The 288,358-nt window shown below is 42.3% G+C and overlaps 4 protein-coding genes and 1 long non-coding RNA gene across 15 annotated transcripts in view; 1 reads left to right on the top strand and 4 right to left on the bottom strand.

The window, feature by feature from the left end:
* The window catches only part of NMNAT2 (nicotinamide nucleotide adenylyltransferase 2), a 146,694-nt gene extending 63,743 nt beyond the window's left edge, over positions 1-82,951 (bottom strand). Inside the window, exon 1 of the mRNA XM_039252998.1 lies at positions 82,768-82,951. Coding sequence (XP_039108929.1) covers positions 82,768-82,852 — 85 coding nt within the window. The 5' untranslated portion in view covers positions 82,853-82,951. The remainder of the gene's footprint in view (positions 1-82,767) is intronic.
* A 15,732-nt stretch (positions 82,952-98,683) lies between these two features.
* LOC120245830 lies at positions 98,684-124,941 on the bottom strand. 6 transcript variants are annotated; one of them, XR_005531909.1, is made up of 7 exons: positions 124,859-124,941; positions 122,789-122,902; positions 122,145-122,277; positions 119,934-120,018; positions 117,275-117,346; positions 103,948-104,017; positions 98,684-98,825 (listed from the first exon to the last, which is right to left on the bottom strand). It is a non-coding gene; the product is annotated as an uncharacterized LOC120245830 (long non-coding RNA). The 6 variants fall into 6 exon arrangements; XR_005531908.1 differs by lacking the exon at positions 117,275-117,346; XR_005531907.1 differs by lacking the exons at positions 117,275-117,346; positions 119,934-120,018.
* Positions 124,942-216,516, top strand: SMG7 (SMG7 nonsense mediated mRNA decay factor). Of its 6 annotated transcripts, none has more exons than XM_039252976.1 (24): positions 124,942-125,025; positions 163,659-163,797; positions 178,055-178,086; positions 180,658-180,775; positions 182,530-182,662; positions 190,016-190,187; positions 191,396-191,467; positions 192,519-192,669; positions 193,047-193,182; positions 197,495-197,657; positions 198,404-198,560; positions 199,635-199,705; positions 200,773-200,833; positions 203,534-203,653; positions 204,481-204,769; positions 206,572-206,716; positions 207,202-207,581; positions 208,209-208,580; positions 209,364-209,513; positions 211,459-211,539; positions 212,257-212,416; positions 213,117-213,287; positions 213,384-213,529; positions 214,140-216,516. In XM_039252976.1, exons 2-24 carry the CDS (start codon positions 163,682-163,684, stop codon positions 214,251-214,253), a joined length of 3,510 nt encoding a protein of 1,169 aa, XP_039108907.1. In that variant the 5' UTR covers positions 124,942-125,025; positions 163,659-163,681; the 3' UTR covers positions 214,254-216,516. The 6 variants fall into 6 exon arrangements, with proteins under 6 accessions (XP_039108907.1, XP_039108905.1, XP_039108909.1 ...); XM_039252974.1 differs by having other exon boundaries at positions 204,481-204,907; XM_039252978.1 differs by lacking the exon at positions 209,364-209,513.
* A 697-nt stretch (positions 216,517-217,213) lies between these two features.
* NCF2 (neutrophil cytosolic factor 2) lies at positions 217,214-250,067 on the bottom strand. The gene is made up of 15 exons (XM_039252984.1): positions 249,690-250,067; positions 247,728-247,810; positions 240,474-240,582; positions 235,629-235,763; positions 234,641-234,748; positions 233,090-233,149; positions 231,638-231,681; positions 230,054-230,195; positions 229,756-229,824; positions 228,703-228,778; positions 226,515-226,540; positions 225,971-226,122; positions 225,743-225,854; positions 220,870-221,047; positions 217,214-217,697 (listed from the first exon to the last, which is right to left on the bottom strand). Exons 1-15 carry the CDS (start codon positions 249,861-249,863, stop codon positions 217,585-217,587), a joined length of 1,581 nt encoding a protein of 526 aa, XP_039108915.1. The 5' UTR covers positions 249,864-250,067; the 3' UTR covers positions 217,214-217,584.
* Positions 250,068-283,352: 33,285 nt separating this feature from the next.
* LOC120245834 (actin-related protein 2/3 complex subunit 5) overlaps positions 283,353-288,358 on the bottom strand; it is a 9,629-nt gene continuing 4,623 nt past the window's right edge. Inside the window, exons 3-4 of the mRNA XM_039252983.1 lie at positions 287,974-288,150; positions 283,353-284,742 (exon numbers count right to left, since the gene is read on the bottom strand). Of these exons, the coding sequence (XP_039108914.1) occupies positions 284,680-284,742; positions 287,974-288,150 (240 nt within the window). The 3' untranslated portion in view covers positions 283,353-284,679. The remainder of the gene's footprint in view (positions 284,743-287,973; positions 288,151-288,358) is intronic.

Raw genomic sequence — 288,358 nt, 5'->3', positions numbered from 1 at the left:
ATCTGACCAATGCCTATGTGCCAAAGTGAGATCAAGGTTAGCTTGGGGGCCTGATGGAGGGGTCACCATAAAATGTTCAAAGGGATCCAAAGTCAGAAGCTTCAGGGTAGATGACCAAACTGGGGACCTGAGACAGGGCAGAGTGGTAAGAACCGAGATGAAGGCAGAACCTGGAAGGGGTGAACCCTCACCTTCCCTAGAGAAATGACTTCATGCTATCCGAGGCAAGAGAAGAAAAGCCAAGCTACATTGAAACAGCAGATGCCAGCTGAGGACCAGCTTGGGTTAGGTGCCCCTCCTTCAACATCAGAAAGATACTTATGCCCCTTGGAATTTTGAGCAAATCCAGGGAGAAAGAGAGAAGGAAAAGGAAGAGAAGGATTCTGGAATTGCCAAGAAGGTGTTAAAAGAGAGTACCAGAACTCACTCTGTCATCTGCACTGACAGGAGGAAATGGACTCTCATTAGCTGAGTTTCGTCATGGGGAAATAAACAAAATTAAGTGTCTGTACACTGTACTGTTCAAAGTGGGAAATTTCAGCCTGGTGACATGTCAATCCAATATTTCCCTTATTTAAAATCCAAATCCAAACCCCTTACCTTGACCCAGAAGGCCCTGCATAGTCTGGCTTCTATCTTCACCATTCTTATTTCAAGCCTCTCTTCCTAGACCACCCTGAATGCCGGATTCTCTGACTTTCCTTGAATTCCTTCAATATTGTAGGAATTTTTCTGCTTTGGGACATGCCTTCCCTTCCTCCTTTTCAATTCTTCAAATGGATGCCACCTTCTCTGGAAAGTCTTCTCTGACCCCTCTCTAAGTGCGTTCTGTGTCTCTGCTCCTTGCTTTCATCTTCCATCTCTGCCCCTCATTTCCATCTTCATAACCCTTCACATTGTGCTTTGTTCTTTCTCTTTGGCTTGTTATCTGTCTCCCCCAGATTTACTCTCCCTGAAGGCAGGAACATAGACTTTTCTTCCATCACTATTGTGTACCTAGTTCCTGGTACTGTAAGCAGTAGGTTCTTGATAAGTAATTTGTTGAGTGAATGAAAATCTGGGTCCCCAGAACCCACCCAGTAGTGTCTACCACAGAGTAAATGTGGGTTCAATGACTGTGGTCCAACCAAGAAATCCTCAGGGTTACCCAGGAAACCAGAAGTCACACCAAATTCTTTTTCTGGGTACAGAGTAATGATTAGGGGCTGCTAGTTCAGGGTACCCCATTTCACCATGGCCCATCCTGGTCTCTTGCCTCCAGCAGATCAGGACACCTAACTAAGTCCTGTCCCTTGACTCTCCACGTGAGAAACCTAAGGTCCCATGAGACTCTGATTCGCCAGTTACTTCCTGCTAGGACTGACGGCCCAATCTGAGCTTCCAAATCCCTAGCCAGGCTCTTTCCCTTCCTCAGGAAGTTCCATTCTATATTCTATTTCTTCTTAGGTAAAAGGATTTTACTCCCTTTCTTTCAACTGAATGCAAACACAGCCAGCCACCTTGTAAAAGGATTAAAATCCATAAATACTCTGGAGAGATACATACATTTATCTGCATGAAAAAACCCCAGAAAAATGAAAAGTGTCTTGTTCTTTAAGGGACTCATGGCAATCTTAACTGTTTTCTTTAAGCTAATTTAATGCTTGATGGTTTGGGGGAAAGTAAAACAGAAATCTCTAAAGAATATGTCTAAATAGGCCCGAAGTATTACACCTGAGCCAGAGCTATTCTGAATAAAGCCCTCTTTCACCTTGTATTATTTCCCCAATGGAGCAAACCTGATCAGCCTATTGTTATTATTTTGTGGGGGTTTTTAAATGCAATTTCAGTGTGGTTTGGATATTAAGAGCCGTTACCTTTTTCCCACTCACAATCAAATAGTAGTTAAATCATGTGTTATGACCATCAGCCCTATGTGGGCAGTCTGTTTTGTTTCCTCACTCTTTGCCCATCATATAATACAATTCTTCACTCATTATAGGTGGTGCTCAAAAAAGAAGTATATTAATATTTACTGAGCACCTGCTATATCCTGGGTACCCTGCCTGAGTGCTAATGGTCAAAGGAGGGCCAAAGGAACATGCCCCTGCCCTCATGGAGTTTACACCCTGGAGGAGAGAGAGAGAGAAAAGACCAGTATTTATTCTGAAATATACACATAAACACCCACATAAACGCAAATTGAGAAACAGGAACAGAATGAAATAATCAGGTAGTGAACAGAAAGAAGTAATTAAGAATACACGCAACAGGGAAGAGAACTACCTGGATATGGTTGTCAGGGGAGATAGGTTGGATAAAATAATTTTCATTTGAAGTATGAAGGAGGTGGAGGATCCGGGGGCAGAGATTTAGAGGCTTAGCATCCTGAGTGGATGCAACAGCTGGCACAGGGACCCTAAGACAGGATAAAGTTCAGTGTGCTCCACAACATGGAGAGTCCAGCATCACTTAGTGGTTCTGTAGGCAACAGACCATGTTGGGCGTTGCTCTAAGGGACAGGTTGCATCATTGAGGGGGATCTAAGAAAGTGACATGGTCTCACCTACATTTTAGAAAAGCACTCTGTGCTGTGAAGAGAATGCATTGAGAAGCTAGAGGAAGGATACTGCCATGGACGAGGTAAGAGTTGATGGGGTCGATGGAAAGAGGGGGATGGACTCAAGATGCACATTGGAGGAAGAATTACGAGGTTACCTGAGGATCTGGCTCTGGGGGGGTTGGAAGGGCTTGGGTAACCAGGTGGATGGAAGGAGGCCTGGGGAAGAACCAATATAAGGAGATGAATGGAATCAGTAGTGTCCTGGATGGCTGCCGCCATTACCACTTTCCAGCAGGGCTCATGTTTGTTTGTTTGTTTCCTTTCTTTAATAGGAAAATAGAAATTGGTGAGGTAACTTACCTCCGTTCACACAGCAAACTATGCAGACGTGTTGGCATAAGAATCAATAATCCAGCAAGCCAAATAGACTATTTTTGCATGCAAACCCCTCCCCTTGTTACCCTGACAGTTCATGTGTCCCATCGCCTCTCACTGTCTGTGTTCCAACAATCTTACCAATTCAGAAATCTGCACATGGCACAGAGACTAGAGTTTCCTAGAATGGTTTACCATGGAGGGGGTGATAGGGCTGAGTGGCTGAAGAAGAGAGGGAACATTTATTCGGCAGCCCAGAGCTCTCTCTACCCACATACCAGGTGATTTCTCTCTGCACGAGGACATTCGTGAGTCATTTGGGCAGATCTCTTGGGATTGGAGCCTGGAGAATTGAAAATAAAAATAGTCCTTTTGGCTGCTGGTTTTCTTCTTTTGCCCTGGGAGGCGATTGCTCTTCCTCCCAGCTCCTCCCTGGCCCCGTCTGCTCCCTGGCTCCCCCGGGTTTCAGAGGAGCTAGCACTGAACACTACCCTTTCTCACTTAACATCCTCTCCAAATCAGCAAGCCGCTCCCTTGCCAAATCTCTAGGACGGTGGCTCATCAATGTCAGCTGCCCACACAGCTTTCATGACAGGGAGGTTGCTGCAGCCAGAATTCAGGGCCAGAGAGGAGGGAGGGAGGTGTCACGTGAGGGGTTTATCACTTGGTCCTGGAACTGAAGGCCACACAGCACTGCCTCTGGACCCCAGCCACTCAAGCACACGGAGTTGGAAGGTCCTTGAAAAAGCTGAGGGGCCAGCCACCACAGCCCGGGACCCTGGCTTCTTCTCCATGGCTCTTACCTACAAAGACTGTGAAGGGGCTAAGCTTTCTTTGCAGATAGTCTGAGGCTGAGATCAGCAAATATGGACCCCCAGAGGGCATTTTGGAAAGCGTCTTTGTGCTACTAATCTAAAGGTCAACAAACGTTTCTAGAAGAAATCTCCTTCTGTGATTCACCATCTCTGCCTCCCTGCCACTCGTCACACGTTCTTGCGCAATGGTCCCTCTGTCTTCTAGTCCTCCCTGTGGGAGGTGGAGATCTGTGCTAAGCCCTTGGCAGCCCCAAATGAGCCAGCACCGCCATTGCTGATGTGCCTACCGGTTTGCCATCAGAGCCTGCGGTCATCCTGCGCTGCTCTAAGGGACTTGTCTCCTGGTGCCCTGCCTACAGTTTTCCCAGCTCCAACACATAGTTCCACTGGAATGCTGTTCCAGAGTAGTAAACTCCTGCCTCCTGTGGGGAGATCTTAAGGACTGTCTGCCCAATTTACAATATCTCCCTTTACTGACCTGAAAACTCAGAGAGAGAGGAAGCTGGCAGCCATCTTGAAAACTGTGACCCCGTTCTCCACTCTACTCACAGTTGATTGGACTAGAAGGCTGAAGAGGAATTTCCCTCTTGATATTAGGACTGGAGGAGAGAGAGAGAGACAGAAAAACATGGAGACAGGAAGATTTGGCCCTTCTGTGAGGCCGGGGTTGGCCACGTCATGCTGCAAATCTTGAGGTACATAGGGCACAAGTCTGTAGAATGAGTGACTGATGAATCAGGTACACAGAAGAGGAAAAGATGACAGATGAATATACTTCAAGGAATCCCCACTGTATCCCAAATGTGAGTTTCTAGCCTCCCTGAAGCCCATTCTTCCCCCGCCACGGGTTCATGATTATTATAAAAAGTCCCTCTTCTTGCTGAAGTGATTTCTGCCCCCACCACCACATGGATGAAAGCAACAATAATACTATTATATTTCTTTAATTTTAACATGCACCATGAGCATTCAATATTCCGTGTGTGTCTGTATGTATATGTGTATATGTGTTGCAGGAGAAACATTCCATCAAAAATAAATTTGTATGACTTGTTCCAGTTTTAGAAATGTTAGACATGAAAAGCATGCATCTTAGCATTGAGGAAATAGGACATTTCAATTTTTAACTCTCTGATCCTGGCTCTTAATTGGGTAAAATGGTCCATTTAAATGCTTCATTAAGCTATCCATCTTTCCAAACAAGGCTGCCCACCATTCCTTTTCTGCCAGGCATGTTCATTTTCCTCCCTCCGTCCATCTTCCTCTAGGGATCCCCAGTAGAGGTCCAGGTGGCTGCAGGGGTGGCTTGGCCCAAGGAGAGACGAGTGTTCTATGGAGGGCTTGTAAGCATTCAGTGTTAGAGGGGTGTAGAAGTCATCAAGCTCAAGATGTAGAACTGGGACAGAGAGAGCTCAAGTAAGGTGCACAGGGACACCTGGGAAGATACTAGAACCACGTTTATTGACCTCCAGGCTGTGCTCTATCTGCTCTCTAAGACACCTCTTCCCACCCAAAGTGGGGAGGCAGGGCACCCAGCAGGGAGACAAAGGGAGCCAGCATGGTGACAGCATAATGGGCGATTAAGAGCGTGGATCTGCTTCCAGAGCATCCAGGTTCAAATCCCAGCTCCACCACTCCCCAGCGGCACTGGCTCTGGCCAGCGACTTAACAACTCCATGCCTCAGCTGTCTTATCTGTAAAATGGGAGATAAAAACAGTATCTATTGCATTGGGTTGTTACAGCGTTATAATTAATGTGAGTAAAGCCTGGTGAACAGTGCTTGGCATATGCAGTGTTCTCTCTAAATATGTATGTTAAGTAAAATCAAGCAGCCTCCGGAGATCCAAGCTCCCACGAGGAGTCTGGGGGTAGAGCCACCCTGGGACATCAGGCAGACACAGACCCTCGCACCAGGGCTGGGTTACAAAAGCAGTCAGGCGGGGACCCACGGAAAGGGGGGTAGGGAGGATGCTGGCTTGCAGCTGGGGCTACACCAGCATGGAGTCCATCACCTTCCCACCACCTGCCCTCCCCAGGGAGGCTCCGTATTCTCAGTGTGCTTCCACTAGCGCTAGCGGTGACCTCGCCAACATTGCTGGTGGCGGTGGGGCCACATGCTGACCGGCCAGTTCCCTCTGCCTCTGAAAGCAGGGCCTGGTTCGAGGAGAGGGTTTCCCAGGCTCCGGCTGGAAGAGGCTGTGAGCCTTCCCGAAGTCTGGGTCGGCCTGGCCTGCAGCAAGTTCTGGAACTGTGGATCCAGGTCACAAAAGGAACTCCTCAGCCAATGAGGCATTTCTGACTAACCCCAAAGCATCTGAGGTTTGGGGTTTGTCCTTTGTTGTTGTTTTCCAACCTGCGTCTTTGAGGATTAATTCAAACAGGGACAGGGAGCTGAAATCAATTCCAACTGGCAGTTTCCCTCCCTGTGATGTCCTCTCTGGGGTCTAGAGTAAAATATGCAGACAAAGGTTTTCACCCTTTCAGGGCTCAGAGCTCCCAGTCCCTGTCAAATGATCCCAACGTGTCATTCAGGTCTTTATTCAACTTCTCTGAAATGTGAAATGAACCTCCTCCATTTCCTTCCTTTGCTAGGACGCTCCCGCCTTCTCTCTCCCCCCCTTTCCCCCACCTCCCCATCTCCTTAGGTTTGTTCAAGGTCCACGCTAGATTATTTTCAGGCAGAGAGACTGAGCTGGGATCCCCTCCAGCCTGGACCCCTCAGGGCAATTCCAGTGAAAGATCTGGGCTGGGGTGGGGGGCAGCGGTGCACTGAGCACGCACCCTGGAAAGAGGCAGATGTCGGTCACAGCTGCTGCCATAAACATGCACAGCAAGCTGGGAAGGGGCCGGGTGGAGGGTGGCCAGGGCCTGTTTGCAGCTCACAGCTGGGGATGAGGAGAGGAGGGGTTGGAGGAGGGAGAAGGGGAAGCCTGAGCGGGTAGGGAAGGGAGCTGGAGGGTGAGTTGCTGGCAGGGGACCCTGCTGCATAGACAAGATGAAAGCAAAGCGGATACCCTGGGCCTTGAGCGACAGAGGGAAGCGGAGGCAGGTTTGGCCCAGCGGCGGGTCCAGGGAATCAGGGAACCTGAAATGAACACACCTTTCCCCATAATGAAAAGCCACCAGGCTTTCTTTTCGCCCTCCCTTCCTTTCTGGCGGGCTCCCTGTTCTCTCTGTTGGTTTTCCCCGCTGTAGCCTCTTCAGATGGCCAGGCGCAACTCGGGGCTCCCCTTCCCAGGGGAGCAGTCTGCCCCCCACTCACCCAGGGAACCCTCCTGGCAGCAGCATGGCCCATCATGCACCCCTATGCAGCTCTCCAGATTGAACCTGTGTCCTCCGGTAAGAGCTCTGCCGCAACGCTGCAGGTGCCTCGCAGCTAGGAGTTTGGCTCTCTGTTAAGAGAACTTTATGTTACTGCAAACAAAGGGCCAGTGGGCCTTTTCCAGAATTTGAATGCAGGGTCCAGATTCATAAAGTTAAGCCTAGAGAGAATACTTTCTGTATTTTCTGATCTCACCAAGATGGAATTTTTTTTTCCAAGACAACTTTATCTTATATGAGTGTCTTTTGGGAACACCTTTAGCCCAGGAGGTGTGACAGAGTTAAATGATAAGAGGCAGGGTATGGTATTAATCACTGAGAACACTCCGTGTAACAGGCACCCAGCGCTGAATACATTAAAGTACTAGTCACGTAGACCAGAACCAAAGGGAGAGGGGAAACTGAGGGCAGCTATAATGGAGAAGAGACTTAAAAGGAGCTTTGGGAACTCAGGAGCATGTGGGATGGAAGTGAAATGCAATCAGCTACTGTCACCAGCCAGCCCTACACCAAATGGGGAAAGAAATTTAAAAAGTCAAAAAGACACTTGCCTCCTTTGAGCCTGTCCGAATGACAACATGCTAGCTAAGCCCAGGAGGGCTACCCCAGAGTCACTTTTAAGCTATGCTGGACCAGAAGGAAATTCCAGGACTTCCTTGAATGTGACTATTTCTCTGGGGATCCGTCTCAACACAGGATCTTCCCAGCCTCACACAGGTCTGAACACCCTGCCCTCCCACCCTCCCTGCTGGCTTCGGGGCCTTTGAAACCTTTGAAACACTGTCCTCATTTTGTTTGCAACAGCAACAGGCATCGCTCTATCAGGAACCACAGGGTAACAGAAAATGAGATAATGGGGGCGCCTGGGTGGCTTAGTCGGTTAAGCGTCCGACTTTCGCTTAGGTCATGATCTCGCGGTTCGTGGGTTCGGGCCCCGCGTCGGGCTCTGTGCTGGCTGCCAGCTCGGAGCCTGGAGCCTGTTTCAGTCTGTGGCTCCCTCTCTCTCTGACCCTCCCCTGCTCACGCTGTCTCTCTCTCTCTCTCTCCTAGAAATAAATATAACATTAAAAAAAAAAAAAGAAAGAAAATGAGATAATGATGAAGGGAGGTTGCCCTCGGTCTTATGGCTGGGCAAGCCTGTGATGTCCCTGTCACCAGGTGATGCTGGCACAGAGCTGAGATGCGTCCAACCCCCACTAAAAACCCCATAGAGAAGGATTCTACCCGCTTATACAAGATTCTTTTTGGGAAAAGAACAAAATCCAAGAGGGGGCTGGTGCCCAGAGAACCCTCCAGAGAATGCTTAGAGCTGGTTCAAGTGAGTCCTGGATATCCTAGCACTCAGAGGTGTTACTGGACATCTCCAGATTGACCCAATGATGGGTCCTTGGGCCAAAAGAAAGCTCAGATTGGGGGTGGGTTGAGAAGGTCATCTCTACCATGGTAGGCAGAATAATGGCCCCCTAAAGATGTCTACATCCTAATTGCTGGAACCTGTAAATATGTCACCTTACATGGCCAAAAGGATGTTGCAGATCTCGTTAAGGATCTTGAGATGGAGAGATTATTCTGGATTATTTGGGTAGACCTAAGGTAACATAAGCACCCTTATAAAAGGGAGGCAAGAAGGTTAGAGTCGAGAAAGGAGATGTGATAAGGAAAACAGAAGTCAAAGTAATGGGAGGCCATGAGCCCAGGGATGTGGAAGTTTCTAGAAGATGGAATGGGGAAGGAAACAGATTCTCCCCTAGAGCCTCCAGGAGGGAAAGCAGCTTGTCTGACAGATTTTAGATTTCTGAACTCCAAAATATAAGGTAATACATGTATATTGTTTAAAACCATCAACATGTGGCAATTGATTACAGAAGTAACAGAAAACAAATACACTGAGCAAGGTATTTGACTTCCCCGTGACGCAAACCATTTCTGGGTAAGCGTGAAACACGGCCCTCCGCTTAGCTTTCTTCACAGAGAATCTACAGCTCATGCTTCCCTCTCCTGCCAGATTAATAATGCTGTCATTAATTCTGTCATTTCTGGCTGAGAAATTAATCTCTCCAGCTATCTCAGAGATCCACCGGCGCAGTCGAATTGTTCCCCGTGGTATGAACACTGGAAGGAGAAAATGATACATATGAATCCAGAGGCTTTGAGAAATGTGCATGATGGCTCCTCCTCACTGAATGATGGGGACATCAGGAAGGATCCCCTCCAGCAGATGAGCTTCTCAGAGTTTCCTTCCCACCACACTCGGAGCAACATATTACATGACCCTGCCACACAGACTGTGGTTTGCGTTCCCACAGTACCGTCCTGGGGACACACAGGGCCCAGGGTGTGCTGAAAAGACAAGCAGGTTATGAGTCTGGGCCTACTCCATCCCCCATGGCCTCCTAGGCAATATGGCTAACAAATGTCAATGGAGACCTTCTGTGGCCTTCTGCACAGCCTCCTCAAGGGGAATGTGTTCGTCTCTATTCCCCGCTGCACAAACACAAGCCCGTATCAAGAGTCACTGAGTCCCAGTCGGAATATGCCTCTCTCTTCTGTTCCACCTTTGCCACCATAGGCAGCAGCTCACAGGTCTTAAGTCTCCAGGACGAAGTTGCTTCCTGTTGCATTTCAACACAGTCTGTGCTTTCCATGAAAGCCAACTGAGGCTCAAAGCCACGTTTACTAAATTCATGCAAATACACCCAAGAGTCTATTTCTGTCTACTCTTGCCATAAGCCCTAGGATGGGCAGCTGAGGTGAGCACAAGAACCTAGCACCTTGGGTCCCAACTCAAACACCCATGGAAGGCTGAACATAGGTGTTGGGGGGCTCCAGTGAGGAGACTCTGGGCCCACTTCCTGTTTTCTCTGGTCAGTGGGTCAGGAAGAGGTCACATGATATTGTCATCAGTGAAGAGAACTAAGGAACTAGAGCACAGTGTGGGATTAGATTATCACAAAAGTGTGACTCAGCCACGTCTCCCACCTCCTTACCACACTGGTTAATAATAATTATTAAATATAACCTGCCAGCCACTTTACAGATGCTCCCTCACTTAATTCACTCTACTATCCCTTTACTCGCATTTTACTGAGCTTCTGTGAAAGGTCACCGTGACAAACAACCCCAAGCAAAATTATAACACCAGACAGAAGAGATTTCCTCTTCCTTATTAGATCCCATTTCTGTTACGAGCAGTACCATCCACTCAGATGTCCGAATAGAAACGTCCGAGAGAAGCCTCCTAGGTTTGTCCTACTCTACACCTCTCGGCTTCATTTATCCCCATGTCCTGGAAAGTCTACATCTCCGGCTACAGATGCAGGCGGGAAGGAGATAGTCCTTCCCTCATTCGTGCAAACTGTGAATGAACCACCACTGCGGCCATCACCTCCATGTCCCCTTCTGTGGTTCAGGGTCAAAGGGCTATTCTTCTGATCCAAAGGTGCTTTTGCTTAAAGATGCCTCTGATCAGATCACCTTCAGTTACAGCATAGCTATGTCTCCTTGGGATGGACATTTCTCATATCTGGATAATGCTTTCCTGAAGCTTGGGGGAAAAATATAACTTCCCAGAAGGGACCACATATACAGTCCTCTGGAAGTCTCCCCTTGTTCATTCAAGGATGAACTTGACCATACCTTTCTCTGTGCCCCCACACTACCTCAAACATACCTCTTTTTGTAGTTAACCCTAAGTAAGTTTATTTATTCCATTTTAGTATGTTTATGTTTTTTAAATTTTTAGTCTTTTATTTATTTTTGAGAGGGAGAGAGAGAATGACAGCGTGAGCAGGGGAAGGTCAGAAAGAAAGGGAGATGCAGAATCCAAAGACAGGTTCCAGGTTCTGAGATAGCTGTCAGCACAAAGCCCCACGCGGGGCTTGAACCCACAAACCGTGAGATCATGATCTGAGCAGAAGTCAGACTTTTAACCAACTAAGCCACCCAGGCACCTCTATTTTTACGTTTTTATAACTAGACTGTAAGGTCCCAGAAGTTAGGACCAAGCTTAACTTATTTTTTAATCCCTAGCCTAGCCAGTGCCTGGCATCTTATAGATACTTATTAATGCTTGTTGGGTAAATAATCTGTGAATATAAGAAGCTGGCCTGTCCTCTGTGCACAGGATGTTCTTAAGAGATAAAGTGGTTTCTAAGGACATAGGATGCAGAGCCTTTCACAGCAAAGCATCTGAACTCTATGAAACTCGCTTCTGGGAAGAACTAAAGCCTTGTCAGAAATCACTCACTGAATTTATGTGATTTCCTCTAATACCAACTGTATTCCCAGGCAACAGACTTTAAAACCTACTTAAATCAGTAGAGTGAACTTCTGTTTGTTGGTTTTTAACCAGCATGAGCACTATGGTGTTACTAGAGCAGTAACATGATCAAATCTAAACCTACCAGACTCAATTCAGAATCAAGCTGAGGGACTTGAATGAACATGGTAGCTATTAACACTATGAGTCACTCACTGTCCCCTTCACTTTTCATTTACTCCTTATAGCAGGCTTCTGTTACACATGGCAGACTGAATATACACATCCAATATAAAGGAAGAAAATAAAAATAAACAGGGGGGTGAGGGAAGAAATTCGGAGAAGAAGAAACACAGAAAACAGAAGAAAAAAGCCAAAAGTCACATAATATCATCAGAGAGAGATAAGATTTTACGTCCATGAAAATGAAAACTCTATGACAAAGAAACAAGTATGTATTAGTTCATTCGGTAGGTATTTACTCTACCTATTTATGCACAGCATTACCCCAGGTGGTAGAAACAGTGGTGGTCCCAGTATAAAACACATTTAACAACCCTGCCCTCACGGAAGAGGGCATTTCATTTCCGTGAAGAAAGATAGATAACACACACAGAAATAAGTAATATATAGTAGGCCAGCTGCTGGCAAATGCTATGGAGAGAAAAAAAAAATTGGGAAAGGAGTTAGGCAGATCTTGCAAGGAGGGATTTACATAAACTTAAACATAATGACCAGAGTCAACCTCACTGAGAAAGTAACATTTGAACATAGAAACGGGAGAGGTTGGATCGCAAACATGTGAACACTAAAAGACTCTTACCAATGAAAAATATCATGGCCAAAAATTAAAATTCTAAGAAAAGTGGGAAGATTAGGTTGGAGAAATCACATAAAGTAAACCATGAACATAAAGAACAATAGGAGAGAAAAAGAAGGTAGAAGATCAATTCAGAAGATCCAATCTGCCTAAAAGGTTTTCCAGAGACCCACATACTCCTGGTCAATTGATTTGCAACAAAAGCAGATCAATGGGGAAAGAAAAGTCTTGTCAATAATCTACGCCACCACTAGATACACGTATGGGAAAAAAACCCAGAACTTCATCTCCTATTCACAACATTCACAAACATTAGTTTGAGATGGAGCGTACACATTTATCTAAATATAAAAGCGAAAACCATAAAGCTTCGAGAATACAAATAAATGGGTGACCTTGGAATAGGTAGTTTTCCTAGGACAGAAAAGGTATTAACTATAAAAGAAAAAGTGATAAATTAAACTTCCAACAGAATTTAAAAGTTGTGCTTATCAAAAGATACTTTAAAGAAAATGCATAGGCAAGCAACTAACTGGAGAAGATATTTGCAACATATGTAACTGAGGACTTCTATTTAGGATATATAAACAACTATCACTCAATAATAAGATGACAAACAGCCAAATTAAAGGAAAATGCATGAGAACTTGAACACACACTTCACAAAAAAAGATAGATGTGGGGCGCCTGGGTGGCTTAGTCGGTTAAGGGTCCTACGTTCGCTTAGGTCATGATCTCGCGGTTTGTGGGTTCGAGCCCCGCCTCGGGCTCTGTGCTGACTGCCAGCTGAGAGCCTGGAGCCTGTTTCAGAGTCTGTGACTCCCTCTCTCTCTGACCCTCCCCTGCTCACGCTGTCTCTTTCTCTCTCTCTCTCCTAGAAATAAATAAAAAACATTAAAAAAAAAAAAAAAAGATGAGCAACCGAGAGCCACATGAAGAAGTATTCAAAATCGGAACCAAAGAAAAGCAAAATAAAAATACAGTGAGATACCACTGCACACCTGTTTTTTTTCTTTTAAAAATAACATAATTTTAAACGTTTTTTTTTTTTGAAAATAATTATAGATTCACAGGAAGTTGCAGAGTACAAAGGGCTCCCATGTAATCTTTCACCCAGTTTCTACCACTGGTTATATTTTAGATTACTTTATATCTGTTTGAAGACCTACAGTTAAAAAGAATGACAAAGCCAAAGGTGGGTGGTGATGTGAAAGAATTGGTAGTGGTGCGGTTGTAAAATGGCAGCCATTTTGAAAAAACGGTTAGGTAGTTCTTTACGAAGTTAGTTAACCCTATGACTCAGCAATTCTATTTCTAAATACCTACCGAAGAGAAATGCCATCATATGTCCACAAAAATACTTCCACAAGAATGGTTATAGCAGCTGTGTTCACAATAGCCCCGAACCAGAAACAGCCCAAATGTTCATCAACAGATTGGATAACAAATTGTGGAAGACTCATATAATGGAAGACTACTCAGCAGTTTAGAAAGGATAAACTATGCTAGTCTCTAGAGCACAAATGGATCTCGGTAGCATTGTGTTGAGCAAAGAAAGCCAAGTGCAAAATAATGTATACAGTGTAGTTCCATTTACGTGAAGTTTAAGAATGCAAAACTAATCTACAATGACAGAAATCAGAAAACCAGCTGCCTGTGAGGGATAAGGGCTGTATGGACACAGGCATGAAGACACTTTCTGGGGTGGTGGAAATGGTCTCTATGTTGGCTAAGAAGTTGGTTACACAGGCATATTTATTTATCAAAATTCACTGAATTGTACATTTAAGATCTGAGCTTGCCACTCTGTATAGATTTTACCTCAGTTTTCAAGAATGAAAAGAATGGGGGAGTGGGGAAGCATTTGCACAATGAGAGAGAATAAGATAATGGAAAAAAGGAAAACAAAATACAAATTATATTTTTTACTTTAAAATCCTCACATCACTGTTTGACATATTATTTATGTTATCATCATAACAAACATAACAAAGATTTTGTAAGTAAAACCCTGAGACATAAAGAGGTTAAATCATTTATTAAAAAGTAAGGTCCTGAATTTAGGTTTCCTTACTACCAATAAACTTAACCACCTCCTCTCTGCAGCAAAAAATACCATACATTTGAGAAGCATCTATAATGGAGAATCACTATCAGTTTGTGGGCTATTATAATTATTCCTACAAGAGTAATGGACCGAGGATTCAGCTGAAGCTTCTCTCTGTTGGCAACAGTCATTTCCTGCTCCATTTTTAAATTCTTAATCACTTAGATACCTTGAGCCATCAATACTCTTGATCCATTTGCACTATTACTGCCATTTTCCAGAGGTCTAAATGCCTCGTAGATGATGCTAGAAGATGTTGCAAACCAGGCTTCGTTATGGAGAGAGGCTGAGCTGCACTTAGAGGTTTAATGCCCAAGTAAGGGGCTACTCACGTGTGCATACCCTTGTAGGGCTCTTTATTGGCTAGTGCACTCTAAGGAATAACCTGGTAATTTCTCTTATTGGTATTAAACAGGTCCCCTCCCTGAAGAAAGCATATTCCATGAGCTCTAAGAATAGCAGTGTTACAGGATACAGCTAGAAGAATGCACATAAGTCTGAAAACTCATAATCCTGGTCTAGGTATCATAAACTTGGATCACTTAAGATGAATAAGGGCGGGTCAGAAAACTCAAAGACACTCAGTTCTCTTTGAGCTAGAAGGGACCTCAGAGCTCATTCATTGCAAACTTTCACTTCACACATGGAAATCTAAGGTTCATTGTGTGTTTGTATGGGGTCAGGGGAGAAAGGGGAGAAATGACATTGTGGAAATGCTACTGGGATCTCGGGTTCGTGTCCTGGTTTTCACATATTAGAGGTACAGTCTCCATGAGGCTCTTAACTGCTCCTCAGGTTCTCTTCTGTAAAATGGAAATCAGAGAATCTGTCCTGACATTCACATGGTCTTATGAGAATTAAACGAAACGGGGCTTGAGAGGGTGTGTTGTCAATGCTACCTTAGTGTTTGCAATTCCGATTGCCCAAGTTGATACATGGAAAAGCTAAATCTAGAGCTCAGGTCTCTGAAGTGCACTCCACCAGTCTGAAAAACAGCCTCTAGACCACTTATTCATGAGTGACTCAGGAGGTAGCAGCTGGCTTTAGGTGGCTGTGGAAGAGGAGGGCAGCTGGCCACGATGGCATGATGGAGCAACGTGGCCTTGGATTAGAGCAAGAAGCAACTAGAAACGGCCCCACATCGGGGAATTTGGCCAGGCAACATTTTTGGAGACTTCCTTGCCAGTCTCAGGCTAATAATGGCAGTGGGGTGAGGCGGGGAGGGCACGGCTGGGAAGAGAGATGGAAATGTCTTGGCATCAGAGCCAAGCACCTCTGTTGGCTGAGTACACAGGGTCCTGTCCCCTCTTTCCCCCGTCCCTCCACAAGGGCTCCTCTGGGGACAGGCGTCCCATTATGGCAGGTAGGGCAACTCCTGTTCCTGAGATCACAGTTCTAAGTCCTCAGGGACTGATGCCCAGAGTAAGTGCTTGGACACTGCTTTGGGTGGGAGTGCAGCTCAGAGGAATCCCGAGTTCAAGTCCCAAGGCCATCATTCACAAGCTGAAGCTTCCTGGGAAGAGATCCATCTTCTCTGGGCTCCAACTTCTTCCTGCTTAAATTTGAGATACTAACAATACTCCTTCATAACATATTGTGAGAAGGGTAATAATGCTGATTAATTTTAATTAAATACTTACTGTGTGCCGGGCACTGTTCTAAGCACTTGACATGGATTATCTCAATTGTCACATAATGCAATTTTGATAACTGCCCTTGCAACTATTACGGTACCTCTCAGGTCACCAGTAAAGTGACACTGCTTATGAAAGAGCACCTTTATCTCTGCCTTCTGGGTGGCCCAGTGGGTCTCTGGATTGAGCATGTCTGCTGGGTGTAGGGGGAGAAGAGGAGGGTTGGATGCATTTCTCTCTGGGACACACAGGAAGGTGGAGCCATTACTACTATTAAGGATCAGCATCCTGAAAACCCAAACAGTTGAAAGAGGAGTGGCCCCTTTGACCATCAACAGAGCCAGTGGGCTGATTACGATGATTAGAATGAGCAGAGACCCTGGATCCTCAAGGTCCACTGCCAACCAGCCTTGCAAGGGGTCTCAGGCCAGAGAATCAGACTGCCTGGCTTCTCCCTTCCCTGGAGCTGCCTGCCTGCAGGGGGCCAAAGTGCTGAAGGGCAAGCAACTGTTCTAGCAAACCCAGCCTCTCACCCTGGCTTCCACAGAAGGCACATCCTCAAATACAGATAACTGGATGGTACCCAGGAGGCGAAATGGCTGGTACTGATGGCCATTTGGATGCTGCCACTGTTTCCTCTGTTCAGCTGCTTCTTGTGGACAGTGAGACTGGGAAATTTTTCCAAATGCCTCCTTGACTTAGGTGTGAAGATATCTGCCTGGATGCTAGGAGATATTTGTCTGGAATCCAGGTCTGCCACGCTGGGCTGAGGAAGCATCACCCAAGGATGATCCGCCATGTTGTTGGCTTAATTACGGCATCCAGAAAGTGCCGTATTGGCAGGGTAGCAAAATGATTGTGACCCAGCAGCCCCACCTAACAACCTGGATTTTTACTGAAGGCAGGTGGTGGTTATTAGAATAATATCTTCTACCTGGGGTAGGCTGTAGTTCACGAAGGCTCCTATACGTGCTATTTCATTGATGCTAATAACAAGCTGTGAGCTAAGGCAAGACTTGTCCTCATTTTACTGCTGAGGAAACCAAGGTTCCGTTAGGCTAAGTGACTTCCCTGAGGTTGTGCATTTAATAGACAACTGAGCTAGAACTTGATCCCAACTCTTTTAACTCCACGTCCTCGGCCCTTTCTTCTGCGGCACACTGGACTGCTCGAGTTGGTGGGACTAAATGCTGGGAGTCAGAAGAAGGCATTTCACTGAGGTTCACTTTGAGATCCCAGGAATTCAGGGTCTCTGTTGCATACCTACCAGTCAGTTGCCCTGGTTCTGAAATGGCAACCTTAATATTTTCCAGTAGGATAAGTGAAGTGGTTTGGGACAAGGTACCCAATAAATGTTAATTGTTGTCAAATATGATAAACTGTTCCCTTTCATTAAGGTTACTTTCCAGACTCATGTATTTAAGATTGATTTCCATCAAGAGCACTCAGAGGAAAGCATCTCAGAAGCCCACTGGAAAATATATCAATATACTTCTATTCCCTTGATTTCGTTAAAGTGCTTTTTGTCTGGACACACAATTATCAAATTAATTGATGGAAACCAAGCTCCATTCCTTTCCGATGGCTTTCCTCAAAGACATTTACATGGGGTAGAATTGCATTGGTGAATTTGTTTTTGGGGGGGATCCTTACAGACCACTTGTATCCATATGATTTTTTTTTCTTCTTTCCTCACCTCTCTGCTGCTGCTTCTGTCATTTAGGACCCCTGCCTGCTCATCTGTGACCCAAACCTGCCAAGCAGTGTCTCTGATTGAGAAACCTCCCACACTGCCAGAAAAATCTCACTAGGAGTGACCCCACCCTTAGGCTTGCACTTCTAGCCCCTGAAGAGAGCTTCACAAAGTCCTTTCTGGAACAGGCTGGAGGAAGATTGAAACTACCATGACACATAATACTCGTATTTGTTAACTCTCCGAGGGGCAGATCTTTATGATATTTCTAAGAAGGAGCTAGATGCCCCCTCTTCTTGACTGTTAGGCTTTTCAGGGTTTGCTTCACTACCTTGTACTTACTCTACTTACTTACTTACTTACTGTACTTACTCTTTGAAGCACTTCACACCATGCTATGGACGTAGGAATTTTCAAAAATATTTTTGAACAAATGAATGATTGCAACAGCATGGGTCTTTGCAGATCAATGTAACCATGCAGTATATTTCAGGGATTCCGATTCCATTGCAGATCTTTGAATGGGAACTATCTATTCTCCAGGGCCTCCCCAAACCATCCTGTTCTTTTACATCAGTTGACCTCAACATTTTTATTTTTATGGCAAAGATGGTACACACTCTCAGAAAGGTGGCTACATTCAGCAGCAACTCAGGGCAGGAGGAGTGAATGAGAACATGTACACTGAAAATCGTTCCCAAAAGAATTCCTGCTCCACCTCCTTTCACTCTCCATAGCCCATATTGGAAAATGTGCCCTTGGGATACAGGAGTGCTGATGCATAGGGGCACATGGACCCCAATGTTCATAGCAGCACTCTCAACAATAGCCAAATCATGGAAAGAGCCTAAGTGTCCATCAACGGATGAATGGATCGAGAAGATGTGGTTTATCTATACAATGGGATACTACATGGCAGTGAGAAAGAAATGAAATCTGGCCATGTGTAGCAACTTGGATGGAACTCGAGAGTGTTATGCTGAGTGAAATAAGTCAGGCAGAGAAGGACAGATACCATATGTTTCCACTTCTAAATGGAATAGGAGAAATTTAACAGAGGACCATGGGGGAGGAGAAAGGGAAAAAATAGTTGGGGAGAGGGAGGGAAGCAAACCATGAGAGACTCTTGAATGCTGAGAACAAACTGAGGGCTGAAGGGGTGAGGGAAAGGGGAGGGGGTGTGATGGGTATGGAGGAGGGCACTTGTTGGGATGAGCACTGGATGTTATATGGAAACCAACTTGACAGTAAATTATAAAAGAAAAAAATCACAAATAAGAAAAGAAAAATGTGCCCTTGGGATGCCTGGGTGGCTCAGTTGTTTGAGCGTCTGACCTTGGCTCACATCCTGATCTCATGGTTCTCGAGTTCAAGCCCCATATCTAGCACGCTGCTGTCAGCCTATAAGCATAGAGCCCACTTAGGATCCTCTGTTCCCCTCTCTCTGCCCCTCCCCCACTTTCACTCTCCCCAAATAAATAAATACTACAAAAAAGGAAAGAGAAATGTGCTCTCGCCGACCTCTCTTAAAAAGACAAGACCCGTATATAAAATGCCCTGCTCCTTTATTTTCCCAACATGGGTGAAGCATTCTCTCCTTTTCAATCCAGTCCGAGGTTTAGTTAAAACAATGGCAACCCGGGAAAGACATCTTTTAGAGATTTTTCAGTCCCTTGAAATAATAAGCAACATGGTTTGTTTGGTCCTAATCTGTGTGTGTGTGTATGTGCACGCATGCATGAGTGTGTAAATGCATGCACAGGCGGCAGGGGAATGGAAGGAATTTATTCTGGCAACACTGAGTGAGTGCTGTTAAATCATTTCTGCCCCTGTCACCATAAATGGCCACCCAGGGTGCTTCCCTGTGGACCAGGAGTAGCACCAAGTGCAAGAAATGTTAGTTACAAAGATATTTGTGTTCTTTGCTGCTAAGACCTGTGTACTAATAGGAATATGTGGGAACCAACATAAGAGAGGGAAGCAAAGGGAGAATGCTAGAGAAAACGTATATGTTTTGCATAATGCACCAGACCATCCTTGCAGCCAAAATACTGTTTGGAGATTTGCTGGAACAAAGGGTCTTTCCTGGTACCTGCATGATAAGGAGCATCTCAGCAGGATCCGTTTGCTTTAAGAAAACGAACCCCCAAACTGTTCTTCATTTGTTCCTCCCACACATCCCAGATACAAGGAAGATACGATGCGATGCTCTCTCGGAGGCCTTGGGTTTTGGTGAGATCTTGATGCCCAACCTACTGAATTCACTATGTAAGTCTTGATCCCTTCATCGGCCAATGAGCATAACGTTTCCTTGAAAAGACAGCCTCTGCAGAAAACCAGGATGTGAATCCTTGGAAATCATTGTAGATTCTCCTCATGTCTGCTTAGGAGAGCCGATGACGCAGGTTAGATCCTTGCCAGGAAGAAAGGGGCACCGGTGTGAACACGGGGTGGACCCATGCTGCCCTGGGGAGGTCTGTTGCAAAGACCAAGGCAAGCAGTGAGAGCGTCACCCATGAAACTCCCGCCAGGTGGATCCTGACCCATGGGCCCTAGACCACTTGCTTCCTGATCTACACTGTCCTGCGCACTGGTTTCTGGTGTTCAGAAATAGCTCAAGTGAAACCTGCCATGTGGATTACGCTTTCCCCGAGGGACAGAGCTCTGCTGGGTTGCAGTCCTGAATCATCAACTTACACCACCGCTCTGCACGGCAGAACTGAAAGCAGGTTTGGAAAGGTTTGCTGCCAAGTGTAGGTGCCTCTGCTCCTTCAGGCAGCCTGGGAGGGGCCTGGGAGCAGCTGTCCCCATGCTGCGCCAACAGCTCAAACTCTCTGCCAGCTCACAAAAGGACCAGTCATCCTTAAATGGTCATACAGACCAGAAGGGGCAGGAAGGCTCTCAGGCAGCTCGGATGTGAAGGCAAGGGAAGAGAAAGAAACGAAAAGACTTTAAAAGCATTCTCTTTCCAGCCCCCGCTGAGAATTTTAAATGCCTTCTCCTCTGACATTTTTGAAGTCTGCATTTTATTGTCTGTTTAACTTACCCAGCCAGCCTCTGGGGCAGGCGAGAGCTGTGTCGTTGCATGTTTGTGTCTAGTACTGAGTGTGCTGTTGGCTCTCAGGGAAGAAAATAATATGCTTAAAATCCCCTGCACCAGCGGGTGGCCTGGGCCCAGAATATAAAAGCCAAGGGAGAAATCTCCTCTCTGGATGGTGTGAAGAGGGCATGAGATTCCCAAAGTTGCAAACGTAAATGCTGGGGAAGGAAGGAACATCAAATACCGATTTCCGGCTGTAAATGTATCTTGGCCTTGCAGATTGGGAGCCTGGGACGGGGAAGTGGGGGGGTGGAGGTGGGGGTGGGGGAGAACTGAAAGGTTTACCCTTCCAGGGTGGAAGGCACAGAAACCATCCCAGCGTGGCCCTTGCTAGAAGATGCATGTTTCAGTCCAAAATAGGAGGTCCCCTTGCTGGGAGCAGAGTGTAGTCTGCGGCTCCTAAGCTCAGCAATTTCCCAGACTTGCCTATGGCCCTGCCCTCCCAGGCTACAATCACACACATTCATGCATTCATTCACTCTACATTTGCTGGATCCCTGATCTACACCAGGCATTGTGCAAACACCAAGCACATAAAAGTGTATAAGATACACACAGTCCCATGTGGCGCTGCCGTTCCGAAGGGCATAGCTGTAGAGGATGGTAAGTGCTAGGAATACATAAAGTGAATAACACAAATGTCAGGGTTCCCTTTCTTTTCTCCTCCCTCACATGCCAAGCAAGAGCCATGATCTAGAGTGTCCAGGAGGAGAAGGGGGTCCCCTTTTCTGCTCACCAACTGAGATCAGGGAACTGTCCCAGTCAGCCTTGGTCAGTTGAGAGGGAAAACTGAGATAAATCCATTCAAAGATATCTTACAGTTTGAAGGTCTTGGGGATAAAGGGAAGAAGGATAAAGGGGGAAGGCAGAAAGAAAAAATGGGACCCTCCTTCTTTTACCACGATTTCATGGCTCAGAATCTGGAACTTATCTTTAGTAAGGAATATACATGTCTGACTTTGAAAGGCCAATGCTAATTTGTCAAAATTCACTTTTGTTATTAGGCTCGATTGCAATTCAACTCCTGGAGTGAATGATTGTACTTCTGGATGAGACTATTGGAAACAGAGTAGAAGGAATTCTTTATGGACACTGTAAAGAAGCTGCTACAAGAAATAAGAAGAGAAAGAATTATTTCCATTTACTTCATGTCTACTGCACATCACACACCACATGTAATTCCATTTACTCGTCCCAAGCAGTCCTTCTGGGTAGGTACGATTTCCTCTTTTTTACAGCTGAGTGAACTAAGGCTTAGAGAAATTAAGTACCATACATGAGATCACAAAGCTATTTGGTGATACGGCTGGGATTTGAACAATAAGCTCGTTTACTGAGTTCAAGATAAATGTGCAGGAAAAATTCCCCAGTGTTCCAGAATTGGGTCAGCAGAAATAGCAATGAAATCTCACCGTGGAATCTCATTTTGAGGGTTGGGATGGGGATGGGGGTCCTCGGGAGCCACGTCCTATCGCTGTTAGCAGCCAAACAATTATCCTTCAAAATGTCCATTTTCCCTTTTAGAAGAGGGCCCCATACTCCAAATCAGTGCTCCAGCACCTGAGTCCCTTCTTGGGAGGTCTTGTTCTTTGCTCAGCCACTTACGTTTTCATCTGTTACTGATTTTGTGTAAAATGATTTGCATTATAAAAGGAACCTTCAGGAAACAGTGCTATAAACTACACAAGGGTCTGAAACCATGGTGGGATTTTCAGACAATCTGATAAGCCTCAGGGGGACCTGGTAGCAGGATATTCCCTTCAGGAGCCCCAGGATTCAGCTTTTTCCATTAAAATAGCAACCACCTAGAGCCCTGGATAGAGAGGAGTCATTCTAAGTGATTGAACCAGCTCCAGGGATGCCGAGGAACACACTGCTGAGTGTGCGAAAGCCTGGACCCTCCTTCTCGGTGGAAATTATGCAACAGGCCAGCTACCCATTCCTGATGTCATATACTCTTCTCCTTTATCCCCGGCAGCACCTCAAAAAAAAAAAAACAAAAAACAAACCTCATCCCCAAGGCAGGTGCTAGACACACAAGGGCATTGACAGTATCTTCTCACTGGTTTATCCTTTTCAGCTTAGGATCTTTGTTGAAAAAACCAAGCCCCAGAGGGTGGTGAGCTCCAAAATGTTGGCAGTATTCAAGTCAAGGCAAGCTAGGATACGGCATTGGGTATTTGTGGAGTGTTTTTTTTTAACTTTATAGAAAAGTTAATTTATTTATTTTGAGAGAGACGGAGACGGAAAGAGCATGGAAGGGGCAGAGAGAGAGGGAAAGAGAGAGAATCCAAAGTAGGCTCCACACTGTCTGCACAGAACTCGAACTCACAAACCATGAGATCATGACCTGAGCTGAAATCAAGGGTGGGATGCTTAACTGATTGAGCCACCCAGGTGCCCCAGGAATGTGTGTTTTAAAGTGTTGGATTGGGAGAACAGTTGGTGCTTCTACAGTCCTGGAGGAGGCTCTAGTGAGATCCCTGTAAAAATATGGAAATTGGGTACCTTGGAAAGGGACACTATTGACCGTTAACTCCTACTAGAGAATATCAATAAATCAGGAGACAGGGTGACCAGGATGTGATTTGAGTGGACATAATTGCAAACGATTTTCACATTGAGAAGTTAAAACCCAATGAAATGTAATATGTTACTGACAGGGATATGGTCTGAGTGGCTCCATATAAGCTGCAAGGAACAGAACTTACCAGTATATACTTCCCCAAAGCTGTCCTAGGAAGGGAACAGCTAGCTCAGGGGCATATGAACATTCTGCTATAACCCGAAAATGTGTTGCTGGGCAGGGATACTCCAGCAGGAGCTCTGTCACAGATAAAAGATCATTCAAGGTCGTCCACTTCCCTTTGCTCTAAAGCTTTAATCACTAAGTAAGCTCCTGATTATCAATTCTATCTTTCAAATACTCTGACACTGGATAAGAGATCTGAGAAATCTGGCCTCTGAAATGGAATATCCCCCATTATAAAATGCAGATGGAGACATTTTGGTTTATATGTCAATTTATTGCAAACCTGGTTGTTATGTCAGTCTATGAAGCCTGGACCTACTAAACAAATGACTGGTCGCAGGAGGAACCCAGTGACCACACCAAGGTCCTGCATTATAAGAGACCTCACCTGAATGAGGTCTGAAAGTATCAGGTAGTTCCATGCACACCCCTCTCTCACTGAAGCCCTTTCCAGCTCTGATATTCTGATTTAAGAGTTCTCTGACTCCTCCCGAGATAGAGCCTGAGGGTATCTGCATGGCCTCGGGTCTGACCGGATGAGCAAGGCGGCATGAAGAAAGGACTTGGAGAGGAGGCCCTGGTCATCTTTTTCTGAAGCAAACCTCCTAAAGAGACAGAAGAGCCAGAGCAGAATTTCTCAGAGATCTTTTAGAAACAGAAGGATCTATTCCATTCATCCTTTCCTTCTGGACATTTCTCAGAATCAGAAAAGTTGGAAATTGTTGCAATGCCCTGAGAAAGACTTTTATGCTAGTAAAAAGTCTCATACCCCATTGGAGCCCTAAAGTCTATCATTCCCTGGGATTGGTGCAGTGGACAAGGGGAAAGACCCAATACGAGATGGTGCTCCTAGGCTTCTATCCTAAGACCATATCACCATGTGGAAAACCATCTGAAATTCTACCAAATCCCTGCAAACCAAGCCATCACAGATATTTCCAATCTGCGATATGAAAGTAGAGAAACACAACAGGCTTTCAAAGCAGCAGTTGACTCACCCTGATATTGTTAGGTTGCCGGTCTCAAAAAAGAGATGGCATTACCATTGCCATGGGAACCTCCACTTTGACTCACTTATATTCAAACCTTCAGCTGGAAACATCCTGTTCTGTCCCTAATTGCAGCTCATGACCTACTTCGGCTTGCTTGAGCAAGAGGCCTTGGTGAGATACCTTGGAGCCAGGAAGCCCTGAACCCTTGCTCTGGAATTGGCTTCCTTCCCTCTCTGACAGGGAGTAAGGCATTTTGCTCCATGGTTCAGTGTTACCCCAGTGAAATATGGATGACCATATTAAGATCTATCGATGTTTTACTAGTTTAAGAGAGCTTGAAATGGATACAACATCTGTATATATGGACAATCTTTCCTCCCATTATGTTTGTCAGACTGGAAACCAAAGCCTATAGGTCTTGGTCAAACTTACCAAAGCCTTTCCCTCATCTCCAGACAGCCTACTGCCACAGCAAATAGCTTAACTAGCCCAAAGAAATGGCAGATGAATATACACTGGCTTGATGACAAAGATATGAGAGGGGAAAGGGAGAGGAAGGAAGAAGGGTAAGGTCAAGTGAAGACTGTCAGAAGATGTGGACACAAAACTTTCATCACTTTTTCTGGAAGATCGTTAGATCTGTCCCACTGCTATAATTTCATCCTACTGACCTGTAGCCATCCTTAACTGTTTTCCTCTCTCCCACATCCAACCCATCACCAAATTTTAGCCATGTTACATCCAAACAATATCCCAGATTTACCTACTTCCTTCAATTCCTACAGGCACCATCGATATCCAAGCCACTATTTGGGGTGTGGGAGGAGGGTTGGACTTCTATAAGAGCTTCCTAACCATTCTCCCACTACCATTTTTTGCTTTTATCTAATCCATCTTTCATATAGTAGCAATAAGTTAAATTTTAAAACTGTCAGACATGTCACTTTTTTGCTCAACAAAGGCTTCCCACTGTGCTTAGCACATAAGCCACGTAAGACTTCTGCTCATCCACAAGGTCCTGATAATCCCTCTGACTCTTGCCCCTCTGACTGGCTGAATGGCTCTCCACCTACCCACCATGGGCCCACGACACTGGCCTCTTTTCTCCAACACACCATGCTCCCTTCCTCTCACAGCCCCCATGTTCTTTCCCCCACTCTTTCCCAACTGTTCAGATCTCAGTTTAAATGCCTTTTCTCCAGAGAGGAGTTCTAAGACTCTTCTGATCTGAGTTATGGCCCTCTGATACACTCTCCCAGAACCCTGTCTATTTTCACCCCTAGAGAACATATCTCAGTTTCTTATTGTGTTAGTGGTTTTCCAAGTGTCATTCCTAGACCAGCATCTCCTGGAAACTCATTAAGAATGCAAATAATGAGCCCTTCTTGAGACCTCCTGAATCGGAAACTAAGTGTTTTAACAAGTATTTCTGGAGATTCTGATGTACACTAAAGTTTGAGGACTAGGACTATATTGTTATTCCTGTGGGAAACTGATTGACACCTGTCTCCCCAACTTGAATGAAAACTCCATGAGGTCAGTTGGCATAGAGCAGGCACTTAATAAGATTTTTGTTGAGTGAATGAATTAATAAATGTGCATTACAAGGGTTCACTGGGAAAGATACTATTGTGGCCAAGATCAGAAATGTAGTCCCTGTGTAGGCTGCTGAAGCTTGCTCTGTTCCACAGACTTTAACAGCTAACCCTATAGCCAGATCCCAGCCCCGACTCTGCTCACGGCAGGTTTCTAGGCCATATATGTTATGATGTTGTTCTAACCCATGGAGTCCCTGATGTAGAGACAGCAGATCTGCTGCCCTTCTTCCAGCCTTACACACTTGAAGAAAGGGTTTTGACAACCAGAGTTGTACCATTATTTCCTCTACCCTTTAAACCCTTCTTCTGGAAATCTCAGAGCTACACTGAGGGTAGCGTGGGTTCAGCTTAGTCTTTTGAGAGCAGCACTTCCTGCTTAAAAGCCAGGATTAATGGAGAACTGCTTCCAGAGAGGACTAAGCACATGAAAGTGGTCAACTCCCAATAGTTGGCGGTCACTGAGCATTGACTGTGTGTCTGACACCACAGAAAATGTGCAATTCCGTATCATCCTCAAAACAATGCCACGAAGTGGGCTCTTACTGCATGTCACATATTCTTTTTTTTTTAAATAAACCTTAAAGAGATGAAGTATCTTGTCTTACATCACTACTTTAGTAGAAGTGGAACCAGAACTTAACCTAGTTTTGTCCAAACACTCCTTGTTCTTGAGCACTATACTATGCTATTCCCCGTTAGAGAGAGCCACAGACTCTTAGAGCCTCTTCTGGGGCAAACAGCCTGCCTATTGGGTGCATCCAAGTAGCTTGTTGACACCAAAGGCTTTCCACTCAGCAATGCCAGGGACTGCCCTAGGGTGCTAGCCCACCACCAGCCAAGTGTGTGGTTTAGCATATATCTGCTAAATCACCGAGTGCAAAAATGTAGCATCATTACCATGTGCATGTATCCTGGACCTTTTGCTCAAACTTGTGCTCAGACGTGACTCCCATTAGACCATGGACCCCACTGACAACAGGCCAGAGACAAGACTAACTGGAGAAACCATGGGCTTGAGTCAAGTGGTTGTGACTATCTGTGTTCACAGTGTACAAAGCAGAGTTAACTAGCAAGGAAGTGAGAAATGTTCACCTTTGAAAGGTGCTAAGATTCCTTTGGGCTGCCAGGGGTTATTTACGGTAGCAAAAGACGGTTTTTTTCTAGATTAAATGGTATTTGTCAGAAAATGAGCCTCTAAAACCCAGACTACTTTTTAGTAACAGAATCAGATCTACCATTAAAATTCATAGCCAGTATTCTGTTCAATTTCAGTACCCACAGTGGTCTAGGTCTATGCCATGTGCTATAGATAACATAAAAATTAATAAGTTGTCCTCAAAAAGCTTATAATTGATTACATGGGATGGGGGGTACGTGCAGAGTGTGGAGGATGTCGGTGAGAAGTAAAAATAGTACCATAAAATTATCTATGGCAGAACCTAGGTGTCACAGCCAAGTGCTTGGGTGGCTCAGGGGAAAGAGACATTAAATTCAGTAGAATATTTCAGGGGTGCCCTCTTAAAGAACATGATTTTCTAAGCTGGGCCATAAAGATGGGGAGGAGGGAGGGAGGGCTCAGGCAAAGGTGAAAACATTGCAAATACACTGGCAACATCTTGAGTTGAGTGACCAGACTAAGACCAGAGACGTGGAACCAAGCCAGAGCAGACGGGAGGGGGGTGGGGGGTGGGGAGTGGAGCTACCCGAGAGGAGTGTGAGGTATACCTGCCTCATCACTTTTCCTCCCTTATCCGTTGATCTGACAATTTCAGTTTCCTAAACATGCTGAGTCTAAAAGTTTTCTATAGTCTTCCAGCATGCCAGGAGTGCGCAGCCGGCCTCTCTTTCTGCCTTCTCACATTCTGCTCCTCCTTTCTAAGATGGCAGCACATTGAAAGGTCCTGGGCACACACTAAAGCTGGTGCATGGCCCCTGCCAAGCCTCTCCTAGTCCACTCAGGCTATGCTGCATGAATGATCCAAAAGTAGAAGCATCCTGATAATGAAAGGCAAGGGGAGTCAAGATATATGGCCTCTGGTGTCTCCGCCACTTGCTCTGTAGAACCTTGGGCAAATGACTTAACCCACTGGTTCCCAATTTCCTCAATTATAAAACAAGAGGATTAGATAAAGTGGTCTCAGAAGGCTTTTCCCGTTATAAAATTTTCTGACTCCGTCCATTTTATCATTTGACTTCTCTGTGAAAGGGACCAACCCCTTCTTTCTGAAAGGAAGCATCACATAATCAAAACAAGATTTAATGGGATAGCATAAACAAAATGCTAAAGCATTAGGAATAGAGGGGAGGCGCTTGAATTACTTGAATATAATAGTAGCAGGTCAGTCCCTGACTGAAGGGGAGCAGGAATGTGTGTGCCTCCCAACACAGAACCATGCAGGTGTTCAAAGAACAAAGCTTGTGCAAGCAGGCTGGCAGCATACGGCTGTGCAGAGATGGTATGATTAAAGTGTCTTTATCCATTGAGTTGTTGTATGTTTATAAAATGTTCTATCTCGATTTTTCTTTTTAAAAGGTATGACTTTTAATACCAATTTTAGAACATATGAAACTGATTTCATTCATATAGTTCCCTTTATTATTGTAATTTTAATAATTCTATTACACTTCTAAAAATGTCCTTTTCTTTTGGAAGTGGGGGATAGGGCATCTTCCAGTCCCTTGAGGCCTCCTCAATGCCACACTACCAAAGGTTTATCTTAGTTAATAAGAACTTCTTTATAACACACATATAGTGCTGCCATTAGGGACCTTCTCATAAGGAGACAAATGACTCTCTGGAAATGGAAATCCCCTCATTTTCCCATTTCCAACCCCACAGATAAGCGAGAGAAGAGAACATAGCAGGATGTGAACCACCAGATTTGTTTGTCAGCTGGGATGACAGCACATCCCCTCTTATACTATCTGCTCTTGGATGAGAACAGAAGAACAGCCCTGGAAAGCAGATGCCAGTTGCCTTTGTTTCCTAATTTCCTGGAACACTTTATATTTTGAGCCACGTGAGCTCTGAACTCTGTCCTTCCTCTGGGTGACGCTGCACTGGTCTCGGGTATCTCTTTTTCCAAGTATGGGAAAATAGGACAGAGGGCATCTGAGTCATGTGTAAGGGATGGAGATGGAGTTAGTTCAAGGCTGGTGGGAACATATCCCCTGGGGCTGTCTCCTTCCTGTCCCCTTGCCAAGATCTGGCTCAGCAGTGGGAGAGGGACAAAGGAGAGATGTGTGAGGCAGAGTCCAGTAGAGGTAGGATACAGGTGTGGTTTAAAGGCAAGAAGCACTGGAAAGCATTTGTTCTGGGAACAGCAGCCTGACTATAAAAATTTCCTAGTTATTCTCCTTACAGAGAGACCTACGAGACAATGAGAGTGTTTTTGCTCCAGCAGCTTTCTTCCTGTGTCTTAGTGTCTGTCCCAAGCATACTATTGTCCTGATACAAAGTTAAGCGTAAAACACTGAAGTTTTGCTGGTTTAAAGCCCTTTTCTGGTGGGCTGTTTAAATCCTCTAGTTGTGCTTCCTGTAGAGAGACAAACCCGGGATGAGTCACTCCACTGCCCCCTGTCCTTGTTTCTGTATCAGTTTCCTTTGCTCCCAGAAGCCTATATGATACATTTCAGGCCAAGGCTAACTGGATTTCCAAAAACCCTTGGAAAAAAGGAAATTTGAAACCCATTTCGTAAATGAGAATGCTGCATCTCAACCAAGGAAAAACAGCCTGGTGGGGTTGACATGGAAAATTTGAGGCTGGGTAAGATGAGAGTCGCATGGCCACCGTTTGCTCCCTGGGCTGAGACAACGGACACAGCTTGTCTTCTCACATCTGGGAAGACGTGACTGCTCGCCTCTTCCTCTTCCTCCCTCTCCTGAGCCCCGGGGTCCCACCCATGGGTGACATTCTCAGACTCCACATCCACAAACAAGTCTCCCTTTCACCTTCCAATCTCCTGCAGGAAGGTCCTGCTGATGGACTCCTGTAAATATCACCCATCCAGGGAGTACCTGGCAGGGAGGCATCTGAGAAGTGCCCCCTGCAGAGCTGAGGTCTAGAAATGCCTGCCAGGTCATCGATCAAGATCAAATTACAGCAAATTTGCCCATAATGGAAAACAGGCTGAGAGAGCAAGGTAATGAATCTGCAAGTTTGGCATTATGCCCCTCACTGCAAAGACTCTGGTCTGTGGGTTGCAAATAGAAGACTGACTTTCTGGGTTTCCCTAGAATTAAAGTAAATACAGATACCCCCAAGTTTGTTTTGGTTTCTTCCCCAAGTACAAGCGTTCTTTTATTGGAGAAAGCATTACTATCAGCTGTGTTTTCTTTTATTTTAAAAAGTAGTGCACGACGGTGAAAAGTTCAAATATAAAAATAAGGGAGAGTGAGACTATCCTTCCTCTTTCTTTTTAATGTTTATGTCTTTATTTTTGAGAGAGAGAAAGCAGGGGAGTAGCAGAGAGAGAGGGAGAGAGATTCTCAAGCAGGCTCCATGCTGTCAGTGTAGAGCCCAACGTGGGGCTTGAACTCAGGAACTGTGAAATCATGACCTGAACTGAAATCAAGAGTTGAATGCTTAACTGACTGAGCCGCCGAGGTGCCCCCACTTTCTCTCTCTGTATACTCCCCCTCTCCTAACCCCACTCCACAGAAATAACCATTGTTTTGACTGTAAATCTGTGAGAGGCTTTTCTATCCTTTTTGCAATAGTCCCTAACCTCAGAGCCATGACCATGCATGTGTACAGATGAGACAATAATTAATAATAATAATAATTGCCCTGCACATTGAATGTTCACTATGTGCCAAACACTGTTGTAAGCACTTTTACATTCATAACTTGCTACATCTGCACCCCATCCCTATGAGATGGCAGAGGCAAGATTTAAACCCAGGCATTTGGCTCCAGGGTCTGGGCCGGACATAACTCACTCTACCCGCAGGCTTATCCCTCCCATCCCGATGTTGTCCACTCACGGCCAGCCGCTGCTTGTTCTCTACTCTCCAATCCAATCTGCTGGCCCTTAGCTTTGGAGTCAGACAAATCTCTGCACAGATTCTGTTTCTCCTACTCACTGACGATGTAACTCCGTGCAGTGTTCTTAACCTTGCTGAGCCTCAGTTTTCTCATCTTTAAAATGGGAGACTAATACTTTATCAGGTGTCTGTGAATGATAAACATGATGAATTCTAACACAAATGGCAAAGTACTTGCTACCTTCTAGATGTTGGATACGTGATTTTTAATAAACGAACACGTGAAAGTAGCAATACTGGTCCCAGCACACTGTGTTTGCCTCTATTTTACTATTGGATGATAAAAGATGGGTTGTCTCCTATTGACTATATACTCCCAGCACCTTAATCTCTCCTATTGACTATATACTCCCAGCACCTTAATCTCTGTGAGACAGGCTAATATTATTTGTAATGAGTGATGTATCTCATACCACAACCAAAGGGACATTCTTTCACCTTTTTGGTCGATCATCAAGAACTTCATTTCCAAGCCTCTCACATACAGACACTCCCTGCAAGCATTTATTGGTCATTTTATTGTCAAATCCTGTATCTTGATAGCATGTGCCCAATGAGTTAGGGTTTTTTTTTTTTTTTAAGTTTATTTATTTCTAGAGAGAGAGAAGGACTGGGGGAAGGGCAGAGAGAGAAGGATAGAGAGGGAACCCCAAGCAGGCTTAGCAATGCCAGCACAGGGCCAGATGTGGGGCTTGAACCCATGAACCTTGAGATCATGACCTGAGCTGAAACCAAGAATCACATAACTGACGGAGCCACTCAGGTACCCCAACCTGACATTAGATTAAACCAATTCTGTAGCCTCAGGTGTATATTTTGTAACGGCTTTATTGTGATTTAATATACTTATGATAATTTACCATTATTTTTAAAGTGTACAATGAAGTAGTTTTTGGTGTATTCACAGAGTGGTGCCCTCATCATCACTGTCTAAGTCCAGAACACTTTTATCACCCAGTAAAGAAATCCCATACTTCTTAGCATCCACTTGCCAGTCTTCCCCTCCCCACCGGCCCTGGCAGACACTACTTCCAATCTTTATGGATTTGCCTGTTCTGGACATTTTGTATGATTGGAATCCTGCAGTATGTGGCCTTTTGTGACTGGGTTCTTTCACTCCCATAATGTTTTTCAAGGTTGATTCATTTTAGAGCATGTATCAGTACTTCATTTCTTTTATGGCGGAGTAATATTCCATTACGTTGATATACCACCACTTATTTGTGTCTTTGTCATTTGATGGACATTTGGGGTTGTTCCCACCTTTTGTCTATTATAAATAATGCTGCTATAATTATGCATGTACAAGTCATTGTGAGAACATAGGTTTTCAATTCTCTGGGTACATACCTAGTAATGGTATTGTTGGTATCGGATGGTAATTCTATGTTTAACTTTTGGAAGAACTGACAGACTGTTTTCCAAAGTGGTGGTACCATTTCGCAGTCCTACCAGCAATGTACAACAGTTTCAATTTCTCCATATCTTCACCAGTACTTGTTATTATTGGTCTTTTTTTTTTTTATGATAGCTATACTGGTGAGTGTGAAATGGGATTTCATTGTGGTTCTGATTTCCATTTACCTAATGACTAATAATGTCGAACTTCTTTTCATGTGCTTATTGGACAGTTTCATATCTTCTTTGGAGAAATGTCTCTTCAAACCCTTTGGACATTTTTAAAATTGGGTGATTTGTTGGCCTCAGATATTTTTAGAACAGCTGTTGAGTGAGCGGTATGTTGAAAGGATTATATGTTTACCTGTATTTGATTCTAGCTCTACCACTAAGCTCTGTGACCTCAAGCAAGACTATTCTTTCTCTGAACCTTAGCTTGATTATCCATAAAAAAGAGGGCAAAGCTCTCTCCCAAGGCTATTATGAAGAACAGATGAGATGTAAAAGCATCAAGCATAGATTGGGGTACCCAAAAGACACTCAAAAATGTGTTAGACTCCCTCATCACCTCACCTCACTGCAAACATGCTTTCGCTTAGGAAGATGGATTTGACTCAGGTGGACCAATTCCAATGTGGCAAGTGGAGTGGATTGAAGGCCAAATGGCAAGGCCCCCAATGTGAAGAGGCTGGTGAGTTTATTATGAGGTCCCCTCCACACACATACAACAATGCCTCCCCTTTTGGGTGACGGGTGACATGGCACTGCTGACCTTTGCATGAGATCATTAGAGCAAATATAAACCATCCCAGCAGCCTTAAAAAAAAAAAAAAAGGACAGAGACAGTTATAAAAGAGGGATTGTAACCCCTTATTCTAGCACTGGTACTCTCTACAATCTTCACAATTTTGAGTAGCAAGACTTTAAGAATGGGTAGCTTGAGAGGACTGGGTAACATGACCTTCAGAGTCTGGCTTTGCATAAAAGCAAGTCTGGCTCTTGCTTATTAACAGTCTGGTAATGCACAAGGCCTGTCATTTGTTGTTCCTCTAATGAATGGATTGGCTGTTTAATTTCCTGAAGGACAACCTAGTAATTTTAGTCTCCTGTTCCGAGCCTTTGTCTGGCTTGTTCCACGTGCATAAAAACAACCTTCTTTCCCCTGCTATCATGTGTTGCCTTTGCATTAAAATTCAGCTTGAGGGTCATTTCCTCCAAGTAGTACTCTCTAGTAAGGAGTCGAATTCGTGAATGAGTGGCCAGACTGATAACTGGATTTAGCCATAATCCTGCAATCATTTATTGAGCATGTACTATGTGCAAGGCATCGTGCTATATAGTGGACACAAAAGGGACTATGACATAGTCTCGCGCTTTCAAAGAGCTCATCATGCATTGGGTAAAATGGGTGTATAAACAGATGTTTACCAATAACATGTATTTCAGTGATTGCCCTAAAGTGATTTTCATCATGGGAGTACACAGGGTAGGACTTGCAAAAATAGCAGACACTGAGGTTTTACCTTTCCTCGGGTATCCTTTGGCAATTCCTCCATTTGCATACAACCACTAGGAGGGAAGAGAGAAAAACCTCCATATGCTTTCATTTTTCTATGTCAAGGCATAATCTGGAGAAGGGAACCAGCAGAGAAGAAATGAAATATGATAGATTCTTTTTAAGTTTATTTATTTATTTTCAGAGAGAGATAGAGTAGGGGAGGGGCAGAGAGAGAGAGAGGGAGAAAGACAATCCCAAGCAGGCTCTGCACTATCAGGGCAGAGAGCCTGGCCCTGGGGCTCATGACCTGAGCCAAAATCAAAAGTTGGACACTTAACCGACTGAGCCACCTGCGCATCCTGAAATATGATAAAATTTTACAGTTATTTTTCTGAATAGAAATAAAAGGAGAAATCACAGGAAAGTATTAAAATCAATTTACAGGGGTACCTGGATGGCTCAGTTGGTTAAATGGCCGACTTCGGCTCAGGTCATGATCTCACGGTTGGTGGGTTCAAGCCCTGCGTCGGACTCTGTGCTGACAGCCGGCTCAGAGCCTGGAGCCTGTTTCAGATTCTGTGTCTTCCTCTCTCTCTGACCCTCCCCTGCTCACACTGTCTCTCTCTCTCTCTCTCTCTCTCAGAAATAAATAAAACATTTAAAATAAAATAAAATAAAATAAATTTACAGTGTAAATAGAAGCTGGAGGGAGAAATTTAGGCAAGGAGAGTGTTTTCTATCTCTCATGTTTCCTGACAAGGGACTTTATCTAAATCGTGCCCCATCACTGTATCCTCAACCTTCTCTAGATTTCTGTTTGCTCATATCTGAAATGAAGAGGTTGAGCCAGCAGGTCTTGAAGATTTCTTACAGTTCTGACAGCCTGTCAGAGTGGACAGTTTATTCACGTGTTTATTTTTAGCGGAAACAGGAAGAGCAGGAAAAAATGGAGGTGTCTTGACGTTTATTTGGTTGTAGAGGACCGTGAAGGAGGGAGGAGGACCCCTTCCATTGTCTTTCTGTCTCAGTGGTCAGGGCAGGGCAGAACCACAGACGTACAGCATGGAGCCATATGGAAACAGAAAGGAAGCCCAGGGAGGGTTAAGCATTAGGGAAGATTGCAAACAGGCAGCACGATTTTTCTAGATTATGAAATGTTCATTTAATACTTTGCAGTTACCAGGCTTTAGTGTGATAGAGGGGATGTGTGTATTAGGAACAGGTTTTTTTTAAATAAATGGCAAGGACAGGTAGTCAGGAGCCCCTAGTAGATGCCCAGGACGTTGTGCTATATAAATCACAGGTACGCGGCTCCCTGGGATACTGGTCACGACATTTGTGCAGCAAGGGACAGATGAGGCAGGGGGCCAGTATCACTCTGCAGGCACAGACTGCTGACAAACCACGCCCCCGCCCCCCAACTCCCATCTCCAACTAAAACCATACCTTGGACCAGCCAACTTCCTCTCCCTCTCCGTCAAGAATGTTCTATCCCCTTATTTATCTTGATCATGTATATAAAATTCCTATTTTCTCTGATGCACTGCTAGACCCCGGGTCAAACTACAACCGCCAAAACAAACAGCACCTCCTCAAAAAGAAACCCAAGGGAATGGCTTCCAATCTACTAACTACACACATTGCACAGATTTGCAGGATGCAGCTCAGCCCCTTTCTGGCCTCCTACATTGGTTCTCCCATTCATGTTCTCATTCATTCATTCAACATGGAGCCTCTATAAGCTGTGGAACTTGGGCAAGTTGCTTAACCTCTCTGTGCCTCAGTTTTTCATCTGTAAAAAGAATAATAGAATGCTAGAAAAAGAATAATCTACCTCATGGGATAATTGTCAGGATGAAGTGCATTACTACATGTGAAGTGCCTTAGAACAGTGCCGGGCACATATTAGAATCAGATATCTTCATTATCGTTACTTGTTAATCTTAGTCCTATGCAGCAGGCTCACTACTCTGCTGGCCTGGAGATTCCTAGATTGATAGGAGCACACAGTGGTCGAAAACAGTAGCCATATAAAAAGTATTATCATTATCAATATTGAAAGGAAATGCATGTGAGACACGGAAAGGAGGTAGAATTGAACAGATATTAACAAAAGATACACTGAGTGTGAGCTGACAGAGGGACATTTAAAAGACAGACGAGGGACTCCTGGGTAGCTCAGTTGGTTGAGCATCTGACTCTTGAATTTGGTTCAGGTCATGATCCCAGGGTCCTGGGACCCAGCCCCGCATTGGGCTCTGCACTGGCGGCATGGAGCCTGCCTGGGATTATCTCTCTGCCCCTCTCTTGCTTATGTGCATGCTCTCTGTCTCTCTCAAAAATAAAAAGTTAAAAGTAAGTAAATAAATAAAAGACGAACATCCAAGGCTCACACTAAGATGAGAGATGTGGACGAGACAAGAGACAGCAGCTCTTCGGGCTGTGAGCTGGAAGGGCATTGGAGAGCTTTCTGGGCAGGTGGTAGAGTCCTCTGGGTTCAGAATTGGGTATTGTGGCTGCAGTGAACAAGGCAGGGTCCTCAGGGGCCCAAACAAGGACAGAAGGACAGAGGAGTCTTTTCTCCTGCCTCCTCCCCGCCCTGTCCAGGTGCACTTCACTGAGCTGTGCACACCAACAATAAATGTTATGGCCCTGGACTGAGTTGGAGCGTCTGGGGAGAATTGCACACAGTGAAGGAGCTCCATCCCCAGATCCAGTGTGAACAGGGGCATTTTAGACTGTGCGGTCCGCTTTCTCTCCTGGGTTCCCTAGCACCTGGCTAGTTGTTTCCCGGTCTGAAGTCTCAGCGCTTTGCCCTCCCCCTCCCCCGCTGACACTCCATAAATATTTGTGGGCAAGACCAGTGAAAACACTGAAACACCATTCGCTTCTCAGACATACTGTGTTGACGCTATTTAATTGGATGATGTCCTCAGTGGGTTCATAATTCTTTTGTTCTAGCTTAACCACCAAATTCAGCCTCACGTCAGAGCCCGGCAATGGAGTGAGTCTGTGCAAAATGGGGTAATTTAAGCAAGCAGTGTTCCATTTATAACCTTGCTGCTCGACATGGGCAGTGAGAACTCTTCCATTAAGATGCACAGTCACCAGCCCACCCTGACAGCTGCCAGATCACGCACAGGGAACCGCTCCAGACGCTGGCTGTGACATCGGCTTCTCGCACAGCCCTGAGCCAAGAGACAGGTGTGTGCCACAGAGCTCTCCCCCTGGCTTTGAGGATCTCCCTGGAAAAGGAGAGGCTAGAGCACAAATGTGCTCCCCTTTACACAGCATGTATTATGGGCTCTGTTCTAAGTGTTTAACGTGCATTATCTCGTTCAAGCTTCACTCAGATCCTTTGTGGAAGATATTTTCTTTTTTCTTTTACTTTTTTTTTTAATCATTTTTAAAAGTCTTCTATTTTTTTACTATATGCTCTGTGGCCAACATGGGGCTTGAACCCACGACCCTGAGATCAAGAGTTGTGTGCTCTACCAACTGAGCCAGCCAGGCACCTCCCCTTTTTCTTTTTCTTTTTAATTATAAAAAACTTAACCGTTGCAACCATTTTTAAGTGTACCGTCTGCAGCATTAAGGACACTCACATTGTTGTGCAATTATCACCACCATCCACTTTCCAATTTTCTCACCTTCCCAAATGGAAAGTCTATACCCATTGAACACTAACTCCCTATTCCATCCTTCCCCACCCCACCCCCAGGCAAACACCATCCTACTTTCCGTCTCTAAGAATTTATGAGCATGGTATTCTTACTATTACCTTCTTTTCAGATAAGGAAACTGAAGCACTGAGAGTTTAAGTACTTTGCCCAAGATAACACAGCTAGCAAATAGGAGAGCTGGGATTAGAACTTGGGCGTTCTGGCCCTGGAGCCACTAAACCCTATGAAAGAGAATGAGTCCCCTCTGGGGAGACAGCCAGAGACCTCGCGGCCTTAATGCCCCATCTGTCCGAGACACACAGCTGCACCCCAAGCAGAAGCAGAAGAGTGGCAAACCTCGCCAGGTCCAGGACTCCAGCTGGGAGAAAAAGAAACCGGGGTGATGCATATCGCTCACCTTACCCTCTTCTAGCACCGCCCACCACCTGTGCGCATGCGCGCGCTCGCGCAGGCTGTAGAGGCAGGATTCCGACTGTGCGATTCAGACAGACCTGGGTTCCGGGGGCAGTAAGTCGTCAGGCAGTTCCTGACCCGGAGCGGAAACCCAGTCATTGTGAGCTCCGGTCCCCTTCCTGTTCCCCTTCACCTTCTGCAGAGAAGGGAAAACCCTCTGTGAACAGGCTGGAGCCCAGCCAGCCCGGCTGCTCAGGTTAGCAAGTGTGCGGGGGAGAGGAGAATGAGGAAAGGGAGGAGGGAGGGCTGAGGGGAAAGAGTGGTTAGGGCTTGTTAATCCTGGGGGAATGAAATCACATCCCCAGAAAAATATGTGCCGCTTCCTGCCCCTCCAGTATTGGCAGGAAAACGAGGACATTGGGGTGCTCGGGGGTGCGGGGGGCGGGCCTCCGGCGCTGCTGCAGAGCACAGCGCACCTCTGGGGGCTGTGCAGAGCCCCATGGGGGGCAGCACGCACGGGGTGCTCGGCAAACGTCCCCTGGCTCAGCAGGTGAGCAAGTACATGGCACGTGACTGCAGTGCCTAGCGCGTGTTTTTACTTAGAGCAAACTGCCTGGAAAAGTATTTTAGGATGGATTCCCCCAAGCCTTTCACGGCGGGGAGGGGGGCCGGTTAGAAGCAGAGGGTGAGGACAGAGAGAGAGGGAGAGAGGGAAAGAGAGAAAAAGATTTTGACTGATGCTTTCAGCCACCTGGAGCACGAGACAAACTTTCCCAACCTGTAAATCCAAGGACCTGAGAAGGCCTGAAACTCCGTGTTGGTGTGAGCTCTACGGAGTCTGCTGGTGGCTGGCGAGGAGGGAAAGGAGGAGGTGGGCTTCCCTAATTTCCTTTCTCTTTTGCAAGAAACTTTGAGATTAAAGAAACAAAAGGGGAGCCATGAATGCTCTGCCTGCTGCTACTGAGAAACAACGGGCAGTTCCGGAGGACATTTGGAACAGGTAGCAAAGGCATGCTTCTCAGGGAAGCGGGCTGCTGGGTGTTGGCTGGTGAAAAAAATTAGGAGAGCCATGCTCAGCAGGCCAGAGAGAGAGAAGGCAGAATCAGAAAGAGTGATGGTGGAGAAACCTGGCACTAGAGAAAGTAGGGAAGAAAGTCAAGGAAAGAAGAGAAGAGCGAGGCAGGGGGTGGGGGTGGGGGGGGGTTTGCGGGTGGTGGTCGTTGATTGAGGGACTGAAAAGCAAGAGTTCAAGACAGCTGGAAGAGTGAGACAGAACGAGCCTCTGCCTTCAGATACAGAAGATGAAATCTCTGTGTGACGCCAGATCCTTCCTGTGCCTCAAAGTAAAATGGACTTTTTCTCTGCAAACAAAACAGCAGCTAGGCCCCATCCCTTTCACTTAATGGCCCAGATCATTTCCAAGGAGATGTTGGAAATCAGATTTCGGAAGTGTGATTTGGGAGATGACCAAGCTGAACAGCTGGGTTGAAAGGGAAGTTATTATAGGAAAACATAGTCTGGGACGTCAGGAAAGACTCGGAGCCTGCTGCTGTCTGGACAGCTCAGCCTGGGAGTTGGGGCAGAAAGACGCCCTGAAGTTTAATGCCCCAGGTTAGTCCCAGGCGGAGAGACCCTCCATGGATTCTTCTTGTGAACACAGAGGGCACAAATGTCTTTCATCTCCTGGGATCCATATGGAAGGAACATCTCCTCTGGGGAGGCCACAGCGTCCAGGCCCAGATGTCACATCCCTGGAACTGACAGATTCTAAGCCGAGCTCCTGGGCACCCCATTCCCCACCCCCTCCCCTCCCCCAGCACCTGGGATGGTTCCTGAGGCGCCTGACCCTGGGTTGGATGAGAGGGGCCCGGGCTGTTCCCTCCAGCTTAGAAGAGCTTCTCTGCTCACCCCACTGCACACTTCAAATGATTGTTTCCTGGTCATCTTGACAGGAAAAGCTTGGGCACCACTGCCAAATAAAGTCCCGGGCTCTCTGTTTTCAACAAGTCAGGACTCTCTGTGAGGGAGACACCCGGAGTCCTGTCAGTGGGGTCAGATTGCAAAGGGACCCTTTATACGGGCTTAATGCACCACCAGATTCTTCTCCGCACTCCTCCCTCCAGGAACCTAATGGAGAGCCTGAGCGGAGATGTAAGAGGCTCTCACTGTCTCAGGACAGCTCCACAGCTGACCGACCGCCATTGGCCTCTTCTGCAATAGCTGCTGCATGAAGCGCTTCAGAATAGCCACGAAATTTCAGAATCACCAAGGAAAGCACAAATGTCCAGAATAAGGATCCACAATTATTCTAAGACTTCTGCCTTCTCCTTTAAGATAGGTAAACTTCACTCTCTATTAATAATGAGGAAGAACTACCTTTTGTTAAGAGCTCACCATGTGCCACTTGGCTAAATACATTTCATGTATAATTTCATATGACCCTACACAATACTTCAGGTGCTGGGTGCCGTTGTCCCCAAATTATAGGATTGGAAGCTGCAGTTCAGAGAATTCAAGTAACCCTTACCAAGGTCACACAGCTAGTGATGAGTGGTGTGCTTTGGTACCACTGAAAATTTTTAACGAGAAGCATTAACAAAATTTAAAAAGCACAAGGGATGGGCTCATCCAAAAGAAAAATACACTCTCCCATGGGTCTGTTTTCACTGCCGCGGCTTTGGGCAACGTCACCTGGGCAATTTGGCCTCACCTGGCAGTTTGCCCGCAAGAGGTGCCTGAGCACCTCCTTCCCTACGGAGAAGAGCCTCTCTCCCCACACCTGTGGCGAATCATCTGTTGAAATTAGGCCCAAGTCATAATCATTCATCCAAGAAGGGGCTGTGATTCACATCTGAGCTTTGGAAAATAGTGTTGGTTTAATTTAAAAGGGAGAAGAAAGCACAGTAAATGCTCAGATGCTGATAGATTTCTCCAGACCTTAATTTGCATTAGTTTTGCTTTCAGAGCATTTGACTTTTTTTTTTTTTATTTTCAAACTGTGTTGTACCACATTCAAGGAAAATAGATTTCCTTAATCTGAATCCCGTGATTTCATTGTTTATTGGTGTCAATACCAAATAGATGAGGAGCGCTAAGAAAGGAAGATCAGATGGCTCTCCATCTTCCTTGTAGGAGGTGGGAACGAGAATGATCAAGCCTAGGACATTTAGAGGCTCGTACAGTCTTCAGGGCTGACAGTGAAGCCACATGTCATGTCACTTCCCTGGATCCTCCCTGCGAGCCAGGAAACCCTAACACATGTGCAACCAGGAGATTCTTAGTGCCCTCCCTGGGAATGGGAAGTGTGTCGATGTTCCCAGTGTATGTTTAAGCACATCCTGCATTTAACTTGAGCCCTACGTTCATTGACCCATAGACATTTCAAAAGAGGGAAGCATTCCATCCTAGCTTCTCACAGAGGCAGAGAACCAGACCTTCCAGGACAGGGGAGGCCACTTAGGGCAATCGCCACGGTTTCCTCACTTGGGTCCCGCCCGTGGCTGGCCTTGTCACTCATGTTTCCTCCACAGAGCTGCCGTTGTAATGTGATCATACCACTTCCCTATTTAAAAGTCTTCACCATTAGCTACTGCGATAAATAAGCAAACAAAATAACAACAACCCGTGTCTGACACTGTCGTTCTCTCATCCAATCATTTGACAAGTATATATTAAGCACCTGCTCTGTGCCAGCCACACTCTGATTCTGGCCAGCCTCTCCAGTCATACCTTCTAGTCCACATTCCCTCCACTCCACACACCTTGCTCTCTACGTTATGGCTTTATATTTCCTGACCCTGACTTGTCCTCCCCTGTGCCTCTGCCCAGGCTGTTCTTGTGTGACCAACTCCCCTCCTCTGTATCCAGACACCCAAGTTCTGTCCAGGCTCAAGGACAACCCGCCAGCCACTTTCACTATGAGACCTTTCCAGATTTCCCTAGGGCAGCATCAGTTACTTGTCTGACCACCTGCCATTCCCCCATCCCTAGGAAGGAGTGGCTGTTCCCCTCTCTGAGCCCCTTGTCCAACGATGCTGTTTCCCCATCTGTTATTTCTTTAGCCATCGGTAGTAGTATTTCTTTGCAATTAAAGCAAAACCCATGCTTATTCTCCTCCCACCACCTTAAGTCCAAAACAAAGCAGCCGCCCAGGGTATTTATGAGTAAAGGGGCACAGGAACATTTTTGCTATTCTCAAGGGACTCTGTACCCTTAATTAGGTCATTGATCACACTCTGCTCAGTATTATAAATACCTGTGTGCATAATAATTATAAACCACTGAAGGGCAAAATTCTTGCCTTATTTACCCTTTTATCTTCTAAAGCATCTTAAAAAAAAAAAAAAAAAAAACTCCTTGGGGCACCCGTGTGGCTCAGTCGGTTGAGCATCCAACTCTTGATTTCAGCTCAGGTCATGATCCGTTCCCTGCACCATCAGCCTACTTGAGAGTCTCTCTTTCCCTCTCTCCCTGCTACTCTCTCTCAAAATAAATAAATAAACTTAAAAAATAAAACCTAAAAAATTAAAAACCCTCTGTGCTCAAAGTGGGCACTTACTAAATGCCATTCAGATGAAAAGAAATAAAAGTAAATGTTGCATCCTTCCAGGGAGGCACTTGGGAGAGGACGTAAGGAGTGCTTGAGAGATCAGCACGGGATGTCAGTTCGGCTCGGCTAACATATATTAGTAGTGTGTATACTTATGTATATGTACATACACACACACATATACAGCTAACATATATTAGCAGTGTGTATACTTATGTATATGTACATACACACACATATACAGCTAACGTATATTAGCAGTGTGTATACATATGTATATGTACATACACACATATACAGCACCATATATGTATATATATATATATATACACACATATATTATGGTGTTAGTAATTGATATTAATCATTATCATTAGCTGAACACTTACTACATACGCTGCATTCAAGGGCCAAGTTAGAAAAATAGAGGTGATTGTGACATGATCCTGCTTTCCAGGAGGTCATGACAAAAATACAAAAAATGACATGAACTGCATGAGAAGATAGCCAAGCCCGTGAGCACCAGACTGGGGCTTGTGCTGCTCCATAACTCAGCATCCATTGATCTGCAATGATACAGGTAAAAACTAAGTTCCACCTGACTGAGTTTTTCAAAGGGCTAAACTCATTCCAAGTAAAGGATAGGTCACTATTCCAAACTACATTGCTTGTAGTTTGCAGGGGCGGGGGGGGGGGGATATTAAATGTTCTTCGATACTGAAATGGTGTGATGGCAAAATGAGCACTTTTTGGTCTAAAAAATAAAAAGCTAAGAACTTAATGATCCTCCCAATGATTTGTTGTTTTAATGTCACCGTCCCTTGAAATCCAAACCTGGAATCCACTGTTCTCCATGTAGAACTTTATGACCTTGAAGATCAGTTAAGTGACCGACTTCGGCTCAAGTCATGATCTCATGGTTTGTGGGTTCGAGCCCTGCGTTGGGCTCTGTGCTGATGGCTAGCTCAGAGCCTGGAGCCTGTTTTGGATTCTGTATCTCCCTCTCTCTCTCTGACCCTCCCCTGTTCACGCTGCCTCTCTCTCTTAGAAATAAGTTTAAAAAATTTTTTTTAAAAAAGGATGCATTTGACTGTCTGGTGGGTAGTGTTGTGGGTAGAATGAAGAAAAGCCTTGGACGATTTTGTCCAATAAATACCACGGCCCTGTCTATAGGGGCCCCAGCAGCCCCTCCCGAGGTGAGGTAGAGTGGCAGTCTCTTCGGGCTTAAGAACTCTTTGGGATCTTTAACTTTCATAAAGAGGAGTCCAATTCTGTTCCCTTGATTGTCAAACAGTAAGGGTTCCCTTAGAAATTATTTTCTCCAGGAATCCCAGCAAAGTCTGCCAAGGAAGACTGGGGAGAAGGCTCCTCTCATGGTGCTGGCGGAGGGGGGACAGCAGCCGTTGCTGAAATTCTGCCTCCCTTGTCTTCTCTGAGGAAGAAAATATTGAGCAGGGAGGGCAGCAAAACAGTAGTCTCAGGGCATTGGCAGAAACTCACTGAAGGGGGCAAGGGGGTAGGAGAGAGGGAAAACTCAACCTGCAGTAGAGGGGCAGGCACATGCTGGCTGCAGCATGGCATCTAGAGGAGCAAGAGCCCATGGAAGAGCTGCTACCTTGAGGCCCAGATGGAGAGTGCCTGCCTACAGCCGAGGCCTACTCAGAACATCAGAGAATGGCCCCTCCACATACCCATCTTCTCTGCGCTAATAAGCATCAAGTACAAGTAATACCGGAACAGAGCCAGGAGAGCTACAAAAGCCAGATTCTCACTGGATAGCAGTGCAGTGCAAAGAGAGAAATCCAAGCATGAAGATTAAAAGTCAAGCAGAGAATAGACATTGACTAAAAAAAAAAAAACCTCTTGTAAATTAGTCCATACCATAAACAGAAGTTATCATTAGAGGAACTTGAAGGCTTTGGTGCACTAAGTGTAAGTCCAGGAGCAACCAACCCAGCCTATCTGACTAGGTTAACATAAATTCCCTACACTAAAGGTCTACCAAGAGGAAAGGTATGATCATCTTCAAGCATAAAAAAATACGAGCTCACGTCATTATCTACTGTATTATACAATATGTTTGACTTTCCACAAAAAATTACAAAGCATACAAAAAGTCCCCCCCTGCCCAAAAGCCTAAAGAGGAAAAGCAATCATTAGAACCAGACTCATAAATAATACAGATGTTCGAGCTATCACATTAGGGATTTAAAATAACTGCGATTCATGTGTTAAAGACTCTAATGGAAAAAGCAAGCAACATGGAAAATCAGATAAGTTCATTAGAGTTGAAAGCTGTAAGAAAGAATCCAATGAAAATATTAGAAAAAAACACAGGAGCAGAGATAAAGAATATTATCAGTGGGTTCATCAGTAGATTTGACATGGGTGAAAGAGGAATCAGTAAATCAGTGAACCTGAAAATAGGTCAACAGAAATTACCAAAACTGAAAGCAAAAGAAGAGAGAAAAAAACAAAAACAAAAACCCCAAAAAACCAGACTAGAGAATCCAGGAGATGTGGGACAATATTAAATACACAATATTACATATATATGTATTTGGAATCCAAAAAAGAAAAAGAGAGAGAGTGGACAAAAGAAATATTTGAAGAAATAACGGCCAAGAATTTTCCAAAGTTAGTGAGGCAACCAAATCATAACAGATCCAAAAAGCTCAGAGTAAAATTTGAAGGCAACCAGAGAAAAGGACATTTTATTTCATTACCTACATAGGAACAATGCTAAGAGTTACAGCACACTTACTGTCAAGCCATTTTAGCAAGAGTACAATGGAGTGCTAATTTGAAGAGCAGAACAACAAAACAAAATAAAACAAAACAAAACACCAAAAACCAACTCTTAATTCTATACCCAGCAGAAATAGCTCTCAAAAGTAAGGGAGTGGCTCAGCTGGTTGAGCGTCCATCTCTTGATTTCATCTCAGGTCATGATCCCAGGGTTTTGGGATCAAGCCCCACATCAGGGTCCATGCTGAGCGTGAAGCCTGCTTGGGATTCTCACTTGTCCTCTGCCCCTCTCCCCTGCTCACATACGCTCTCTCTCTCTCTTACAAAAAAAAAAAAAAAGTAAGGGAGAAATAAAGTCATGCTTAGACAAAAACTTAGGGAATTTACTACTAGCAGGCCTCCTCTACAAGACGTGTTAGGTGTCTGGGTGGCTCAGTCAGTTAAGTGTCCAACTTCCGCCCAGGTCATGACCTCAAGGTTCATGAATTCAAGCCCCTCATTGGGCTCAGTGCTGACAGCTCAGAGCGTGGAGCATTCTTCAGATTCTGGGTCTCCTTCTCTCTCTGCCCCTCCCCCATTTGCACTCTGTCTCTCAAAAATAAATAAACGTTAAAAAAAAATAGAAAAAAAAATGTTAAAAGAAGTTCTTCAAGCAAAAGAAATGTAAGTCAGAAATTTGAATCTACGGGGGCATTTGGCTGGCTCAGTTGGTAGAATGTGCAGCTCTTGATCTTGGGATTGTGAGTTCCAGCCCCACATTGGATATAGAGGTTACTCAAAAATAAAATCTTTTAAAAGAAAAGGAAATAAATTTGAATCTACATAAAGAAATGAAAAAGGAAAAACAATTTTTTTCCTACTTTTAATTATCCTGAAAAGTACCTGACTGTTTAAAGCAAAAACAGTAACAATGTGTTGCTACAATGTTTATAGCATAGATAAAAAGTGAAATATACAACAACAATGGCACAAAGGGTGGGAAGGAGTAATTGATATTAAGTCTTTATATTTCACTTGAAGTGGTATAATATTCTTTTAAATTGACTCAGATTATTTTTAAATGTGTATTATAAGCTCTAGGACTATCACTAATGTAAGTAAGTCAACAGAGGAGATAAAAACAGAATTTAAAAAAAATTCTAATTAAACTTAAAGAAGGTAGAAATATATATAAAAGCGAAGAACAACTGAAACAAATAAAAATCAAGAAGCAAGATGGTAATTTGGTAATAGGGTTGTAATTGAAACTTATCAATAATTACTGTAAACGTAAGTGATACAGGGGTGCCTGCCTGGCTCAGTCAGTAGAGTTTATGACTCTTTTTCTTAGGGTTGTAAGTTCGAGCCCCACACTGGAGGAAGAGATTACTTAAAAATGATATCTTAAAAAAACAAAAAGAAAAAATAAAATAAATGTGAGTGATGTAAACATACCAGTTAAAAGACAAATATTGTCAGGTTGTATTTTTTTAAAAGACTCAATTCTATACCATCTTCAAGAACCCCATTTAAAATATGTTAAAACTTAAAATGTAAAATATAAATATAAAATATAAAACCATAAGTTAAAAGTTAAAGGATAAAGAGGGGCTCCTGGGTGGCTCAGTCAGTTGAGCATCTGACTTCGGCTCAGGTCATGATCTCATGGTTCATGAATTCATGTGCGGTGTCGAGCTCTGTGCTGACAGCTCAGAGCTTGGAGCCTGCTTTGGATTCTGTGTCTCCCTCTGTCTCTGTCCCTCCTCCACTCGCACTCTGTCTCTGTCTCTCAAAAATGAATAAACAAAAATAAAATAATAAAAGTAAAAGGATAAAGAAAGAATTATGCAAACACTAATTAAAAGAAAGCTGGACTAGCCACATCGATTTCACACAAAGACTTCAGACCAAGAAATATTATCAGGGACGAAGAGAGACATGACATGATGTTATAAGGGTGAATTCAACAAAAAGACATAACAGTCATAAATGCGTTTGCAGCTAACAACACAGCTTCAAAAACAAAGGTCTGTCCTTGACTGATAACAGAAGCCACCTGTATTCTCGGATCTGGCCACAGACTCTGAGGTCTCAAACTCTCTCAAATATTAGCAAAAGATATTATTAATTTAAAAGATTTCTTGTTTTTAATTTTTTAATGTTTATTGCTGAGAGAGAGAGACAGGGAGAGAGGGAGGTGCAGAGAGAGGGAGACACAGTTTCTGTTCTGTCAGCACAGAGCCCAGTGCGAGGCTTGAACTTATGGACCACAAGATCATGATCTGAGCTGAAGTCGGACACTTAACTGAGTGAGCCATCTAGGCGCCCCTAAATTAAAGGATTTCTTGAAGGATAAACAATCCATCCATTTCTACAGTTATTTTAAATTTTGTTTCCTAATTTGGCCAAGAGCTGAAAGCTATGCACTTGAGCTGCACTAGTTTAGTCCCTTATGGGACTGTTTTCTTAATTGCACTTTGATGTTCTGCCAGCAACATAAACTAAGAGATGTTATAAGAAACAGTCCTGTATAACTCCTTATTGGTTTTAACATAGGGTTATTGTTGAGAAAGCTGTCCTTTAGATCACACAGTATTCTCTGCATAAGACACCGTGACAGTGGCGCCTGGGTGGCCCAGTCAGTTAAGTGTCCAACTTCGGCTCAGGTCATGATCTCACAGTTCGTGGGTTTGACCCCTGCATGGGGCTCTGCACTGATAGCGTGGAGCCTGCTTGGGATTCTCTCTCTTCCTTTCTCTCTGCCCCTGTCCTGCTCTCTCTCTCTTTCCCTCTCTCTCAAATACATGTAAAAGAAAGAGAAAGGAAGGAAGGAAGGAAGGAAGGAAGGAAGGAAGGAAGGAAGGAAGGAAGGAAGGAAGGAAGGAAGGAAGGAAGAAAGAAAATGAAAGAAAGAAAGAAAATGAAAGAAAATGAAAGAAAACCATAAGAAAGATTTTGCTCAAGTTTCAGAACTAGGAAAATCTCTCTATTTCTCTGGTCATAATTCCCTATTTCCTTCGGATGCTGGAAATTTAATCAGAGGCAAATTTTTAGTCCATGGAAAGTTATGGCATGCATGTTTCTACTAATTTTACCCCTGAATTTATTTTATTTTTCCATCTTTATTTTCCCTTCTTCCTAATTTTCCCATTTGTTTATTTTTATTCAGCTTTGCTTTTACTGTATTTTTCTCTTAAAATCAATTTTATTGAGGTATAATTTGCATGCAATAAAATAAACCCATCGTAAGTATACTATTTGATGAATTTTGACAAATATTACCATGTTGTTTTTGTTAGCCATCTGAAAACAGTTTTGAAATAAGTGAAGTTAAAAATAAGCATCACGAGGCAGTCTGTGCTATGCGTTATCATAGAGATGGAAACAAATTACTATGGTAAGTATGAGAGAGACAAAAACATTCTGACTGGAGGGCGCCTGGGTGGCTCAGTGGGTTAAGCATCGGACTGCAGCTCAGGTCATGATCTCACGGTGTGAGTTCGAGCTCTGCATCAGGAGAGATTGAGCCCCAGTTCAAGTGAGCCCTGCTTCTCTTTCTCTCTCTCTCCCTCTCTCTCTCTCTCAAAAAAAAAAAATTCTGAGTGGAGAGGTAATGGTTTGGGGGATATTAAATCTTGAGAGGAAAGTCTCGTTTTATAAATGAATATCTCACTTTAGATTTTAAAGATGAAAATGCAACAGATAGAAATAGCAGGAAAGGTAATGTGGAGAAGGAAATGTCTTGAGAAAAAGAAGGAAGCAGAAATATTGGTGCTGGTTCCTTCTGGCTGGAATAGTAGGTAAACAGGAAAGAGTATGAGGAAGTAAGCCTCTAACCATGTTGCAGGAAGTTCTGAAAGCCAAATGGAAGTTCTTCTTACATTACTGTGCAGGTAATAGGGAGCCATTGAAGGCTTTCAGCAGAGAAGAAACATGAGATTTGTTTTAGAAAGATCTCTCTGGAGGCAGTGTGAAGACTGGATGGGGATGTTGGGACTTGAAGTAGAAAAGACAGTGACTAGAAGTAGAAAAGACAGTGCGGAACCTTCTTCAATGGCCCAGGAGAGGGATAAGGAGAGGCTGGGCCAGCCTCCTCATTAGGAGATGAGAGGGAGATTAAATGGGATGTCCAATGTAAGGAAATCTCTAGGAAGAGTCAAAGGATTAGTTGTAAGGATGACTGGGAAAAAAAATGGACTATACAAATGACCAGAGGGACAGGCATCCACATGATTCCTGTTCTGGATGGAAAAGTGACAGCCCTGGTATCCGTCTCCCAACCTCTGCAAGCAGAGAAAGTCCAAGTTTCCTACCCCAAACTAAGCCCTACTTTGCAGGGGAAGGGGCTGGGAGAGGCTAGCCCAATCTAGGCCAGTCATGGAAGTCCATTCCTTTCCAGTGGACCAGAGCCAGTATAATATATAATAATAACAGCTACTATTTTACCTCCATAAAAAATGATAAATAAGTCACACTTAAAATGAACAGTTATTATGTATGAGGTATTATTTTAAGCCCATCACATACTTTAGCTAATTACTCCTCACAAAGTAGGAGTATACTATATATATTATATACCCAGTCAGCAGATGAGAGAATTGAGGCACAGAGAAAATAATAAGAGTCTTGCTCCGTATCACATAGCTGGTCAACAGCAGAATCAATATCAAAGCAGGGATCTGATTCTAGAGTCCAGGCTGTGTCCCATTATGTCCTAATGTTGATGCTCTGGACCCTGTAATAATCTCCCAAATCACATCCTCACCCAGAGAGTGAGTGTCTCTCGCTGCCTTGAGGTAGAAAGCGCTGATATTGCTGGTTGAGTGAATCGCAGGAATGGGAAGGAAGGCATTGAAGACAAAAGTCTATGGTATGTATTTGGTACACTGTCCATCACACGGAATGACAGAGCAGAGTATTGGCCAAGACACTGTATGTAAACTGTGATCAAGACTGCAGCAACGTGAAATAGATGCAACAAAAGTATTGTGAAAATCCCACTCTGGGTATATATGTGCCTAAGTGTGCTTGCCTATGGGGAAACTATGAGCAGTGGATGGTGGAGGTTGGCTAAAGCAACGGCTTACCACCCACAAATGGCAGAAACTTCTGGAAAACCATCCACCAGCTATCTAACAATCTAAAAATACACCTATGAAAGGCAACTTGGAAGGAGGCAGGCGAAGTTCTAATTGAGATAAAACAAACTCAAAGCAGATTACTGGCTTAGAGACATGGTGAACTTGCACGTACTCTGTGAAGACAGAGGTGTGGCCCCGGTACAGACCAAGTCATGTCATGAATGGAAACAAACAGGCCTGAGCATGGCGTGTTTTGTTTTTTTTTTTTCCAAAGAACACTTTACATTTAAGTTGCAGGCACTGCCTGTCCTCCATTCATCACCTCGTGTATGAGATTTGGCCACCCATACACTTAGACGACAGATGGGAAGGATATGTCTTAATGTGTGTACATAGTTGGAATCAACAAGCATGAAAGTCTACATATGGCATCATTTGAAATTTGAACCAGCTCTCTAAGATACTGCAATGATCCTTTATCACAGGAGGAGGTGTGACACTTATTTGCTCATTTACCCATTCAGACATCATGCCAGGGACTAGGTCATAAACAAGACACGGCCTCTGCCCTCAAGATGCCTGATATCTGGTTAGAGACGCAGACAAGTAAATGGGTGCAGATGAAGTCAGTTGATGGGGCCTGGGCGCCTAGCGTACAGACGGAGGGCACCGAGCCTCTATGTCAGGGAAGCTGTGGGAAGGAAGACACATACCTGATGCCCATTATGAGGACTGTACTAGGGACCTGATAAACAACCACAGTGTATGCGAAGTTTGGGTGCTTGTAGAAAAAAGCAGATAAAATTGGTAAAAAGCAAGGCAAAGAAAATCAACCCACATCTAATAATTAGTTCTGGGTTATAACTGCATGATAACTGGGGTTGGATGTTGTCTATAAGCTTTTTAAAAATTACCTTTTAAAAGAAATAGAATTGTTTTGGATAGTTTTTCATAGCTCGGGTCATATAATATTTATATAATTATGTATCCTGCCTTTTTCATTTGACCTTATTGTGTCAAACTTTTTGCACAAAATTAAAAATCCTTTACTAATAAAAAAGCGACATAATATTGGTTATTCTGTGGAAATTATTAATAGCTAGCTATAGGGAAAATGGAAAATCAAAACCACCCTTATGTTTTGCAAAAGGATATGTGTATCCTAGGATAAAATTTTATCACACACAGTTGCAAAAAGGGCTTTATATCAAACCACTTAGACAAACGTGAAGGCATTGTGTCCTGGAAAACTAGTTGACAATTCTAAAATTCACTTAGCAGTGGCAAAGACATGGATGCTGAAAATGCCTGTGATGAGTTTGAATAAAGCTGCTGAAATATGCATGAAGAAAGGCAATATTTATAAATGAATATACTATTTCATGGTATGTAATGTTACATATGCAAGAGTAAACAGGTACATGAATTAAATGTTATTTTATTTTATTTTTGAAATGTTTATTTTTGAGAGAGAGAGAGCACAAGCAGGGGAGGGGCAGAGAGAGAAGGTGACGGAAGATAGGAAGCAGGCTCTGTGTGGACAGCGAGGTCATGCCCTGAGCCCCCCAGGAGGCCCTTAAATGTTATTTTAAATTTCATCTGTAGCCCTAAAAGTTTGTGTATCTATGATGGAAAACCCTTATGTATTTTTTATGCCTTCTTACTCAGAAAATAAGGAATATTCTTGATTTGGAATATATACTATAGGTAATTAATTCACTTAGGTTTTCTTTACCAATCCCTGGCAAGCATCTAATAGCTAGATAAAACTAGTTGGGAAAAAATGAATAACTCACACTATTACTGTTGCTTTGGGTATTTAATGTTGGGGTAAACACACCTACATTATAGCTGAGTATAAAACCGCCTTCCTAAAAATCCACAATAGGTCCCCGTTTGCCTCTAGGGTAAAGTCTAGCACCAATAACCTTAGCATTCATGTGGCTTCACAATTTGTCAGCTAATGTCTCCACACTTAACCCCTTGGCCTTGACCTCATGCATTCAGTCTTCAGGCAAATCACATCCCCCCATACATCAGTGCCGTCCCACATGCCAGGCTTCTGCTCTTTTGCTCATGGAGCATTCTCTGACTAGAATGGCTTCCCTTCCCCTTGTCTGCCATTCCCAAATATCTACCGCCCCCCCACCTTCAAGGTCCATCTCAAATAGCACTGCACTGTTGCTTCATATGCCTCAAGTAGAAGTACATCTCTTTTTGGAGTGCCTGGGTGGCTCAGTCAGTTAAGCGTCCAACTTTAGCTCAGGTCATGATCTCATAGTTCATGGGTTCGAGCCCCACATTGGGCTCTCTGCTGTCAGTGCAAAGCCCACTTTGGATCCTCGGTTTCCTTCTCTCTCTGCCTCTTCCTCTCTCCCTCTCAAAACAAATAAATAAACATTAAAAAAGAAGCAAAAAGTAGACCCATTTTCTGAAAACAGCACTGGTGGCCTCGCTGCTTGGGAAGTGCAGGGTGGTCTTGAGGGTAGGTGAGATGAGTTGAAATACCAATAATGAACACTGGTAACACCAGAATAACAATAGTTAACTCTAACTCAAAATTTTCTGTATGCCAGGCACCTCTCTAATTACTATACATAAATTAATTAACTTGACCTTCCTGAGAACTCCACGAAGTCGATACAATATTATCCAGTTTACAGATAAGGAGACAACAGCCCAGTTTCCGGCGGTTCTGCTATAAGTGACAGAGCTGAGAAACCATGTACTCGATCATTACACTTTTCTACCTCAGTCAGGAGTACCAGAAAAAGGAGACCAGCTGTGGGCAGGCAGACAGGCTCGTAAACTGGGCGACACAGAGGCACACGTGTTTATTTGAGTGAAGCAAAGGTCAAACGTTAAGAAAGCCAGGATATAACAAAGTGAGGGCACAGCCAGCAGTTTCTATGAGGCTTTCTCCCTCTCTAGACCAATTTCAGGATCCTAAAGAAATGCACTCCTGGGGCACCTGGGTGGCTCAGACGGTTAAGCTTCTGACTTCCGCTCAGGTCATGAGCTCATGGTTCAAGAGTTCCAATCCCACATCAGGCTCTCTGCTGTCAGCGTGGAACCTGCATCGGATCCTGCCCCCTTCTATCTCTGCCCCTTCCCCCTCAAAAATATATAAATATATATATTTTTAAAATGCCCTCATGCCAACTGCATTGGGAAGCTTATAGCAGTTTAGCCACCTCATCACTAACAAACCCGGCACATCTCTGCTATTAAGCAGATGCTCCGTGAAGACCTGTGTTCAATCTGCTTACCATAGTACCTAGAATTGGACTTTGCACACGGTAATGAATCAATAAACCTTTGTGAAACAAATGTCATAAGCCATTAGTTCTCTCTTAATAAAGCAGGCACATGTGAAAAATATTTCAGGAAGATTTCCCTTGGACCCTTCAGAAAGAATTCTCTGTTGTATTCTTTTCCTTACAGCTCTTCCTTAGTCGTTTTTCACTGTTGGTCTCCCCCAACCCGTCTACAAGGGCAGAGACTTCCTTCTTGTTTATCACTGGGGTTTTTTTGGCACCCTAAAACAAAGCCTGGCGCAGAGAAAGGACTCAGTAAATATTCATGAAGCGAATATTTGAAAAAGAATAGACTTTGAAAATGCTCACCAGACCCTTTGTTGAGGCAACCCTGAGTTCGCGCTTCAATACTGTCCCCTTACCCGCAGAGCGAGCGCCTGTCCTGAAGCACGAGGGAAAGAAAGTGTTCTGCTCGAGGCGGGTTGGGAGATGGAGGGGAGAAGCAACCTCACACGGAGCACAGCATTTTGTTTCTTCCTCAGTGTCCACCGGGCATCTCTGCGAGCAACAACCTCCTGGCCCGCCAGCTCCCCGTCCCTCTACCCTTCCATGGGGCCCCCCTCCAGCACTGGGGGTCTCCAGCTGTTCTTCCCCCCGGATCTCTGTGCTCCCCTTAGGCCTGAGCAGTGTGGGGTCTCCGGGGCGCCTCCTCACACCTGTGCTCCCTCGGTAGCAAGGCGTGCTCCTTGGAATCCGTACTCCTTAGATGGAAATATGGGAATTAAAAATCATTTTTCTTGGGGCACCTGGGTGGCTCCGTCAGTCGGTTAAGTGTCGACTTTGGCTCAGGTCATGATCTCACAGTTTGTAGGTTCGAGCCCCATGTCGGACTCTGCTGACAGCTAGCTCAGAGCCTGGAGCCTGTTTCATATTCTGTATCTCCCTCTTTTTCTGACCCTCCCCTGCTCACACTGTCTCTCTCTCTCTCAGAAATAAATTTTAAAAAAACATTAAAAAAAAATTTTTTTTTAAATAATTAAATGGGACCAAATAGGCAAAAGCAGCTGGGGCAGAGTAGGTATTCAGGAAAAATGTTACTTCTCTTTTTGTCCTTGAAGTAAACTCTCAACTATCCAAAAGGACTCATGAACCAAGGAGAGTTGAGGTTTTACAGAATCATGCATAGAAGCTCATCACCGTGGGGCGCCTGGGTGGCTTGGCCGTTAAATGTCTGACTTCGGCTCAGGTCATGATCTCCGGGTTTGTGAGTTCGAGCCCTGCCTGGGGCTCTGTGGTGTCAGCACGGAGCCCGCTTCAGATCCTCTGTCTTCCTCTCTCTGTGCCCTTCCTCTGCTCGTGCATATACTCTCTCTCTCTCTCTCTCTCTCTCTCTCTCAAAAATAAACATCATAAAAAATTTAAAAAAATGAAACTCATCGCTATTTAGAACATTGCTTCCATGGTCCCAAGGACGGAGGGCATCAGTAACACAGGGCAGTGCCTGTGGGCAGCAGTGGTGAGAGGACGGCTTTCGCTGTGCACAGCTTCTCAACCAGAGGTGACCGCAAAAGGGGAGCATATCCCTCACTATGAAAACAGCTACTCAAACACACCCATGGTACCAGCCTGCCCTGAAAGGGAGACATGCAGATCTTAATGACCACAATGAATATGCTTTCAGGTTTATGGTGAGAAAATGTCACATGCCCAGGTCATCTTCCCACCCTGATCCTGTGAGCACTCCCTCAGCCCTCAGTTTCCTTATGAGGCAGCTGAGCCTGAGAAGTCATCCATCGTGTCTTTGCCGCCATGTTGTTAACACCAAGTATGGAAGAGCTATGACTGCACGTTACGATTTCCCGGCTGGCCCATCATAATTGCCTCACGAATACTTGTGAGCTGCTTGATTCTAATAGTAGTTAGACAAATTATACTTAAAACCAAAATTGAAGACTCTTGGCTGCTGTCTAAACGGTAGTGTATTCAAGGGAGCATTTGGAATTTTTAAAAAAGATAAAATAAGTCAGGCCAGGAATGCCTGGCCAGATAAACCAAAGTCACTTTGGCAGGGAGAAATGGAAAGGTTAGCACATTTGTCTGAAACAACAGAAATAAAAAATTCCTCTCGCAGGCCTGGATTGACTCCCTAACTAATGATGTGAGGGAGAAGTTAAGCCATGAACGCTGCATAAATTTGGAACATTGTGAAGGTCAGCTTGGGTCAGAGCATAGCATTTCCACCCCCCCTCTTTTTTTTTTAATGAAGTCAATTTTGGAAAGACCATGACTGTTCTGATAGCTCCCACAACCTGGAATCATTTGAGTGATGCACAAGTGAGGTTTTTTGTGTTTTGTTTTTTCTTAATATTTATTGGTGGTGGGGGGAGGTGGGGGTAGTGAGGGGAAGGGGTAAAGAGAGAGAGAATCCCAAGCAGACTCTGTGCTGCCAGTGCAGAGCCTGATGGGGGGCTCATACCTACAAACCATGAGATCATGACCTGACCCGAAACCAAGAGTCAGAGGATTAACCGACTGAACCACCCAGGAGCCCCCACAAGTGAGTTTTAACTTCAAAACTTATGCTTAAAAATTAATAAAAAGCTAGCCAAGAAATCTGAAGGGAGGGACAGGGATGGCTAGTATTCTGCAGCACAGAGCAGCACTGAGGTTCTCTCACACGGGTGCAGCACCAAAGCCCTTCGAGAAACACCTACACCACATCAGTTATGGTCTGTCCCTGATCCTGCTGCATTTTTTTCCCTTCTCTCTTCAAACCCCAGTATCTGCCCCCTCATCCCCACTCTCACCTGAAGACCTTTCCCCCCTATTTCGCTGAGAAAGGAGGAACCCTCAGAAGAGAATCTCCACACACTTCCACCACCGTATCTGTCCACCTTTCTTCATGTGACTCCATATTCTCTGATTTCTTTTCTCCTACGAGTGAACTATCAGTTCCACTAGCTAATTCCAACTCCTCCATTTTGCCTTGACCCCACCCTCTTACTTAATCAAGAACCTTCTTCCAAGATCTCCCTCCTTTCTTTCTCGTGTTATCCATTTTTCCATAACCATTGGATGATTCGCATCAGCATACAGATATGATGTTATTTCTCCCAGCTCAAAAAATAATGCAAAACATGGGGTGCCTGGGTGGCTCAGTCGGTTAAGCGTCCGACTTTCGCTTAGGTCATGATCTCGTGGTTCGTGGGTTCGAGCCCCACATCGGGCTCTGTACTGACTGCCAGCTCAGAGCCTGGAGCCTGTTTCAGTCTGTGACTCCCTCTCTCTCTGACCCTCCCCTGCTCACGCTGTCTCTCTCTCTCTCTCCTAGAAATAAATAAAACATTTTTTAAAAAATGCAAAACAAAGACATTCTTTTGACACATGGCTGCCTCCAGCCATATGCTCTCTCTCTGCTTCCTATAAGAGTGACACTCTTCAAAAAGCATCTACATTTGCTCTCTCCACTTACTCTCCTCTTTCTTTCTTATGTTCACTTTATCCAGCTTCTGCCCCCACCACTCCAGTAAATCTGCTCTTATCAAAGCCTTCAATGGCCTCTGCTTTGAGACACCCACAGTCAGTTCCCAGAGCTCATTTTCGTTGACCTCTCAGCCATGTTCAATGTGGTTGATCTTGTCCCCACCTTGAAGCACCAGCTTCACTTGGCGTCCAGGACCTCACGGTGTCCTGATTTCCCTCTGCCTCTGTAGAGAGTAAGATGGAGTCCCTCCTGTCAAGCTGTGATGTAAACAGCCAAGGGCATTATAGCTAAGACCAGAGATTGCTGAGAACAGCACAGACTGATGGCACCCAGGACTGATAACCGGCAGAAGCAAAGAAGGCCTACAGAAGCCCACAGCTGATTAAACTCCTTTAAAAAGGAGGACTTTTGCAGCAAATAGCAAACTCCAGACACTGACCCTTTCATGTTTGATCACATCGAAAAAGGCAACTGCCAATGAAGGCTCTGCCTGATTGATCTCAGAACATAATAAGGGATTCTCCACGGCTTGAACAAAATAAGCCCTACATGTCAAGCAAGAGGTGACCTGGACCGAGGCTTCATCTCAGCTGTGCTCTCATGGACCGACTTCACATTTGGTTCGTTAACTTCCTGCCCCTTGTTGGATCTTGTTGGTCGTGTGGCTTTGTATTGTGCTTTGCTTTGTGTGACTTGAATGAAGCCAAGTTAAATACGTACCAAAATGTCACTGAGTTTGGAATCCTGAACCTGCTTTAACCTTGCTTCATGATCGAATAAAGCTGACATTGTGGAAAGACACAACTCGTGTGTGTGCCTTCATAGCATGCTCACAACAGCTTCGTTGGCCGTCTTTCAAAGTCAGTGTCACTGCCTTCCCTCTCCTCCTCCCATCCAGTCCCCAGTCCCTAAACACTGCAGTGCCACAGCACTCAGTCCTTAACCACCAGGCAGAGTGCCCTCAGTATTCTCAGCCAGCCTAGTGGCTTTTTCAAAAAATTTTTAAATGTTTTATTTATTTCTGAGAGACACAGAGAGACAGCGTGAGCAGGGGAGAGTCAGAGAGAGGGAGACACAGAATCTGAAACAGGCTCCAGGCTCTGAGCTAGCTGTCAGCACAGAGCCCGAGGCGGGACTCGAACCCACAAACCGTGAGATCATGACCTGAGCCAAAGTCAGATGCTTAGCCGACTGAGCCACCCAGGCACCCCGTCTAGTGTCTTTAAATATAAGCTACGTGCTGATGACTTTTGAGTTATCTATTTATTTGTATTTTGGGCTCCTGCTGGTATATGCTTACTCACCATCTTCATCTGAATATCTAATCATCTTCTCAGAAGTAACATACCCAAGGTTGAGCCCCTGAGATTTCCCCCAAGCCTGCTCTTCCCATAGTCACCTCACATCAATAAATGGTGATTCCATTCTTCCAGTGGCTCATGCCAAACACCTTGGCTCATCCTTGATTCTTTTTTTTTTTTTTCCTCACCAAAACAGAGCTACTAGTAAATCCTATTGGAGCTTCCTACAAATTACATCTAGAATCCTATCTTTTCTTCCCTGCTTTACCTCCCTCATCCAAACTACCGTCATTTCTGGATTACATGTAGTAGCGAGATCACTGGTTTTCCTGTTTCTATTCTCATCCCTGATGATTTATTCTCATCATTGCCTTCAGAATAAGTCAATGGAAGTCAGATGACACAATGTCAAGACCTTCAAAGGGCTACCCTTCTCCCTTGAAGTAAAATCCAAAGTCCTGACAAAGTCCTTCATGGCCCTATACAATCAGGCCATCCATGATCTCTCTAGCCTCATCTACTACTCCGTCTCTCCCCACACCAGGCACATTGGTTTCCTTATTTTTCTCTTGGGCATTTGAGAGAAATGCTCACATTAGGGCTTTGGAACTTGCTGTTCCCTCTGTCTGCAATGCTCTGACCCAGCATCCATATGGCTGAATCCCTCACCTCCTTCCAGTCTGACCACCCTTTAAAATTGCAACTCCCATGGGGCACCTGGGTGGCTCAGTTGGTTGAGTGTCCGACTTTGGCTCGGGTCATGATCTCATAGTTGGTGAGTTCAAGCCCCACTTCAGGCTCCGTGCTGACGGCTCAGAGCCTGGAGCCTGCTTCAGATTCTGTGTCTCCCTTGCTCTCTGCCCCTCCCCCACTCGTGCTCTATGTCTCTCTCCCTCTCTCTCTCTCAAAAATGAATAAACATTAAAAAAATTTTTAATAATAAAAAAAATAAAATAAGATTGCATCCCCAGTCCTTGGTCCTCCCTATTTCTCCATCATGCTCTTTTTTTCCTCTGTTGCACTCTGTGTCACTTATAAGCCTAACACATTACATAATTATTTATTCTGTTTATTGTCTTTCTGCCTCTTCTAGATTGTAAATGCCATTAAAGCAGGGATTTCTCTCTGTTCTGTTCTCTGATGTATCTCCAGCAATTGGACACATGCTTACACATACTAAGCACTTTAAATAAGTATTGATTGTGATGACGTTGGTGAGCAAAATCAGAAAGAGCAATCTCTGGAAATTGTACGACCCCTCACTGCTCCAGAAATTAATTCAATTCAAGAGAGAGATAAGTTCCTTTTCAGACTAAATATACTTTTGCTATATCAAGATTATACATCTTTAATCACAATATCATAAAAGTAATAACTCCTATTTATATAGTGCTTTCCAGTTTACAGAATTCTTGGCCCCATATAATTGTATTGCATCCTCAGGACAACTCTGAAATTGAACAAGGCAGAGAGTGTCAATCCCACATTACACATGAAGAGGATAAGCCCCAGAGCAGTTAAATATCAGCTTCAGGTTCAGGGTCGCCCAGCCAATGAGTGCAAATCTGGGATGAACCCAAGTCCCCGGAGTCCAGGATTTGGGTGACAGCTGCTATAACAGGCACCCTTTAAAGAAACAGCTTGGGGGCGCCTGGGTGGCTTAGTCAGTTAATCGGCCAACTCTTTGATTTTGGCTCAGGTCATGATCTCATGGGTCATGAGCTTGAACCCCATGTCGGGCTCTCACACTGACAGTGCAGAGCCTGCCTGGGAGTCTCTCTCCCTCTCTCTCTGTCCCTTTCTGTTTCTCTCGCTCGCTCGCTCTCAAAATAAATAATTAAACTTAAAAAATATAAACAACTTGTCCTATACAATCAGGCCATCCATTATCTCTCTAGCTTCATCTACCGCTCTGTCTCTCCCCACTCCAGGCACATTGGTTTCCTTATTTTTCTCTTGGGCATTTGAGAGAAATGCTCACATTAGGGCTTCTGCACTTGATGTTCCCTCTGCCTGGAATGCTCAAATGAATACTGGCAGGATCTGGGACCTTCACTCTCCTAATTTGACTCTTGATTTCCTTCCACAAATATTAATTGAGCTCTTCCTCTGTTCCAGCACTGTTCTAAACACTGGGCGTACAGTGCAGGCCTGGTACAGACTGGGATAAGGTTATGTTCTCGTGCAGTGTCTATTCTTAGAGAAGACATGTCAATAAACAAGTAAACGATTAAAGACTCCCTAAAATATGTCAGGGGTGATAGCTCTATGAAAGGAGAGGGATAAAGGTCAATGCAGAGTAGAGCAGAGGAGCTAACGTTAGGAATGTCCGGCAATAACTCATTAACAGGTTACCCACAAACCCTTCCTTTGGCAGCAGGGTGGACAGTGCTTCGAACTGTTGGGTGGAGACCCTGCAAAATTATACATCTGAATAACATAGATGTGCAAGAGTCCCACTCTAGATGCTAGGTAATTGGGGTGATCTTAAAGCTAAACAGAGCCTGGGGGACAGCTTCAGAGGACAGCACTAGGACAAAGAGCCCCAAGTTATAAGAACTCAATTTTGCTCATGACGGAAGAGCTTTCTAATAAATAAAGCCGCCAGCAGTGAAATAGACTGGAGATGAGCTCTCTGTCATAAAAAGTATCCAGTAAGCGACTGAATGACTTCTGAAGTCTCTTCCAACTACAAATCTGATTATGGTCCATTCCGCGGAGTCTCTGTCTACCCTGTCACCCTAAGCGCACCCGAGTCCCTGTGCGCGATGGGGTGAGGACAGGCACAACAATCTGGCCCCAGATCCTGGTTCTCTTGCCAGGCATCACAGAGGATGAGCAGTCACTTGATGGTTGGCCCTAGATCTTTCCAGCAGCAGCAAAAGCGGACTGTTCTGCAGGGAGACAAGGGGCACGGATCCTCAAGGCGCAGGAGCTACCAAGGGCTCTCATCTAAATGAGCTGCTCCGTCCGGCAGGAACAGGCAGGGTGCCTTCCGCCCTCGCTCTGCTCTCACTGACAGGTGAGCCACCGGTGATTACAAACAGGAGAGAGCAAGTTGTGCTGGACAGGAGGCTGCCTCCCGGGGACTTATGGATGCTCACTGGCAATGCCCACCCTCATGCAGGTGTCTCTTGAGGTCTCAGCCGGCCCACAGCATCCGCTGATGTCAGTCACCCACTAATACCGGCAAGCTGGCTTCCGGCGTGACTGCATGTTGGCCCAGGCAAGACATCACAGGACAGACACTGAAACAATTCCCAGTATTCTCCCCCATTCGTCCATCACTTACTGTGGGCCAGAGCGTTTGGTAAAAACTCTATATGTGGCAGGATGGGCTACTGTCTTTACATACATGGCGGGGACCTGCTTGGAGAACTACAGCCGGGCAGAGCCTGACTCGTGGCTGTTGCTTACTGAGTGGGGGAGGCAGGCTGGCCAAGGGCTTGGGGGAGGTGGGAAGCTGACAAGAGGCAGCTGAGCCAGGGATGGATGAGGGGGAAACGAGGGTGTTTTGTGGGAAGGACTGGGGATGGTGGAGGGCAGCCACTTGAAGAAGAGAGATACAGGGCGCCTGGGTGGCTCAGTTGGTTAAGCGTCCGACTTCGGCTCAGGTCATGATCTCACAGTTCATGGGTTTGAGCCTGGCATCGGTCTCTGTGCTGACAACTAGCTCAGAGCCTGGAGCCTGTTTCAGATTCTGTAGCTTCCTCTCTCTCTGACCCTCCCTTGCTCATGCTGTCTATTTCTCTCTCTCTCTCTCTCTCTCAGAAATTAAAAAAAAAAGAAATTAAAAAATCATTTTTAAAAAGAAGAGGGATGGATCTACTGGCACAAGAGAAAGAACCAAAGTTTCCATCTGTAGAATTGAATGCGACATTTTAGAAATTGGTGACTTAGGGGCACCTAGGAGGCTCAGTCGGTTAAGCATCCGACTTCGGCTCAGGTCACGATCTTGCAGTTGTGGGTTCAAGCCTCGCGTTGGGTTCTGTACGGGCAGCTCGGAGCCTGGAGCCTGCTTCGGATTGTGTCTCCCTCTCTCTCTGCCCCTCCTCAGCTTGTTCTCTCTCTTTCATAAATAAACATTTTTTTTAAAAATAGAAATTGGTGATTTACACCATAACCCCTTCTATCTCTTTGTAAAATATTGAGTTAAGTCTCCATCACTCAGTCCTTAGGGACTGGACCTGTGATTTTGCAAGGGGTAAAATAATGCACTGGGGCCCACAGTAAAGCCAGTCAGTCACACAAGGTACTATTACAATATATTCACTTTTATTTTATTTAATGCCTGTGATAGCCCAGTAGGGTAGAGATTCTTAGACCCATTGGACTGTGTCAGGGGAGGGAGGTTACTAAATAATCTCTTGTAGACACTTTTGCCAACTACAACGTGAAAGGAGAGAATTTCATACTTCCATCTGTCCACTCTGACCTTGTGCCTTAACGTTAGCAGAAAGGTGAGGGACACCTGGGGGACTCAGTCAGGTAAGCGTCTGACTCTTGGTTTCAGCTCAGGTCATGATCTTATAGTTTGTGAGTTCAAGCCCCGAGTTTGGCTCTCCGCTGACAGCACGCAGCCTGCTTCGGATCCTCTGTCTCCCTCTCTTTCTGCCCATTCTCTGCTCACTCTCTCTCTCTCTCTCTCTCAAAAAATAAATAAACATAAAAAAAAAAAGTTAGTCGAAAGGTGAATATGGCTATTTCACTCTATCTACAGTTGTCACCCAGGGCCCTTCTTGCTTTGCTCCCAATCTTCTGCCGCTTCTGGGCCTAGCCCTTCTTTCAGCTCCTTTCTCTGTCCCTCTGGACTTGCCCACAGATCTCCTTGGAGCTCTGCAGAGTCCTCTGGCCCTTCCGCACTTGGCTACATTGGGCACGATCCCCAGGACTGGCCCACTTGGTAGATACGAGTGTCAGAGAAGACCCAGCCTGTTTCTGCATCATCACAGCCCTGAATCCAGTGCTCAGCATCCTTTCTCACTCAGCAAATGAGCAAGGCAGCATCCTGCAGTAGTTAAAATAGTTAACCAGAATCAAAGCATCTGGGTCTCCATTTCTGTCCACTACATATTTGCTGTGTGACTTGACACAAGTTACCTGACCTCTCTGATCACTAGCTAAATGGGAATGATCATAGGATTGTTATAAGAACTAAAACAAGTAAGACAAGAAGCGCATTAAAACACTGCCTGGCACCTGGGTGGCTTAGTCGGTTAAGCGTCCGACTTTGGCTTAGGTCACGACCTCGCGGTTCGTGGGTTCGAGCCCCGCATCGGGCTCTGTGCTGACTGCCAGCTCAGAGCCTAGAGCCTATTTAAGAGTCTGTATCTCCCTCTCTCTGTCCCTCCCCTGCTTGCATTCTCTCTCTCAAAAATAAATAAACATTAAAAAAAAAGATAAAACATTCACAAACCTTTAAAAAAGAGAAACACAGCGCCTGGCACAAAGCAAGCACTCAGTAAACAGTAGCTTATGTTCATTTATAGCCATTATTTATTGGAGGGGATGGACGGGGTTGGTCACAACAGAGGCCAGAAAAATTCCATGGTATTAGGGAGGTCAGGCTACCATAGTTCCCCGCAGCCTCGGAGCAGGAAGAATATCTGTGGTTACCTTCCCCACAAAGGCCTTCAGGCTCCAGTCCTCTGGGGATAGCTCAAGCCTAAGGAGAAGGAAGGGGAAAGGAAGCTGATAGATCACCTAACTGACAAGTTGGGTTTCCCTTCCTCTTCCCCACCCTTTTAATTTTCAAAGTTCAGACTTTACCCCAAAGCCATTGTTATTCGATAAAACAATTCCTCCTAGGCCAGCCATTTCTTATTCCTTTCCCCCATCCCAGCCTTGTCAAACGCAAAGTGGTTCTGCAGTTCTTTAAACAAACAAACCCATCACAATAGACCGAAATACACCAATCTGCATCTAAAAGAAATGCAAGTGCGTAAATGGCTGTGGGGTGCACTGAGTGGGGGATGGGAGCCAGTGTGGGCGGGCAGAGCCAGAAAAACATCCTGAAAGCACCCAGTTGGCCACGGTGACGAAGAGTCCCCACTCCGGAAACTGTCCTTACTAGCTTCCCTGTCCATGGCCAGAGCTCCACACAGCCACGAGTGAAAACCGTGAAGAACCAATCTTAACAAAACCAGAGCAGCCCGGAAGAGCAAATCCCATATGGAGAAGTCGTTCAAACCTCTTTTATGAATATTCAGAGCTGCTACATTTACAGGGCAAACAGGGATCCGAGGCTACAACATTTCCCCAAGGGATTCAGCAGGGAATTCTTTATTCGCTACATTTAAATGCAAATAGTGACAAAACTGCATGACAATACACTTTGAAAAGTTGATTTAAAACAGTACAAGGGAAGCATTAAGGCACCAATAGGAAGGATTTTATTTTAATTTTCTACAGAGGTTACAGTTAGGCCAAAGAGAAGCTCAGAATTCAAATGTTATCCCTGGAGCAAAACTGTCACCAAACATAATTTGCTTAATTATTTTCCTCCTCTTATGAAGAAATGGAAGAAAAAAAATTCCCACTTTTTTCTGGTTGTTGTTCACTAAAGACATCTATGCGAAGCAGGACTCCTGAGCTTATGTCACCAAACTGATAACAATACATGCAAAAGCCTAGAAACTTGATGCTTAGCCTGTTCCATATGTATATACATATAAATATGTGTATAAAGACATCTATATGTGTATAAAGACAACTATATGTGTATAAATATATAAATATTTATATATAAATATATGTGTATATATTTATATAAATATATACACATATAAATATGTGTATAAAGACATCTGTAGACATATAAAGACATCTATATGTGTATAAAGACACCTATATGTATATAAATATATATAGATGTGTATCTATTTATATAAATAGATACACATATAAATATGTGTATAAAGACATCTATAGGGGCGCCTGGGTGGCTTAGTCGGTTAAGCGTCCGACTTTCGCTTAGGTCATGATCTCGCGGTTCGTGGGTTCGAGCCCCGCGTCAGGCTCTGTGCTGACTGCCAGCTCAGAGCCTGGAGCCTGTTTCAGTCTGTGACTCCCTCTCTCTCTGACCCTCCCCTGCTCAAACTGTCTCTCTCTCTCTCCTAGAAATAAATAAAACATTAAAAAAAATTTAAAAAAAATTATAAAAAAAAAAAAGACATCTGTAGACATATAAAGACATCTATAACCACGAAGCAGGACTCCTGATCCGCACGAGCTTATCTCACCAAACTGATAACAATACATGCAAAAGCCTAGAAACTTGATGCTTAGCCTGTTCCATATATATATATATATATATACATATATATACACACATATATGTATTTTAAGAGTTAGAGAGTGTGCAATCCAGGGAAAAGGGGAGAGAGAGAGAGAGAGAGAGAGAATATTAAGCAGGCTCCAAAGTCAGTGCAGAATGTGACATGGGGTTCACCACGACCCTGGGATCATTAACTGAGCCAAAATCAAGAATCAAATGCTCAACTGACTGAGCCCTCCAGGTGCCCCCAGCCTGTGGTATATGGAGGGTGAATGTATACATTTTCTGGAAACAGTTCCCAGACCCCTATTCTGATTTATGAGAAGTCCTAATTGTTCAGAGCCCCAGTTTGGGGCTCGCTGATGTAGGAACAACTTCTAACACAGGCATTCCTGGCTTTGAATGACAAGGGATAAGGGGATAAGGAGCTGAATGTTGTAGGTCATGAAAGAATGGCCCATTGTGTTCAGTGGGAGTGCAACTCTGGAGGGGAGCCTCACACATGAGAAAGATGGGAAAGGCCATAAATTCCTTGCTGTGAAGCCGATTCCAACGATAAAGTGTCACTTACTGTTGCGTGGAGTGAAGGCATCATATGTCTGCTCAAAGATGAAAATCAGACATTGTCCCCCCACTTTCCCAACTGCAACTCGAACTGTCAAGCAAACAAACATGAAGCAAGGAGGGGAAAGATCCAGTTTGTTAATGGAGGTCTCATAGAGGCAGAGAAGCAATTACAGACTAGGTGAAAGGCTCTCACCTCCAAAGAAAGGATGTCTGGGATTTACTTCAAAAATATAGGGGCGGGGCGCCTGGGTGGCTTAGTCGGTTGAGCGTCCGACTTTCGCTTAGGTCATGATCTCGCGGTTCATGGGTTCGAGCCCCGCGTCGGGCGCTGTGCTGACTGCCAGCTCAGAGCCTGGAGCCTATTTCAGAGTCTGTGTCTCCCTCTCTCTCTGACCCTCCCCTGCTCATGCTGTCTCTCTCTCTCTCTCTCTCCTAGAAATAAAATAAAAATTAAAAAAAAAAATATAGGGCAAATGTGGGGAATTGTGTCTGGGTATCAGTGACTCAAGATGGGCAAAGAATTAATCATTATTATAGTTGGGTGACAGGAACTTTGGAGTTCTGTATACCATTGTTTACTTTTGTATGTTTGGAAATTCCCATAAGAAAAATGACTTTTTTGTTATTTGTTTTTAAATTCCACCTGCCCAATTTAAATGTGACACTGCCCACTTTTATTGGGACAGTCACCATTGCTGGGAACAAGAGCACTTCTGCCACTCTTATGGGAGCCTTGGGAAACAGGGTAGTGCCAATGGCCAAACCGTGACAGGAAGAGCTAGACATTGTAGGAAGAAAGTTCAGAGTTCAGTCCCCAAAGTGAGACTTTTAAACGTGGATGAGAGCTTATTTGGATCTCTCAACAGAATCCATTACAAAAAATAACATACCTGCAATGAAATATCAAGAAACTTGATAACCCAAGAATTCAGAGACTTCTAACCATGGGGGAGGAGAAGGGGTAAAAACAGTTGGGGAGAGGGAGGGAGGCAAACCATGAGAGACTCTTGAATGCTGAGAACAAACTGAGGGCTGATGGGGGTGGGGGAGAGGGGAAGGGGGGTGATGGGCATGGAGGAGGGCACTTGTGGGGATGAGCACTGGGTGTTATATGGAAACCAACTTGACAATAAACTATGAAAGAAAGAAAGAAAAGGAATTCAGAGACTTCTAGTCTCCCTGTCTGGGAACCCGCAAAGTTTCTTTTTTTTTTTTTTTCTTTTTAATGATTATTTATTTATTTTGAGAGACATCGAGGAGGAGGAGGCTTAAATGGAGAGGGGACAAAGGGAGAGACACAGAATCTGAAGCAGACTCCAGGCTCTGAGCTGTCAGCACAGAGCCTGATGCAGGGTTTGAACCCATCAACTGTGAGATCATGACCTGAGCTGAAGTCGGACGCTTAACCCACTGAGCCACCCAGGTGCCCCTGAAGTTTCTTATGCTAAAGGCAGCATTCATTCCAGTGTATGGCTGACATCTCACGTAGCTAGGCATGTGCGCTGACCTGCAAAGTTCCAGAAGATACCACATCTTGACAATATACCAGTCAGATGTTGTTTTTGACTGGCCAGATTGTTTAAAAAAATGAACTAGTTCAATATCTTAGTCCACCAAATTGATTGATGACTCTGAGTATCAGGACATTGTAGCATGCAGGTAGCAATAGCTTGCCTTACCTGATTTAATTAGAAAGAGATAGAGCCCCATAAATAAAGGGAACGTCCAGTTAAGCTAAGTCCAATAGTAGATAAGACAGCACACACACACCAGGCCACTTTAGAATGCAGCATCGTGAACTGGACATAACATTTAAAGAGGAAGATAGACAATGAAGATATGTTCAAAGAAGATGAGCCAAGGTATTATGAAGATTAGAAACAGTAATGGATGCCTCACTGAAAGAACTAGAGTGTTTTAGGCCCAAAGAAGCCTGGTGACAAGGACAGAGTCTTCAACTTTTCCAAGGTCTCACAAGTAGAAGAAGACAGATTAAACCTCTTCCCTGGATCTCAAGAGAAAAAAACTAGAAAAAGAACTTCCAACACAGGAAAGTCTCAGGAAGGCCAATGTCTGTGTAATAAAAAGAACAATCTTGAAAAAAGTAAAACCGTGCCAGGTGCTATTTGACAGCTTTGGACACCAGTGCCTTCCCTGGCCCAGGAAGATGGAACACGGAGTTTGGACAAACACTGGTGAAGATGTTTTAAAGGGGATTTCGGTACGGAATATCTGCATGACTTTTGGACTCTCCTTCAAATGGGGATTCTGTGATTTCTGAAGATGGAAACTTACAATCAACCAACCCCATTTTCTGTTCATTTTGCTTGTTGGAAGCAAACAATGTGTAGAGTTTCCGTTGCCAGGTGCCTTGTGCATAAAACCTTTCTCAAACTGTGAATAAATAAAAATCAAACTTAACTCCTCTGCCATCCTCCAACTTCCTCCACTTCTCCGAGAAACCATGCCTAGATGTACCAGGCATCTCACTCAAGCATCAAGGGGACAGTTTCAGGATTCATCTTCACCCTTGACCCCACGTTTTCACTCCTGCCGAGCTATTTACTTAATAGGTCCCCAAAATGACTTGCCGGTTCCCACTGTGGATGTCTGGAAAGGCTATACTCGGGGTACCTGGGTGGCTCAGTCGGTTAAGCGTCCAACTTCAGCTCAGGTCATGATCTCATGGTTCATGGGTTCGAACTCCATGTCGGACTCTGTGCTGACAGGTAGCTCAGAGCCTGGAGCCTGTTTCAGATTCTGTGTCTCCCTCTCTCTATGACCCTCCCCTGGTCACAATGTCTCTCTCTCTCAGAAATAAATAAAACATTAAAAAAATTTTTTTAAATAAATAAATAAATAAAAATAAAGGCTATACTCTGGGATAGGATTCCACTCTGGGACACATGAGCCTTCTCATCTGGGGACAGTAATCATCTCAATTTTGAAGTCTCTGAAGACCATTCTGTTATTTGTCCTGTTTCCTGACTCTGTCATTCTTGATTTCTGTTTTCCTGTATTTGCCATTTCCCTTATTCTTGTCTGATTTCTGTTCACCTAGTTTACCTTTGAGAAATCTAAATATTCCTAACAGATTAGGATGCTAAATACTCCTAACAGTTCAATCATTCAATTATTTGGTAAATATTTATAGAAACTTCAATCTGTGCCTAGAGCACTGTGCTAGGCACCTCAGGAGATAGAAAATGACATATGACCCTGGCAAGGGCCTAAATCAGATAAAGAATATGAAACATGGACAGAAGTAGCTATACCCCACAACACAATGTGCTAAGTGCTATAAGAGAGGTACAAACCAAGTGCTATCCGAGTTCACAGAGAGGTGAGATGCTGCAGAAAAACGAGCTGTAACTGCAAGAGCAGCCTGCGAAAGCCTGATGCAACTGCTGTGCTAATCTTTTAAAATCCTCAAGTACAGAGTATATAAAATATTAGATTTAATGAAGGAGGTAGCTGTGAATCAGAAAAAGGATGTTCTGGGAAAATACATCTAATGTTCAATGGGAGATAAATGCCCAACTGTAGCCAGAAGGGCTAATCAATATCCAATGTAAACCAAACACCAGAAAATCATCCCCGTTGTGAACACGATCATTTACTCAGTCAGCTGGAAAAATTACAATTATGAAATTGAAACTACATTTACTGCTTAAACAAGTCTTTTTGGTGATTTAGTTTAGACCAAAAATTGTTCATTAAAGAGTTCCTCTGGGTAATGGACTTCAACTGCACTTTGTATTTTTGGAAACCTTTAGATTCACTCCCTGCTCCAACCCCCAGAGGTAGGTTATATCAGGGATAGGCAAACTTCTGTAAGTGGCCAGATTATAAACAGGTTAAGCTTTACAGTTCATAAGGTTTCTATCACAGCTGCTCACATCTGCTGCTGAGCATGGCTGTATGCCAATAAAATTTTATTTATAAATAGTAAAATTTGAATTTCATAAAATTCTCACATCACAAAATACTCTCCTTTTATGTTTTTTTCCCCAACCAGTTAAAAATATAAAAGCCATTCTTGGCTTGGAAGCCACATTTGGCCAGCAAGCTATAGTTTGCTGACCCTGGGTTATACCAATCACTATTTACAGGTGGGAAAACAAAGGCTATATGAGACTAAGTATATCCCGTAATCAGTAGCAATTCAGTTTATTAACGTCCATTTATAGAGAAATAATGAAGCAATAGGAAAAACTAAGACATTTATCCCTTCTTTATCAACACTATTCACAGCATGGAAAAATCACGTATTATCTATAAACTTTGATTCCCAGGGCATAACAAGTAAATAATTTTTAAACTGTGCTTAGCCAGACTGGTTCCCGGTAAGTAAAGCAATTATGGTTTAAGTTTATATGTATAATATTTTATTGTCTTCCTTAATTTATAATGGGTAGCAGTCTCTAACTTAACAACAACAAAAAACATTTGCCTAGAGATCTTCTTCATGTGACAAACCACCCACTGCTAAATATTTATCAGCACATAAATATTTCAAAAGAAATATGAATAGTTATTGATGTAGTTTAATCTCACTGCTGTATGGAATGAGTATTCTACCTCTCTGTGGGTACCAAGATGAAGGGTTGGGAAATGTTGAAGAATAAAGCATTGTAAACCCAATCCCCTACTGGGACATCACTTATTTGAGGATTTAAAATGATATTATACTAAATTTCAAAGTCATGGAAACCCATAGTTTTATAGTAAGAGCAGAAATATACTTGTTCAAGACCTCCTAAAAGGATTAGAGCTAAAAACCAGCGTCGAAGAAAAAGTCTTTACTCTCCTGACAATTAAGCCTATGGAAGAGAGAGCAAGCACATGATCCAAATTGCACAAAGTTAGAGAAGATCAAACTAGGGTGAATCAAGTTCACCAAATCTGAGAGCATATGAACAATGAGGGGCCATCCCATTGATGTACAGAAGGCATACATTTAGAACATAGTTGAGAACAACTTCCAATCAGAAAAGAGGTTGGTTGTTTGGGTGGGTTGTACCATAGTATTATTTTTCACTTAATGTAGTCCTTCAGTAGATACGGCTTGTGTAACAGACAATGGTTCCATTTCAGAAAATAATAAACAAAATCTTTTTTTAATGAAGGAAGAAGCCTTCCTTCTTTCAAAGAGTGATACAGAAATAACTTAAAGATATTTAGATAAAATCACAGTGACAGGGACACTGACATTTGGGATGCAAGTCCTCACATCTGAAATGCATGCCCTTGCCCATCATCCTTCAAGGGCTCACTGAAAGGGCTGGGTAAGGCCTGAACTCTTTGAAGCTGCCCCCTCCCCTCTTCTCTCAACCCTGTTTTCTGACTATCTCATCTCCTGCTCTTCCTTGTCCCCACCCATACCCAGTCATCTAGCAAGCTCCTTGGGGATCTGTCAATGTGTCAGGCTATTAAGGGCCTTTTACACATACCCTGATCTCAGCCCAGAGTGTCATCCTCCATCCTGTCCACTGGGCAGCTCCTACTTTCAAGTTTATTTTTCATTATTACCTGCTCTGATGGCCTTCCACCATGTCTTCTTCCTCTATGTTCCCACTCTACCTCATTCTCACCTCTTTTATAGCACTTATGACTTGAAGTGCTATGTTTAGCTTATCTCCCCCCAGGGGCATGGGGAAGAGTGTCTTTAACTGTCGTGTCCTTTTGGCTTAGCATAGTTCCTGAGGCACCTTCATAACTCAATAAACCTTTGTTGAATCAACTGCCCAGTACTGAGTCCTCTCATGACCCTTTGCCCACCCTTCCTGCCACAAAAAGAATACAGACTTGAGGTGAGGGTGGTAGGCAATTATAACACTTCTTTAATTCACTCATTCGACAGACTTTTATTGAGCATCTACAATGTGCCAGGGACTCTTCTCGGAGCCTGAGATACATTAGTAAGTAAGCAGAGTCAACCAAGATCCCTACTCATGAAAAGCTCACATTCTAGCTGGGGACATTAAATAACAAACAAGAAAGGAAATAACATGCTTTATTAAATGGTAATAAGAAGTAAGGGGGAAAGATATAAGTATAGAGAGTAAGGGGGACTGGGAGTGTGTGAGCTGCAATTTTAAATGATATGATCAAGGTAATAGGACCTGCCAAGTAGACAATGAGAAAGTTACATTTGGCCAAATACTTTGAGAAGGAGAGTGAATTAGAGATAGGAATGTGTGTGTGTGTGTGTGTGTGTGTGTGTGTGTGTGTGTGTGTGTTGGGGGATGGGTATTACAAGCAGAGAGTACATTCAGCACAAAGGAGGTCAGTATGGTTGGACCAGAACGAGGTAGAAAGAGCTGTGTTGGGGAGGAGGGGTGACAGGGAAAAGTGGCAAATCATGGAAACCTTGTAGGTCATTTTATGGAAATCTTGTAGGTCATTTTAATGACATTGACCTTGAATGAGAAAGAGAGCCATTAGAGAATTTTGAGCAAAGGAGCAACATGATCTGACTTAGATCTGGCTTACATTTAGAAAGGATTGTTTTGGTTGTGTTTGTTGAGGATTGAGTATTGGGGTCAAGGGTAAAAGCAGGGAGATCAGTTAAAAAGCTGTTGAAATAATGCAGGTAAAGGAGACCCGTGGCTTATACCAGGGTTGTAGATGTGGAAAAGTGGGTGGCCCTACTTGTATTTTGAAGACAAAGAGATCCAAAATCATTTGCAGTCATGGACGTGGTGTGCAAAAAGAGAAGAATCAAGAAAGCCCAAGGTTTTTGACCTAAGCAACTGGAAGAAGAGCAAAACTGAATGCATTTAGTCTTCTCTGGGGGTTATGCTTCACTCACCCTCCTACTGTTTGGTAAATATGAAATGAGGTCAACACGTAGCAGCATGGCTACCCATGTGGAGGTAACATGATGCAGAAGAAAATAGAAAAAAGAGTGCTATTTAAGCTGCCACCGCTTCCATGGATTAGCCTCTGGGTCTTGGTCTTTTCTACTTTTTTCTCTTACCCCCTTTATCTCCAGAATTACAAGAATGTTTCTGGATGGCTCCCTTGTTGTGAACTAAAGAGACTTGTGTGACAAACTTAATGGAAACCAGTTTAATGATAGTAGAGTTTAAAGAAGCTAAAAGAAGGTAGCTCCATTATTAAAATGATAATGTGGAAGATCATGATGCTAGTAGTGGTTAAAACACTTGACTTTGTTGCAAAGTTCATAGATCATAGAGATATTGTACAGTACAAGAGATGGAGAGAGGATACCATTGTCAGGAGGATGGCCTTGGTCACCTCATATAACATCTTTTTGGGCTAAGATAATTCTGAGGCTATTTGCCAAACTATCCAAAAATAAGCAAATCTGTTTTATGCAATTGAATGCTTATGATTTGAAAACCTCTGGCAATGGAAAACTTCCTTCCTTGTAAACTAATGCTGCACTTACATGTGTTGAGATATGGAACATATCCATAAATAAAGTTATATAATTCTCTATAAAATAAATTCCTATATCCCAGTTCTTAGGCTATTATATTGAGTCATTAGGAATTATTTTAAATGCCTTGTTTAACCAAAATTTTATATTGAATATTGTTTTTTCTTTAATGTTTATTTATTTTTGAGAGAGAGACAGAGCATGAGCGGGGAGGGGCAGAGTGAGGGAAACACAGAATCCGAAGCAGGCTCCAGGCTCTGAGCTGTCAGCATAGAGCCCGATGCGGGGCTCAAACTCACAAACCATGAGGTCCTGACCTGAGCCAAAGTCGGATGCTTAACTGGCTGAGCCACTCAGGCGCCCCAAATATTGTTATTAAAATATGGTGTTGAAAAAATATTTAATGCATTCCTTTGTGTCCTTAGGGTCTTTTCTTTTTTAATTTTTTTAGTGTTTATTTTTGAGAGACAGAGAAAGAGATAGAGTGTGAGTCAGGGAGGGGCAGAGAGAGAGAGAGACACAGAATCTGAAGCAGGCTCCAGGCTCCGAGCTGTCAGCACAGAACCCAACATGGGGCTTGAAACTCACAAACTGTGAGATCATGACCTGAGCCTAACTCAGACGTTCACCTGAGCTACCCAGGCACTCTCTCCTTAGGATCTTTTTAAGCAATTCAAGATGATTTGAAAACTTTTAAAACATGAACAAGAACTCTACTAGAAAGTGTATATTTTATAGTATCATTAAATATTGATTAAACAATCACTGTATTCAGTACACTGTATCTGTGCTGACAGGATGAAAGGACAATGATATAAAATTTACACTTGAATCTTTTTTAAAGAAACTCTTTTTTTTAATTTCTTTTTTAAAGTTTTTAAAAAGTAGTTTATTGTCAAGTTGGTTTCCATATAACACCCAATGCTCATCCCAACAGTGCCCTCCTCCAGGCCCATCACCGCCCTCTCCCTCCCCCCCATCCCCATCAGCCCTCAGTTTGTTCTCAGCATTCAAGAGTCTCTCATGGTTTGCCTCCCTCCCTCTCCCCAGCTATTTTTCCCCTTCTTCTCCCCCATAATCCTCCATTAAGTTCCTCCTAATCCTCCTATATGTGCAAACATATGGTATCTATCCTTCTCTGCCTGACTTATTTCGCTCAGCATAGCACCCTCAAGTTCCATCCACGTTGCTACACATGGCCAGATTTCATTGTTTCTCATTGCCATGTAGTATTCCATGGTATAGATATAACACATCTTCTTGATCCATTTATCAGTTGATGGACATTTAGGCTCTTTCCATGATTTGGCTATTGTTTAAAGTGCTGCTGTGAACATTGGGGTCCATGTGCCGCTATACATGAGCACTCCTGTATCCATTGGGTAAATTCCTAGCAGTGCTATTGCTGGGTCATAGGGGTGTTCTATTGTTAATTTTTTGAAGAACCTCCACGCTGTTTTCCAGAGGGGCTGCACCAGTTTACATTCCTACCAACAGTGTAGGAAGGTGCCCGAAAGAAACACTTTTTTAAAGATTTTATTTATTTATTTAAATTTTTTAATGTTTATTTATTCTTGAGATATAGACACAGAGTACGAGCAGGGGAGGGGCAGAGAGAGAGGGAGACACAGAATCTGAAGCAGGCTCCAGGCTCTGAGCTGTCAGCACAAAGCCTAATGCAGGGCTTGAACCCACAGACTGCGAGATTATGACCTGAGCTGAAGGTGGACATCTAATAGACTGGGGCCACCCAGGCGTACCCTAAAGATTTTATTTTTGAGTAATCTCTGCACCTAATTTGGGGCTCAAACTTATAACCCTGAGATCAAGAGTCACATGCTCTACTGATTGAGCATCCAGGTACCCCTTAGAGAATCACTTTTAAAACTGAGTTTTCATTTGTTTTCCCAGTCATCCATATATTTCTTTCACAATTATTGCCTATCAGTAGAAAAATAACAGAAAATGCAGATAATCCATCTGGTTTTGCATTTTCCTCTCCTGTCTGAGGATATCTCTGAAACAGAGGAGTCCAAACTTGAGGGTTAGCAGGTATGTTTCTTAGTTTGTCTCCACATTTCTAGGTTGCTCTGTTGGTTTGCTCTAACATTAGGAATGTGTATAGAAGGGCGCCTGGGTGGCTCAGTCAGTTAAGCGTCCGACTTCGGCTCAGGTCATGATCTTGTGGTTCGTGAGTTGGAGTCCCAAATCAGGCTCTATGCTAACATCTGAGAGCCTGGAGCCTGTTTCTGATTCTGTGTCTCCCTCTCTCTCTGCCCCTGCCCCACTCACACTCTGTGTGTGGCTCTCCCTCTCAAAAATAAATAAACATTTAAAAAAACAATAAATTAAAAAAGGAAATGTTTATAGAAATGTTTCTCTTGAGATTCATTATGTTTTACAGGATGTTCGTACTAAGTAATAATTCGTACATTTTCCTAAAAGGCATACGAACCTCCAGTTCTAATGGTTCTAAGCAAATCTTAGAATAAAAGGCTTAGCCATGTAGAATAAAATCAAGTAAAACCAAAAGGTAAGAAAAGCTGAAAATGAATATTATGTCATTTCAAAACTGTTAGAACATCAACCCTCTTGGTTTTATCTTATTCCTTGGTTTAGGATGAATTCTAGATGGGATATTTGCCTTTCATAATTAGCTTGTGTCCACATGAGGCTCAGTTAATCAATTCAGCAGGAGAAAGTAAATCAAACCACCTGTTTATGTGAACAAAAATGTCTAAGTTTTCTTTTTCAGGCATTATTCTCATGTCATGTACACACAGAGCTCCTGCCAGTGAAACCAGCATGATTGATCCATGAGTTTCCATTAGTAGACTCTTAGCTCATCAGTGAGTTAGAATGCCCAAATCCACCTGAATATACTATCACAGGCTTCATCACAGTGGCGGGCAAGTTCTAGAACGGTCTTTTGAACTGCACCGACTATTCCCAATTTTACAACCTCCATATTAAAAAAGAATCAACTTCAGGGCCTTGATTTTCTCCAATGTAATACTTTTTAAAAAGTCAACACACCCTTTTTTTATCTTCTTATTTCCATAATGTTAATGAATTTCAATATCTTTCTCACATGAGGAACTTTGAATAATACTAGAACCTACTGGGTGGGAGCTTTTATAAGAAGACTCGGATGTCCCAGCTAAAAGACATTTTGAATTTCAGTGTTTCCTTCTTTTGCATCAGTGCTTGCTTACAATGTATATTTCCAAAATTGTAGAGTAAGTATGAATCTTCACTGTCTCCACACACCCTAAACCAGCTTTTCTTCCAGGGTTCTTTATTCGTCTACTGTGGACAGAAACCTGAGAGTTACCCTGGTCTACTTTGCCACAACCCACTCATCAAGTCACCAAATAAGTATCCCTTTTACCTCTCAAATATTTTCAAATACACTTACTTCCCATCCCAGATACCACCACCTTGAGTGATGTGACCACCTCTTTCTTGAGCTCTGTATTGCTGAACTAGGTGCCTAGCTGGACACTACATTTCCACTCTTACTCTTTACTAATCTATTCAAAATTCAGTTAAATCATAACTTCAAAGATACAATTATGACATTCCTTTACTTTAAAAACCATGCTATGTTCTCTCATTGTCATTGGGATAAAATCTTAATTCCTTAACACAACTTGCAAGCTTTCAGAATCGATTAGACTTCCATCTACCTTTCCAGTACCACCTCTTATTCCCCTTCTCCTTGAACTGTCCTAAGCTTTACTTTGTTCTAATACATCATGGCTTTCTGTCTTACCACTCCAGCCTTTGTGCGTGGTTGATTCCTCTATCTGGCACAAGATTTTATACACTCATTTATTTTGTATGTACTCAACAACTATGATGGAGCAAAGACTTGCTATTTGTAACTTTTATTAATTACACTATTATGGACAGCCTACTCCATGCTAGCCACAAGGAAATCAATCAGTAATGAAACCACGCATCGTTTGTGTTCTAATACTACTTAAGGTGTCACATGGAAAATAGTCATTAAGCATATAATGAGATGAGAGTTTTGTCATGGAAAGTATTAGGTGATGTGGGATCAAATGTCAAGGTAACCATACTTAATTTAGAAGTCAGTAGAGGTTCCCTGAGGAAGTACCATTGAAGCTAAAATCTGAAGAATGAGTAGGTATTAGTTGTGGTAACAGAAGAGTGGGGAGGAAGGAGAAGGGAAGGTAGTGGAAAAAACATTCCAGTGATAGAGTTATATGGAAGATACAGGGTACTAAGAAAAGAAATAGCCTTTCCTTGTTATAGTAGAAGATATTGGGAAAAGGCATCTTTGTTGAATATATTTTGTTCGCTGCCTGTATTACCAAGGAAAAAATTCACAACGTTCCCATTACCCTTTGTTAATAACTAAATTTAGGTGGCTTTCTAATTTTTTATTGTTTAATGTTTTTTATTTATTTCTGTGAGAGAGAGACAGCGTGAGCAGGGGAGGAGCAGAGAGAGAGGGAGATACAGAATCTGAAGCAGACTTCAGGCTCTGAGCTAGCTTTCAGCACAGAGCCCGACGCAGGGCTCGAACTCACAAACTGTGTGATCATGACCTGAGCCGAAGTCAGGTCACTTAACCAACTGAGCCACCCCGGCACCCCTAGGTGATTTTCTTTTCATAGGTGCTGTTGCAACTAAAGGAATAAAGAGGCATCTTGGATTAGAGAGAGAATCTAGATATCAGAAAACTAGTTTTATCTTGACTTTTGCTTATGACCTTGACCAAATGACTTATACCTGTACCTCTGCCTTTTCATTTGTAAAAGGGAGATGATAATATTAACCAGTTTAACTTGCAGGGTAGGATCAAATAAGATAACGGTGCAAGAAGTATAAAGCACCACTTTGTGCTGAATGATCTTTTTTCATAGGCATTTTAAGCATATTAAACAGTTTCTCAATTTCTGACAGTTCTATCAGTAGAAACTGAAATTCATTTTTCTTATGATTTCTAGTTATAGCAGTAGGGACTGCATTCTCAGTTCCATAATAATTAAAAACCCTTCTTCATTACCCTTAAACAGGAATAGAATTGGATCATGTCTCTTCTCTTTTCAAAAGACCCATTTGTTCAAAGTAAAAATATTTTAAAGTAGAAAAACTGGAGAATCCAGTTATTTTTCAATCATCAAAAACCAGAATTCATTTCTGCTGTGATTAAGTGTTTTGATTCCTTTGCTTTTTATGGTGAAACTTATCTGACCCGTCCTTCCTTACTTTTCTATTTAAACTTATTATCTGATTTCCCAGGCATGAATTTATTGACAAACACAGCAATATAACTGCAACGAAACTATACTGAAATATAATCTCTACATAATTAATAATTGAGATCTTAGGTGTTTAAAAAAACCTTCTTCCAAGGGTTCCATGTTGAGTGTCCGACTTGATTTTGGCTTAAGTCATGACCTCATGCTTTGTGAGATCGAGCCCCATGTCAGGCTCTGCACTGAGAGCATGGAGCCTGCTTGGGATTCTCTCTCTCCCTCGCTGTCTCTACCCCTCCCCTGATCGAGCTCCATCTCTCTCAAAATATATAAATCCACATAAAAAAAAGTTAAGATGTACCTGGGTGGCTCAGAAAGTTATGTGTCTAACTCTTGATTTTGGATCAGGTAATTATCTCATGATTCCTGAGTTCAAACCCCACATCAGGCTCTGTGCTGACAGCATGGATCCTACTTGGGATTCTCTCTCTCTCTCTCTCTCTCTATTTCTCTCTCAAAATAAATAAATGAACAATTTTTTAAAAGTTAAAACACACAAAAAACCTTCTAGTGTCATGTTAGTTTCCTATGTAATAAGGCACACCCGTGAACTAAAACATTGTTAGCTTATGAATTCATTTTGCCAAAAATTTACTTGAAAACATTTTAGTTATAATTAAGTATATAGATGTCAAATATTTCTTTCACAAATAGTAAATTTGTCTATATGTTTCTCTTTTTTTTTGTCTATATGTTTCTATAGCCACAATTAGGAATATCAATCTCTCATTCATCAAAGTAAAAGGAAAAGCTCATTCTAAAATATTTTAAAAATATTGAAAACTGTAAAAGTACTACTTTACAGAGATGAAGAGTGAATTTTCAGTTCTGAACATCACATCTCTTTTGTTTATAATCTTTCCCTTTTTTCTTTGGTAAGTAATTAGATTTCAAAATACAGGAGCTCTATTAAAAATGCCTAATTTAAAAGCCCTGTTGAGGTCTTTTTAAAAAATTCTATTACAAATTGCAGGCACCTTAAAGAAAGTTTGACAATTTCATTGCATTAATTATCTCTGTACTGTGTGGAGAAGATTTTAAAAGCCATTTGAAAGGAGAAAATAGTTTATGGATAACTGGTGTCTTTAGAGATGGTGAAAAGCTCTTGAAATCCATATTCAGGAATGTCATTTAGTTGATGTCCAATTTAATTCTACTCCTGCTAGTATATGTTTGAAGGAAACAGAGTTCATGGAATTATACATTCAGATCAGGGAGCACTCGTTTCTGCATTTGGTACAGTGCAAAGGTCTCTGCAAGAGGAATCAGGAATGTGAGGTTCAAGTCTCAACTCTGCCACCCACTCTCCATATCACTTAAGCCACTTAAGAAAGTCACTTTGTCTCTGCACATCAGTTTCTTATTTGTAAAATGGAGATCATGATGACTTTCTGGTAAGTTTGTTATAGGAATAAGTGATATCACATACATACAGAAAGAAATCATAAAATTTTTCATGAGCTCAAAGATTCCCATAAGAGATACTACACAGAATAGTTTAATATGAATTTTGTGTTCTTGTTCTTGGTTCCTTTTCATATGTATATGTGCTGAATCCTCATTAGGTTATAAGCTCCTTATAGCCACAGTGAGCATATCATATCCTCTTTCCATGTTGCTCTCCAGATTATGCATCACTAATGGACACTCGTCAGGCTTTGTTGACAGATACTCTCTCTCTTATCCCTCAGTTCCAATATCAAGCAAATAGTTACAGCTGTCAGAAAGCCTCCTTTCACCTATTCTATGTCTAAACCTCTTTGCTGTAATCCATGCCTATTTCCACATATTCTATCCTCTCTAAACTCACGGAGAATTGGCAGGTCAGCATCAACTTAACAAAAGCCTTCATCACTGTTACCAAACTCTTTTCAGCTGCGAGACAGAATCCTAGGTTCTCAAGTTAAACCTACCCCTCCTGCAATCCAAAGCAAGTGGAATTAACTACTTTAACCCCAGGAGAAAAGGCAGAGTACAGGCTGGCTCACTGAAGACTTCTAGAGCCAAGGAGTTCTACAGCAAAGCCCAACAACCCTGCCTGGGCGACTGAGAGGAACAAAGTACAGCGGCACAAAACCGCTAGAGGAAATATGGACAGAGAAGAAAGGCAGGACAGGGATAAAGACACCAGTGAAACTACAGTGTTCCCGGAGCCCATATTCCCTTAGAAGAATGAGGAGATACTCTGATCTATCCTGATGCTTAAACAAAAGTCTTTATTTAACAGGTAACTTAGCATTAGCTCCTAATAAAACACTTTTAAAAGCTGAAGGGATGGTGAGGAAGGGGTGGCTATCTCTCAGTCTCCCTCCTTGGATCCTATCAACCTGCATACCTGGTCTCCTCTCGGCTCAAAGTAGTTTTTAATAATTGGGCCCAGTTCAACGCATCTTTCAGGTTTAAGAGAAGGGTATTTTTAATCAAAGCCACCTCGCCCACTGTTTATCAATATGATGTGGCTTTCATTAAACAGCTCTACGAGGGCTCACGCAATCCTCCGGCTCGCGTAGACACACGTGCCCACAAGCCAGTCCGGCGCTCTCTGCGCTTCAGCACCGCCGCCTCTGGATAGCGCCTTGCCGGCAGGCTGGCTCCGGGCCTCCCACCCGTCTCTCCATCTCCAGCCCACTCTCTCTCCGCTTCTCGTTTACTTCAGTGTCAGAAAAAAAGCACCTCCAACTTCTAACCTCTACTCCATGCCCCTCCGCGAGTGGCCTCCGCGCCTCTCCCTCAGGGTCTAAACGCGCACGCCCCCGCGCCGTTGGGTCCTACCCGAGCAGCAGCGAAGCCGCGTCCACCGGTGGCCCGAGATCTCCATCAGGCGCCGATCACATTTCCCTTGACCCTGCCGAATCCCAAAGCAGCAGCCAGGAGCCCCTGCTCGCTCCCTTTCTCTCCACGCCCCAAAGCCTCCAAGAAACAAACGCGCAATGATGCGCGCTCCCCTCCCCCCCCCCGCCCCAACTCGCGCGCGCACACACACTCACACTCATACACACACTCGCACGCCGCAAGCCTTCTGGGTGCCATCGCCGCCCTGGGCAGAGCCTCAGCCAACTTGGGCCCGGATCCATCAACACCGGCTGGCTCGAAAAGGGCTGCCCGCAGCGGCCGCCCCGCCCCCTCCCCTTCCTAGGCAGTGGGTCCGGGCAGCCAAGCCTAGGCTGGCGAGCCCCCCACCCCCTTCACTCAGCCATCCACCTAGCGCGGGCAATATACGGTCCAGAACCCTCAAACATTCGCCCCTGGGCCGCCCTGAACCGTTAGCCAAACCCGAAATTATTCTCCTTGAAGCCCCAGCCCCGCTAATGGTGTGATGTGTGTGAGTGTGTTTGTGTCTTCCAGGCATATACATCATTTAACTCCTGAGAGCTTTCCACCCATCCTAAACAAACAGCACGTTATCTCCAATCCCCTCCTGCTTCTCCGCGTCCCAACCTCTGCCCCCACCCCGATCCTCACCAGCCAAGTGGCCAAACTACCACACCACCGCACCCCAGTTCTGGAGCCTCGACCTCCCACCGGGTCCAAACCCAGTCACCTCCGGCCCCTCCCCTCCCCCACCCCTTCGGCCCCCCGCGTGCCGGGTCTGGCCCGAGCAAGTGACGCCTGGGAAGCGCAGCCTACGTTCCTTCCCAGGAGCCCGGAAAAGAGGGGCTGACCTCCCACCAGAGGGATCAGCTGGCGCATCCCTCCCGAGGGGCACACGCCTGACGGTTCAGTCGCCCAGGAAAATACAGGTGCCGGGGAAGGAGAGAGGCGGAAGCAGCCTCCGGGGGTGGGCGGGAGGACTCACCGAACATCTGAATGTGCCCTTTGGTGATGGGATTGAAGCTGCCGCAGGCAAGCAAGATAACGTGGGTCTTGGTGGTCTCGGTCATTTTGCGGGTGGGTCTCTCGCGCGGGTCCAGGGGTCGCCTCTTTTTTTGTGTCTCGATATGTCTGCAGAGGGAGAAAGGAAGGCGAGGCTCCGGCGGTGGATGCTGTGGACTCCAAGGAGCCGCTCCAGACGCAAACCGCGTCACTCCCCCGCCTCCCCTTAACGCTTGCAGCTCCGGCCAGATCCGAAGCTGCTTTTGTATTGCTCTGCTCCGTCCTTCTCTTTTCTTTTCGTTTTCTCCTTTTTCCACGGCTCTGGTCGTGGTCTTCCGCCCCTCCCTTTCCTCGCCCCCACCCACCTCTCTCCATCAGGCTCTTCCCTAGTGTTTCTGTAGGTAAGACGTGGTACCCAAGCTCAGAACCATGAATACTCACAGCATGGTGTGAGCTCTTTCTCTTACCTCCTTCTGACTTTTCCTCCCACACGCTAACATTTTTCTGTCCACATCTACTTTCTCTAACATTTCCAACTCCAAAAGTGTTTGATCTTAAGATCGGTCTTTTTTTCTTCCTCAAAATTTTAAGGGAGAAATGACAATTGTTCATGTCAGGAATACTAATTTCTGTCTTTCTTTTTCCCCTTATCTGATGATTTTGAACTGATTAACTGAGTCCAGATCTTGACCTAGAGGTTCCCAGAAAGTAGGGGAAATCTGAATCCTTTCCCTAGAATAAAAATATTTCTTAATGTTTATTAATTTTTGAGACACACACACACACACACACACACACAGAATCTGAACCTGGCTCCAGGCTCTGGGCTGTCAGCACAGAGCCTGATGTGGGGCTCGAACTCTGAACAGCAAGAATATGACCTGTGCTGAAGTCAGATGGCTAACCTACTGAGCTACCCAGGCGCCCCAGGAGGAAGATATTAAATGGCAATTGTGCAATGCACAGTAAGTGAATGCCTTTCACTCTGATAGAACAAAAGGTGAATGGAGGAGAGAGGACTACTTCAAATCCAGGAGTCAGGAAAGGCCTCCCTGGGGAGGTGAAATTTAAACTCCAGCCTACATGACAAGTACCTGTTAGTACATATACTTTGGGACTAGAAAGGTTTTTTGTGTGTGTGTGCTCATAGATGCGAAAGAAGGCCAGTGTGACTAGAGTTCATGAATAAGGGGAAAATACCAGGAGACAAGATTGAACTTCTGATCAGGACAGAAATGAGTGGGGCTTGGGGGCTAGGGTTGGGTTGGGATGCTTTTCTAAGTGGAATAACTCAGGAATGAGAAAAGGAAACCATTGAAACTTTAAGGAGCGGAGTGATGAGTAATTTACATTTTCATAAGATCACTCTGGCTGACAGGTGAAAAGTGGGAGGGCAAGGCAAGCATCCAGGAAACTGCTGGTGGCCTAGGCTAAGTAGAGTTGTCCTTGGACTAGGACTTATAAAGGTGAAATTGATGAGAAGCTGGCGGTCTCGGGACAAGTTTCATAGATGAAGTTTATGGTCTTTGCATATGGATTGGATGTGTGGGATGAGGGAAAGAGAAATCTAAGAAAATGTCTAGAAATTTGGGTTAAGCAAAGGAGTGCACTGAGACTGAGAAAGTGGGGAAAGAAAGTTTGAGGGATATCTAAGTGTTCTATTGTGATATAGACAGACCTAATAATTCTTACATTTAATGGCCTTTTTAAAAGTTGAGGTATCATTGACGTACTACATTGTATTAATTTTAGGTGTACATAATAATTCTGAATTTAGAGATCCACAAATACAAATATTTACCTTTCCTAGGCTTTGAGGTTCTTGAATAAATTGCTACCCTTTATCAGTAGGTTGATTGTTGTTTCATATCCAAGATCACGTAAATATTTGTGCAGTAAATATTTGCTAAATTATGCTGAATCGCAAATCGACCCTAATGTGCACAAAATTTCTAGTTCAGATACAAAAGTCCTATGAGTCGATGTACATTTATAATGGGGTTAGTATCTTCCCTGGCATGGGATGCAGATTAGTGGGGTAGAAAGAGCAAGAGATATTGAAGGGAAGCTGACTTGGATATGAAACTCTGACACTAGCTGGACAATTAGCATAATTATAGTTAAGCAATAAATATTTTTGGAGTGTCTGCCCTGTGCCAGGCACTTGCTTTAGGGACTGTGAACAAAACAAAGACCCTATTTAATAGAGTTCACATTCTAGAGGGGAAAACACACCTTTAAAAAAAAAAAAGAATAAATATAATGGCAATAGATACCACAATGAAAAACAAAGCAGGGTAAGAAGAAGAGGAAAGGGAAATTCCCCTTTCTATAAGGTGGTCAGGGATGGCATCTCTGTTAAGATGGTATTTGAGCAGGAATGTGAAGCAAATGGAAGAATATACCTAATGGAATAGCAAATACAAAGAGCCTGGTGGAGCAGGAATGGTTGGGAATCTCAACAAGCATGCTTATGTTGCCAGAGAAAAGAAAGAAAGTGAAAAGGGGTAGGAGACAGATCAGAAAACTAGAACAGACATATAGATAGGGCCGCATAGCCATGGTTAGGGCTTTTGACTTTTTCAGAGATACGAAGTCATTGGAGGGTTTTGAGTGGAAAAGTGACATGAGCTAACTTACACTTGAAAAGTATCAGCTTGCCGCGCCTGGGTGGCTCAGTCAGTTAAGCGTCCGGCTCAGGTCGTGATCTTGTGGTTTGTGGGTTCGAACCCCATGTCCGGTTCTGTGCTGGCAGCTCAGAGCCTGGAGACTTTCAGATTCTGTGTCTCCCTCTCTCTCTGCCCCTCCCCTGCTCAGGCTCTGTCTCTCTCTGTCTCAAAAATCAATTTTAAAAAAACTATTAAAAAAAGATGGAGCAAAGAGAAACAAAAATTAAAAAAAAAAAAGGAAAGAAAAGTATCAGCTTGGCAGGAGATATAAATTCTGGAGTCAACAGTACAGTTTTATATTTAAGACCATAGGATTAAATGAGGTCATGTGAGGAGTAACAGATACCTAAATAAGAAAAGAGTCCCTCAGCTTCAGCCCTGGGGCACACCAAATTAATAATAGTAGCTAACATTCTGTGAGTATTGCTAAGAAGCCCAGGCACCATAAGCTGGTTACAGATGTTAATTCATTTAACACTCAAAGTAACTCTGTGAGTTCATATAATGATAATAAGTCCATGTACTTTATCCCATTTTAAAGATGAGCATAAGGGAGAACAGAGAAATGAAACTCGTCCAAGTTCAGACAACGAGTATGTATGGAGCCAGATTTCAACTCTAGTATTTTTTTTTTTTAATGTTTATTTTTGAGAGAGAGAGATACAGAATGTGAATGGGGAAGGGTTAGAGAGAGAGGAAGACACGGAATCTGAAGCAGGCTCCAGGCTCTGAGCTGTCAGCACAGAGCCTGACAGCAGGTCTCTGAACCCACAATCAGTGAGATCAGACTGGAACTGAAGTCGGACGCTTAACTGACTGAGACACCCAGGCGCCCCTACAAGTTAATTTTAGTAAAAAGAACGAAACATATCCAACTCTGAATCGCCACACAGAATAGTAGTCAGTAGATATATACTGATGAGTTAAGATAAAAAATCTTTTTGCCGGGGCGCCTGGGTGGCTCAGTCGGTCAAGCATCCGACTTCGGCTCAGGTCATGATCTCATGGTTCATAGGTTTGAGCCCCGCATCGGGTTCTGTGCTGACCGCTAGCTCAGAGCCTGGAGCCTGCTTTGGAGTCTGTGTCTCCCTCTCTCTCTGACCCTCCCCTGCTCATGTTGTCTCTCTCTCTCTCTCAAAAATAAATAAAACATTAAAAAAAATTTTTTTAAACTCTTTTTGCCAGCCAACTGCCCAGAGAGTAACAATGAAACAGGATTGTGTTATACAATGCGATAAATGTTTTTAATCTTGTAGGTTATATCTTAAGTAATAGTTTAAATTCTATCGATTAGATTAATTGGCTGTGATTCTAATTTTCTCTTGTCATTTTCCTTATGCTTTTATCTAATTTCTGCATCCCCAAAGAAGGCTCTGGAATTGGAATATAAAAACATGGGTGGGGCACCTGGCTGGCTCCATCAGTACAGCATGAGACTCTTGATCTCAGGGTCTTGAGTTCAAGCCCCAGATTAGGCATGAAATCTACCTAAAAATAAATAAATGAATAAAAATTAAAAATAAAAAATAAGTACATAGATAAAAATTTTTAAAAAATACATGGAGAGCATGGATCCATTTGTTATGGATCAAATAACACCATGTGTGAGTTATTGACTTTTTACAAAGCATACTGTCATCTTTAGGTCATACTCTATAGTTGTTCCATACAAAACACCTATCATTTTTCAGTGTTTAGTTGTTTCTATGGATGGCTTTATCGAGGAGGTTTCTGGAAGTTCTGTTCATAGAGGGTAATGGCTTTGGAAATGTGCCAGGAGTGTATATATTAACCAACAAAAACAAATAGCCAAAAACATACTAATGATGAATTTATTTTCAGGGAAGATTCCAAGGCTGGGTCATAAGATATAGAAAGGGGAATGTCAACTCTTGCATAATACATGTACCTTAATATATATAGTGATCTATTCTCAGGAGTGCTTATTTTAACTTAGGTCATATAATTTGGTCCAATATTTCAGCTTTCCAACGCCTGGGTAATTGTTTTAGGCTGAAAAGGAACCAGAGTCATTCTCCCACAGCCTAAATCCTGCAATCTATTCTATCTAGCCAGTTCAGTTTCCAAATGGGTCAAGACAACCCAGAACTTTCCTTACTGTAAATATGTCTTCTGATGAGTAGACATAAGTGTCTATTGGCTCTGATTTGAAATGCACACATACAAAGTTTAGCAAAGTGGGTATGCATGCTCCCTTCTCTCCCTATTCACCTAGTTGAGATCAATCATCTGTTTACATCATAGATCAGGAGGAAATCATTCCATGTTTATGAAGCTAGTTCCAAAGTAGTATTAGGGCTCATCCTTTATGGGAAGAGCAAAAAGACACACACGTAGATACATAGATGTGGCTTCTTTATTCTTTTTTAAAGTTTTTAATTTATTAGTTATTTTTGAGAAAGAGAGAGTGTGAGTAGGGGAAGGTCAGGGAGAGAAGAATAATCCCAAGCAGGCTTGAACCCCTGAAACCGCAAGATCATTACCTGAGCCGAAATAAAGAGTCAGACGCTGAACTTACTGAGCCACCTAGGTGCCCCTAGATGTGTCTTCTTTAGTTCTTGACATAAAGTCAAGAACATTTGCTTTATGTTTTTCCTGTAAAAATATAATTCTGAGAGAACCATGACTCTTTGGGCTTCTCTACATTTGTATAATTCTCTCCTTTGTTTTCTCCACTTTTCTTCAATGTCTTCAGGGTACAGCTAAAAGCAAATGTTTTTACATCTGTGAAGTAAAAAATGCCTCTAGATCAAAATTCTCCTTCTTCTGGCTCTAAATCCCCAAAACCTCACGCAGACTTATAGTTTCTCTAATTATTCCAATCGTATTTCACAAATGAAAAGTGTTTTCCAAATTTCAAGCCTGCTTCTCAATTACAAACATGGCAATACAGCCGGCACCACAGGTGAGAGGGATGTACACAGGGTTTTATAACCAGTAAACATTGTACACCATTAAAAATAAATTTCCTCAGCTAGCTCAGATATCTGCTAATTTATTCACCATGGCTTCTTTCAGATGGGGGTGGGGAAGGAGAGTAAACATCGTTATTTTCATCCTGAGACGGAATGTCTCACATTTCTCATAAAGTTGTCTCAAGAGCAGAAATAGGAGATAGAAAAATTGGTTCTAGCAGACTTAGAAAGAAGTATAAAGAAGTCTAAGTACTCCCTGAAATGACATCTGAGAATATCTCTGCCTCTCTCCTTTACACCACCCAAATGGAAAACACATTTGGCTCGAGGGAGTGCTAAATAAAAGATAGGCAACTTAAACTACAAAATATGCTTTCCCATGATGTCACTACCTCACAATTTGGTTAAGTCAGATCTAACCTAGAATTATAATCCCATGATTCCTGATTCCCCAAACCTATGAAATCTAGAAAACAACAGTGGCACAACTGAGCTACTCTCACCACTTGCTGGTACTAATTAAACTGATTTCAGAAGAAATAGAGACATAAGAAAAATTTGTAGGGGCACCTGGGTGGCTCAGTCGGTTAAGTGTCCGACTTCGGCTCAGGTCATGATCTCACAGTTCGTGGGTTCGAGCCCCGCATTGGGCTCTGTGCTGACAGCCAGCTCAGAGCCTGGAGCCTGTTTCAGATTCAGTGTCTCCCTCTCTCTGACCCTCCCCTGCTCACGCTCTCTGTCTCTCAGAAATAAATTTTAAAAATTTAAAAAAAATGTGTACCACTTGGACCTGTTAGTTTGAATCTTCACCAGCTGTATTCATTTTATTGGTGGAGTCGAGCAGGCTCAAGGTTGGCCCAGTACATTTTTAGATTGTATAAATTACTTGTTTTTCTCAGGACTATTTCAGAAATCTGTAACAGAAATCCTACTGAAACTAGCTTAAGCCAAAGAGAGGTTTTATTGATCTATGTGAGTAGGGAGTTGTTTTGTAGTTTATTAGATGGTCAGCCAGGTAGGGTATAAGAGTAGCCACAGGGGACACCTGGGTGGTTCAGATGGTTGAGCGTCAGACTTCTGCTCGGGTCACGATCGCACCGTTCCTGGGTTTGAGCCCTGCATCGGGCTCTGTGCTGACAGCTCAGAGCCTGGAGCCTGCTTTGGATTCTCTGTCTCCCTCTCTCTCTGCCCCTCTCCCTGTTCGTGCTCTTTCTCCCTCAAAATTAAATAAACATTAACATATTGTTAAGGGAAAAAAAAGAAAAAAAATAAGAAGAGACACAGGAGAGGCCCAGGAAAACAAAGTTTAATATCCTCACAGGTTTTAAGAGACAAGAGACAAGAGACTTGTCATGCAAGGGCCACAGGGAGAAACACCAGGATAGTCAGGAGGTAGAAAATAGGATGGGGTGCCTGGGTGGCTTAGTCGGTTAAGCGTCCGACTTTCGCTCGGGTCATGATCTCACGGTTCGTGGGTTCGAGCCCCGCGTCGGGCTCTGTGCTGACTGCCTCGGGCTCTGTGCTGACTGCCGGCTCAGAGCCTGGAGCCTGTTTCAGTCTGTGACTCCCTCTCTTTCTGACCCTCCCCTGCTCACGCTGTCTCTCTCTCTCTCCTAGAAATAAATAAAAACATTTAAAAAAAAAGAAAATAGGAATGAGGAGGGAGCATAGGCCATGAACCTTTATTTCCATAGAAAAGGCAAAGCCGGGCAGGGTCAGCAATTCAGGATAGGCTAATTTGAATAATTTGGGAGGGCTTTGGTCTGTAGGGGTGGTAGCTAGTTGCCTGGTGCCTGGTCCCAGGATGGTAAAGACAGAATCTTGCCTCCTAGAGTTCCGGGACCAGATAGAGAAGAAGGTCTGGTTCTGGAGTAGTTTGCATATCAAAGGTATACTCTTTGTTGGGCCCTTTCTTATCTCTAAGAATTGGCTAGCTCTGGGACCGGCAGTCTCTCCCAAGAGAGAGAAGAGTTGTGTTGTGTTTTGTTTTTTTAAGATGCTAAAACATTATAATATATTATAGATATAACAAAAGCTAAAGGGTAGATGTAGCATTAGGCAAAGCTATATCCAAGAGTTTACATAATATCCTCAAGACCCCATTTCTTTCTCTTACCATCTCTCAATTTACTTTCCTTTGTGATTGCTTTATTTTCAGATGGGTGCTCTCCCCATCAAAGCAACGTAGCTGCTGGCAGCCTCAAATGACATTGTCTTTCTTTTTAAGTTTATTTATTTATTTTTAGAGAGACAGAGACAAAGGGAGTGAAGGAGGGCCAGAGAGTGAGGGAGAGAGAATCTCCCTCCCGATGTGGGGCTCAAACTCACAAAACTGTAAGATCATGACTTGAGCCCAAACCAAGAGTCGGACACTAAACCAACTGAGCCACCCAGGAGCCCCATCAAATGACATTGTCTTACAGATCATAATCTCATCGAAAGAGGGCACATCCTTCCCAGGAATGTCAGTAAAGTCTTAAGGAAGACTTGTTTTCCTGCATTCATCTTGTGCCCATCCCTGATCAATCACTGTGATTAAAAAGAGAAGTATTCTAATTGGCCAAATCTGGGTCATTTACCGATCCTGGGCTTGAAAGGGAAGGAAAACAGGAAGGAGGTGACTCTATCCAAACTACTCAGCTGGGCAGGATTGTTAGAGATCGTGGTAGACAAACTTGGCAAAATAATGCCCCCAACATTGCTATAAGAAGAAAATATATAGTGTAGACATCGAGTTCAACAATCTGATTGAAGCCGGGAACATGCATTGTTAATATTCAGAATTCCACTTTCTCATAGCGGGCAGGCTGAGACTTTTTATTCCTATTCTGAGTTACAGGTCTTAAACTGAGAAAAAGATGGCTCACGTGAATCACAATAGTACTGCTAACACCTGCATACATGATCTGTGCACTTTTTCTTTCCCTGTCTCCACAGGCTCTTTTAGATTATCACAGTGTTGTTTACCCTTTAAGGAGTAAAGTCACTCCTTTGAGCAGATTATCATCAGATGGAAGTAGACATCCATGCCCAAAGCCCTATAGGTACCCTCCTGAACTTTTGGCCCTAGAAAGTCAGAAATGACCTCTCTCAGACTCCTTTGCAAGTAGATTTCTGGATGCGAATTAAATTCTACCGGGGCAATGCCCTTTTATGAGGTTTGGAAGGCAGAAGTGAGGCTAAGGCCATCTTGCCGTTGCTGTTGCTGCTAAGCAACACTGTTGATGTCCGAAGCCACAACCCACATTCCAGTAGTTCACAGATCTTAGTCACTGAAGGCATGGGCATGGAGAGGCAGTTTGGCAGGTGACCTCTGGACTACAGCGATGTGCCCTTACAATCTAGACCCCAGTGGTGGCCCCTAACTTCCGTTTGTTTAACTCTTCCAGGGAACTTCATAAGCCCCCAATTCCTTGTTTTTAATCCCTTTCTGCTTAAAATACCTACAGTTGTTTGTTTCCTGAATTGGAATCTGACACACCCCCTTAAATGCTGTCTCTAGCTGTACCCTCTTTTTGTGCGGGCAAGAGAAAATTATATGTAAATGCGGTTATTTGGGAAATGTAAATACGCAATGAAAAAGAAACTGATTGACAGGAGTTAGAATAATGGGTGAAAGAATTATAGGTTTTGTGCACGTGTATTTCATGAGCAGGGGAAGGGAGAACGTGGGAAGGATGAATCAAGCAGAATGATGGATAATGACTGGGAAAAGAGAAAAGATGCACAGAGGACCACAGGGTTCTACAAGGGACTAACCGAGCACAGTTGTGATGAATACATTTATTATTAAGAACTTGATCCAATAATTGCTTACATGTGTGGAGCCATTTAGCACACACAGTGCACAATATATGTTATTCTACTGGATCCTTATGAGGAATGATTCTGTAAGCTAAGTGTTTGCAGGCCCTCTTCTGGATTTTTCATATGAGGAAAGAATGCAAGGTTCAGGAAGTTTAAGTGATTTCCTCAGGGTTGTAGCCAGGAAGTGTCCAGATCAGAACCTCCAGGCGGCTGCCTATAGAAATTAGTTTAGCTTAAGAATGAGGGAGATTTGGGGCACCTGGGTGGCTCAGTTGGTTGAGCGTCCGACTTTCGCTCAGGTCAAGATCTCAAGATCTGTGAGTTTAAGCCCCATGTTGGGCTCTGTGCTGACAGCTCAGAGCCTGAGGCCTGCTTTGGATTCTGTGTCTCCCTCTCTCTCTGCTCCTCCCGCATTCATGCTGTCTCTCTCTCTCTCTCTCTCCAAAATAAATAAACATTTAAAAAAAAATAAAAGAAAAGAGAATGAGGGAGACTTGGGGCACCTGGGTGGCTTTGTTGGTTAAACATCTGACTTCAATTCAGGTCATGATCTCCTGATTTGTGGGTTCAAGCCCTGTGTTGGGCTCTGTGCTAACAACACGGTGCCTGCTTGGAATCCTTTCTCTCTCTCTCTCTCTCTCTCCCTCTCTCCCCCCCTCCCTCTACCTTTCTCTCTGCCCTCCTCTATTCACTCGCACTCTCTCTCTTAAAATAAACAAATAAACTTAAAGAAGAAAAAGAATGAGGGGTACCTGGGTAGCTCAGTAGGTTAAGCAGCCGACTTCGGCTCAGGTCATGATCTCCTGGTTTGTGGGTTCGAGCCCTATGTCGGACTCTGTGCTGACAGGTCAGAGCCTAGAGCCTGCTTCAGATTCTGTCTCTCTCTCTCTCTCTCTCTCTGTCCCTCTCCCACTTACATGTGCTCTCTCTCTCTCTCTCTCAAAAATAAACATTAAAAAAATGTTTAAAAAAAGGCAAAAGAAAAAAAGAATGAGAGAGATTTGAGGATTTCAGACCATCAAGGAGAATAGAAATGCTATTTTTTAAATCTGAACACAAAGACTACAGAGCCTAGTCATAGAGATTCTTGCCTTTCTCAAGATTAGAAGGTGCCTCTTTCTTCTTTCTCAGCCACGAGTTTCTGAGAGGTGGAAGGTGTGCAGCCTGATAGTGGGACTGAGGAGCAAAGTGGATTCAGTCTCCATACTGGGTAAATTCAGCATTCGGTGGATAGCCTTGGCTTGATGCTCCCATATTGTAGTAAAGTTATTCTTGCAGTTAAAAGTCTGGCTGAGTTGTTATGACTTCTCATGGAGAAAGGCACTGGGGTGAAGTGAGGGACTAAGTTTTGGTTCTAAGGTAACATTTAAGACAGAGTAGCCTTTGAGCACTCCTGTTGTGACTTACGGTGACTGGGACACAGAGGGCCCCTGACGTTCGTGTCCACTTCTGCTCTCACACTTCCTATCCTGGGGGTCAATCCTACTTTAAGGTGCAGATAAGCAAGGGGTTGGGAGCGAGAGCTGTCTCCAGCGGGCAGTGTGATACTCCAATGGCTGCTGAGAAATGTCAAGGGAATAAGCAGTCATCCAGAGGAACCAAAAGGGGCTCCATGATTTATTTCTTCTGCCTGGAGGACACTTTAGTATCTGGTGAACGGACGATAGTCCTCTGTACCTTGGGTGACTGGCACCACGATAAACACAAATGCACCTGGCCCTGACCTTGGAATTGTGGGGAAGAGGAAACACTGTCTTAGGGGGACTACAGAGCTTTTTGGCCAGATCTGGTGGCAATTGCCCTAGACTAGCCCCTGTCTCGGTAAATGGAGGCAATAGTCCCTTTAGGGTTAGCTGGGCTTCCAGCTAGCTGCCCTGGAGAGAAGAGAAAATGAAAGGAAGGGAGGCTCTCACTCACTTGCAATTGTCCGTCAGAGTGGAGGATCTAACAGGGACTCAAAGAGGGGTCCCTGGGTGGCTCAGTCGGTCAAGCATCTGACTCTTGATCTCAACCCAGGTCATGATCTCACGGTTCGTGGGATGGAGCCCTGTGCGGGGCTTTGCGCTGACAGTGCAGAGCCTGCTTGGGATTCTCTCTCTCCCTCCTTCTCTGCCCCTCCTCCTCCCCTACACACTTTCTCTTTGTCAAAAATAAATAAATATATATCAAAAAATAAATAAAGGGGACTCAGAGAAGGAGAGGAGAGGATAGGAACTGAGAGCTACTCTACATGGATATTTGTTTGTAGAAATGTCTTTAATTTCAGTAGATGCACTCTAGAGAGCAAAGCCCAGAGGACACTATAGAATATTGAAAGTCTGCAAAAAATACACTCTCGGTCTTCCCCCCCCACCCCGCACCAGCTTTACTGAGATATAGTTAACAAATAACACAGTGTATATTTAAGGTGTACAATATGATTTGATAAATGTATACATTGTAAAATGACCACCACAACCAAGTTAACGAACACATCCAATTCACCCTCAGTTTTAATACTGACAGATGGCCACGTAGGTATTTGAACTGAAGCCTGAAAGATGCACTTAGAGGTCCCAGGCTCTGGAAGATCTGAGATTTCGTTTTGTAAAGGTGGGGAGGGTGCATTCTATGACTCACCTTTGCGGCTGCTTGTGATTAACGTCGTCCTCTTGAACTGCCCTTGTGCACACGTCCATCGGCCTGCAAGGGCTACAAATTTTCCCCTGCCATCCCTCTGCACGGGGGCCCTTCTCACTCTCCACACCACAGCAGGATTGTATTTTTTTTTTTTTTTAAATATTTTTATTTATTTCTAGGAGAGAGAGAGAGAGAGAGACAGCGTGAGCAGGGGAGGGTCAGAGAGAGAGGGAGTCACAGACCGAAATAGGCTCCAGGCTCTGAGCCGGCAGTCAGCACAGAGCCTGACGCGGGGCCTGAACCCACAAACTGCGAGATCCTGACCTAAGCGAAAGTCGGACGCTTAACCGACTAAGCCACCCAGGCGCCCCAGCAGGATTGTATTTTTAAGTGAAGGGAAGAAAGGAAATTGTCAGATGAGCTAAAAGTCCTGCTTTCTGGCTTTTTATTTGAAACTTGGGTGTGTGAAGGGGGTTGGCAGGGATTATCACAGTTTTCCAAATGGGAAAAAGGTCAGAGGAGTCAAATGATTTGCCCCAGATCACTCTCAGCCACGACATGTGGCAGAGCCAGGATTTGAACCAGGGTTGTTTGAGTCCAGGGTCCACTCCTACCGCAAGGCCCCAAGTTGCCTTTTTGTTTAAAAAAATTTATTAATGTTTTATTTATTTATGAGAGAGAGAGAGAGAGAGATTGAGAGAGCATGAGCAGGGGAGGGACAGAGAGACAGGGAGACCCAGCATCTGAAACAGGCTCCAGGCTCTGAGCTGGCTGTTAGCACAGAGCCCGATGTGGGCCTGGAACCCGTGAACTGCAAGATCATGACTTGAGCCAAGTCGGATGCTTAACAGACTGAGCCACCCAGGTGCCCCCAAGCTGCCTTTTTGAAGGGAGACTGTGGATGGGGATACACACCTTTCTCTATCAATTGCAGGACAATCAAGTAGGTGAGGGTCTTTTGACTCTCAAACATGGTAATTAGCCTAGGCAAAGATAGAAGGCTATGCCAGCCACTTTGAAGACCAGTGACACTTCCAGCTAAAGGCTGAGCCCAACAACCTATCCAGAAGCGACTGCCAGCCAGAGTCCCACCAGTTGGAATTCTGGCGACATATGAGGCAGGTAAGGCAGCGCTCACTGCCTCTGATTGTCAGCACCTGTGCTCTGCTTCCTCCCACACTGGCGCACCTTGGCTGGGGCCTCCTTTCCCCTTCCATTGTGAGACTTTGAAAAGTGTTCTGGCTCAGCTGGCTTTCCAACTTTCTCCTACTTCTAGGATCTTTTAATCTCAGGGAACATCTTTTTCAAGGAAGCCTTCCTGACAGACGGAAAGCACAGGACATTTTGGGCCCCCAACTCAAGGCTGTCCATGCACTGAGGTACTCTCCAACGTGATCTCAGCAATTTCATCACAGTAGAGGAAATGTTATTCACGAATAGTAAAGGGATCACTTCCTCACCTAAATGACACTGAAAAGGTTCTCTGAAGTAATCAAACTTTGTATAATTAGAAATGATGGGTCTTTTGCTTTCTCAGCCTCTCTGGAAAAATGCAGGACCCATCATGTGGATTTAAATGAAGGAGGCTGGGGCGCCTGGGGGGGCTCATTCAGCTGAGCTTCAGACTCTAGATTTTCGCTCAGGTCATGATCTCACGATTCTTGGGTTCGTTAGAGCCCCACGTTGGGCTTTGTACTGACAGCTCAGAGCCTGCTTCGGATTTTCTATCTCCTTCTCTCTCTGTCCCTCCCCTCTATTCTCTTTCTCTCTCAGAAATAAACAAACATTTTTAAAAAATGAAGTGTGCTGCTCAAAAGGAGTAGCTTTCACAATGTAATGGATAAGAAACTGCATTGGTAGCTGATTGTGATATGTTCTCTCTTCTCTTACCATTGTGCCCTTCAGCAAATCCAGGACACTGAAAGAAAGGAAAGTACCTTTCACATGAGAATGACCTGGATCAGCTTTAATTTATCAACCTTGGGCATGGAATTCAGAGGAGGAAGAAGGAAGCCTGCTCACACCTTTTCCTAAAGCTCTGCTAAGGAAAAAAAGAAAAAAAAGGCAAGTTTGGGTAAGATGGACTTTTTCTTTTCTTTTTTTTTTTAAATGTTTATTTTTGAGAGAGAGAGAGAGACAAAGTACGAGTGGGGGAATGACGGAGAAAGAGGAGACACAGAATCCAAAGCAGGCTCCAAGCTTCGAGCTGTCACCACAGAGCCCGACATGGGGCTCGAACTCACGAATCACGATTATCATGACCTGAGCTGAAGTTGGACGCTTAACCCACTGAGCCACCTAGGTGCCCCTAAGATGGACATTTTCTAAGCATAAAGTGAGGTTTGGTATATTCGTTTGAGGTGTATGTGGGGGGAGAGGGAAGTGCCTTGCCCAGGCAGCATAAAAACAAGAGTTTACCTGGAAATTTTTGTTATGAGAGATGTGAATACTATTAAAGATAATATAACTAAGGGAAACCAAGGCAGAAAAGTATGCTATCTATTAGCCAAGCTTCCTATGTGTAAATCCATATTTACACAAGAGATAATTAGGGAGTGGTTATTTGATTATTGATGGATTTCGTGTTTTAGAGCAAGAGTCACAAGTAGGATTTCCCTAAATACCAAAATTCCTAATAATTGAATTATTAGGAAACTAAATTGAAAGCTAAACTACAACTAAACTCATTTGAAAAGCTGATATCATGTTAATTTACTAAAGTTTCCTTTAGTTGCTCTCCCTTTTTAAATGTTTTATTTATTAGAGAGAGAGAGAGAGAGAGTGTGTGTGTGTGTGTGTGTGTGTGTGAGTGAGTGAGGGAGCGGGTGGGGGGGGAGGGGCAGAGAGGGAGGGAGACAGAGAATCCGAAGCAGGTTCTGAGCTGACAGCAGAGCGCAACGCAGGGCTCCAATGCACACACCACGCTGTAAGATCATGACCTGAGCCAAAGTCTGAAGCTTAACCCACTGAGCCAGGTAGGTGCTCCTAGTTGCTCCCTTGATTAACCACTCCTCCACCTTGCATACACAGAAAACACACATACTAAATGGGGTTGCGAGGGGAACGCAGAAAATACATGTTTAAGAAGCTCCACGGGTCTATTTGCATACAAAGAATGTATATCTCTGGTGATGAGTGTTCATTCCTTAAAGCTTCTTCCAAAGGATTTGTTCTTCGACTTCTCTGGCTAGCCCAGTTTTTACTGATAATGTGTAGTTCAAAGTGATAGACGTACAAGCTACTAAGATTATTATATTTTTAAATTTCAAACTAACTCAGAATTATTTTCCTCCCAACTAGGCTGAATGAATGAATGGGATAGCATAAAGATTACAAAATGATTCAAGAAAAATTCCAGAGTCCAAGAAAAGGGTTGCTGGCGATGCTTTTTGCTCACTAGGTTCAGAGGTTGCTTTTGAAACAGAAAGTAAAAAAGAACCTTTTCTTTTATAGGTGTGGTAGACACTGTTGGTTGCCAACTCTTCCTTTTTTAGGCGGTCATTCCCACCTCTCTCTGAAGCCAGGGTAGCTACGCGACCCAGTTTTGGCCACTGATACATGAGGTTTTGGCCGGGGTGGAAGGATGGATTTATTTCTGTGAATCATTGTCTTAAAAATGTCTTTTCTTTTTAAAAAAAGTTTTTAATGTTTGTTTATTTTGAGAGAGAAAGAGACAGAGTAGAAGCAGGGTTGAGGCAGAGAGAGAGGGAGACGCAGAATCCAAAGCAGGCTCCAGGCTCTGAGCTGTCAGCACAGAGCCCAATGCGGGGCTTGAACCCACAAACTGTGAGATCATGTCCTGAGATGAAGATCATGACTTGAGCTGAACTCACTCAACAGACGAAGCCACCCAGGCATCCCCTTTCTGCAAATAATTTTTATTTCTGATAAAAACAGAGATGGGGGTTCAATGCTATTCCATGAAGATGTGATCTTGGAGCTGTAGCAGCAATTCTGTTACGAGGAGATGACTATCCGAGGATCAACCTTCAACACTCAAGGATGTCAGACTGGAAAGATTAAAAAAAAAACTTTAATGGCATCATCAAGCTACTTCCAAACCCTGGAACCATCTATCTCCAGATAAATATGTTCATTACTTAAGGCAGTCTTTGTCACATGCCCTGTGACTTGCAGCTATATATATATGCTAACTGATGCAACAAACTTGACAAAGGATTCTTCAACTAAGGCACCAATACGCCCATTTGACACCTCTGTGTAAGTTAGAAAAGTTGCTTCTTCCTTTAGATGGATTTCCTTTAGATGGATTTAGGCCCCACTTCTTTTGCCAGGTGCCCTGGTCCCTTTATCGATCACCAAGTAGCCTCCTTACGAGATACGTGAGAGGGCTGCGTCTCTTCAGAGGACTCTGGTTGAAGTTGCCAATTCCAGATAAGGGGGAGAGTGCTTTCTGTCACTTGTGGACTTAATTTGATTTTTAATTGGCTAAAATTTGGGCTGTTGTTATTCTTTTTGCTTTTCATTTTATTTATTTTTGTCTATTTTAATCACGTATACATATTTTTAAGTTAATTTGTTTATTTTGAGAGAGAATGCAAGTAGGGGAGGGGGAGATAGAGAGAGATAATCCTAAGCAGACTCCGCAGAAAGTCGTGGAGCCCGACTTGGGGGCTCAAATTCATGAAAATGTGAGACCATGACCAGGGCCGAAATCAAGAGCTGTACGCTTATCTGACTGAGCCACATAGGTAGCCTACTTTTCATTTTAAACAATGAATTTGTTTTTAACTCCAAATCCAATATTAAACTGTCCATGATTCGACAGTGCACCCCAAAAAAACAATTCTGGGAAAAATACTAGTTAATACAAAATTCTTTTTTACATTTATACAACCAACAAACACTCTGTTAGAACTGGGCTGACAAAGAGAACATTGAAACAATATGTCCACCTGCGGTATGAAAAACTCTTATGGTGCAGCTTATTTAATTCTCCTACTCCTTTATTTAAACTACTAGGGACACTTTTGTGTGAAAAAGAGAGCTAGCATGACATAATTTAGCTTTCACTTGATGCAAATAAGAAATTTACATACTAGGTCAGCCGCTACTAATTAGCTGGCACTATGTCATTTTCATCATGGTTAGCCAAAATTTCAAGTTATTAAATAACTTAAGCCAAAGTATTTTTCTATGCAAAAGCCTAGTTTTGTCTACATAACAGGTAACCTTAATCAACACGAGTACAGCACTATATGCAGGAAAATTATTGTCGTTTTGACTTTAAGACATGCAAATTAACAACAGTCTGACATGCTTTCCCACTAATTAAATACTATATGCTGTTACTTTAGATATTCATTGGTACAAACTCGGCTAGAAACAAACATGAGGACTAACACTGCATGACAAGATCCAAAATAATCTCATATTAGATGATCATAAAATGTAGATGGAACATTTTAAAAAATCCTCTTTGAAGTCATAGATGCATTTGAAAACTTTGAGATAACTCATTTAAAATATCTAAGCTGGCAGCATGAATAGACAGAGCAATCATCACAAGTAAACTCAGGATATGGATGTTAGAGCGAGACCAGGGAATAATATACATGACACATAATATATAAAAATATATTTACTTATATATTTTATATATAGGTATGTATTTTATGTTTATATTTACATATTACATATAAAGTATCTACACTTTATATATATGAAGTAAATATAGTTTATATAATTATATATAAAGACAAATAAAAACAGATAGATATATATGAATCTATATTTATATGTAAATATATATGAACAGAGAGAGAAGAGCTATACAAACTCAATTTTTTTTTTTTTTTTAAATTTTTTTTTTTTAATGTTTTATTTATTTCTAGGAGAGAGAGAGAGAGACAGCGTGAGCAGGGGAGGGTCAGAGAGAGAGGAAGTCACAGACCGAAACAGGCTCCAGGCTCTGAGCTGGCAGTCAGCACAGAGCCCGACGCGGGGCTCGAACCCACGAACCGTGAGATCATGACCTAAGCGAAAGTCGGAGGCTTAGCCGACTAAGCCACCCAGGTGCCCCTATACAAACTCAATTTTAAGATTTACTACAAAGCTATAGTAATGAAGACAGTATGGAATTGGCAAAAGTAGAGACACATAGATGAATGAAGCAGAAAAACCCTGAAATAGATTCACTGACATATAGTCAACCGAGTTTTGACAAGGTGCAAAGTCAATTCAATGAAGAAAGTATAATCTTTCCAGCAAATGGTGCTAAAACATTTCAACGTACATATGCAGAAAGGAAAAAAATAACCTTAACACATACTTCACACCTTATCCAAAAATCAACTCAAAGTGGATCATATACCTGGATGTAAAATGTAGAACTATCAAGCTTTTAGAAGAAAATATAAAATTGGCATCATCTTGGGTTTGGTAACTAGTTTTAATATATGACACCAAAAGCACAATCCATAAAAGGAAAATGTTGATAAATTGGACTTACCGAAATTCGAGACTTAGATTTTGGAAAAAAAATCGTTAGAATAAAGAAAATATTTGTAAATCACATGTACAATAAAGGACTTAGAGCCAGAATATAAAGAATTGCTCTCACTCAGCAAGAACCCGGATAACCCAATTAAAAAAAAAAAAAAAAAAGACGAAAGATATGGTTCTAAAGAAAATATACAAATGGAGAATAAGCATATGAAAAGATGCTCTAAGTAATTAGTCTTTAGGGTAATGTAAATGAAAACCATAATAGATATCCATTACAATGGCTAAAAAAATTTTTTTTTAATTGCTAATCCCCAATGCTGGTTAAGATGTGGTGCAACAAGCACTCTGAGTCATTGGTTGTGGAAATGCAAAATGGTACAGCTAGTTTGGCAGTTCTCAGCACAGTGGAACATACATTTATCATTCGGCCCAGCAATCTGAATCCTAGGTAATTATGAAAGTGAATTGAAAACTTGTATATACAGACATCTGTAAATGAATATTTATAGAAGCTTTACTCATAATCACCCAAAACTGGAGGCTGCTGAGATGTCCTCAAGAGGTGAACAGATGAACAAACTGTAATCCATCCATACAGTAAAATACTACTCGGCAATTTAAAAAATATGAACTATGGATTCACACGACAACATAGATGTATCTTAGATGCATTTGGTTGGGGCACCTGGTTGGCTCAGTGAGTCTTCTGACTCTTGATTTCTACTCAGGTCATGATCTTATGGTCGTGAGACACAGCCCTGAATCGGGCTCCTCACTGAGCGTAGAGTCTGCTTAAGATTCTCTCTCTCCCCTTCTTTCTGCCCCTCCTCCCACCCCTCAAAAAAATTGTGTGTGGTATGTGTGTGTGTGGGGGGGGGGGTTAGAAAACATACTACATACACATCCTTGTCTACCTACCCAAAGGGCTTAGAAACAATGATACCATATTAGCAATGAGCCACAGACCTTGCAAGAAAGAAAGAAAGAAAGAAAGAAAGAAAGAAAGAAAGAAAGAAAGAAAGAAGGAAAGAAGGAAAGAAGGAAAGAAGGAAAGAAGGGAAGGAAGGAAGGAAGGAAGGAAGGAAAGAAAGAAAGAAAGAAAGAAAGAAAGAAAGAAAGAAAGAAAGAAAGAAAGAAAGAAAGAAAAGAAAAAATAAGGCTCCTTGAAGAAATGACTGCTTCTAAGACCAAGACAAGGAAAATACAAGTCTGGTGCTTCTTGTAGTGCTACTAAGTAAGGAAGCGCTAATAAACAGAGAAAATGAGAGAGAGAGGGAGGAAGGGAGAAAGGGAGGGAGGGAGGAAGGAAGGGGGATAGGGCATGTTTAGAGGTACCCAAGACCACTGATAAACGCAGTGCTATGCTAGCGGAACTCACAGGATTCTATTGCATTAATGGCTAAAGTCTATTACAATGACACAGTAAGATTACATAGCAGATCATTAAGTGGGGAAAGATGCATAGAATATGGAGAAATCTATCCACAGCCTTTCCCTCCCAGCCCAGGAGGGGGCAAACTAGGTGTGTTCCGTTTCTGGTAGCGAAAATGCAGTGGCACGTACAGAAATGTTTCTCCTAGGGAAGCCCATTGGAGACTCAGGGTTTTTCTTGGGGGCTGGTAGTATTGGCATTCTCTGCCTGGCAACTATGACAACTGTGGCCTCTCAGAAAGAGGCAGGTGTTCATTGGCTTCAATGGGCAGATCAAGTTCAGAAGGGCATAGAGCTTTTCATATCTGTACAGGGAACTTTTTCACAAGCCAAGTTTCCACATGCCAGCCAAGGGCAACCTTATGGGCAGTAAACATAGCAGCCTCTGACCCATGTTACCTCTTTCCTGTACAGGGCATATCAGGAAGACACAGGGACAACCCAAAGCTACCCCCAAAAGACAGAATTGGAGCAATCCAAACAACAAAATAAGTAATCACAGTTTTGGATTATAATTCAAAGAATAAAATAAATATCCATGAGCCTATACTGATATAAATAAGAAAACAAATAAATTAGTGGTGGCAGGGTATATATGAGGGGAACCAAATCTTACAGAAGGATTTCAAATAATACGTATAGAAGGAATCAGGGATATATTTTTAAAAAAATTTTAAGAAAGTTTATTTTAAGAGAGACAGACAGCATGAGTGGGAAGGGGCAGAGAGAGGGAGAGACAGAGAATCCCAAGCAAGCTCCATGCTGTCAGCACAGACCCTGCGTGGGGCTCGAACTCAAGAGACTGTGAGACCATGACCTGAGCTGAAACCAAGAGTTGGAGGCTAAACCAACTGAGCCACTCAGGCGCCCTCCGGGACATTTAAAATAACCATTGGCACACCATGGTAATAATTGCTGCAGTCAATATCCCCTAAAATTAGAAACAGAATATTTATATAGCCTTAAACTATTTCACCAAAAATATTAGTTATTTGGATGGTTGAAATGTTTATATGGGCACAAATTCTTTGATAATTATCTTTAGGAGGTAATTAGGAGGTAAAGCCTAATTCCCTTCTCCTTAAATGTGGATTGGACATATTGATCTGTTCTAACAAACAGAGTATGGAAAGGGAAAACGTAATTTTACAGCAGAGAAACCTGGCATACATCATTTTAACCAAGTGGCCAAAGTTAACATCATCAATAATAAGTTATATTGATATCGTGTACCTCTGATATGATGTCATGAAAAGGGCACTTCTCCTCTGTGATGTCATTTCCAAAAATCCGTGAGCTCAGTCTAGTAATGAGAAAATATCAGAGAAACTTCAATTTGGGGATGTTCTACAAAATACCTGACCAATACTCTTCAACATTGTCAAGGTCTTGAAAAACAAGGAAAGACCAGGAAACTATCACAGATTGAAGGGGACTTAGATGCAATGACTAAATGTTAACGTGGACTGGATCTCAGAACCGAAAAAGGTCATTAATGGAAAAACCGGTGAAATTGGAATGAAGTACAGTACAGTACAGTACTAACATTGATTTCACAATGTCAATCTTGTACTGTGGTTACATAACATGTTAACATCGAGGAAGCCAGATGAAGGATATCCATGAGCTCTCCGTATTTGCAACTCTCTTGTAAATAAAATCTAAAGTTATTTAAAAAACAAACAACGTTAAGCATGTAGGCTAGCACACACTAGTTGTTAGCTGATGTTAGCTTCTCTTAATTTGCTTGATAATCATCCCCAGAGGGTGATAATGCTGGGAAATTTCTCATTGCCTCTCCTCCAAATAAAGTGTGTTTCTGAGGATGACTGACTTTAGTGGCATTTATAAGCTTGGGAAACTTCATTGCCCTTTAAATGAACAATATCACGGTGGAAAGTTACTAGGCAGATAGTTCTGAAAATCAGTGCTTTTGGTCAATTTTTGAGTTGCCAGCAATACCTTGGTTTCATTGTCCAGTGGGTGGAGACGGGTTTCCGGAGTGCCGACGTGGCTGGGCAAGAACTCAGTCTCTGGACTGTGACCTCTCAGGCAAGATGAGCTAGCTACACACACCCCCAGCGCAGGCTGTGAGCCTGCCACCCAGCCCTCCCGGCCTGGGTTCTTAAGGCTGTTTGGAAGTATGTGACCTAGGATGCAGGAATCAAACCAACACTTAGAGTCAGAAATATCTAAAAAATGGGACAGTGTGAAAGTGTGGCAAGTGTGGGCCTGATTGCTGGCCCCGAGGGCTCTAGATGTCACTTCAATGGTGGTCAAGTGAGAGGCTGGTAAAGAGTGAAGGGGCAGCTTTGGAACATGGACTTATTGTAAGCTGTACTGTATTCCCACCCATGCTTCACCCTACAGTAAAATGCTTGTTTTTCTGTCATTGGAAAAGAGCTTTGTAGTTTTACCCTGGCTAAACTCCTTCCTTGGTGGCTTTTATAAAGCTCCAGTAAAGTTGTTTTTGCTTATTATTTATGTTCTTACCCACTTCCAGGAAGGATGTACGATGGCTTATTCACCAAACAATTTTGCTAACCCTAGGCCTCCATTCTTTTCCAGACCATCTGTTCCTCTTCACCATGAAGTCACAGCACTAAATTTGTGACAGTACAATAATTTCCATGGTAACAGGATGTGGTCTTCACCACTGAATCCTGATTTCACTCTGACCAACATCAAGCAGCAGGGTGACTGGGGAGTGTACGCTGACATTTTCTATTCTTTTTCAAGTCTAGTTTCTCTGAAGTTCTTCCTTCTGATTCTAAAATCTTAAATTCAGCCTGGATATGTGTTTTTGCAGTTTATGTATGAGGCATTTGTCCAGTGAATGACTAGATATGCAAGCCAAAATATAAGATGTTGAGAAATATCAGACAAACCTATACACCCAATGATGTATAACCTTGCCTGAAGGTGGGGTGCTTAGCAAAGTCCTGGCTTGTAGAGAAGAAACGAGAACAGGGAATCCATTTAAAAGACATGAAACTTCTAAGCTAAGAAATTTGCTTTGATGACTGTGATAAGCAGTGGGAGGCATCTGACCTAGTTCCTAGTCAATGGTTTCCTTATCTCGCTTAGCATGAGTAAGACATAAAAGGGTCTTCCCATGTGAGCTCAGACCGTTTGATCAGAGGATGATAGATAGGCAGCTTTATTCATATGAATGACCAATACGTGGATATTTTGTCCATTTGTTTTCATCCCACACTTCCCAGGTATACAAACTTTGGAGAACTTAGAACACCATTTGCTACATGTGGAACTAACTAAAGGGCATGAACTTTTTAAGAGAACTAGTTATTGGAGGGCCGCCTGCGTGGTTCAGTCATTTGAGCATCCGACTTCAGCTCAGGTCATGATCTCATGGTACATGGGTTTGAGACCTGTGTCGGGCTCTGTGCTGACAGCTCAGAGCCTGGGGCCTGCTTCAGATCCTGTGTCTCCCTCTCTCTCTCTCTCTCTGCCCCTCCCCTGCTCGTGCTCTGTCTCTGTCTCTCTCAAAAATAAACATTAAAAAAAAATTTTTTTTTTAAAAAAGACCTAGTTAAACTAGTTACTGGATTTCAGAAACAAATACCTGATTGGTGCACTAATCTAGCAATGTTACAGGACAGACTATAACAGGCAAGGATTGTTATATTGAGGCTTTGCTGAGCATATTACATGACATATACATGATATGCATATATGTCATATATATGTATATAACAAGAAAAAGTGTAACATATAAGAATGGACTATATTTCCTCTATTTCTGTTCTCCCCCAGCTTCCTTGTTGAGTTGGTAGGGTAAGTCAGGGAAGGTGATGGGAAGAAAGTGTGATAAGAGACAGAAAGAACTGGAGAAGCTATGTGATTTACCTTAATTTTTAAAAAGATAAGAGATTACCCACAGTGGAGAAGCTGTGTAAGGAAGTGGAAAGGGACAGAGAAAGTAGGGTAGTGAGGGATGAGGGAGTGGCTGAAAAGCAAAGAAGCTGCTCTGTGGCGTGGGGCTTTGGGGAAATAAATAAGGAGGGTGCTAACTAAGGTCTAGTTATGTGGTGTGATTCACTAAGTCTTTAAGACTTCAGTAAAGATAAGTTATCTTGCAAAGCTCTCTAAAGATGGATTTGTGAGTCTTTTGAAATAGATGAAATATTCAGGTGGACATTAAGGCTGGAGTAAGCCCTAGTTTGGAGTACAATTATATGTAATATAAATTAGTAAAATGTATATTTTCTGAGGACTCTCTTGAGGAACCTAATCAGTGGTGCCACCATCTATGGCTATCTCCTACCTTTGGAGAACACGTTGGTCAGAGATGGGTGGCATTTTATGGCCTGGACTTTCTAACTCTACTGAAATTTAATTTTAGCTTCAAAGGATTTAGAATTCAGTTGAATCAAACATGGAAGGGTAGAAAAGTCACTATTACTGACCCAGATTTTGAGGCCTAAGAGAAGGCAAGACCAGATTACAGACAGCATCATGACACCTCAAGGACAGGTCTCACTGACAGGAAGATACTACATTCAGGTCTGGTCCTATCTGCCACGGATCTCTCTGAGTCTTGCTACAGATTGTAATCACTTAGAAAATGCAGAGCTTCTTGCTGGCACTCATGCCCAGGCATATGGTAACAAGGGGGAAGGAAGACCTTGCACGAAGGTCATCATTACTTTTAATGTCATCAACATTTTCCAAGTATGAACATCATAATGGAGGATATGGAATGATTCAGGGGAGGGTAAGTTAAGACCAGATGAAGGTGACCATCAGGATAGAAACTGGGACCAGGAGAAGAGTAGAAAGGATCAGCTATTCCCAAGTGTCCTATATAACATTAGCCCATAAGAAGTGCTATGATTTAAAAAAAGGGTTCTGTGGGAAGATAATTTTGAGCACATTGCATAATATTTTTTTCCCTTTGGGGAAATATATACTTGCATATTATAGGCTCTAAGAAGTCTCGCCAAGAAAAAAAAATCCTGCTTAAACTATTGTTGCTCAAATGTATTTAGTCATGAAATACATTATGTTAGCAACATCTATTAACATCCAAAGAGGCAAGTATTATTCAGAATATACATTGATTAGTATTAGGATAGATGATGTGTATGAGACCATTTTATAACAGGTTATATTACTCTTTTTTACTTATTTATTTTTAATTAAGAAAAAAATTTAAAGTTTTATTTATTTGTTTATTTTGAGAGAGAGTATGAGCAGGGGAGGGACAGAGAGAGAGGGAGAGAATCCCAAGCAGGCTGCATGATGTCAGTACAGAGCCCAATGCCGGGCTCAAACCCACAAACCATGAGATCATAACCTGAGCCAAAATCAAGAGTCAGATGCTCAGCCAACTGAGGCACCCAGGAGCCCTGATAACAGGTTATATTAGTCTTATGGCTTAAAAAAAATACTGAGAGCCATAAGTCTATTGTCAGTCTAGAGTCAATTACTATGCCTTTTGGCTTTCCTGTAATTTCAGTGTAGAGCTTCATTCTGCTATACACTCAGACACTGCTTCGTGAAAACTAGGTGAGGTTTGTAAGATGCATGCTTTTCTCCATTTCTCCTAAATGCTCAGTACTTTCATTATCCTGTTACTACACAGGAACTCTCATTTGGCAAATCTCGAGGGTGTAATCCTTTGCAGGGTTGCATGCATCAGAGGTTTTTAACTCCCTCCCACCAAAACCAACCTCTTTTCTCAGTTAACTTTCTGCTAGAGAGAACCTATGAATTACCCCATCTGGTCACCAGGCTAGCCAGGTTGTGTATTTGCAGCATAATAGGGGTTTACTGAAAATATCTCTTTACCTGATGGGTTTTCAGAACTGGAGCAGGTTAACAGGAGGAAATGTTTTGGGTTAGATGGATCTTCAATGATCCACAGATTGTATCACTTGAGAGTCACGTCTTGTCTTTACATGAAGGGGACTCAATCTGTTGTATGATGTTCTATTTGAAGGAGCCATGCTTGACTGTGTGGTATATTTCTTTTCAATAGTCCCAGAATTCCTGGTGCAGTGTTTCATACGTAACATCAAGTGTAGGGGAGTGTCTATTTATGTTTAATGAATAAATAAATGGCTATCTGACAGCTGGGGATTTTTTGTTAATTTTAATTTTTTAATAGATAATGCACTCACATGATATAAAATGTAAAGGGCACAAAAGAATATGTGATTAAAAGCATATTTCTGTCCTTTTTCTGTCCTCAGGCATCCCATTTTCTTCTCCAAGGCAATTATTATTAATTTCTTTTTTTTATTAAAAATATTTTTAATGTTTATTTTTATTTTTTAGAGACAGAGACAGAGCATGAGTGGAGAAGGAGCAGAGAGAAAGGGAGACACAGAATCCAAAGCAGGCTCCGGGCTCTGAGTTGTCGGCACAGAACCCAATGTGGGCCTTGAACTCACAGACTGTGAGATTGTGACCTGAGCTGAAGTCAGACACCCAACCAACTGAGCCATCCAGGCACCCCTATTATTACTAATTTCTTAAATATCCTTCCATGATATTCTATGTATTTACAAACATACGTATTTCCATTTTTCACATTGATGAAAGACGGCTCCTGTGATGTGAGAAAACCCAAACCACATAGAGAAGTCATGTGTAGGTACTCCAATCTCCAGTTAATACAGTCTAGCCTTTGTCACTGTAGCCTAGACATTGGAGTGAAAAAGAACCCAGTCATTCAAGTGATTACCAGCTGTTCAAGTCTTTTCATCTGAAACCCTGAACATCATGAAGCCGAGTCAAGCTATCCCTGAATTCCTTTCACACAGAATCTGTAAGTATAAAAAAATGGCTCATGTTTCATGCTACTATGTTTTGGAATGATTTGTTGCACAGCAATACATAGAACACATGCAGGATGCAACTAATTAGCAGCGTCAGAGAATAAAAGACATGGTGGAAGTAATATTTGCAGAGATGATACTGAGAATTTTCTAAAGTTCTTGAAATGAAAGCATGTATTAGGTGTAAAACAATGAAAATAAATTCATACCTAGATGTTCTGTAGTGAAGATGCCTAACACTGAGAACAAAGAGAAAGTTTCAAAAGCCACCAAAGAGAGTACATAGATTACCCATAAAAGAATGACAATTAGATGCCAGAATTCACATCAATAACAACAAATACCAGAGGCCAATGTGGTAGTATCTTTGATGCATTAAGGGGAAAATAACTGGCAACACAGATTTCTATACCTAGCTAAGTTATAATTTAAGAATGATGAATGGGGGCGCCTGGGTGGCTCAGTCGGTTAAGCGTCCGACTTCAGCTCAGGTCATGATCTCACGGTTTGTGGGTTCGAGCCCCGCGTCGGGCTCTGTGCCGACAGCTAGCTCAGAGCCTGGAAACTGCTTCGGATTCTGTGTCTCCCTCTCTCTCTGACCCTCCCCTGCTCGTGCTCTCTCTCAGAAATAAAAATAATAATAATTAAAAAAATTTTTTTTAAATTTAAGAATGATGAAATAGAGAACTTTTCTTTCAAAGTTGAGTTTACCAACCACAAATTTTTATTGAATGAATCACTAAAAGCATGTATTTCAGTAAAAATAAAAGCGAATTAACAATGAAAGTGTGGTATTAAAAAAACAAAAGTTAAATACAAAAACTGAGAAATTAGACTGACAAATCTAATTATACATTGATTGTATAATACCTGTTTTACGTTATGTTGTAAAAAATATGGAACTAAAATTTTAGATGCCAAAAACTGCCCAATACATTTGGTAGCTACAACACAATCTTATTGGAATAGTAAGATGGTTGTATTTAACAAACTATAAATTGGGGGCATCTGGGTGGCTCAGTCAGTTAAGCATCCATCTGACTCTTGGATCTCAGCTCAGGTCATGATCTCACAGTTTGTGAGGTTGAGCCCCAGATCAGGCTCTGCTCTGATGGTGTGGAGCCTGCTTGAGATTCTGTCTCTCCATCTCTCTCTCTCTGCGCCTCCTCCACTTGTGGTCTCCCTCTCTCCCTCTCTCTCTCAAAATTAAAAACTTAAATTAAAAAAAATTAAAAACTCTAAATAGGAAAATTAATGGTTGAGTATTCATTTATAAACTTAAGAGTAGCTGCTTGTAAGCACAGATAAAATATAATCTGTAGTTTCCAAATCGGTGGAGGTAAAAGAAAAGGAATAACAAAAGCTTTTCAATCTAACAAAGGCAGGAAAGGCAAACCAACCAACCAACCAAAAAAACAAGGTGAAAGCACTATAAACAGAAAATCAAAAGTACATGCCAGCAATGACCCAGAGAATTTCAAATGGATCATACTTAAATGTAAGTATTGAACTTCCCAGTTAATAAAGAGATGGATTAAAAAAAAAAACCCAGGTATATGCTGTTTACAAAAGATCTGCCAGTAATAAAATAACAGAAAGGCTGAATATAAAGAAAAGGAAAAGTTACAATAAGCAAATAACCAAAAGAAAGTTGGAGTAGAATATTGGTATCAGACAAAATAGTTTAAAGCAAGTAAGTATTAATAAAGACATACTACATACTGATAAAAATTACATTATATTAAAAAATGAAAAAAATCACCAAGTTCTATCCAGCTAACCCTATAACTATGAAATTTTTAAAAAGTAACAGAATTTCAGGGAAAAAAAGTAGATCAACAACTGTATTGGAAATTTTAAAAATTTTTTAAATATTCCTTTTTTTAATGTTTACTCATTTTTTGAGAGAGACAGACACACACACACACAGAATCTGAAGCAGGCTCCAGGCTCTGAGCTGTCAGCACAGAGCTGGGCGCGGGGCTCGAACTCACAAACCATGAGATAATGATCTGAGCTGAAGTTGGATGCTTAACTGACTGAGCCACCCAGGCGCCCCTTTATTGGAAAATTTTAATATATCTTTATTAGAAACTAACAGATGCATTAAAACCAGAATTAAGTTGAGTGGTTGGCTATGTTTTTAGTGTTAATTTGCCTTGTGTGCCAATTGTAATTTGCAGCTCATCTTAAGTGGTAGCTCTATCTTTCTACCTACTCCGTGGAGCCCTCCCTCATGTAGATCCTGAGGCCCTGTCCCAGCCCCCAGTCCAGAACAATGTATCTCAGGGCTCCTGTTCCTCATCAGGGATATTGGGGAAGAGGGCTGGAAAGCAGTCTGGCACAAGTCTTGAAATTTCTCTGCTTACTTCCACTACCAGGGACAAGCAATGGTTGGTTGGTTTGTTCATTTGTTCATTTTGTTTTTTAAACTCTCGCTCAGGGTGCAAGTCATAGCTTTTCCCAAATCCCAGTTTCACAGTGAGTCTGACTCAACAGGCTATATTCTGTATGGGGTGCCCTTGCTCTCCATTACTCTGAAGGATTCAGAGTCCTAGCCAACTTCAACCTGCTTTCAGACCCAGAGTCAGGTCTACAGCTTTGTCCTCATTAACCCAGTTGTGTTGCTCATTCGATCTGATGTCAGGAGTTAATAATCTTGTTAATGAACTCAGAGATGTCTTTTTAAAAAAAATGTTTTTAGGATTCCAGTTCTTGAAGAAGATGTAGAAATTCAAAGCATGAGCTCACAATACTGTTTTAACTATTTTCCTGTGCTAGTGTGGAACTCTGTGGTCTTGCTACCTTCTTTGGCTTTACAGAGTAATGGGGATTGAGGTTTTTGTTCTATTCTCAAATGCCAGAAACCTATTTAGAATATCTATAAATCTCCTTGGGGGGCTTCTGGTTTCAGGTGGGAGGCAGAATACAAAGTCTCCTTGTTTTTTGCTCTCATCTCTGATTTTCTGCATACAATTAGAGGAATTTTTTTAATATATTCTAGTGCTGAAAGCCTTAGTCCTATATCATCAGTCTTTGTCCTGGATTCTCTAGTCTATGCGATTTTGTAACCTTAAATTTTGAAATCCATAAGGGCACGAGATAAAAGAAATAGGGGTGAGAGTAGGGAGAGGAAAACCCCACAATTACAATCTCATTATTATTCTACTAGAAAAGAGATTTCTCCTTTCTGCCCTTGTGTGCTGAATCTATCTTCTACTGTTTCCTCAGAAGCCATTCTCTTGTCTACTTAGGCTATCTTATCTATCATTTTCTATTCTGGATCCTTTCTTGCTGAAGTCTCTCACCTCTTTATAGACAAAACCTCTCCTAGCTCTCTCGTTTCATAGGCAAGCTTTCTGAAACCCCTCAAGTATCTTTTCTTACCATCTACATGCTGATGACTCCAAATCTACAACTTTGGCTCAGATTTCTCTCAGATTCTCCATGTCCACAAGACTTTCTTAACCCCAGACAACTGCAGTTCAACATGTCTAAAACAAATTCTTATCTTCACATCCATACATCTCTTTGACTGATTTCTTCTGTTTTCTATTTTCATTCAGTTTCCCCAAGCAAAAACCTAGGAGTCTCCTTGATTTCTTCTTCTCCCTCCTTCCCATCCAATAAGCGGCTAAGTCTTTTCATTCTATTTCCATTTAAGGAATGTTTACAGTTATTTATTAGGTATCACTAGAGCCATAGCTTTAAAATGAATTAAAGATGAGGTTAGGTAGCAAATTTTTTAAAAAAATTGAAATGTCATTAGATGCAAGGTAAAAATAGTTTCAGTAAAGAAACTATGATTTGTATTGCCCAGTGGAACATAAAGTTTGAAAAAAAAAACTTACAAGAGATTTTTAGATTTGGTTAGAAAGTTCTTTGTGATTTCAGTTACCTGAGAAGTAAAAAAAGGACTTTCTGTAGAGTAGATGGTAGTAAATAGCAGTTTAACAACTTCCTGGATTGTAACTGTTTTGTATTTTTTTGTTTTAAAATTTAAAAAAAATTTTTTAATTTGTTTAATGTTTATTTATTTTTGAGAGAGAGAGAAAGAGAGCGAGTGAGCAGGCGAGCAGGGTAGGGGCAGAGAGAAAGGGAGACACAGAATCTGAAGCAGGCTCCAAGCTCTGAGTTGTCAGCGCAGCCTGAGATGGGGCTCAAAACTCACTAGCTGTGAGATCATAACCCGAGCCTAGGTTGGATGCTTAACCGACTGAGCCACCTAGGCTCTCCTGTTTGTTTTAAATGGTGTTTTCACTCATTCCCAAATGGGTAAAGTAGGGTGACATTCCACTTTGTAGTGACAGGATAAATTCAGATGATACCTTTTGTTTCAGAAAATATCAGTCTTTTAAAATTTTTTTTTATTTTAATTTTTAAAATTTATTTCTTTTTAAAAATTTTTTTTAAATGTTTTTATTTATTTCTAGGAGAGAGAGAGACAGCGTGAGCAGGGGAGGGTCAGAGAGAGAGAGGGAGTCACAGACTGAAACAGGCTCCAGGCTCTGAGCTGGCAGTCAGCACAGAGCCCGACGCGGGGCTCGAACCCACGAACTGCGAGATCATGACCTAAGCGAAAGTCGGACACTTAACCGACTAAGCCACCCAGGCGCCCCTTAAAATTTATTTCTGAAAGAGAGAGAGAGAGTGACAGGGTGAGCAGGGGAGGGTCAGAGAGAGAGGGAGATACAGAATCTGAAACAGGCTCCAGGCTCTGAGCTGGCTGTGAGCACAGAGCCCAACGTGGGGCTCGAACCACGAACCACGAGATCATGACTTGAGCCAAAGTCGGATGCTTAACTGACTGAGCCACCCAGGCACCCCAGAAAATATCAGTCTTTAAAATGGGAATACACAATTTCTTTTGGTGTATACCAGCCTCCTTCATCTGGATCATTATAGGAATCATCTCCAATTGTCAAAGATTATAGGCAGCAAGACCAGAGATGTCCCATGCAGAAGACAGAGATTATTGAGTCCAAAAGCATATTTTACTTTTTTTTTTAAGTTTATTTATTTTGAGAGAGAGAGAATCCCAAGCAGACTCTGCCCTGTCAGCATGGAGCTCAAGATGGGGTTCAATTTCACAAACTGTAAGATCATGACCTGAGCCCAAATCAAGAGTTGGATGCTTTACCAAATGAGCCATCCAGGTGCCCCTGGAAGTATATTTTAGAGGTCATCTTTCTTGTTTTTAAGACAGATTGGGGATCTAATCTCTTTTTAATATCTCTCATAGAAAGTAGATTCTAATAGGTAGGTGTCTAAGAACTATTACTACCACCAGGCGGTGTATCTTCCTCTTCCTTCAGACTTTATGGTCTTTTGCCTCTTTTGCTTTCTCACCCATAAATAGAAAAGAAAAAAAAAAAGAAACCAAAAGCACAATGTTAAGGTTCCTGACTGGTCACATTGCAGAGAAATGTGGAAATGCAGGTTATACATAACTGGGGGGGGTGGGGGTGGGTTCAGAGGTATGACCTAAAGTCAGGAAGAGAAGAGTAGTCTAAAGGTAAAAGAAGGGGGCGCCTGGGTGGCTTAGTCGGTTAAGCGTCCGACTTTTGCTTAGGTCATGATCTCGCAGTTCATGGGTTCGAGCCCCGCGTCGGGCTGTGTGCTGACTGCCAGCTCAGAGCCTGGAGCCTGTTTTGGAGCCTGTGACTCCCTCTTTCTCTGACCCTCCCCTGCTCACGCTGTCTCTCTCTCTCTCTCTCCTAGAAATAAATAAAACATTAAAAAAATAATAATAAAAGTAAAAGAAGGTAGAAGGGTTAAATAAAGGTTTAATTTTGGATATTTATTACTTAAAATGTTCCTTGTATGAATCCCGTCTAGGGAATTCCATCTTTCTCAGGCTGTGATGGTTCCCACTGGACCCAAAATTACCAAAGAGGGTCAGTAATAAAGCATTTCAAAGATGACCACCCCCATCAGTTTTTGTTTGTATGAAAGTATATCAGTGCCTGATAGTGCATTAGGGTGAGCCTTAGGAAATGCCTTAGGAATTGCTTATAATAAGATTTTTGTTTCAACCACCAGGATGTGAGAATCTACTACACTTATCTTTCATCTATCTCCTTTTCAATTTCTTTTTTTTTAATATATTTTTATATATTTCTAGGAGAGAGAGAGAGACAGCGTGAGCAGGGGAGGGTCAGAGAGAGAGGGAGACACAGACTCTGAAATAGGCTCCAGGCTCTGAGCTGGCAGTCAGCACAGAGCCTGATGCAGGGCTTGAACCCATGAACCGCGAGATCATGACCTAAGCGAAAGTCGGATGCTTAACCAACTAAGCCACCCAGGCGCCCCTCTCCTTTTCAATTTCTAATGTTCCTTTTAAACTCCTGTAATGTGGTGGATAGTTCTGGCATTCTTTAAAAACAATGACAGAAAATGAAACTCCTGACAATAATAGTAACAACAACCATCTAATTTACTTTACTCTTTGGTTAATGGGAGATACTAACATATATGAGAAATAAAAGCCACCCATAAATAGTTTGCCTCACAGAAATAACTGATATTAATATTTTATTGTCTTTCTATTTTCTATGCAATTCTATTTTGCAGTCATACTTCATATGTACAGTTTTGTATCTCTCAGGTATATTTAAGTCTAAAATACTTTTGGATATAGTTTTCCATCACATTTCTGAACAGTTGAACTGTATATATTCCTTTCCCTGCCAAGTAATAGAATTTGAAAAAGTTAACTCTGCAAAGTCTCATTCCGAAGGACTTTGTAATTGACTGGGACACGTAGGTGGGTTATCTGATTGCATGTCTGCACTTGATCTCAAGGTGGAATGATTCCAAAGACCTCTACCATTATTACTCTGTAATATAACTATCTCTTTACTTAGTTGTCCTCTAAACTTTAAAATATGACAATAAGACTGTATTGTTCACCATCTCTACCCCAGTGATGAGCATATGATTCAACACAGAAAATTCTGTTTCTGAAGATTAAATGAATAAGTAACTAAATACTAAAATTCTAGCGGATCCACAAGTTTTCTTAGTACCAGGATATATACAGATTAAGGTTCTCAGACATAAATTTAGTTCAGATTTGTCCTTTTTTAAAAAAATTTTTTTTAAGCTTATTTATTTATTTTTGAGAGACCAAACACTAGTGGGGGAGGGGCAGGGAGAGAGGGAGACAGAGAATCAGAAGCAGGCTCTGTGCTGTCATGAACCATGAGATCATGACCTAAGCCAAAATCGAGAGTCGGGTGCTCAACTGACTGAAATCAGGCGCCCCTAGTTCAGATTTGTCTTGAAAGAACAGTGAAAGACTGAGAACTGATCATCAGTTGAATGTTCCTCATAGACCCTAAACTTATAACTCAACCTATGACTCCTACTGTGCTTTAATGCTAAAATTAGGCTGTCCCACAAATACTTATAGAAAATTAATTTCATCTTCTTTCTACAGCTAATAACCTCCTGTAACGTCGAGGCCGCTGCTGCCTACATTTTGGAAATATTGGCATTCTAACACTTGGCACGTGCCATAGGCTTGGTCTCACCACAGAGACATTGTTAAAGAGGTAAAACTATGCATGTCCTTTTGGATGAAGGACTGGATTACTTGGGGGTGGGAGCAGTATAACAGAAAGCTTACAGCCATTGGTTGAGAGTGAGAGAGTGAAAGAGAATGAGCCAGAGAGCCATCCCAGGGATGTTAGTTTCAAAGAGGGCAGGGGAAAGCATAAGCAGCTGGGTTTGCTCCTTATGAGCCTCCTTACCCTCCTCAGCTTTGACAGATCTTGGATCTCATCTCATTCCAACAAAGAACTGCTAGTGAATGGAGACATCCTCTGTAAGGAGATGAAAGCTGTTTTCCCTCTTGGCAATTTATGATTGGTTGTATAATACAGCTGGCCGTGTGATTTTGAGGCAGTGTGCTAGTACCTCTCTCTCCACAAATGCAATTCTACATTTTGTGTTTGTTTTTTAAAAATAAGTGTAAAGTCGAGTGAGTGAAGCTCTGATTTCCCCCCATATGCATAATAACAGCAGTGCACCTGTTGGGGTGCCTATGAAGCGCCTTGTACTCGTAGGTATGATACACACACTATCTAACTGAACTTGGACGATCTGCTGCCAGAAACAATTTCAATATATCACTTACAGTGAAACTGCATGTGGCCCTTTCCTTAGCAAACTTACATTCAATTTATTTAGCCTTATCCCAATACACAATGTAAAAAAAACACAATAAAACAATAAAAATCAATAATGGGGCACTTGGGTGGCTCAGTTGAGCATCCAACTTTGGCTCAGGTCCTGATCCCGCGGTTGAGGAGTTCGAGCCCTGTATCGGATTCTGGGCTGACAGCTCAGAGCCTGGAGCCTGCTTCGAATTCTGTGTCTCTGCCCCTCCCCCACTCATGTTCTCTGTTTCAACAATAAATAAACATTAAAAAAATTTTTTTTGAAAAAAAAATTCCAGAAATTTATAGACACTGTTCTGGTCAGAGATACAAAGATTATGGAGTGTTCCATTCTATTCTATGAGTCACTCTTCTTTCTGAATTTTTAAATCTATTTTTTCTATCCTATTTACCAATTAGGTGATTTCCTCTTTTTTCTCTTGCCAGCCTCCCCCAGCAGTGTTTTTACTTTGGCACACAGTAAAAGTGTTGACTGCTTCCCCTGTTCCCAAATCTGAAAGCATAAAAGTTAAGTAAAAATGATTTGGATATTGAAGACTTCTTTTTCTACACTCAAGTATAGGACTTTGCTGCAAGATAATTGATGAGTTACCCATAATCTCCTAAGTGTGCTCTTTACTCATTACCTAAGTAAATTTCATTTACTTAAAACTTTCATTTTGTTAAATATCATAGCAGATTTCAGTTCACCAGATGGGTTGAAGGCCCAGTGAAATTCTTTTTTTATTGCTTAGGTATTACTCCTATGTTCTGTAGTTAGGTAGTCAAGAATTTTAAGCATTTATATGAATGCCATGGTCTAAATTTCTATTTTTTCCCCAAGATTCATTGATTTAATAAATATTTACTGAGGACCCCTGGTGTCAGGCACCCTGTTAGGGGAGTGAGAAAAACAGTCACTGTGTCTGCCCTCATAGAACTTACAGAGCTGACTGGAGGGAATAGACATTGAACAAAAAGAATTACAATCCTGACAAATGCCATTAAGAAGGAAGGGAAGAGTGCTGAGGGACTATGTAAGAGATGTAGTTAATCCAGTGTGATTAGGAGAGGGGGTGGGTAGAGATGATTTTTCCAAAGAAGTTCAAGCTTAGGCTTGAAGCATCAGAAGGGAGAAGAGTGGTCCAAGAGAAAGAAGGGAACAGCTTGTGTAAAGTCTCTGAGGAGAAAAGGCTGTTGCCCACTGAGAGACCAGAGAGAAGGTCAGTGCGGCTAGAGTGGTGACACCAGGAAGTGTCACAGTAGAGGCAGGCAAGGGCCAGACCACATAGGTCATCCTAACCATGGGGGACTTTATTCTGAGGGTAATGGAAAACCAATGGAGAATTTAAGCCACAAAATAAAAAACATTTTATAGCCTAATACAGCGAATACATAGAATATGTAAATATATCAATGTGTAGGAATTTTTATTAATATGGGACAAACTATCTAATTTTCTGACATGTAGAATTTTTCGGAAAATAGCAAAGACCTTATAATAGTTAAGCAGAGCAGAACGATCCTTGGGCGTGTAACCTTAGTATGCTTTGAAGTGACAAACTTACATCCCAAGTTTCTTCACTTTCCATCTATCACGTATCATGAGTTGCAAATAGAGGTGATTAATAAAGACAGCGAGAGGAAGAAGGTGTACATGTGTACATGCACATGTGTGGTCACATGTGGCTTCCCATGGTTTTGAAAAAGAGCAGATTTATGGCAAAGAATATCAGTATCACATTCTCTGTTTTCAAAAATAGTAGTCTGCCCTACAGAAATTAGGGAAGTACAGACTGTAAAATAAAAAAAAGATTTTTTCTTCTTTTACTTGAGTATTTTAGGGAAAAAAATGGCAGCTTCTGGTTAATACAACAGATTTTGACATGAAATACATTGATTTCAAACTAGGGACACCAAGATGATTTCTGAAGGACTGTGCTTGGAGCAGTAAAGAGAGGTCCCTGAACACTATAGCTCTTGGACAGTATAGAGTATGAGAGACTGAAGAGGCTAATGTTTAGTTTTCTTTTTTAATACTCTTCAGTCTTCCCTAGGAGAATTTCTTCTTGTCTTCTCCAGATGGTTGGTGGCCATTAAATTAGCAGATAAGATTTTAAGGTGTGGTTCTTTCCCAGAGGTATTTCTAATTGGGAACTGGGAGAAATTCTTGAAGATTAACAAGGTTTCTCTTAGTCAATATTAGGAGAGCAGAGAAGGAGAACGTGCTCTGACTACCATTCTCTGGTACCTCAATGCCTCCAAAAACCACAGGTTTCTTCTCTAGGATCTTGGACTGCAAATCTTCCCGACTGTTCTTCAGGCTCTGTGACTCCCTGGAAGGAGTGAATGAATAAATAAATACTTGGCAAACTGTTTGAGAAAGGCTGCTAGCCTTTGGTCTACGAGAACTTGAGCAACGAGAGACCTGGGTTGAAATGTCAATTTGTGTCTGACTCACTATTTGAAGAGAATGAATCACTCAGTTCTGTGGTCTGAGGTGTGGTACTAAGGACAGTACAGACTTGCTTCACACACTTTGTGTACTTGACTGCTGTTGATAAGTCATTCTACTCATCAAAATAGAAACACGTTTATTAAGTACCTAATTGTGCACACGATTTGGAAACATGCAGAATATGTAGGCTAAAGATTAAAATAAATTAGTACTTGTTATGGTTACATGGGTCAGGTGAGATGTCTATTATTATAAAAAAGGGAGGAGGCGTGCTGTGTATTAATTATCAGGTTACCAAAGCTCTAGGTAAATGTGGCAGGAATGTTAAGAGTAGCTTCTCAGGAAGTGCTTGCTCTCAGGTTGAAAACTGGACACTGTTTACTTGGGCCAAAATGCAGTTATTTTTTAAAAAATTCTTTTTAGGGGCGCCTGGGTGGCTCAGTTGGTTAAGTGTCCGACTTTGGCTCAGGTCATGATCTCACGGTTTGTGGGTTTGAGCCCCGCATTGGGCTCTGTGCTGACAGCCAGCTCAGAGCCTGGAGCCTGTTTCAGATTCTGTGTCTCCCTCTCTCTCTGACCCTCCCCTGCGCATGCTCTCTCTCTCACTCTCTCTCTCGCTCTCTTTCAGAAATAAAAAAAAACATTAAAAAAATTTTTATGTTTTTCATTTATTTTTGAGAGTCAAAGAGAGACAGCGGGAGCAGGGGAGGGTCAGAGAGAGAGAGAGAGAGGGAGATACAGAATCCGAAGACAGGCTCCAGGCTCTGAGCTGTCAGCACAGAGCCCGACGTGGGGCTCGAACCACAAACTGTGAGATCATGACCTGAGCTGTAGTCGGATGCTTAACCGACTGAGACACCCAGGTGCCACCAAAATGCAGTTATTTTAAGTTATTTTTAGATAAAAAGTTATTTAAAAGTTTCAACCCTCTAGAATCTGACTCACAATGTTCTGATACTGTATTTTTTTTGTGATCAGAATCATGGGTAAAGAAATCTATCTTCCAGCACCGAATGAGAAAAGATTTGGGTGTGTGGTCAGACCTATGAGTATTACAAAGACTAGAGAAGCTACCATTAAAAAAAATGATTTTAGGGGCCCCTGGGTGGCTCAGTTGGTTGAGCGTCTGGCTTTGGCTCAGGTCATGATCTCGCCATTCGTGGGTTCGAGCCCCGTGTCGGGCTCTGTGCTGGCAGCCCGGAGCCTGGAGCCTACTTCGGATTCTGTGTCTCCCTCTCTCTCTGACCCTCCCCTGCTCACGCTGTCTCTCTCTCTCTCTCTCTCTCAAAAATAAATAAAACATTAAAAAAGAAATTTAACAAAAAAAAAGATTTTATGCTGCAGTAGTTCTAAATTATTCCTTTTAGCTTGATATAAAGGAGTAAAAGGGCAAAAAGAAAATTAACATTTATCAAGTCACTTATCCTCAGTCACCTATATCATCAATAAAGTTCACAGGAAGCCTATTTCCATTTTGGTCAGGGAAGAAAAATAAGAAGAAACTGAAGGTTAGAGGCTGAGAGGGAAGAGTTGGAAGGCGCACTCAGGTCTGCTAGCATTTGATCTTTCCACAAAAGTACTTAGGTACAAACTGAAAAACTTAAGAGGATTAAGAGTTTCTCTTTTATTTCTTTTGGTTTAGATGTAATCTATATCTGCAGGGAAAGAAATGAATAAAAGCTATTAGTATAGAAGCTTCTATTCTACAAATCTTTTGATGGGAGGCAGGGGAAAGAGATGAGATTGGAGAATGTACATTAAGCAATATGTAAATTCTGGGCCATAATTTTTCTGAGTTTTATTGATTTTCAGAAGTTATTTTCAAATGGGCATTGGTGTCTTACAACCTACAATGTAATGTAAATGTTATAATTCTATCTAGTTTGTAGGGCATTGTAAAGCTATTGAAGAATGTCACAAAATTCTTAGGAAAGCTGCTATAAAATACAAAGATTATTTATATTTCTGACCCTCATCTGTGTACATGGGATACTCTGTCATTACCTTAATTACTGCATTCACCATATTGCATTCTTATCACTTCTCCATCCTCTGGTATCTCTACCAGAAGATGCGTTTCTCCGAGACAGGGACAATGTCTCTTTCACCATAGTATCCACAGTAACCTGGGCATAGACTGAAATATAATAATGCTCAGTAAATGTTTGTAGAAAAAAAAAACAACCAAAGGATTCATCTTTCTGATCCCAGTTTTCTTATTTCCAAAATGAGAAGACAGTAATATTCTCCTAGATTGCTTATGAGAAGTGTCATGACATATGCTCAAACACTGTTTACTGGAGATAGGAGCCACACACATAAAAGGTGTTAACTGTGCCAATTCGCAATACATTTCGGGAAAGAGATGTAGGGTATTTTAGATAATATGTGGTAGTAATCTCCATCCTTGGGCTCTAGGGTTGAAGGAAATGCAGCACCTATACCAAAGATGAGAACAGTATTTCACTAGGTGGCTCTCTTTTCCGTGAGTGGGTGGCGCGTTGGTGCAGGGAGGGGTCACAGGGGGCATTCATTATACAGCTGCAGTCACCGCCTCCTCGCGGCGCCGCATCACAGTAGGTGCTCACAGGGGGAGGGGCATAGGTTAGTTTCTATTTCGTTAAAGATAATCTATTTTTCGGACTTACCTCAGAGTAACCTGTACTTTCATTTTCTCCAAACGAATACATGATGTTCCATAAAGACATTGGTCTAGTCTTTTAATGGGTGTGGTCTCAAGGATCTTGAAAGTGCCTCCTCACCTAGCATGGAAGACAGCAGGAATCAGTTGCTCAAACCGAGCTAAACCAGAACAGCCCATTAAAATCCTGTTTTAAACTATCTAGTGAGGGCTGCATTCTGGGGGGTGAAGGTGGGGGGTTTTACAGTTGCACTGCCTAAAGTACTTTGAAACAGCGGCGTAAAAGACTCCACGATACGAATCGAAATATAATTTGTAAAATGTCAAGTCCTTCAAGCCATTAGAATGACCATTTCTCCAGCTACTTCTCACACTCCAGGTTATCAATGACCCCATTCTTTATTTCTGGTTTTTAACCCCAAACCTGACACAAAATACACATAATAGACTTTCAGAAAAATTTAACAATGAAAATCCTCTTCCTCGATGCCTTTCCTCGGAACCTCGCACCAGTATCTATGTTCTTCTCTATTTTACCGCGCCAGTATCTAAGTTCTTCTCGATACTTTTACCCAGAGTTTCCCTCTCCTACCCAAAAGATACAGTGACAAGTTCTAAAACAGAGCAGCCCCATCAGAGAAGTCTGCAGAGGGAGGAACTCACAGGACAGCCTTCGATAATTGCGTGGACCCCCACGGGGGAAGGGGTGCCTTCGAGAGGGAGGGCATCTCACCACGTTCCTGGCTCTAAATGCTAGAAAACCACTTGTTACTCTTCTAGGATGTGTTCCCGCTTTCACTCGGGCTTCCCCGCGGCAGGAGGTGGCAGGAGGTGGCTCGGTCGCCGAGGGTGTGTATTGGGTACGCTTTGGGGGATTTCGGAAAGGGGGCGACCCGCCAGGAAAAGTCCTGCCCGGCAGGAGAGGAATCTGGGTCGTCGTGTGCCGTTCTCCTCCCTTAGGGACCCCGTCCTGGCGGGATCCCGCCTCTCAAAGCCGGAGGCAGTCCTGGGGAAACCCCTAGCCCGCCTCGAAGCTTCGCGCCACCGCCTCGCCCTTCTCGTTCCAGCTCGCAGCTCGCCAGCCTTCAGGCCCGGCGTCTGCCTCGCAGGCCCGGCCCTCTCCACGCCCGGCACTGAGAGGAAACCGGAGGTGGTTCCAGCCCGCAGGCGGGTGGAAAAGCCCACGGTGAATGCCTCGGGGGCCCCCTCATTGTAGCGGGAAGGGGAAAGGGAAGAGGAAGTGAACCTCACCGCCCAGTAGATCACCCGGATTCCCAACCTGGGGGAGGCCTATGGACGGAAGGGAAGTCAAGGGGGAACCCTGGGCACTTTCCCGGGAATCCATTCGCCAAGGGAGGGTCACCCAGTCCGCACACATTGGTTACTATGACAATACAACCACAGCCGCCAGTTGCCATGGCAGCTGCTTATCCAATCCGATTGGTTTCTTTTCTCTTCCTCCATGGGCTCCACCCTATCCCCTCCGACAGCCTCCAGGGGTGCAGTGGGAGGGGCAGCAGACAGGGGGAGGGGGTCCTTAGCGTCACCCTCCCGGGCGCGAGGGAAGACTAGAGTTGAGGGACTGGCAGGCGGAACTGTAGGAGGAAAGGGCAGCGTTTCCGGTAGGAAAGAGTGGAGGAGTGGAAAAAGGAAGAGAGAAATCGGGTGGAGTGGAAAGACGGGGGAAGACTTTGAGTGTAACTCCTTGTTGATTTGGGCTCGATGTTCCTGGTGAGGCCGGGGTTGCCCCCTCGCGCGGGAGAGGGGTGGGTTGGCCGGAAGCCGCCAAGCGCCTGCCGCCGGCCGCTCAGCAGCCGCACAGGGCTCTCACGGGTGGCGGATCCCAAGAGGGAGCGCTACAGAGAGGCAGAAGTCACCCGGAGGGACGGGCGCCACTGAAATCTCGCGAGAGGAACCCCCCCCCCACTTCCTTCCTCTGCTTCTTCCTCCTCGTTCCCCCGCCCCCTTCCCTTCTCCCTCCCCTTCCCCCCTCCCGGGTCGGAGTGTCCCTGCGCCCCACGGGCCGGAGCAGCAGCGAGAGCAGCTTTCCCCGCTCCCTCCCCCTCGCCTCACTCACCCCCACCCCCCCGCCGAGCGAGGAGGAGCCGGAGGAGAGGAAGATGGCGGCGGCCGCCTGCACCCGCGGTGCCGCGGGGCCGCTTCGAGGAGCCTGAGAGACCCACAGAGGCTTCGCGGGAAGACGCGGCGGCGGAGGATGAGCCTGCAGAGCGCGCAGTATCTCCGGTGAGTGCAGAGGTCGGCCCGGTACGTGGGGGGTGCGGGTTGAAGGTTCGGGCACGGAGTAACAGACACAGAGGTGGTGTGTCGGCGCGGCGGGGTAGTTGCTGTGTCCTCCCGTTCCCGGGAGGGGAGGCGGGGGCTGCGAGGGGATCCTCGGGGATCCGCGGGAGGGGGCGGGGCAGGCACACTCGCGGGTGCCTAGCCCCCACGGCCGGGGCTGAGTTCCAGCGCAGCCAGCTCGTCCCGGTGCGGGGAAGGAGGTTAGGAAAGCGTGAGAATGTGTGCGCGCGCGCCCTCGGGGTCGCGGGCTCGCAGGCGAGGGGTGGGGGGGGAGCGGCGTCCCCGAGTGGAGGTGGGTGTGGAGTCTCGTCCCGGTGGCGGGGGTAACGTTGTGTGATGTGGGATTGGCTGGAGCGTTGCCTGGGGAGAGGACGGTGGAAGTCTGCACACCTGGGGTGGTGGCGGGGGGGGGGGGAGACCTCTGGAAACCCGAGTTTGTTTTTTATACTCTCGTTGGAAGTACTGAAGAACAATGTCATCTGTAGTTAGTTGGTGGGCCGGGGGTGGGAGCATAAACAGGGGGGAGTGGGGATGAGGAAGTGAGGAAAGAGGGAGGTACTATGGACGGGGTTGGGTTCCCCAGAAGAAACTGAGTTAGAATTAGTGTAGTCTAGTCAGATGATACCATACTGAGAGTCGTGTACATTCATTAAGAGTGTTGTAAAGAACTTGTATGTCGGAGGTAGAGTGACGCATGGGTACAGTGTTTGAGAGTATGTGATGGGTGTCTGGGGTGGTGTAAAGGGAGCGACTGATAAACATTTTAGGAAGGGGAAGATACATTGCAACCAAGTACATGCTAGTGAGAGCATACTGAATGGAAAGACACCAACAGCCAGGAAGGTTCCATGGAAGCAGAATAGGAGCTTGGACGTAGAGATAAAAGGTTCAAAATTTTGATGGCAGAGAAGAACAAGGTGGTTAGCGTCTTGAGATTAATTGGGGAGTTGCTGCTTTTTAGAAAAGGGGAAGACCTTCAAACGGATCCTTTTTGTCCTTCAGGAGCAGAACTAAGAAAGGCAGGCTTATGGGAAGATGTTTTTTTAAAAAATGGTTTCATACCTTGTAGAAGAGGGAATTGGTTGGGTAGAAGTCTGAAATGAGCGGAAAAAACACTTCTGTTTAGTGAAGTGAAAATATTGTGATTGGCTTCCTAAATGCATATTACAAGAGAAGGTAGGTAGTGATACCAGAAGGTGGCTGTTGTACTTAGGAAAGTAGTAGTAGTTTCTTTAAGCAGAAAGTGGAGAGAATGATGAGCTCTTTGAACTGCAGTTGAATGCCTGGGTTTAACAGAGACGGGGTCCGCACATGTGTGCCTAGGGGCTGACTCTAGGACAGTTGTTAGGGTACTTGTATATTATAGTCCTTTTTCTCCACTATTATCCTTTCATTGTTCAACATATCAGATACACTTAATATAACTGTGGGAAAGATCTATGGTAGATGTTGTAGAGAGGGATGTGGAAACCCATCAGGACAGTACTCAATTTTAAGGAATTTGCAGTCTAGTGTATAGACAAGTAAATTAATAGTATCATGGCGTAAAATATGGCAAGTATCATAAAAGATGCCAAGTGTCATTAAGAGTTCAAAGGCAGGAGATTACTTAAGCAATTGGGGGGGAACCAGGAAAAGCTTCCTTTGTTCATTTGCCCATTCATTCACTCATGAATCATCAGTCATTTTGTTGATCACCTATATGGGAGGTATTGTACCAACTGCTGAGAACAGAAAAGAGCTCCACCCTCTTCTTACAGAGTTTACAGTTTGTTTGGTTTCAAGGAGAAAATGGCACTTAAAATGGACCTTAAGGATAAGCAGTATTCTGACAGATGTGGACTGAGAACAGGGACTCCAGATGGAAGGAAACTGAGCCAGGATGTGCAGATAAGGGGGCCTGGGGGCTGGGGAAGGTGTTCAGTCCAGTTAAACAAGAATATAGGGTGATGCAGCTGAAATAACTTTTAATAGACTTTTTTTTATAGATCAAGTTGATCCGTTCCTTTCACAGATGAAGAAAATATAGATAGCATAACGAAGTTAAAATTGTTGAGGGCCATAGAGCTGGAAAGTGGAAGCTCTCACACGTAGGGCTTCTGACTCTGTCAGCCATACTGTGTGACATGTCTGAGTTCATCCATTCTTTCCACAAATATGTGTTGAGAGCTTACTATATGCCAGTTACTCTTCCAGGCACTGAGGATACAATGGTGAATGAAAGAGTAAACATAGTGAGGTATATATTCTGATAGAATTAGGCAATCAGTAAACATTTGAAGAGATAATTATGTCAGGTGGTGACAACTAGAAGGAAAAAGCAAGTCATGGATATCTTCTTTTATATAGACAGGGTGACCAAGGAAAGCCTATTTAATAAGGTGCCCATATTTGAGAGGGTCTTGAGTCATGATCTGTAGTTTATAGTTAAAGTGGATGGACAATGGAGAGTCTGAGAAGATTAGTTTAGAAGAGCATTCACATGCTCATAGATAGTATTAGGAAGATGACTCTGTGTAGTGTAATAATGGACAGTTAGGACCAGAGATAAGGTGGTAGAGTAGAAAGATATGAAAAGTAGACTGGGAGAGAGGTGATAATTTTAATAGGAAGATCATTTGGTTTTGGGTGACTTCCATGTTAATGTGTTTTATATTTTGTAAATTAGCATGGTAGGGAAGACTTATCCTTAGGTTGTGGAATCAGTGGTAGACAACTTGAGGTGAGTTTAGTTCTTTGAAGAAGGGAGAAAAGAATAAGAACACTATGTTTAAATATATTTTCTCACTATAGTTGAATAAGCAGAACTGAACAGGCGTAGGACTTGGAGTCTCTTAAGGATTCCTGGGAGCCAGTCTTTTCTTTTTCAAGTAAAGCAAATCTTAGGGCTGACAGTAGTCGGGGACTCAGGGGAAGGAGTAATAAAGACTTGCACCAGCCCGAATTTCCCTCTCTCTCTTCTTTGGATCATTCCACTTAAAGTCTGCTGTGAGGAGGCTAGAGACTGTCTTCAGGGAAACATCATGTTCACTATCTTTTCTTTGTTGGAAACCAAACCTTTGGTTTTTAGACAACTTGGGGAGGATGCTAGATATTGTTGAACAAGTGTGGTTGGGGGGTTTAATAATTATTCTTTGTGACCCTTGACTTTAGGGAGAATTTTGTTGCCTACCTTTCTTGGTGGTGTAAGACCATGACTGGGCAGTTTTTAAACTGCATAGCTACAGATCTTTCCTCATGGAGATGAAAATTAGCTTTGTGTCAGCTAGATTCATTTGTTGGAGTAAAGAGATGGGGTGTCTGGCTTTGAAGTGGCACCTTGTTGATGGCAAACCAGGGAGAAAGATGGCAGTTTCAGAAGAGTGAGATGGGAGGATATGAGGTAAGAAGCATCAGTAAGATGAAGACAGAGAAATCAGAATCAAGGGGACTGAATTAGTCCTGAGTTGCAGAAATAGAGCAGAGATGATAGGAAAGAAAGCCCATCTTCTGTTTGGGAAAGAAGGTGATGCTAGAACAAGATAGGATGAGGAATTTATTTTTGTTGTTGGAAGATAAATCTTTTTTTTTAAGCAGTGTCTTTTTTTAAACAGCAGATTGACAAGGCTCCTAAGTGAATAAGTTGAGAGTACTTTCCTACATTTTATAAAAATAAGAACTGGTCTTAAATATGAGGGTTCTACAAAGAATATCATTGGAAATTTATTTCTCAAAGAAAAATTGATTTATGGATAAATAGAAAGATCTTAAAGACTTCGACACCTCTGTTGCGTGAAAGTAAATGGAATATTGAATATTGTTCATTTAAAAAGGGTGGGAGAAGGGTAAAGGTAACCCATGGACAAGATAGTGGGTGATATAGATTATGCTTTAAAAGAGTAGCAATTTAAAGGATAGAAATACAGTGGTTAGCGTTTCAAAGTTGGAAATGCAGAGATGGGGAAAGTATTGAAGGACCAGACAGGGAAGACATCATCAAAGTTGTTTGGGAAGTCAAGAAAGTAGAATAATAGCCAGAGGGAATACCAGTCAAACAGGTCAAATCCTGTTATAAAAGGTGGCACAGGTACTACCGAATGACATCTACTTCTGTCACTGTACTCCCTCCCTTCCTTCCTTCCTTCCCTCCCTATTCTTGGTTTTTTCTTTCTATGCTGTAGGTTTGCCAGGGAGATCCATTTGAAGTTGATCCCTGGTATTAGACCCCTTTATAAGAAACATCTGCATATTGTTAGAATTTTTTTTTTTTTTGCATTGGTACTTCTGTTAGCAAAGAGGCTGCATTCTACGGGCACACTTTGTTGCCAGAGGTAGAAGTAATGTAACAGACACAGGTGGTTTTCTGAGACAGCAGGAAAATGGTTGTTATTTAAGTACTGATTAAAATAATTGGGAGCACCTGGGTGGCTCAGTTGGTTGCCCTTCCGACTCCTGATTTCAGCTCTCAGGTTTGAGCCCCACATCAGGTTCTGGGCTGACAGTGTGGAGCCTGCTTGGGATTCTCTCTCTCTGTCTCTCAAAATAAATAAAATAAGTTAAAAAAATTTTAAGTACTAATAAGAATAATCCAATATGTTGTTAAGATAAAACGTGTCATGGTGAATCTTGGGACAGAGAGAGAGAAAAAAAGGTGGAGATACAGTAGCAAGCAGAGCCTTATCCTAGCCTGGGGAGAGGAGCAGGGAAGTTAGTGGGAGCAATTTGGGAGGAATATGTATACAAAATAGGTTCTGGAAGATTCTGGTAATTCTGGGCTGGGTATTCACTGTCTGTAGAAGCTTCAAGAAATCCTATAACACACACTAATTCAAGTCAAGAAATCCTATAACACATACTTCCCCTGCCCCGGACCCATTCATGTTTTTCCTGCATATGATTTAAAGTAAAATAGCTCTGGTCCCCGAGAATCAGCCAAACACAGCTGATTTACCAAACATGGTAAAATCATTGGAAAAAAATTACCCTCTTGAGGCTTATAACTCTTTTTTGTTATAATGGTGTTAATGGCATCTTACCTGCTTGAATGTTGACTGGCTGAATTATTTTGACAGTTAATTTCTGCTTCCCTTGTGGTTTCAGTTGGATTCAAAATGTATGCTTCCTGTCCTAGACTATGTTTCACTGCTTTCTAAAAGCTGCTATGTTCTACCTTCATGGTAGATGAAGCAATTGCTGAGTTTTTGTTTTGTTTGGTCTTTTAAGATGCTGTTCACTAGTGTAGCAGGTTTCTCGTGAGGCAGTTTTGGGATGGAGGGTGGTTCAGACTTTAAAGGGGCGTTTGTTTTATAGTGGAGAAATATTGTGTGCAGGCTCCAACTACGTGTCTCATCCTGGCTAGCGTAGATTAGAGATGAGTGACGTGAATGAGTACCTGAAAATTCAGGTGGATTTGTTTTCCCGATTGATCTTGTTCAGAGAATAGATTATTAAGCATATGTCTTTTGGGTAGTCGATTAGTCACATATCTGTATGTGGGTATTTTGGCAGATGGTCATCATATGTTGTCATTTAAGTTTTGTAATCAAGCTTCATTTTAATTTAGTTGTTGAATTGTTGTAGACAGGTTTATCAATGGTCTTGAAGATTGTAACTAAGGGGGACTAATCAGCAGTTACAGGAATATGCAGGGATGGAGTTTTGTCACATAGTAAGTGAGAACTTGTAACCAACTCCTTTCGTGTTAACATGTAAGTGGAAATCCTTAGGAGGGGTGTTTTCACTGTCCCTTAGACCCAATTTTTAGTCAGTGGGAAGAGTAGATGTTTAAGAAACTGTTCAAGAAAATTTTAGGAGTTTCACATAGACTAGGTGACAATTTTGTTTCAGTTTCTTTCTTCATTGCTTCATTTAGAGCACGCTTTCCTAACCATGGTACTTCACAGACATTTTGGGTCAGACAGTTTTTTGTGGTGGGCATTAGTCCTGTGCATCATAGGATGTTTAGCAGCACACTTAGCCTCTACCCCCTGGATGCCGGTATCATTCACCCTCATTTGTGGAAACCAGAAATGTTTCCACATTGCCAAATGTTCCCTGTGAGTGCGTATCCACTTCCAGCTGAGAACCGCTGATTTAGAGAATACACATAGGAGGGATATATCAGATATGCATGGCATCAGTTAATTTTCTTGTTTCCTCCTCCTTCAAGCCATAGATGACTTCTTAGGCTTCCCTGAACTTTTTGCTTTTAGGTGTAATAGGCTAGTTATCATACTTTTAAAAACTGGCACATATTGGGTGCCTGGGTGACTCAGTTGGTTAAGCGTCGGACTTTGCTCAGGTCATGATCTGGTGGTTTGTAGGTTCTGGCCCCACATTGGGCTCCTTGCTAACAGTGTGGAGCCTGCTTGGGTTTCTCTGTCCCTCTCTCTGCTCCCTCTGACCCATTCTTTCTCTCTCTCTCAAAATAAATGAATAAAATTAAAAAAAAAAACCACTGTACTTATTTTAAATGTTTTTAAAGTCTGTTTTATTGGCAGTTAATACTTAGGATGTGCAGAGCACAATTATAGGGGCTTTACCAATGGGAACTCAAAGATACTGGAGAAAGGCATTTAAGTAACTATAATAGCAGATAAGCTGGAAAGTGCTAGGATGGAGAAAGAGGTACTGTGTAAGTAAATATAGGGGAGAACTTTATTCCAGTGGAGGTGGGTCAGGAAGGGATCTTGGAGATGAGATTTGATCTGGGGTTTGAAAGATGGATGAGACTTTTAAAAGTTGATATTAGGAAAATTGACATTTCAGGCAGGAGGAACATCTCATAGCTTATTTACAGCAAATAATTTTTTTAAAATGTTTTATTTATTTCTAGGAGAGAGAGAGAGACATCATGAGCAGGGGAGGTTCAGAGAGAGAGGGAGTCACAGACTGAAACAGGCTCCAGGCTCTGAGCTGGCAGTCAGCACAGAGCCCGACGCGGGGCTCGAACCCACGAACCGCGAGATCATGACCTAAGCGAAAGTCGGACGCTTAACCGACTAAGCCACCCAGGCGCCCCTACACCAAATAATTTTTTATAGTTTATTTGTTTTGAGAAAGGGTGAACACGAGTTGGGGAGCGGGCAGAGAGAGAGGAGGATAGAACATCTCAACCAGGCTCTGCAGGGTCAATGCAGAGCCTGACACGAGGAGGCTTGATCTCATGAATTGTGAGATCATGACCTGAGCCAAATCAAGAGTCAGATGTTTAACCAGCTGAGTCACCTAGGCGCCCCCACTACAAATACATTTTTAAACATTTCATTTACTCCCATTTAATACATGACTTCATATTCTAGTCAGGCCTTTCTAAGTTTTTTCTTGGATAAGGTAGGTAATGAATGGAGAGAGAAGTAGGGATGTAGAAATGGTAGTTCTGAAGACTCGATGGCTGGTGTAGATCACAGAAAGAGAAAGCCAGTTTGGTTAGATAGAGTCCTGAAGAATCCCTTCCTTCACTTATGCTCTTGGTTATATACCATTTCTCCAGAACTTTATTTCTGTTTTTTGTCTATCTTTTTAAATATTACCCTTAAACAGTCTTTTGTGGGTCACTCCCAGTTTTCTCTGAAAAATCCTTTCCTGTTTTCCCTTCAGGTTCTCTCCTTCCTTACTGAAATTTCTTATGGCGAACCATTTCAAGTTTACCCTATACTGTGTTTTCACTTTTATTTACCATCTGCTTTTCCTTTATCTTTTGTAATCCAGTTATTTTTCCTTAATACATTATTGGAATTGATATTTCCAAAGGTGCCATAGAACTAATGGCCAAATTCATCCGCTGATTGTTTTTCTTTTCTTTTATAAAGTTTATTTATTTTGAAGCACCTGGATGGCTCAAGTCATGATCTCACAGTTTGGGAGTTTTAGTCCCATGTCAGGCTCCGTGCTGACAGCTCGCTGCCTGGCACCTGCTTCAGATTCTGTGCTTCCTTTCTCTCTGCCCCTCCCTGCTTGTGCTCTGTCTCTTTCTCTCTCTCAAAAATAAATACACTTTAATATACTTTTTAAAAGTGTATTTATTTATTTTGAGAGAGCACACAGATACAAGCAGGGGAGGGACAGAGAGAATCCCAAGCAAGCTTGAGCCTGATACGGGGCTTGATCTCAAGCGCCTTGAGTTCATGACCTGAGCTAAAATCAGGAGTCAGACACTTAACCAACTGAGCCACCCAGGCTCCTCTTCTTTCTCACTTAATACTGACAATTTTGTTTCCCTTTTTCTCTGTCTCTCTGTGTCCTCTCATACACAGCCATCCCTTCCTCCCACAAGTAAACATTGAGTTTCTGCCAAGGTAGATATCTCAGGTCCTGGGGGATAAAAAGAGAATCTATTGTCAAGTAGTTTTACCAGGCCCACAAACAAGTACATAATTATCACATAGTTCATAGATGCTATGGTATATACACAGGGGGCCTTAAGGAAAGTTCTTGAAGTCTTTTGTTAGCACTGGGATTCCATGGTTCTGAATATCTTGCCTTTTATTTTATTTTTTATTTTTTATTTTATTTTATATTCCGTTCCGTTCCATTCCATTCCATTCCATTCCATTCCATTCCATTCCATTCCATTCTCCTGGTCAGCCTTGCCCCACCAGTGGCAAAAAAAAATGCATAGCCCTATTCCTCTTTTTTTTCTTTTTTCAGTGTTTCTTTTTTGCAGATATTACATCCACTCCTGTCACCACACAATCATTGTTTAAAATCTATTTAGTATAAATCATTGTGTTAAATCCTAGAGAGACACGCTGGTATAAGATATCATGTCTACTATTCAGGGAGTTTATAAACTATTTAATGAAATAGGCAGAAGCATAAAATAATACATAACAAAGTGCATTTGAATATGGTAGTTTAGAGAACTGCCTGGATTCAAATCACAGCTCTACCACTTATAGGCTGTGTTACCTCGGACAAGTTCCTTAAGCTTTCTGTGTCTCAGTTTCCAGATCTGAAAAATGGTGATGATAATAGTATTTATCTAATAAAGTTATAAAGATCAAGCGAGTTAACTGGCAAAGTACTTGGTATGGTTTTGGCATATTATAAGCACTATGTAAGCCTTAGCCATAGATAATAATGCCTGAAAACTTATCTGATGGTTTTGCATATCTGCCTTCTGGACACTCCTCATTTTAGAAGTCTTTCTGTCATAGCAAACTCCACTCTCCTCAAGGTAAACTCGTAATCCTTACCTTTCTCCTCTCACCATGTCCCACGTGTTTACTCATTTTTGTCCTCAGTGCTGCCACTTTGCATCCTTCCATCAGGTTTAAAATCTTGCAGTCATTTTGAGTTCTTCCAGTGTCTTCAGACTCTTCTGCACATAAACTGCTCTGGGAAATGTTGTCTTCCTACTCTGTCTTCTTTTTATGTCTGGCACTGTCAACTTTATACCCGTACTGTTGAAATAGTCTTCCAACTGATACCTTGCCTACAGTTCTCACAAATAGCAAAAAGAAAGCACCGACTTTGGGTTTTTAAACATTGTCCACTAACAGCATCTCCGGGTCTTGATTTCTTTCTCATTAAAATGGAACACTGATCTCATAAAATTGTTGTCAGTGTTAAAATAATAAAAGTTTATATATATTTGGCAAATTGTGATTCTCTTTCACACTCCTCACCTGTCCCCCGCCAGTTAATCTATCGCACTGCTTTTATGTTAGTATTCCTGCAGAGCATTTGTATGTCACTTTCCCTTGCTTAAACTCTTTAGTCTGGCATTTTGGGTCTTCCAAAAAATGGCTCCCATCTGCCTCTGCCAAATGATATCTTGTAATGTTTTTGTAAGAACCAACTATGCTAGTCAGAGTAATCTACTCATTGCCTTCTAAACATGGTTTATCCATTCCTGCTCTAATCTCTTTTTCTAGGCCATTTTCCATGTAGAAAGTACAGTCCTGTACTGTCTTAACTTAAGCTTCATCTTCTTGGTGAAGACTTCCATGCTCTGGTGATTTCTGCATTCTTGAGCTTTGTAGTATTTCCTGTCTCTTAGTCATTTGGTACGTATAATTTCTTAAATTTGTAATAATCTCTTTTTTCGTATAAGTGAATTATCTTTCCAGCTAGACTATGAAAGAGACCATGTCTCAACATTTTTAAATTCACAGTGTATCCTAATCGTTGTTAATAAAGTTTTCACACTTTTTTGTTTTGTTTTGCCAAACATTTATGGAATACTTACAAGCGCCAGTGCTAGGCTCTGAGAATGAAGAACAAATGAACTGGTTTTTGTTCCTTAGGATAATGGTCTCCCGGAGGAGATGGATGTTGTAGAGATATTTCAATATAATGTGGTAAATACTATGTTAAATGTTTTCAAGGATGCTAGAGTACACTGAGGAACTTTTATTGCCTGGGGAGTTCCGGGAAAGCTTCCAGAGTTGAATCTCGAGCTCAGTCTTAAAGGATGTGTAGGATTAATGAGGTGAAGAAAGAAGGGAAGGATATAGCAGGCAGAGGAACACAACCAATAAATAAATGCCTGGGAGCAATATGTTTGAAGAACTCTAAAAAGTTTAGTATTAGGAATGTTTGAGAGTTTGGTTGATGTAAATAAACATCGTGAACAGATTAGACTGTCAGGGTATGGTATAGAAGTTAAGGAGATTTTTATTAACCCTATCTCATTTAGCCATTTGTTTGGGAGTCTAAGGTTCTTTTTTTTTTTTTTTTTTAATATTTTTATTTATTTCTGGGAGAGAGAGAGAGAGAGAGAGACAGCGTGAGCAGGGGAGGGTCAGAGAGAGAGGGAGACACAGACTCCGAAATAGGCTCCAGGCTCTGAGTTGGCAGTCAGCACAGAGCCCGATGCAGGGCTCGAACCCACGAACTGCGAGATCATGACCTAAGCGAAAGTCGGTCGCTTAACCGACTAAGCCACCCAGGCGCCCCTCTAAGGTTCTTTTAAAACAACAAATCTGGTCTTTAATCTTATGGGGGCAATTTGTATTTGAATGGCTGATGTTTGTTGTAACCATTCTAACTAGAATGGGGAGAAAGAAAGATACAATGCCTACAGCCCTTCCTTTGAGAAACAAAGATTTAAATTTCCTTAGCTTCAAAGTAACTTCATCTTAGGCAAAAATTATTTATTTGGAGTTATGTAGGAGATGAGAGTTTTAGTGAATACATGTAATTCTGAAAATGATTGAATTGATGGGACTTTCTAGAATCTTCACCTCTTGAATCTAGACATGGAATAGAGGTGGAGGTGAGGGAAGAAAAAATATTGGGGGGAAAACAAAATATTGGAGACCTTTTTTTGATGATTAACATTTTATTCTCACAGTTCTTGATGGCATTTTTTCCCTGTAGTGTCTGTCTAAAGTGAGAGGCGTGATTCTAAAATTCATTATATTTAAAGAGCTGCTGTATTTAATGTGTTAATATCCTCACTATTTCCTAAAACTCCATGGGTTCACTGAACACATAAGTTGAGTGCTTTTTCTTCCCTGCTCTTCCCAGAAGTCTGGTATTTCAGTGCAATTAGTTGGGACAGAGCAAATTAGAATGTATTTTATTAGTACTGTCTCTTAGAAAGGTCATGATTATCTCTGATCTCACAGTTTGTGAGTTTGAGCCCCATGGGGGCTCAGCGCGGACAGCTGGGAGTCTGGAGCTGCTTCAGATTCTGTGTCTCCCTCTCTCTCTGCCTCTTCCCTCTCATGCTTTGTTTCTCTCTCTCAAAAATATTTAATTAAAAAAATTTTTTAAAAAAGATTTGCTTCCTTGAAAAATATACTTTTAATGTTTATTTTTGAAGGGAGGGGCAGAGAGAGAGAGAGAGAGGGAGGGAGGGAGGGAGGGAGGGAGAGGGAGACAGAGGATCTGAAGCGGACTCTGTGCCGACAGCAGCGAGCCCATCATGGGGCTTGAACTCATGAACCATGAGATCATGACTTGAGCTGAAGTCGGATGCTCAACTGAGACTGAGCCACCTAGGCGTCCCTTACTTGACAATTTTTTTTTATTGCTGGTGGAAAAAAATAAAAAACCATAATGTTAAGAGAACCACCACCGGATGAATTTGAATATAAATATAAAAAGAGCATCTACAAAATTTTGTGCATGTGCACACTTACAGTTTGTGTAAGATATTTATTTTATTTTTTAATGTTTGTTTATTTTGAGAGAGCGAGAGAGACAGTGCAAGTGAGAGAGGGGCACAGAAAGAGGAGAGAGAGAATCTCAGCTGCACTCTCAGCACAGAGCCTGATGCCGAACTCAAAACCGTGAGATCAAGAGTCGGAGGCTTAACCGACTGAGCTGCCCAGGTGCCCCTAGTTTGTGTAAGATATTTTAAAGCAAAATTTTTGTATTTTAATATCTAATTCTGTAACATGTATTTCTCAGACTCTGCTTATTTTAAATAACTAAAATAATATTTGGTTGCCTGAAATAATTACTCTTGCTTTATTTTATTTTGCTTTTTGTTTTTTTAAGTCTTAATGATTTACTTAGAGAGAGATGGATGGATGGTTGGATGTGAGGACTCAACCTCATGACCTTAGCCAATACAAGAGTCAGATGCTCAGCTGACTGAGCCACCCAGGTACTTTTGCTTTGATTTATTTTCTAATGGAAAAGAGTCAGAACATTTTAAGAAGCATAACTCTTAAGGCATACTGGTCATAAATTCTGGTTTATAATAGGAAAGGAAAAGAAAATATTAATAGATTAATTAAAATTATTGCTTAGGTTGTTTGTAACTCCTTCTACTCAAGGGTCTTTTGGTTTCCTAAGAAAGCAGGGTGGGGTAGGAAGTTGAATGAGCAAGTCCTTTGAATTAAGACTGGCCCAATTTGTGTTTAGATTGTCCAGAGTTCAGATGCCCCCTCTGCTGTGCATATCAGTGTACCTTGACCCTCTCTAGTTTTAGTTTTCCTTTCTCTAAAATGACAATGATAGAATTCTTGGGAGAATTATATGAGAAAATGTGTATATAAAACAGCATAGATGTGTATATAAAACAGCATAGTAAAAAGCCCAATTTATGCATTGTATTCATTTAGTACGAATGTATTTTTTGAATAGGGCAGGTGAAGATTGTGCCTTAAATGGCTCTTGTTGAGTAATGGTTACTGTGAAGTGGACTACTTTATTCCTCAAGGGTACTGTCTTATATTTTATTAGTGGTTTATACTTTTCAAAATACTTTTATATAATTGTCTTCTTGGGCCTTGTGTACAGAAACTTTGTGTAATTGGATTGGCATATTGTAGAGAAGGAAAACAAGACCTAAGTTACCTGATTAGTGGCAGAGTTGCAATGGGCCTTCGTCTGCTCCCACTTTGTCCACTGCGCATACTTGGGCAGTGCTCTTAAAAATGAAGTTTCCCTTTTGGTATCTGTGTTTGGCATCGATGCTGTCAAATGGTGTAATATATGTAATTTAGATGGCTCACAATTAGTGGTTGCAAATTCATATATTAAAAAGATTATTTCTTAAGTTACTTTTATTTTTTAAAATTTCAAGTGCTAATATAGATGTGATTCTTGCCATGTTTGGCATCCAGAAAAGTAATACATACTTGTTTGAAATAGAACAAAACAAACCTCAGAAATTGTAAGAGTGATCATATGATCATTAAAGAGAGTGCAAATCATTGCTGGGAAAATAGGCATAAATCTGGACTGTTCCAGACACACAGAAATTTATGGTTACTCTACTATCCAGGGTTGTGTCACTTTCAAGTTATTTTTATATATGTATAGTAACATTCACATACTTGTGTATTTGTATGCATATTCTTTAATAGCTGGGATTGGGCTATATCATCTGGTTTTGTAATCTGGCTTTTTTTCACTTGACATTTTATTAAAGACATGTCTATAATTTATATATCTACAGCATTGTTGGAAACATCAGCATACTGTTTTGTGTGGAAATACCATAGTTTTCTAAACTGATTTCATAACAGTGAAAATTTGTGTTATTTCCAATATTTTATTATTTTAAAGAGTGCTGCAATGAACATCCTCATACATAGATATCCTTGTATACACTAATGCCATCCTGAGTGACAGGGTATGCAAATTTAAAAATATTTTATTAGGTGTAGTGGGCAGAATAGCACCCCAACTCCCTAGACTGTGTCTATATCCCTGGAACCTGTGAATATACTCTGTTACATGGCAAGAGTTGCTGATCAGCTGAGTTTAAAATGAAGAGATTGTCACAGGTTATTTGGTAGGCCCAATGTAATCCCAAGGATTTTGGAAGAATGGAAGAAGGAGATAGAAGATAGAGATAGCACTCCGCTGTAATGGAGGGGTCATAAGCCAAGGAATGCAGGCAGTCTTTAGGACCAGGTAAAGGCAGAATCTTGTAGCCTCCAGAAAGCAGCATAGCTGTGTTGACACCTTGATTTTAGTTTACTAAAGTGGGACCCACTTAGGCTTCTGACTTTGAGACTTGTAAGATATTTTGTGTCATTTTAAAGCCACCACATTTGTGGTAATCTGTTACAGCAACAAAAGGGAACTCATAATACATAGTACATGCTACCAGAAAGTTTGTACTGTTTATTCTGGCTCTGAGTTTAAAAGTACCTGTTTCTTACATCCTCATCACTACTGAAGTTCTCATGCATCTCACTTTTTTTTTTTTTAAATAAACTCCCTGATGTATTTATTTGTATTACATAAGGGCAAATCTGTCCAATACTCTGGTGTTTCCAGAGTGTATTCCATTGAACATGAATTCTCTGGGAAATTCATAGGTGTTAGGATTCTCAATATTTCCAAGGCAAAATAAATTTAGAAATATTAGATTACACTGGATTCTTTATATGGAAAATAGTTATCTCATGGGATTTACCTTATTGATGTGTTACTTTCCTTTTAAAAGTAGCACTGTTAGGGGCACCTGGGTGGCTCAGTTGGTTAAGCATCTGACTTCAGCTTAGGTTATGATCTCACAGTTCATGAGTTCAAGCCCAGTGTCAGGGTCTGTGCTGCCAGCTCAGAGCCTGGAGCCGGCTTCAGATACGGTGTCTCCCTTTCTCTCTGCCCCTCCCCCTCTCACATTCTGTCTCTCTGTCAAAAATAAATAAACATTAAAAAAAAATTAAAAGTAGCAGTATGTCAACAAAAAGTTTAGCCTGATGCTCCAGATGAGAGCATTGGCCAAATATGACACTGAAAAGTATAGTGGTTTAAGAGCATGGCCTTTGTTTTCTGACAGCTCTGGGTTTGAGACTGGGTGTGTGGTCTTGGATAAGTTACCTAACTTTTTGATTCTAGTGTTATCAGTGGTAACATGGAGAGGATCTGTTTTGAAAAAGAATAAATGAGGTAACAGGGTAAAAGTACATAACATGGTATCTTGTTCCTGTTTTTTTTTTAGAAAAGAGGCAATAAATGCAGTTGTTATTAATATTAGTAGGAATGTATTATTTGGTATATAAAAACCTCAGATTCTTGTGCAGCAGTTGTTCCATATCATTGTTAATAGATTTCTTCAGTTTTTTCTCTATTTGAACTTACATATTCCAAGTTTGGGGACTGTGCTAGGAACACAGGATCAGGGACAATCCTATGAATACATGTGCTTTGACTTATGGCCATTTTATTTTTAATCTCCAAGAACTAGGAATCGAACTTTACTGTAGTAATTTATTTAGATGATTGCTTTTAAGGAAATTGGGATATTAGGGTGCCATGATGGATGTTATAAACTTTTTTTAAAAATATAATTTATTGTCAAATTGGCTTACTGTTACACTGCTTTAAAGGAGACCATTCCAAGAGCCTTAGAGGATTTTTCTATTTATAACGTCACTTACAGTAGAAGGCAAATTTGTTTTCTGAGAGGGATTGTGACTTACACTGTAACATTAAGAGTCTGTGTGGAAGAATGGTGTGATGTAGGCTGAAGAGGTGGTCAGGTGAAAGTTATGAAACTCAGTGCAGTTTAAATTTGATTCTGAAAGCCATGGCAAATCATGGAAAGGTTTTAAACAGAAAATGATAGAGTCAGAGGGAGAAAGACCACTGTCTTGTGTTAGGAGGTTCCAGGTGAGAAATGCAGGGCCAGATGGAGTGACTAAATGTCATACTTTTATCTTCATACAAGATCCTGTTGAAATAGGTGCTTTTCTTGATAAGACGGGAGTTACTTTTCTTTGGGTTTAGACCAAGATGTGGACATAATTTATTTCTTTATGTTAATTAGTTCAGATCCCCGTGGTCCAAAGTGAGGCAAGATGAAAATGAGAGAACAGTTTAGAAGCTAGGAATTGTGGCTGAGGCCATGCACTGTAAAGTGTCGTTGAAAGGGAGACACTGTGATAACCAAGCTAATAAAATACCTTTCAAGTTTTCTGTTCTTCTAGTTGTTACCTACACTGTTTCTTCGTGAAATGACAGTCTTTCCACTATTTTTGGCAGCTGGTGTGAAGCTACAAGTGATGATAGCACTCAAAACCATGAGTAATTTTTTCTCATTTTTAATGCTAACAAGGAGTTGCTTTCTTTGGTATGAGAATTTACTTGTTTTCCTGTTGCATTTGGGAGATGTTCTGATTTTTGTGGCCATACAAGTATGCCCTGTAATGTAAATCTTTGTGAAACTTTGATAGGGAATCTTGATTTAATATCCTTTATTTTAAATTGTTTTGATATCTTATTCTACGGTTTTATTAAATAATTTTAGGAATCATTTGATCTGTTTATTGTTTGAATGGCTTCTTAATGTTTATGCACTCCACCCTCTGCCACATGGGTCCTTGGTGAGCTTTTAGTCACCTGTAACTTGGCAGTGCTAAGATAACTTTTTTTCCCCCCAGTTCTGACATGGAGGCTTGCATAGAGGAGCAGTGAGGTGTGATAACTTATGGAGAGAGGTCACTGGTTTGTGCATTTGACATGATTAATAAGACTAAGCCAACAGTTTTAATTTGTGCCAGACACTGTTCCAAACATTGTATATTAACTGGACTCTCACAGTACTGCTGTGAGAGGTATACTATTGACTTCATTTTATAGAAGAGCAGAGAAGTAGAAGAGTTGAGCCCAGAGTCATGCATAAAGTAGCTGAGCCAGGAGTCAGGCTCCAGAAGCCATGATTTTAACCATACATCATGTGGACTGTACTTCTATAGTTTTATGTCCTTACTTGCTTAGGATTATAGGATTTTGTCTTTATATTATTTTTGTTTTATTTATATACCTATTATTAGATAATATACATTAAAACCTTGGTTTGCAAGCATAATTTGTTGCAGAAACATGCTTGTAATCCAAAGCACTTTTATATCAAAGTGAATTCCCCCATAAAATAATGGAAACTCAGATAATTTGTTCCACAACCCAGAAATTCATATAAAAATCATTACAATACTGTAATATAATACAATAAAGAAAATACAAAATATAAAGAAAAATAAAATTAGCCTGCACTTAACCTTTTAAAACCTTCATGGCTGGTGTGAGGGAGACAAGAAAGAGAAGAGTTATTGTGTAATGACTTTCACTAACTGAATCACTAGTATCTATTAGCTTGATGGAATCTTTTTCTTTTTGTGCAACTTTAACAAAATCCTTTCAAGGGTTTTGTAGAAATGTGACATTGCATTTTTGTTAATCAGATTTATCACTTGCACTGCTACAGCCTTATTCGGGTGGTGCTTTTTTACAAAATTTTGCAGTGTTCCCCACATTTTACACATCTCTCCAATCTCATTTGAAGTGAGGGATTCCTCTGCCTTTTGCTTCTTGTCTTCTGGAGACGAGATGCAGACTTAGACTTCTTTTAAAATCTTGCCGCTCCTATACCTCGTTTGTACTTCTTGATGATTTGCTCCTTCCACCATAATCATCTTCTTAGCGCCTTTCTTTTCAACCTTTTTCTGCCGGGGGGCGGGGGGGGCATTTTATATACTCACATGGATGTTGACTACAGTACAGTATTAATAAACTCTTGTCATAAACTGTATTTAATGTAACTGGCAATAAGGGAGCAGAGGAAAGGGTCTGTATCTGCAGGCAGCCTGACCTAGAATGAAGCAAAACATTCCTAAGCTTGCTCTCGTATGGAAAAGCAAGGGACTGCCCATAGGTCCTTTGAAGTGACAAAAAATACACTACACCAGGGCCAGTTATGGGCACCTTCCAACGTTCTGAAAAATCACTGATCTGCAAAACACTGCAGCCTGAGACCGAGCATCTGAGCATGGGAGACGGATCACCCACAATCCCACAGCAAGAGAGAGAGAAAGAGAAAAGAACCATTGGCTCAGTTATGATCATGTGACATTTGGCATCATGTAGTACTCATATCTCAAGACATAGCTCGTTTATCATTTATCAAGTTAAATTTTATTAGAAATGTTTGCTTGTCTGCAGAACTCTCAACAAGTTACTCGCAATCCAAGGTTTTACTGTATTTGTATAAAACATTTAATATGCACAAGTATATTGTATATGTAGTATATACAATATGAATAGATTTAGCAATCTCAACCTTCCTAATACATTTATTTTTTTGTAGAATAATAAGGGAGAGGGCACGGTAGTTCTGCCAGAAGGGAAACAGAAGGGGGAGACTTTTTCTTTTATATTTGTAATAGATGAATTTAGACTGCTTTGAACTCTTACTGACTAGTTGGCCTGCTGTTTTCTCATAACTGTTCTTCCTACAGTCTCTGCCTTCAGTTTTTACTTAAATGCAGTATATTTTCTAGGACCTTTGGGAATGTTGAGAACCATAAACTGTGGGTAAAAACACTCCTGACCCACCTGGGCTAATAAGACAAGTGCAGAATGACTTGCCTGTTTTGTAACTTAAGAACAGAAGGTTGGGATTGCCTTTTCCTTATTGTCTTGGTTGACTTATTACCCAGAGTTGTGCAGGTGTCGGCTTCTGCCACTAAGGAGCATAAGGAAATTCTATAAATAATGTGAATTTATAATTATATAAATATATATTTTTATATTTGATAATAATTATATAAATAACATGAAATTATATTTAATACGTGTATGAAATTCAAATCTTAGATAATAAGTTGCTTCGGAAGGAAAGTTCATTGTGATTTTTGAAAAGTAACAAATTACTAAAGCTTTCATATGTGGCCTGACGTCTTTGAATTTACCATTTTCCTGCTTAAACACAGTCAGCTGAGACTGAGAGAGTAAGACTGTGTTTAACTCTAGAAAAGGGACAACCTTTCTCTAATCTCACAGGGTTAACTTCTTTTCATGTGACTTCACGTTGTCCTCGAAAAGTTCTTTGTTCCAGAAAGTCTTTATTTGAATCATCTTAGAATTTTGTCAGGTGAATGACCAGTTGTTTCTGTTTATTCTGACTACTCTTTCATTGGTTATGTCACTTTGAGTTTGTTCACCATTTTGTTCCCATGTTAGCATTGGAAGGGAGGGCTTTCTCAGTTATCTTTGAACAACTTTAGAGCAATACTAACAGTAAATGTTGACTAGTAATGTATGAGATCATATTTATTGCAAACATTTTGAAATGTATTAATTACTCAGAATGGTTGGCATCTCAGTTTTCAAGAGATGCTCAAGTCTGTATCTTTAGTATTTTTCCCCATTGTGATATAAATAAAACTAAGCATACTTAGACAATGAAAGGAAGCAAAAACTGTGTCATTGTCTTTTTAAGCAATGCTGATAGATTATATGGATTTAAAGATGGGAGAATTAGAGGACTGTATCAATTAAGTGAGCTAGAGAATCATTTAAGCATGAAAGGGTTAGAGACCTAGGTTCAACAGCTGCACTGACACATTAGCACAAATTTGATGACTTAAAACAATACAAATTATTATCTTAGAGTCCCAAAGATCAGAAGTTTGAAATGGGCTCCACTAGGCTAAAATCTAGGTGTCTTTCCTTCTAGAGATTATAGAGGAGAATCCATTTCCTTGCCTTTTCTAGGTTTTGAGGCTACTCATATTCCTTGGCTCATGATCCCCTCCATTTTCAAAACCAGTAATCCTCTCACTGTACTCTTTGCTTCCTTTATCACATCACTTCTGACCCTCCTGCTTCTTCCTTTACTTGTAAGAATCCTTGTGATTATACTGGACATACCCCATTAATCCAGAATAATCTCTTCTCAAAACCCCTAATCACATCTGATTTATGTAAGTCCCTTGTACAATAATGTAAGGTAATATATTCACAGGTTGTGGGGATTAGGATATGGGCATTTTGGGGAGGCCACAACAGCTACATAGCCTTGAGAAAATACAACCTTAAATTCGCCTGTGAATCCACTCCTGTGCAGGACTTTGATCCTCTCCATAACTTCTGTCCCTGACTCATGCCTGACGTGCTGGACCACTGATACTGGGACTTGGATGTAGTTCCTCTTGCTGTCTAGGATTGGCTTGTCACAGCCCCTCTTCTCTCACTAACTGCCATTTACCTGTGGGGTTGGTGTGCTCATTGAGAAGTCTCATTCATGTCTGTACCCTAGCTGACAAAGGGAAGCTGGCAAATCTGGAGTGGAAGGCAGTTTCTGCCTTGTAAGTTGGGGGATTTCTTAAAAATAGGAGGGGAAATTCAGATGTGGGGCTCCAAAGAAGAATGCCAACTAGGGAGAGTATGTAAGTACAGTGGAGAGTCATTGGTAATGGGATTCTGTTCATTTGATAAACTTTGTACCAGAGATGTACAGATGAGTAAGAGACATTCTGGTCTCTTCCTGGCCAGCCAGAGCAGGAAGGGAAAGCCATGTACATGTATGTGCCAGTACAGTAACATAAATCAGTGCTGATTTCTCTCAGCTCTTAGCTGATGGAAAGCCAGCTCTGTTTTGTGAAAGCTTTCCATTTTCATTTCATTCTCTCATCTGCTTATCAAAAATTGCTGTCACCTGTACCTTTGCCTTTTGAATGGTGACATGGAGAAAGGTAGGCAGGTTTTGAGGCTTTCTTTCACTCCAGTAGGTTAATCAATAACTGGTATTGATATATCCCTGCGCTGTTAGCCACTAGGAAAATGTAGCTGTTTAATTTTATTTAAATGAAATAAAATTTAAAATTCAGTTTCTCAGTCATACTAACCACATGTCAAGTGCTCATGTGGCTACTGAATTAGACAGCCCACGTCTATCCCAGTGGTGTTGCATGTTTATTGTTTTAAGAGTCAATCAGGAAGAATTGAAATGTTTAATAAGCTCTTTTTTAAATACCCCAGATAAAGTTTTCCTTTTTATATAATGCTTTATATAAGTTCACAGCATCCACTCATTCACATGTATATGTTTACTGATAGAGTAAACTTTGCAAAATAAGCATAATTAACTCTATAGTTAGAAACTCTACGGTTTCATAGAGGAAAATTTTTTTAATGTTTTTATTTATTTTTGAGAGAGAGAGAGAGAGAGACAGCGCGAGCAGGGGAGGGTCAGAGAGAGAAGGAGACACAGAATCTGAAACAGGTTCCAGGCTCTGAGCTGGCTGTCAGCACAGAACCTGACGTGGGGCTCGAACCCCTGAACCGCGAGATCATGACCTGAGCCGAAGTCGGACGCTTAACCGACTGAGCCACCCAGGCGCCCCACAAATAGGAAATTGAAGACAAGAGAGATCAAAAGGTCAAGCAGCAGAGTTAGAAGGGGCTTGTATTATTTAATTATACTCAATGCAACTTAAAGTACTCTGGTGCTAGGTACTGTGTTAAATGTTAGGATTCTGAAAAAGCTAGCTGTTCTGCCCTAGCCTGGGCCTTATTCTCCAGTTCTTGTTGCATCTTTCAGCTTGGGCTTGGCAAGGAAGGGCAAATGGAACAAATTAGAAAAGGGGCCTCACACTCCTATGAATGGATCTAGCTTTTCACAGGGAGTCTTCCCAAGACTGATCCCCAATTTCAGGCTGTAATGCCGCTAGATTATATATGGTTTGCTTTTTGTCTCCTCCCACAATCCCTAATCCATAAATTCCTTCATAGCAGGAACCTTGTGTACTTGATTGCGATATCCCAGGTCCTAGAATAATGTCTAAGATATAGTAGGTCTGAAATACTAAGAAATTAATAGTACGGGGGCGCCTGGGTGGCTCAGTCGGTTGAGCATCCAACTTTAGCTCAGGTCGTGGTCTCATGGTTTGTGGGTTCGGGCTCCGCGTCGGGCTCTGTGCTGACAGCTCAGAGCCTGCAGCCTGTTTCAGATTCTGTGTCTCCCTCTCTTTCTGACCCTCCCCTGCTCACACTGCCTGCCTGCCTCCCTCTCCCCTCCCTCTCCCTCCCTCCCTCCCTCCCTCCCTCTCTCTCTCTCTCTCTCTCTCTCTCTCAGAAATGGATAAAACATTAAGAAAATTAAAAAAAGAGAAATTAATAGTACGAATTCTGTTCTATAGCTGCTTCTATGAGTAAGCAAAGTGGTTGGTTTTTCTGGAGGTTTATCCCCCAGCTAAAATCTTAATAATTTCAGGAGTTAAAAGTCTTTTGTAATTTCTCTTTCATATTGCTAAAATAATTGATCCTCTCATGAATGGTTTACACTTGCCTGGCCCAGTATAGTAAGTACTAGCTGCCTGTAGTTGTTGAGCCCTTGAAATGTGGCTGGTGTGACTGAGGAACTATATTATAATTTTTATTTAATTAATTTAAATTTTAAGAATTTATACTTGAGTTGTCAGAACAATATGGGTATGTAAATCTACCTTTTAACAGTAAATTTTATGCATTTAAATACTGATCAGATATTTTTTTAAGTAAAAAATTTTTTTAATGTTTTTTATTTATTTTTGAGAGTCAGAGAGAGACAGCACAAGCAGGGAGGGTCAGAGAGAGGGAGACACAGAATCCGAAGACAGGCTCGAGGCTCTGAGATAGCTGTCAGCACAGAACCCGACGCTGGGCTTGAACCCACAAACCATGAGATCATGACCTGAGCCGAAGTCAGACGCTTAACCAACTGAGCCACCCAGGCGCCCCTGATCAGATATTTCTGATAAAGCATTAGCTACTTAGTTGACAGGTGCTAAAATTGTAAAATATATACAACATTTTGACAACTTAGCATGAAAGAAAGAATTTGAAATCTTTAATAATTTTTATATTGACTACATGTTGAAATGCTAATGTATTGATATGTTAGATGAATAAAATACATTAATTATTTTCTCCTTTTTGTTTCTACCTTTTTTTTAAGTAAAAAGAAATGTTACATATAGTAAATATGCACTCACATTATATTTCCTTCTATTGTCCAGTAGCAGTATAGACCATAAGGAGTTTCCATCCAAGGATTTTTACTGTTAAAAAATTTCATGTGTGAAATCATATTTGTAATCTAGAGGTTTTTACTTAATATATACTTTAAAAATACACAAATAGAGGCACCTGGGTGGCTCAGTTGGTTGAGCATCCGACCTCCACTCAGGTCATGATCTTGTGGTTCGCGAGTTCAAGCCCTGCATGGAGCCCTTTGCTATCAGCGCAATGGCTGCTCCGGATCCTCTGTCCCCCTCTATGTGCCTCTCCCCGACTTGAGTGCTCTCAAAATAAACAAACATTAAAAATAATTTTAAAAAATAAAAAATACACAATATCTTAGTTAACTACGTTCATTCAACATATTTATTCAGGGAAGACTAGATAATAAAGCACTCTTCCAGGCAGTTTTGGGATTATAGTATGAGTAACAAACACTTTCAGAGATTACTTGAAGAAATAACAAGTTAGGATATAGTGTGCAGGATAAGAGATACCAATCAAAGGGTTGACTTCACAAAAATGTGTTAGAACTTTCTATGAGGAGTATATCATCTCCTGAAAATAGGAAAATTTTTTTTAGGAATGGGAGACAGATACTCCAGGCAGAAAATATAGTGTGTATTACCAAAAAACAAACAAACACAAGAGTCAGAAGCATCAGGAGCATAGTTCATAATGGGTAGGTATAAGGAGACAAGGTCGGAAACTAAATTGGGGCATACTGACTGGCAGTCTACTTAGTTTGAGCTTTGTGGATAAATGGAAATTCATTTAATGTTTTCAGTCTGGAAATGAATGTGTTTGGAATTGTTTGGTATCATATATTTGGGAGCTCTATGCAAGTAAAGTCATGGAAACCATTTGAGGAAACTGCCAAAATCTATGTAAGAGATAATGAAAGGTTGAATCAGATACTGAGAAATATCTAGGAGAGATAATACATGGTTGTAACCAATGGGGCATTAATAACATTACATATTAAGGGAGAGAGAGGAGAGTCATTGATGATAGTGAAGTTAGTTGTGGTGAAATGGTAGCACTTTTCATGGAAATGGGTAATAAAGTTATGGGTGTTGATGGGAAAATTTAATGAATATCCATACAGGTATGCCAGATAGGCAATTGGAATGAGGATATAACCATGAGCTGGGTTGGAAATAATTGATTTTGTAGTTGTCTTCAGTAATGGTGACACTTGAACTCATAAGCTGGAAAGGAATGATAGATGTGTATAGGTATCAGGGTGAGATCCTTAGGGAATAGGACCCAGATGATAATAGGGTCAAGTCCCATTCCTGTTTGTTTGTTTGTTTTCCTTCGCCATCCTTCCACCCACCTCCCCAACACAGGTCTTGATCTCATGAGATCAAGGTCATGAGATCAAGACCTGAGCTGTGAGGGGCACCTGGTATCTCAGTTGATTAAGCATCTGGCTCTTAATCTCAGCTCTGGTCATGATCTCAAGGTTTGTGGGTTTGTGCCCTGTGTTGGGCTCTGTGCCCATGGCTTGGAGCTTGCTTGGGATTCTGTCTCCCCCTTTCTCTGTCCCTCCCCAACCTCTCTCTCCCCCTGTCTCTACCTCTCTTTCTTAAAATAAGTAAACTTTTGGGGGAAAAAAATAAGACCTGAGTTGAGAACAAGAGTTGGACTATTAATTGGCTGGGCCCCTTCCCCCCTTTTTTCCTTTGGCTTGTCTTGTTTTTTCATATTTTGTTTCCTCCCCCTCCCCCTCCATTTTGAGAGATAGAGAGCAAGCACGTGCAAACTGTGTAGGGGCAGAGAGAGAGGGAGAGAGAATCCCAAGCAGGTTTTGTACTATCAGAACCGTGAGATTACTACCTTTTATTTCTTAAATTCTACATATGAAGTCACATACTTGTTTTTCTCTGACTTATTTCATTTAGCATTATTCTCTCTAGATCCAGCCATGATGTTGGAAATGGCAAGGTTTCATTCTTTTTTATGGTTGAGTGATATTCCATTATATAGTTTATGTATTATATGTAATATATATGTTATATCTTCCTTTTCCATTCATCTATCATGGATACTTGGGCTGTTTCCGTAATTTGGTTATTGTAAGTAAAGCTTCAGTAAACATAGGGGTGCCTATATCTTTTTAATTTACTGTTTATTCTTTGGGTAAATACCCAGTAGTGGAATTACTGGATCATATGGTAATTCTATTTTTAATTTTTTGAGTAATGTCCATACTGTGTTCTAGTGGCTGCACCAGTTTTCATTCCCACCAACAGTGCATGAGAGTTTCTTTTTCTCCACATCCTCATCAGTACTTATTGTTTCTTGTGTTCTTGATTTTAGCCATTCTGACAGTGTGAGGTGATATCTTATTGTGGTTTTGACTGATTTACATTTCCCTGATGATTAGCTGTTTCATTCTTAATGACTTCGCCACTCTATATTAGTGGAAGCAGAAAAAAGAAACAAGAAATGACAAAGGATTGTTCTAATGCAGTAGTTCTCAAAATGGGGTCCCCAGGCCAACAGCATCAGCATCACCAGAGAACTTGATAGAAACACAGATTCTGTGTCCCATCTCTGACCTGCTGAATCAGAAACTGGGGCTTAAATTTAGGTATCATTTTCAAAAGCATTCAGAGAGATTCTGATGTGGGCTGAAGTTTGAAAAAAAAATGCAGATACACTATAGTATTGAATACGGTTCAAGAGTTGAGGCAGTATGAGGACTTAGAAAAAGTTCTTAGTTTCAGCAGTCATCATTAACTCATGAGAAAATTTGTAGTATTAAATTGCCATCAGTACTGTTCATGCTATTCAGTCTTTTATATGAATATAGAATGTGCATTTTATGCAATGTATAGATAATGCATTTTAATCACAGTATGATCATATGGCATATACTGTTTTAAATCACATTACTGAAGGTAGTCAAAATGCACTCATTTTTTAAGTGTACAATTAATGAAGTTTTATGAGCACATACCCTCTGACCACCACTCTGATCAAGATACAGAACATTTCCAAATCCCCCCCAAATTCCCCTGGACTCCTTTGCAGTCTGTCCTTACCCTCTTTGTCCCTTTGTGCCTCAGGCAATCATTGTTCTGATTTCTATCATTATAAATTAATTTTGCTTTTTCTAGAACTTCATACATGGAATAGTACAGTATTACTATTTTCTGTCTGAAATTTTTTGCTTGACATGTATTTTTTACATCAGTCCACTTTGTTGTATGCATTAGTCTTTGTGTTCTGATTGCTGCTGAGTGATACTCCATTGTGTGATTATACTACAGTTTGTTTATCCCTTCATCTTTTGATGAACCTTTGGGTTTTTTTTTTTTTTTTTGCTGTTGTGAATAAAGCTTCTAGAAACATTCTGTGAAAGTCTTTTGGACTTTGTTAAATAACTAGGAGTGGAATCCTTGGTTCATATAGTAAGGGCATATGTAACTTTAAAGAAATTACCAAACTTTCCCCCAATACAGTTAATGTTTTATATGTCCACTAGCACTGTAGAAGAGTTCTAGTTCTTCCATATCTTCAACTACAACTCTTGGTATTGGAAGTCCTTTCATTTTTATCATTCCAGTGAGTAGGAATTTGTATTTTATTGTAGATTTACATTTCGCAGATGACTGAAGATGTTGAGCTACTTTTCCTGTGCTTATGGGCCATTTATGTATCTCCTTGTGTAGCATCTAAATCATTAGCCCATTTTTAAAATTGGATTGCTTTTTATTGAGTTCTCTTTATTTTTTTTGAATGTCAATCCTTTGTGTGTACACATGTACACACACACACACACACCCCGAGTCTGGCTTGCCTTTTCACTTAATGATTTTGAGGAATAGAAATTTTAAATTTTAATGTATCTAATTTATCAATTTTTTGTTTTATTATATCTTGCCTTTAGTGAACTCTTTCCCCTGGGGCAGTGAAGATTTTTTTTTTTTTTAGAAATTTATAGATTTAGGTCTGTGATCTATTTTGAATTATTTTTGTATACCCTATGATGTATTATTTGAGGTTAACTTTCTCCAGTTTTTAAATTTTTACCCAGTTATTCCAGCACTATCCCTGAAAACATTATTTTTCCACCATTACATTGCCTTGGCACTTTTGTTAAAAAATCATTTGGCTGTCCACACAGATACATTCATGTGCATATACCTACATACATGAGTACATGAGTTTGTTTCTGTACTCTATTCTGTTCCATTGATTTGTGTATCTGTTCTTATACCATTACCATATCACAGCTCTAAATTTTGAAATCGGCTGGTGTAAGTTCTCCCAACTTTATTCTTTTTGAATACATTGTTTGGGTTATTCTAGATTCTTCATTTCCAGATAAATTTTAAAGCCAGTCTGTCAGTTTCCACCAAAACAACCAGCTAGAGTTTTGACTGGAATTATAATGTAACTGTAGATAAGTTTGGGGAGAATTATATTGATCCTTTTAAAGTTAGCTTTTACTTGTTTTCTGTTTTTGTTTTTTGCTTTTCATTGTTTTCTTCTACCTAATTTTGGTTTAATACACTCTTTTACAGCTTAAGGTAGACCTTAGGTTAATGCTTTTAGACTTTTTTATTTTAATGTAAGCCTCTAAAGCTGTAAAAAGCTCTCTGAGCACTGCCTTTATTCCATCTTACACATTATGTGTTTCCATTTTCATTCAGTTTTAAATGCTTTCCAATTCCCTTTGTGATTTCTTCTGTGCCCCATGATTATTAAGAAATGTATTATTTCAATTCCAAATGTGAGGATTTTTCCAGCTCTCTTTCTGTATTGACTTACAGTTCTGTGATTTTAATTATTTTACATTTTTGAAGAGTTATTTTGTGGTTTGCTTATGGTCTCCCTTGGTGCACTTGAAAGAACGTGTATTCTTCTGTTGGGTAAAATTTTTTATAAATGCCAACTAGATCTCTTTAGTTGATAGTATTGGTTTAATTTTACTAGTTTTCTGCCCGTTTCTTCTATCACTTAGAGGAGTTGTGAAATAATTGTAGGTTTATCTGTTTTTCTTTATTTCTGTTTTTATTTTATCTCTTTTATTGGTTTATTAGGTATCCTCCTCTTTTTGTGTTGCACTGGGATTTACAATATGCATTTTTATATTATACTACTTTATATATAAAGTGAAGTTTTAAGCAGTATAATATCATTTCCCTCTCCTTTTGTTTATACTGTTATTGTCAAACATTTTCTGCATTTTATTTTATGTAAAGTTTACTTCTTTTAGTAATCTCTACACCTAATCTTGGGACTCGAACTCATGACCCCAAGATCAAGAGCTGCATGCTCTGAACCAGCTAGGTGCCACCCTCTGCTCCCCTCCCCCCACTTTATTTGTTTTAAATCCTAGACTACGTGCTATTTTTGTTTAAAAGTCAGTTAACTTTTAAGGAAAGTTAAAAACAGAGAAAAAATTTATTTTGTATTTACTTACATTTTTTTCTTTTCTTGTATTCTTCATCTCTGTGTAGTTCCAGGTTTCTGTGTGTTGCCATTTTTTTCCCCCAGCTTCAAGAACTTCCTTTTTAATATTCCTTACAGAATTGATTTGCTGGCATCAAGTTTCCTCAGCTTTTGTGTTTGTGAGAACGATCTTAGTTCATCTTTAGTTTCAAAGGATATTTGTGCTGGATATACAGTTTACAGGTTTGACAGGGCTTCTTCATGCCTTCCCCACCCCCCAATATCTTGAAGATGTTAGTCCATTACCTTCTGGCTTACATTTTTTTCTGATAAGAATTTGGACATTATTCTTTATTCTTCCTTAAATGATTTATCTTTTTCTGTGCCTGCTCTGAAAATTTTCTCTTTCTTTATCATTCAATTTCAGCCAGTTGATTACAGTGCTTTTGTATGGTTTTCTTTTGTGTTTAAATGCTCAGTTTGTTGAGCTTCTTAGATCTGTTGGTTTATAACTTCAATCAGATTTAAAAAGTATTCTGTTATTTCTTCAAATATTTTTCATATAATATGAGCCAGAATTGATATAAACTCATAACTTCTTGGGGTCTGTTGCCCTGGTAATTTGATTTTGTTAATATAATAGCAAGTTGTAAATGTAAGAACTTAAAAGCTAGATTTTGAGTAATGTAGGAATAATAGAGAGGCCAGGACATATCCTTGCTTTTTATATTTTAGAGGAGCGGGACTAGGAGAGTATAATAAAATCTGTTCGATATTTATGTTTGATGTTATTTATCTAAGTTGTATAGACCGAAGATTTGTCCATGAAGGTGTCCCCTCCCCTTCTTTTTCAATCATATATTCAGGAACTTGTTCTATGAGTAACTTTGGCCCTAAGCATAAGGAATATTGTTAGCAGTGATGACTTAAGCTCACTCCTAGGAACATTCTGTTGTTGCTACTGAAGTCTGTGTGCATTAACTTCTCCTGTATAATTCATGCAAGAAAATATAGTAAACCTGTGTTATATGGAAGTTGTCTTACTAATCAGAATTCTCTAAAAATTGAGGTTTTTATTTTGCTATGATGAGAGAGTGGAAATAACATCTAGAGAGACCTCCTGGAATAGAAACTATTCTAGAGGATAAAACCAGGAACATTTCCTGAATAAGTTTTTTGGGTTTAAGGGAAAAAAGTTATGGGTGGGTCTTATGCTGTTAAAAAGGCAAACTCAGAATAAATCATAAGCCATAAAATATTCACAATTTAGAATCTGAGAATTGATGAAAATTGAAATCTGTCATGAATCATGGAATAATGAATAGAAGTTTAGGCTCTGGAATTCTGATATACCTGGATTTGAATCCTAGTCATCGCACATACTGTCTTTGTGATCTTGGGCAAGTTTCCTAACTCTGAGCCGTATTTACACATTGGAAAAATAGTAGTTATTTTACGTTGCTATGAAAATCAAAGTGGGAATGGTTTATGTGATTCACTTGCCATTTTTTTAGATCCCCAATAATTATTAGTTGACTTTCCTTCTTTATATACTGACTTTACATTTTATTCTTTTTTTATTAAAGGACTTTTTTCCCCTTTTAAACATGTGCAGTATTTAAACAGGCCCCCATGACATTCATGAAACTGTTTTCATCCTTTTTTCCTCCCTTGAGTCCTTCCCATATTGTTTATCCCATTCTGTCCCATAGAAAACCTGTTACGTATCCCATCTTCAGAACTCTTTTGACCCTCATATCTCCCTCCAGTTCTGCCTCTCTCTTCCCTTAATAATGATGTTTAAACTCAGGCTTAGTCTCACTTCCTTTCCTATTTTCTATTGAGGTCAAACCATAGGGTTAGCCTTCCACTTTTCCACCAAAATCATTCTTAATAAGACCCCCAGTGCCTTCCACATTGCTAAATCCAATAGTCAGTCCTCAGGCCTCATTTTACTTGATGCATCAGCAGCACTTATTGATTCTGTACCACTTCTTGAAGCTCTTTCTTCATTTGGCTTCTAGGACACCATGTTCAACAAATTTTCCTCCTGGGTGCCTGGCTGACTCAGTAGAGCATGCACCTCCTGATCTTAGGGTTGTAAGTTTGAGCCACACATGGAGTGTAGAGATTACTTAAAAATAAAATCTTAAACAAATTTTCCACGTAACTCTCTGGCTGTTAGTTCTCAGTCTTTTTACTGCTCTGCCTTCTCATCTTTGGCCTCTCAGGCACACCTTGGAGATATTGTAGGTTTAGTTCCAAACCACCACAGTAGGGTGGATATTGCAGTAAAGTAAGTCAAATGAATTTTTGGTTTCCCAGGTATATAAAAGTTACACATACATTACACTATAGTTTATTAAGTGTCCAATAGCAATTTGTCTAAAAAACCAATGTACAGGGGCACCTGGGTGGCTCAGTCGGTTAAGCGTCCCACTTCGGCTCAGGTCATGATCTCACAGTTCGTGGGTTCGAGCCCCACATCGGGCTCTGTGCTGACAGCTCAGAGCCTGGGGCCTGTTTCAGATTCTGTATCTCCCTGTCTCTCTGACCCTCCCCTGCTCATGCTTTCTCTCTCTCTCTCTCTCTCTCTCTCAGAAATAAATAAAAAATATTAAAAATTAAAAAATAAAATAAAAAGCCAATATACATACTTTAATTAAAAAATGCTTTATTGCTAAAAAATGCTAACCATCATCTGAACTTCAAGTGAGTCGTAATTTTTTTGCTGGTAGATTATCTTGTAGAGTATCTTGGCTTGATATTGGTAGCTGCTGGCTGATCATGGTGGTGGTTGCTGAAGGTTGGAGTTGGCAGTTTTTAAAAATAAGGCAATGAAATTTGCCACGTCGATTAACTCTTCCTTTCACAAATGATTTCTCTGTAGCATTTGATGCTGTTGGATGGCATTTTACCCACGGTAGAACTTCTTTCAAAATTGGAGTCTATCCTTTTAAACCTGCTGCTGCTTCTTTAGCAACCATGTTTATATAATATTCTAAATCCTTTGTTGTCATTTCACCAGTTTTCCTAGCATCTTCACCAGGAGTAGATTCCATCTCAAGAAATCAGTTTCTTTGCTCATCCATAAGAATCTGCTCCTCATCTGTTGAAGTTTTGTCATGAGATTTGCAGCAGTTAAGTCCCCTCTTCAGAGTCCACTTTTTTTTTCTTTCATAGGTTATTGTCAAGTTGGTTTCCATATAACACCCAGTGCTTATCCCAACAAGTGCCCTCTTCCATGCCCATCACCCCCCTTCCCCTCTCCCCCACCCTCATCAGCCCTCAGTTTGTTCTCAGTATTCAAGAGTCTCTCATGGTTTGCTTCCCTTCCTCTCCCCAACTATTTTTTCCCCTTCCTCTCCCCCACGGTCCTCTGTTAAGTTTCTCCTGTTCCACTTATAAGTGAAAACATACGGTATCTGTCTTTCTCTGCCTGACTTATTTCGCTTAGCCTAACACCCTTGAGTTCCATCCACGTTGTTACAAATGGTCAGATTTCATTCTTTCTCATTGCCATGTAGTATTCCATTGTATAGATAAACCACATCTTCTTGATCCATTTGTCCGTTGATGGACATTTAGGCACTTTCCATGATTTGGCTATTGTTGACAGTGCTGCTATGAACATTGGGGTACATGTACCCCATATGCATCAGCACTCCTGTATCCATTGGGTAAATTCCTAGCAGTGCTATTGCTGGGTCCTAGGGGAGTTCTATTGTTAATTTTTTGAGGAACCTCCACACTGTTTTCCAGAGGGGCTGCACCAGTTTACATTCCCACCAACAGTGTAGGAGGGTGTCAGGCTCCACTTTTAATTCTCGTGTTCTTGCCCTTTCCACCACATCTTACTCCACTAAAGTCTTGAACTCCTCAAATCATCTATGAGGGTTGTAATAATCAGCTTCTTCCAAACTCCTGTTAACGTTGATATTTTGACCTCTTCACATGAACCTTGAATGCTCTTAATGGCATCTACGATAGGGAATCCTTTTCAGAAGGTTTTCAGTTGACTTTGCCCAGATCCATCAGAGGAGTCACTATCAATGGTAGCTATAGTGTTATGAAATATATTTTTTATATAAAAAGTCTTGAAAATCTCAATTACTCTTTGATTCATGGGCTACAGAACAGATGTTGTGTTAGCAGGCATGAAAATAACATTAATCTTTTGTCCATCTCCATCAGAGTTCTTCGGTGACCAGGTGTGCTCTCAGCGAGTGGTAATATTTTGAAAGGAATCTTTGTTACTGAGCAGTAGGTCTCAACAGTGGGTTTAAAGTATTCGGTAGGAACCCCTAGGTGACTCAGTTGGTTAAGCGTCTGACCCTTATTTTTGGCTCAGGTCATGATCTCATTGTTCATGAGATTAAGCCGCGTATTGGGCTGTGTGCTGACAACGTGGAGCCTGCTTGGGATATTCATATTCATTCATATTCATATTCATTCATTCATTCATTCTCTCTCTCTCTCTCTCAAAAATAAACTTAAATGTTTATTTCAGTAAATCATGTTGTAAACAGATATGCTGTGATCCAGGCTTTGTGGTTCCATTTATAGAGTACACAGACAGAGTAGATTTGGCATAGTTCTTAGTGGCCCTAGGATTTTTGGAATGGTAAATGAGCATTAGCTTCAACTTCAAGTCACCAGCTGCATTAGCCCCTAACAGTTGAGTCAGCCTGTCCTTTGTAGTTTTGAAACGTGGCATTGACTTCTCCTCTCTAGCTATGAAAGTCCTAGCTGACATCTTCTTCCAATATAAGGCTCTTTTGTCTACATAGAGAGCCTTGTTTAGTGTGGTCATCTTCACAAATGATCTTGGCTAGATCTTCTGGATAACTTGCTGCAGCTTCTGTATCAGCACCTGCTGTTTCATCTCGCCCTTTTATGTTATGGAGATGGCTTCTTTCCTCAAACCTCATGAACCAAACTCTGCTAAGTTTTCAACTTTTCTTCTGCAGCTTCCTCACCTCTCAGCCAGCATAGAATTGAAGAGTTAGGGCCTTGCTCTGGAATAGGCTTTGGCCTACGGGAAGGTTGTGGCTGGTTTGATATATTTAGACCACTCAGACTTTATCACATCAACAGTAAGCTCTTTTGCTTTATCATTTGTGTGTTCACTGGAGTAGCACTTGTAATTTCCTTCAGTAACTTTTTTTTGTGTGTGTGTACAAGCTTTTGGCCTACCTTGGCTTTCAGCATGCCATCCTCACTTAGCTTAATCATTTCTAGCTTTTGATTTAAAGTGAGAGACGTGCAACTCTTCCTTTCCATTTGAACACTTAGATGCTGTTGTAGGGTTATTAATTGGCCTAGTTTCGATTATTGTGCTTCAGGGAATAGGAAGGCCAAAGGAGAGGGAGAGAAATAGGGAATGGCCAGTCGATGAAGCAGTCAGAACACCACATTTATTAAGTTCATTGTCTTATATGGGTATGGTTTGTGGTGTCCCAAAACAATTAAAATAATAACATCAAAGATCACTAATCACAGATCATCATAACAAGTATAATGTTGAAAACGTTTTGAAATATTGTTAGAATTACCAAAACATGACACAGAGACACAAAATGAGCAAATGCTGTTTGAAAAATGATGCCAATAGACTTGTTTGATGCCAGCTTGCCGCACACCTTCTATTTGTTAAAAAAAAACAAAACAAAAAACCCAACCCCCCCCACACTATCTGTGAATTACAATAAAGCAAAACCACAATAAAGTGAGGTATGTCTATATGCTGATGACTCCCAAATGAATACCTATAGTCCAAACCTTTCCTGTAAACCCCAGACTCCACCTACCTACCAGTTCATTCTCTTGGATGTATAATAATCTTCTCAGAGTAACCATTGTTATCAAAAACAATAGCAAGAGCTTATATAATACCATGTGCCAGGCACTGTTGTCCTAAAATGGACTCTTTCTTTCCTCCTATACCTATTTCTATCATCTTCCTCTTGTTAGCAAATGGCACATCCCCAGTTCTAGCTGCTTATGCTGAAAACCATGAATCATTTTTAAAATTCTTTCTCTTTTTTTTCCTTCACTCAGCAAATGCTGTTGCTGGTCAGAGTCTGATCACAACCATCTCTACTACTGCCAAATACTTTAAGTCAGTTAATGCTCAATATAGCAGCCAGGTGGAACCTGTTAAAATCTAGGTTAGATTATTTCACCTCTTTGCTCAACATCTCCAAAGGTTTCTCATGTCTCAGACCATCTAGGTCAAGTTGGATGTCTTGGTCAGCTGTGGCTCAGCCTGGCCTGAATGGTCCAAAACAACATTCCTCAAATGTCTAGACTCTCAACTGAGATGGTTGTGATAGGTAGGAAAATGGAGTCTCTTTTTTCCAAGTGGTCTGTCATCCTTAACTTCATAACATGGTGGTGGTGGTAGCAAAAGGGCAGGCTCAAATGCATAAGTGTTTATCAAGCCTGTGTATCATATTTGATAAAATCCAGTGGGCCAAAGTAAGTCACGTGGCCTGTTCAGGTTCAGTGTGTAAAGGGAATCAATAAGGTGCAGATGCCAGGTGGTGTGTGATTCATTGGGGGTCATTAATATTAATATAACAATCATCCATAGGCCCTCTGTGACCTGTTCATTTCTTAAATTATTAATATTTGGTAAATTGTTTGATTTTAATATACCACCTCTTTCTTTAGTCAGAGAGGAAAATAATAAAGAAGGAACCTGACTAGGTAAAACTGATGTCTGGAGATACAAGCTAAATAGTGGTTTTTTGGTAGAAAAATCAGACTTGATTTTTGTATGTCTTGTATTTTTAATTTCAGAGACCACCAAAAAGTAGACAATACTGTATGTACTATAATAATTTATAGATTCTTTTATTTAATTAAATCAGCATCTAGCTATTTGAGTTAATTAACTTGTCCATTTCACATATTATCTCCCTACTCCACATTGGGAAGTAGTACTTTATTTTTGTTTAACCTTAATTTATATGGTGTTTTACATTATATAAAGGTTCTTTGCTCTTTTTTTTTTTAAATGTAGTTTTTGTTCCATGTCACCTATTGAAGGATAATAGTCACATACTTGTTTTCTTCAAATCACCTCTTTGTACTTTGTCTTGTCATGTTGCCCCTATGTCATTTCTTTCCCTTATTGCCATTTCCAATAAGTCTAGTCAATTTTAGATTGATACTCATTTTAACTCTAGTGCCTAATTATATTTTGGCTTTCATTTTTCTGCCTTTTTTGGAATTCTCTTAACCTTGTCTTACCATTAAAAGTGTCTGCAAGCATTTACTTCATTATAACTTCAGAGAGAGTCTTACCTGCTTGTTTATATATTCAGATGCTAATTTTATTGAAAATTGTTTTTCCTTTTTTTTTACATAAAAGGCATTTAGTTTTCATTTTTAATGTATTAAATAAATAGTTTAATATCTTGTATTTTATTTCCAGAAGGCACAGAGTTATTACATAGAATGCGTTTTTCCCCCCAAAAGTATTGGGTCCAGTAGAGTTGAAAACCATTGTTTTGGCATACCTCATCTAATATAAAAGTTAAGATGAGGGGAAATAGCCTTCTAGTTAATGGCTTAATCTAAATTTAACTCATTTGGGTTGTTGGATTTATCCATGTTCTATTGAGGTTTCAGATTATGTATTTCTGTAGAAATATGTAGTGTACTATATGTACTGTATAGATCCTAGTGTGTGGAAAACAGTCTGAATTTCAGAGAACCAAGTAAATGATCATGGACTTCTCTAATTGGCTATATAAAATGGTAGGTTTTCTGAATTTAAAAGTATGTTATATTCCTGGTTATCAGATAAAAAAAAAATCTTTCAAATTGTTTTCTTGGACTTTTGAGACTGTTGTCAGTTTTGAGAAACTTTGAGTTTTTACAGTCTTGGCCTTTTTGAGAGACTATTTTAGCCCAAATTAACATAAATTTATTTGATACACTTTAGCTTGGCAGGCATTGTTGGGCACCAGATATACAGAGTTGCACAGAACAGTCTGTAGTTGAAATACTTCATCACAGTGCTACGGGTGCTGAGATAGAATTGGGCAGTAAGATGTACTGGGGTGCTTGGTCAAGCCAAAGCCCTCCTATAAAAGTTGCTGAATTAAAAAAAAAAATTAAAAAATAAAAGTTGCTGAGTCTTAAATGAGGCGGGTGGGGGGGGAGGGGGTGGTCACTTGGATGGCTCAGTTGGCTAAGCATCTGACTTTGACTCAGGCCGTGATATCATGGTACATGAGTTCGAGCCCTGTATGGGGCTCTGAGCCGTCAGTACAGAGCCTGCTTTGGCTTCTGTGTGTATGTGTGTGTCTCTCTCTCTCTGTCCCTCCCCTTCCCTGCTTGCTGTCTCTCTCTCTGTTTCTCTGTCTCTCTCTTAAATAAAAACATTAAAAAAAAATTTTTTTTAAAAAATAAGGGGTTAACCAGAAAAGAAGGGAAGAAGGAGGCATTCCAGGTTGAGTGAAAGAGCATGAAAAAAGATACTGAGGAGCACAATAGCTATGAACTAAAAGTAATTTAGTTTAACTAGGTCATAAAGTATAAAATGGAGAGCCATGGGACCTCACACGGTATGCTAAGGAGCTTGGGTTTTATCATGCAGTATTTTCTCAGGTTTTTCCCCTAAAATACAACTAAAGTCACCAGAGATTGAATCTATGCTTTGGAAGTAAGGAGACAAAGTCACATAGACCTCCTTGAATGTTTGAAATTTCTCTTAAGCCTGGTGTTTTATTATTAAAATATTATTAATAACTTTGTCTTCTATTCTAGAATTGATTAGTTTGTGAGTTCTTAGCTTCAAATTCCTAATTTACAGAATGAGAAGAATAATAAATAACACTTCTATCTTAGGATTGTTGGGAGGACTAATAATAACTATAATGGTAATAACAATGACAATAATAGCTAATAATTTTTGAGGGCTTACCAAGTAACAGGCCTAAGTGGTTTATTCCTGTTACCTCATTTAATCCTCAAAACCTCTCAGTGAGGTAGGTACATTTATTATCTTCTTCTGACTTCTAACAAAACTGGGGCATAGAGAAGTGAATTTCCCAAGGTCACACAGGTCGTTAGTGGCAGAGCTTGCTTTGAACACGGTTGTGAATACAAGACATGTAACTATTCCATTATATTCCCATTCTTTGAGATCATGCATATGGAACATTGAACACAGAATTTGCCACATAATAATTGTAAATATAAGCAATTATCAGTAGCCAGTAATATTTACTTAACTTACTTTGTTCAAATCTTTGAGTTAAATTGATGTCCTTAAGGAATTTTGCTATGTGTTTCCTTTGCCTTGGCTATTCCCTGCATGCAATTAAATGCAGTGTGACAACCACACCCATGCTTTTAACCACTACCTTTTATTGCCTTCTCCTTCCTTGTGGGTCTGTCTCCACATTAAATTTTAAATCCATGTCAGGGACCATATCTCTTTTGTTCATCATGGTCTACCCAGTCCTTCACACTATATCTAGCACATAAACATGACTAAATCTTGTTCAGTGAGTGAATAAAGATCTAAAAACCTGCCATTTTTAGCTGATCTTAAAATTTAAACATGATTCATACCACCTGCAATTGTGGTTTAATAGCTTTACATGTTTTTCCTCTGGTAAGCAGTCTGGTTTGGACCAGCCATCTGCTCCTGTGTTCTGCAGGGCACTCTCACCTTAGAACTGCAAAACCCTGCTGGGTAACTGGTATTTGTTTGTCCTGATAGAGATCACTCAGGTTTCAGAGGGGGGGGGGGGGATTAGATAACATTTAGATCTAAAACTAAAATGTTAGAAATATACAGAACAATTTAAAAATGTGTATTCTAAGAAACTTAATACAGAAAGAAAAAAGCTTTGGTATTTTTCATTTGCCTTTACATTAAATCATTTCAAATAAAGAGAAAATAATTATTTTTCAAAGGAGTTCTCTGTTATTGTGGGTTAACTCATATTTTCCTCCTCTCCTCTGTCTAGAATGTCTTAAACCATTCTACCTTATGAGAAATTGGATGTTCTTGCAGATAGTCATTGTGGGAGAAAACGTTTCATTTAAGTCCCAGATGAGGACCGGAAACTTGAAATCAGAGGAGCATCTGAAATCAAGTAATATTAGGTAGGATAAAAATTACAAGGGATTTCTTCATATTTGTATTTCTTTTAGAGATGTATGTTAAAGTATGCATATCCTATGAGCACTGCTAGAAAAGTTAGAGACTTTGCAAAGCATTTGATATTGGCCAGGATGGGGAAGGGGAGAGCTAATTTTTATTTTTTTAACTTAATGTGGCTTCACGAGAACTTTGGCATATATTTACTTTGTCATGAGCAATTACGTATTGTAGTTGAAGGAAAGTTTTAAAGCTTACTAACGTAAATACAAGACATTTTTATGTTTATGTATGAGGTCTCTGAATATTTATGATACGTTAGGGACACGTGATCCATCTTCTGGATTATCCTTTGGTATGAAACTTCCTGTGTTTTGGGTTACATATATAGCAGTTCATTTGAGTACAGGGAGCATCATCAGCTCTTTTTAGTTCTCTGTGTCTGCAGTCCAGCCTCCCTGATGCATATAGAAATAGGTAATGATTGCATGCAAGACCTCTCTAACCACATGATGAGTTAGAACCTCTTGTCACAGCAGCTTGTAATGACAGTTATAATGACAGAAATGTGTGAAGGTATCCGAACTCAGAGATGGGGCTTTTAGACGAGAAGTGATAGTTGCCTCTAAAATTTGATACCATGACAGTGACACCTATAGCCAGGCCATTCCAGAAGACCTGCTGGAACCAGACTAGAGGTGGAAACTAAGCTCTGCCACTTCCTACTTATGCCACTTTCAGCAGGTTATTAACCACTCTGTGTCCTTGTTTCCTCGTCAGCAAAATGAGGATACTCTTACTATTTAACCTGATAGATTTGTTTTGTGAATTAAAGATGTAATATATGAAAGCAGGTAAACAGGACCTAGCAAATACTAAATGATCAAACTCTATTATCATTAGGCTGTTAAATCTTAACAGATGAGTTTAGAGTCTATAATCAATTATCATGATGTTACTGTATTTTATAGTTTGCTTGATGTGTTATCAGGTCCAGTATTTAAAATGTGTTTTAAGTTATGTAATCAAAACTAATGTTTGGAGAGAAACAAAAAAGAAATAACATTATTTTGCAACTTTAACTTATCTACCTCTGGTTTCATTTTCTGTACATACTAACAATGTGGTCCTCATGACATGTAAAGTTTCTCTTTCTTTTGTCATTTAGCATTATGTGGTAGTAGATGACATAGAATTTTTGACCCCCATCTTGGAATGTTGTCTTCTGCAACCCTGTGTGCTGATCCAGAAAGGATCCTATGTCAGAAACCAGTTTAGCAAAACTAATTTGGTCATTGTAGTAGTGATGTTATAATCCGAGTGCAGTGCTCCCTCTTAGAGTTTTCACTTAGGTTCTTTTCACTTACTGGTTGTCTTGTTTATTTCTCATTTCTAAAAGGGAGTTTGTTTCCCTGTTTTACAGATGAGGAAATTGAAGTTTTCTGGAAAGAAATTCCAGACCTAAGTCCTTTTTATTCTGTGCTATTTTCCATTGCATGAAATTGTTTCCTATATGATGCACATTTTACCATTCATTAATTTGACAAAATTTTAGTGGACAGCTACCATATACCAGGCATTATTCTAGGTGTTAGGGATACAGCCCTGAATGCTGTTGTCTTCCTCACTCCCACTGGCTCTTTCTCTATTTGAATTATAGGCATACGTCTTTATCCCTGAACTCAACTGTAGTCTATTGAAATCATCTGTATGCGTCTTTGTATCTTCTGCTTTATTTTGAGTTCCTTAGAAGTAGTACCTACCGTTATTAAGGCTAGCATATGTATTGTTATTTTTACTATTTGGAGTAAAAATATTTACCTTTTTTAATTTGCATTTACTAGTTGTATATGTTTTCATATTTTTTCATTGTGTGTAATCCATACACCTCTTAATACTTTCTCTCAGTTCTTTTTTTTGCTTTTGTTAAGCCTCCCTTTCCTATTCATTTTGTAATTATCCTAAAGATTCACCATTCTCCTTAGTTACCACTTAAGTTCAGACACTGATTTCATCTCCTACTTTATCTCTGAAAGTGATGCAGTGTGTGTAGCTGTGAATTCTCTTGACACTCCCTCACCCTACACCACTCCCAGATTCTTCTGGCACATTTCTATCGACTCTCACCTCCCTCTAGTTTCATCCTGCTGCTTTTCAAAGCCAGTCTGGTCTCCTGTCATATTATTCACATTATCATTTCCTTTCATCTCTTCCAGAATTATCCACTATCAGTTTTGTTCTCATTAAAAAAAATTTTTTTTTATGTTTTATTTATTTTTGAGAGCAAGAGAGACAGATCGTGGACAGTGGAGGGGCAGAGAGAGAGGGAGACACAGAATCTGAAGCAGCTCCAGGCTCTGAGCTGTCAGTACAGAACCCGACGCGGGGCTCGAACTCACAAATTGTGAGATCATTACCTGAGCTGAAGTCGGACGCTTAGCTGACTGAGCCACCCAGACACCCCATTCTCATTTTCTTAAGTATTCAACCTATTCCATTCTCCTAGCTTCATTTCTTCGTTTTAAACATGTTTAAGGCTCTACCATTATTAAAAAAAAGAAACTTCTCTTTATCATAGCCCTCTTCCCTTTTTCTTCACTGCCTAGCACTCTAAGAATTGACCTAAACTATGTCTTCTTATTTGTTCCTCAACCTCCTGCAATTTGACATTGTCTCTTCTCTTGACGGGGCTATTATTGACTCTTATATCACCCAATCCAACCTGGTTTCTAATCCTTAGAGTAATCTGCCCCTTGAAAATGAGTATGAGTCTTTCTCTCTCTGACTTCACTTAGCACAATAACCTCTAGGTCCATCCATGTTGTCTCAGATGGCAAGATCTCATCCTTTTTGTGGCCATATGGGTACATTGTGTATACATGCTACATCTTCTTTATCCATTCATCTGTCGATGGACACTTGGGTTGCTTCCATATCTTGACTATTGTAAATAGTGATTCAGTAAACATAAGGATACATACATCTTTTCAGGTTAGTGTTTTAATTTTCTATGGGTAAGTACCCAGTAGACATTATTGGATTATATGGTATTTCTATTTTTAATTTTTTGAGGAACTATATAATTTCACTTACATGTGGAATCCACAAAAACAAAACAAGTGAAGAAACAAACAAAAAGCAGAATCAGACCTGTAAATACAGAAAACAAACTGATGGTTGCCAGAAGAGGATGGGACAGGCAAAATAAATGGACGAAGGGGAGAAGGAGATATAGGCTTCCAGTTATGGAAAGAATAAGTCACAAGACTTAAAGGTATAGCATAAGGAATATGGTCAGTGGTTTTATAATATCATTATATAGTGATAGATGGTGCTGAGTATAGTGTAACAGATAGAGTTGTTGAATCACTGTGTTGTACAGTCTGAAACTAACATTGTGTGTCAATTATACTCAAATTAAAAAAAGAATGAAAATTGAGAGCTAGTTTCTCCCTTCTGCCATTCTGACATTTTTCTTCTAATTTTAACTACCATCGACGTGCTGGTCACTCCAGCAGTATATCCCTAGTCTTAATGGCTCCTCTGTGCCTGACACTTGATCTCTAAGTTCCTGTTTATACCCTTTATACCCTTACTTTCTCATATACCCAGCTGTCCAAGCTAACCATCTGGGAATGATTTGGACTGTTTTCTCAGCTTTGTCTTTCCTTCTACTGATTTTACTAACGTGTTTCTTGAATCTAGGTTTTTCTGTCTTCTCTCTGTTGTTACTTCCTTCTAGACTTGGCCTTTTAAAAGCCATCTTCCACGCATGTTGTTGTAATCTTTTTAAAAAATGCAATTCTGACAATGCTGTGCTCCTGCTTAAAACTCAGCACTGGTTGCCTGTTGTTTATAAGACAGAGTCCGAGCTCATTAACCTTTCATGCAAGGTCTCACAGTCTGCTGTCTGCCTTGCTTCACCAGCTCATCTCCTGACCTCTTGTACTTTATGTTCCCATCTCCCGCGTCCACTGACTCAGCTTCCTTTATTGTGCTCTTTTCTCTGCCTGGAAGAACTTCTTATCCTTTGATACTTCCAGAGAGGTTTGGCCCTTAATAAAACAAGATACACAGTTTCAAATAATAGAAATTGTAGGATAAATGTAATGTAGAGCAATGGAATAATGTCAGGAGGTTTGAAAATTATGACAAACTGGAAAAGTGCCATAGAGAGAAAGCAAATTAGTGTTTTAGTTTCTTACTGAGACAAGCTCCTTTAGGAGCAACATCTTCCCTAGATATCCTTCTCTGTGTGAAATCCAAAAGTAGAGCAATACGATTTCCTTTTCATTAATCCAGTGCTACTTGGTGATGTCGTAGAGATCTGTAGATTGTGTATTTGTGTGCTTGCGTGTGTAGGCTCACACTCACCTTACGGTATCTGGCCTATTATTTTGAACAAATAATTAATGATACATGTAATTATGGATATGATAATTGATGAATATTGTTATTATTCCAAATACTCTTTAGTACTTTGTGAAGATAAGTAAACATATTAACTTGAAATAAAACCTACCATGGCTTTTATTTAAATTTCAAAGAGCCTTGCCACCTGAAACAGAAGAAGCTAATTTGCTTTTCTTTAGCAACTATGAGTTTAAAAGATGTTGGCTTATTTTCCTGTGTTCTGCTCATAAGAGAAACGGGGTTGGGAGTTCAGGTAGAAGGAATCTTCTATTGTGTCTGCCCCTGATTTGGAGATATCTTATATTTTTAACCACAAATTTTAATGTCCTTAAGATTATCTTATTTTATATATTATCTTGCATTGTTATGAAAGTACTATGTGTAATCAACTTGTTAAAGATTACTTTTAGTGTTTTCTTCTCTAATGACATTATAAAAAATTACTGTGAAATATTTAAGTATTGAAAGCCCCAGTTTTGTGGGCTATTTCTATCACATATTCTTTTTTTTTTTTTCTTGCAGTCTTGTATAGGAGGAACTATGATGTAATGGTTAGGAGTTAGCCAGTGGAACCAAACTGATTGAGTTAAAGCGCTACCCTTACTACTTACTGACTTAATACTTGGACGTCTTACTTATCCTCTATTTCTGTGGGTTTCTTCATCTAAAGTGGGGGCAGTAATAGTACATAATATAGATTAAATAATTTATATAAAGCCCTTAGAACATTGTCTGACAATAGTAAGTACTATATATAGCATTGGCTATTTCAGTACCTAGTGCATTAGAATACATTGAATGTATTTATAGATCTTGATGCTCATGCAGTCTCCAAGAATACTGTTTCAGGTTGTTAGCTTTCAGTGCATTTGTTTATCACTGAATGTTTCAGATTTTATTCAGCCTTGAAACGACTTTTTTTTCTTCTTGCTTGGTAAAAGTGCTTACTTTCTCTTAGTACAACTGACACAATGTATTTAGTATTTTGAAACTATTTAGTGGTATTATTTTATTATTGAAGGAATGGTGATTTTCAGACTTTGAATTTTTGATTCATTGTTTTCATTAATTCTTTCTGCTTAAAGTAAGAATAAAAAGGACCTCATTTTGCCTGAACCTTCTACCAAGAGAAAACATTTAAAAACTCTCTTTATGTAAGCATTGGCCATAAACTATATTAGTCTTTAACAAAATCAGTAGGTCAGTTGAGGTGTCATAGTTTCTCTTAATGAAGTAAAATAAGCAGATAGCCAATTATGTACCAGACTTTATGAAAGCAGTATAAGATCACATGTCTATTGATTTGATTTCTTGTATATTATATACTATATAAAAAATAAAATTGTGTAAGGGAAAGATAGTGATTCCTCTTGTGAGATGATAATTCTCAGTTTAACCCTCTCTCCTGTCTAAATGGGTACTTTTCGTACACAGGAAAAAGGAAGAGTTAGTAGATAATAGTATATAAACCTAACAGGGTTTTGAACTGTTTGCAGATTAAGGCCATCAAAAATATAGCATGGCCTCCACATAGTAACTTTACTATTTATTACATGAGACTGTATTTTTTAATGTTCTCTTTGTAGCAAGATTATATTAATAAAAATAGATACTTAAGGAAACTATTGATGATTCCTCATATGGAAAAACTATTTGGTTTGGGAACTTACAGATATTTTACTTCTCATTTTTTGATCAAGGACTCCCCAGAGCAGGGGAGGCAAAGTTTACTGTAAAGAGGCCAGATAATAAATATTTGAGGCTTGGTGGGCCATGTGGTCGTTGCCTCAACTACTCAGCTCTGCCCTTGTAGCAGAAAGCAGCCATAGACAATACATAAATGAATGCGCATGTCTATGTCCCAGTAAAGTTTATTTACAAAAAGATTCAGAGTGAAGGAAGGAATTTCACCCATAGGCTGACTGCTGTACTAGAATATAAATTTTACTTCTTGTGGTCTTTTTTATTAAAAATCTCTGGTAGAATTTTATTTTCTATTTTAACATCTTTTAATTTAGGCTAGATGACTTAAATGTTAGTGTGTAGTTGACAGAGTCTATGTTAGCTTTTTATGTCACAGAATTTCAAAATTCTAACTTGCAAGAAGTAGTAATAACTGGACTTTAGAATCCGAAAGAGCTAAGTTTATACTTAATTGTACCTAATTGCTTAGTGACTATGGGCAAATTATTTCAGATTTCAGAACCTCAGTTTCCTTGTTTATAGAAGAGGAATAATACTAGATATCTTCAGGTTGTTAGATTTTTCCACTTAGCTATCTTTTCATCCATTCAACTTAGCAAAATTATATTAGTCGCTAATATATCTCTTTCAGAACTAGTAGAGAACCATGCACATGGTGAGCACCTCTCTACTCTGGTCATACCGAGGAATCAGAACTCCTGGAATTTCAGAATGCTTTAACATTTATGTCAGATAATTTTATGACATTTTTGCACTTTTGTTAGTGCTTGAATTTTTAGTTTTACAGTTTCTCCTGGACAGATTGTAGTATATAAAAATATAAAGTAAAATTTTGATCTTTATCAGTGGAAGCCTGCTTCAGAATCGCTAGATTTACATTAGACATTATTAGACTTAATTATCTTACGGCCTATAAGAGAAACAGACTGTTTGTAAATAGTTCCTGTTATATGCTCAATAAAATGTTTGAAAGAAAGTTGGCGTCCTCATTAGGCAGATGGTAGCATACTGAAATGATACTTATAAGCAGATCTTGTTTGGAATGAGAAAATGACCTTGAGATACATGATTCTAAGTATAAGATATCTTGTGTATACTTCAGTGTAAATTTTTTAGCTAATGTCTGGAAACCTAGTAAAATGTATTCTTTGTAACTTTGCAGCTCAGGGACAGAATGAAAACATTGTTGAGTCTAGTAAAGATGCATAATCAGCACTGGCTTTCTCAGTATAAGGTTCATAAATTAGTGCTCTGGTAGGATGTTGTATTTTTTGTTTGTTTCTGTGTTTGTTTATTTTGGAAGGATGTGTTCTTTTGACATGAGTGGGATAGGATATATGACATTCTTCTTTTTTAAGTTTTTAATTTTAATTTTATGACTAATATAGATTGTTATATTAGTTTCAGTTGTATAATATAGTGATTCAATAATCTATACATTACTCAGTGTTCATCATGATAAGTGTTCTCTTAATTACCTATTTTACCCTTCCCACCTTCCCTCTGGTAACCATCTGTTCATTCTCCATAGTTACCAGTCTGTTTCTTGGTTTGTCTGTCTCTTTTTTTTCTTTGCTCATTTTTGTTTTTTAAATTCTGCATATAAGTGAAATCATATGTTATTTGTCTTTCTGACTGATTTACTTTTTTTAGCGTTATACTCTCTAGCTCCATCCATGTCATTGCAAATGGCATGATTTCATTCTTTCTATGGCTGATAGAATTATAGAATTTGTATAATTATAATAATAATTATATATTATTATACCACATCTTCTTTTTCTCCATCTATCAATGGACATTTGGACTGCTGCCATAATCTGGCTATCATAAATAATGCTGCAGTAAACAGAGGGACACATTGTATCCCTTTGAATTAGTGTTTTTGTATGTTGGGGGTAAATACCCAGTAGTGCAATTACTGGATTATAAGGTAGTTCTTTTTTTAACTTTTGGAGGAACCAACAGACTGTTTTCCACAGTGGCTGCACCAGTTTGTATTCCCACCAACAGTGGAAGAGGATCCCTTAAATTTATTTATTTTGAGAGAGACAGATAGCACGAGTGGGGGGAGGGGAGAGCGAGGAGAGAGAGAATCCCAAGCAAGCTCCATGCTGCCAGCACAGAGCCCGACACAGGGCTTGAACTCACGAAACTGAAGTTCGTGACATGGGCTGAAACCAAGAGTCCGATGCTTAACTGACTGAGCCACCCAGGTGCCCCAGCTTATGTGTTTTATTTTCACCATTCTGAAAGGTGTGAAGTAATACCTCATTGTAGGTTTGGTTTGCATCAATGTTGAATATCTTTTTTTTTTTTTTAAGTTTATTATTATTCATTTTGGGAGACAGAGCACACAAGTCAGAGAGGAACAGAGAGAAAGGGAGAGAGAGAATTCTAAGCAGGCTCTACACTGTCAGTGGAGCCAATGCAGGGCTCGAACTCACAAACCATGAGATCATGACCTGAGCCAAAATCAAGAGTTGAATGCTTAACTGACTGAGCCACTTAGGCGCCCCGTTATTGAGCATCTTTTCATGTGTCTTTTGCCCATCTGTATGTCTTCTTTGGAGAATTGTCTGTTCATGTCTTCTGCCATTTTTTAATTGGATGATTTGTGTTTTGCGTGTTGAGTTATAGTCTTTTTGTATTTTGGATGCTAACCCTTTATCAGACATGATATTTGCAAATATCTTCTTCCATACAGTAGTTTGCCTTTTAGTTTAGTTTAGTTTTTTTTTTTTTTTAATTATTTCCTCTGCTGTGTAGAAGCTTTTTCTTTTGATATGTCCCAATAGTTTATTTTTGCTTTTATTTCCCTTTCCTCAGGAGCTATCTCTAGAAAATGTTGCTATGGGTGATGTTGGAGAAATTACTACCTGTGCTGTCTTCTAGGATTTTTATGGTTTCAGGTCTCATATTTAGGTCCTTAATCTACTTTGAGTTTATTTTTGAGTATGGTATAAGAAAGTGATCCAGCTGCTTTTTTGGGGGGCACTGGTATTTCCCAACACCATTTTTTTCCCCTGATGTGTATTCATTCCTTCTTTGTTGAAGATTAATTGACTATATAATTGTGGGTTTATTTCTGGGGTTTCTATTCTGTTCCATTGATCTGTGTCTGTTTATGTGCCAGTACCTTACTGTTTTGATTTTTGCAGCTTTGTAGTGTATCTTGAAGTCTGGAGTTTTGCTTTTCTTTTTCAAAACTGCTTTGGCTATTTGAGGTCTTTTGTGGTTCAGTATAAATTTTAGGAATGTTCTAGTTCTGTGAAAAATACTGTTGGTATTTTGGTGGGGACTGCATTAAATCTGTAGATTGCTTTCGGTAGTATAGACATTGTAACATATTTGTTCTTCCAATCCATAAGCATGTGTCTTTCCATTTCTTTGTGTCATCTCCAGTTTTTTTCATTTAATGTTTTGGTTTCAGAGTATAAGTTTTTCACCTCTTTGGTTAAGTTTATTATGAGTACTTTGTTACTTTTGGTGCAGTTGTAAATGGATTGTTTACTTAATTTCTCTTTCTGCTGCTTCATTATAAGTGTACATAAATAAAACAGATTTCCATATTATTGACTTTGTATCCTGTGACTTTACTGAAGTCACTTATTAGGTCTAGTAGTTTCTTGGTGGAGTCTTTAGGGTTTCTGTACATGATATCGTGTCATCTGCAATAGTGAAAGTTTTACTTCTTTCTTACTGATTTGGATACCTTTTATTTCTTTTTGTTGTCTGATTGCTATGGCTAGGTCTTCTAGTACTATTTTGATAGAAGTGGTGAGAGTGGACATCCTTGCCTTGTTCCTGACCTTAGGGGAAAGATTCTCATTTTTTCCTCACATTAAGTATGATGTTCGCTCTGGGATTTTACTATATGGCCTTTATTATGTTGATGTATGTTCCCTCAAAACCTGTTTTATTGAGTGTTTTTATCATGAATGGGTGTTGTACTTTGTTGGATGCTTTTTCTGCATCTGTTGAAATGATTATATGGTATTTATCCTGTCTTTATTGATATGATGTATCAGATTAATTGGCAAATATTGAACCACCCTTGCATCCTGGGAATAAATCTCACTTGAGCATGATGATTTTTTTTTTTAATGTATTGTTGGATTTGGTTTGCTAGTATATTTTTTGAAGATTTTTCATCTATATTCATCAGAGATATTGGCCTGTAGGTTGTTGTTGTTGTTGTTGTTTTGGATGGTAGTGTCTTTATCTGGTTTTGATATCAGGAATGGAGAGAGTGAATGAATTTGGAAGTTTTCCTTCTTGTACTTTTTGGAATAGTTTGAGAAGAATAGATGTTAGATCTTTTTTAAATGTTTGGTAGAATTCCCCTGTGAAGCTATTTAGATCTGGACTTTTGTGGGCTTTTATGGAGTTTTTTTGATTAATGATTCAGTTTCTTTGCTGGTAATCTCAGTCTGTTCAAATTTTCTATTTCTTACTGCTTTAGTTTTGGTAGGTTATATGTTTCCAGGAATTTATCTATTTCTTCTTAGTTGTCCAATATGTTGGCATATGATTTTTCATAATATCTCTTAAAATTATTTGTATTTCTGTGTTATTGGTTATTTCTCTTCTTTCATTAGTGATTTTATTTGGGTGCTCTCTCTCTCTTTTTTTTTAATGAGTCTAGCTAGAAGTTTGTCAATTTCGTTGATGTTTTCAAATAACCATCTCCTGGTTTCATTGGTATGTTCTGTTATTTTTTTAGTTTCTATATAACATTTCTGTTTTACTCTTTATTATTTTTTTCCTTCTGCTGGTCTTGACTTTTGTTGTTCTTTTTCTGGGTCCTTTAGATTTAAGACTAGGCTGTTTCTTTTAGTTTTTATATATCATTTGTGGTCTACTCTTTATTATTTATTTCCTTCTCCTGGTTTTGGGTTTTGTTCTTTTTCTAGTTCCTTTAGATTTACAGTTAGATTGTTTATTTGAGACTTTTCTTGTTTCTTGAGATAGGCCTGTATTGCTATAAATTTTCCCTCTTAGAAATGCTTTTGCTGCATCCCAGAGATTTTGGACCATTGTATTTTCCTTTTCATTTGCTTCCATGTAATGTTTTAATTTCTTTGATTTCTTGGTTGACCCATTCATTGTTTAGTAGCATGTATTTGTGCTCTTTGCAGATTTTTTCTTGTGGTTGATTTCTAGTTTCATAGTGTTATGATCAGAAAAGATGCATGCTATGACTTTGATCTTTTTGAATTTGTTGAGATTTGTTATGTGGCCTACTATGTGATCTACTCTGGAGAATGTTCCATGTGCACTTGAAAAGTTATATTAGGGTGGAATATTCTGAATATACCTGTTAAATCCATCTGAGCCACTGTGTCATTCAAAGACACTGTCTCCTTGTTGATTTTTTGGTTGGATGATCTGTCCAACTGATGTTAAGTGTTAAAGTCCCCTACTATTATTTTATTATTACTAATTAGTTTCTTTATGTTTATTGTTAACTGCTTTATGTATTTGAGTGCTGTCATATTGGGTGCATAAATATTTACAATTGTGTTATCTTGTTAGATTGTCTCCTTTATTATTATATATGTCATTCTCTGTGTTGCAGTCTTTGTTTTAAAGTCTATTTTGTCTGCTTTAAGTATTGCTACCTGGCTTTCTTTTGACAGCCATTGACAGCCATTTGCATGATAAATGTTTCTTCATCCATGTGCTTTCAATCTGCAGGTGTCTTTAGGTCTGAAATTACTCTCTTGAAGGCAGCACATAGATTGGTCTTGCTTTTTTATCCACTCTGTTACCCTGTGACTTTTGATTGCAGCATTTAGTTTGTTTATATTCTAAGTAATTATTGATCGATAAGTTTTTTTTTGTTTTGTTTTTTTTGCCAGTTTGTTAGTTGTTTTGTGGTTGTTTTTGTAGTTTTTCTCTGATACTTTCTTGATCTCTTTCATGATTTGCCGGCTTTCTTTAGCGATGTACTCAGATTCCTTTCTCTTTATTAATTGTATATCTATTACTAGTGTTTGATTTGTGGTTGACATTAGGTTTATATGTAATATCTTCTGCAGGATAGTTGGTATTCTTTATTACATTTCATGATCTTCGGTTTTAATGGTATAAGCCATCAAGCCTTGTGAAAGGTTGTTTGTTTTTTTAATGGCAAAAGTTTAACACCCAAAGCAAAGAGTGAAGTAGGTAATATGAATAACGGTATTTGATGTGATGTTACAGTTGAGGATAAAGTATAGCTATTTGTTTTATTCACTTATAATGATGGTTCTTATATGGCTGTGGTTACCTGTATAATACCCAATTATGATTCTGTTTGAAAACTTAATTTAGAAAAATTATTTTTTTAAAGGCTAAGAAAATGAAAAGGTTCACATTATGTTTTGATGAAACTAAAACTCACAACTGATAATAAATACCTAATATTTACAGTAAAAATTTTAGAACCTCTGAATATTTTCTAGCTTTTATGTCCAAGTTTGTTTTTAGAAATGGAAATCTCATTAGTTTATATACATAACTTTTTAAAGCGTATGAACAGGATTTATTTTTTTCCCTTTTTTGCTTAAAAGATATTGAATGCCTACTGTATGCTAGGTGCTGTGCTAATAGGCATAGGGGTTGTGACGGTGAGCATTCTTAAAACCTGTGATATCTATTATGCAGAAGAAGTAAATGCTTTGAGAGTGTAAAATATGACTATCCTTCATTAAGTAAGATTTCTTGAGAAAGTTATGTTTCTGAGACAAAGGATAAGTAGTAATTAACGAGACAAAGGGGGAAGAGGTATTCCTAGGAAAGGGACTCTTCTTTACAAAGGCCCTGAGTATGAAGGGAGCAGAGCACATTGGAGAAACCAGAAGTCCAGTAATCTAGAGCACAAAGATCAAGGAGAGATGAGAATAATGGTAGAAGCAGAGGTCAGACTCTAATTTTTAGAGTACAGAGAACTTTGTAGGACATTTTAGTAAAGATTTTAGTTTTTACCTAAGAGCCTTGAGAAATCATTAAAGATTTGAATGGGCAGTTGGTATGATCAGAATTTGTATTTTGAAAAGATCTGTCAGACAGTAGTGGGAGAACAGAATGAAATAGGGCAAGAGTGAAATGGAGAAAACCGTTTGGTGGCTTTGCGTTAATCCCAGCAAGGGAGGGCTCATAACTTGAATGTGAGTGGATGAAGAGGAAGTAAAGGGAAATCCACACACTAAAGATATATTTAGTTGGTAGAGTTCTCTGGAGTTGATAGATTACCAGGGATTTGGGAGAAAGTTGTCATAAGTGACTTTTAGGCGTCTGCCTTTCACAGTTGGAAAGCAGTGATAACATTTGGTAGGACAGAAAACACTAGAAAGAGAACCGGGGTGGGTCATGAGTTCACTTTTGGACCTCTTGATTACAGGCAATTCTTGAAGAATTTGAGAGAGAGAAAAGAAACAGCAGCCAGAGGAGGATAATGCAGGACAGAAGATTTTAAAACGGACAGACTTAGGCATGTTTAAAATACTGAAGAAAAGGAAGGATCCAATAGAGAGAGAAGTTTCAAAATTATTGGAGGAGGAAGGGGGTAATTAAAGGAGTTCTTATTAAAAGCTAGAGAGCCTACCCAAGTGGAATTACTGGTCTTAAATAAGAGATGCAGTGCCTCTTGTGCTTTAACAAGAGAGAATAAAGAGGGTGTGTGAACGTAGTGTTTAGTAACTGAGCATTGTTTTTCCTGAGCCTTTACTGAAAGGGGTCGACCTCAGGAAGGAGGCAGAAATCCACGTCTGAGGAAAGTGGGGATTTTGAGATAGTTACAGTGGTTAGTGAATTGAGAAACAGAATTTCCTGGCTGCGTTAAGGGAAAATTTTTTGTTTAATGAGTATCATTTACTATTATCTTAAATATATCAGATTTGGAGGAAAACTACAAGAATGTGAGCTCTACTTGTAGAATTCATGGTGACACTCTATACTTTTAAGTTATAGCATCAGTTTGCCAAGACCTAGTGCTACCCTGGATATTAAAGCCAGGCCACTATTTGCAGTGTCACAAATAGAGGTACTATATATCTTTATGTAGTATATGATTTCACCTTACTTTTAGCTTTTAGCATTATTTATGTTGAGTAGGCCTAGTTTGTTTTTAACCGATGTTCTTTTTTTCCCTTTTTTTAGGCAGGCAGAAGTCCTGAAGGCTGACATGACAGGTATTGGCTGGCTCATTTGGTTTTCACGGTTTATTTTATACCATTAAGGGAATTAAGGGAAGGGCCTCATCTTTTATATATTACTTGTTGCACTGTCCTAGTTGCCAAAAGGGATGATGACTTATAATTTGCTTTAAATAATTACTGTTTTTGAATTTTGAATTCTTTTTTTTAATGTTTATGTATTTATTTATTTTGAGAGAGAGAGAGAGAAAACATGCATGCGTGAGCTGTCAGGGAAGGGGCAGTGAGAGAGGAAGAGAGAGAATGTTAGGCAGGCTCTGTGCTGACAGCTCCCCCAGGATGGGACTTGGACCCATAAACCATGAGATCATGACCTGAGCTGAAACCAAGATGCTTAACCAACTGAGCCACCCAGGCGCCCCTGAACTTTGAAGTCTTACCTAGATGGTCAAGAATTTTATATATTCTGTGCTACATTATATTGAATATTAACTAATTTATGCATATAGCCATTTAGTTTTTATGAAGTATTTGTCATTAATTTAAGACATGAAAGACTTCATATATAAACAAAAATACCATATGGTATTAGGTTCATGTCTCCTGTTTATAATTCTCCAAACTTGAATAGTAAGTAAACCTTGAGAAAAAAATATTTGTAGGAAAACTCTACTAAAGTCCTTGAAATTGAGTGAACTGCCTTGTCACCTTTCTTTTCTCCCTTATCTTTTTTGTTTTGAATAGTGAGGGGTTTTGTTTTGTTTTGTCTTGTTTTGAAAGAGTAACTGAAAGTCACTAGAAGGAGCAGATGATTTTAAGTCCAAAATTAGGAAATCTATGGCACTAACTATGTAGTGATCAATATGCTCTCTTTAGCAGCATATACTGTTCTGAAGTGTAAAAAAGTGATAATGCGATAATGGATCTCATTCTAATTTTTGAGGACTTCATTTCTGCAGTGACATCCACAAAGAGTTAAACTGTTATAACCAGCATTCTGGCCAGAATTTACAATCAAGAGGAAATAGACTCTTTAGATGTCTTTTTCTCAACATTGCAGGCTAATGTTAATGGTGATGCTAATGTTTTAAGAATTTGTGGGTAATATCATTGTCATCCTCTTCAAGGTAAAGAACAAATTTCGAAAAAACACTTTTTACAGGTTTACTTAGTATAGCACCTCAGTTCTTCCCATTATTAACATAACTGTCAGCATCTTCCTTACTGTGGATATCAGTGTCAGCTCTGAGGTACTAAATTATGCTTTTGTCTTGTCGTGGTAGGTATAATATGCATTATGCGACCAAAATTGTACATGGATCATTGTTAGGCTGTCTATACCTTTTACTTTTTCTTAAGTATTGAATACCCTCAGGAAGTAGGCTTAGGGTTTGGCTTTTATGGGGAACGTTTGGCTGCCTAGAAACAAGAAGATACTAAGTAATTTAAATGGTAGTCTGTCTGATAAAACATTTAGTGATTCTTTATAATCCTTTCCCTGCCATCAATGAATTGAAACAAGATTGAATAAATCTATAAATCTATTTATTTAGTCCTAAAACCTAATAAGGGACCAAGAAGCTGATACTACACCCTGTGTGTGTTTGTTTTTTAATAGTCGGCAAACTCTTGTGAGGATTAACTCAAATATCCAGGAGATTTTATTTGCAGACTTATAAAGAATAAAGATTATGCCATGTCGCAGTAAAATATTAAATGTAATCAGAAGCCTAATTGAAAAGTCTGTTACTAAGTTTTTCTATTGGGGCAGCTCCCTGCCAATTATCACACTCATAAGCCTCGTCATTGGAAAGGCTAATGTGTCTTGCAGGACTCTGGCAGGCAGTATGGCCCCAGTGGAGTATTATGTTTTGTCATACTTGACTTCCTGATTTTGTCTTTCACTCAGTCTCTCATTTGGCCTCTTGAGCAGCTTAATCACCATGTGCTACAAATTCTTCTTTATCTTAAGTGGCAACTATGGATTCCTCACAAAAGTTTCTTGGCAAGCAATTTACCAATCATTAAAATAGCCCTTACTGTTACGGCTTTATCAGGCTGGCATATATAGAGTAGGAATAACAGCAGAATGTGCAAACAACTGCTGGGTTGTCAAAAGACGTGAAGATTCTATAAGGACAGTTGTGAAAATGATTCAAAAGAAAAAGGGTGCTCTGGACAAAGAGATACAGTTGTGAGAGTAAACAGACCATCTTGGCAGTCCATCATTTCAGGTGGGGGGACTTTTGAGGCATATGGCTTCCTATGATAAGAATACATAGAAATCCAAACTAAAGCAAAGGGTGCACCATTCATTCATTTTTGGTTTTGTTTTTTGCCTTTTTTTTTCATGGTGTTATTTCAAAGCTAAAAGACAAATATACAAGCATTTTGAACCAGAGTTAGTCATTAGCGAAAAGGTGAAAGTCATTTGAAAACGTAGTAGTATAAAATTTCTGCAGCAATCTATGGCATAAAGCAGGGTTTTGCTTTTGGGAATGGAGAGGGAAGGAGTCATTGGTGTAGTATAATGGTTTTAACTATCTGTTTTTCTATCTATCTGCTGTGTTTTTGTTTGTGTGTTTGTTTGTTTGTTTTGTTATTCAGATTCTAAGCTGGGTCCAGCTGAGGTCTGGACATCCAGGCAGGCTCTGCAGGACCTGTACCAGAAAATGCTAGTTACTGATTTGGAATACGCTCTAGACAAGAAAGTAGAACAGGATCTGTAAGTACTATCATTTGGGCTGTCCCTGTAAGATCAAGAGTCTCACCAAAGATTTTAGAATAAAAAAAAAAAAAACAATTTTGGTTGTTTCTTCTTAACCTATCTCAGAGTAAGTTCTTTCAATGAAAAAAAAAAAAAAGAATTCTAATACTTATGATTACTTTGAACAGAATATTTGACCGTTGTTATTACTTCAGATAGTCTTAGGCAACAAGAGGAGGAATGCCTGGAGTTGAATCTTATTAAGGTCTTTAGGGCGTATCATAAAAACAAATCGATGTATATTTCAAGTACTAAGAGACAGTGTTGGGATTCTCTGTATGTGTTTCTTCCTGCATTTAAACCAAGATTAAAAAAGAAATTCAGTAGTAAGTTTAGATAAATCTTCTTTGGTAAGTGTGATTTTATAAATTTCTCCTAAAGGAAAATGTGTTTGCATTGTAAGGGAATGTCTTCCTTTTATAAAATAAGTAGGTATTTCCTTTCCCCCACCCCTAATAAAACTAAAGAAAGATTTTGTATATTTAGGCAATTCTACTTGTTCTTTCTATGAGAGGTGAAATGACAGATGACCAGATTCCCAAGTGAGTAAATAAATACCTTTTGTGGAGGTCCTTACCTTATATATTGGATCAAGGATATTAACCTGATGGAATATTAAAAATCAGTTAAGAATATTCTATTTAGTAATCCTTAGTACCTTAAGTTGTGGTGAAGATTAGTTTTTCCTATCTTGCACACCTTTCCTAGATACTTTATATTTTTAGAAGTTCTAGTAATAAAAGAGATTAATCACAGCCACTCAGGATCCATATCTAGGATATTAGAGGCAAGGATAAAATGTCATCAAAAATACTGAGGGAGTGATTGTCCTCATGAACCATTAAAAACGCAAGTGCTCTAGGGTCTCAAGAGTTGATGTTGATAAAGAATTAGGTACTTTCCAGGTAGGTTGTAGTCCTTTCATGTGTGTTTGCTTCCTTTAATCAAGCCAGTAATAATCTCCCTCTATCCTACTTCTGGTTTTCCCACCCGCAGCTGTGGCTTCCAAGTTAAGGAATGACTGTATTTCACCCTAACTGAAACTAAAATGATTCTCTAGACAGCTTGATTCATGAAAAACATTTCATAATAGAATTTTGGTATGCCACATTTCAGCATTGTGTTTTTTTCCTATTTTAAATAGCCAAAATTGAAATGTCAAAAAATGAACTTCTATTTCAAGCTGTGAAGAAAATATTAACCCTGAGAGAAATAAAGAAAGCATTAAAAAGAATTAGAACAGAGTGCTGTGGGAAATAGATTTTATGGAAATAAGAGATATGGCTTAATATTAAAAAATTTCCCCTTATCCATGTCACTTAATAGGATATACTTGGTTATTTCTTGGCACAGTCTATGGGTGTTTGTTAATAGCTTACTATTACTTTGGTCTTGCGACTGTACTTCTGGTTTTGTACTGGGATTCCTAAATAGGCTCTAACCCTAGTAGTTCTAAAAGATTAATAACTGAAGCCACAGTCTGATTATTCGAACATTTGGTAAGTGTTTACTAAGGTCGGTTGGATTCTCCTGCATGTCTGGTCTTGCTCAAAGAGGAGCATAAAGTTATTTAAATAAGTGAATAACTTTAATGCAGGTTTACTGTCTAGTGTGTTATAATTATAACAAACAGTTCTTTCTTGTTCTCAGGGGGACCAGTGTCTGCCCAGTGAGTCACTGCTATACCAAATAGAATTACATTTTGTTTTCAGCTGGAATCATGCCTTTAAGAATCAGATCACAACACTACAAGGCCAAGCAAAGAATCGAGCAAACCCGAATCGGAGTGAAGTTCAGGCAAACCTTTCTCTGTTCCTAGAGGCAGCTAGTGGCTTCTATACTCAGGTGAGTTCTGCATTATATATCAGTTCTCCTAGAATTAGTCATGAATGTTCTTTGTACACATCTTTTTGTTCAATAAACACTTTTGGTTACAATTATATGGGCCTTCCAGGAGTTGATCACCTATAATCTCAAGTGAAGAAAAATATCCCAAATTGTTGACCATAGGACCTTTAAAACAAACAAGATTTGATCAAAAAGTTGATGTTTTGGTTTAAAGGTTAGAGATATAATTGTGTCAGTACAGAAAGGGTAATGAGAGCCATATCTTAGTGAAACAGCAAAAGTATTCTGTTATAAGTGGTAATTAGAGCAAGTGTGAATTTATGGGTATAGTCATTATGAAAGTAACAGCTATGTTGTGCCGAGCAAGAAATAGTCAAAATTTGTGATATCAAGTGAGTTTTCATAGTGTTATGTGTTTAGTAGAATTTATCTGAAGATTTAAATACTATTAAGCTACCTAAGAAATGGAGTACATTTTCCTCCATTTTAATAATAAGCTATTATTTATTATCCTCGGAGACTTAATCTTGTCCTTGGTTACATTCTGATAAAACTTCTAAATCGGGCAGGTTAAAGATCTTCTTTCTGAATGATGAATTTTCTTTAAACAGAATATTTTAGAAAACTTCATCTCATCCATTTATAGTAGCATTCATAATTTAATAAAATCTGTATAAACTCTCATCTTAGAATGGCGAGACACAGTTTTGAAGATCTTAGACCAAAAGAAATCTTTGGCTATTCTCTCTGTACTGTTACTTGACCATTGCTACCTGTATTTTGGCTCCATTTGGGTTTTACCATTTCTTTGCATGAAGGAAAAGAAAAGGCTCTGTTTTGAAAGTTGTTACATAGTTAGCCATCATCTTTCAGAGATTATTTGTTTTACTTAGACTCAAACTTTCTTCACAGTTGATCTTTGGAAGAACTAAAGTATGGCTCTTATTTTCAAAATTCATTTTTAAACGGGTACCAACTTCCAGCAGTAGAAGTTGGTACTTCTGGAGAGAGGGATTGTAGTGTGCCACTAACTAGTCCTTAAAGCAGATGTTAAGGATTAATTCATTCCACAAGTAGGCTTTTAAAAGCCTACTGTTTGTAAGGAACACTATAGATATTGAGTATATGGAGGGAAAGGAAATAGTCTTCTCCTTATTTTAAGGGAATATCCAGTCTAAATGAAGAGATGGATACATTAATACTCCATTTTGTTTTCTAATTATAAAAATAATGCATACGAATTTTAAGAAATTTGGAAATTACACAGAAAATTTGTTTTTAATTCTCCTCAGGATAAATTACTACTTTACATCCTTCTGAGTCTTTAATAATTTTGTACAGACTTGTACATATCCAGTATTATATCTATGTTACAAGCATAATGTAAGTTTACCCTTGTATTGTCATACAGTTTGATAAGCATATTCTCTAACATTGGATTATTTCATGATGACAGTTCTTCACTGGATGGTGAATAAAATAATTGGATAAAGTTATAAAACTCTTAATACACATTGTTATTTCCCAAAGGATTATTATTTATATTTTTATATTTCCATCAGCGGTGTATGCAGTTGTCCATTTTTTTTTTTTTATTTAATTTATTTTTGAGAGAGAGAGAGGTAGAGAGAGAGAGAGATAGGAGCACAAGTGAGGGAGATGCAGAGAGAAAGGGAGACCCAGAATCTGAAGCAGGCTCCAGGATCCACACTACCAGTGCAGAGCCCAAGGCGGGGCTCGAACTCATGAGCTACAACATCATGACCTGAGCTGAAGTTGGACACTCAACTGACTGAGCCATCCAGGCCCCCCTGTAAAAGTGTCTATCTTGATGCATGCTTGCCAGGGTTAAGTGTTTTCAGTAAAAGTGAATGCATAATTAAATGAGTAACTTACACTGCTTAGGTGGAAAGTAATTTTTCTTTTAAAATTTAATGTTTGTGTTATTAGTATTGAACTGCATTTCTCTTTTGTTAGATATTGTATTTTATATAATTCATTATTTTTCCTGCTCATCATTTTGGATGATTTTTTTTTTAATGGTGTTTTGTCTGATTTATACTAAAAGATATTAATTTTTTCCATTATTTTTGGCAGATACCTTTAGTTTCTTTTTATGTTCTTTCATTTAATTTAGTTTCCTAATGTTAACAGGTGTTTTTTTTTTTTAATATAGTTTTTTCTTTATCCATAGATTAGTGGAGGGAGTGTGAGCAGGGGAGGGGCCGAGAGTGAAGGAGAGACAGAATCAACAGTCAGACACTTAACCAGCTAAGCCACCCAGGTGCCCCAGATCAGTGGATATTTAGTAAGGACAATAATATTTATATTTAAAGGAACAAATAGATACTATAATTCAAATCTTAAAATTTGAAAATTAGTAATATAATAATGATTAAAATATGACCTATCTATAAAAGGAAAATTTGTGAGACTCTTATAAGTTGATGTTTCTAAAGATTTTTTTAAGGTGATGAAAAAAATTGTGTTATTATTGAGTTAAAATAGTTTGACTTGATAATGTTAATTGAGGAATCTCAGCTCAGAGTATTAACAAAAATGTTATCCCCTATCCCCCCATCACTACTTTCAGCTATGCTTTGTTGAATTCCAGATTTCTACCATAACTTCTTAGAAAGATTTCATAACATTCTGATTGCTTTTAGGTTTTTGAAATATAGTCTAGTTTTAAAACTCCAGTCTGATTCAGATCTGTATTCCTTCCCCTCCCTGTGCAGTAGAAAGTGGAATTTTGAATGAACACAGCTGAAGTAGGGGGAGCAGGAGGGACCTCGGTCACCTGGCGGTGGTCCATGGTGGAGGAAGAGGAAAGGCCTCCATATGCTATAATACATTTTTATAATAGCCATTATACAGACTGGTTCATCACCTGAAAACATGATTCTTAACCTTTTTTATGATGTAATATATATGTAACACATTTCCAAAGCTTTAATTGCACATTGATTAGTCTGCAAGGAAGGAAAACAAGAATCCTTATTTTCATTGAGGGAGTATGGTATTTGTAAACAAAGTTTTATAGGCAGGTAAATAATAAAATCAATCATTATTTTATAACAAAATATATGGCTAAGCTAATTTTGAAAAATGTTTTTTGATTTTTATAATCATTGACTGTCTCCACCTGCATTCTATAGGTGGTGGTTGAGCAATTATAAAACAATTGTAGAATGAGCGTTAATAAACTTTTTCATATATTAACATTAATAGGATATTTTATTGCATTTTTATGTTGTCTTGGTTTGATAATTGAAAGTTAATGGTGTTGCTAACGATGATGTTTTATTCATCTTTCTTGATTGCACATAGTACAGATTAAGCCACCAGACTGAGGGTATAGACCAAGTCCAGGTCATTGTACAACCTTCTAGGCCAATGTGAGTTTTGAATATTAATCTTTAAGTGTAGTTGCAAGCCATTGGAGAGGAGGCAAGAGGGGATCCTGATTGGGGCACCTCGGTGGCTTTGTCGGTTGAGTGTCTGACTTCAGCTCAGGTCATGATCTTCTGGTTCGTGAGTTCGAGTCCTGTGTCGGGTTCTGTGCTGACAGCTCAAAGCCTAGAGCCTGCTTTAGGTTCTGTGTCTCCCTCTTTCCCTGCCCCTTCCCTGCTCATGCGCGCGCGCGCGCTCTCTCTCTCTCTCTCTCTCTCTCTCTCTCAAAAATAAGCATTAAAAAAACTTTTTTTTTAAAAAGGAATATCTTGGCTGTCATATGGAGAATATTGTATGGGGGTTAGGAATGGAAGCTAATTAGGATGCTACTGTGGTAATGGAAAGAAAGTGATGGATTTTTGAAGACTAACCAATAGATTTGCTCATGGATTGGATTGGATATGTGGAATCAGGATAGGGGAGGAGTCAAAGATGACTTCAGTTATCAGATTGAGCAGCTAATTGACTAGTTGTACCATTTACTGAGATGGAGAATACTGAAGAGAAAACATCTCTATCTGTGTTAAATTAGGTAGCTTATTTGACATCTTAGTGCAAATGTCAAATAGGTAATCAGATAAACAGGCTTGGAGCTCAGTAAAAAGATCAGAGCCTGAGTAAATTTTAGGATTACAATGAAGAACCCTGCCTTAGTCAGATATTAATGTTTGGTATATAAAACCATAGAACAGGTGAGAACAGGTTAGCGCAGGAGGAGCCACTATTGCAGTAGGAGATAATCAGGGTGGTGACTTGGAAGCCAAGAGGAAAACATTTTGATAAGAAGTCCTCTTCCCTGTTGAGTGTTGACTAAGAAGTCAAGTAAGATGCTTAAAAAGTGACCAATTAGATTTGACAACATGGAAGTCACTGGTGACATTAACAAATACTATATTTCTTCATTTCTAAAATATTTTTGGGGTGCCTTCGTGGCTGAGTTGGTTAAGCCTCCAACTCTTGATTTCATCTCAGGTCATGATCTCACCATTTGTGAAATCAAGCCCCATGCCTCCGTACTAAGAGCACAGAGCCTGCTTGGGAGTTTTTCTCTCTGCCCCTCCTGTGCATGTGTGTGCTCTCTCTCAAAGTAAATAAATAAACTTTAAAAACATAATTTAAAAATATTTTTCATATTTAACATCTCTTAATTAGTGATAAATTCACAAAAAATAAGTCACTTTAATTGGTAGTGTTTTTTTCCCCTCTCAATGTTACAATAAATAATAGTTCATCTTATAATTTATGGTATCTTGCATTTGATGAAATGTGGCTTTGGTAAAGTGGTTGGGATAGAAATCTGACTGAAATGGATTGAGAAGAGATTAATACATGATTATCCTCATTTATATTTTCTGTGAAGATGTTTTTCTTCTTAGTTGTCATTTTGTGAGCCATTTAAAGCGTACCAAATTCAAGCCAGAACCAAATTCCCAAAGTAAAGATATAACAGCATTCTACTGTAGTTTTTTTTAAAACATCAAAGAACTGCACAAGTAGTTGTTACTCTAACAAACTGGGAGCTAACAAAAAGTATTATTAAGTTTCTGTAGTAATTTGAAAGGTGATCTTTTATGCCTTCTTAGTTCTCCATTTTTAGCATATGGTGAAGAGCCAAGGAGCAGTGAAATAACGTAATACTGAATTTTCACAGAATAATTGCCAAATATAGTTTTGCTCAACTTATGAAACATCTGTTTTTCTTCTTTAGTGCCACCTTGTTTCTGCATCTAAATCAACTAGAGCTCTCTTACCCAGAATCTTTGAATCAGCAGGAACTTTTCTGGTATTTCCACCTACAACTCCTGGTTCAGGCAAAATTTTATGTTGCCTGAACATATATGTTCCATATGATGCTCCGGTTACCTTTCATTTACTTTTTGTGAACATTCTTTTTTCTTCTCGATAGATGTTTAGCCTTACCTAGTGTCTGTCTTTCCAAACTCTGTTCTCTACCATCTGCCATGTTTCTTCTGCTGTCTTCTACAGTCATCTGTTTTCGGTGTCTTCCTCCCTGCCTCCCCCCCCCCCCCATTTTTTTGTTCCTTTCCTATATTTCTTGCCTTTTATATTTCCTGACTCTAGCCATTCTGAGCATTAATTTGTTTACCTAATTTTATGTCAGCAAATTTCTTGCCCATGACAAATGTAGAGGTGTAAGTAAAGCTAAATAGATCATTCCTATACTTAGTAGGAAAGGGTACACAGAATTTGTATTCGGTTATGGAAGTGGTTTTTATCTTAGAAAAAAGGTAGGACATGTCAAATCATGAGTTGGTTTCTTAGGGTGTCTTATTTTATATTGTGAATTCTGCATGTTAAAAAGTGTGATAGAATCAAGGTATTTCTAATTCTGTACCTTTAGTCAAATCACTTGATATTTCTGTTGCTTTCATATCCTCATCTGAAAAAAGAGAGCTTTATCACTGTATATTCTATATTGCTGCTAGTTTATCACCAGGATAAGTGAGACAAATGTATCAAATAAGCCAGGGAATGCAGTTTGCTATAAATGTAGATTACTCTCTTGGCTTATGTTAGCTATCATGTTTGATATCCCTTGCTCCGAGCCTCCCCCTCTCCACCCTCATGTTATTTATCTATCTTGCTCATTTGGCTGTGAGCCCTTTAAGAACATAGATTTTCTTATTCATCTCTGTTATCCAGTTGCTTACCAGGGTGCCTGATACAGTAACCAAATATTTGAATGAACATATTTAAGTAAATATTTGAATGGTTGGAATAGAATGCGAAGAACTGTGTGAGGCCAAGGATGAAATCCTTGGGGAACAAGGTGGGGGGAGAAATGCCTTTGAATAAATGAGACTGAAAAGGAATGATTGGTAAGCCAAATAAAAAAGAAAGAAAAAAGCTCAGTGATTGGCCATAAGGTTAGCTGTTTTAAATGCAACAAAGAGGTCCAATAAGATGATGACTGAAAAGTGTCCATTGTTTTTGCTCAGTATATAACTGGTTGTCATATGGACAGCAGTTTCAGTAGAGTGATGACGGATGGTGAGATGGGAAGAGGGGTTTGTGTGGAAGGCAGATCATAATTGATTAAGGAGTGAATAGGAATTGAGAAAGCAAATAGAATACATGTGGATTCCTTTGAAGGAGTTTGGTTAAGAAGAGGAAGAGACATTAAAAGGTTACTGGAGAGGAATCCAGGGTCAAGGAAAAGAGCGTTTTGGTTTTGGATTATTATTATTTTTGTGAGCTACACTTGATATTTGTAGGCCATAGCGAAGAAGCATGAGAAGTAGACAGTAGATATAAGAGTGAGACGTTGATAGGCAGGAGGCAGACAAGAATGAAGTAAGTGCGCTCAGGCAGAGGAGTTCTGACGAGGAGAGGGTACCTCTAATAGTAAGACTAGAGGAGGAAGAAGGAAAAATTGGGTGGTCTGCATAATGTCAAAAGTCTCCTGCAGATCTGTATCAGATCTGTTGTGTATGCAAAGATATGAACAGACCTAGGTCTTAAAGCAAATCTCAAAGAACGGCTAAGATCAAACAAATTTGTTGGCTTGCCTTTAAGTGATATTTGTAACTACTCAACCTTTAACGGTTTTTATGTAATTCTAAGAGAAATAGTAGCTAGATAATTTCTTGGAGTTGGCTTGCTGAATGAGACTGAATACCCTATCCAGGTAATGTCTTTTTAAATAATGTTTCTTTTCCTTTTAGGTACACATCTTAGATTGCTCTAATACTTAAGGAATTTAAAAGTTATGATTTATAATGAATGTTACTAGTTACCCTATCCTGTTTTCTCAAGTCTTTGCTCAGGTCTCAGCAGTGTATACTAGGTATACATGTTAAAGTGCACAGACTTTACTGTTAGAGCACTTTACCAGTTCTGACTTGTCACTAAATCTTGCTCATGTTTTCCTTTTAGTTATTACAAGAACTGTGTACCGTGTTTAATGTAGACTTACCATGCCGTGTGAAGTCTTCCCAGTTGGGAATCATCAGCAATAAGCAGACGCATACCAGCGCCATAGTGAAGCCGCAGTCCAGCTCCTGTTCCTACATCTGCCAGCACTGCCTCGTCCACCTTGGAGACATCGGTGAGCCTCCGCTGTGAAGGCCTCGCTAATACACTCCTCCTTTTTTTGGAGTGGTCATAGGAAGTAGCTCCTCTCCTTCAAACTGGGCATGTACACGCAACTTAGTTTGTCCTAAGAGGAAATTATAAATTGTATCTTAAAGCATTTACGTTTTCTTAATCTCTTGGGATTGGCAAAGGATCTTGAAGGTAGTAACTTTCACATTAAGATTTAAGTCTTACTTAGACTTCGTGCAGATGTAGGCAAATGAGTAGCAAAAATGTAATCAAAACTAGTTTTCAAAGTGGTGCCATAATGTCTTTGAAAAGCCTGTACTCTTGGAATTGCGGGGCTTGGAAGTCACTCCTTTTGAGGCTAGATTGTCTTTCCTTCCTATCATCAGTATATTAAAACCTCATTGTTTCCTTTTTACAGTTAAATTTGTATTTCTATTTAATGTATTTTATCTGAGATTGTTATGTGACTTATTTTTATTCCTCCCTTTAAGGTGACCTAAAAGGGTTGTAAAACAAATTAACTATAGGATTATGTTTCAGCTGTCCTCAAATAACAAGGAAGGGAGAGCATTACTTTAAGTTTGAAGATTTTAGATATCTTGATGTCATATAAATCATGGATTCCATGAGGGGCCATGTCAAAGTAGGAGCCAAATTCTGCACAGAGACTCAGTGGATAGTGTATTTAGGTGGTTTTTGCTTTCAGTGTATTCTGTACACACACATATTTAATATGGCCGTAGGTGTGAGACATTTTTCAAAATCACTTTATAAGATATTGAAGAAATAACATAATTTTCAGATCATATTGTATAGTGTTTTTTGTTTTGTTTTGTTTTTAAGTGCCATATAACTCACCCCTTCTTGGTGGGCCGGCTCCAGGTCACCAGCATAGTCCGTAGTGGGAGCTGGTGGTGCATGACACTGGAGGACCTGAGAATGGGGGCTAGGTAAGCTTTCACATTGGTTCCGTGCTGAATGTGCCAAATAGGGGAGGCCACACGGACACTTCACACACAATCCTATAGTTAATTTGTTTTAAAGTATTTTCTGTCTTTAATTATCTCACGTTAATTTTAATGTGTGTTTACTATCTTTAGAATTGAAAACTGTAGTTGTCTTGGAAATATTACCCTACTAGTTTTTAAAATTCATTTGTTTATTTGTTGGTTTGTCTGTTTTTAAACTAAATTTTCTTTTTCCTCCTCTCAGCTCGATACAGAAACCAGACCAGCCAGGCAGAGTCCTACTATAGGCATGCGGCTCAGCTTGTCCCCTCCAATGGTGAGTGCTCCTCTCAGTTGATTGTGATACTTGGTTCTCTATAATAGTATGGAAAATAAGGCTCATCTCTTTTTTTTGCTTTGAAAGCAAAAGATTTTGGAGTTTGGGGTTTAAGTTTTGGAGATTTGGTATTGATTGACTTGGAGCTTGGTCATATTTTTTCTTTTCATTGTGTGTTCTATATAACCAGAAGTGAATTTTTTAAAATAAAACTGTTGTTTTCAGTAAAGCAGTATAAATAGAATCTCCTGTAATGTGATCTAAAATTGTTTGAACAACTCTGGCTTCCTTAATTATCTCTTAATGCCACCATTTCGTAAAAAATTTTTTATCATCTAAGAGAGAGCACTTATGTTTATTGATGACCTCAAAATCGACATTAACAGTGATTCTTCTTTCGAGAAATAAGTCATTCGTGTTAAGCCCAATTGAAATTTTTTTTTTTTAATTTTTTTAATGTTTTATTTATTTCTGAGAGAGAGAGCGTGTGAGCAGGGGAGGGGCAGAGAGAGACAGAGACACAGAATCCAAAACAGGCTCCAGGCTCAGAGCTGTCAGGACAGATCCTGATGCAGGACTCAAACCCACGAACCGTGAGATCATGAGCTGAGCTGAAGTTGGACACTTAACCGACTGAGCCAACCAGGCGCCCCAAATTCTTTGATTCTAAATTGGGTTTGATTCTAAAAGGGGTCCCTTTCAAGCAGGGGTGGCAATTGGGCACACTGTTCATTTCATTTTGTCTCTGGCTACTTTCCCACAGCAGTGGCAGGGGTAGTAGTTGGTGACGGTCTCGTAGGCCCACATGAAGTCTTATTTAAACTTACAGTGCTCTCTACCCTAATTATGTGCTTTTTAACCTATACGTAGTATGTGCTGTTGTGGGAATGTGGTGTGTTGAATTATGTCCATTTGTAATGAGGTGGTGATGAGATTTGCTTTATAAAATATTCCCCATTATTAATTTAAAGGTTTAAAAACTGATCGCCTGTATTGTGATAGCAAGACTATGCATCTTGGGTTACTTTGGAATCTTTACTTTCTCCTCTAGGTCAGCCTTACAATCAGTTGGCTATCTTAGCTTCTTCCAAAGGAGACCATCTGACCACAATTTTCTACTACTGCAGAAGCATCGCTGTGAAGTTCCCTTTCCCAGCTGCCTCCACTAATCTACAAAAAGCACTTTCTAAAGCACTGGAAAGGTAGGGCTGACTTTTCCAAGAGGATTTGTGTGACCTAGTAGTCTTCACCCGTCAACCCGGGGGCATACAAGAACTAATAGTTACCTATGCTTCTCTTCCATTTGCTTAATTTCCCGTGTAGATATATTTTAATAGTTTTGCTTCTGGTCATTGCTGAATTTCAAGCAATCAGCATCTGATTTGTTCCCAGTAGAGGAGTACAGGCTGCTGAATACTCAAGACTCCTCTGAGTGTGTTGCAGATGAAAAGTTAGATGCAGAGTCCTCTCCTTGTATATCAGGTGCTCAAATAATGTGTTTTTGCAGACTGAAGCCTCTTTTAAGAGGCGTTAGCCATTTTGCTGCCTAAGATTCATGGAAATTTTTCTTTCGTTTCAGCCGGGATGAGGTGAAAACCAAATGGAGTGTTTCTGATTTCATCAAGGCCTTTATTAAATTCCACGGTCATGTGTACCTGAGTAAGAGCTTGGAAAAGTTGAGCCCGCTTCGAGAAAAATTGGAAGAACAGTTTAAGGTTAGATTTCAAAAATAGAGAATTTTTTGTCTAAGATCAGGAAGCATAAGATTTGGGGGAAATTGACTCTTAGTTTTTATGTCATTACTTAGCTGTGAAATGTTGGTTAAAAGTAAATTTGTAGCATATGGAATTTTTGCGTACAGCAGCCCCTCAATTTAAACCAAAATACCATCTATAAAGAAACATAGCAGTAGTGTTTTCACTAAGTAGCTACCATTTGGCAGAAAGTACCAAAGTAGGGGTAGGGAAAAAAAAAACCCCACTCTTCCTTCTTTCTCAGATCAAGCACCTTTCTTGCTCAGTTTTGAAAGTACTACTTTTGATTGTTTTTATATTCTTAGATATGATTTTGGTACCTATTTATAATATTTCCATTCTGCAACATGGGCTCATTATTTTCATTGTGCTTTGATCTCAGAATTTGTAGTAGTTTGAAGGAAAGGAATGAGATTTTCATTCAATAGGAATACATTGTATTAATTTGTTCTAACCTTTGTTCTATTTATATGTATTTGTATATTTATATATATGTTTATTTGTAAATCTATATTTACGTATATGAAAATGATCTTTGATTAGAATATTAAATTAGCAGTATTAACTCTGTTCTTAATTCATTTATTTAATAAATATTTGACTGTTATATGTCATTGTTGTAGTCCTTAGGATCAGCAGTGAACAAGACAGTCTTAAAAAATGTGTGCTCTGGGGCGGGCGCCTGGGTGGCTCAATCGGTTAAGTGTCTGACCTCAGCTCAGGTCATGATCTCACAGTCCGTGGGTTCAAGCCCCGCTGTTGGCCTCTGTGCTGACAGTAGACCCTAGGGCCTGCTTCAGATTCTGCGTCTTCCTCTCTCTTTGACCGTCCCCTACTTGCTCTCTGTCTCTCAAAATAAAACAAAGGCATAAAAAAAATTTAAAAAATAAAAGAATGTGTTATATTTCTTGGTTATTTTTCAGTATCTAAACACTTGGGAAGTTGTCTATAACTGCTTTACAGTTTTATAAGTATTATAAAAGTAACACGCTCCAGAGATTATAGAACTTAGTTAAGAGACCTAAATTAGCCAAATATAGTCAATGTGAAGTAGTTTTACAGATAATCATTTTGCATTTGACACTTTATGTACAAGAGATTGTGCTAAATAACTATAATTGTTTTAGAATAAGCCTTTAGAGTCTCCTGCTGGTTTCTGCTTCTTTTAGTGGCCTGTTTCAACTTTTAGCCCATGATTTTACAGAATCGGGTACAAAAAAGTAACAACTAATTTTTATGCCCTAGGCTATTCTGCCTGTACAGAACAAACACGTCTGAATAGTTTCATTATAAGTGGTCAGATATATGAAGGATTATTTTAAAATAACTTCTCTTTGTCTCTTCTGAGGTCACAACTAAAATTAAATCATTAATCTTAAAAAGATTGCTAAGGATTCTCTGTTTTGAGAGCTTAAAAGTCAGGTTGACAGTCCTGTTTCTTGAATGGTTTAGGTACAGTTCTGTAAACTAGCAGGAGATTGGATCCGATGACCTCTTGAGATTGCTCCTGGCTCTGTTTCTGTGAGACATACACTCCCTAAATGGGGTTAGGGGAGAACCTACCTTAATGAGGTCCTCTCGGTATGTAGGGTACTCTGGTCTAGAGTCTAATCAATTTTGCATTTGATTCAACTTCAAACATTAATATTCACATTTATATTTCTGCATATAATGTTTGGGGGAGTGGCTATGTGGGCAATTGCTAAAAGAGCTTTGAAGTATCATTCCAACACTCTGAAGTTAAACATAGTATGAGGCAGATCTATTTTTAACTTTACTCCTTACTGAAATACCAGAAGAACATTGTTGGAGTGAAATTTTAGCATAGTTGAGTAAATATTCACAAGTGTTTCTAAAGCGTATGTAGATAATTAGTATCATCTACATATAAACTTCAGTGTGTCTAACTGGTAATCTTTAGCTACTAAGCAGAAATGTGTACCAAATTGAGGTTTATTGAAAGATTTAAGGCCTGGGATTTAGGAAATGAGATGCAAGCTTTTTTATATGTGTTAAATATATGCTGTTTTTTCATGGTATTGAGTTCAGTAAACTCCATAAGTGCTGTCTAAGGTGCCTTTGAGTAACAGTGTGTCAGGTCCAGTATGATTTTGTTCCTGGTGCGGCCCTCTGCTTCCTACAATACAATCTAAATTTTATGAAAATATAACCACATAATTACACTTTTACTTCTAAAGATGTGTTATTTCTTCACTAAGTCCCTACTGAGTACCTACTGTGAACCATATACTTTTCTAGGCTTTAAAAAGTTTTTTTTAATGTTTTTTATTTATTTCTGAGAGAGATAGAGAGACACCGTGAGCAGGGGTGGGTCAGAGAGAGAGGGAGATACAGAATCTGAAACAGGCTCCAGGCTCTGAGCTGGCTGCCAGAACAGAGCCTGACTTGGGGCTCAAACCCCCGAACTGTGAGATCATGACCTGAGCCGAAGTCGGACGCTTAACCGACTGAGCCACTTGGGCGCCCCTTTTCTGGGCTTTTAGAGGTAGGGGGGAGAGGAAGACACAGTCTGTCACTTAATTTACATCCTCATTTGCTAGTACTTAGGATGGATTCATGCATTCGTGCTTCTGTACATACACTAGAAAATCCTTTAAAGGGCTCTGATTGTCTTCTATAGGACATTGCCGCCTAAAATAAAATGCCAGATACACTACAGATACACTAATAGATACATTGTTATATTTTACTCCTAAGAAAAAATACGTTTTGAAAATTTCAAATTAGTATTCTCATTTTATGCCAATATCATATATTTGTGTAAATGGTCAGGTATAGAGACTGAAAGAAGTTTTATGGGAAAATTCAGAAGAAGCAGTAGGATTTGGGGACATTTTAAAGAAAGGAAAGAAAAATGCTTGATGCCTTTGAAAAAAGAATGAGCATTCTTGATGTGTATACTCATTTGGGGGTGGCAAGGAGCTGGAGAGAGAGAGAGAGAGAGTAGTTGAAGTGGAATTGAATGGTATTTTCCTGCCATGATAATGTGGGAGATATTGCTGATAGAATCCTAAAACTTACTCTGGATATTTCAGGTTCTTTATATTAAAAAAAAAAAACCTCAGAAGTTGCCAGACAAAGGCAGCTCTAAATTTCTGAGATGGTAGGATCTCTTGTCACTGCTGGTAGAATCATAAGTATGATTGTCTGTTTCCCACTGTAAGGCTAGTGACCGTGAGAGGGAGGGAGGTTGGCCATGGCTACAGTGTAGGGTGAAGCCAAGATATCATCTCTAATAGCCATCAGCTTTTGTTAGAACTTGTGTTTGAAAAATATTTTCTATCGTAGTAATCTAAAATTACTGCAGATATTAAGGTAGTAGAGTGATTGAGTCCAATGGCTGAGAGCATGTACATGAATTCTTTCTTACAATAACCTGGTTAGCAGGTTGCTGTAAACACAGAGTTACTAAGTTAAAGGAATTTGATGATGAAGATTATACATGTACTTTTCTAATAGGGAAACATATCAGTGTTATAATTTGTAGAAGTGCCTATATCATATTATTAATGGTTTTAGTATATCATTTACCCTGTGTCCCAAAGTTCTTGCTCTATGCCTTATTTATAAATAAGTTTCTTTAAATGTGTCAAGCCTTTGAAACAGTAAATTTTATGACAAATTTTGGAAGTCATACTTTATAGACTAAGAGTTCAAAAACATTTTTTAGTCTTTTAGTTTGAAGTTTTTCTTTTTCACTGAGTACATCTACTTTCTAGTCGTTGGTTCAATTTAATATTTTACTGTGTATGCTTCTCATATAAAACCACTTCTAATGGATTAAGAGGTATACATTTATTGACTGATGCCCAAAAGTTTTTTTTTGCATCATATTAAAAATTAGAGTTACTAAGGGGAAAAAAAAGTATGAAAAACAGCTGAAAGAGCTCTGTGAGGTCTGGGCTAATTCCTTTCAAAGCAAAGAGCATGAGAAACATCAGACTACATCGGACTCGATTAAAATCCTGGGATTAAGAGCTGACTTGAAGGGGCACATGCACCCAGTATTTATAGCAGAGTTATCAATAATAGCCAAATTGTGGAAAGAGCCCAGATGTCCATTGACTGATGAATGGATAAAGAAGGTGTGTGTGTATAATAGAATATTACTCAGCAGTCAAAGAGTGGAGGCGTTTACTCATCTGTGACTCTGTTCCCCATCTGGCTCTACATGCAGACCACCAGTTTAGTTCTTGTGTTGAAGGTGGCTCCCATTCTTGATAATCTGTGGTATTTCTGTCTTATTTTACAGAGGCTGCTGTTCCAAAAAGCTTTCAACTCTCAACAGTTAGTTCATGTCACTGTCATCAACCTGTTTCAACTTCATCACCTTCGTGACTTTAGCAATGAAACGGAGCAGCATAGTTATAGCCAAGATGAGCAGCTGTGTTGGACACAGTTGCTGGCCCTCTTTAGTGAGTATTAAATCATTTTAATTTAATTAAAATTTTTTTTTAACATTTATTTATTATTGAGAAACAGAGACAGAACATGAGCAGTGGAGGGTCAGAGAGAAGGGGAGACCCCAGAATCCAAAGCAGGCTCCAGGCTCTGAGCTGTCAGCACAGAGCCTGATGCGGGGCTCAAACCCACAAACTGCAAGATCATGACCTGACCTGAAGTCGGATGCTTAACCGACTGAGCCACCCAGGTGCCCCTCCCCTTAAAAAAAAATTTTTTTTTAACATTTATTTAAAATCATTTTAATTTTAATTAAACTCACTTAATTTTCTGTGCTGTCTCGTTTGGAAAGCATAATCTTAGGCATTTTCATCATAATAACAGAGTACTAGTGACCTATAAGTGTGTCCTATATTTCTAGATTTGAATTAGGAGACCTAAACCCTAAGTGCTATCCTTTAATTTCCTGACGCCTTCCTCTCATCAAATATATCTGTAACAGTTTTTAAATTTTATTTTTAAGTAATCTCTACACCCAACATGGGGCTCAAACTCACAACCCTGAGATCAAGACTTGCACACTCCACTGACTGAGCCAGCCATACACGCCTGTAAACATTTTTAACATGGGAAAAAAAGCCTTTTTAGAAAAAAAGCTGTGACATATTTTAGCATTAAATGGGGTATAGCAGAAGTAATTTGGACTGGTACATTGTTTCAAATATCTTATGCTTTCTGAATACATTTTTTTTCTTTTAAGTGTCTTTTCTTGGCATCCTGTGCAAGTGTCCTCTCCAGAACAAGTCTCAGGAGGAGTCCTACAATGCCTATCCCCTTCCTGCAGTCAAGGTCTCCATGGACTGGCTGAGACTCAGACCCAGGGTCTTTCAGGAGGCAGTAGTGGATGAAAGACAGTAGTAAGTGTCTAATTTCACGTTAGCTTGTGTGCTCTGTTTGTTTGATATTCAGAGATATGTAAAAACCACCTCTAAAACACAACATCTGAACAATGGAAGACTTTGTTTTCCACCTACTCTCTGGAAATTGAACTGAAGACCTCTTTGTATGCTTTTCATTTATTTGTTTGAATTTCTTGTGTGAGGCACAATCTTAAGGATTTCTGACTCCCTGTGTATTACCTCCACCCCCCCACCCCCCCACCCCCCACCATACCTGGCTGCCATCAAGGGGAAAAGCATTTTTCATATTTCAAGATGAAATTGAAGTAAAAACCAGTTTGTTTCTTACCCATTACAGTATGCTCCAATTTTCTGTTTAGAAATTGAAGAAAAGTCATTTTTACTATTCCATTTTTTATACATAAGCTGTTCGATACTGCCTTATAGTAACACTGCATTTGAGTTATATTTGCTTGTTTTGAACATAGGAGTTTGGGAATTATTTTGGCTCACAGTATTTTCTCTGTAATCTCTACTTAGAATAATTCTGATGGTTCTTAGGATAGCTTTTGATTTTATGGTAACAGAAGCTTTCAGTTTACCTTGGTGTTTTAACAATGTGTGTGGACTTATTTGTATGATAAAGAAAAAGACATAGTCATTACTTTGAACCGAGGATATGATTTGACTGTGGTGTACAGATTAAGAACTAGCAGTGGGTTCCACAGCTGATAACGTATATGACAGCTGTATTAAAACATCATATGTTGTTTATCTGGTCAGTGTGTTCCCAGTAAGTACCTATTATCAGTGTTTAAAACTGACAGCTGATTTTCACTAATTGTTAAATTAAGAGTCTGGGAAGTGATTTGCAGCAGTACGTCTCTGTTGTGCAAATTTGACCCTTCTCATGTATCTTTTACTTAGATGTCTTTGAAAATAGGTTTTAGGAAATCATACAGTCTTTTAAATGCTGAAGCAAGGGGGGAAAGTACATCAAGTCTAGGCCCCTGTAGATAACATTGTCGTGGCTTGTTAGTGTTCTGGTATCTCCATTTTAGACAAAGTCTAAACTGTCTTTTTAATTTACAGCATTTGGCCCTGGCTGATTTCTCTTCTAAATAGTTTCCATCCCCATGAAGAGGATCTTTCAAGTACTAATGGTAAGGGCTAACTTAACTTGATCTTGTTGACACTGTTCCCCATCACTGACAGTAAGCTTAAGGCCAGAGAAAAACAGGCTTTTGTTGTTGTTAGACTTTAAGTTCAGTAACTCAGAAGGGACTTGGAATGCTGCCGTCACCATGAATAAGTGGATGGAAGTAGAGGTAATGTTCTTCCAGTTCTTTCAACAGCATATTCTGCAGTTTGAATAGGAGTCCAAAGAGTACAATTCCTTTACATTCTTCTAGCTTCTTCCCTTCCTCCTCATTTTTACTATTTTTTTTTGAAAGAATTAATTTGAACAGCATTACTCTGTTAAAGTAATACCTGCTTATTATGAAACATCTGGGACGTACGAACATTGAGTGCACAAGTCACCCATGGTTCTCTCATAAAAGATACTTTGTACTGTTCATATTAGAGTGTACTTTCTTGGGACCTTTTTCTTCTGTGTACATACACACACCTGCCTGTGATTGATATCAGATACAGCTTTGTGCCTGCTTTTTAAGTTAATCTTATATTGTTAGCATTTTCCTTTGCTACTTAAACATTTGAAATGTGATTTTTTTTTTTTTTTTTTTTACTGGCCGCATAATATTCTGTCCTGTGGATATGCCGTAATGTATTTAATCATTGTCCATTTGCTGTACAGTTTTCCCATTATAAATAATTCTGCACTGAACAATCTATAGTTACCTCCTTTCTGATTATTTTACTTCCATCAGATCAGTATTTCTCAAGCATTAATTTGCAAATGAATCACCAGGGGTCTTGTTAAAAGGCAGTTTATGATCCATTAGGTTTTGGACAATGTCTAAGATTCTGCATTTCTTGTAAGCTTCTGGGTGATGTCCGTGTTGTTTCTGAATACTTTTAGTAACAAGGAGATAATCTAAACAGTGGGATTACCGATGTGGGGCTATGAATTTTTAAGGCTGCCAGGGAAAAAATAATCCATTGTATCCACCCCCCTCAGCATCGAGTAGTGGGTAAGTATTAGGGAACAATGTCTAGTGCGCAGACGTAACTTGGTTTACAAATCTTGATATCTCCCTTTCTGCAGCTACGCCACTTCCAGAGGAGTTTGAGTTACAAGGATTCTTGGCTTTGAGACCTTCTTTCAGGTGGGTGGCAACTGAAGGAGCTTCATTTCAGTATCCGTGATGACAGTTCATTATCCGTGATGACAGTACATTATCCGTGATGACAATGTAAAATTAGGAATCCAGCCTGGGCATAGAGGAACCTTTGATCTCTCCCAGCTTTGTCTTGTTTTCCTAACAACTAAAGTGAAAGCTTTAAAATAAGAAATGGATTTGTGTATGTCATGCCTTCAACTCCTGTGTAGTACCACTACTGAGTGCTTTTACAGATATGGGGGAAAGGAAAGGAAAAGAAGAAAATCCCTTCTCCCAAGTGATGTTTATTCACTGTATTTTTTAATACTTTGTTGAAATTAGAGAGGAAGTCTCAGAAATGGGAACTAAATGCAAACCAAAGGATATTGCTTAACATTTTTCATATCATTAATAACAATAAAGCAGTTTGTTTTTCTGGTCATTTTTGTCTCTTCTCAGAGGGAAAACTTCTTATTCCTTTTCAAGTTGAACTCGTTGGTCTGTGTACTTGATCCTGTCCCTTCCTGCCACCCCACCTCTTACCCTCTCTCTGTGTTGTATTTCCAGTATCTTTTTGTTTTTGTCTTTTTTTTAACAGCCAATTACTTCTTTTTGGCCTACTAACCCTCAAGTAGATACGCTTTTCTTTTTAAAAAGTAAAATTCACAACCCTTTCTTCCTCTGATGTTGCCCTTTCTCTTCATCATCAAACTTTTTTTTTTTTTTTTTTTGAATGTTTATGTTTTATTCTTGAGCGAGAGCACAAGCTGGGAGTGAGGCAGAAAGATAGGGAGAGAGAATTCCAAGTAGGCCCTGCATTGTCAGTGCACAGCCCAAAATGGGGCTCAAACTCACAAACCGTGAAATCATGACCTGAGCTGAAATCAAGACGCAGACTCTTAACCAACTGAGCCACTCAGGCACCCCTGTCATCAAACTTCTTTAAAAAGATAGTGTGTGCTAACTTTACTGACCCTATCTCCCAGTCATTTTTCAGCCCCCTTCAACTTAAACTATCAGTGGTTTACCTGGTTTCCAAACTCCATTGACTTCTTTATAATTTTCATCCTGTTTAATTTTCTCTATTGAGTTTATTAATCCCATTCCTGTACAAAGCCTCCTTTTTTAGCTGTTTTTCTTAGGTCTACCCATCATATTCAGTCTCTTTCACTTGTGTACCACATCACTCAGCATATTATCCTCCAGGGGTCTTCCCCTGCCCTCTCCTTACCACTCTTATATTCTCCCAGGTGATCAGATCCATCCTTTTGTCTTAAGCTTTCATCTCTTGGATAGTTAGTAAGTCCAAAAGTTTCAGTTTCTGACTTTTTTTCTAACAGTCTGATCTCCCTATGCATTTCAAACTTTAACATGACCCAAAACAAGCTTATATTTTCCTATTAGGTCAGCAAAAGAATAATTCTTCTGTATTTATCTGTGTACCATTATTCACCTACATGAACTCTTAAAAAAAAAATTACTTATTTCCATTAATCTTTCTCACCAAGTCTTTGTAATTCTGTGTCTAAAAGGCCTTTTAGACCCATCTCCTCCCATTTATTTCCCTATATAGTACAGGCTTTTATCACCATACACCTGCAGTATAAAAACTTCCTAATCGACCTCTCTACTTAGAGTCCCTCTACTGTAGCTCATTTCTGCCTTGTTTTCACGATTATATTTTTAAAAATATAGACCTGTTGAAGTGCCATTAGTAATGAAAAGACTTCAAGTCACTCATCCCCAATTGTTCCGTTATCTTTTTTAGCTTCATGTCCAGGTGCTTTGTTTTTCAGCCGTATTTTCTGCCACCTCCACCCTCCTGCCCCTAATCCTTAACATACTTTGCATTCACTATGTCCTATTCTTGAGTAACTCTGTTTTTATTCCTGAGACTTTGTTCATGCCGTGCCTCAGAACAGCCCCATTTCCTCTCCTGGCCTTTCCTTAGAACCTGTAAACACTTCACACACCTGCCAAGGTCCAGCTCAGGTAATAACTTACCTGTGAAATCTTTTTCAGAGCTTAGCAAAAGGAACTAGCCCTTCCTACTAACTATGCTTATTTGCATAGTTTTTCTTAATATTCATCAGATTGATTTATAATTATTTCTTCTTTATGGAGATACTGTTTCTCTATCTCATTTATCTCTGTGTCTTTAGCATCTAGCCTGTGGCCTGGCATTTCTTAGATACTTTTAAAAAATAATACTGAGTTTAATGAGGAGAAATCTGAAAGTCCTTATTTTTTCAGGTTGATTTACCTTTCTAATGTCAATGAGCTTTTTGCTCTATATATTTTATGATATATATACATTTTTCTGATTTAGAGCCACTTACCTTAGATAGATTAATACTACTTAATAGTATTTAATAGAATAGGCATACTCTGAGACCCTTAGCATTGCAGTGGTCATTTCAAGCAAATTACATAGAATGCAAGGTAATAATAAAAGGTTGTGATTTCTTTTAGCTCTTCAATTAGAAAGTAAAATCTGAGTAAAAATATGTAAGTGAATATTGTCTTTTTTGCTTTGTTTCATTGTATTTAAAATCTTTGGCAGCATACATTCAAATGCAGTTGATTATATCTAGCTGCTAGCCTATGTGGAAAAATCTGAAACCATTGCAATTAAATAGGTGAACATGGCTGCCTGGGAAATCTTTAGAAGTTTAATTTTGTATAATTTGCTTATCTCAATTTTAGGAACTTGGATTTCTCCAAAGGCCACCAGGGTATTACAGGAGACAAAGAAGGTCAGCAACGACAAATACGACAACAGCGCTTGATCTCCATAGGCAAATGGATCGCTGATAATCAGCCAAGGTACTTCTTCTTATCAGATACACTTACACACCCCACATGTGTTTTAGGCTCTGGTATAACACTCTTAATTATAAACTCGTAAGTCAATATCAACGTCAAATTATGACCATGGTGATCAGAAGTATACTCTAATTTAATCTCTGTTCTCCCCATTACACTGCCTAGTGTAGAAAATAGGCATTGTCTCCCTTGTTAATTATGAACTTCTGCTCTAATTTGTAAATATCTGTGTAGATCTAACAGAATTGTATGTTTACGGTGATGGTGATTTGTGTTGACAGGGTTGTGGTGGTCCATTTCAGTCAGAACAGACCAGAGTCAGATAGGTTTCTAGTTCTGCCACTCTGTGAGGCGTGTGTCCTTAGGATCTTCCCAGGTGATTCTAACCTTTCCAAAGTCAGTAACTAGTTTTGATTCATTTTTAGATTCAGGGTCCTGTCCTACTATAAGCACTTAAATGGTTGCATGCTTGAATTGAACTTAATCCCTTTGAGCTCTAGTTTTCATACCTGTAAAATAGGAATTACAGATCGCTACTTCAAGGGTCTGGTCTGGGGCCTTGTACATGCTCAGTACATACAGCTGTCATTACTAGAAAGCATGAAAGGGGCATGGGAGTATGTGGTGATGCTAAGCAATAATGACAATTTAAGTTTTTCTGTAAGTACATTTTATGCTGTATAAAAATATTACACTGTAATATCTTGCTGTCTCTAAATCTTTAGGGCTGGGAATGTACTTACTTGATTGTTGGGTCCGTACGCAGTCCGTTGTTATTGTTTTTTAGGTTTATGGTCTTCAAAGTGGATTTATTTTTACTTTTTTAGGCTGATTCAGTGTGAAAATGAGGTAGGGAAATTGTTGTTTATCACAGAAATTCCCGAGTTAATACTGGAAGACCCCAGTGAAGCCAAAGAGAACCTCATTCTGCAAGAAACATCCATGATAGAGTCACTGGCTGCAGACGGGAACCCAGGGCTGAAATCAGTGCTGTCCACGGGCCGTAATCTAAGCAACAACTGTGACACAGGAGAGAAACCAATGGTCACCTTCAAAGAGAACATTAAGCCGCGCGAAGTGAACAGAGACCAGGGAAGAAGTTTTCCTCCCAAAGAGGTGAGAAGGGACTATAGCAAAGGAATAACTGTAACTAAGAATGATGGAAAGAAGGACAACAACAAGAGGAAAACAGAAACCAAGAAATGCACCTTAGAAAAGTTACAGGAAACAGGAAAGCAGAATGTGGCAGTGCAGGTAAGCTGTATTTGAACTATAATGCAGGTAGAGGAAGGCTCACACGAAAGGCAAGATTTTTCATTTTGTTCCTAAAACCTTGGGAGTTGGCTCTTCTGGAAGCTTGAGTGCGGCACAGTAAGGTCACGTAAAGAGCTGTGGTAGGTGGTTACTCCATCAACCCGTAGATGACGTAATGTGAGTGGAAAAAAAATCTCAACCTGGTTTGACATTTCTGTCAGTCCTTTCAGTTAGGTGGTTTGAAATGACCCGAGCTGTCAGCTCCACAGAGAATTCTCTTTCCTTTGGAAGGCGTAATTGCCATTTGTTAGTGTTCTGTTGGGAAATGTGGGGTCTTATACAGAGCCAATAGGACCAAGAATATATTAAGGCTTAGAGGGTCTCCCCCCCCCCCATTCACTTAAAAAAATAAATAAAAGATATTCTTGGAAAAAGAGGAGGCCTTTTCTTGACATGATACCTGTTTCGGCCAGTGGCATTAGGTCACTTTAGTGCTATCCTGGATCATGGGAGTTTGTAAAGCAAGAGGTTAAGTCTCTTGCTGCGAAGAGGTAAACACTACTCAATTATTTGTGACTTTGTTTTTCTTTAACCTTTCCAAAGAGATAGGGATGATTTCATGTAAACGGAAATGATCTTTGCTCTGTGCTAGTCTCATCAGTACTGTTAACGTCTGAACAAGTACCTAAATAGCCGTTTGATTTGTTAACGCATTTTGGCAATGTATTTGTTTGCAGCAGGCACGAGGAACATTATGCTATTGGAGGCCGCTTGCAAATATAAACGATGCCTTCAGCATATTTCACCTACAGAGCTTTTTTGGGAAAGAGAAATAAGAACAGAATCGTTGCGTTTTAAGAAGTAGGGAGAGAAACAGAGAAAAACATGGTAGATATTGAGAACAGGTCCAGCGGGGTGGGGGTGGAAGGCACCGGGAAAAGACCAAGAACAAGCCAGATGAGCTGGAAAGCCGGATGAGCAGTGTTTGAGGGCTGAGTCCAGTACGGCCTGCTGCTCTGCCTCCATCCTTGGCACCTGCCTCCCAGCCAGGGCCTGACAGAGACTCTCCTTTCCGCTCTCTCCTAAGTTCTCTGTAAATGTTACCTGTTTTCCTTCATTTTACTCCGTTTGAGCAATGTGTGTGACATCTTCTCTGTAGCTTGTTGTGTAGGACGTGGGAGCCTGACCAGTACGCTTGAGGCTGCCCAGGTGAAATTAAACTGAGGGCCGAAGTAAACTCCCCTGTGGGTTAATCATCTTTATTAATTCATAATCCATGTTGTCTAATGAATTTGAGTATAAAGGGCCCTGGGGCCCATAATAGGGGCCTTAAGATTATAGGCAAGATTTTTAACCTGTTGGTATCAAATGTTTCATTTGTCAAACAAATGAGCTCTCAGGGCCTTTCCGTATTTAGTATTTTTATGATTTTTGTGGAAGCAAAATCATGACACCAGTAAAACCAAACCCTTACATCTTTTATTGACAAATAGTTTGTTTTGATTTTTTTCCCATTTTTATTGAGGTAAATTTAAATACCTTCATTTGTCGTTGTTTAGTTTTTTTTGACATACTGGGGTTTTAAATTCTTTCTTAGAGGTGCTTCTTTCTGATACATTTGAGTTTCAGGTTATTACAGATAGTTTTGTTTCTGTTGGTTGTAGGTAAAATCCCAGACAGAACTAAGAAAGACTCCAGTGTCTGAAGCCAGGAAAACACCTGTAACTCAAACCCCAAGTCAAGCAAGTAACTCCCAATTCATCCCCATTCATCACCCCGGAGCCTTCCCTCCTCTTCCCAGCCGGCCAGGTAAATATACATTTTGTACTTAATCTAATCTTTGTAGGAGTTTCTGCTCCCTCACTGAGTAATTTATACTCTGTCAGAGGTATATTATTAAACCATGATGTTAAAAGGTAGAAGGAAATTCTTTTTTTCTCTGATGCTTATGCAGTTCTTTTTGAGCCATTTCTCTGTAGTGTATATACAAATGCACATTTGTTAATCATGAAGGAATTCCTAGCACTAAACAAAGCATTTAAGAAACTGTCTTTAGAATACTCCACTTGATTCAGTGGATAGAAGTAGCAGCCAATACTCTATATTTATTCCTTGAAATCAAGTGAAAGATTAATGCTTGATAAGTCTTACTTGATGGCTGATTCTTGCCTTTTATAATTTATTAGAAGACCTCTTCTTCTACTTACCCCACCTTACCCCCAGATAACTTGTTTTTGCCTTTCTTTTGCTAAGTGTCTTTAGAACTAAAGCTGCTATGTTCTTCTATTTTGAAGGGTTCCCGCCCCCAACATATGTTATTCCCCCTCCTGTGGCATTTTCTATGGGCTCAGGTTACACCTTCCCAGCTGGTGTTTCTGTCCCAGGAACCTTTCTTCAGACTACAGCTCACTCTCCAGCAGGAAACCAGGTGCAAGCTGGGAAACAGTCCCACATTCCTTACAGCCAGCAACGGCCCTCTGGACCAGGGCCAATGAACCAGGGACCTCAACAGCCACAGCCACCTTCCCAGCAACCCCTTACATCTTTACCAGCTCAGCCGACAGCACAGTCCACAAGCCAGCTGCAGGTTCAAGCTCTAGCTCAGCAGCAGTCCCCCACAAAAGCCGTGTCGGCTTTGGGGAAAAGCCCTCCTCACCACTCTGGGTTCCAGCAGGTGAGTTACAGTGGTGCATACTGTCCCGCTGAGACCAGGAGCAGGGGAAGCTGGGAGTGGGCCAGTGTTTGGTTAATTAGAAATACTACTTAAGCTTTCACAGGCTTCTGCTATGGAAGAATTATGGGGAAAAAATGTACTCTTTGCTGTTTAGGGAAGTTCAAATGTTTCCTTTTCTCCTTTTGTAAAGGGTAATAGATCTTAACTACTGTTTTTGCTGCTGCTGCTTGTCACCTTTGTAGAAAAGAACTTTGTATAAATAATCCTCCTATTTGAATATAAACTACAGAAAGGAAATAGAATCATAATCTTGATGAGGTGTTAAGAAAGCTATGACACCATTCTTAAATATTGTCAACCCTGTAGCACTTGAGGCAGGAAGGGGGAACACACACACACACACACATTCATTTGTTCATGAAACCTTGTAAATAAGTGAATTGAAAGAGCTGAGTTTAGTGCCCATCATCTGTTCTGAGGAAGCTCTGTGTATTGAAAAACGTGAAGGGTAAAGGAAACTGAGTTTTGTCAGTTGTAAAATTTCTCAAGTTCATTCTGTGATTTCCTGAGTGTTGAATGTAACACTGCATTTTATCCTCATCTTGATGACAAGCATCTCTTTTTTAGTATCAACAGGCAGATGCCTCCAAACAGCTGTGGAATCCCCCTCAGGTTCAAGGCCCATTAGGGAAAATCATGCCTGTGAAACAGCCCTACTACCTTCAGCCCCAAGACCCCATAAAACTGTTTGAGCCGTCATTGCAGCCTCCTGTCATGCAGCAGCAGCCTCTAGAGAAAAAAATGAAGCCTTTTCCCATGGAGCCATATAACCATAATCCCTCAGAAGTCAAGGTCCCAGAGTTCTACTGGGATTCTTCCTACAGCGTGACTGATAACAGAGCTGTCGTGGCACAGCAAGCAAACATGGACCGCAGGGGCAAACGGTCACCAGGAGTCTTCCGTCCAGAGCAGGATCCTGTGCCCAGGATGCCCTTTGAGGTATGTGTCCTTTCCCATCACCAGACACAGCAGAGATAGGTGTGGGGCTGTGTATCTTTTTAATTTCTCAAGTAGACGTTTGTAAAGGCCACTCTGAGTCATTAGCGCCGCGGCGCGCTGCCCGGCAACCCGCGTGGCTCGGGGTCTCCTCCTCATACTTGCACAGCAGGTTGGATTTGGGGAGCGGGGGCTCCGTCACTGATGCAGGCTGGCGTGGTCTGGCAGAGAAATCATGCGCAGAAATCTCACCCACAGCATGTTGGGGAATTCTGAAACAAAGCTCCTTGCAGTTGGGCTGAATCATCTGAGTTTAAAAATAGGTTCACTGCATATTTAAACAAATTGCTCTCTGAGAGGAACAAAGTCAGCCGGTTATCTTCGATAGTGGAGCTCCCCTGCCTTTCTCTCTTTATTCACGAGAAACAGGTGTGTGTATTTTAAGCTTTTAAAAAACAGTTGTTTCTCTGTTAGCCCAAGATCTGCCAAGCCCAAGATATGCCAGTCACTCTGCTGCATGGCATTGTTTTCCTCACTGGTCACGTTAACCTTTGACGTGCTGCTCCTTATTTGTCGGTGGGTTTTGCTGCTTTCTCTTGTCTTGCTCTTTCACTACCATTGTCCTGTGTCACCTTCCTTGTTTCAGAGCTTTTTCTTCTTTGTGTAGTACTGTCTCCTGTGATTCTTCTCCTTGGCTCTACTACCTCTGTCCCGTAATCGTGCTGCTTCTCCTTTGTGCTTCCCTCATCCCTTATTGCATCTCACCGTAATCCTTTCTGTCACTAGGACCCCAAGGGCTCCCCTCTGCTTCCTCCGGACCTGTTAAAGAGTCTGGCTGCCTTGGAGGAAGAGGAAGAGCTGATTTTTTCTAACCCTCCTGATCTTTACCCAGCTCTGCTGGGGCCTCTCGCCTCTCTTCCTGGACGGAGCCTCTTTGTATGTATTTGACGTAATTCTTGCTCTAACCCCAGCTTCTCTCCTGAGATTTTATAGTCCTTGGAATAGAGTATTTCTTTTTTTTTCTGGAGCTTTGAGCTTTCCCTCTTTACAGAATTATACAGTTTATTTCCTCACTGCACCAGCTAACCTTCAAATGGTAGTAGAACATGGCAAAACCTTCCTGACTCCATAGTTCTAAATCTCAGAGTCCTAGCTTCGTTATAAGTGTTATTAAGGGCTGGTCATAGGATGTGATGCCGGCAAATTAACTTACTTTTTTCAGGTGGTACTTCCATCTCAACCCAGCAATTTCAAGAATCATTTAATCTTGCTTAGGAGCAGTGAAATTATTCTTCATATAAAGTGAAATATGTTCTAAAATTTTTAGTGACATTATTGAAGAGTATGTGGCTCTTTTCTGTTTGGTTAACTAAGACCCCTGACCTAAATTCAGATTGAGGTTCATAAACAGAATGAGTAAAAATGAAGAGAATTCTATTTAGAAGCATTGTTTAAGTGCCATAAATGAATGAATACAGAGCAATAGGATGACAAAGTCTTATGTATTGACTAGTGGTGTTTTTTAAAAACAATCCTCTATCATTTCAAAGGATGGCCTTCTAAATGCTCATCAGTGTTTATATGCTCATCAGTGCATTTTGTTGGGGGGTGGAGCATGGAAAAAATGGGAAGATATATGCTACGAAGCTTTTTTCTTTCTTTACTCCATCTTAGCCAAACATAAAGACTGCTCAGAGTTGTACTTTTTTGCTGTTTCTTTCCCATAGACATGAGACCAGAAAACATTCATAAGGTTAAAATGCATTGATTTTAGGATTAGGAGAAATAAAAGCTTCACGGCTTTCGTGCTAGAAGCTGCTATCCCTGGCTCTTGAAGTTCCCATAAGAATTTGCCTGGGTGAGTGGGCAGAGGGACCACCGCTTTTCCCCCAAGTGAGGGAAATAAGAGATCCCCTAGAAACTTGAGAGCGCAGTGACGGCACCTAGGGTTTGTGGGAAGCCTCACTGCTAAGCTGTTGGCTCCGTGCGTTTGCCTTTCTTGCCGCTACTCTGCTCATGTGGCTTGAGGGCCGGGGGAATGCCTTTCAGACAACTCATTTCTGGCTTCCTGGTTCCCGCCACGTTGCCCCTCCACTCAAAACGAAGCTGATGATGGAACAAGTGGACGTGAAGGGGTAGTATTTTAGGGTTGTTTTTTTTTCCTTGTGTTTATTAAAAAAACAAAAAAAACCCTTGACTGTAATACTTTATATATTTAACATTGTTAATGATACAGTGTGTGTGAAAGTGCCTTGCATGTAGTTGATGTTTCATAACTGCTTTGCTGACCAACTGTTCAATGACAGCATCAGAGATTCAGCTTTTTAATTTTCCTAGTAGTTTTCTTAGAGCCAATACATGTAGGCTTAACGTCAGCGACTCTTTAAACATCTACCATAAATAGCTGTTTAGGAGCCATGTTAACAAAACCAGTTGTCAAATGGATTTGAAAGCCTTTAAGTCATTAATGTTAGTGTCTTAAAAAGTGGAGGGAAAAGACTGCCAGGTCAGGTCAGCGTCTTGTGTTGAGAGTATTTTAAATGTACCTCTTCACAAGGGGATTCGCTAAGGGTCCTGCTAGTAAACACTCAGAGCTGCCCTTTTCAGGTGTCCCCGGTCCCTGCCAGGGTCTCTGTGCTAGATTAGAGGTATTGACCCGGAGGGTTCTGTCCGACTCGCCTGTGGCCCCCGGCACGTAGCTGGTGTCATGGTAGGAACGTGTAATTCACATCTTCTGAGCCCGACGTGTGCACGACGGGGAAGTACAGCTACGCTTAGCTGGTGCTCCTCTACTCTGCTTGTGTAGGAACTTAAGGTTAATAGTAAGAAAATGGAAGGCATAATTTAACTACCTTTTTTTTTCCTCCCTGGGACTGTGAAGAAATCCTTGTTGGAGAAGCCCTCGGAGCTCATGTCACATTCATCCTCTTTCTTGTCCCTCACCGGATTCTCTCTCAATCAGGTGGGGACATGGGCAAGAACCCTGCTTTGTGCTTTGTACTACCTCTCCCGCTCTGTTTCGCTGCCCCGTTTTTCTCTTTCCTTTCTCTGCCCTATATTGCTGCCTTCCAAGTGTTTTATCCTCTCTCTCTGTGATTCAGGTATCTGAGATGCTTGTTTGTTACAAATTTGAACCCTTTAACATCTCATTAATAAAGAATCCTTAGGGCTGTGTTGTTCAGCCAAATGAGCTATCCATACCTTTTAATCTGGGTTGTTTACACAGAGAAAATAAAGGGTGAGGGGAAATGAATTTAACAGAGAAACTAAAAGATTAAACAAAAGTCTTCTGAAGTTTATCTTACTAAGAAAAGCTTAAGGTGGGGCACCTGGGTGGCTCAGTTGGTTAAGGTTCACTTCATTGTGTCTCAGATCATGATCTCATGGTTCCTGCGTTTGATTCCCACCTCGGGCTCCAGGCTGACAGCACGGACCCTTCTTGAGTTTCTCACTCCCTCTGTCTCTGCCCCTCCCGCGCTTGTGTGTGCCTGCCCACACGCCTGCACACGGTGCACGTGTACACTTTTCCTCTCCCTGTCTCAAGATAAATAAGTAAACTTAAAAAAAAAAAAAAAAGGAAAGCTTAAAGTGTATCAAGCATTCATGAACACGAATATTGCGTTTTCTTAAATCTCTTTCCTTGGAGTGAGTTGATAACTTGGTTGTCATTGCCTTTCAGGAAAGATACCCAAATAACAGTGTGTTCAATGAGGTGTATGGGAAAAACCTGACGACCAGCTCCAAAACAGAACTTAATCCTTCGCTGGCCCCCCAGGAGACATCACTGTACTCCCTCTTTGAAGGGACCCCATGGTCTCCGTCACTTCCTGCCAGTTCAGGTATTGACTAGTCTTTAAATTACAGACCTTGAATTTCTAATACACTCAAATTGATGATGAATCAATATGATTTTGCAATTATTAATATATTAGCTGTTGTGTTTAAGTAATTTCTGAACAAAAATAGGAAAAAAGCCTGATGAGCGAGTTCATGTAATAAATGCCAATGAAAAAGCTTTTTCATTTTTCACATCCATAACCGGCAGAGTAATGTAAGGGAGAAAAAATATGGGTTTATCTTAAGGTTTCTAGCTGTTTTTTAGTTTGGTTTATAAATATTAATTCTTTGCAGGAAAAGTTGAACGTTTTAAAGTAGAGGGATTTTTTTTTAATCCCTATTTTATACGTGGAGTTGAATAGTAATTCTCAAGGTTATGCAATTACAGAAGACCAGTAGATACTTATCTGAAACAGACGTGCCAAAATAGTGCATGCACAAAATTATCTGCTGGGTTTTGCTTTTTTTTTTTTTAAAACAAGGACTATGCCTTAGATACACGCAATATCTTACATGCAGTAAGACAGATTAGTGCATCTGGCATCGTTCCTTTGGGGGCCCTTATTTTACCTTTATCCCAAAGCCCTGTGGTTATTTTTAGTAGAATTTAAGTGATCAGATCTACAGAAAACTTGAGTTCTTGGTTTGTTTGTGAAACACCTATTTCATGTTTTATGTTGTTTTGTTGTTGTTATTTAATAGATCATTCAACACCAGCCAGCCAGTCTCCTCATTCCTCTAACCCAAGCAGCCTGCCAAGCTCCCCTCCAACACACAACCATAATTCTGTTCCATTCTCCAACTTTGGACCCATCGGGACTCCAGATAACAGGGATAGGAGACCTGCAGATCGGTGGAAAACTGATAAGCCAGGTGAGGGCCAATGAGCGTGAAATCACTTATTCTGCCCTTCTCTGGTGTTTGGCAATGATCGAACATCTTGAATTCTTATCTCTTTGCATCCCTCAGCCATGGGTGGGTTCGGCATTGATTATCTCTCAGCAACATCAGCCTCTGAGAGCAGTTGGCATCAGGCCAGCAGTCCAAGTGGCACCTGGACAGGTCACGGCCCCTCCATGGAGGATTCTTCTGCTGTCCTCATGGAAAGCCTAAAGGTAAGTGAGTGTTAGGGACAAGAACCCTGAGAGAGGATTCTGCTTTTGTTCATGTAAATAGCTAGGCTCATTCCTAAGGCCTTTAGAACTGACTGATCCATAGCACATATCTAGCAAAGTCCTAGAAACATGGTCTGCCTTAGAAGGTTCTTGAATAGGATGTTTTTTTAATTTGTGAATTCTCTACTGATAAAACAGTTACCCTGGGGCAGGGACAGAAACCGGTTTTAGTTGCATTCTAAAGTCAAGAAAATTCTGATGCATTTTGGAATGTTTGATTGAAGCCTCTTGTGAATAAATAAAAGAAGGGTGTCTAATTTTGGAAATGTTTTGTTTGCCTAAAGTCTTTATAGTAAATATTCTGTGGTCTCATGTGGCACTTTTAGTTTTAGTAAAAAATGCTTTTTTTTTCTGGTTTAAAATAATCTGGTTAATGGGAACTGACTGGTCCTAAAGACAGTCTTCCACCGTCTTCTAATGGCTGGATCTTTTTAGGGGGCGGGGACCTTGGGACACGCATGCCTTTATATTTGGCGAGGATTGAAAAACAAATCCCTTTCAGATATGCAGACATTTGACCTCTGCTGACAATTTCTGGGCTGTTTTTCAGTCTATCTGGTCCAGTTCCATGATGCATCCTGGACCTTCCGCTCTGGAGCAGCTGTTAATGCAGCAGAAGCAGAAACAGCAACGGGGACAAGGCGCCATGAACCCTCCACACTGAGGCCAGAGTGGCAACCCTGGGAACGAGGGCTCCATAAACCATGGCATGTTGGGTTTGCGGGACTGGCCCGTACAGTCCCCTGCAGGTGGCAGCCCTCTCTTCTGTCTCTTGCTGTCGAGAGGGTGTAAGTGTTCCACCAGCGCGCTGAGTGTGCACGAAATGTCCGCAGTGCCACAAAAAGAAAAAACCATCAGGAACTCTCCGGGACCCGGGGCCTTCCGGAGGGAGAGAGGAACTGCTGTCTGTCTTCACTCGGTTACCTGATGTCACCGCCTCTCACCTTCCCCGTCGTGCATGCCCCCAGCCACAAGGGAAGTGACAGCTGAGAAGGGGAGGCAGATGGGAGAAGCCAACGGGAACTTCTCAGTCCTTTTTTCCTCTTTGGGGAATAAAATAGGAATCCATTAATGATTGCTTTGCTGACTGAGAATGTAGTTGAGATTATTCCTGAACATCTTTTATTATTATTACTCTCGGTAGTATGAGGTCACACTGAATTCTTCCGTACACGACGTGCTTCTTCTAGTCAGTGTGTGGCAAGGAAGAGCCCCGCTCGCTGCTCCTGCGAGAGGTTGGTGGTGACAGGATGGGGGAGACGGACCTCTTCGGCCCGTGGCAGGGCTCCACGAGGGAGAGTCCGAGGCCTCAACTTTCACTCGGAAGGTTCTGGCGGGCCCTCCTCTGGCCTGGAGACTCCGGCAGGAAATGCCCTTCACTCTGTAGGTGCTCGAGCCCCGATCGAGGACGCAGTGTGGGTGGTGGCGCCGGGCCGGACCGGCAGACGACTGCTGTAGGATTTTAAATTAATGTTTTTGATTCCTGTACATTTTACCGTAGCGTAGTGAGCAGTGTCACAGAAGGCAGGCTGGTCCATTCGCGGCCTGACACTTTTTAATAGGTAGAAGCTTTCAGTGTGGTTATTTTTTGTTCGATTGGTTTCTGTGACCCCATCCTGCTTCCCACCCACCTCCTCCCATCCCTGCCTCCATCCCTTTTCTACCCTGTGCTATATGCCAATAACTGTTTCTGTTCCCGATGCGTACGACATCTCGCCGAGAAGCAGCAGCGTGGGGTCCGGCACTGGGGGCCCAAACGACAGTCTGAGGAGGAAGGAAACCGTGGCCTCTGTGAACGTGCACCGCAGGCCAAGCCCCGGCCCGGCCGCGTCCCCCGACCTCCACTTTCAGAGTGAAATTCAAGGCAACAAGGACACATGTGTACCATGCACAGAAGAAAACACAACGGAGTCCGTTCTGGAAAAGGTGAAAGAAAGGAAAATAAACTTTTATTTGGTATTTATTAGAAGGAAAGAGGACTGAAAATGTTCTTGTGTAGAAACAGAAGGACAGCATTTCTGTTCGTTCCTGGAAGAGTAATATTTTAAGGGGAAATTATGGAAACAATCTAAATGTCCAATTGCTGTGCTAGTAGTAGGGTCTGTCTCTGGGAGGTCTCTCCTTAGTGTGTGTGTGTGTTTGCGTGTGCCCATCTGCTCTCCCGGGGGGAAGGGGAGTGTGTGTAGGTGTATGAAGTCGGCGTGGGATGCGCGCACTGGAAAACGGCTGCAGAGCAGAGCACATCCAGGAGCCCCGGTTGGCGCTCGAGTCGGGGCAACCCCAGCACTGACGGGGGTGAGATGAACGCTCATGGCTCTTCAGAGAGTGGTTGGAGCCCTGTATGCTTATGTTATTGCTCTTTAAGTTTGACATGGTGTTTGGGGTTTTTGTTTTGTTTTTTTTTTTTGAAAGGCCTGAAAGGGTGAAGCCCCCCCCACGCAATGGCAATATAAAACCCTTTGTGCTTCTCCCCAGCGCCTTCCCTGTGTCCACCTCTCCCATGCGCGCCCCCCCCCCCCCCCCCCCCCCCCCCCCCCCCCCCCCCCCCCGCTCTGTGTGTTTGAGCTCTGCATTCAGGCAGCTGTAACATTCCAGTGTTCGAGCTGTCCCTGATTCGCGCACCGCAGACGAGCCAGCCAGGTTCCCTCTCTCACTCCCGGCACTGCCCGGGTCCCATCTACAGCCCCGTTTCTGCATGAGAATTTGGTGTTTGGAATGTTTTCTGATTCTTGGGGCGGGGTTCCTCGCCCGATCATCCTCAGTGTGGAGTAATGAGGAGGGAGAGGAGAATCTTCATCAGAAACTGGTTTTGTGTAGTAAACTTTCTCTTCTGTTTGTTTTTTGTTTTGTTTTGGTCTGTCTGTGCGAGACCTGCAGCTGCTGAAATCAGCTTTGCCTTTAATTAAACCATGTTCTCTCCAACCAGACCTGTGTGTACTTGGTTTCTTTTCTAACCTAAGTATTTAAACTACTCACGAGTCACTTAGGGGAAAACAGAGACGGTCAGAGATTGAATATGCATCAGGGTTATTTTTGCTTTTTAGTAGCATTCCAAACCAAAGTGCATTATTATGGAAGGGGAGGGGTAGACAAAAACTGATTGTCACGGTTCTTTTCTCTGATAAAGATGGTCTCATGCAAAGAAGTTAACAACCCTCCATTTTTACTGTTCATAAAACCACACACACTGTACCAGGAGAATTCTTGTAGGGAACGCCAGGTCTCCTGGAGAGAGAGGAGTTCTATGTATTTGTGGAATCCTTCACCCCACTTAACCCTGAAAAATCAAGCCTTCTGGTTAAATGATAACCAAAATAAAACCATACCTAGGATTTTATCACGTAAATTAGTAGAGTTTATATTTTACAGTATAAAATGTTAGTGGCACATACTCACTGTTGAACTCTTAATAAGTGTCCCTCTCTGAGAAGGCATGAAGGGGGGTATAACCGGAGTATTTTAATTCTCTGTGGAATTGAAAATAATTTTATTCCGTGGGAAGCAGCGAGACTTTTAATAAGGAAGATGTGCGTGCGCCCTGCGAATTACCTGTAAGCTTACTCCGGGCTCTAGGAGCCGGTGACTTAGTGGTACAGGAACAAGGGCCTGGGCCTGCACACTGAGTCGTGTTTGTAAGTTTTTATTGAGAGCTCACATACAGAAGTGCACCAATAGCAAGTGTACAACTCTGTAAACTTCCACAAAGTGAACACATCTGGGTAGTCAGCACTCCAAGCAAGAAACTATCAACAGCCTAGAAGACCACCCCCCCCTCCATGCCCTCTTCCAGACATTTCCACCCCCCCACCCCCCACGCCTGGGTTATCATCAGGATACGTTCTCACATCGTTGTCTAATAGGTTAAGGTTTCAGTGGGAAACGTGGATTAGGTAGCACTTACAAACAGTAATGCCTCCGTGCAGGGCTCTGTAGAGGCATGCTAGGCTTCACAGGCTCTAGTTCCTTTCCCCCAGATTTGTAGATTATAAAACCTCTTAGACTTCTCTAGGAGAGCTCTCCAGGTCTGCAGTTGCGTGTTCTTCAACAAACGCTTTGGGGAAAATGCCAATCTTCCCTTTGCACTCCCCTTCCAGCCAGTCTTCGTTCACTGATAAAAGGAAACATATATATACATCAATTTCTAAAATCTGTACAGGAGAATTCCCTCCTCTGGGTATGCCACCCAGATCGAGAAGTCCACACTGGAAAGTGATTTGAGGGACGAGCAAACGTAGGACTTCACCATCTTTTTGGTTTCTGTCTTAGGATAATGGAGGAGTAAAATGCAGAAGAACCCATTAGATTTTTCAAAAAGTTGTCAGAAAAAATAAGATGAAAAAAATTGAGACACAATCTTGAGATAGGATTTTTTTTTTTTTTTTTTTTTTTTAAATAACAGGGAAGAGTTTTGTCCAATCCCTGTTAGGAATCTTTATGTCTCTGCCATAGAAAGGGATAGCCCATAAATTAGTTGACCTTTGAACAATAAGAAGTTTGAACTGTGAGTCCACTTACACAGATTTTTTGATACAGTACAGGGCTGTAAGTGTATTTACGATTTTTTTGAAAACATTTTCTCTAGCTTTATTGTAAGAATACAGTGTAAACTACATATACAAAATATATATTAACTGGAGCAGACTATTGGCAGTTAACCTTCTGGAGAGTCAAAAGTTCTACACAGATTTTTGACTGCACCTGGGGGTGCGTGTTGGCACCTCTAACCGTGCGTTGTTCAAGGGTCAAATATTTATTTGTAATGAAAGTCCACTAGTGAATTATCAAAGAATTGATTTAGAGCCAGTCATGAGTTTAGTCCATAAAATAGTCCATAGTTTAGTGTATAAAATATATGAATTTTAATGGCTCCAGTTTTGAGCCTTTAGTAAGTTATAGGCACTAGGCTAGATATATGTACCCTCAGACTTCATAATCACTCCATTGTGGATTGTATCCCCATTTTACTCCGGAAAAGGAGACCTGGAGAGATTAATAGCTTGTTCGGGGTTATTCTGCCAATAAATACCAGACATCTTAGGTTTGACCTACTCCGAAGCCCATCTACTGGAACATGAAACTAGTTCAGTTGTTCATGTTTGGATATAAGACGTCTAGATCAGATGCTGCTTAGATCTGGTCCCCGGAAACTCTGCTTTAATTAATGTGGGGTGTGGCTGAGCGCCAGGTTTTTCTAAAGTCCCCCCAGGTAATTCTAATTGCAAACCTCTGTCTTGATCCCTTGCACTTAGCATGTGAGGAGTCAAGGACCAGAGCATTTGCTGGTCTTAGATCCTAGGAGGATATTAGGAATCTCAGGGGCGCTGACTGGCTCAGTCATTAGAGCCTATGACTCTTGATCTGGGTTTGTGAGTTTGAGCCCCTTGTTGGGTGTAGAGATTACTTAAAAATGAAATCTTGGGGGGCATGGGGGAAGAAATGGCAAAATCTCAAGGCCTACCCCAAACCTGAGTTGGAATCCATTTTAACAAGATTCTCAGGTAGTTTAAAGTTTGAGGAACATTGTGAGTGAAGCCATTTCATAACTGTTGAATATGATTGAACTGGCCCTCAACCCCACTGTAAATTCACTGTTCGTGCTGAATTCTGTTTCCTCTTTAAGTGGTATGATAAAGTTTCAAACTGTTTTATGGGTACTTAACTGAATTAAACCAACTTAGACTTTTATACTTGTCACAGTCAGGAATATGCCACCTTCTTTTTCCTCAGCATAGCTACCCAGAAGGTTTTTCTTTGTGTTCCCTAGCTTTTGTCTCATCCCTGCTCCACTCCCCCACCAAACAACAACAACAACAACAACAACAACAACTGGACAGAGTAGCTAGTTGTTTGATATTGACACTTAAAATATGGTGCTGGCTGGGGGCACGTAGGTGGCTAAGTCAGTCAAGCATCAGACTTCAGCTCAGGTCATGGTTTCATGGTTCGAGAGTTCGAACCCCACATCGAGCTCTCAGCTATTAGCACAGAGACTGCTTTGGATCCTCTGTCCTCACTCTCTCTCTACCCTTCCCTGGCTTGTTCTCTCTCTCTCTCTCTCTCTCTCTCTCTCTCAAAATAAACAAACTTTAAAAAAATGGTGCTGGGAGTTACTAAGCCCTATTCTCCTCTGTTGGAAGACATGCACCGGCAGTGTACCTGTTTCTTTTATTACTCATATTTTGAGGTAATTGCCACACAGTTGTATAGTCACTACCCCATTAACTTAAATCTTTTAGATTTTTCTAATCGGTAATAGTATTTGTTTTCACTACTCTGCATTGCTAATGCACAGTTCCGGTTTTTGAACAGAGCTTTTGATGGGACTCTTAGGTCCTTTCAAGGTAGAGAAATAAGATTATGTCAAACCATGAGTTAGAAAAGGACTTCTCATGGTAAGACCAGTGTCACACCGGAAGCTTGTTAGAAATGCAAATTTGTGGGCCTCACTCCAGACCTGAATCAGAATCTCTAGTTGCTGGGCCATGGAATTTTATTTAACAAACTGCAGGGTGTTTGGGCCATACTGAAGTTTGTGAAGCATTAAGTTAGAACTCTCCACTTAACACTGTTTCAATTTGTAGTATGTTTGATCCTGACAGAATCTGGAAAATCACCAGATACACAAAGCAATGCCAAATACCTTCTCTTGAGGCAAGATTTAGCCCCTTCATACTTCTTCCTCAAAAAGTACATCAGGGGCACCTGGGTGGCTCAGTCGGTTAAGTGTCCGACTTCAGCTCAGGTCATGATCTCCCAGTCCATGAGTTCGAGCCCTGCATTGGGTTCTGTGCTGGCAGCTCAGAGCCTGGAGCCTGCTTCAAATTCTGTGTCTCCCTCTCTCTCTGCCCCTTCCCTGCTTTCTCTCTCCCTGTCTCTTTCTCTCTCTCAAAAATGAATAAATATAAAAAAAAAAAACTACATCAATTCAAAGAACTATAGTTTGCAGAAAAGTATCCTTAGGGCTTGGTGCAAAGGCAAAATGATCCCAGCCATCTTCCAATTGGTTAACCCTGGGAATGAGAATGCGTGGCTTCCAAAACACAGCCATCTTTAATAATCAAAATGTTAGCTAGATCTGCCATTTTGCTGCTTCCCTGCCCAATGGAGCAAGAGATGGAAAGGTGGAACATTCCATTTTGCTCCCTCCAGCTGGAAACTAGGAAGGAGATCGAAAGCACTGGCCAAAGTTTGGTTTGTAGATGGTTAATACTTCCCTCTTCCCTTGAATTTATTTCTGCCAATACAGCAGTTAGTTTCTGTCATCCAAGAGTAGTACTTACCCATTGATAAAACCTGGATTATGTCCCCTTCCTGAAACTCCAGGTCCTCTGGCTGCGTAGCCTCATAACTGAAGAGTGCTACCACTTGGCCTCCTTCCTTAAGCTGAGGTTCTGTTGTGTGGTTATTAGCTTCAGATTTTTCACTTTCCTTGGGTTCGTCTGGAAAGCCTTGGTCACCCTGAAATAATAAAAGGCCAGTGAACATTGACCATCGCTAAAGAAATCAGTGAAAGGTCAATATCATAAAGGCAAGTTTGTGATCACTCCCTAGCATAGACCTTGGGTGCACTTTATGAATATTGGATGGTCGGATAAAAGAAACCAAAAGGTCTGCAGGGCCCTATACGATCTTAAACTCTTATAGCAAACCTTACAGCAATCCTGAAGAAGAAGAGATTACTACTTTGCAGAGACTGAGTCACAAGCAACTGAAGCAGCAGTCAAACCTGGGTGTCTGACTCCGGTCCAGCACCCTTCCCCAGCACCCACAACCCTAGGGACTTTGTGACAAACGTACATTTCTGGCCCTGTCCCAAACCCATCACTAAATCAGAAGCTCCTGGCATTGTGGGGCCCAGCAAACTGCGTTTTAACAAGCCCTCTAGGTAATTCTCACACTTGGTAAAGTGTGAGAAGCCCTGCAGAGCGCCATAACTTCTTTCTAAGGCTTTGCTCTCTGCTCTATGGAGCTACACGTCCTGGTCACTGCTGTGGTCATTTCTGATCCACAGATGTTGAAAAGAGGGGCGTGGCTTCTAGAAAAGTGAACCAGAATCAAACAAATCCACATTAGAAACCCTGCTAGGGCAAATGCCGTACTGACTGTTCAAAGTTCTCACCTCCTAATGTTGCCTGTTCCAGCCTTGGCGGACCCCTTTTACAGAAAGGCAGCACAGCAGGGTGGAAATGGCCCCACCGAGGCCCAAGGCCTGGGCCTGTAGCCCCGCCCCACGGCTCTCCCACTGTGTCCCTGAGCAGGCGATGTAACCTCTCTGAACTTCAGTTTCCTTACCTGAATATGAGGCTGGAGGACTGAAGCGAAAGGATGTAGACTAGTAATACGTGACAGCTGCTAAACACTCTGGGAGAGGATTAACCAAGCTTAAATACATCAGTACTTAAACATATTAATATATTTAATAATTAATGTATCTATATTAATAGAATACAATAAATACTGATGCATTTAAGCTTGGTTAATGGTAAGTGTTCCTGCCCAGAGTAGATTCTTAAATGATAGTTCATTTTCCTGCCCTTCTAGGAAGTGAATGAGAACCTCCTGACTTGCCACCAAGAGTAAGGGGCAGTGATGAAGAACGTTCAGCAATGACCTCTAAAGCTGGACTGAGGGCCAGAAGGACTGTGCTGGGAATCTGGGGAGGGTTAGCCCCGGAGAGCCACTAACGAGACTGGAGCTCTCTTCAGAGGACAAAAATCAACAATAACCCACACTATAAGCCTGTGAAGTGAAGTCAGTCACATTTAGGCCCCAGCTCCTAGGCAGAATGCTTTCGTGATGATACTGAAAGGAAGGTTTAGTCCCAAGACAGACAACTGAAAGCCTAGGATGACCTTTCAAACTCCCAGGGGACCCCTCGCACCGGCACTTCCTCCCCCGCCCCTGCCCAGGGTCCCGGCGCCTCGCCTCTCAGCCAGAGGCCCCAGCCAGTCCGCTCCAGTGGCCGTACTTCCCGAGGGCGAGTTTCGAGCTCTGCGCTTCCACCAACCTGGGCTAGAGCCACAGGGCCTTCCTCCAGGCGCACCGTCACTCCTTCCTGTCCCGCTCAGTTTTCTTTCTCAGCAAACGTGTCTGTGATTTCAGTGAGAATCTACCCGAGAGACCCTTCCGTGACTAAGCAGAAGCCCCTGCCTAGCTGTGGGGAGGAGGGTGTAGAGGAGGGACTCTGCCCTCACGGGCCCCAAGGCCTGGGGGGCCTGGAATAGCTTGGCCAGTGTGATCGTTTCCATAGTCTCAAAATCCATTCATAGGTGGAAAACAGGAGCTCTCCGAAGGACTCACACATGACCTGTTGAATTCTGTGCCGCCTACTGACATAGCTGCAGGCGTCACAGTCCCAAAATGCTAAAGCAGGGGCTCCCGGGTGCTCAGTCAGTTCAGCTTCTGACCCTTGATTTTGGCTCAGGTCATGATCTCACGGTTTCCTGGGTTCGAGACCCACTTTGAGTTCTGCGCACTGGCAGCGTGGAGCCTGCTTGGGATTCTCTCTCCCTCTCTCACTGCCCCTCCCTTGCTTGTGCTCTGTCTCTATCAAAAAGTAAATAAATTTAAAAAAGCATGCTAGGGGCGCCTGGTGGCTCAGTCGGTTAAGTGTACGGCTTCAGCGCAGGTCATGATCTCACGGTTCGTGGGTTTGAGCCCCGCGTCGGGCTCTGTGCTGACAGCCTGCTCAGAGCCTGGAGCCTGTTTCAGATTCTGTGTCTCCCTGCCTCTTTCTGTGCCTCCCCTGCTCGCACTCTCTGAGAAAATAAATTAAAAAATAAAAAATATGCTAACGCAGGAAACGGGTGAGTCAGGGCAGGGGGAGAACGGAAGGTGTCAGAAGGACCATGGCTTTGGTCAGTGGAGATGGCAGTCTCCTTGACTGTGTTAGGACTCCCTAGTGTCAGGGCTGTGGATGGGGGGCAGAGTACTCAGAGGAAGGCCGTTGGGAGCCCCCTGCTTTGCTCATATGCCCCGGAACCCTCCATCCCAAGGAATCCCTCATCCTACCTTCTCCCCTGCTCACAACCCCATCCTAGTGCAGCGGCATGCAAGGTGTTCTGTCACGCGGCTCTGGTGCCTTGCCGGCCCATCTCCCAGCACTCGCCCTGTCGTGTCCAGGAACACTGACCCACCCCCTTCACCCACTGCCGACTCTTAGGGTCTTCCGTCTGCTCGTCCATCTGTATAAGGCACCCTCACTTCCTCCACCTTGCTAATTTCGATTGACCATTTTAAGGCTAAGCTTCAAGATGATTTCAGCATCGTTTTCTCTAGGAAGACTACGGACTTGTTCCGCCTTCAACGGTTTTGGGTGAGGTAGCCTCCCACGTGCTTATAAAGTACAGTACACTCATTTGTGCGTCTCCATCAGTTCACTTAACACATGCCCTGTGTTTTCCCCCAAGAAGAGCCTATGTCTTACTAATTTTCTTTTTATTTATCTTGAGAGAGAGAGAGAGAGAGAGAGAGCGTGTGGGTGTGTGTGCACATGAGTGTGTGTATGAGTGAGCAGGGGAGGGACAGAGAGAGGGAGAGAGGGAATCCCAAGCAGGCTCCACGCTCTCAGCACAGAGACCACCTCGGGGCTCTAACTCATGAACCATGAGACCATGACCTGAGAAGAAATCAAGAGTAAGACGCTTAACCGGCTGAGCACCCAGGCACCCCATGTCTTACTAGTTCTTATATCTCCAATACTTAGAGAGAGAGCAGGAAGTGCTCAGCAAATGTTTGTTGAAGGATAAATGTCCCCAGACAAACACTGGAAACAATCCAAATATCCACCAAGAGGTGAATCAATAAACAAATTGGAGTATTCATACTATGGAAAACCATTTAGCAATACCATTAGCAACCCAAAGAAATGGACTGTTACAGAGTGTCTGGGTGGCTCAGTGGGTTAAGTGTCTGATTTTGGCTCAGGTCATGATCTCTCGGTTAGTGGGTTTGAGCCCTGCATCGGGCTCTTTGCTGTCAGCTCAGAGCTGGCTTCAGATCCTCTGTCCCCCATATCCCTCTGCCCCCTACCCTACTTGTGCCCGTGTGCGCACAAGCTCGCTCTCTCTCTCAAAAATAAACATTTAAAAGTGGACTATTAAAACATAAAAGTACATATAAAAATGGAAAAGTATACATTGAAATGGACAATAAAAAACTTTATACATACAGTATATATATTCATAGGAATATATATGTACTGTACCGTCCACTTACATGAAATTACATAAAAGGCAAAAAGAAGTATGTTGGTATGTTGACAGAAAGCAGATGGTTCCTTTTCGGGGCCATGGTTGCGGGAGGGAATTAACATCAACAACAAAAAGGAAAGGCAACTTTTCCCTCCGGAGACAAAGAGACAGTCAAACGTGTTAACTTGTAGCCCCTACTTCTAGCCTCTAACTTTGCTCCGAACTCCCTTCACTCTTATTGGCCGGCCCCCTAACTCTTTCTACGCCCTGAGGTCTAGAAAGGTGTTCAAGAATGTAGGCAGGCCCTGGAGTCAAAACACCCACCGAGCCCTGGCTCCTCTACCAACCGATTGACCAGCTGCCCGGCAGTAATCTTGGTCAAGGTCACCTCTCTTTTCCTCGTCTCCTAAACTGTAGGCTGGGATAACAATTCCTCGGAGAGTTACGGAGACTGTAAGGATGGATACGCAGCATGCGCTTAGCACACCCTAAGTCACATGGCAAGTTCTTAATAGAAGCTTCTTGTTAGTAGGACGTTTATCCGAGTCCTCTCTTTGTGAACTAAACGCTATTACCTTCCAGCCTCAAGTGCTCTTCCCCATGGAAACTTAAAGTGGAGAAGGGCTCTGAGCTCAGCCTCCAGCTAGGGTTTTATTCCCGCCTTGCTTGAGAGCAATGGGCCTCAACATTGGATCAGTTGCGGGTGGCGGCCGAGAGGCCTCAGAGGCTTTCTGGGCCTTCTTGGACCTGCCCTTCTCCTGTGGGGACCCCTCTCCTGGCAGCATCCGGGGTGCAGGTTGAAAGGGAGGCTGTCACACACACACACACCCCCCCCCCCCCCCACCAACCTGATCCTCAACACCAAGCACAGTGCCCGGCTCGCCGAAGGTGCTCGGTTCAGTGTCACATTGCTGTTGAGGAAGTGGCCCCATACAAGTGCCCTTGGGCTCGCTGCACTCACCACCGTGTTCTCACACCACAGAGTCAGCCGGTAGTTTTTCACTTGGGCCCAAGCAGCCTTCATGTTATCTTCTGAGAGGGGCACCAGCTCATTGCTGTCCGGAGGCCGATAGCTGGGGAGAGAGGAGTGAGAACCGAGGCGGAGAACAGCAGTACGAATTCCCTTCTCTCCTCCAGGCCAGCGCCAGGTCCCCAGCTGCACGGCTGTCTGCCACCTTCACGGACTCACCTCAGCTTAGTGTGTTCCGGTAGGAGCTCCAGCTTCTTAGACACCATGTCCCGGACCTGGCCGTAGGGGAGCCCGGGCCGTGTCTCCATGACCACCGTGTACTTGAAGTGCACCTTGAGTGTGTAGGGCATGGGAACGCTGAGCTGCACTTCCTGAGGGGAGAGGAAGCGAAGCAAACTCATGAGTGCCTGAGGCCTGTCCCCAGTGGACACACGGGGACTACCTGTGTAGCAGGGAGAGGCCAGCGACTAACAGGCTTGACAGTAACCCGAAGGGCTTTCCGAGAGCCCCTAGACCCCTCTTGCCTGGATAGGAATCCCTCCAGGCCAGAAGATCTGGCCCATGCACTAAAGGCCAGTAGGAAGTGTGTGTGTTGGGGCAGAGAAAGTTGTTGAGGGGTCCCAAGCCCATGGTCTGTGTGTACGACAGTAGCTCATCCACCCTTCCTTTGGGACTTTCTGTATCCCAGGGACACATGGTCATGGCAGTAGCTTACACTTTTCCTTTCTCTAGCATTTGAAACAGTGCAAGGAGAAAAGGTTACCTTGGACTCTCCTTTTTCTTTTTGACCTAAATGGAGAAGGTAACAAGCAAAACAAAAGAAGATGGTGAACGAACGCTCTGCGCCAGCCCGACTTCTGCAGAGTGAGCCCTCTTAGAACAGGACCCTTGACTTGTTTAATCTCCGGGGTGATTCTTCACCTTAATAAACGATGGGGGAAATCCCACTCCAGGGAAACGTGCCAGGCGAAGCCCAAACCCGCAAATGAACCCAGTCCCTGCCTCCGGGGAGCATACAGGCAAGTGTAAAGGACCAGCACATCCCCAGCAATGCATGGGGTTAGCAGGGACCAAAGTCCAGTGAAACCAATGGGCTCTGAAGTCATGAAAGTAGGGAGGCAACATGAGCCAGGGGCCACGAGAAGCAATGAAGGAACCACTTATGTTTACCTTGTCCTTTATGTTTGCGTATGTTTCCTAAGGTGCATAATATATTAATGTAACAATATGCACATAATTTATATGAGAGAGATCTGCATAAAGATACTCACTAGAAAGGGCACAGGGCACATGATCGAAAAAGACCACTGATCTCAAACCCAACTAATCATTAGAATCCCTTGGAAGATTCTTTTTTCTAGAAATACAGATTCTGAGGTCTAATTCCAGTCCTCAAGTATCAGAATCCAAGGCCTAGGAATCTATACTCATAAAATCTTCCTAGGTTAATATGTGATCCTTGGGATGCCTGGGTGGCTCAGCCGGTTGAGTGTCCGACTTTGGCTCAAGTCATGATTTCGTGGTTTGGGAGTTCAAGCCCCATGTCAGGCTCTGTGCTGACAGCTCAGAGCCTGGAGCTGTTTCGGATTCTTTGTCTCCCTCTTTCTCTGCCCCTCCCCCACTCATGCTGTTTCTCTCACTCTCAAAAATAAAGGAACATTAAAAAAAATTAATATGTGATCCTTGTGGGCCCCTAAAGAGAAAAAATTTTAAAAAGCTACTGAGGTGGGGCACCTTGGTGGCTTAGTCGGTTAAGCGTCCGACTTTCTCTTAGGTCATGTTCTCTCGGTTCTTGGGTTTGAGCCCTGCGTCTGGCTCTGTGCTGACTGCCAGCTCAGAGCCTGGAGCCTATTTCAGAGTCTGTATCTCCCTCTCTCTCTCTGACCCTCCCCTGCTCACGCTGTCTCTCTCTCTCTCTCTCTCCTAGAAATAAATTAAAAAAAAATCTTTAAAAAAAAAAGCTACTGAGGATGATCTGAGGGGTAATTGGAGAAATGTGAATATGAAATATACACTCTATAATATATTAATGTTCAAAGTCCTCAGTACAATAATCGTGCTGTGGTTATGCAGGAGAACAGAGGCTAATACTCCTGTGCGGGGGGTGAAATGCGGGAGTATGTAACTTCCTTTCAAGTGACTCAGAGGGGAGGGAGGGGAGCGAGGCAAGTACATGGTGCAAAACATTAACAATTGGTGACTTTAGGCGAAAAGTCTTCTGGTGTTTATCGTACTATGATTTCACCTTTCAACCTGTAGGTTTGACATTTTTCAAAATAAAATTGCAAGTATGGGGAGCACCCCAAAGGGTTCTGGTGATCTGGCAGGCGTAACACACATACACCCAGGATCTGGACAGACCACCTATCCAAGGCATCTCTACCAAGCACTTACCCAGAATGCTTAATGCTTAAACTGCGTTAGTGACCAAAAGCCCTGGACTTCCCCAGGCACCCCTCTGCACACATCGGGAGAATGCCCTTTCACATCTGCTCCCTGTTCACATTAGCCCTTTGTCTATGCCTCAGGGCTCTGCAAAGCAGTTTCTCTTCCAGATAAACCTCCTTGGACATTTGGAAACAGCCACTCCATCCCCCTCTGAGGAAACACGTGCAATAACTTTAACCTTCTCTCCTGGGACGTGGTTTCAGTACCTAATGACTGAGAAGTCTGGTGACTACTTGAGTTGGGACACTCACGGCCCCCAGAAACCAGCCACATTAGCCCAAGCCCTGTGGGCGTTCTGGAGCAGGTAGGGAGAAAGGACCTCTATTTGCGACATTTTGGGTGGGTGGGTGGTGCAGGAGAGAGGGGCCCTGGGGCTATGTGTCCATAAGCCGAGTGGCATGCTGGGAGGAGGAGAAACCAGAATCTCCTAGAAGGCTGGGAGAGCAGCTCTCTGTCAGGGAGCGTTCCCACACACGGGCCAAGGACGTTCCGGGGACACTAACCTGGTGGCACCTGCGGTCTTCCGGGAGCGTTAGAACTGGGAGGGGCTGGGAGATCAGACTCTGGGGAGGCTTCTTCCTGGAGGTGACAGAGAGGGCGAGAGCCTGCATTCAGACAAAGGTCTTAGGTAGGGGTGGGGGAGGAGGAGACCAAATGGAAAGGAACCAGATGCAAATGGCTTCCTAAAAGTTGGAGGGGTGGTAACATCCAGGGAGACTAAGGAAAGGGCTCATTAAAGGGGAGGCAGGTTGGCCTGGTGCAAACAGTAGACAGAAGAACCCTAGCTCCTCCCCCACCCTCACCCTCAGAGGCCCTTGCTGCCCAACCACCATGGAAATCCACTGGAGATGAGGTAGGCCCCCAAGTCTGGCATTAGCTCCCCCCTCACTCCACATCTTGCTCCTTTGAAGGAGAAGTTCCACTTCTTGTTTGTGGGACATTTAAAGCTTTTCAAGTCATCTGGGTACAGTAACTCTGACCAGGGAGGGCCAAGCCCACAGAAGACAGACAGCTGCACAGTCCAGAGAGAGGCGGGCTCCCCACTGCCAGACATCTACACAGCAGACTCAACAAAGATCACTCCCCCCGAGGCCTGGCAGAAGGGTAGGCTTTTGGGGAGGGGTGGGGAAGCCGGCAAGGCCCGCTCCTGGAGTCCGTGCTCCAAGCCAGATTTCTCTTTTTTAATGGGCTTTCCCCAGCCAACACACGGACTGTTCTTCCAGGTGAAGAGAACGTTTCTGGGAAGATCTAATCTTCATATGCTCCAGCCTTTGGGTCCCATGTCACCCCTGACCCGGAGGAATCAGAGAGGCGGTGGGTGCAATGGGCCCCTTGGATATCTTCACTCAGCACATCTGGGTGTTTTCCTTCCTTCACCCCGGGGTCCGGCTCTGGGCAGCTGGTGCCAACCCGAGGTGGACCCAGCACGAGTGGGTGAGCAAGGACAGCTCTTTTCTCACACCGCCCTTCCCCCCTCTATGGAGAGGCCTGTGGATCGGGGAGAGGCCGGGGCGGGGGATGGGAGGGAAATGAATCAGGCCTCGGCACTATGTTACCTGGGGCTGCTGCTGAGGGTGGATCCGCAGCTCAAGTGGTTCAAGGTAGTTGCAGGGAACGAGCCCCTTCTGTGGTGTGACGTCACGGAATCAGAAAGGGGAAAACAAAGGTGTGCTCATCAGCACCCATAGCACCCATACCGCCAAAGAGCCCAGAGAAGTGGGGGAGGGATGGGTGTACAGGTGAAAGAAGATAGCTGGTGGGCAAATGAGGTAGCAGGTACTGAACTCAGAAAGTTCTGCCGTTGGCTGCTAGGATCCTGTGGCCAAAAGAACCACCCCCGGGTCCTCTGAATACCTGCCCGTTGAACATGACCGTAGCCCAGTTATCATTGCCCTTCTTCAAGACAAAGACGATGTTCCCTGGCATGACTTGCAGCTCCTCTGGGGTCTCGGGTACAAACCCAAACAGCACACGGTGGGCTTCCCCTTCCAGAGCCCTACAGGGGGGAGATGGGAGATGCCGTCCCCTATCCAGCCTGGACTGCGTCCTGCCCATGGCTCTATGGGACAGCAACGGTGGGCCTGGGGCCAGGAGGTTCACTCCAGGCACCCTCTAGCCCCACGTCCGGCTGCCTCTGGGACCCTGAGCGGGACCGGGCAGGAGACTGCATGTGACCCCGCTCCATAACCTAGAGGCAGTGGGACGGGAATGAAAGACACAAAACAACACAAGCTAGCCAGGCATTGCTTTCCCGCCCTCCCTTCCCTTCTGAGGCGGAAGCTTCCCGGGGGTGCTTGGCCAGCCCTCTAGTCTGGGCTGGGGTGGATCGGGCTAGTGTGGCAAGTGCGCAGGAGGAGGGCAGGTGAGGGCTAGCTGGGTGAGAAAGGGGAGTGGGGAGGCGGGGTCCCCTGGGGTCACAGCCAGCGGGCCAGGCACTCTGCCAGAAGGGGCTGGAGAGCAGGAGACTGGCTATGGGGCGTGGGGGATGTGTAAAGGCGTCCCAAGACCACTCAGCTGTGTGCTTGGCAAGGTCACTGTCCCTTTACCACCTCCTCAAGACCTGCTTTGCCCTTGGAGGCTCTGGGCGTGCCGTCTGTACCATTTTGGAATGTGTGACATTCAGGGTGTCTGACGCACCTGCTCTGGGTGGTGGCTCCCTCTCGCTCCCCCTCTGTCCCCTTCCCCTCAGCCCTGCTTTGTTTCCAAACAGAAGGAGACAGACGCCTCCAGCAGACACAGCCAGCAGTGAGTTCACCAGCCCCCTCATTTTTATCGTTGCCATGCTACTTTTTTTCATTTTTTAAAAAAAAAAACCTTCCTTGTCGAGTAGGCTTGCTTCCTAACTTAGAGGGAGTTCTTAAGAAAGCTGTAAGTCGCGTCGTTCTTGGCTGCTCATCTTAGAGAAGAACGGCTTCTTTTTCTTGGGTTGTTCCTCTTCAGACACCACGTGCCCATATGGAGTGAAAAACACCCACACGGGAAAGGACACACCACCTTAGCTTCTCGCTCTGCTCGCCCCACTCCCAAAAGCTCTGGCCTCCCCCTCTTCTGCGGAGGCTGCTGCTGGCGCAATATGGCTCCCCAGCCTTTGGTCAGTGTTCTGGCCCCAGAGGGACATGTTCCACAGACACTGCCACCCTTCAGCAGTGACCCTCGCTATGTGGGTGGCTGTGCACATTGACCGGTGGGGGCTGGGGGGACACAGGGAAACCACGTAGCTGTAGCCAGACCCCTATGGTCAACCCTACCACAGTTCAAGACTCCCATCCCCCCTACATCACTCCATTCTAACCCTGAAAACAGAAAGAGCCCACGTACTAGGCTAAGTTCCACAGGATTTAGACCCTGACCCCAGCTTCATCTTCTTCACCCCTTTCATTGCCATCAGTTCAGGCTTGCAGCTCAGATATTCTGCCTACTGATGTAAATCTAACTTACCTGAAGATCTCTGGGGTTTTGGGTCTGGGTGGAGGTTCAGCTGCCTATGGAACATTCGGGAGAAATGAAGACGGGAAGGACAATAAGGGAAGGAGTGGGGGAGAGAACAGACTGTTAATGGGAATTTGAGCCTTCTTCCAGCCCAGAAAGATCAAAGAATGCATTTCTAGCTTGCTCAGAACACCATCCAGGGAGCGGTCACAGCGTACTTTGACTAAACACTGGAAAACCACACCTCCCCCCAGCTCCTGGGTACAGTTGCACTAGCACAGCAATTTATCTTGAGCCAGTCCTGGCTTCTGGAGAATTTTAGCTGTCACAGAGCAACATGGCGTCACGAGGAGTGCTTTTGACCTTGAGCTCTGTCCCTTTCCTAGGAAAGTTTCCAAAAGTTCTGTTCTATAATTAATGTCTTCTATATCACGTGACACTTGAGGGTATTTAAAATCTACTCAGAATCCACTGACAAGGGAGGAATCTCCTTTCAACGCGTTCCCTGTTCTACACTGAATATCATGGAGCCCACTGACCTGGGCTTCTTCCTCTTTTGGGGTCTCTGGCTGCTCTGAAGCCCAGGAGGCCTCCACAGGGCCTTCCTTCAACTTCATTGTGAAGAAGCAAATCAAAGGATCCTGAATCTCTCTAGCCTCCTTTGCTCATCTCACCCTCCAGAGCCCAGTGTCGGTCACATCCTGGGATAGCAGCTGTCATTCTGACCCCGGTAGACAGTCTACACTGCTGTCCGAGTGACCAGGTGTGTGCAGCCTGGAGTGCAGTGTCACGCTCAGAAACCCTTCCCTGTGCTAGCGTGGCCTAGCACGGCTGTAGCGCCACAGCTCAGGTTTTCCTCAGCCTGTCTTCCCTTCTTCCCTTCACAAGGATGGAAATGCCTTCACATTTCTCGATTTCCTGTGTCACCCAGTCCGCTCAGAACCATATCTCTGAGCCCAGATTGGGCAGAAAAGTGGCTCCCTCTCCACACCCATCCCATTCCTGAGGGAGTCCCCCGCATGGAGGTAGATGCACGGAGCTGGACCAACCCACAGCCTCAGACCCCAGGCCCCACAGAGTCCCCTACTGGGCCCTGTGTCTGAGAAGAGGCATCGTCAAAAAGGCTTCCAGAGCCTGCCTTTCAATTTCCTAAGAGAAGAGTCCAGGCTTCAGAGAGACTGTCAACAGAGGCTCTCTCAGAACCTAGAGATGTGAAGACTGGCACTGAGGGGAAGCAGAGGGTTGGTTTCTGGGAACTCGAGGTTAAGCCTAAAACTGCCTCATTCTAACAGTCATGGAGCCCGTGACCAAGAATGGCCAGGCAGACACCATCAGCAGCACTGAGAGGTCAGTTGAAGGAGCCCTTAAAATAAGGCAGCTCAGCACGATGCTCTCCCCAGCTGGATGTTTCCAGAGAGCTCTGGAGACCTGGACCCAGGGAGAAGGACGGGACTGCCTCACCTGTGGCTGCAGAGGGGCAAACCCTGAGAAACTGTCTTGATCCACCACAGACGCCACCACCTGCAATCGAGGGAGGAAGGTGTAAGGGCCAGCACTTTCCCCAGGCCTCAGGGTCTGCCCTGAGATCCCATCCTTTCTCACACCCTGGATCCACTCTCACTGGAGCCTGGTCCCAGGGGTGGACAGTGGCTAAGTGTTGGACTATTGACCCTTTGGGTTAGAAGTTCCAGAAACTGGAGGAACCAGTGCCTGCCTGGTCCTGCTAACCCAGCAGGCTCTCACTCTAGCTCTTTTTTTTTTTTTTAATTGAGGTGAAATTCACATAATATAAAATTAATCATTTTATCTTGTATTTATTTATTATTATTATTATTGTTTATTTTTGAGAGAGACAGAACATGCAAGGCCAGGGAGGGGGCAGAGACACAAAAACAGACAGATACACACACACACACACACACACACACACACACAGAATCTGAAGCAGGCTCCTGGCTCTGAGCTGTCAGCACAGAGCCCAAAGTGGGGCTTGAACTCATGAACGGTGAGATCATGACCTGAGCCGAAGGCAGATGCTCAACCAACTGAGCCCCTAAAATTAACCATTTTAAAGTGGACAATGCACTTTAGGACACTCACAATTCTATACAGCCACCACCTCTATCTAGTTCTGAGTCGTTTTCCTCACCCCAAAAGAAAACACCACACCCACAAAGTGGTTAGTGCACATCCCGCTCGTCTTAGCGCCTGGCAATCACCAATTTGCTTTCTATTTGTGCACATTTCCCCATTCTAGAGAGTTCCTATAAATGTAATTACGGAACATGTGGCTTTTGTGTCTGGCTTCTTTCTCGTAGCATGATGTTTTCAGGGTTCATCCGTGCTGTGACTTATATCGGTATGTCATTCCTTCTAATGGCTATTCCATTGTACGGCTACCTCACATGTTGCCTATGCATCCCCCCCACCCCGCCCATCGATAGGCTGAGGGGTGTTTCCACTGACCCGGGCGCTCCTGAGCTCTGCTGCCCCGCCAGAACCAGGGACCCAACCAGCAAACAGCGTTAGCCCTACAGATGAGTCAAGTCAAGGGGTCTGCCGGCTCACTCTGGCTCATTTCTGAGTGCATTTAAGACCTGGATTTAAAGGAGTCCAGTTTACAAAGGAGTGTAACCATAGGGCTGAGGAAGTGGTGGTATCAAGAGCATCAAGCCGGGAGAATTCCGTGCTGGTCCGTTTCGCTAACGTGTTTCCTCCACATTTACTGAGCACCTCACCACTGTGTTTTCCTTCCACTGGCTCAGCCCCTAGAACCCACACCCTGTGACTAGTGCTGTGGCTGTCACCCAGGGTCAGGCTGGAAGGGAGGGATGAGAGGAGCTTGGAGACAATGAGCCAGCAGCGTCTGCCCACCTTTCTGCAAGACTTCCACACAGGAAGCAGTCTCTCACCAGGACAGCACCGGGGGTGGGGGGGTGCCCTCATCCCACCCTGGGCTGTGCAGGGCCCACCCCATAGGAGACCCAGGGGAAGCTGAGTGAGCCTGCTTACAGTCGCCTTGCCGAGGTAATCCTTCTTGGCCAGCTGAGCCACTTGCCTCTCATTTGGTCGAAACAGCCTGCCCACAGGGATCACCACTGGCTCATACAGCTTCTGTTTCTAGAACACAGAGAGCACAGTATTTCCTTACCTGGGAAACAGGGATGATGACGTTTGTCCTGCCTCCCTCACTGAACACATGCAAAGATTCACTGAGATTACCTCACAAAAGCATTTTTTCTAAATGTGTCAAGACTGAACTTGTTATTTATTCCAGAGCGTCTAAGGTAGGAATAGTCGGTTTCCATATCGCCTTACTCCAAGAGGCTGTGTGGACGTCTGTCCGTGTTACCTGCTCAGCACTCATTTTCCTGGGGGCGGGGGGGCTGTCCCTCTCCCACTCTGTGTGGCTCAGGTGGGCCTGCCACTGAGCACAGGGGATGCCACAACCGCAAGGTGGCCCAGGGCCCAAGCAAGGTCCACGACAGTGCTCCCTTGGGACTGGTGTCTGCTGACCTGGGCAGGCATAGAAAGACTGACTTGAGCCCCCTTCTCCTTGAGGTTTTAAAAATCTGACTTAAGACTCGTTTTATCCCAATAAAACTCTCTGACAAACCATGGATTATTTTCACTGTTTGTTCATAGAATCAATGCATTTTTGTTGAGAGCCATCATGGGCCTGGCTGTGAGGACTCAGAGGTGAGCACAACCTCTGGCCTCCTGTGCTTGGATGCAGCCTCCAGTCCCCTCTTCCCCTGGTGCCACCTCAGAGCCCCTTCCAGAGGGTGGCAGGAGGCAGGGCTCTGTGGTCCCCAACTTCAAGTCGTGGCTTCTCAGCATTGCCAGATTCAAGATCCTACGTGGAACTGTACCCCCAGATCCGTGTAACCCAGAGCTCAGAGAAGGTAAAAGCACCACTTCTCTCCATCCACATGTCCACTGAAACAAATACAAATCCAGTGAAAATCTTCTTCCCATCTGGCATCATCCGTACACTTACCCAAACACATTCCATGGCTTTGTCAATTTTAGAATGTCTCGGCTCAGACTTCATGCTCATGGCCAATGCTAAGTTTTCCTCAGCCTTTTTCCACTCCTCCTTCTTGGCATACATGAACGCAACATTATATAACACCTAGAAAAGCACAGGGCATAATACAAAACTTGAGGCTGCTCCAAACCTAGGCATCAGGGAAGAGCTTGCCCGTAGCTCCTGGAATGTTGCCTGGCGGCATTCCTCCCTCTCTCGGCTTTCCTGGGAATATCTAAAGTATAACACAATCAATCTTATTGCCAAGTCATGCCCAGCCCAAGGACGGTATTAAGAAAACATCACGTAATGCACAAATCCAACATCATGTGCATTGTTCTTTCAACAACCAAATAGATAAGGAGGGAACAAAAACTACGGTGTTGTTTTAGTAGCGAGAAGAGTGATGTGCTCAAGGCCCCCTGAAGAGGGGGTAATAAGATCCATGCATGCAGCCTCCCAGTCCAGCTCCTGCCTCCGAGCCGAGGCTGAAAGGCTGAACAGGTGCAGGGTGGGGGGAGAGAAGGTTCCAGATGTGTCATCCTGCACCAGCGCCAACAGAACCCTGCGTGAAACATAACAAGACTGTAGTATCGTCGTCGGGGCAGGAGGAAACTCCATGGACAAAAGTGCAATGGAGCTAGAAAGAGACTCAGCACAAAGCCCGGACAATGCTTTACTGGGAACAAGAGGGAACAGCACATTCACCAATAATCACTATTTCCCAGCTCTTGAGTTGGGTGGTATGTTCAAGAGTGTTTGTTTTATTATTATGCCTTCAACTTACACATACAATCAAATCGTTTTTTGGACACATCAGCAAGATAACATAAGTACTTGATGAAATGAAGTAAAAAGACCCACAAGCAAAGAGGGGAAAGCGGCAGGGGGCAGAAGAAGATCAAGATGGCAACTAATAACGCGGGTTTACATTCCTTCTTTTTCAGGACGGTGAAGCAAGGTCTTACAATACTCCACGCCACACGTGGAGAATGAGCTAGGCAGCCAGGAGCTGTTTTCAGATGTTAGTTATAAGAGTCACAGCCCGATGCCCCAGGTAGGGTGGGAATGATTTGCCAGAGCCACAGAGAAGAGGTACAGTTGGGCAACTGAGGCCTAGTAGAGAGGGGGTTTGCTGGCCTTCTCCAGCATGTGGAGGCAGTGAGGTGCAGGGGTTAAGGGCACAGGTACCCCAGGGCTGTTCCTGGTATGTAGCCTCAGCTTCACTGTAAAATGGTGACAGTGACTTTGCCTGCTTCCAGATTGTTGTAAGAAATACATGAAATAATTCATAGAAAATGGTGGTTCAGTTGCTTGGCGCATGGTGGGTATTCGCACATATTTGCTCCTACTATGGCTACTATCTGCTGCACTATGTTGGGGCTGGCTGGAAGGCTGAGCGAAGAAGGACTTTATCCCCCTAAAGTCTGCCTTCTCAGGGAAAGTAACCATGCCCGCATGCTTTAGGGGAAGACCACAGGGCTGAGTTTTGCAGACTGATGCCATCTGGGCATTCTTCGTCTTTATGATCAAAAGGCTAAAACTAGGAAGGACTTTGTACCCCTGGTAATCAGTGCTGCCTGTTGGAGGCAGTGTCATTGTCATTCTCCTTGTCATCATCTATATCATCACTGATGCCACCTACTGACCACCCATCGTGGGCCATGTTCTCTGCAGTATCTTTAAGCCACACGAACCACCATAAGAGCTGTGGCCTCACTTCTGTGCTTCCATAGTTTTTCCATTGCAATTTTCTTGTCCCAACCTCACCACTTCACCATGAGCTCCTGGGTGCTGACACCTTGCCTTCTGGACCATTCGACCTCTATGTCTACCACTAGTATACACTAGAAATGTATACAAAAACACATGGGTTTATTAATGAATGTGGATGAGGTAAGTACTCAGTCTTTCTTTACAGATAAGGAGCCCGAGGCTCAGAAATGACCTGTAACTAACCTAGAATTGTACAATGAGTAAGTGTTGGGTTGGGATTTGATCCCTATCTACCTGATTCCAAAGTCTATGCTTTTAATGGCAGCCAGCTTCCAAGATGGCCCCCAGTGATGCTCACTTCTTGGTCTTCACCCTCGTTTCCTCCCACATCCAACGGAGTGGACGTGTATAGCCAATAGAAATTGGCTAAGTTATAAAAGACATTGACCCTCCATATTACGTTCTCCTGGATTACGTATTTCTCTGGGGGAAGCCAGCTGCCATGTTCTGACAAGACTCAGTGTTATGGAGAGTTTCATGAGCAAATACCTGAGGCCTCTTGCCAACAAGTAACACTAACTTGCTAGACACATAGGTCAACTTAGAAGTAGACCCTTGAGCCCCAGTCAAGCTTTCAGATGATGGCAGTTGCTGGCCAACATCTTGACTGCAACCTCTTGAAAGCCTCTGAGCCAGAACCACCCGGCTACACCACTCTTGGATCACTGAACTCAGAGACTGAGAGATAATAAATGGCACTGTTTAAAGCCAGTGCAGTTCAGAGCAATTTGGTATTCAGCAATGGACAACCGATACACTTCTGCTCTGTCACAGTCTGCCCTCCACGTCCGCAGTTTGGTTCAGGGCCTCATCCAGATAAAAAAAGAACAGTTTAACAAGGCAAGTACAGATGGGTGGCGGGATTGTCTCCATGGAGTTAGTGGCTGGTGCTGGTTGATGGGACCAGGAACGAGCCCAGAAGCAGAGATCTCGATTCCCTTCCCAGACTATTTCTGAGTCTCCATGAGCTGTTGCCTTCATGCATGCTCGACTGGCCCAGCCCAGCACTGGCCATGTGCACAGGAAGAAAGGAGAACTCAAGTCTGCTTAAAAATTCCTATTTGTGGGCACTTGGGTGGCTCAGCTGGTTAAGCGTCTTTGGCCTAGGTCATAATCTCACAGTTCATGAGTTCAAGTCCTGCTTCAGGCTCTGTGCTAACAGCTCAGAGCCTGGAGCCTGCTTCAGATTTTGTATCTCCCCCTCTCTCTGCCCCGCCCCCCCCACTCTTTCTCTCTCAAAAATAAACATTAAAAAATATTTTTAAAAAATTTCCTATTTGGTTCTCTGTGACCTTAAGACCTTTTCCCACAACAGGTTTTTGTGACTCTGTGACTAGAAATGCCTGAGACAATTCAAAAAGGATGGTGTGACTTTGCAGAAGCCAGGATTCTACCATGGTGGGAAGAGAAGGGGTGGACTTCTATGCAGGAAAATGACTGGATGGTCCCCTGTGGCATAAATAAGGGTCTTAGCCCCTGAAAACTCCAGCTTCACCTGCAGAGAGGCCCCCACAGCCAGTTATTTGGTCATTTCAGCTCCAACTATAGGGAATCATTCCTCCCATGGAATTCTGCTTTGATGCCAATGGCTTATGATCCTTTTTCTAGAGCCACTTGGTCTTCCAACCCTTTAATCTGTACAAGTGGCTCTCACTGGGCGGTTTGAGGAGGAAGGGGCGGTGATTGGCAATGTCTAGATATATTTTAGGTTGTCATATGGCTCGGAGGCTATGGGGGCTACTGGAATCTGATGGCTGGAGACTAGCAATACTTCTAAACCAACCGCGGTGCCCAGGACAGCCCCCTACGACAAAACAGTATCTGGCCCGATGCACCACTAGTGGCCCGATTCAGAAGCCTCACTCTAGAAGCTGGCCGAATGCCAACCAGTTCTCCGAAATTCCCAACGCCTCGTTTCCCTAGACCATGAGAAGCTGTTAGCGTGCTGCAGGGCTGCGTGGGGGCACATGTCCCCAGGGCCCTGGGCAGCTGTGGGCTCTATTATTAGCCCTGAGCAACCCTGGGAACGCTTGGCTTCTCCTGCCTGAGAAACCAAAGCAAGGGGACTTTTTTTTTTTTTTTTTAATCAGCAATTCTTCTAAATAAAGATTTGATATTTGCAGGGGTTTTAGGTTTTAAAGCTGGTGGTATATATTTGGAGTTTAGAAGGGGGGGAGGGTTGGTTGGAGAAAGCACATGAGCCTATGAAGTCAGAGCCAGTGATGTATCTCTCTTTTGGTAATACAGAAAATAAGTTCTCCTTCTATGGAAACCTTCCCTGAATTTGTGCTTTGAGCTGTTCTTTGAACTAGGGAGGACAGATTTGTGCCAAATTATCCTCGCTCTTTCTTTGGGTATCAACCAAGTACGTGAGGCCAGAACCATTAATAGCAAAGAGTCTGTAACTTGGGAACCGAGCAAGGTTATGGCGGGTCCTGCATGGAGAGCAAACCCATGATTTTGGATTTGTTAGTATAATGCTGAGCAAATAGCTTGTCAACCTGAATTATGCAAATTATCATGAATGCTCTCACAGGCCAGCACACTCGGGTTCAGCCTCCCTTCAGAGAGCCCAGCAGGCTCGTTCTATGCGGTCCTTTGAGCCTCACGTTAAGAAAATGCATGCCTCAAAAACCATGGACTCCAGGATGAGCCTGAAGGTATCAATCTGAGGCTTTTCTTTTTTTTAATGTTTATTTTTGAGAGAGAGAGACAGACAGACAGACCAGAGTATGAGCATGGGAGGGGCAGAGAGAGAGGGAGACACAGACTCTGTAGCAGGCTCCATGCTCTGAGCGGTCAGTGCAGAGCCCGATGTGGGGCTGAAACCCGCAAATCACGAGATCATGACCTGAGCCAAAGTCAGATGCTTAACTGAGTCCCCCAGGCGCCCCAATCCGAGGATCTTCTTAAGAGGAAATCAGAGTCCCAGGCACAGGAGCCTGTCCCAAGTCCTCAGGGGTTTCAGCCGTGCATTGGAACTGTCTGCTGTCCTCAGCCACTGCGCACGCCTGCCCAGGCTGGGCCCTTCGTCCTTACCTCACAGGCAAACAGCTTGAACTGCAGCCCCAGAATCTTGTAGTCTATCAGCTGGTTCCCTCGAAGCTGAGTCAAGGCCTCTTTAAGGTCTTTAATAGCTGAATCGTATCTGCAGGACAGAGGGAGAGAGGAGATGCAATTCAGGGCACAGAGGAGCAAACATGGGACAGGATGGGTGTCCACTTCCCTTTTCTGACCCACCTCACTGGGACAAGAAGGCTTTCCGATCCCTTTTGGCCTGTTCTAGTTCTTTGCCAAGCCCGAGCCCTAGGATTCCCTAGTGCTCAGTGTGAGTGGCTCCCATAGGGTGTGCATCCCAGCACCCCCATTCCCTCCCCCTATCCACAGTCTCAGGAAGTTACAAGAATTTTCTTGTTGGTTAACTGCATTTGACTCCCTCCTTTCTGACAAGTGGCTTGTCACCTCCCAGTAGAGCCCTCACTGTCTCCTGAGAGCTCCTGACAGAGCCAGCATTAGTCACCCCTGAGTCACTCTGGAGCGGAGTCGGAGCACTGCTCACTCCTCGCTCCCCACTGTCAGGCCAGGCACAGCTTGGGGGGGCGGGTACCCCTTCCACAGCCCACGACATCACCCTCCTGCCCAGAGCTTTCTCCTTCAGCTTCTTTAGAGTCCAACTCAGCTCTTGGTTTTGTGGTCTTCTTAGCCTCCTCTGCCCACTCCACCCCCAGGAAAACAGAAGAAAGAAACCACCAATGAAGCCAGATGGCATCCCTCTTGCTGCCCCTGGCGCTGCCCTCTTGCTCTGTCCGATCGGCTCTGTGCTCACTGGCTCAAGGTGTAGAGGGCTGCTGTCGCTGGATTTGTGACAGAGAACAGGGCTGGCCACGCCAACAGTGCCCACCTTGAGCTGGGCAGGACCCAGACCAGGTCCACGTGGCCTGAGCCTGACCTCCGCAGAGGCCGTGGGGCAGCCTCACTGGGCTGCAGGGCATGGGAGACGCAAAGCACAAGCCACCCTCCCTCCCTAGCGCCCTGGCAAGCAAATCTCCCAGCCTGGTTTGGGCAACGGAAACAGAAGTGCCAAGGCCGCCGTCGGACCTGGACGCTGCCGCGCACACCCTCCCTTGGAGGCAGGCCTGGAGTGTGGTCGGGGGCGGGTCGTGTGGTGCGGGGAGGCACCCAGGACCGGGGCCACGAGCATGGCACTGGATCTGTCAGTCCTGTTATTAACCGGGAGACCCTGGCAAAGCACCTTCCTGGCCACAGGCTCCACATCAAGGACAGGAGCATAGGGGCACCTGGGTGGCTCAGTCGGTTAAGCGTCTGACTTCAGCTCAGGTCAAGATCTCACAGTTTATGGGTTCGAGCCCTGCATTGGGCTCCAGACTCAGAGCCTGCTTGGGATTCTCTCTCCCTCTCTCTCTCCCCCTCCCCCTCTTGTGCTTTCTCTCTCAAAATGAATGAATTAACTTAAAAAAAATTTTTTTTAAATACTTATAAAAAGAACACAAGCATTTTACGCACAGGAGCATATTGTGTTTGAGGAGCATATAGGAGGCGGAGGTGGCTAGGATGTGGTCCGAGATCTAATTTCTGGAGTCAAAACCACTTAGACCTGAGTCCTAGTTCTACCGATTATGATCTGGTGACAGAAACTTACTGAATTTCTCTGAGTCTGTTTGCTTATCTTTACAGATAACAATGGAAGCACTGCCTCCCAGGACCATTGTGGGAATGAAGGGAGATGTGCTCAGGACAGTGCTTAGCACACTCAGTAGATTTGCTATTATTATTCTTTTAGCTCTAACATTCTCGCAATTAAATTCATATGTCAATCCTTCGTTATGTGCTGAACACAGTGCAGTGAATTAGGTATTATCTGAAGATAAACCCCATGGTTGTAGCGGCTGGAACTGTGACTTCAGCAGGCTTCGGGCTGACCCCGAGGATGGGCTGGCCTGACAGCCCCAAGGCGCGTGTGCCCTGGGTGGCTGGTGCTGAAGCCAGATACTCGGGCACCCTTGCTTTGACTTAACTCACACAGCAGCTGCGTCTATAGGAGTAGTGGAAGAAGACAGGCTAGATCTAAGCCAGGAAAATGGCTTTTGCTACCACATCCGTGCTGTTCACACCGATGATGGTAAAAGCCGTGAAAAGCACGCAGCCACTCCTTAAGAAGCAGGTCAGGTCATTTCCATGTTCTTGCAGGCATTACAGAGAAGGGGGAGGAAGCAAGCATCCCTTTGTCTTCTAAGCTGGGAGACTGCATGATGGGCTCTGACTCATAGAGCCCCGAGTGAGAGGCCCGCGGAAACACGGGTGTCCTGTTCCTTGGGCAGGTGCAATTTCCACTGGGCCTGGGCGCTTGTGTGCGTGGGGAAGGAAGGACCTCCGAGGGCACGCTTGGAGTGCTGCCAGCGTGCACCTGCACACGCACCTCCCTCCCTGGCCAGCTGGCCGCGCAGGTGCCTTTCCGCTCTGACGGAACACTGCCTGTGTCTACCTGGTAATGAACGAGCTCAACACAACCGTCAGAATTCTCCCGTCCAGTCCATCAGGTTCTAAAGATGTGGACCCCATGGGAGGGAGAGAGAGAGAGAAAGAGCTGACAGATTATTCAAAGTGCTCACGTTGTGCTACAAAAATGGGGCGGGGAAGCCCCCTGCTAAATGTCTGGTTTCAAAGCATGGCCCTAACTGCCTGCTGCAGGCCTCAGCTCAGCCTCCACTTGTTTACCCGGAGGGGAGTGGCACCCCTGGGGCGCCATCTGCTTTGTCACACTTCTCTCCCTCTCTGTGCACAGGCTCTGAATAAGCTCAACATGGATTCCCTGGGAGCAGTCACCCCATGTGTGGATGGGCCCTGCGCCGGGGCCCGTCACCCTCCGCGAGTTCTCTTCCGTGCCATGTGGCACCCCCAGCGTCCCCTGGGAGATCAGGTGGTGGCAGCCTCCTGTGGGTTCTGCTGGGCCAGGTGGGAGGGCCATCTCCACACCCACCCTGACTGACACCCCCACCCCCACCCCTGCTCCTTGGCTGCCCTGGACCCAGAGGCCCCCTCCCCCGCCCCCGGAGGGGCTTGCCAGCAAGACAGCAACCTCATGTGGTTTTTCACCAGCTGAGCCCACGAGGGTTTATAAGTATAATTATATACTATGTAAGGTGTATCCTTATGTATTATATAAGGGTTTTTGTAGTGCTCTGGGTAAAGGTTTCTCAGGGACCCCTGACGTTCCTGATTGTTCCTGCAGCGCCCAGGCAGCCCAGATCTGCAGCTCCTGCACTTGTATCCAGGATGCTGGACAGTCTAGTGAGCTGAAGTCAAAACATGAGCCACCTCCACGCAGGGGAGGATCTGTTGTGCTGCGGCTATGGGCCCGCTCCATCTAAAGGGTTTGCGGTTCCTATCACAGCCCTAAGATTCATAAGGCACCGGGGCTGAACTGCCCTTCCCTTCCAAAGGACCAGGCTGGGGCGGACAGCTGACAGTCTGGTCTGTAGTCAACACTGAGGCACCGCCTGCCTTCTCGGAGATGCACTTAAACTTTGGCCTCTGCAACTTCATACTGACGGGAGACCACACAACAACACGTGGAAGTGGGGGAATCGGAGAGCAAAAAGCATACATAACATTATGACCCTAAACAAGTCCCATTGTAATCTGGAGGAATTCTTAACCTGCTCATTAAGAAGTGATTTTTCCTAGGACCCCAGAGCACTTATTTCCAAATAATAAGGCACTTTCCACTTTCTGCCTTCTGGTATAGGTATTAGTGTTCGTGACTTGTTTCTCTCTTTTAATTTGTAAGTTCCTTAAAGCAGAGGATATATTTTGCTTGCTTTTGATTAATTCCATAAACATTTATTAACTACTATATTAGACATGGAAATACAAGAGTGAATAACTAAAGATTTCTTCTCTCGATAAACTTAGAGTAGTGGAGGAAACAAATATATAAGTCAATATCTGTCATAGAGTACACAGATGTTATTTCATTCTTTTTTTAAGTTTATTTATTTTCAGAGAGAGAGAGCGTGTGAGCAGGGGAGGGGCATATAGAGAGTGCCAAGCAGGCTCCGCACTCTCATCACAAAGGCCAGTGTGAGGCTTGAACCCACAAACCTCAGGATCATGATCTGAGCTGAAACCAAGAGCCAGCACCTCCACAGATGTTATTTTAAAAGGCACAGAAGAGGGGCGCCTGGGTGGCTCAGTCGGTTAAGTATCTGACTTTGGCTCAGGTCATGATCTCACGGTTTGTGGGTTCGAGCCCCATGCCAGGCTCTGTGCTGACAGCCAGCTCAGAGCCTGGAGCCTGTTTCAGATTCTGTATCTCCCTCTCTCTCTGACCCTCCCCTGCTCATGTTGTCTCTGTCTCAGAAATAAAACATTTAAAAAGTAATAAAATAAAACGCACAGAAGAGGCTGCACCTGGCTGGCTCAGTAGTTTAAATATCCAACTCTTGGTTTCAGCCCAAGTCATGATCTCACAGTTTGTGGGTTTGGTACCTGCATCAGGCTCTGTGCTTACAGTGGGGAGCTTGCTTGGGGTTCTCTTCCCCACTCTTCCTGTCTCTCTCTCACACATGCTCTCTCTCAAAATAAATAAATACACTTTTAAAAAAAGTAAACAAAAAAAAGGCACAGAAGAGAGTGGTTGATGCCCCTAGTGGTTGAGCGGCTCAGGCAAACGCATGCAGGGTGAGTAAGTGGGCAGCTGCGGGACCACATAGGAACAGGCCAGGGAACTTTATCCCATAGTACTAGGATCCACTGGGAGATTTTTAGTTATTATTTGAGAGTGAGCGAGCATGTGTGCACACGGTGGGGGGGGCGGGAGGGGGAGAGAGAGGGGGAGAATCTTAAGCAGACTCCATGCTCCATGTGGAACCTGATGCAGGGCTCAATCTCATGACCCTGACGCTGGGATCATGACATGAGCCAAAACCAAGAGTCATAGACACTCAACCAACCAAGCCACCTAGGCGCCCCCCACTGGAAGTTTTTAAGCAGATCACATTTATATTTTAAAGATCACTCTGGAATAAGTAAGACAAGAGGAGGGAATGAGAAACCTGTTTGGAAGGGATTGCCACAGTCCTGGTGAAAAATGAGGGTCTAAACCTGATGGACAAAAATGGGTGGATTTAAGAGATATTTGTGAGATGAATTTGACAAGGTTTGGGAAAAGAGACATGCTGGGTTGATCCCAGGTAGAGATTTAGTAGCTGGCTGGCTACAGGTGGAGGTCAGTGCCGTGAGAGAGGGGGAGAGCCCTAATGGTTCATGTGCGGATGTTCAGGGGACACTGAGAGCCCTGAAATTGTACATAGAAGTATGTATGTGCTTGTGTGTGCTTTTCGGGAAAGATAGCCCTTAAAGTTTGCCATTTATCAACCATTGCTATTGTGATAAGCGGGGAAAGGGTCAAGAGCAGAGCCTTGGGAGGTAGGGACACTAATGCCTACAGATTGAGCAGAAGAGGCAGCTCAGGGTGCAGAATAGTGGCTCATTTCTATCATTTCCTCAGTGGATAGTTGCTGAATTGAAGATAAAGTTTGGTAGGTTTTTTTTTCCTCCAGATTTAACTATTATCAGCCACAGACTAATTGAATCCTAGGTCTCATTCCTATATCTTTCTAAGATCTCTGCTTCACTCAAAATCCAAGCTTTTTTGGGACTTCTGGGCATTTTTGTATAGAAATTTCTTCTGGGAGACTTTTCTCATTGCCAGTTGTCTGCCTTCATTGTAGGCTGTTAGAGCTCTTTAAAGGATGGCCTTCGAGTTCGTCTTTTGAGATTTAAGATTAACTGGAGGATTTGTGCTCAGGCCTCCCTGCTTATTCTATCCATCTGGAGAATATAGGGATGGGGGGTGGGGCAAGAAGGAGAGTAAGGAGAGAGAATAAGAAGGGAAACAGAAGCAGGATGCCACCGAAAGGTAAATGCTTGTATATATCTTCCTTCAATCCCAGGCTTTCTCTCCCTAGATAGCCTCTGTGTCTATGGTTTTATTTTGGGGAAGACTTCACTCCAGCCCTTCCTCATTCGGGTAATTGCATCTACATCTTGAAAGCCCTCTGAGCGTCTTGTGGTTGCCCGTAGCAACAGCTGAGCACAGCAGCTTTCTTTCTAGGCGGTTACTGATACATCCTATGATCCAAGCCTTTCAAGATTGTCCAGGATGAGAGCCCAGCCATCCCCCAACACCTGAATGTTCTCTACCATCTCCCCTCTTCTCCATGAATCCCTTGTCCCACCTGCTGAGCAAACGTGTATACACACACACACACACACCATGACTTCACCATTTTCACTGCTTGAAAGTTCTTCCTCAGGCTGAGCCAAACTCTCCTTCCCTAGAACCTGTACCCATTAATGGAACAATTTCTACAAACGGAAGTTTGCCATCCCCTAAAACATGTTAAACTGATGCTTAAAACATTTTTCCTGTGTTATGTGTATGTCTGTTTTGGGGGTATTTGGAGGTGAGGAGTGAAAACGGAGATTAGCTTTCATTTTCTACTTATGTGGTGTTTTACTAATGATTTCGTGTTGACTGTAAACATAGCAGAAATACAGATAGGCTGATAGAACATCATGGAAATCCCTAAAATGTCACCAGCCCAGAAAAATCTACTGCCAACATTTTGGCCTGTGGCCTTCCAGACCATTCTGTGAAACTGAAATGGAATTGTGTTATACATGCTGACCTCCATGTTTTAAAATTTAACATCTACTGTAGACTTCTCCCCTTATTAATACACAGGCTACTTATCTAGATTAGTACACCCTTATACAGATGTTAACAGTTTGCATTGTCATTTTGGTGGCCAAACTAGATTTCATTAAATCAAGCTTTTGTAAACACATTCTGTAGAAATGCAGAGGGGTCTTGAGGTGGTTTCATGATAATCCTCATCACGCGATAACTCAAAACCTCCTCCTGGCAGTAGACCATCATGGGTATTCCTTTGATGGCCAAAATATTTCCCACCAGCACCGCCCAAGCTATGACACCTCAGGGATGCCGGTGGGGCGTCACACCAGCCGAATGCAAGGCCTGTGTTACGTAGGCTCATTGTGCGCTAAGACACAGCTGATGTAGAACTCTTCTCCTGGGGAGGGCTTCTGCCTCATGCTGACTGATCGCCTAACTGCCGGGAGAAGGTCCAGTCTCACGTCCCAATGGAAGCTGGAAAGATACTTCATAAGCACCAAGCCCAGCAGCACCGAGACCCTGTCTGGGCATCTCTGCAAACCTCCCCAGCTTGCGCAACACTAACCACTTACTTCTCCATCTGGTAACAGAGCATCCCTCTTTGGAAGTACGCCACTGCCAAGTGCTTGTCTCGGTTAATGCTTCGGGTGAAGGCCTGTGGAGAGAAAAAGGATCCTTAAGGGGCCAAGGAGCCGGGCGGTGAGGAGTGTGAGATGAGCCCAGAGGGAGAGGCAAGAAGGGTCATGAGAAGCATTGGGGTCTTTCTTGAAGGTGACAAGAGGTCAGACGCCTCTGTAAAATGGAGATGTCGGGGCGCTTGGTGGCTCGGTCGCTTAAGCGGCCAATTTCGGCTCAGCTCGTGATCTTTCTGTTCCGAGCCCCACGTCAGGCTCTGTGCTGACAGCTCAGAGCCTGGAGCCTGCTTCGGACTCTGTGTCTCCCTCTCTCTTTCTCTGCCCCTTCCCTGCTCATGCTCTGTCTCTCTATCTCTCTCAAAAATAAAATAAAAAAACATAAAAACAATTTTAATGGAGATGTTAGTATCTGTCTTTCAAGATTACGGATAGGATTAAAATAAAAATTGAATATGAAAACGATTAAAATGCTATATACTGTATTATGCTTATTTAGGAAATACATATTATGCAATCAAAATAATAACCAGAATGCACGTAAAATGCCAGTAGTAAGGATGGAAGCAGGAAACCAAGTAAAGGCCCGGAGAATGAGAGGCCCAGGAGCTGAAGAACAGGAGGATGGATCTACGCAGCGAGAGGACGGCCGGTGGTGAGCCCGCAGGGAGGTGACCAGTGGCCCCTACACGGCCCTGGCAGGGGCCCCCCCGCCGAGGCAGGAGCAAAGAGCCCCCGCCGGCACAGCTGTGCCCGGACTAGATGCTATGATCAGCTGGTCTCTCCTCCTGACAATGTGCACCTTGTCCCCAGCAGCCACCGGAATCTGGGATGCTATTCGCTCAGCCTCTGAGAGGAGGTGGGGACCGAGACCCTCCCCTCCGCTCCCATCTGCCCACCTTAAACCTGACATGAACTTGTCAGGCCGTGTGGGTATTCCAAGTGTCTTTTCTCCTCACTCACTGCCCACAGTCACGGTCACGACCAGGAGCTGGCGCACTGAGGGTGCTGGGGGGAGGCGGTCTGTCCATACCCCCTTGCCAAGACTGGCCATAAAAGGGGAAGAGAGCATGTACACCGTGGTGTGAAGTGACACAGAATTTAATAGTTGGTGCCTCACGTAATCCAGTTTGTTCCTCTCAGGAAACTGAGAGCCAGAAGCCTCCATGACTTGCCAGAGACCAAGGTCTCCAGAGAGGCAGAGCTGGGATTCGAACCTAGATCTCCTCCTTCCAAACTCCAAACCCTCTCCAGCTTACCCTGACCAGTCCAAAAAGTGAGCACTGACAACGCTCAACCCCATTCTAGGGAATCCGAAAGAGAAAACACATTGGAACAGGATGCCATGACGCCCCACGGCGCGCCCTCGGCAGACATCCCTCAATCACAGGATGATTTCCTTCCGTCAGCCTCAGAATCCTAAAGAGAGGTGCCCTGGAAAATTAATCACAACTGTCACCTGAGAGGAAAGCTAGCTTTCAGTCCCTCCTCTTGATCGCCAGGCTGGCAAAGCTCACACTCAGAAGGGGCTTTCTTCTAACCGGGCGTGAAGCAGGGAGGTGGGGACCCTGTGGCCCGCGGGGGTTCATAGAAGCCAAACCTAGGGGAGTCTCCATAAACGTGTTAAAGAATGACTCCGGAACGATTTGAAGTTACTAGATGGACAAGAAAGGAGAGCAAACCCCACAGCTGGGGGCTCCGGGCCCACAGCCCAAGAGGACTGGGGAGCTTTGAAAACCCAAGGCTGCCCAGGCCCCTCCCCAGGCCACTTCAGTCAGGATCCCCGGGGGTGGGGCCTGGGCAGCTCTTGTTCTTTGAAAGCTCCAGAGGGGTTTCTGAGAACCGCTAATTACACAGGCACAGAGGAGGCCCCTGGGAGAGGGGAGAGGGGGCCCCACTCACCTTCTCCGCCTCGGGCAGGTTTTCCAGGATTGTGTAGACGCAGCCGATGTTGAAGCAAATCCTGGAGTGGGGGTCCTGGACTGCGGTGAAGGCGTCCAGGGCTCCCTTCCAGTCCTTCTTGTCAGCTGCAAGCACCCCTTCATTCCAGAGGCTGATGGCCTCAGCCAGGGACATGGTCAGGCTCAGGCTGGGGGGCTGGGGGGGGGGGCTTCCGGGGGACAGGGAGGAGGCAAGCTGGTGTCTCCCTCAGCAGGGCTGCTCCCAGGCCCTCGCTTTCCTGGCACGGTGCTCAGAATGGGGTCCAACTTCCCTTAAAACAACCTCTCAGTGTTGCAAAGGCTCAGGAAATGTCCCCACCTTTGGCAACTGACGCACAACCCTGACATGAGAGAGAAAAGGAAAGAGAGAGGGAGGGCAGGCCGGGGGCGGAGTGTGGAGGAGAGGAAGTATAGCAGATACCGCCTGCCGTGGGTCACTTCCCCAAAACGCTTCTGCTCCATCTCCCAGCTCTCCTCTCTCTTCCACCGCCTGCTTCGGGGCAGCTTCTGGTCCCGTCACCCTCTGCTCCCAGGCTCAGGGCAAACTCCACAAGTGGAGGCACCTGCTTGGGCCTCCATTTCCAACCTGTTGTTAAATGAGGGTGTTGGGGACACCTGGATGGCTCAATCAGTTAAGCCTTTGAGGTCAGCTCAGGTCATGATCTCACAGTTCATGAGTTCAAGCCCCACATCAGGCTCTCTGCTGTCAGCACAGAGCGTGCTTCAGACTTTGTCCCCACCCCCCACGCCCCTCCCCAACTGGTTCTCTCTCTCTCTCTCTCAAAATAAATGATAATTTTTAAAAAACTTTAAAAGATGAGGGTGTTGGATGATAATTCTTTTCAGTCTTAATGTTTTGTTTTTTTTTAAATTTATTTCTAGGAGAGAGAGAGAGAGAGAGACAGCGTGAGCAGGGGAGGGTCAGAGAGAGAGGGAGTCACAGACTGAAACAGGCTCCAGGCTCCCAGGTGGCAGTCAGCACAGAGCCCGACGCAGGGCTCGAACCCACGAACCGCGAGATCATGACCTAAGCGAAAGTCGGACGCTTAACGGACTAAGCCACCCAGGTGCCCCTCTTTTCAGTCTTAAATGAATTCCTTGCTCATTTTCTCATCACGTCATAGTCTGGATAGATTTGTTTTTGGCCTTGCACGAAAACAAGCGATTAACAAATTTCTGAGACAGGGCTGTCTTAGGTGTTCACTTGGATCTGAGATAGCTATTATGAACACGTAGGAAGCTCAGAGGGGGCCGATTTCCTGCAAAGGAGGAATTCTGTGCAGCAGGTGTTTTTTCTTACACAAAAAATAAGAAGCAACAGGAGGCAGATCAGTCAGTTTAGTGTCTGACTTGGGCTCTGGTCATGATCTCCTGTTTCGGGAGTTCGAGCCCTGCGTTGGGCCTCTATGTTGAGAAGTGTGGAGCCTGCTTAGGAGCCTCTCTCTCCCTCTGCCCTTCCCAGCTCTCGCTCTCTCTCTCTCAAAAATAAATAGACATTTAAAAATTAAAAAAAAAAGGAGCCAGGTACGACAGTGAATTATGACTTCTCTCATCCTTCTGTGAAAAGCTGAAGGCAGGAGGAAGGTCATTGGTAACTAATGTGTTCCTAGTCTCCACAAAAACAGCTCCAAGATCCCTTTCCTGGCTGGCCGGGAAAAGGAAGGATCAATGAAACCTCCCTGGAGAGTAATTGGGAGCAGAGGGTATAACCAATCTGACTTACTCAAATCCCGACATCTTGTTAATATTGGTTCAAATGTAGGTTTATGAGGATCAACTGTTCTGTAGCAACTGAAAGAAGTCACCGGTTGTCACTAACCTTCCCCAAACAGCCCGAAAACAAATTTTAAAACTGTACCTTCCATGCGGCTTACAGGACCGACTGTGGGAACGGAGAAGGCACGCGTGTGTCTGTATAGAACATCCGTGGTTGGAAGCCCTTCCCACCTCACTTCTTTGCCTGGCAAACCCCTGCTCTTCCTTAAGGCCCAGTTAAATGTCCCCTCCTCTCTGAAATCTAGCCTCACACCCCAGGTCGTAGAGAGCCTTGTCCCCCTCCTTTGAATTTTGTTAAATGTTTATTTATTTTTAAGAGAGAGAGGGAGAGGGAGAGGGAGACACAGAATCCAAAGCAGGATCCAGGCTCCCAGCTGTCAGTACAGAGCTCTAAGCGGGGCTCGAGGTCATGACCTGAACCGAAGGTGGATGCTTAGCCGACGGAATGACCCAGGCGCCCTCCCCTCCTTTGTACCACCTCTTCCCTAACACTTAGGTTGTATTTGTTGCAATTTATTTCCTCTTCGGCTCAACAATTAGATCTGCTGTGAACTGGACCATGTCTTCTCCTGCCAGGACCCCCAGAACCAATGCTCAATAAATGAAGGGATATCTCAAAAGGAAGTTAGAAATCACTGGCAAATAACTGGCAGGTGGCAGTGATATGGGAAAGATACTGTGACAGCAACCAGTGAATAATCAAAACTCAATTAGCATGTGTGTTGATTCTTCCTAGGAAAACCAAGTGGTTAAAAAAAAATTTTTTTTTAATGTTTACTTATTTTTGAGAAGGGGGAGGGGAGGGGCGGAGAGAGAGGGAGACACAGAATTGGTAGCAGGCTCCAGGCTCTGAGCTGTCAGCACAGTCCCTGACGCAGGGCTCAAACTCATGAAGTGCGAGATCATGACCTGAGCGGAAGTCAGATGCTTAACCGACTGAGCCACCCCAGTGCCCTGAAAACCACGTGGTTTTGCAGCTAAGCTAGATTTTATTTAAACTTTTTTTGTTGTTCCTTAGTTTTTGATTTTGTTATGCTCGTCCACCACACAGAATTCTCCTGAAGCTGACCCCCATGACTTTCCTAGCCTTATTTTCCACATTGTCCCTTCACAAAGCCCTACAAAGTCCTCACTTGTTTCCGTCCCTCGGTCTGCATTTCCTGCCTCTTTGCTTTGGCCCAAGCTGCTGTCTCTCGTGTCTGCACCTGCAGACCCACCTTGCATCACACCTGCTCAGAGATCACCTGCCTTCAGAAGCCACCTGGAAATAATCGAGCCCCCAAACTGTGAGCTCGCCTTCTCCCACGTGACCCTTAATCACTCTCCCCCAGAGAAGAGTTATGTGTGTGCACATGCATCTTGGCCCCTCGAACAGACCGTAAGCTCCAGGGGGTGGGCCCGGGACGGCCCAGAGCACCAGCCGTGCTGTTCACACTCAGCTCGGCCCGCGGTCCCTCCATCCCTATTGTTGCAGAGCATCCGTCCCTCCTCACCGCTCCTGGTCCCCTCCATCCATTCTCCCCACTGCAGCTGGTCTGGTGTTTGAAACCACAAGTCGGACTGTGGTAGGGTCCCCTCCCTAAGGACAAAAAAAAAAAACAAAAGAGCCCTCAAGGCAACCTGGCTACACGAATCCGTGACAACACCCCTCACGACCTTGTAACATGAGACCACTTAATCAGACTACATGTTTGTGTGTTACCATATATGGGAGACAAAGAAGTAAAAATATATATTAAAAAAGCCACTCCACGTGGTGTTCGGGGCTCAGTTCTTTGGGTACAAACCCAACTGAGCAGAGCCGGTAAGAATAAAGTAGCTTCCCGGAAAGAACAGTCTCGGTGTCACGACTCTGTGCGATACTCCTGCCACGGGATCGGGATCGCATCACGCCCCTGTGTTGAGACCTTCAAGTGCCTTTAAGTTGCTCTCAGAATACAATCCATACTCTTCCTGCTGCGGAGAGGACCCCCTGCCGGCCGCCCCACACTCTCTCCGTGCCATTTTCCCTCCTCCGTTCCCCTCCCCCAGTCCCATTTCTTCCCTGTCCTGGAGAGAGGCCACCTGATCCCTCTGCCAGGAACGTTCTTCCCCCGGCCCTCTGCCTGCTCGGCCCTACTCATCTTTCATGTCCTCTGAATGGCCTTTCTTGACTGTGGCCTCTCTGTGACCACCCTGTGTCTCCCAGCCATCGGGTCTCTCTGGTCATGGTGTATTTTTGGGTTTGGTTTGTTTTTTTAAGTAAGCTCTACACCCAACGTGGGGCCTGAACGCACAACCCTGAGATCAAGAGTCGCCCCCTCTGCCGACTGAGCCCGCCAGGTGCCCCTTGTTACGGCGTCGTCCCAATCTGTAACCGCATATCACCTGTGAGGTTGTTTCTGGGGCCCAGAGCACAGTCATTACTACCATCCTTAATTACAACAGCTATGGATACTGTTAGTAGATGGCCTTTGCAGCCACTCTTCATTCCCCTTCCTCCGTCCTGTAGAGCCCCACGCTTGTTCGAGTCTCCACTCTCCTGAAGCCATGTGCTCCAGGGAAGATAAGCCCCCAAGTACTGCCCCAGGGAGTGAGTTCTGACTGGTTTAGGCACAAGCCTGAGATATAATTCTGGTCAATAAGACATCAGGGGAAGTCGGTGAAGGATTTCTGGGAAAGACTTTTTTTCCTCTTTAGTGAAAAAAAAGAAGACACATGGGAAGAAACAGTAGCTGTTTCTCCCCTAGACAGTGCTGTGAAGATGCACTTTGGACTGTGGCAGCCTTCTTGTCACCATGAGGAGAGCCAGCTATGACTGTTCAAGCTCAAGTCTTAAGCAAAGGAGAATGGAAAACTTAAATAAAAAACTGGATCTTTAGTGATGTTGGTGAGTTCCTAAAAAATCCATCTTAGAGCTGACCTACCTCGGGACTTCTTGTTTAGTGAGATAATATATTTATTGTGTAAGCCATTTGAATGGGGTTTTCTGTTAGTTTAAAATATTCTGATAGAGGGGAGCCTGGCTGGCTTAGACAGAGTGTGTGGCTCGTGATCTCAGGGTTGTGAGTTTAAGCCCTACATTGTGTGTATAGATTACTTAAATAAATAAAAGCTTTAACAACAACAATAACAACAGATTCTGACAGATATAGCATTGTATTCGCATTCCTAGCACAGCACTTGATATAGTAGGTGTTCAGTAAACATTATTTCTTGAATAAATTTTGCCGAGACATTGCTTGGATAACAAAGTTTCAGCCCAGTATCTTTGAAATTACTCCAAAATTCAGAATAAGCAGGGTTTATGTCCGAGTGGCTGACAGGTCACAAAACTCATGTTGAATGCATGCTTTCAGCGTGAAGTTCAGCACATTCCCAGTGCTTTCTTTTCTGAGGGAGAAGCCTGGGAAATCTAACTTACTAGATTTTCTCATTATTCTTTGTCACTCAGCAGTTACCTCCTCATCCCCACTTTTAGCATTTAGTGTTTAATTCTTCTTTAACTTTTTTAAAAACTACATCAGACTTCTCTCTCAAGCTCTTCAAAGGGTAGAACCATGTCTTAATTTCCTTCATCTCCATTCACACTTAGTATACATCTAGGCATGTGGTAGGTGCTATATAGACTTTTGCTAATTGGATAAATGAATCAAAAACTAAGAAAATTGAATCCTATTTGAAAGATATAATTTTATAGAGTTTGTCAGTGTCACCTTATTTGTATAAAGTGAGATACAATCATAACAGTATGGAAAAGTATATTCTTTCTATAACCTTAACTCTAATAGGGAATATTTACACTGAGTACCACACAGGAAACTTTCAGGTAGTGGGCAGGGAGAACTCAAGCTTATATTATATATAAACTTGGCCTGGATTTCACAGGGAGCATACAGAAAACCCAGCATGGGTCCCATTGTTCAGAAATGCTAGTTGAAAGCCTACGTGTGAAAAGTTTTCTTTCTCCAGGAACACATCATAAGTTGTCCTATCTAATCTACCATCATATTAGTTTTCTATTGTTGCATAACAAATTACCACAAATGTAACAGCTTAAAATAACACACATTTACTCTGTGTGTTTTCATGTGTGTGGAACGTGGCCATGAGTCAGCTGGGTCCTCTGCTCAGGGTCTCATGAAGCTGAGATCAAGGTGGGGGCTGGGCTACATTCTCATCTGAAGACTTGACTGGGGAAGGATTTTCTTCTAAACTCTCTCATGTACATGACACTTACTTCTTCAAGGTGGAAATGGAAAGAGAATCTCTACTTCATTGAGTCACTGACAACTAGACCCTCTTGTAAAGGGCCTGATTAGGACAGGCCCAATTGAATGGAATTGGCCTTTTCGATCCTGCGTCTTCTCCCCATAGCACCCATCCACTAAATGTGACCTAGCCACAAAGCCAGGGATGCAGTTTGCATCTTGGACAGTACTCCATGGCTCTAGTACTTTCTTGGCTCAGTACTCCATGGGTCTTTTTCTCTCTTGCTCTCTCTTTTGATCAATTTAAAGTCAGCTATTTGGGAATCTTAATTAGCTCTTCAAAATCACTTCACCTTTGCCATATTCTTTGAGTTAGAAGCAAGTCACAGGTCCTGACCACTGAAGGGGAGGGAGTTACGCGAGGGCAAGGGTCATTGGGGATCATCTTAGAGTGCTGGTTTTCTTACCTGACTCACCAGATAGGTTAGTTATTCTCTACTTCTCCTAGTGTGTATTCAACCACACGTGATTGTAATTTCTTGTTTAAATGACTGTCTTCCAACTAGATTGTAAGCTCTAGGAGCACAGGACCTATGTCTGATTTTTTCACTCTATCTTCTGTAACTATCACATGATAGATTCTTTTTTTTTTTAATATTTTTATTTATTTCTAGGAGAGAGAGAGAGAGAGAGACAGCGTGAGCAGGGGAGGGTCAGAGAGAGAGGGAGATACAGACTCTGAAACAGGCTCCAGGCTCTGAGCTGGCAGTCAGCACAGAGCCTGACGCGGGGCTCGAACCCACGAAACGCGAGACCATGACCTAAGCGAAAGTCGGACGCTTAACCGACTAAGCCACCCAGGCGCCCCGATAGATTCTTAAAATATATGCTAAATACCATGCTGTGGAAGGTGCTTTTAAAGTCACTGTAATGATTTAGTTAGGTTGGTTACATATATCCATCCTATCATCAAAATAAGGGCATGTATAATGGCTCTTCTAATAAAGAAACTTCACATAAGCACACTTAGAGATGAGAATCATTTTCATCTTTGTACCCTTTATACATATAATTTCTAGCACCTCTTTAAGCAGGCAATCAGTAAAAGTTTGATGAATGAGTGAATGAACACATAATAATTGAGGCTCTGAATCCTGAGTTGAACAAGTTAATATACTGGATCCTCACTATAAATTTGTTCTTTGACTTTTTTTGCACATATGAATCCTGCCATCCTTAAAGGCCCATCTTAAATTAATCTCCTACATGAAGCTTTCCTTGACCTAAGTTATTCATGGTAATTTTCATTTTTTTCTGAATTCCTAGAGTATATATAATCGAATTCCAAAACATAAGCACTCTTTATTACATTATCTGTTTTCTTATTTTTTAATTTTTTAATGTTTATTTTTTGAGAAAGAGAGAGAAAGACAGAGCATGAGTGAGGGAGGGGGGAGAGAGAGGGAAACACAGAGCCTGAAGCAGACTCCAGGCTCTGAGCTGTCCGCACAGAGCCCAATGTGGGGCTTGAACCCGTGAAACATGAGATCATGATCTGAGCCAAAGTCAGATGCTCAATTGACTGAGCCATCCAGGTGCCCCTACATTATCTATTTTTTTACCTTACCTATTCAGCTAACTCTAAGCTATTTGAGGCATGAAGTTTGCTTTCTATTTCATTACATTTCCTACAGAACCTAGAACATAATGTCTTACATTAAAAGCTTAGTAAGTGCTGATCTAAAGGGTTTTTTTAAATTATGGCTGATCTGGTTTGATTCTGGTTCTGTACATCTTGTAACTTTCTTTTTTTGGATGCAATTGGCCTTTTCAATCCTGTGTCTTCTCCTTATAGCCCCCATCCACCAAGTGTGCAGGGGTTCACTTCCTTGGCTCAATACTCCATGGGTCTTTCTCTTTAGGTGGATCAGGTATTTGCATAATTCATTTATGTGTTTCTTTAGCATATTTCCCTCAAGTATGCAGATTCTAACTCAATGGATATCTAAGGGAAAATGCTGCTCTAAACAAGACAGTTACTGATATAGAAGGAGTAGAAATGGACCATTCATAATACAAAAAAGGGGAGTGTGCTGAGAGTTAGAAATGTACGTCACATTTAGTGGAATAGAATTTTTAAAGATTTTCTTTTGCTTTCCCTGTAGTGTCCCTAACAGCTAAAGTAGTGTCTAGACATATGATAAATATTTGTTGAATGAGTATGTGAGTAAAGAGTAGATACTTATTAGGTTGTGTTCCTCTCCCTACTTCTCTAGGAATTGCCTGTCTAATCCATAGCAGAGAGTAGGTCCTGTGGCCATGTTTGAACAGCACGATCTCTTTCTTTCTTTCTTTCTTTCTTTCTTTCTTTCTTTCTTTCTTTCTTTCTTTCTTTCTTTCTTTCTCTCTCTCTCTCTCTCTCTCTCTCTCCCTCTCCCTCCCTCCCTCCCTCCCTCCCTTCCTTCCTTCCTTCCTTCTGAGAGAGCATGAATGGAGGTGGGGCAGAGGGAGAAGGAAAGAGAGAATCCCAAGCAGGCTCCAAGCCCAGCTCAGAGACCCCAGTGCAGAGGCCCCAGCACAGAGCTCCCAGCGTGGAACCCAATGTGGGACTTGATCTCACGACCAGGAGATCTTGACCTGACCCCAAATCAACAGTCAGATGCTCAACCAACTAAGCCACCCAGGCACCCCTGAACAGCATGATTCCTGGCTGGTTGGACTGTGGTGGCTAACAGGCTAGACCCATTAAGCCTTGCCTCCTGTGAATGGTATTCAGGACTGAGAGACAACAGGCTCTTCTCTTTGAGGAGCCAGAAACATGACATATAAACTTGGGAGCTGTGGTTCTGTGATGTTCTGGCATGAGGTCCAGGAAAGCAAAGAAAGCCAGTCTGCACAGAAACAGAATGAAGCAGATGCCCAGTGAGACTCAGAGACAAAAGGCAGAGATAGTGAAACCCTATCTCTCAGTGGCTTTCTAGCCCCTGATTCCAGGATTTCCTGAGCTCCATTCAGATTCTTGCTCTTAGCCTCTAGGAGACATTTATAGACTTTTATAATAAGTTTCAGTGTTTGCTTCAGTTTGCTGTAGTTTTGTTGTATGCCAAAAAAAAAAAAAAAAAAAAAGAGGGGGGAGATTTGGTGAATAAAAAATGAAAAACGTGCACCAGACGTGCACCACTGGCCCAAGACTTGAAAACAATCAATTGCTAATGAGAGATGGAAGATTCTCAGCAACAAACATAACCACATAGCAATCAGGGATCCCAATGATGAAAGAAATGGAGAGGCTCTGGGACTCCCCTGGGAATGCTCTAAGAGGCTGGACATGCACAGGTGATAGACGACATGGCTCTTGGCTGAGGAAGAATCCAGTGCTGGGCAGAAAGATCAAAGGCAGAGTACAGGGGAAGTAGAAACCCGGGGTGAGCTGAGTCTGCAGGAAAATACAAGGGACAACACAAAGAGCTCCTTAGTGTCTGAGGAAGAGCGGGGAGGGTCACTGCTTGGTGCAGATGGCGTCACATCAACAAATGTCAAAGAGAAAGCTGAACTCCTCAGCCCCTACTTCGCTCCTGAGTTACACAGAGAATGAAGACCCAGGCAGAGGATGGTGAGAAAGCTGATAGCTGCTTACAGACATTTCTGTTATCAAGTCTAGATTCACTAAATCCCAGGAACAGAAAAGTTTTGCAAGTATGATTCCTAAAAATCTTGTCACTAACTGAAGCATGGTGAAGACTGGGCTAGAAAGTCAGGATGGATGGGTAAGTGTGATTCTAGATTTCCAAAAGGCCTAAATTCTAAAAACATCAAAGGTGTGTCAGTGGATTGCTATGAAGAATTCTAAAATATAGATTATTAAACAGAGGCACTTAAAAACAAAAAAGGAGCTGAGACCTTTAAGGACTAGCTTGAGTTTACTAAGAGCAAGTCAGGTGAAAGGAAACTCTTCCTTTTTTGAGAAGACTTTCCTGATTGGTGGGAAAGTGCCTTATACAAATATCAGAACTATATTTGGCCAAGATATCCCTACGACATAACAATTTACATGATTTAGTTGGCCAAATATTATGTTCATAGACCCTTCTTGAACTATCAGTGTCAACTTTTGCCTTTAATCTTTTAATAAACTTGGATCAGATTTGTGAATGACTCAAACCTTGGAGAGAGTCATCATGTACAATAACATTATCAGAACTAAAATATTGCCTGACTCACACTAGTTCACAAAAATTCCATGTTGAAATTTGATAGGGATAAATGTAAAGATTTACTCCTGAGTTTAAGAACTTAACTGTCCAAAGATGGGAATAAGACAATGCTTAAGAACAATGTTTTGGAGGGGCACCTAGGTGGCTCAGTTGGTTAAGCATCTGACTTTGGCTCAGGTCATCAGCTCACAGTTTGTGAGTTCAAGCCCCGCATCAGGCTCTGCGCTGACAGTGTGGAGCCTGGAGCCCACTTTGAGCTCTGTGTCTCCCTTTCTCTTTGCCCCTCCCTTGCTCATGCTCTGTTTCTCTTTTTCTCTCAAAAATAAAATAAATAAACATTTAAAAATTTTAAAAAAGGAGCAATATCTTAGAAGAACCCTAACCATTTGGGTTGACTAAGTTCAATAGGAGTCAACAGAATTATGTGCAATAGTAAGGCTGCATTAACAAAAGTGCAACCAGACACAGAAGTGCAGTCAGATGGCTCTTGACTCAACTGCTTACACTGAGCCCTGAGTAATCTCTCTGTTGATCATCACAGGAGACTGACACCAACTTTCTAACTTAGAACATACTTGCATGCATCTTCTACCCACAGTGCTCATTGTCTGTCATCTAGGTCTCCCATCCCGATCTGGCTGGTGTTTACATCTCCTTCCCCAAAACCCCTGGCTGAGATGAAAGGTTGTCTGAAAGGTCCTTATTTCAGTCCCTTTTCTCATCTGGTCACAGCTCAACTGTCAAAGCAGACATGGCTCATTCTTCACAAAGGGACACATCCCTTTTCTCTGGGGCTCAGAATCTCTCCTGGGCTTCAGGACAGTAGCAACATGGACCTCATTAACAGATCATAAGTCTAAAGAGCCTTTCTTAATGATAGGATTTTACTACTTACTTCTTAGCACTAGGGTTGGCCTGCCTTGTCCAAGACTTTCCCAGGCTTGACAGTGCACACCCAGGTATGTGAGCACTCGGGTGCAGAGTGGAACCCATCAGAACAGTATTTTACCAAATAAGGACACATGTCATCAATGGCTTACATGGTGATTTTAGGCAGTATGTAGATAAACATTTCTACTATAATAATTGTATTATTTTAATTCACTTAAGTTTTTGGATAAATAAGACATTCACATGGTTCAAAATGAACAAATATGGAAAATTTTCTTCCCATCATGGCCAGACTCTTCCTACCCAATATGAACCACTTATATTAGTTTACTGGCATTCTTCTCTCAAAAGAGATTTTAGGCATATACAGGTGTAGCCCTCCTCCCCTTTTCCGCACATACCATTCGATATACGGTTCTGGTTCTGCACTTTGGTCTTTCTCTTAACAACAGTTCCTTATCAGGGCCTGGAGAGCTTCCTCCTTCTTTGTTTATGGCTGTGTACTTTCTCTCCATATAACCAGTTTTCTATTGAAGGTTGTTCCCAATTATATGCTATCATAACAATGTCACAATGAATGTTTTTATATATATGCCCTTTCACACTTCTGTGAACATATTCATAAGATAAGTTGATAGCAGTGGAATACGTGGGAGTGTTTTTTATTTTAATGTGTATTAGACAAAAATGTGTAGTGGGGCGCCTGGGTGGCTCAGTTGGTTAAGCGTCTGACTTCGGCTCAGGCCATGATCTCATGGTTCGTGGGTTTGAGCCCCGCATTGGGCTCTGTGCTGACTGACAGCTCAGAGCCTGGAGCCTGTTTCAGATTCTATATCTCCCTCTCACTCTGACCCTCCCCTGCTCATGCTCTCTCTCTTTCTCTCTCAGAAATAAATAAAATATTAAAAAAAAAGAAAAAATGTGTAGTTAGTACACCAAACCCAATTTCACAGTTACTATATAATGAGGCTAAAAAATTAAAAAAATGTTTTAATGTTTATTTATTTTTGAGAGAGAGAGAGAGAGAGCACCTGGAGAGGAACAGAGAGAGAGGGAGACAGAGGATCCAAAACAAACTTTATGCTGACAGCAAAGAGCCCTTTGCGGGGCTTAAACTCACAAACCATGAGATTGTGACCTGAGCCAAAAAGTCTGATGCTTAACCGACAGAACCACCCAGGCACTATAATTTTTAAGTAAATTAATGAAAGAAACATACAATTCACCTATTACAACATAGCTGAATTGAAAATATCACTAAAAATTTGGAAGTTTTATATATATATGTATCCATGTGTATATACTATGTTAACATACATGTAACATACATGTATATATGTACACATGTATATATGTGTATATATATATATTTGAGAAATGCTGACCTAGTAGGAACTTCCATCTTCCGATCTTGAAGCTCCTAAAATCTCCATTTTATGTGGGGCTTGAAGGGGGAGACAAAGTGTAGAAGAGGGGAGAGGTTTGCAGCTCAAAAACCTGGGTTTGAGTATTGACTTTCCTCCAGGTAGCTGTGGGTCTTACAGTCTCTTGAGTCCTCATATTTTCCATGTGGGAAGGTTGAAGTAAAAATACAGTAATAATATAGTAATAATACAGTCACGTGTGTGGAACGTAGTACTTACGTGGTACACGGTGTCTATTACAATGCAGCTATGTGGAGTGAATTGGGGGGAAGATAGAGAAGTCAGAATCTTCTGCTTAGCACCTCTCCCTTTCAATGCTCCTCTTCTAGACAAACAAACAAACAGACAGACAAAAAACCTATAATGGCAGCTTAGAAGCCCCAGGCTAAGAAGATCCCCATGTTGATTTTAGTTCTCTCTGCCACCATTTTGAAATTCTTTTTTTTTTTTTAATACTTATTTATGTTTGAGAGAGAAAGTGCAAGCTGGGGAGGGGCAGAGAGAGAGGGGGACAGAGGATCTGAAGCAGGTTCTGTGCTGACAGCAAAGAGCCTGATGTGGGCTTGAACCCACAAACCATGAGATCATGATCTGAGCCAAAGTCTGACGCTCAATCAACTGAGCCACCTACATCGCCCCTACCATTTTGAAATTCTTAATAATGCTGAACAAGAGTTCTCATTTTCATTTTGCACAAAGTTCTGCAAATTCTGTAACCTGTCCTGTATATAAGGTCAGGCATGCAGGGTCTCCTCCTTTTTAGTGTTATGCTGTCTTATATTGCTCCTGAAAACCCCCTCCATTGGCACCATCTATGAGGCTAACTGGGCCGCCTGTTGTGGCCTGGAGCACCTCTGCAGACCCCTTCTGTCATAGTTCTGTATCTATCATTGACTTCCTCAGACTGAGGACGTGCCTAGCATCACTCTGGGGGAGAACCTTTGGAAGCTTAGTTCCAAGTTCTCCCCAGTTTTCCAGGGAACCTTGGCTGGTAAGTGTCAGGATTTGGAGGTGGCTCAGTAACTTCTGTCCCCATGCATGCCCCTGAGTTCCATGGAAGCACTTAACCACCTGAGGCCCTCTGTCATCCTGTGTTGTAACCAAGAAGACATTATGGAGTCAGAAGTCCTGGATCCAAATCCTGGGTCTAAGCAAACTTTCACAAATCACTCTAGTTTCAAGAGCCTCTACTTCCTCCTCTGCACGATGGTTAGAAGAACAAGGTCTAACTTGCTGATTTGTCCCGAGACTGAAATGGAATGCCATATGCAAGTGCCAAGCAGCTGCTAGAATGCAGCGGGTGCTTTCGGATTTCCAAATTTATGACAGAAGACTGAACAGTCTTTGTTTGCTTTGTGGGGTGCTGATCCTCTGTTCTGGCATTCCCACCCTCCTACTCCAGGCTGATCTGAGCAAAAGTCTCAGAGCATGCTGGGCACCACCTCCTCAGCCGGACCCTTGCATACTTGATTCCACCTCTGTCCAAGCTCTGAGCAATTTTCTCTCAGCCTCTGATCTGCCTGCTCTTGGCTCTGTAGCCATTTCCCCCTTAGAACTGCTAGCACATAAAATCTCTGCAGAATAGTTTATTACACTGAGATGCAATTAAAAGCCGAAGCATTCATGACCCTCTGTCCAAGGTTGTTGCTATGGAAGTTCCCTTTTACACTTTTGTGTAAAAGGACTTCCTGCTTTAGACTGTATTGCAATTTTCCACCAAACAGAGTTTTCCATACTTCCTTCTCTCCCTCTTTGGATTGTCTGTTTACAAGCTGTAGATGAGACGTCTATTCCTTACAGCCATGGGCCTTCTGGACTCTCTTGCTCTCTCCTTCCATCCCTATCCATTGGGGCACAGAATTCTGGAAGGAAGATGGGGAAATATGGCGTTTTGTAGGCTGAAGATGTGGTTCCTAGCAGGGCAGGGAAATGTATTAGGAAGTTATTGCAGTGTTACAGGCAGAAATAATCATGGTAAGGCAGCTGCAGGAAAAGAGGAAGTGTGTGAAGAAATGCCAAAGATGATGTGGTCTTGGACATGGAGATCAAGTTGAGGAGGGATCAAAGATAAAGGAGTCCATGGTGTCTCCAGCTGCTGCTCTCTCTCTTTCTCAAATAAAAAAAAAAAAGAAAGAAAGAAAGAAAAAGAAGAAGCGGAGCCCCACATGTAGTGGGTGTGGTGTTCTGAACAGGTGGGAGTATTATAGGGAGAGGAGCGAGGGTCTCTGGACTGCAGCCCTCCTCCCTTCACCTCTGTGTCTTCCTTGCACTGGTCTCGAACCCCATGCAGGTTCAGCGGGCTTTCTGAAACGTTGGCCAATCTGTAGTAACACCTTTCCACTGACGAAATGCTTTTTCTTCTCCTTCTGTGTAAGCTCTAGCTGTCTTCTTCCTGAACAAAACTGACAGCTAAATTAGGCTAAGCTCCAACTCATTTCCACAAAATCCACCAAATAAGCCATGAAATGGCTGGGATCCCTGAGAAGGGGCTGGTGTCAGGGAGCAGAGACTCAGGTCGTGGCCAGGGGCGGCCAGGGGCAGAGAGCTGAGGCAAATGGTTTCCAGACCTTTTCCACACGCACTTCCTCTCCACTGAACACAAAGTTTGGTTGGTGGACGGGTCCCAAAGGATGTGGAAGAGAAATAACGTGCAACAAACCAGCGAAAGTCCTCCCCTAGTAAGTGAACATAAATGAGAAGTAGAGAGGGTCCACCTGGATTCCCGCTCTATCTTAGAGAAGGTTCAGGAACAGAGAGCTGAAACCCATGACCAGCTGGGAGTATTGAGTGCTCAGACCTTCATCAAAAAGTAGCAGGACCCACCTGGCCCCTTCTCCTACCACCTCTCCTTCCCAGTGTTGCTATTTGCCACTGTGGCTCTCCCAAGATGGGCTCAAGTCCATATTTTGCAAGCTTCACCCTGAGGACAGTTGTGGATGTAATTGCTGTAGTCGCAGAGGGTGGGGATCCCTGAGGGAAAGGGAGGCTCGCTGGCTACTACCTATAACATCAGTTCCTCTCTACGGAGCTCTTTCTGTGAACCAAGAAAGCTTTACACATTTGATGTACATCATTTCATTTACTCCTTACAAATACCCGCTGATCATAAAAGGAGCTGGGTTGAGCTTAGATGACATGTTCAAGGTTACAGAGCACATAGATGATCAGTATTAAACGCCGTGTCTGCTGTCTCCAGAGACAGTGTATGCTCCGTAAAGAAGAGGGAAAGGGAAATTGCCACCTTGGAAGCATTTCACCTATTCTGGTTACACTTTGGCAATTTTTTTTTCTTTCCCAGAATCCAAAGAGCATCAAAGATTTTCAGCTGTAAACTTTTTTTTTTTAATTAAAAAACAAAAGCACAGACCTTTGGTTTTAGGAGTGGTGCCATTCTGCTTTGAGGCAGGGAGTGATTTGACATTTAGAGGTCTCCTAAAATCCCCGCCCATGATCTGATAGGCTCAAGCCTCTTCACTGACATGGGTATAAAAGCTGTCACTTCTTGCTTTGAAGTCATCTGTTAGGCCATCAAAAATGGAGTCTCCTTGGTATGAAACTCATCATTATGAGAGAAGCAAGCTCTGTAAGAAAGAGCTGGGCCGGAAGGGACTGAGGGCAGACGGGAGTAAGGCCAGACCCCAGCAGTGGAGGACGCAGGGGTTGGGCTGGAGAGGTGGGGGCTTCCATCAGCACAAGGGTGGGCCAGGGCCTTCTGCTCACAGCTTGACCCTCCTAACTTTGTAAAAGCTTAAATAAACTGGAAATGTTTCCTCACCCTGTGACCTCGAACAAAGTTCCTATAAAAGTAAATAAATATGAAAATATAAAAACAACCAGAACCTAAAAAAAAAAAAAAGGGCTGAAGGGCACCTGGGTGGCTCAGTGGTTAAGCATCCAACTCTTGATTTCAGCTCAGGTCATGCTCTCACGATTTGTGAGTTCGAGCCCCACTTCAGGCTCTGCGCTGACCCTGTGGAGCCTGCTTGGGATTCTCCCTCTCCCCCACTCTCTCCGCCTCCCCTGCTGACTCTCTCTCAAAATAAATAGGTAAACTTTAAATAAGCTGTCTTTTGGCCAGTTGTGGAGCTGGTGTCTGCCGAAGAGCTCAGCCTGCATCCCCTTCATCCTTGCCCCGGGCTCAGGTAACTTCTCGAATGCCACAGGGCCACCCCAAGAAGTCCCAGAATTCTTCTCCGGCTCAGGCTGGGGCACCTTGGCAGAAAGGTGGGCAGGGGAGCACAGGGCCCCCGCTGGTGGGATCAGGATTTGGGGAGCCCTAGCCTTCCTGAGCTGATTTGTGAAACTGCAAGTATAGGACAGCTGAAGCCATTAGCCAATGTCACGTGGAGAACGAAGGCACTTCTATGCCCAGGGAAGAAGCAGGTGAATTCTTGCTCCCTGGGGCTTTCATTTTAATTCTGGAAAAATCCATGTTATCTGCTGATGCTCCAGTGAGCTGTTTGCCAGCGTGGAACAGAGACTCCTCAGAAAACTGCTTAGTCTGGATTCTGCTCGAGGCTCTCTATCAACCCAGAAACTCACCAGGGCCCCACTTCCCAGGCCTGAGGCAGAGCACCCAACAAACAGTCCACAAACAGGAAGTGTCGTTTTGCAGAAGGCTTCCTACCCCCACCCCCAAGACAGAGTTCTGAGGAACAAAAGATGTGTTTAGTTGACCATGAAGTAGCTTTAAAAATCAGAGGCTTTCTGCTCAATTCTAGGAAAATGATGAAAATAAATTGGCTCCTTGTTATTGTCAGTTGATGCTGTGAAACGTTCGCATTTTAAATCTGGCAATTCAGGGTCCAGCAACCCCCTTTCGTTCTGTTAGGGCAAAAGGTCATAAAGCTGTAACTTGGAGATCACGGTGTTCTAAACGATTATCATCATTTTCTTACCAGTCTTCCTTCATACTTGTTGTTTTACTTGGGAGAAGGAAGCGTTGGTGTCAAACTTCGTTAAGTCCTCACATAACTGCAAAGCCCCAGTCTGCAGACTGTGGTGGCCTTGTAAACAAAGACCAGGTCAAGATCTTTGCTCTGAAGAAGATTACACGTGGTTGGAGACAAGAAGAAGAACTAGGGTGGGGCGCCTGGGTGGCTTAGTTGGTTAAGCTTCCGACTTTCGCTCAGGTCGTGATCTCGCGGTTCGTGGGTTCGAGCCCCGCGTCGGGCTCTGTGCTGACTGCCAGCTCAGAGCCTGGAGCCTGTTTCAGAGTCTGTGACTTCCTCTCTCTCTGACCCTCCCCTGCTCACGCTGTCTCTCTCTCTCTCTCTCCTAGAAATAAATAAAAATTAAAAAAAAAAAAAAGAAGAAGAAGAAGAACTAGGGTAAGACAATCACGGCCAACCCTGGGCCCAAGGAAAGTAAGCTCTACATTGTGTGGGCCAGACACCATTTCCAGAAGATGAAAAAGGCTTATGCTTAAATTCTTAGGACTTTGAACACATATACTCAAATTAATTCTGCCTTCTTTCCAAATTAAAGTGTTCCCGCAGATTGGCTGTTCCAATGTGCCATCTTCAGTGAACCAAAGGGATTCCTTTTTCTTTTTTGGCTCGCTTTCAGCCACCTGGTTTTCAATAAGATTTTCAGTGCCTCTTATAATGTGTGAAATTCCAACACCTGTCTAGACCTCAAACCACTCTTCTGGGTCCAGTTTGCTAAATCCGGAGCCAGAATTTGATTGGTTATCATTATTGCTCTTGCTTTAGAAACTATTTCCCAACCATTTAAGCACCCAAGTTGGGGTTTCTGCACCTCAACTGATTACTCCATGTTTCCGTTCCCCAAGCACCCATGTGGGAAGCTAAAACCATAGAGTCTTACATTCATTTGCATTCTGTGACCTTGAAAAAATGACACCAACAACCAAACAACCTTTGGCCAACTGATCCCAGAGTTCAGCTGTTAGAACTGAGCCATGTAAGTCCAAGGGGAACAAGGGGGACTTTCCCCTTCCGGGGGGAGGCCAGAGGTAGGCTGGGAGTGGGGGGGGTGGAGGGAGAGAAGGGGTCTCGGTGTCCAGGTAGTGGGTCCAGGCTTGAGGAAGCCTTATTCACAGCATCTCTTTTTGGCTTGCACCATGCAGGCTGTCAGGTGTACTGGTTAAACAAACTGGACCTTCTCTCCCTCATCCAGTCCCTGGGTGTCTGCTGAGTCACAGTCAGGGGTGAGGAAGTACAAATGGCTGTGAAATGAGTCTCGTCATGTGGTTTTCTTTTCCTAATTTAGGAAACAAATTAGGGCAGGCCTGGGCACATGGGCCTGGGAAACCATTTTCTTTCTTGGCAAAGGTCGAGGGGAAATCTAGTGCCTTCTATTTTCCCATTCAGTGTCTGAGCCGACACTCTGGATGAAAATCTCCTGATGACAGGAGGCGAGCCATAACTTTCTCTCTCTCTCTCTCTCTTTTTCTTTTCATAGCTGCCCCAGTTAGGACACATGTGTGATTTCTAGGCTTGGCAAATGTGTCTTTGTGATAAGAGAGATGCAGAACACAGGCAGAAACATCCATTCGAAACAATTGTGCTTTTGTGGCAAATGGGCATTTTCCCACTAATACAGATGTGCAAAAAAAAAAAAAAAAGAAGTCTACATTTTTTTTCAAACTCCATATTTTTAGTTCTCTTTTTCTCCTGGTAGCAGAAAACAGGCTTCCTGAGTTCCAGGCGTACTCAGACACTTCAGATTTAAACCCACTCCAGCCCCCTCCTCTGAAAATCCCAAACTTTCCTGGGGAGCCTGTTATTTATTTACTTTCTTCCTTTGACACTAACTGTGTCTGAGAGACCATGGCCTTTAAGGCCTCTGCCATGAGGCCCCATCTGGCCAGTCCTTCCACCTTGAATATCTTCTCAGGGGCGGGGAGGGGGCAGCAGGGAAAATGGCGGCTGGACCAAGTGGGTGGAGAGTGCAGGAGACTGGCTTGGCCAACATTCCCCATCCCTTCATCTACCTTTCAGCGTTCCATAAGGATTATTCCTTTTGGATTTAAAAGCCAACCATCCATGCTCTCTTCTCTGGCTCCGCCATGCTAAGCCTACTATGAGTACTATGAGACAGATGGCAGCCCCTTGTTTCTCCATAGGAATGAGGGAAAGGTCACCAAATAGAAGGGAGGGTGAGGAGAGGAATCATCCATGAATCCCTCACAATCGTACATCAGCACATGTTGTTATTGTGAAGATGCTCTTTCTCTGTTACTCTATCTCTTATATATACTATTAACTATTAACAGTAGAGGCACCATTGTTGGGCAAAGGGCTCTGGGCCAGCACTGGCAGCTCACTTAGTACAGGCGGGGATGCAGACAGAGGTCCACAAATCCTTTGTTCTCCCGGCATCCTGAGAGGTGTGCTTGCGCGGGTGGACAGGACGCATTACGGGACCCTGTCCCCTACTACCTCTCCTTTCCCTTCTCTTCCCTTTTTTCCTTTCTTTTTTTATGATGTCCCCTTCCCTCCTTTCTCTCTTGAAGTATAATTTGCATGCCGTAAAATGCACACATAACAAGTGTACAGCTCAGTGAACTGTTACCTGAGTCGTACACACACGCTGTCGTCCCTTGAGAGGTTCCTTTTTATGGGAGGTCATGAGTGCAGCCTTGCAGCTAGGAGAAATAGAGCCTGAATTTGCACACAAAATGGTCTGACTTTGGGTATCGGCCACGTATAGGGGTTTCTGGCTTTTGAATTCTGCTGCTTCTACCCCAGCTCAGATTGTTGGCTCAGAAAGGCTTATTCATGGAACCTTTCAGAGCCAGAGGGCCAGCGGCCGCCCCCCCCCCCCCCCCCGTTTCCAGGTTTCCTGTGCCGAGTCTCGGATGGGAGTGTGGGTGGATGTATCACTCACATGAGTGTCTGCTCCAGATGAGGAGATGGCTCTTGTGGGGACATCTCAGGATCACCCAGCCTGTGAGGTGGGCTCAGCTCCGTGGGTGAGGCCCACACAGCTTCATCTCGGTCAAGTACTAGCACAGAGACATGATGCAAAATCAGAACCAGAATCAGCTGAGAATGAGGAATCTGAGGTCTTTTGACTGCAGCCTTGGCCTTTCATGGAAGAAATTTCCCCTCTACTGCTTTTGAGCTCTATCCACAATTAACAGGGTCTTGGACCCTCTCAAAAGCCAATAGCCCAGTTCCTCCAGGGACTTTCCTCTGAAAAATACCATCAATTATGGAAAGGTTGAAACTGGCACAACCTTTCTGAGGAACGTTTTGTAACATGCTTGTAATACCCTTTGATTCAGCATTCTGCTTCTAGACACCTGTGCTGCTGAAATATGCAAACGTGCAAATACACTTCTTACCATATACACGCATATGCACCCTGTGGCTGTGTTGACAATGGGCAAGACTTTTTAAAAAAATCTAACTGACCTCCAATAAGGAAATGATGAAGATTATGATATATGTGTATAGGAATAGAATGAAGTTGATCTATACGTGCTGAGACTAAACGATGGCCAAGCTACCCTGTTAAGCAAAACAATACAAAGCAAATCAAGAACCTAAAGAGGAGTTTGATGCCTTCTTGGAAAATTAATAAGAATATGATATTAGCAGGGCATGTTTGTGGCTCAGTCAGTTGAGCCTCCGGCTTGTGATTTCGGCCCAGGTCATGATCTCTTGGTTCGTGGTCATGATCTCATGGTTTGTGAGTTCAAGCCCCATGTCTGGCCTCATGCTGATAGCATAGAACCTGCTTGGGATTCTCTCTACCCTACCCCCATCCCATCCCTCCCCTGCTCATGCACATGCTCTTTCTCCCTCAAAATAAATACATAAACTTAAAAAATTTCTTAAAAAATATGATATGGGCACATATATTGGAAAAAGGGAAAGAAGTGTATACCACAGTATTAACATTGGCTTTTCTCTGGGATACAAGAGGAAGGCTAGGGAAATTTATTTATAGTTTTTGTATTTTGATATTGCTGGAATCTTACAATAAGCTTGTATTACTTAAATTTTTTTTTAATTTTTAATTTTAAGTAAATTCCACACCACATGTGGGGCTTGAACTTACAACCCCAAAATCAAGAGTTGCATACTCTACTGACTGAGCCAGTCAGGCACCCCAAGCTCATATTACATTTTAAAAAAAATTTTTAATGTTTATTTTATTCTTAAGAGAGAGAGAGAGAGAGAGAGAGAGAGACAGAGCATGAGCCAGGCAGGAGCAGAGAGAGAGGGAGACACAGAATCCAAAGCAGGCTCCAGGCTCTGAGCTGTCAGCACAGAGCCCAGCGTGGGGCTTGAACCCATGAACTGTGAGATCATGACCTGAGCTGAAGTCAGACACGTAACTGACTGAGCCACCCAGGAGCCCCCATATTACTTTTGAAATCAGAAAAACTATAGAGTTTTCTGTTTATTCTTTAAAAATAAAGAGAGAGAGACAAATTCTTGAAACTGGTGAGAATATAGAGAACTTTTCCCATGACTGCTTCCAGAAATTCTAGGTTAAGCTCTCCAAAGAGTCGGTCCCAAAGGGGAGAGAAAGGGTAAAACTGGGATAGAATGTGAAATGGAAGTCTCTGGCTGAGCAGAGAGTCACTCCTTAACTCAGGGAGGTTAGTGGGTGTAGGAGGCCGGCCATGGCCCTTGGTGATCCCAGCTTCCTTGTATTCCTACCCTTGTGTAATCCCCTCTCCTTGAATGTAGACTAGACCTACTGCTTTGCTTGTAATGAAGAGAATCCAGCAAATAGAAGAAGAAAAAAAAGAAAAAAGAAAAAAAGAAAAAATTTAAAAATAAAATGAATACATAAACTAAACACTTAAAACACTAAAAACACTTAAAAAAGAGGAAAAAAAAAAGAGAGTGGGGATGTTACTTCAAAAGTGATGGCATGTTACTTCCAAGATTAGGCAATAAAAGGCTGACTTCCGGGGGCTCCTGGATGGCTTAGTCGGTTAAGCGTCCGACTTTCGCTTAGGTCATGATCTCATGATTCGTGGGTTCGAGCCCCGCGTCGGGCTCTGTGCTGACAGCTCAGAGCCTGGAGCCTGTTTCCAATTCTGTGTCTCCCTCTCTCTCTGACCCTCCCCTGCTCATGCTGTCTCTCTCTCTCTCCTAGAAATAAATAAAAAACATTTTTAAAAAAAATTAAAAAGGCTGACTTCCATCTTACTAACAATCTCTCACTTTCTCTCGCTCACTTTGATGAAGTCCAAGGTCATGTGAGATACAATACTGAGAGGCCCAAGTAGCCAAGAGGGTAGCTTCTGGGCAACAGCCAGTGAGTCACTGAGGTCCTTGGTCTAAGCACCAGTGCAAAAGTGATCCAGCCTTACCCTTCACCTGAGACGAGGGTGGCGCCTAGCTCTGTACCTTGATCGTAGCCCTGAGGGAGACCCTGGGCCAGAGGATGCCGATGAGTTGTGCCCCGATTCTTGACCCAGAGCAACTGTGAGGTGACAAATGTGTGTTGTTTTAGGCCTCTGAGCTTTGTGGTGATTTGTTATGAAGCAGTCGATAAGTGATAGCATAGGAAAATGAATGTGACCTCCTAGACACGTGAAGGGGCAGAGATTTTTGGGGAGCAGTAACTTGTTAATTAAGTCTGTACTAAGGGAAGGTCACTTTTTGAGACTTTCATTTGAATTTCTGAATTGGGAAACAAAGAATAGATCTAGGAGAGGCAGAGAAACTTCAGGGAGTGCTGCCCTGCTTTCTCTGTATAAATGTTTCATACATCAGGGGTCCAAACGTCCCAGAGTTAAACAGAGGTGTTTGCGGTAGCCAGCCTCTGAGAGGGCTCACAGTGATCCATGCCTCCTGCTAGTCATGTTTTTAAAAGTTTTTTTTATTTATTTTGAGAGGGAGAGAGCAGGGGACGGGCAGAGGGAGAGAGAGAGAGAGAGGGAATCCCACATTGTCAGCGTGGAGCCTGATCAGGACTGGAAACTCACAAACCGTGACATCATGATCTGAGCTGAAATCAGAGTCAGCCACTTAACTGACTGAGTCCCCCAGGTGCGCCCTGCCTCTTGCTATTTGTGCCTCCATGTAGTCCTACAGCGAATCAGAGCTGACCTGTGTGACCTACAGAAGGCAGCATATGTGACTGTAGGTGACTTCCAATGTTAGGCCATAAATTGCAGATGTGGATATTCTTCACTGGTGGGAGCCAGCTGCCATGTCATGAGGACACCCAAGAAACCCTATGGAGAGGACCACATGGAGAAGAACTGAGGCTCCTTTCCAAGAACCAGCAGGAAATTCCAGCCTTGTCAGGGAGCCACTTTGGAAGGAGAACTCTGACCTCAGACTAGCCTTCAGATGACGGTAGCCCCTCTGACCTCTGACTACACCCTCATGAAGGGTACTCAGTAAGCCACCATCAAATTCCTGACTTGCAGAAATTATGAGAGGTAATAAATGATTCTTGTCATTTAAAGCTACTATGTTTTAGAGTAATTTGTTATACAGCAATAAGCAATACTTTTTTGGTCATTTTTATTGTTCAACATTCATTGATTCAAGCAATAGTTTCTGTACATCTGCTATATTATCTGGCAACTGTGCTAGATATGAAAGAAATATGGTGAACAAAATCAGACACAGTGGCTGTTTTCATGGAGTGGGCCATTTAGTAGTGATACCGATATGCAAATAACCATATAAATACATGTAAATTACAGGAGTGCTAAGCACTACACAGGACAAAGACTATAGCTACTCAAGGCTGTGAGGGGGACCTAATTTAGATCAGATAGGATTTGGAAAGAGTTTTCTGAGGAAGTAAACTGAATGAGGAGTTAAGTGAATGGGAGGAAGAGGGGAAGGGTGTCCAGGCAAAGGAAGCATTGTGTGCAAAGGTCCTGTGCCGAGGGAGCATGGTGAGGGAGCATGGCGAGCGACGGAGCATGGCAGAGGAACTGAGGGGAGGCCTCTGTGGCTAAGGCCCAGAGACCGAATAGACAGAAGCCAATCCACACAGAGTTTTTTTTTTTTATTTTAAAATTTTTATAGCTTATTTATTTTTGAGACTGAAAGAGACAGAGCATGAACCCGGGGAAGGGCAGAGAGAGAGGGAGACACAGAATCCGAAGCAGCCTCAAGGCTCTGAGCTAGCTGTCAGCACAGAGCCCAATGTGGGGCTCGAACCCATGAACCGCAATCCACACAGAGTTTTGTGGCCATGCTAAGGAGTTTGGATTTTATACTAACAGCAGTGGGAAGCATTGGAAGCCTTTTAAGAAGTAGAGAAATAGAATATGATTCTGATTTTAAAATCTTTGATTTGAAACACTCTGGCTGTGTAGAGATGGGATAGAAGGTGTCTGTGAAGCACCAGTTGGAGGCTGTTTGGGTGATCTAGGCGCTGTTACCATCAAAAGGCGTGTTCACAGTTCCTGAGCACACACACTCAGCCTTCTTAGGCTACTATAAAGAGTAAGTTGTGCAGATACAATTCTCGGTCTCTCAGAGTCTACCGGCTAAAAAATCAACAACAGTAGGGTCAAATAGGATGGCAGGTGGACATGTAAGTTGGCAAGAAAATTGAGAAATAGCTCCAATGAAGAGCCAGCTCAATCAGTCAATTAGTACAAAACGGAAAGGTAACTAATATTTCTTGAAAATCCAATATGCCAGACAGTGGACATTCCTCATGAATTTATGCCCCATAACAACTTTATGCTGTAGATGACACTGTATGCACTTTACAGATGAATGTACAGGCTCAGAAAGGTAAAGTGACTTGACAAAGCTTGCTGGGTCTGTTTGTTCCAAAGCGAAAGCTTGTTTTATTATGACAGATCACCTACATTTCTTATAAGACTCCATTTGTAGTCATTCACACAGTGGAAAAAGTCTTGTTTGTAACCAGACATCTAAATTCTAGTTGATCACTAAAATTTCTCCAGACAATGTAATTCCTTGAGCTAGCCTCATTAAAATGGAGACAATAATACCTATAATCATTCACTCATTCATTCATTCATCATTCAACAAAAGGTGCCCAGTCCTTCAATGAAATACATGAGGGACCCAATCGTGTACAAATTTTATAAACTGACCAAAGAGAAATAATCCATGGACCCTGCTTTAGAAGAAAGTATATATGAAATTGACAGTTATTAGTTTGTGAAATAAGCATCTCCTGTTTCTAAAAACTTGTCTTCCTTTATGTCCATCCACAGAGTTACAATAAGTTTCCATGTTAGTAAAGTGTGAGCCATACTGCTCCTCACAGTTGATTGGTTCTTGGCTCAAGCTGGGCCAATCAGAGTCCTTCTCTGGGACTTTGGAAGGGGAACTGAAAAAGGGAAGTCAGTTTTTGTCTGGATGTCTGAGCTTTAAGATGGAAAACTTAGGCGGCTTCTCATGGACATGTTTTGTTATGTCACTGGTAAAGGAGAGGAATCTGGTTAGTAATAAAACAAAGAATGGAGCAGACCTGCAGAGAAAAGTAGATATGAGTTTAGGTGGTTGATATGTAAAGTTAAGCAGAACTTTAGTCAGTATTATATTGTACAGCATCAAGGGGCACTGTTTATACAGATTTCCTATGAGTGGCACCCCTTAAAACATGACTGTGCATGAATGGGGATCCCTGGAGTTGTGCTATGATACAGGCCTACTTTTATTTTTTATTTTTTCAAAATTTATTTGAGAGAGAGAAAGAGCGAGCAGAGGAGAGGAACAGAGGGAGAGAGAGAACCTCAAGCAGATTCCATGCCCACAGTGGAGCCCAACGTGGGGCTTGATCGCACCACCCTGGGATCATGACCTGAGCCAAAATCAAGAGTCAAATGCTCAACCAACTGAGCCCCCAAGTGCCCCCAAGACAGTCCTTCTTTTAGTTGGGGATGAGGCTGTAGATAAAGGTCAAGGCCAAATAAGTCAGGTATTGAATATAATTGAATAGCATGGGTGTTGTCATTCTATCTCTGTAAAACCCACTGCATACATCACTGATTATCATGGTCTGCCTTCCTGCTGGCCCTCGACGCATCCTACTCAACACAGCACTCTAGGGTCACCATCAAGCAGCATGTGCCTTATGTATATACCTCCTGGCCCAACAGCTGTACCGTGTCATTCATAAGTGGCTTTGTTGCCACGGCAGATGTTTTCCCTCTGGCTAGAATCAACATAGAAGTTAAGGAAATCTTTTGCTTCTTATCTGAGGACCAAGAAAATTTGGAACCATTACACAATCACTTTGGTACAATGGCTATCAGTTAATTAACTTGGTTTAATACCAAGAACGAACAAGCTTCTGGAATGCTAATTGTGTGACTTCTGACATCATGCTGTTTGCTCTGCCTGGCGTTCCCTTTCTGTTCTTGTCAAGTTGGCAAAGTCATGTAGCCTGCAGACAGGTGAAATGGTTCCATTCGGGCAGCTTTTCCCTAACATTCACTCCTGGAGAGGTAACTGCTCCCCTTTTAATATTCTGCCTGACTTCATTCCTTTCTATATTCTAGCTTGTTTCCTATAGAATTGCAATTGTTGTCTTTAGTGTGTGTCTGTTCCCTAGAATCTATCTTCTGAAAGATAAGGATTGTATCTTACATACTCTCAGTAGCCCCTGACCTGTAGATACTTGATTGAATGATAGTGAAATACTCTAGGTAGTTTTAGCTGTGTATCTTTTTTTATTTAACTTATTTATTTTTGAGAGGGTTGGGGGAGAGAGACAGAGAATCGGAAAGCAGGCTCTGAGCTGAGGGCAGAGACCCTGATGTGGGGGTGGGGCTTGAACTCACAAACCCTGAGATCATGACTGGAAGCAAAGTCGGAGGATGCTTAGCCCATTGAGCCACTCAGGCGCCCCTAGCTGTATATCTTAAGAAAAATACCCTCAAGTTCTGAGAAAGGCAACCGAAGTAGTCAATTAGGAGCTATGTGGGATTTCCGCATGAGGACAAGCTAATCATTAGGATCCTTCAAATGTGGATGGGTAATTGTTGAAAAGGAAAAAAAAAAAATCAATGTTTTGCAACTAAAAATAATCTAAAATTTAAGACCATAGAAACAACAAAGGAAACTTTAGAACATTTTTATCTTTTGATTTTGGAGCTGGGAAACCTTTAAGATTGACTTGAACCCTAAAAATTATAAAAGAAAAGATTAATGAACTCAATTATATAAAAAGAAAATTACTTTATTCTTCACAGCAAAAACCATTGGAAGGACACAAACTGTGAGAAAATACTAAACATTCCTGTTACAAACCAAAGGCTGAGTGAGATCCTTGTGAGAAAGAGTTCCTCCACATCGTTAGAAAAAGATGATCAAATGTGCAAAGAAATAAAGAAATATAAAACTGAAGGGAGGAAAACAATATTGGCTCTTTAATATATGAAAAGATGCTCAACTCCACTTATATAAAAAGAAATGCAAATATATGATACCATTTTTTTTATTCTACAGAGTTGAAGAGATAAAAATGTTTGATGACTAACATTTGTCATCAAGGTAAGGTAAAAGGTAAGGCAAGGTAAAAACAAGCATTCTCCTACATTGCCACAGGAAGTGTAATGGATAGGACTTCCGCTAAGGAAGGCAATCTAGCCTCCATTGTCTATCAAAATTATAAATGCACATCCTTTGACCTAAAATGCCACTTATAGGAATTATCTATAAATAGGATTGACCATATATGAAATAGCTTTTGGTGTGTATAATGGTATTCACTGTAGCATTTGTAGCTGCAAAAGATCAGAAACCACCAAAATCAATAGGGAAGTGGTTAGGTAATTGTGATACATGTATTTATACAGTAGACTATTATGCAATCACAGAAAAATGAGGAAGTTGCTATGTCCTGATAGGAAATTATTGACAAAATATACTGTAATGAAAAAGCAAGGCACAGAAAACTATGTATACTATGCTAGTATCTATGTGAACAAAGGGGGAAATATTATCCAGGTATTTGCTTGTGACTGCATACACCATATCTAGAAGTATGTCCCAGAATTTCATATTAGTTGGTTATTAAGATGGGATCTGGGATGGGAGGAAAAATAACTATAGTACATCTTTTTTGCCTTTTGAATATTGACTAATAGGAACAAATTACTTATTTGAAAATAAATGGAAAAAAATGAAAATGAATAAAATTACAAAATCATAGGTCAGTGACTATTCAGTCATCAAAATTGAAGAGAATCATAACTTAGAGGTACTTCTGCAATCTTGGATTCAATTTTTGGATAAATGAAAGGAAGTACGATTTTATTCGGTGATATTGTCCATTTATGGCACTCCTTATCCTAAGACATGAGATTAGAAAATTCCAAGAATAAATAGAGTCGAGAGAGGTGGTGTAAGTTAATGAATACTATTTAATGAGTTTTACCTTTACAGGAAGGAAAAAGGATTGGGGCACAGCTCTGACCTTAAGGGTGATACCACAGAATAACGAAAGCTGTTCCATGTAAATTCCCTTGATGCCACTGCCAGCCAGATGTTGACCTGGAATTCTGACCCTCAGCCACTGTCTCTGGTGACTTGCAGAGCTGCACACAAAAAAGGCCAAGTATGCTACCCATCATGGCCTAATTTCTGCTTAATGCTGATATATTTTCTGCCTAAATGTCCACATTGAAGCCAGTTAAATTTGTGATCAGATCTAGGCTATTTGAATCCAAGGAGGATTATTTAACTCTTTGCATGGTTCTCAGTTTGGGCTTCTAATATGTTCTCCTATCCAGGCACCCTAGGACCTGTGTTTTATAACTCAAGATATCCTAGAAGATTCCTTTCAGTCTATATGATACAACGAATAGATGTTTGTTGAGCCTCAATTATGTCACGGGATTGTGAAGATTAAGACATAGCTATGATTTCAGAGAGGTTGCAGTCTGGCAGAAAGTTCAAGACAGTGTGTCTGGAGAGCATGAGCTAAATGCTGGGCTGAAAACTATGGGTCTTAGAACGCTGCGGGGTGGGATTCAGGTGACTCGTCTACTCTTCAATTTGTCTTTCATAGCCCTTAGGGAATTGTTTCCTAAAGAGATGTAAACACAGATAATTTTTGTTTATTATTTAGACATTCAAGTAACATAAATGATGAAATAAAGCAACTGGGAGCGGGAGCGGCATCCCGTTGCCGCGGTTGGCTCACCACCGTGAGGAAGCAGCGCCATCTTGAGGCAGATGCTATGCTGTACCTCTGGGTGTCCCAGACGGGTCCAAGACGCACCTGCACGCTAGTGCACAGAACATCTTAAAACGGGGAAGTTCACATATTCGATTGGTGACACTGGACTGAGGCCGAGACGGGGTAGGGGAAAGGCCCAAGGAAGGACTACGGAGAGAAGAGGCCATGTTGTAGAGCACCCCTTTCTAAAATGTTCAGGTCAGGGCCAATTCGATTTCTTCGTTGGGCTCCTCTTTCACTTTGGTGCTCGCTTGTACCTACCTACCTACCTTCCTTCCTTCCTTCCTCCCTCCCTCCCTTCCTCCCTTCCCTCCCTCCCTCCCTCCCTCCCTTCCTTCCTTCCTTCCTTCCTTCCTTCCTTCCTTCCTTCCTTCCTTCCTTCCTTCCTTTCCTTCCTTCCTTCCTTCCTCCCTCCCTTCTCTTTCTTTCTTTCTTTCTTTCTTTCTTTCTTTCTTTCTTTCTTTCTTTCTTTCTTTCTTTCTTTCTTTCTTTCTTTCTTTCTTTCTTTCTTTCGTCTTCTGTCTGTCTCTAAGGTGAAGTTATTTGTAAATCTAAAGGAAAAGAAATGTACTTAAAAATTGGTCTGAGATTGTGGGTTATTTGCTCAACTGCTGTCCAAAGCAACCTATGGAAATAAAACCCGGCATTTCTGCAGGGTAGGAATAAGCAATTTAAACATTTGGAGTCAGTTGGCAAATTGTGGGAGGGCATTGCTTGAACCGATCTGCCTGAGCACCACATATTTAATTAGCAGAAATGAGGCGGGAGGAGTAGAGAACAGACAGGAAAGGAAAGCAGCGGCTGCAGGGACTGAAGACAGAAGAAAATAACTAGGGACAGAAAAGCATACAAGGACAGTGCAAACAAGGGGAAGATAGGTTAGAATGTATCCAGGCCTATACCAACCCTGCCAAAGGGGGTCTACGTGTGGTGGTGCCAGGCACAAAGAACACAGCTGTTGTTGGGGTCGTGCTTGGTGAGTGGTGCCTGATCCGCGTGGGTCTATGGTTTTTTAAAATTCTGATTTCCTCAAGCCCAGAGTTATCTCAGAGATGTCCTATTTCCCAGGAGTTCTCCTGCAAAAAAAACCCTCTAATCCTCAATTGGCTTTGAAACCAGAAAGAACACGCTCCAGGATCATGGTCTGAGATACACTGACAATTTGGGGTACCTCTACCATGGGGCACAGGGCGATTGTAGTGGAGGTGACCAAAGGGATCCGTACGAATTCAGTTAAGCAAATAATGTTTAGTTATGACCAACAATCTGGTGAGCTTGGCTAACGAAATGAGAGATTGAGGTTCTGGTTCTTGCCGAATGGAGTTATGATGAAACTAACTAGAAGTTTGCTAGTTACTATACATCATCTGTGCAAACATGGGAAACAACGTATTAAAAATATTGCACAAAGAGCAAGACACAAGAGCAACCGCATGCTTTGAGAAGCCCTCAGCCACTTTTTCCCAGTGGAGTTATGTGAGTGTTGACCTCTGACCTCACAACTTTAAAAAATCATCAAAAGGCAAGTAAAATTGACAGTGAGAAAACAGCTCTGTTCTGCGTGCTTCTGCGTAGGCCCTTTGTTGTGGCATCTCTCCAAATCGCTCCTGGCTTGGGCACCTGTCGACTTCCACCTTTCTGAAGGGCTCCTGGGTGGATCTTACCTCTCGACAGTAGCCACCACACATGAAGGTTTAAACTTTCTAGAGAAAAACCCAATCCTCATTTGTCCTGGAAACATCTGTATTCTCCAAACATCAGACTTGAGAAAAAAGTGTGGTATGATCTTGGAGTCAGGCGGATAGGAGTTGGAATCCTGGTTCTGGAACTTACAAACCATGTGATCTAACGTGTACTTCTAAGCTTTGGTTCTGAAGAGACAATATATGAAGGGACTGACACATAATAAGTACTCAGTCAAGGGTGGCTTTTGTGTCTCTGTCCACTTACTCTCACTCCGAATCTTGCTTTGGAAATTAAAAGTCGTCGTTCTACCACATGCTGGGGATACTGTGCCTTTGGCTTCCTGCTATTCCTGTTCTATCAGTTTTGGATTTCATATATTTTATAAGCTCATGTAACTGGGCCACATGGATCTAGGCAGGATTATTGATGTTTCAATGTTAATAGACAACTTTTATTTATTTTTTATTTTTTTAAATGTTTTATTTATATCTGAAAAAAGAGACAGCGGAGCAGAGAAGAGTCAGAGAGAGAGAGAGAGATACAAAATCTGAAGCAGGCTCCAGGCTCTGAGCTGTCAGCACAGAGCCCTATTCAGGGCTCGAACCCATGAACCGTGAGATCATGACCTGAGCCGAAGTTGGACGCTTAACCGACTGAACCACCCAGGCGCCCCAATAGACAACCTTTAAATGCTCTAAACACAACTGGCCTTTGAAGAAATGTTCAAAAATACTTGGGAGGATAAAACTATTCATACCTGTTTTTTTTTTTTTTTTATCAGTGACGTTATTACTGTGACTTTTCTGTCATTCACATCCTTGGGAACACAGTAAATGCTTACAAAATAAGTATGTATGAATTTGTACCATCTATGGATTGACTGCACGTTACTGAGTTTCCTTAAGACATGTTACCGGGGGCCGTGGGTGGCTCAGTCAGTTAAGCAACCGACTTCGGTTCAGGTCATGATCTCACGGTTCGTGGGTTCGAGCCCCGCATCGGGCTCTGTGCTGACAGCTCAGAGCCTGGAGCCTGCTTTGGATTCTGTGTCTCCCTCTCTCTCTGCCCCTCCCCTGCTGTGCTCTTTCTGTCTCTCTCAAAAATAAATAATAAACATTAAAAAAAAAAAAAAGATGTTACCTAAATGGTGCTGTTACCTAATGACCAAAAAAAGGGAGTGTGTGCGCCATTCTTCTGCCTTTAAAAAATGGCAAAAGCAAAACCAAGGAAAATGGCTAAAATGAGACCATAAAACCACTGAGAATGGAAGGTAAAGAACTACTCTTGTGCCCCAAGAGCCCCTTAGCATTTGTTAGCTTTTACAATTCGCGCTGACTGTCCCCTTTCCACCAAGATGGCCCATGAAGGTGTGACCTGGGCTGACATCCACCACGAGGCGTCCATGGAGCCGGTGGTTTCCGGCTGGCATCCATTCTAATTTAGTCCCTATGCTGTACTAATCGTTAAATACATTTACTGTTGCCCTGAGTAAAGATGACTGGCTGGCAGACTTTGAACACACCTATTTTTGTGACTATAAAATACATTAACTCCAGAATTTTCTCTAACACTATGGTCATGAAAATGGTGTTAAGAATTTTATAAAGAAGTACTGCAATATCACTTTTGGTTTCATCTTGAAGTTTGTACAGGGTTATACTGTGCCTACTTCACTACCCATTAACTTCTCTTATAGCCTTCTGAATTGCCTGTTGTTTTTTTTAATGTTTATTTTTAAGAGAGAGAGAAAGAGACAGAGTGTGAGCGGGGAGGGGTGGGAGGTGGGGAGAGAGGGAGACAAAGAATCCAAAGAATCCGAAGCAGGCTCCAGGCTCTGAACTGTCAGCACAGAGCCTGATATGGAGTTTGAACCTACAAACTGTGAGACCATGACCTGAGCTGAAGTCAGACACCTAACCCACTAAGCCACCCAGGTGCCCCTCCTGTTTATAGTTTCTAAAGCTTGAAGGTAGGCATCTAGTCAGGTGCAGGGGTGTGAGAAAGGGTTTGGAAGCTGGGAATAAATGAGCGCCACACACTCTGCTTTAGGTCTTTGGGCAGATACTGGAGGTGCTCTTCGGGCATCCAGAGGGGCACCCAGAGGGTGCGGACTTACTCCAAAGGCTCCGCGGGGCTCTGACATCATTAATGACGCTCTCCTCTTCTCCATGACTTTGTATTTGAATAAAGAAGTTTTAGAAACCTTCTGCACCAAATTACGTCTTGTCAAGAGCACAATAACCTGCTGGTAAAACAGGAAATCTTCCCTCGTAATTAGTCACACATTCATAGGTATTAAAATAGGAGACAGAAAAATATTCAACACTGACATTTTATTTTCTGAACTTTATCATTTTTACAAAACAAAAAGCAGGTATCAAAAACAGCAAAGAGGTTATAGAATTTCCCCACCAGTTTTCACGTAAGACAGTGATTATGAAACTGGTGCCCAATGTAAATACGAAACACAGGCTGATTTCCCTCTTGGTCATATGCATTCAGGTGGTTTGTTTTGGAGTTACTGAATAAGAACTTTATAAGCACCGGTCATTTTTTGAGAACCCATTTGGTTTGTCCAACAAGTAAACACTTTTTGCTGTGTGGCATTTTCCTTTTTGAAGAACCACTGAGCTAAAATACAGAATGTGTGTGTCTGGATCTGAAACAAAGCTTTTAAGATCCAATTTACCCTGAAGAACACTGAAGACATTTATAGGGCATATCAAATACTAGGTATATAACTATTAATGTCTAAGGCAGCCATTATAGCTCTAAAGAAAACAGCGTTTCATTCAGAGGCTGCCCAGAGTCTGAACTTAATCAAAGTTTTCACGTCTTCTGTGATTTGGAGTAGTTTCCCCAAAGAGGGTCATGTTATTAGAACAAAGTTTTATGCTCAGGCCAAACAGGCTTTGGCATTTCATAGATACATTTTTGTAGAGCAAGGCTTCTTGCTCTGGACCCTGGAGACCACAGAGAAATCGAGAGACCATGATTACTGGGTGCAGGGAGGAAGAGGCACACGTAAGCTCACGTGATCGGGAGGTAAGCGGCAACAAAGCTGGAACCCGGGAGTGCGATTCCCCCACCACTTGTTCCGGAAACACATTTTGCTTAAATAAGGGAATTATGGTCCAGTTTTACAACGTTAATACCTGCCAGTTTCTCAAAGATTATTTTTTGTAAAGATCATTTCCTGGCTAGCAATGAGTTAGGAAACTGGCCTCAAATTCAGATCAAATTTCTCGCCACTAGTCAAAAACAAAACACCTCAAAAAAAAAAAAAAAAAAAAAACCAACCAAAAATGCAAAACCAAAAACCCCCCACCAGCCAATAGGGGTTAAAATTGCACAATTAAACTTGAAGGCAAATTATACTATATACAGACAGGTATACACATCACTGGAATAGTTTTGAGAGCGTGAAACCCTCCTGTTGAAACTTTTCCTCTATATTATCCCAATTTTCATGAAAGGAAAATTGATATGTAATTTCCTTCTTTACAGATATGAAAAAGGAAGCAAGAAGGCAAAGCTGAGAGAAACAGATGCTACCCACAAGGGCAGCAGTGGCATTTGGTTGTTTTGGTCTTTGTACCAGCAGCTCCCACACCCACGGTGGAGACCCAGACCCTGCTGGGCTACACAGTTTTCCTTGCAGTCAGCACTCGAACAATGGACCCCACTCCTCCAGCAGCAAGTGCCTAAAAACAAACCAAAATGCAAATGTTGACAGAATCATAAAGGGTCAGTCCTCATACCAAGTAGAACATTTTTCTTACAGAAGGAATGTGTGCAGCTCCCGATTCTGAATTCTTTAGTTTTCATAAACATTTCTTGAACACCTGTCACGCCCCAGGCACTGTTCACGGCACCGGGGATACTGTCCCTTCCCTTGTGTACCGACATGCTAGTGACATACTAGTTTACATTCTAGTATGTTCTGTTCAAATGACAGTATGTTCTTAAAAGTTTACAACATGTTCTCGCCTACACAGGTGCTCAAGTGTACATTTGGGGTACTCACTTTATTCTCTTCTTAGCAGGGGCGAAAAGAAATCCAAACTGAGATCAACTGTCCTGAGTTCCTTTAGATTAGCCAGTTTGTCACATTCTTTTTATTCTCCCAAGCCAAGAAAATATTATTAATGGGTAAGAACTTAGGAACTTCAATTTTGACTTTGCCTTAAAAAATGGCAAGTCATGATTAAGTGTCAGGAATTTGAAGCTCTGGTTTACTTACTGAATAATTTTATGTACTGGGTACTATGCTAGATGCTAGGGGTACAGCATCTTCTGGTCTACTGGGAAGGGACAGACATGTAGAGGTCATGTTACTAGAATACAAGGTATGAAATGGCAGAAGTCTGTGCTGGGGTGTAAGGAGGCACTCAGGTAGAGAGAAAATCATGGGCAAGTGTATACTGGGGGGAAAGAGTACGGGGCGTTCCGGGAAAGCACACTTCTGTGCTCGCTGCTGGAGCACAGGGCCAAGAACATGAAGAGTGGTGGCTGGACTGGGAGCTCGGGCTGTATTCTGCAGGTGACTGACAGGGGAGATCTGGGTTTTAGAGAGGGCACTCTGGTGACCGGGTGGAGCAGAGATTTGAGGGAGGTGAAACTGGGAGGCTGGAGGCCTGTTTAGGAAGCTACAGCAACAGACTGGGAGAGACGTTGTGAAGAGCTGCATTAGAGGTGTATCTGAGTAGATGGTTCGAGAAGTGTTTATTAGACAGACTGGCAAAAACCAGTGAGTGATGTTAGGAAGCAATGAAAACGTGTGTCTCAGTTTCTCCATCCACTGAAATGGGAATAGGAGCAAGCTCTCCTTCCCAGTACTTTTATGAGGATTAAATGAGTCAATCTTTACCAGGTGCATGGAATACAGCAAGTGATCCATCAAGGTCTACTTTGATCCTGCGACTAGACAGGAACCAGGCTGCTTGGGGTTTCAAGCTGGCTCTTCACCTCTAAATCGAAGATGATCAGAATGTTTATATGCCTCACAGTGTTGCTGTAAGGACGGAATGAAACATAAACTAGTGACACAGTGGCTGGCAAATGAACGTGTTCCTGAACAGGATGGCCATATATGCTATGCTCCAAGTGGTACCCTGAGGAGTGAAAGGGAACTATTCGTTGGTAAAACAGGCATAAACTGGGGCAGACGAGAGGTACGGTTACCGTGTCCATAAATGCTAGCTCTATTTGACAGTGCGTGAGTGATCAAGTGATTTGACCAAGACGAATTGGCAAGTTTTACTACCTACTCTAATTTTTGAGTGTGGTTTCATTCAGATACACAGACAACAGCTTCTGAAAAACTGAGTGCTGGTAACTGTAAGATATTAGAGAATATACCCCTTCCCTGGGGTTGGTTCTACTTAAATGTTACACTATTTACAGTTATATTAACATTACCTAAGTGTTGGGTGGTGGTAAGGACCTTACCAACTTTTAAGCTAAAGCTAAAAACTTCCCGTAACTGGCACCCTCCTACACTGTTGGTGGGAATGTAAACTGGTACAGCCCCTCTGGAAAACAGTGTGGAGGTTCCTCAGGAAACTAACAATAGAACTCCCTTATGACCCAGCAATAGCACTGCTAGGAATTTACCCAAGGGATACAGAAATGCTGAGGCATAGGAGCCCATGTACCCCAATGTTCATAGCAGCCCTCTCCACAATAGCTAAAACATGGAAAGAGCCTACGTGTCCATCAACAGATGAATGGATCAAGAAGATGTGGTTTATCTATACCATGGATGGACCTTGAGGGTGTTATGCTGAGCGAAATAAGTCAGGCAGAGAAGGACAAATATCATATGTTTGCACGTATAGGAGGATTAGGAGGAACTTGACGGAGGAACAAGGGGGAGAAGAAGGGCGGAAATGGTGGGGGAAAGGGAGAGAGGCAAACCATGAGAGACTCTTGAATGCTGAGAACAAACTGAGGACTGATGGATGTGTGGGGGAGGGGGGATGGGCATGGAGGAGGGCACTTGTGGGGATGAGCACTGAGTGTTATGTGGAAACTAATTTGACAATAAACTATTTGTAAAAAAAAAAAAAAAAAACTTCCCGTAACTATTTTTTTTAATGTACAGTGTATGAGCATCTTACACTGTGGAATCAAATGCATAAAAACAGAAAAAAACACAGGAATTCATTTCACTTTCAATTTCTTTTTTTTAAATTATGTAACATACAACACACACTTTGCTACTCTAACCATCTAGAAGTGTAAAATTCAGGGGCATTCATTACATTCCCAGGATTCTACAGTCCCTACCACTTGTCTATTTCCAATACTTTTTCATCACCCTAAAAGGAAATGCTGTTCCCATTAAGCAGTGACTCTATTCTCCCTTCTCCCCAGTCCCTGGTAACCTCTTATCTATTTTCTGTCTCTGAATTTGCCCAGCCTAGATATTTGATACAAGAGGAATCATACAGTATTTGTCTTTTTGTACCTGGCTTATTTCACCTTGCATAATTTTTCGAAGTTCATTAGTGCTGTGTCATGTATCATAATTTCCTTTATTTGGTTGTCCAATGAACAAAATGTAATCTATGCATAAAATGGATTATCTGTTCATCTGTTCATGGGCACTTGGGTTGTTTCTACCTTTCAGCCACAGTCAAAGAATTCTTGATTTTGTTTATTTCCAAGTTTTTTTTTTTATTTCCAAGTTTTTGATTGAGCTCAAAGTTCAAGATTATGTTAAATGAACAACAGTCATTACTGAATATGTGTTGCAAATCTGACTCTCTTAGGACCATGGCAGTAAGCATAAATCTAACTTCCACTTTCATGCATTTATTTGTAAAGACAAAGATGTACAACCAACAAGTCAAAGTAATTATCCAGATGAGAGGAGCTGTCATTACTATTATGAAGGAGCCAGTAATAGAGGCTTATAACTCATAACTCACCTTTTCATGCCATTGCAATAACACAGCGCTGCTATTGTCAGAGGGGCTCTCAAAGCCTTTATAAATATACTTCATTAGAAGATCCACACCATTCTTGTCCAGGGACTGAACTGCCTTTTCAATATCATTAGCTTTAAAAGAGATGAGCACCTTCAAGACGATGCTGCCTGCTCGATCCTGAGAAGTAAAGAACAGAACATTTACACATATGCGTGGAGAGTGGTTGTTCTAGAAAGGCCACACCGAGAAGGTGACATTCAAGACCTGAAGGACACGAAAGAAGAGTCCTTGGGCGTATCTGAGAAAAGTATTTAGGACAGAGGGAAGAACAGCTGTTGGTGTGCATTCCAGGTGTTCAAGGACTAGCAAGAAGACCCATGGTGGC

This window comes from Hyaena hyaena, unplaced genomic scaffold, assembly GCF_003009895.1.
Source record: "Hyaena hyaena isolate Hyena2069 unplaced genomic scaffold, ASM300989v1 scaffold_439, whole genome shotgun sequence".
In the NCBI taxonomy this organism is placed as follows: Eukaryota; Metazoa; Chordata; class Mammalia; order Carnivora; family Hyaenidae; genus Hyaena; species Hyaena hyaena.
This window is presented reverse-complemented; position numbering and strand designations above follow the sequence as displayed.

Coding starts and splice junctions, on each gene's coding strand:
- NCF2 (XM_039252984.1), bottom strand. CDS start 249,863: ATGTCCCTGGCTGAGGCCATCAGCCTCTGGAATGAAGGGGTGCTTGCA. Junction 228,779..229,755: donor ACCCTCAGCAGCAGCCCCAG/GTAACATAGTGC, acceptor TGTCACCTCCAG/GAAGAAGCCTCCCCAGAGTC. Junction 226,123..226,514: donor AAGAAAAAGGAGAGTCCAAG/GTAACCTTTTCT, acceptor CTCTCCCCTCAG/GAAGTGCAGCTCAGCGTTCC.
- SMG7 (XM_039252974.1), top strand. CDS start 163,682: ATGAGAAATTGGATGTTCTTGCAGATAGTCATTGTGGGAGAAAACGTT. Junction 191,468..192,518: donor TCAGCTTGTCCCCTCCAATG/GTGAGTGCTCCT, acceptor TTTCTCCTCTAG/GTCAGCCTTACAATCAGTTG. Junction 200,834..203,533: donor GCTTTGAGACCTTCTTTCAG/GTGGGTGGCAAC, acceptor TCTCAATTTTAG/GAACTTGGATTTCTCCAAAG.